Here is a 288,358-nt window from a genome sequence, read left to right on the forward strand (position 1 = left end):
TATCTGCTTCTATCAAGTGTCATGAAAACTGGTGACTAAATAAATAATTATAAACACAATTTACAGATATTTAAATACTTAATCAAATAAAAGAGCAGTCATAGTATCCTCACTCCTGGATGGACAAATGTCCTAGACATCTGTGGTTCTAAGAAGTTTCAGAAAAAAGCAGGAAATTATGGGCATTCACAAGCTCTGGCTTATCATCCTGGGATCTTTCTTCCAAGATGATGTATTGCAGACCAATATGTCGCAAACCAACTTTCTATTCAGCTTCAATTTATCTCCATGGTTACTTTTCCTCCAGGAGAATAATAGGTTGTTCCAAAAGCTAGAATGGGATATCCAGATTTTGAGGCAAAGGTTACTGCTTTGGCAATTCAGCAGAAATTGAAGGTCTCTTCCTATTTCACATATGAATTTACATCACATTTTTATATCACAAATACAGCCACATAACCATGTTTTCTTTGTTGTTTGCAAGGAAGCTTGGCATTGAAAAGAACTGTGAAAGTGTATTTTACCAAGGTTGTATTGCCAGAAAGATTCTCTCCAAGTCCTTTAGCAGCTACTTTGAATGCAGTCAATGGTCAACATTTGAAAGATTTTGTACAAAAATCAGTGTGTTGGTGTAATATCTTTCCTATTATTGTTCAGGGGAGCCAACGGTCTCCCTCCCTGGGTGCCTGGGCAAGATGGTGGGGGTGAAAAGGGCAGAGTCCTGAAGGGGCAGAATCCCAGGCGAATGGGGCGGGGCCAGGGGAGACAGCCTGGAGTGCGTTGTGCCCTGCCCCCACCAGATCTTAGAGCTGCAGGGATTATGCTGCGATTTAAAAAGCCTTCCAGCGGCGATTTAAAAGGCCCATAGCTCCAGCTGCTGCTGCTGCCTTAGTAAAGACGGCAGTGATCGGAAGCTCCAGGTTCCTTTGAATCACCAGGCCCTGGGGCAATTGCCCTCTTTGCCTCCCCCTGTCGGCAGGCCTGTTACAGTTAGGTACAACAAGATGGTTGCTGCTGTGCACCCTTCCAGAGGTGGCTGTTTTTCAGTGGTCTCCACTGTTTATGTAATTTGTGACACACTTTACCATGAAAGGCACAATTCATAAAACATATTGCATTTGCCCTTCTATATTTAAACTATATTAAAACTTAGTGCAATGCAGTGCTTTCTGCCAGGCATTGTTCTGAGTGTTGTAATTGCCTATCTGATACAGATCTGACACAGAACTTCTATCCCAATTTTCATGGTCTCTGAATATACAGTTCCACCTTAATTTTCTGGAGCTCAGTTATACAAAGTTTCCTATTATACAAAAGAGGGTCACTAGTCCAAATGTCTATTTTAGTACATTGAAAATTCCGCTGATCATCTAAAATGCGAACTATCTAAACTTATTCAATGTGCTCTCCTCTCCTCCCCGGAATTCAAATAATTGAGGCTCATTTTTATTGAGCAAGCCTAAAAATAAAGTGGACTCAATATTTACAACATTGGAATGATGGCTTGAACATACAGTACTTGGGAAATTATATGTTAGTCAAGTATAAAGTAAATGAAGTTGTACTTTAGAAAAAGCATTGATTTTTGACTGTTTCATTGTGTTAGGCAGCATGAAGGGAAACGTTATAAAAACTGGAGCATTGGAAGATCAGTGCAATTCCACTGATGCAGTTCCAAGGAAATGGGATGAAAATCGTCATCCGAACCTCACAAAATGTATTACTTATACAAGGCATGTCACATCTCGTATCTAGATCCTCCATTCTGTGGGGAGGGAAACAACAAAGCTGAAACAGTGGAGAAACTACAAAAATGGAAAATGAAAGCAACATAAATATTGTAGACACAAGAAGTACAAAGCATCAGTCATTGCTTTGTCAAGATAGCCCCAAGCAAGAGAAGACATATCAGCAATACGATAGATGATAAATGCTGTTTGTAATATCTCATGAACCTCAGGGTTAATACCTTAGTAGAACATCAATACAACATTATTACCTCTAAGACATGTCAAATTACACAGAATCTCTTATGGATTAAGCATCTCAAAAGTAATCCAGTGACAAAAAGTCACTGTCAGAGACCGCAGTCAGTTGTGCCACATAAAAATAACACAAAATATATCATGCGTAAAGGATAGCTTAGTGTCTGCAACTAGTCTGGAGCCGAACTGTTGCACCCATCTGAAGCTTTGTAACCATAGCTGGTGCAAACTTTTCCCCCTTTGATTTGTCTTCATGGTCTGTGAGCAGAGGGCTTGGCATGTCACAAACACTGAATAAGGAAAAAGTCTATTCCCAGAGAATCTTATGATAATCTACTTAAGGCACAGACAATGTAAACAATCAGAAATCAGCTATAAGGATCAGAGCAGACAGAGCTAGGTTTGATAGGAATGGAAGGCTTGGGGAGGGATGGGAGCTGCATTTTTGTCATGGCTCCTTCCCCACTCTGGCATGATAAATGCAGAAGTGGGGGCCAGCAAGTGTACCCCAAAGCCTTATCTACCAGGCTTTGGTATAAAACTTCCCCCAAGATCTTAAAAACCCTAGATCTTGGGAATAAAACTTCCGCTGCCACCACCCAAATGTTGCTAAAGAAACCAGGGGAAAGATCATTTGGGAAATCTTCCCCCAAAAACAAAAATCAGGGCACACCCTTAACCATTGCCAGGTTAATAAAAGAAAAGAAAGAACTTTTATTATTACAACAATATTCTGGTTGCAAGTATAATGACTAGAGAGGAAGGTAACAAAATATACTCATGGAGAAACTCCATGGGCCTAGAACTTAGTTACAAAGAAAAGCCAAAACATCTTTTAGGCAGTGCCAGATCTCAGATCCCATACCCAATCCATAACACAATAAAACCTAACGAAACTACCTAAACTTTACCCTACTTACAGAAAATGAAGAATGGTGTCTTGGAGAGAGAGAGACATGCTTGTCCCTCTCTGTAGCTGCAGAGAACTCTCAGAGAGACAAAAGGGAGAAAAGAAAAAAACCCAAATTCCTCTGTCCCAGTTTGAAAAGTCCCACCTACATTCCTATTGGTCACTCCACCTGGCTAGGTGTAGTTAACCCCTTAATCCCCAGGCTGCTGGCTAACCCTCATAATCATGACAGCCTCTGGCCACACTGACTGTGATTTCTTCCTGTAGGTCTAAGATAAAACATAGTAAATACATTATGCACACTTGACTAAACACTTGAAGACATAAAAAGTAAGCAAAGGCTTCCATATCCATGGAGTACCATTACGCTATACAGAGAATATTAAGTAGTTGGGTCCAGAAATGCCTCATTAACCAATCAAGCTCTCAGTCTCAAAATCAAATTTAGAATAGCGTGGGGTCTTGATCTAAAGTTCAATTGACCAGGTTCTGTGCCTCTTGCAAAATACACCACTATCATACACCAGGCCAGGTCTTGGCACCACTGAGAGTGTCAGCTCAGGGCGAATTACTTAAAACCAGGGCTATTTACCGCCCTCAACTGGGGTCCTTTCCCAGGCACCCCTCAAATTACACCGAGCACTTCAGCTGCCTTCCTGGTCAGCCGGAAGCCTCACCAGCAAAACCCCTTAGACACTTCAGCTTCCCGGTGCCATCACCAGACTTAGGCCTCCACACACAGGTGAGAGGTTACCAAAACCCACTCACCAACTCCAAACAGATCCTCCTGGTCCAAAGGACTCAGCCACAGTACCAAGCCAATTTTCACTTTAGATTTTACCCACAAGATCACGCTGGGCCAATCCTTTAGAATCTAAACTCTAAAGATACATTACTGAAAGGAAGAAAATGTCGAGAGTAAGATTGTTAATGAGAACCTTCATATATAAACATCACACCTGTACACATGTCTCATACATAGAATCAACAGTGAACAAGCTTTCATTAGACACCTTACATGGGTCCCTTTGCACAAAATGTTGCCGTGCCTCAGTTTCCCTTCCCATACAGCATATCGATTTTGGAATGTCCCTTCTCAGGTGAGAAGCTTCAACACTAATTACAAGTATTAACAGTGAAATACCAGGGTCCCAAAGCTTTTGAACATCCAGTGTGTCCTTGGGTACATCTTGTAACAGTTTCCAGGGTTTTGGTACAAAATCATGCATAGTGGACATAGTTACCATTCTTAGTAACAGCAGTACAGTGGTTATGCAAGTTAACATAAGCAGTAGGAACAAATCCACCCCAAGTGTACATTGACAATTCTGGTTTTTTACATTTAAAAAGTTGCAACCTTCTTGGGCAAACACAAGTCTTGCCCCTGCCCCATGCCCTATGGGGTTACGTTCAAAACTCCCTCTTCCAAAGACATAGGCCTGGCTGGGTGTGGCTCCCCTGTTCACAATGGCTATGGAATTCCTTTGCTCCTCACAGGATCTTTCTATCCCCAAGTCACTTTTACCCCCCTCAGGCACAGCAACCTGCTGGCCAGCCTCACCATAAGGATCCTTTTCCTTATGACTTTCTGCAAGCAAAAGCTCATCTTCCCCTGGCTCTACAATAGCATCACCCTGCTGAGCCACCACCAACTCCTCCTGTGATCCCTCTATCCCCTGAACAGGCAGGTTTTCACACAACCCCCCCTCAGGAAAACACACAGACTCCTCTGGGGGGAGATCAGAGACCTCTCCCTCCCCCTTCTGGGCTTCAGCTGTTCCCAGACCTAAATCTGGGCCCACAGCACTCTCCTCAGCCAATCCAGGCCGACAGGCACCTCCTGTAGACAAGGAACTGGGAATAAACCCTTCCCCCGCATGCATACCTCCCTCCTCAGCAGCCAAACTGCCAGGCTCCACACACAGAGGTTGCTCATACTGAACACCCTCCAGAATTTGATCTTTTCCCCCAACTAAACTTTCACTCTGGCCAGCCACCCCAGACTGCACCAGAGAGACACTTTCCTGAAATAGGGCAGGGAGAGCCCAAAAATCTGCCCAAAAATCTGACTCCAGCCTCTCCTCTGAGGCTCCAGGCAGACGTGTAGAGGCCTCACTCACAGACACACAACTATCTCCCTCAGGCAAACACTCAGAGAAACTTTTACCTTGCTCCCAGGACAGACTAGTCACAGACAACTTCCCAGATTCACACTCACCCCCTTCCCAACTCTCATGCATGTTCTGGGGCTGGGTTAAGGTATCTGCCTGATTATACTTACTATTCATGCCATAATCACACCCCATCCCCACATGGTTCTCCACTGAACCCCCATGTTCTTCCACTCCCTGGAGTTTCCTGGGATATTGAACAGGGTCTGGAACATTCATGGGAGCAAGATGGTCAGTTGATGGGGCCTTCGCTTTAGCAATCCTCTCCTGTGTTTTCACTTCTATTCGCCTGGTCTCAGTCTTTGTTTCCGTTAGTCTCGCCTGTGCTGCTGCTAGCCTTGCCTGTGCTGCTGCTAGCCCCGCCTGTGCTGCTGCTAGCCTCGCCTGGTATTCTCGTTCGTTGCGCTCCTCCTCGGCCTCACGCTGTGCACGCTTTGCCTTTGTTTCTGCTTTTATTGCTGCTAGCCTCTCCAGATGTTCTTGCTGGGCACGCTTCTCCTCGGCCTCTCGTGCACGCCTGTTTTTGGCCTCTCGTGCACGCCTGTCCTCCAGCTGTAGGAAAAACTCCATCTCCTTGTCAGTTAGAGGCCTGCCGATCTTACAGGCAACTTCCCATGTAGAAGGCATTGGTGAGGGGGGAGAAGCGCTGCTATACATTGCTCCTGCTCTCTCCTTGGGGAATGAATCTGTCCTGGAGTTGGACATCCTGTCTTAACTAGCCTAGCTATCCAGTTGTCCCGAAAGCTAGAAAAAAACAAACTGTTTGGGTAGGTCTGTGTCTGGCTTAAGGTCTGCCCCTCCCTGAGGCAGCCCAAAACAAAAGAAAAACAAAAGGAAAACTGCAAAACTTGCAACTCAAAATAAAACTTGTGCCCTTTTAAAAATCCTGGGTTCTCAAAATAATCCCACCGCTATGCCACCATGTCATGGATCCTTCCCCACTCTGGCATGATAAATGCAGAAGTGGGGGCCAGCAAGTGTACCCCAAAGCCTTATCTACCAGGCTTTGGTATAAAACTTCCCCCAAGATCTTAAAAACCCTAGATCTTGGGAATAAAACTTCCGCTGCCACCACCCAAATGTTGCTAAAGAAACCAGGGGAAAGATCATTTGGGAAATCTTCCCCCTAAAACAAAAATCAGGGCACACCCTTAACCACTGCCAGGTTAATAAAAGAAAAGAAAGAACTTTTATTATTACAACAATATTCTGGTTGCAAGTATAATGACTAGAGAGGAAGGTAACAAAATATACTCATGGAGAAACTCCATGGGCCTAGAACTTAGTTACAAAGAAAAGCCAAAACATCTTTTAGGCAGTGCCAGATCTCAGATCCCATACCCAATCCATAACACAATAAAACCTAACGAAACTACCTAAACTTTACCCTACTTACAGAAAATGAAGAATGGTGTCTTGGAGAGAGAGAGACATGCTTGTCCCTCTCTGTAGCTGCAGAGAACTCTCAGAGAGACAAAAGGGAGAAAAGAAAAAAACCCAAATTCCTCTGTCCCAGTTTGAAAAGTCCCACCTACATTCCTATTGGTCACTCCACCTGGCTAGGTGTAGTTAACCCCTTAATCCCCAGGCTGCTGGCTAACCCTCATAATCATGACACACCCATCTGAAGCTTTGTAACCATAGCTGGTGCAAAGTTTTCCCCCTTTGATTTGTCTTCATGGTCTGTGAGCAGAGGGCTTGGCATGTCACAAACACTGAATAAGGAAAAAGTCTATTCCCAGAGAATCTTATGATAATCTACTTAAGGCACAGACAATGTAAACAATCAGAAATCAGCTATAATGATCAGAGCAGACAGAGCTAGGTTTGATAGGAATGGAAGGCTTGGGGAGGGATGGGAGCTGCATTTTAAGGGAAAAGCTTGAGGGAGGCCTTGAACAGAACGCTAAAGGCAGAGAGGTAATCCAAAAATCAGTGGCATGGGAAGGATGACATTCATATAAACAAAGACAATCATACACATAAATAGGAAACAATGAAATAATGCAAGATACAAACACAAAACAACCAGAAACCTCACAACCAAACAAAAACAAACAAGCCCATCTCCTGACTTGTGTTTGCATAGGATGAACCCCGTCTTGAGACACTTAACATCCTTACAGTAAATGACTGACTCCAATAGCAGCCGAGACCCGGTATCTCCCGGGAAAAGCTCTTCACAGGCGTGAGCCCATTTTATGTTTTTTTCAAATGACTAAGGCTTGCTCGGAATGCAAATATTCTCATGCTAATTCCTTTATTTGTGTTTTAAATGATTGTTTCCTCAGTTTCATGTTATTGCATTGTAACAGCTCAAATCTGTCTTCATCTCTAATGAGCATAGTGTAACATTTATCTAACTGCTGGGCAAGTATTACAAGAAGATGTCCAAAAAGGCAGGCAAATTCCCCAGCCTACTCTTGGTTTAATTGTGGTGTTACCTATTATTAGCATGTGATAGGATTTGCTTCTGCTCTAATTCTTTGGGGAGTGTTAGGCAAAGAGACAGGTCTTATCTGGGACCCAAAGATGATGAAAATAGGACTTTTCTGTTTTCTGTTGGTAGAGTGTATCATAGTTTTCAGCCTGCAGCAGAGAAGGTTTTGCCTTCTTCCCAGCTGAGTCCATATTTAGGCTGTGCTGGGTGGAGTGGGGCACATACCATTGAGAACCAGAACTGGTGGCTGTAAACAAACTTTATGGGACTGCAGGAAACTTGGCTACATCTATGATAAATGGACATTTGGCTAATTAAATTATTCTGTACTACAGATGTTGCCAGATCAGAGAGAGTGCTGGACTAGAGAGGTTCAATCTATAATAGTTGTAGACACAGTTTGCTGGCTCCAGCATAACCACTTCTGCAGCAATGCATGTTCAGCAATGCATGTTTCAGACAGTGATTCTGTGGAAAGGGGTCCCTGTGACTATATGTATCTAAGGGATCTGGGTACCAGTTCAGTAAAGTGAATGCTTAATATAAGCCCAGTCCTCTACAGCAAAACACCTAAACAAATATGTATATCCCATTGAAGTCAGGCACTGTAGGTGAACCCATACTAGAATGTGAGGACATTTTCAGACAGTTATTCTGATGCTGAAAGGGCTTTGGGGGTCATTCTAGACTCTACTGTTCACAACCATGATCGATCAGGCAGATCCCAAAAGTGACTTCTTTCATCTCCGGCTAACAGAGGCCAAACTCACTGTTAGTGCAGGGAGGCTGGAGAAGACTGAAGCTGCTTATAGGAAAGGAAGCTACATAACAAGCAACGTTAAGACCTGGGGGCTTTCTACAGTTTGAATCTTTCTAGTCCGGCACTCTCGGGACCTGACCAGTGCCAAACCAGAGAATTTGTCAAACCACGGGAAGTCAATTCTATTGCTTACCTAGTGATAGAAATGTAGCCGTGTTAGTCTGGGGTAGTTGAAGCAAAATGCAGGACAATGTAGCACTTTAAAGACTAACAAGATGGTTTATTAGATGATGAGCTTTCGTGGGCCAGACCCACTTCCTCAGATCAAATAGTGGAAGAAAGTAGTCACAACCATATATACCAAAGGATACAATTTAAAAAAATGAACAAATATGAAAAGGACAAATCACATTGCAGAACAGAAGGGGGATGCGGGGGGGTGGGAAGGGGGAGGAAGGAAGGTAAGTGTCTGTGAATTGCTGATATTAAAGGTAGGGAGAGTGGGATGTTTGTGAGTTAATGGTATTACAGGTGATAATTGGGGATTTTCACCTGGCTCTTAGATGGATGCTTACCTGGCTCTTAGAAGTCATTTGGGGATAAATTAGATCTAATTAAGAGCACATACCATTGAGAACCAGGACCAGTGGCTATAAACAAACGTTATGGGATTGCAGGAACCTTGGCTACATCTATGATAAGTAGACATCTAGCTAACTAAAATTATGCTGCACTACAGATGTTGCCAGACCAGAGAGAGTGCTGGACTAGAGAGGTTCAATCTATAATAGTTTTAGACACAGTTTGCTGGCTTCAGCATAACCAATTCTGCAGCAATGCATGTTCCACAACACAAGATTATGATGCTAGAACAGCTCTTAACAAAACATATTTCTCTTTTGCCCATCAATCAATGTATTTTTAATGGGAATGGTACCCAGGGGCTTAGCAAAACTGAAGGTGAGGAAGGGAGATGAAGACTGATTGAAATGTCTTCTATACTTCTTTCATTATGAAGATCAAGCAAACGAGGTAAAGGACATTGGAAGCTGATCTCAGAATGGGTTGGGCTACATATTATAGGATAGAAACTCAAGAGTTAATGCAGGGAACAGAAGCATCTATACATAGAAAAAAGAAAGAAACCAAATTTTAAGGCCCGATTATTGCAAACACTTATATATGTGCTTATCTTAAAGTGCCTGTTGAAGTTTAATAGGAGTATTTACTCATACACATGGGCTACGTCTACACTGGCAGCTTGTTGCGCAATAACTCTTTTGTGGAAGAGTTCTTGTGCAAAAACTCTTCCACAAGAGAGCGTCTACACTGCCATGTGCTTTAGCGCAAGAGATGTGCTTTTGCGCAAGAGCATCCTTGCCAGTGTAGACTCTCTCTTGCGCAAGAAAGCTCTGATGGCCATTTTAACCATAGGGCTTTCTTGCACAAGAAATTCATGTTGCCTGTCTACACTGGCCTCTTGTGCAAGAACAGTTGCGCAAAAGGGCTTATTCCTGAGCAGGAGCGTCAGAGTTCTTGCACAAGAAGCCCTGATTTCATACATTAGAATGTCAGTGTACTTGTGCAAGAATTCGCAGCCAGTGTAGACAGGCAGCAAGTTTTTGCATAAGAGCGGCCACTTTTGCGCAAGATCATGCCAATGTAGATGTAGCCTTAAAGTTAAGCACATGCACAGTGTTTGGAAGACTGCCATCTGAATACGGAACAGATCTCCACAAATCTGTAATAAAGGAATTTGATGGTAGTTCTTCATTAGAGTTTTGTCACAAACCTTTCCAATTTGTCACCAGCATTTGGTTTCCGTTTCTGAGCTTGAGCTAATGAAAAATGGCCAGACTACATCAAAATGAAACATGAGATTTCCCCACCCTCCCTCGCATCCCTCCCCGCTTAATACATTATACATCTTGGAATGGAATAATACAGCAACATCAAGTTGAAGGCTGGAGAAATCTTATTTCAATGAGATTAATCTCCTGTGATGAGCCTGGGTTACTTTGCCTAGGGTCAGGTAATACTTGAGCTCAATGACCTCAGAAATAGCTACTCTTTTTTCTTTCAGACTTTGTTTATTATTCTTCCTTGTCCCAGGGTTATTGAATAAAATGATTAAGGTGCAACATTTCCTGGGAATAAAAACATTTGACTCACCACCTAATAGGAATAATGATAGATTTATTTAAGAAAAGAGTCAAATATTAAATTCAAAATAGCTCTGAGTAGTGTCTACTTGGTAATATGCAACTGTTTAATTTTCTGTTCTGACACTTCTCCAGTTATAACATCCAGTTACAACTTTCACATATATTTTCCAAAGACTAATTTTCTGCCCATGAGAGTATCACCCTTCATCAAAACACCACCAAAAGATGCCAAGGTGATTGGAGACTGTGCAGGAGCCTATGTAGCTTCGCTACAGAAAATCTATGAACTTTCCACAGAGGAGTTTTTCTAAACAAAAGAATATTCTCATTGGGAACTAAATACAGCTTCTAGAAATTTTGCTTGTGTTTCTAATGTAGTTTCTCCATAAGAATCTAAATTGTCTTTCAAAGCCAAAGTAGCCTTAAGTGTAGGTCAAAATGGTCAAAAATAGCTCTGAATTCAGAAGACCAGGTTGAGACTCTTAGGCCTGATTTTTAAGCACCTTATAAGAAGTGCTTATAGTTTCTGTTGACTTTAACTGCAACTGAGGGTGCACAACACTACTGAGAAGCTGGCCACTGCAGTCTCAAATTGAGTATCCCAAGCCAGTAATTACAAGCAGATTTCCTGAGGGAAACAGCAAATATATATATGTGAGGGTTTAGCTGGCCTAACAAAACTGGTGTCAGGACTAGAGATGCTGCAGAAATGAAAGCCAGGTTTGGAAGCCCTTATGATACTAGTTACTAGTTACAAGCATAGTTACAGGCTGGAGACCAACCAGTTAAGTAGTAGTTCTGCAGAAAAGGACCTGGGGGTTACAGTGGATGAGAAGCTAGATATGAGTCAACAGTGTGCCCTTGTAGCCAAGAAGGCTAATGGCATATTAGGATGCATTAAGAGGAGCATTGCCAGCAGATCCAGAGATGTCATTATTCCCCTTTATTCGGCTTTGGTGAGGCCACATCTGGAGTACTGTGTCCAGTTCTGGGCCCCCCACTACAAAAAGGATGCGGATGCATTGGAGAGGGTCCAGCGGAGGGCAACCAAAATGATTAGGGGTCTGGAGCATATGACCTACGAGGAGAGGCTGAGGGACTTGGGTCTGTTTAGTCTGCAGAAGCGAAGAGTAAGGGGGGACTTGATAGCAGCCTTCAACTTCCTGAAGGGAGGTTCCAAAGAGGATGGAGAGAGGCTGTTCTCAGTAGTGACAGATGGCAGAACAAGGAGCAATGGTCTCAAGTTGTGGTGGGAGAGGTCCAGATTGGATATTAGGAAAAACTATTTTACTAGGAGGGTAGTGAAGCATTGGAATGGGTTACCTAGGGAAGTAGTGGAGTCTCCATCCCTAGAGGTGTTTAAGTCTCAGCTTGACAAAACCCTGGCCGGGTTGATTTAGATGGGATTGGTCCTGCCTAGAGCGGAGGGCTGGACTTGACGACCTTCTGAGGTCTCTTCCAGTTCTATGATTCTATGATAAGGGGATGGTTGGATGAAATAACATGATCTTGGTAACTAATTGACCATTCATTATAGGGAACTTTCTGGGTGTCTGGCTGGTGAGTCTTACCCACATGCTCAGGGTTTAGCTGATCGCCATATTTGGGGTCAGGAAGGAATTTTCCTCCAGGGTAGATTGGCAGAGGCCCTGGAGGTTTTTCGCCTTCCTCTGTAGCATTGGGCACAGATCACAGCTGAAGGACTCTCTGCATGTTGGGGCCTTCAAAGTATTTGAAGGCTTCAATATCTGAGACATAGGTGAGAGGATTATTCTAAGAGGGGTGGGTGAGATTCTGTGGCCTGCACTGTGCAGGGGGTCAGACTTGATGATCATAATGGTCCCTTCTGACCTTAAAGTCTATGAGTCTATGAGTCTAGTTGTAACAGAGATGTTATGGCTTTATATTTGGGTCTGATGAGAATCCCAAGTCAATTCTGACAATGCCCCATGTCTCACGGCAGTTCAGGCCCTGATCCTGCTCTCACTAGCCTTAGTGAAAACAGGATTGAGCCTTACATTACGGATAGAGAATGCCTAGGCAGCATCTCACCTGCTATCTTTTCTCTTTGGCTAAAGGTAAGAAGCATCGCTAGTAAGGGAGTTAGAGAAATGGAGTAAATGGATTTCTGGGAATAAAAGGAATTGGGCCAGCTTCTGTTCTTAATAATATTGATGCAAAATCAGAGTAACATCATGGAGTTACACTCGATTTGCACTGGGATAAATGAGAAGAGAAAATGGCCCTCTAGCACTTGCTTGATCCCTATCTACAACCCTCCTTCCTTTGTTGTGGAAAAAAAAACAGTCATGTGTAACAAACAAACTGCTATGCCATATGGGACTCTGGTGGGTTAGAGATTTTTCTGAACCTTTGACAAACAACATTTTGCCTACCTAGGGTACTTCAAAGGCAGTGCCTTTCAAAATAATGGAACAGCCATGGCTTTAACACAGCATTTTCCATCTGTTATGGTGTGTATTTATAAAACAGCTACACGAAACTGTTGAGAAGATCAGAGGTTTAATGACTGATAGTTAGAGCTTTTTTGAGATTCTAAACATTTTAAATGGGGGAACTGCATTGGAAGGCCCTATATATTTCAGATAAGCAGTAGCTTGACTTTTTATCTGTTAGTTTTAGTACTGAGAGATGAAGGGCAAGTTTTCTAAAAATGATTGGGCTTTTTTTTTTTCAAAGAACAAATTTTCATATATATACGAAACACGCAATTTTATGGGTGACGGAGCATAAAGGCATATATGAAAAAATGTAGATTGTTATTTGTACCACACTGATTATTGCATCTAAGTCACTATTAGATGTATTCAGAACTGCACTGGTGTATGTATAGTATTTGTTACTGCATCATAGTATCAAGCCAAATAGTTCAAGACTATGGCACTTTTCATATACTACTGTTAGTTTGTTGGCTAGATTCCACTGGAATGCTCTGGATCAACCTATTTTAGGTGGCTGTCAGTAGGAAAACCCTCTCCTGCAAACCTGTAGGTGCAACACAGCCTTCTCTAGATGCACTTCATACAAGATTAACAAAAAGCCTTATGTAAAATGTTTCTGTGCATTTGGCATATGCTATTTTCAAATGGCCATAATTCTGTCAGAACAAGTCCAACTTTCATTCAAACATACAAAATCACTTTTTCTTCAAATAAGGACAGTTCTATGAGAAATTTCAACTTTCCACCATCACCCTTGCTGGATATAGAGTTGCCCAAAAATAGAAAGGCAAGAGTTTTTTTAATGTTTGTACATAATGAGAAAGTATCCCCTCTCCCTACTTCTCAACAATTGAGTGTCATTGAAAAAAAAAAAAGAGCATTTACTCAGTCAAAAGACTGGCAACCCATTTTACAAAATGTTATTTATTCATTTGTGGCGTGCACTGTAATACGGTTAACTTTAAAAAAAAAAACTCCTAGATTTCAAAGATTTACATTGTCCAGGACAATGCTGTCTTATGCTCACTTGTTTTCCAGAATGCCTGTCCTCTGCCTTTTAACTCACAGTCAGTATGACCTTTATTAAATATTTCCAAGCCAAGTGTCACCATTTCTGCACAAACTCTAACAAACCTACTTTTCAGATGGCAGGAGGGAATTGGATCACAGATGCTGCCATGCAAGAGCTGAGTCCAGCAAATTTCAGTGTGAAATTGTATTCTTGAAGAATTTCACCCTACTGCCCCAGTTCAGCAGCACATTTGAGCACCTGCTGAAATGCTTTGCTAAATAAAGATGGAGTGTTGAAACAGGGCCCAATGTCTATCTGAAGAGCATTTCCATTTCATTTACTCATGAGCTGCTTGCAAAAGTAAAAGGAAACACTGTATTCTTTTCAAAGAATAAATGAGATATACATTTCCCCCCAATATAAAGGGGACCTGAACGAAGAAGATGAATTAAGATGTTTCCTTCCTGAGGCTCTGCTTGTGAAGTATGATTTAGAAACTTTCTATTTTACAATGGATGCAGAAGTGCAGTGTAATGAGTGAAAAGGCTAATTTAATCACTACATCTAAAAATTACAAAGAGTAAATCACAGCAGATTGTTTTTCTTGAATTATATAAGAACTGGTCCCTTTGAAGTGCTGTGATCTAAGGAATAAACCTTTGTGGAGCTCCAGACACTTTCAAGATCTACTACCCCTTCTCTAAAGAGGTTTCAATGCTGTGGAAATTAGGAGCCAGATCCACAGCTGCTGTAACTTGGCACAATGAACTCCACTGAAGTTAGAGAAAGCTATCCCAGTTTATACCAATTGAGGATCTGGCATTTAAGTTTTATCAAATACAGTTAGAAATGTTTGCTTTGATGGAGTTGAACTTTAAACAAAATCTTGTAGCTCTCACTATGATTTTTAATTGCATGTGTTATGCCACATCACATATGGTTAATTATGAAATTGCTTGAATTAAGGGAACCATCTTAGCTTCACAGGGGATTCTGAAACATAATTATCAGACAACCACCACACAACTTGGAAATCAGACAGCACACTGTATGCTCCCACTGGTTATTTTAAGTATCATATCTGAGCACCTCTTCAGTGATCTGGGTACTCAGCCTCAGACCTTCTGTTTCAATATTCTTCTAAGAAGCAAATGATTTAAGAATGAAGAAGCCCTTGATGAATGCTAAATATGAACCCTCTGCTTTTTGCCAGTCTCCAGGAAAATGAATTGCCCCATGTTTACAGATAATTCCAGCTACTTTTACTAAATGGAGCCAAGTTTATTATTGTCATTAGAGAAGGTTTTGGAACAAACCGATAAACTAAACAGTAAGATGTCACCAGAACAAGATGGTATTCACCCAAGAGTTCTGAAAGAACTCACATGTGAAATTGACGAATTACTAACTGTGGTTTGTAACTTATACTTTAAATTAGGTTCCGTAGTGACTGGAGCAGGGGTCTGCAACCTATGGCTCTCGAGCCAAATATGGCTCAATGTGGAACCAAATATTGCTCTTTTGTCATTCCCAAAATACATGCAACTTTTTAAATTAAAATGAAAAATCTAAAATTTCAAAAACTCATGTTGCTTGAATGTGTGCATGAACCTGAATTTGACCAGTTATGATGTAAACTTCAAAGAAATGTGTGAAAAGATGCAGCAGCAGAAGTTGCATTAGGTAAAGTCTGTGAGTACAATGTTTTATTTATGCTATTATTAATCATCATGTCAATTATCAATAATATTAAGTTGTATATTTTCATTCATGCAAATGGGCATTCTTATACGGCTCTTTGTTGACCCCTTGTTCTGAATTTTGATGTAGTTTGGCTCTTTGTTTTGAAAAGGTTGCTGACCTCAGGACTGGAGGATATCTAATGTGATGCCAATTTTTTTAAAAGGGCTCTAGAAGTTATCCTAGCAATTACAGGCCAGTAAGCCCAACTTCAATACCAGGCAAACTGGTTGAAACTACAGTTAAGAACAGAATTGTCAGACACATAGATTAACGTAATTTGTTGAGGAAAAGTCAACAAGGTTTTTGTAAAGGGAAATCATGCCTCAGCAAGCTACTAGTATTTTATGAGGGAGATCAACAAACTTGTGGACAGTGCACAATGCACAGTCAACCTGTGGAATTCCTTGGCAGAGGATGTTGTGAAGTCCGAAACTATATCAGGGTTCAAAAAAGAACAAGATAAATTCATGGAGGTTAGGTCCATCAATATCTATTAGCCAGCATGGGTAGAATGGGGTCCCTAGCCTCTGTCAGAAGCTGGGAATGGGCAACAGGGGGTGGATCACATGATGATTACCTATTCTGTTCATTCCCTCTGGTGCACCTGGAGACAGAATACTGGGCTTAGATATACCTCTGCTCAGACCCAATATAGCTATTGTAAAGTGCTAAAACCTCAAGCCTTGCAAGGTGCCTTTCCAAGAGATTAAACATTTGGGATTGGCTATTGCCCTAGCTCTTCAGAAGCACTTTTGTTAAGACAGTACTGTAAGCAGGATGGTCTTTGGCATATCTGATACTAGCCTTTTGCTGTGAATATAAACAACAGGCAAATAAAGCAACTGAGAAGTGATTTAAAACTAGGCAGAAAATCTAAGATTTGTCATAAACAGTCCATACATTTCTACAATTCCAAAGTCAAACAATTTACAAAATATATGAAGCCTTGCTTTCAAACAATTCCTTGGACGTGCAGTTTGTAGCACTGAACATCATGGGAAAACATTGCCTCAGGGCAAAAGCAAATGTATGCAGAGGTTGAACTTCTCTAGTCCAGCACCCTTGGGACCTGAGCAATGCTGAACCAGAGAATTTGTCGAACCACAGGGGATTAATATAGTCTAGCAGCATTATCAACACTTCCACTGCTGACTGGGCTCTTAGAAGTCATTTAGGGATAATAAATTAGAGCTAAATAACAGCACAGAACACTAAGAGCCAGGACTGGTGGCTGTAAACAAACTTTATGGGACTGCAGGAAACTTGGCCACATCCATGATAAGTGGGCATCTGTCTAATGAAAATCATGCTGGATCATGGATGTTGCTGGACCAGAGGGTGTGCCATACTAGACAGGTTCAACCTGTTTAATTGTTATGCCATGAAGAGAGTCATATAAAGTATACTGGAAACATGCAGGTGTAATGCCAGAACCTTTGGCTTTGATCCCATAACTCTGGTCCTGGTACCTTGACAGAACTAAGCATTTACCAGGAGGAGTTCAACACCTCCCATGATCAAACCCTGTGTTTGTGGCAAGGGAAGAACACGGGAATAATCTGGTTTCCTCACAGAGCACATGATAATCATACTGATTTCCAATCACGTTATACTTTCTATGAATGTCTAATAGCTCTTACAATGTCTTTAGCTTTGAGAAACAATGCCCCACTTCCACAAAACTATGAGACAGCCAGAGGCAGTTAAACACTTGCTTCTTTCCTACCACAGAGCAATATCAGGGCCTTCCAAGATAGCCACATACAAGGACCATTAAAGATCGTTCACAAACTTAGTCCTTCAGAATTTTTAGATCTACAGTAGAGTCCCAATTATCCAACCTAAACAGGACCGAGAGATGGTCAGATTAACGAAAATGTCAGATAATACAGAGTACAGAATTACTGTACCTGTAGTTGATTCAGGTGGCCTGGCCCCTTCCCTCCCTGCAGCCCCTGGGCGCGGGCTGAGAGAATGGCCCTGCTCGCTGCACCGTCGCTCTGGGCGCTGCTGCTGCTGCTCCTGCCGACGCCGCTCGGTCCCCATTCCTGCCTGGCCTCTTCCCTCCCTGCAGCACCCTGAGCGATGTGGCAGCGAGCGGGGCCATTCTCCTGGCCCACCCCCGGGGGCTACAGGGAGGGAAGGGGCCAGGCAGGAATGGGGACCGAGCGGCGAGGGAGGTCAGCAGCTGGGGAAGGAGAAACGGGCCAGGTCACATGGCAGGCAGCCAGGGGCAGCGCGGGGTTTTAGTTTTGCTTTCAGGGGCTGCTGCTGAAGCCTCTGCAGCCGGGGAGGCTGCATGCAGCATAGCACCCCAGGGTTTATCCGGCTATGTCAGATAAAGTGGAATGTCGGATTAGCGAAGGTCGGATAATCAGGACTCTACTGTACACATTTTTAGGATGAGTTTGCAATGTGGAATCTAGTTTTCAAATCAATGTTGCCTTCAAAAAATGTGCATTGGGAACTCATTCATAGTGCTAGCTCCACAGAGTGGCTATTGTTGTTGGGTAAGGTGGCTTCAGAAATCAAAGTCACCCATTGGACTGGAATTGTCTGTGACCACTCAGCTGAACAGAAAGCTTCAGGCAGCAACTAACAGCAAGCTCAGGTTCTTCAGTGTCAGGATGTATATAAAATAAAATAAAATACAATAATTTAATTCTTTTCACTTTAGTGGGATCAACATATTCATGACCTGGCAGTAATTAAGTTTTTGGAATCTGCACACAACATCTTTCTGAGAATATTCAAGATACAGACCAAAGTGATTCTATTTCTTATATAATGGAGTCTTTGATGACAGTGGGGTTTTTTATGTTCTGTTAGAATGCCAGCTTATTTCCAGTTGAGCGTGAAGACCTTTCAAATTCCTGATTATCAGCACCCATAAATTATTAAAAGTACACGCTCTAGCTGTCCTTAGATTAATTTATGAAATAAACATAAATTGGCAAATATTCTGACAGCCAAGAATGTTTTCTTGTCACTACCATAAATGTATAAATCTAGATTGTACAATACCTATCTTTACAGAAATACCTTATTCATCTGTCTTTGGTCTGGACAATGCACATATGAAAATCACAACTGCAGCTACTCTAAGTCAGCTGGCCAAATGTCAAGAGTTTGGTGCAGGTGGTGAGTGAAGCACCATCTATCCACCATGCCATCTGGCAGAAGGCCTGCTGAAAGGTCATGAAGGGCTTTCTTGATCTAAATTGCAGAGTGAAAACAATCATTGCAAAAAAGCCATGTGAATGCTTGAATTGACTTGTGGCTATGACTGCAAGGATATACAGAAGGATAGAGGAAGAAAGGCAACAAAAAACACAACTGCTTCTCATTCTTTCCAGGGGAAAGGGAGGAAGCATGGTCATGTTATTAAGGCATTGGACTGAGACTCAAAATACACGATCTTCTTTTGTCTACATTCCTCAGCTGTAAACTGGGTATAAGAGTATTTTCCTACCTCCCATGGCACAGTGAGGATAAATTCATAATGCTTGTGATGTTGCTCAGCTAGTATGGTTGATGGTGCAGATAGGAGAGCAGCATAAAAATGTTTGCCATCTGTCTGATTGAGATCTAGGGGTGGGCTTAAATAACCAGGGCAGGTATAGTCAAAATCAGGGAAACTGGCTAGTACGAATGTGATATTAAAAGAACAAGTACTTTCTTCCATTCCAACACCCAGGGCCAGCCCACAACATTTTGGCACCTGAGGTGGGGTACTCAAATGACGCCCTCATGCCACCTTTTCTCCTGCCTGCCTGTTATGTCTTTTGTGCCTTCCTTCCTCCAGTACAGCACTCCATCATCTCTGTGCATCTAGAGCAGAAAGAATACATATGCAACAGCAGCAGAGACAATTTTCTATACTCTGGGTCTCCCAACAGTCTGGCACCTGAGGTGGCCACCTCAGTTAGCCTCATGGTAAGGCCAGCCCTGCCCACACCCAGCAAGGGATTTCAGTATTACCCCTGAAGCCACTCTGTCTTCCTCCACTTCTCTGTAAAGTTCCTACTTGGAACCTTGCCCAGATTCCTTCCCTGCCCGGCTTTTTGTTAGAGACACTGGTGCTCAGGAATACGCTGTCAAACTGAGCAAAAAATGTTGCCCACATCAGCAGCCACCTTTGAAGAATACACCTGTGTGATGGATGTCCTTTTCTGGGCATCCCAGCATTCAAGCTATGTCTACACAGCAGCATTATTTCAGAATAAGTTTCCGAAATAAGAAAGAGTATGTCTACACAGCAAGCCATTATTTTGAAATAATGGTGAGCTGGAGGACTTCTTACTCTGACTCCCATAACTCTCATTTCACAATGAGTAAGGGAAGTTGAAGGAAGAGCATTTTTTCCTTTCACTTCCTGCTGTGTAGACAGCGCCAAAAGCCAAATTAAGCTATTGCGACTTTGGTCACGCAGTTGACGTAACTGAAGTTGTGTAGCTTAATTTGATTTTTGCCCTGCTGTGTAGACGTGCCCTCAGCTAAACCCAGGTAGCTAGAAAGTGTTGGCAGGCAGCCAGGAGATCCAAATGGAAGAAATTACTGAGATTTGTATTTGAGGGGCACCTTCCTGCTGTTTTTCTTTGTGTTAATTTAAACCAGGAGCTGGGGGTGGGGGAAAGATGAATTGATCAAGGCAGAAATACCATGCCTAAAAAAGAAACACCCGGGCATAGAAATGGACTGGACCTTGAAGTACGGATATGTGAGTAAATAGGAAACGTTTATTTAGATATGATCAGGTTATTTTCTCTGTATTCTTGTTTGATTAAACTCCTCTGTGCCAAGTCCATGTTCCTTCCCCAAACACTGTTACTTTAAAGCTGAATCCCAGGGATACAATTCTCTGTGCTTTAATCTGTTCTTTTCTCTGTTGTTTTATAACACCTAGGAACCTATTATACTATACCAAGTATATCTTTTTGTTTTGTTAATAAAAATAATCTTTTTAAGGCTGTGATCTGATTCTTGTATCCTGGAAGGTAATAGGAGGCCTATGTATACATGCCTAGACTAAGATGTCAGCTATCAGAAATTACAGTTTGTTTCCTATTTTTTTTCAAGCTCTCTTGTGGTAAAAGAACTTGGGTCCCCCCCCCCCCCCCCCCCCCCCCCCCCCCGGAAGTAGTTCTCTAGTGCTTTCTTCCTGGGTTCAAAAAGAAAGGGTTTTTTTACGTAGGTGGTGGCAGCCTAATCTCCCAAAGTTCGGGAATCTGTGACCTTGGAGAATTTTAAAAACAGAAGGCTCTAGAGGCAAGGTATTTTTATCTTGCAGGTTCCCACCTTCTGCACTTGGAGTGCCAGAATGGGGAGCAGCCTTGACAGCCTGAGTTTCAGAAATATGTGTGTGAGAAAAATAAAATGAATTGAGAAGAGCAGCAGAGACCTGCCTGCTTAGGTTGTAAGGAAGAAGGGAGGCAGAACATTACAGATACTCCTGGTTCAGGTAGAATTCTTGGCTTAAGGGAACTAAATCTTGTCCTGGCATGGGAAAGAACTTTGCCATCTAAGTCATGGTCTACACTAGTGAGTTTTTTTGAAATAACCTCCCTTATTTCGAAATAAAAAGTAGAGCATCTACACCACCAAGCCCATTATTTCAAAATAACGGGCTAGCTATTTAGAAATCTGTTCTCCTGCTTTCCTCAGGAAATAAGCTTATTTTGAAATAGTTATTTCAGGAGTTATTTTTTTTCCAAATTTAGTTATTTCAGAATCATTTCCTAGTGTAGACATGGCCTAAATGATCTTTTCCATCTCTACGTAGTATGGTCCTAGTGCTTAGAGAATAGCATCCTCTGTCCTCTGAACAAACTGAAAAAAAAAGTGCAGTCTTTGTTGCCACATGGAGACATGCCAGGCACTATGATCATGTGCAGGAGGGTTAGAGTTCTCTGTTCACAATGCAGCAAAGAACTATTGTTCCAATGTGGAAGTTTGCCTGAGTAAGGAGGGAGATTTGAGCCAGTTTTACCACAAAGAAATCCTGTCCCACAGTTGTCATTAGGTATTTTGCCATTCACTGGAAAGGGAACAAGACTGAGATCCAAATACCGCAAATGGATAAAATAACAATTTTAACTCTCTTTTAAAAATTAACACAGAAAAATGCTTGCTTTTGGCAGGAGTGCCAGTAATGGTAATGAACAAATCATTGACTAACTGTCTGAAAGCTATCAATGCCCTGCACTCTAATGACTCTGGGAATTCAATTAATGATCTACTATGACAAGCCCCCTGAATGCAACAGATTATTCTTAAGCATCACATATGGCACTTGTAAACTTTCAGTGTACTGGCTACAGATTACTTTGCCTGCATCCATGGAGCAATTACCAACTGTATTCCTTTTGTTTGCATTATGCCCCAATCACCATTTTTAATCTGCATACAAAGCAACTTTCATGTTAATGTGTTTCATCTGGAAAACCGGACATCAGCCCGCTCTCCCTTTACATTTATTTAGTGACTAGGAAGAACAAGTATTTCTTTACAAAGAAATAGGAAAAGCAGGTCAGGAAGCCAAATCTCACTGATATTCCACAGATACATATTTAGTCAACAGTGTAGTAGTTCATATTAAATTAAGCTTTCTGATCATACCTTTTACATATTCAGCCATTTGCAAGTCCAGCCAGAAAATTCAAAAAATTGGATTTACCCTAAAAAGGAGAGACATGAGTCAGGAAGAATTAATATAGAAGACATATTTGTGTTAGCATAAATTCACTATTGGTGCATCATGCAGCACAAGCAGTTAACAGAGGCAGTAAACAAAATGTTTTTATGTATTCTTCTCAGAATAAGCTGCCTTAGGCAACTAATTGTTAGAATACATGGAATCATGACTTCTACTTTTGGTTCAGCTACTGATCAAGGTGATTTTTGGCAGGTCATTTAGGGCTTTGGCCCCATGAGGGTGCTCTGGCAGGATCAAAACTTTAACCTTCCTGAGTGTGTTTCCACATCTACAAAAAGACAACAGAGGCATTTAACCTACCTCACTAGATGTGGTTTTGGACTTAATGTTGGAATGCTTTCAGTGGCACACAAACATTTTTAAGAGTAGAGATGCTGATATTCCCCCAGCTCCTGTTCTGCTCTCCTGCTGAGGCCAGGAGAAAAGCCCTAGTATGTGGGGTAAGAGCTGGGACTCAGGGCTGGCATGAAAGACCTGAGCAACTGGAGCCAAAGCAGAGACTCCAGGCCTGGAGTTGGCAGCAGAGCTTGGGGTGGTAGCCGGGACCCTGGGTGCTAGGCTGGAAGTCTGGGAGTGCTGCAGCCCCTCCCCCACTCCTAGTTCCCGTGCTTATGTATGCATTGAGACCTTTGAATAAAAGCTACTATAGGAAACCAAACTATGTGGTGGCCAATGGTTTTTGGATCACACCCTATCATATATTACACTCACTTAAAAAACAACGAATAGTCTAGCAGCACCTTAAAGATTAACAAAACATGTAGATAGTATCATGAGCTTTCATGGGCACAACCCATTTCCTCAGATGACTGGAGCATTAAAAGTAAGAGAAGGAGGAAAAGGGGAAAGGAAGAGAGGGGAAAAAAGTGAATTAGAGTGTTCAAGTTACAAGAAGCAGCTGATAAGAACAATTTGCACCTTCTCTAAGTACCCATTGTTTAGTTGGTTAAGTCATTAGGATGTGGAAAGTAGTGTGCTAGTTAGCCAATGTCTTTATTCATACCTCTATGATGGGAATCAGACTTGTAAATGAAGTTAAGTTCCAACCCTTCCCTGTGTACTTGCCTTGTGGAATTGGCCTGAAACAACACGGTAACTTTAAGATCCATTAATGAGTGCCCCGGCCGGTTAAAGTGTTCTTCAACAGGTTTGTGTGTGTTGCATTTTTGGATATCTGATTTATGCCCATTAATTTTTTCCCATGGAGACTGTCCAGTCTGGCCAATATACATGACAGAGGGGCATTGCTGGCATAGAGGAACACTGCTGGCATTTGATGGCATAGATAAAATAAGATGCACATGTTCATAGCCCCCTTCGTCTCAAAGAAGCCCAAAGCACTTTACAAACTATGCATGTAAAGCACCACTGAAATGTACCTACATGCAGGAGATGGACAGCTACCAGGCCAATACCTAATGCAGCACACAATGAAATAATTTGGGAAGTCAAAAGAAAAGTGTCACAAGAGCTTAACATCCATACAGATGGAATCTCTGACTCCAAAGATTTCCAGACTAGAGCCTCAGGCTCACTAACAATCTCTTTTAAAGCATTTGGAATAGTTCTTTTACACCAGAAAGTGGGGAGAGGGGATGTGTCTCAAAATTAACTAATCAGTAATGAGAAGTAGACATAAAAATACCATGTTGCATGTGGTAGAGGCAAGAGAAACTTGGAATAAAACTATCTATTTATGGCAGTGTTCTATGAATGAGATAACACTCTTACTTTAAGTGCTATCTTTTATAGTGAAGGAATACTGAAGCTGCCATATTGGAAGTAGGCACTGGTCCATATAGTATATTGGCTTGTTATATTTATAATGATTTTACTTATGTCCAGTCCCTGATACTTCAAATGGAGGGGGAGGAGGGAAGAACCATCATGCACCTAGTTAATTGTATGGTAATTTATTACAAATAGTTTCAAAACATTTTCATACAGCCTATGAGCAGAGCCCTACCAAATTCACATCTATTTTCATCAATTTCATGGCTGGCTGGTTTTAAAATTAGTCATTTGCACCTTTTCAGATGTTTACATCTGAAATTTCACATCGGAACTGTTGGGTTCCAACCCAAAAGGTACCCCAAAGTGGGTCTGATCTCCTTCCCTGTCGCAGAGCTGGGGAGGCTGTGACCACCTGCTTCCCACCCTCCCTGTGCTTGGGGGCCTACCCTCCCAGTTCCCCAGGGACTGGGGAGGATCATGCAGGAGGCTAGAGGCCTGCCCCTGCAGTGGCAGGGGGCTTGCATGTGAGGGGAGGAGGAACTAGAGGCATATGTGGCAGGAGGCTTAGCTTGCATGGAAGGCAGGGCCCTTGGTGGAAGAGGCAGGGCTGGGGGCTTGCCTCCCCAGTCCTAGGTTCACCACCACTGTGTATAGAGACAGGTGTGTAGGGGATCATGGAGTTAAGGTGCATCTTTTCTTTTAGCTAACAGAGCCATATTTCCACTGCCCCCCCAAAAGAGAAAGAGCAGCACTGTTTGCCATTGTGAGCAAAGGTGTGTTGGGGCGTGAAGGAAAAGCGGATGTGTGTGTGTATGAGAGAGAGCAGAATACGATCTGAGGCTTTGGAGATTTCTTTTTGGATGGAGATCAGAAACTGCCAGCAATGATAGTTGCCTTGGAGAGGAGCAAAACCTATACTGTACATGTGGCTGCTGGAGTTCTCTTTTCTTTTGTAACTTGTCCAACAGAAGGCTATTAGCTGGAGTTTGAAAGTTGCTGATGCCAACAGGAAAATAAAGCTCACTCTTCTCAGATCAGCCTATCTTTAAAAAGGTCTGCCAGTGACAGGCAGACTAGACTCCTTGCCTAAAAGGCAATGTCCCACTAAAAACAGCCTGCTCTTTACAACAGCCTTTGCGAGGGAGGGTGGGAGAAATCCAATCCAGGATTATAAGGTAACTAATCTTATGCTGTAGCCAGAAACAAAAAGTTATAACATGAGAACCAGGAGACAGTGTGTAAATAGACCGACTCTCTTGTTTTTGTCTCTACTGCTGGGTTTCTGGAGCAAAGCCTGCAATCCTTACAGATTAATAAATAATTATAAAAAAAACCCAGTCTTGGTGGTTGTTGACAAAACGTGCTTTGTGTACTTTAAAAAGTTATTTAAAAACAACCAGCCTACCCTTTATTCATATGTAGTGTGACAGACCAGGCTTTATGCATAACTCGAAGGTGCTTTGGACAAAATACCGCATGTAATCTATCGATTTTAATGTCACAATCTGCTGGATCTCTATATCTTATTCTGCTGTATGTATCACTGTTGTATGTAAGGTCAGAGATATAGGTAGGGAAGGACTTATGGTTTCAAATGTGCAAATGAAAGCCATCAAGGATGTTTCCAATGCTCAGACACCTCAATGTCTAGGTGATCACCTGAAACAACCTCCATTGTCCTTTAAGTCTAAGCAGTGGTTGGTCCTATTGGGGTCCCGGAGGTGGGCAGGCACTAGCCCACCCACAGCTAACAGACCCTCCCCCAGCCCACAGGGAGGATCCAAAGAGCCCTGAACACCAAGTGGTTCCGAGGAGCAAAGAAAAAGAAAACAGGGATGGGTGTGAGGGTCAAAGGGCTAAAATGAGAGAATCTGATGGGGACACCAAGCAGAGAACTCTGGACAGCACCTACTGCCCCTCAAAAGTCTCAGGAGAGCCAGCGGATGCCACCCAGTGGCACTCTGCCTGGATGTCTGAACAGATACTGTGGGGCCTATTTCTGCTCCAGCAGCAGGCCTTTCCCTCAGCCAGCCCCTGCTCCATGGTTCTATAAGAGGAGGAGGTTGACAAGGAGGTCCCAGCACTTTGTGGGGCCATGGATGGGGTGTGCTTAAATTCAGAGCCAGACTCAAGCATGGGCGAGCCGGGCATCTGCCCGGGGCGCCAACTGATTGGGGGCACCTGATGGCAGCTGTAAAGGGCGTGCAGCATTCCTTACAGTTGCCACCATGCGCCTGGCTTTCACAGCACCGGCCCCACAGAGCAGGCCAGCAGCACCCTTCCCCCCACAGCCGCGGGGCCCTGCATGAGCAGCGCTGGCCGGGCCGGGCTGAGCAGCTGTGCGCCGGGGGGCAGCACCACACGCCAATGCCCAGAGCGCCAAAAGGGTTCGGGCCGGCCCTGTGTAAATTAAGAGGTGAGGGGAGAAGTGCAGCCAGCACCTCAACAAGAGGTTCTGGAAGAGCTCAAAGAGGGGCTGAAACCTGGCGCACTCAAGGTTAACGTGTGCCAGGGTCTCCCTCTTGCTGCAGAAGGGGCAAGTGTCAGGGACAGGCATGAACCGTGACAAATACATGCCAGTACTCACAGCACCGTGGAGGATTCTCCAGCTGATGTTCCCGGCCGGCCATGGAACCAAGGTGGAATAAGGACTCCCCACCCTCTATTGATGGTAGGAGGTCCTGCCACTTGATATCTGAGTGGGATACGAGGGAGTGGAAGTGGAGCGTGTGAAGCATGAGCATGTACAGATGACTTTTTGGCATGGTTCGAAGAAGTGATCTCAGCTCTGTGCCTTGGCCAGAGGAAACCAAGAGATCTGGCCCAGCAGGACAGCGTGGTGAGAAGCCCCAGAGAGCAAGGAGGGAAGAGTCAGTAGCTTTGTCAGCACACCAGGAAGCAGCCCCAAGGGATCTTCTGTGACTAGACCCAGTCACACTTGGGCCTAGCCCCTGCTACATATTCTGAAACATAGCTGAATGGAAGCGTTTGTGTGAGGGGAAGGATGATGAATAACAGCTTATCAATTTCTTTCTATACTGGTGGTTGAAACCTATGCCTCTTAGTGCTTAGCAGTTCTTAGTGATTAATAGAATTGTTTACTAGTTTCCCTTTGGTCTGAAGGATCCTGAGTGGGTTTTCTGCCAGCACATATGAAGGGTTTGGCATCGTCCCAAGCCAAAAAGCTCTGCAACCCAAGCTTTATTTACACCACTGTAACCCTTGGGCATTTTTGGATTTTAATAACTTCCAAACAGATACATTTCTGTTAGTGGAAAACAGAACCGAGAAGCTGCACCTGGGTTTATTAAAACCTCTACCCTGTGTACTGACCTTATTAAAAAAAACAAACCACTTTTCAAAAGAGAAATATTGTTTCCGTCCATCAGGTTCCTGTTTATACAGTTGTACTTGCTGAGTGATGTAAAAATATGCACAACTAATCTTGCAGTATTAATAACCCAGTTACTGCTAGATGAGAAACATTAAAGGGAACAAACTGGAAAGGGTAATAAATCTATATGCAGCAAGTTACAACACACTGTTTACCCGTTGATATGATAGAGGAAATAGCATAGGAATGCACATTAATAATCGTGCCCACAAACATAGGTAACATTCTCATTACTGGACAAGGCTCATAGTGTTTAACTTAATTGCAAACCTTGGCTGCTACAGGAAAGGAAACTTGCTGGCAATTTTACTGTACTATCATGTGCAGCTGTGACCTCGTCCCTAGCATGACATAAGGCAAATGTTAAAAAAATGGTTCCGTTCTTTTAACCCCGTGTCTTTCAGCTCAAAATGTGTTGTTTTGGACACTTGACAATGCCTATAACCTCTGAGGAATTGTTTTACCTCTTCATAATACTCATAGAAACAAGAAATTTATATCACATTGAAATCTTCCAGGCAAAAATGTATTATAAGCAAATAATCACAGTCAGCAATAGGAACTGGGTTAAATATAAGAACATATATATGCAGAACTGGTAGGCTGGGTAGTACAGAACCGGGTGTAGAGAACACACTAGGGCTGAATTAATACCTAATATAAACAAGCATTTCCCACTGATTTCAATGGTGGGTGAGGAGGAACTGGGAGCCAAGGGCTGGCCCTCCCGGATTTTCAGGGAGGCAGGCAAGAGGAGTAGCTGAGATGCTCCGAAAAGTGTGAATGTGAATATAACTGTGCAGGAGCAGAATTGAGTGGCTTGAGGGTCAGGAGTGATTTATTCAGAAGGATGGAATGGATTATTGACTGTGCATAATTTATTTGTGGGGAGGCAGTGCTAGAAATGTCAGGAAGGAGGCAAGATCTACTTGGGTTCTTAAACTGAGTCCCTCACTGTGCCTTCCAATGCATTAATCTACACAGCTAATGTAACATTCTCAGAATGCCCAGGACTGTGCGTCACCTTGTTATCCTTACCTCCAGTGAGAAAGAGAAACTTGCTGGTGCTTAACTGTGCATTAACTCCAGGACCCCTGCTGTCTTTTAGCCACCCATACAATCTCTTTTGGGCAACGCCAGCCCTCACTTTACTTAGCAGCTTAATAGTAAGTGCACCTCGGTCCTGGAGATCCTTTGCAAGCATCTCTCTGATTTCCAGCCCATCACTGGCTAGGCACAGAAATATCAGGTCTGCTTTTCGCAAGAGGAATGTGTAAACCTGCCTGTTTGAGCGGAGGCTAAGCTCCTATATAACACTGAAGCACCAAGATATTTAAAGCAAAAGCAGTCATAAGTTTATCATCAAAGGTTAAGATGTAAGAGCTAGTAAGGATAATGGAAATAGAAAAGTGTTATATAAAACAAAATCCATACACACTTTCTAGAGATTAAACTTGGCCTTTAGTTTAGAGGCTGTCTAAAAGCAGTCTTGGCTCACCTCACCATCCCTTACAGCCTTCTCAACCAAGGAAGACTGGGATTTTTTTCGTGAATGTAATTGGATCGTCCAATTACTTCCACAGGTACAGGACAGAGGAGTGCCCCTTTGCTTTTTTCTTGTAACCCCATAAAACCATGGTTGCCCCCCCATGTTAGGATGGGACCCTCAACTTTATTCAGTGGGTTGATAACCAGTGTTCCCTCTAAGGCAGCACAACTTCACAGGTGATTAATCAGCCCCACCCAGGAAGAGGCTCAGGGATCCTTGTAGGGAGCTGACTAGGTGGGGCTGATCAATCACCTGTGCTGCAGTGCAGTTTAGAGGGAACAGGGCTGATGACCTCACATCCTCTCACATGGACTTCAATGCTTAATTTACACATTTGCTTAAGCAGACAGGTGAAGATGAAGAGAGAGATAGCCTTGTGGTAGAAGCCTGTTTGTCCACCATGCCTGGATTCAGACTTCTGAAGGAACATCTTTTCAATATATATCAACACGCATACCACTTCTTGCAATGTATATACATTTCACAATTATATTAATGTCCACTGTGATTCTAGCTTTATAGAATACCTCACGACATTCTTTATAGATTAATACCATGAAAGTAGTGTGCTAGGTGCATTGAGCTTGTCACATGAATAAGGAGTTACTATCTCAAACTATTAGCTTTTGCTAATTGGCAATGAGAATTTCTTAGGGTCACAACTAGTATCTATCACATCCAATTACTTCTCTAATCCAGTCCCTAAGGTGAAAGTGTATGTGCAGGATGTAGCATTCGTTTCTTTTGGTGATGGAGCAGGGCAAAATTGCAATGCGCACTTCATATGAAAAGTGATTACAATTGTTATATTCCTTAGAGGAGATGGAGAGGGTCAAGTGAAGATGCACTAAAAGAAAATTATGTGGCTAAGGGTGCTGTGGGGTTTGAGACATAATTATGTCACTCAAACTGAAGTTCTCATGCATGTAGGAATATGTCTGTCTGTCCAAACCCTACTTCCCACTCTTCCTTAATATCTTTAAGCAAGCAGAAAATAATCTATGCTCCCACCTCCAGAGGTAGGTCTACCAGATTTAAAGGCACTTTTGGAACTATCATGGCTCATTGCTACTTTAGTTATCACTGTAGCTTACAATTTTTTTGCAAGCATACATTGTCGTAAAAAAACCCCATACAAATGTGATGGTTCTATTACCTGTTCATGAAGACAGAAAATAAAGTCCAATTAGAACCATTCAGTATAAAGATTTAGGGTTTTCTTTAAATGCCTATCCCAACCATCAGAATTTGTTAGTCTACTTCTGAAGTTAGGATTGTATGCTTCACTATGTATATTCTTGCGCATAAGATGCATTACTGCCTTTCTGGAACAAGGGTACCTTTTTAATTTTAGAAAAAGGAAAGTGTCAGACTTCTTGGAGCAGTTCACATATCTAAGCATTTTCTCCCTAATACGCTGGAAGCTTTCAGTATGTAAGGTCAGCACTAGCAGCTGTCCCATATACTTTTCCTTTAAGAAACCAGATTGAGCTCTAGCCTGTAGTTTACCTATACACAACACCAGTTTGATAGATAGGTGGCACTTATAAAACACCTTACCTGATTTACAAAAATATTTATCCTATCAAATGGAGCCATTTATCTACCACCAAATGTAAGCTAGTTCTGGTGAGACACAGGCATGCTATGCTGGTCCCAGGAGATTGGGGAGACACAGTGGGTGAGGAAATATCTTACACCAACTTCTGTTGGTCAAACCTTTCCTGTCAAGTTGAAGAGCTCTAAGTTTGAAAGCCTCTCTCTTGCATCAACCAAAGTTGGTTCAATAAGACATTAACTCACCTACCTTGTCTGTCACATTATTGGGGAGGGGGAAGAGAAAACAGGACTGCTACTCAACAACAGTAAGGGAAAAGTAACTCAAATATGTAATTCAATATTATCTGCATCCACAGAACTAGGCAACCCTGATTAATTTGGGATAGTTTTATACAACTATCAGTAAACAGTTATAAAATTGCAAGACATATTACCCCAAATGTAATTATTCCTTTATGGATAAATCTGTCTCAGCTTCAGTACCTAACTGGTGTTAGGGGAAAATTTATTTCTTATTGACAAATCTTGTCCTCAGTCTGACAATTATTTCATAGATAGGACTACTGCCTCCACTATATACCTCCTCAGGCACGCAAGGCAGCTTGCTTCCAAACATTACAGTGAACAGAATCCCCAGCCCCCATAGGAAGCAACAATAGAAACTAAAGTACCTGTGCATGTTTTAAAAAAGTAGTCTGCATAATTAAAGCAGTTTATCACAGTAGAATTTAGCCAAAATAAAAGGATTAGACACACTGCTCGAGCAACAGTGGTATATAGTGTTTGAAGCTTGCACAGTGTTACAGGAACTACTACAAGAGAGATATTAAAAAAAGAGAGATATATATTAAAAAAAAGGACACATGCCTTTGAAAGATGGAGGACTAACTACACCAGAGTTTCTCCCCACAATAGGAATAATGCTTCCAGTCTTCATGCCCCCTCACTCTACATGAAGCAACTGGTTTTCATGGCTAGTTGATTCCTGCTCAATGAGACTTACCCCCCCAAGACACCTGTTGCCATGGTTGTTTGATAGAGGCACCAGCTGCCATGTACAACTGGCTGGAATAAACTTGTGAGTTGTCTTTAGTGAAGATATTGTCTATCCTCCACAAACAAGTTGGGAGGCTTTCAATTCTCACTGGCTCTAGTAAGATTCAGGGTAATATTTGATTCTTGTTGCAAATATAAGTGTAGCCACTTGAGTTTAAGCCATTATTTTGTATCATTTATGAAAGCAGCATTTTGTGTCTACAATATTGGACACTGCCATAAACCAAATTGTCAAGAGTATTCCCTGATATTTATATTGCATAGTAATTAACTCGTCGCCCCGTCCTCGACACTCATCCCTCCTTTGTAAGGAAGCTCATCATCCTTGTTTGCTGACTTAGCAACCTTACTGCAGGTCTTCTCTCGACCAGTTACATTCTTTATGGTCATGCAAAAGTGATACATATCTGGTTGAGCAGACCAAAAAGGCTAACAACTCAGGACAGATGACATTCTCTCATTGTTTCCTTATACTCCCTCATCTACCACTAGCCATCTGTTGCTTGTTTTATGCTTTACTTTGGGGCAGGAATTGTACAGCACCTAGAACAGTGGGTTCCCAGTCTGACTGGAGCTCCCGTGCACTACCATAATATGAATAACGATCTCAAAGACAACCTAAATTCAAAAAGTTAAAAATATAAATTTTTATTGTCATGACAAATGTTTCCTTGCACAGGAATCAGTTTCAAGAACAATGCCTGTAAGTAATTGTTATCTTGAAGCTGGAAAGGCAAGCCAGAGAACAGGTCAGGCAGAGAGGATTAACATCTATACATCAGTGCAGCGAGATCCAACAATACAGTGACACCACAGTTGAAGGCATGAACGTTAAAAGGCAGTACAAGTGCAAAGCAAGTCAGTTTACACTAGTCCTGCTTTAGTAAGCTAAAGGCTCAATTGCTGAGAGGTGTGGCAGCTTCTAAATCTTAGAAGAGTGCAGTTTTGTAATCCACCTAAGCCTGTTACATTGTGTACCTAAAATGCAACTTGATTGAGAACACATTTTCCCTTCCTCTACCCATACTCGTGGTAAGTGTCAAATTGTACCACAAGTGACTCATACATGTTGATTTCTCTCAACTACTTGCAAGACAAGAGAATGATTGCGAGGAGCTAAGCCATTTGGCTCCTGCCTGCCAAGGCTATTTCTCTCTCTTCTGTTGAAGATCACCAAGTGCCAGCAACCAAGACACACAGTGGACCTTTTAGCTTTTGCTTAGTAACTGTTCTCTGGGCACATGCTAAGAAGCATGGCAGGGAAAAGAAGACTAGATGATTAGGCAAGCCTTTACCTCCTGATCTCCCATATTGCATAGTGGCTCTGAAAGAAGTGGAGTTACAGTGGCCATCACTATTTCAGTGGGGGAGGGGTGGAAGGGGGGGAGGGAGAAGTGACCACTGAGCAGCAATATAAAGCATAAGTTTGAGCACTTAGCTAAACTTTAGCTATTTGGATAATTAAGAGGGTAGGATCAAGAAAGGGAGAAATTGCCTGAACCAGAGGGCCACTTCAGTGGGGCTTCAGTCCTCCATACCACCAAAAGAAAAGCTTACAAAATTAACATGCCAGAAGAGAGATCTTCTAGCCTTTGGAAAGGAGCCAACAAGAGTACCAACAAAAGTGTTTCTTGGTTCTACTTGGAGAAAGGCGCATGACTAAATCCTATTATGCAGTTGTTTTCTACCCAGCAAAAGAAGGGAATCCTGACAGACATTCCTATTTCATTTTCAAAACAGAGTATGAGGTAGGCAAGTGTTTTCTAAGACAATGATTTAGCATTTCTACTTCAGCAATTTAAATCCACTGTCATGACCCAAATTGCATTGTTTCCCCAAGTTTTAACAACAGCAAATATTCAAACTCAAATGACTAGATGAAACAGAAGTCAGTTAAGTTGCCCCTAAATACATCAAAATTTTAAGAGGGCATGTTGCTGAAACTGCACTGCAATTTGGCATAGTCCTCAGAATGAGTGAATTAGGTTTACTACATAACCCTTAAGAAAATATTTGCTTTTGCACCAGGTTTATCAGTCTGGTACCTTTTAAAAGGTAAGATTTATTTCTTGAGTTGGGTAGAGGAGTTTGACAGCCACAGTTTAATTAGCTCAACATGATTTAATAAGAACTCCATAGTTTTTGGTGAAAAATATTCATAACTATAACCCTATACTGATATAAATAATTCTATGGCATAAGAGCTTTATATTTAAAAAGTTTCAGTAATAATTACCTGGTTGACTGCAAGACAGGTCAGTCAGATGCTAGCTATAAGTTTTAAGTAACAAAAAAATTAGCTTTCCTTCCCTCTTGTTTCAGCCTTTTCTTCAGACCCAGAAATAAACAGGCAATAAACTGCACTGGGAAGATCTTATGCCAGCCTGAAGGTTTATACACTGAATTGTTGGCATAGCATAAACAGAACACACTGGTTTCTGTGCATGGACTCAAAGTGTAGATACCTCTTAAAAATTCAGGTTATCAAACTCCACTTGTGAATTTTAGTTCGTGGCCTCAGGTGCAGTTTTAAATGTGCAACAAGATTTCTAGCATTCTTCAATAACTGTCCCAATCAATGAGTACAGTTTTTTCTTAATAAGCCTAAACCCAGGACTTAGAATCAGAGTACGTTTGCTGCCAGCTGCAAAACAAGCTTGGGTAAAGAAAAAGTCCCTGAAACTGGGCCACGAGCAACAGTCCTGCTTGAACACAAGTGTCAGTTCAAAAGTAGGAACAACACTGGGGTCATAGATAATTTTATCCAGCTTTTTACATACATTTCCAATTTGTAAATTGATATGGATAACACAGCCCCTCAAACCACAGGGCTCAGTTGAAGAAAGCCACAATACATCGTGAGCTATTCTCTTGGTTAGCTTTTCTGGTATCAGAACCTTTGAGCAGTGAAGTTTGGTCTGCTTTGATTTGGACAGGCAGTTCTCCAACATTTTAACTAAACTCTGACAGGTTCTCTCCTCAAACACCACCTCTGTAAAGTTGGGTTCAGGTACAATGTAATCCCAGTAGTCAAAGTCTGCAGGAGAAGACATGAGGAAGAAAACAGAGTAACATACCAGTAATTGGCATAAGACAGACAAACATACCTGTGAATTTTCTTGAAGTATTAAATAGTGATAGTAAGCAAGCCAGCATATTACAGTTTCAACATAGTGTTTCTTACATGAATGAGAATTAAAACTATGCATATTTTATTTTTTTCCACCAACAGCACTCTGCAGTCACTTGAAGTTCAGCAAAGTTAATCAGTGTAATTCACAAATGGGTATTGGTGGAGAATGTTTTCCTTACTTTGTTTCACACTAAGGAGAGGATTTCACAGCGACTACTAATGCTTGTTACTTCAGGAGGATACAAAAGTTAAATCCCCATGCCCACCAAAAAAAAGCCAACCCCAAACTCATGAAGCTAGTTTGCATAACTTTACTCTTGGTCATCTGCTTTCTAATGTGATCAGTCTGTAGTGTAGTAGGCTCCCAAGTGAGGTGATTGTTTTAGTAGGTACATGGAAGAAAGTAGCTTACTTATCCTAGTAAGCTACTGAAAGCCACAAAGTATACTGCAAGTGCATTAACAATATAAGACCGTTAATAAATTTGTTTAAAGCCACATGAGTGAATCAGGAAAATCCACAGCAATTCTCACCAAATAGTAATTACAAAAATCTGATCTTCCACTCATTCTGAAAAGTTTAATAGAATCATCTTTGCTGCTTCTCTAGCTAGCCATGAGGATCATTATAGAACCCTAAATATTAGAGGTTGCTCTATGACATTCTGTATCTGTTCTCCTCCCCCCCTCCATCAGAAATCATATAATTCATGAGCACTACCTTCGCTCAGCTGCTCAGCCCTTCACTAGCACAGAATGATAGTCTAGAACACCACTTGGGGATGGACCCCTCTCCCACCTTATTTTTTTTAAAAAGGTAAAAACAGGGAGGTTGAGAAGGTCAAAGATACTCACCAGTTACATTTGCAAGGTGAAAGCCTTGGTGTATCAGTTCTGAAATGCATGCGGTGCTTTTACTGCTTAGACTGCTAGTGGCAACCATTTTAAAGTATACTGTAACCTCCAAGAGGTCTCTACACCCTTCTGGTTTACTGAAAGAGAAGCACAGGTTGCATGCTTACAAACAAAACAAGTTATTAAGAGACACTACAGCAGCTTCAACTCATAGCAACTCTGGAGAGAGAACGTTCGTCTGCCAAGACATGAAAGGGGGGGGGGAGGTGTCTTGGAGTTTAATTACACAAGCCAAAACATTAAAATTCACCCCCTCCAATAGTTTTTCTAGTGTCCAATCAAAGCCTTTCTTTCCTTCCTCCTGAAAGGAGGCTCAGCTTGAAAGCAGACTGAGAGCAAAGTTAATTCACTTGTCAGTGGAACCAGCCCACCTGATTTCGCCTTACCTACTAAAACTTCACAGAAGTACAATCACAGTGTGTCTATTTACAAGAGCTGCTTCCAGCTGCAGTGAAAACAAGCCCTTCGAAATAGGCAATGCAACACTCCTGAACACCTATCAACCCAGCCTTAATGTCTACAGCTGCCCTTCACCGTCTCGCTCCCATGGATCAACCGGTGGCAGAGGTAGGGCAGTAGCAATTTATATGCACGGCTCCCTCTCTCATTCCCCCGCCACCTGTCCCTGCTTCGCCCGCTCCCCACCCCATTCACATGCTCAAGGCAGCGGTCTAGTCTGCCAGCGCTTTCCCCTCTCATTGGCCGTCCCCCGCCGGTCTGTGGGGAGGGGGGCGGAGATGGACCCCCTCTCGTCCCTCCTGGGAAAGAGGAGAGGCTTGAGGAGGGAGGGGGAAGGAGAGGATGAGCGCTCGCTAATGATTGGTCAGCGCCAGTGTGAAAAAAGACCTAAAGGCTGGAATGCTGAGCATCTGATCCGTATCGCTCAGCTGAGCTCACAGATGTCCTGCTGCAAACAGAGACACTAGCAGCTCCCAACACCCGCGCCTCCCCCACCCCAATACTCTGTTCTGCAGCCAAGGGCTCGGGGGCTTTAAAATAGATTTTTTTTTTTACAAAATTTCAGTTGGGTCCCAACATGCTTTGCACACACGTGTATACATTTAAATTACAGTTTTACGCACTCCCATGAATTTTCGGAGTGCCTGCATATCCATTTCATTTCCTCTCCTATTGATCGCAGTGTTTTCTCCCTTTATGAAGTGGGGACTCATGAAGGGTGTTTCTCCTGCAATGCAGAGAAGTGTTCAAGCTGCAGTTTACGGGGATAATATTGTATTATTAACGCAGCATGTTTTATTAATGCAGCAGCTGTGTATGGTGGCTGCCATATTACAGATGTACAATAATACACAAAAGATAAATAGATCTTTTTTCCTCCCCCCTCTTCTTTTTCTGTTATATATTGTAAAGTTCCCCCTTTTTTCTCTGCTCATCTGAGGAAGTGAATTTTGCCCATGAAACTATCTATATCTATAATTATCTATCTAATCTATCTATCTTTATATCTATAAAGTCTCTACACTGCTATGGGACTACTCATTTTTTTTAAAGTTACTAACACAGCTACTACCCCTCTGAGACTTTTCTATATCCTGATGTTGATCTCTCACTGGAATAAAACCAGCATACCTTCATGAGATTACTCCTAATTTACACCACTGTGAGATCAGGCTCAGCCCCATATTATTACAGTTAATAATAATATGCACTTCTATAGTGCTTTCAAAGGGAGGATTTCAAAGTTTACAGTCATGAATGAAGGTGTCCTCAAAGTCCAACAAGCTTCACCTGCCTGTTAGTTATTACCAGAGCTAAAACTGTCTATGTAGGGATACTTGTTGTACTGACTGATAAAAATATGTACACTAACATCTGTACAGAAAAATTTCATCTGTGTGTGAAGGGATGGGGTGACTCGAGTTCATTTCTTTTGGAAGAGCTGTGTTTACTACAGAGCTGTAAATAGCTCTTGGTTCTTGGTAAGGCACTTAACATTACTCAATGTGCTCTCAAACAAAAGGCAGCAAAGTAGAAGCTGAGGTAGAGGCAGTTTGGTTGGCTGGAAGTTGGGGGTGGTGCTGCTGTTCTATATAAACTGGTCACTTTTAGTGTTTATAATAAACCTCAAGAGCATTATGACTATATTGCCTCAACTAACAGCTCCAAAATAGAGAGGGAAGAGTTTTAAGGTGGATGAAGGGGACAGTTACTTCTGAAGCTTTCCCTTATTCTCTCCCTACCACAGGGGTCTCAAACTCCTGGCCCAGGCCAGTCCTGGCAGGAGGAATTGTGTAGTTCAGCCCAGGACTCCTGGTAGGCTGAGTGTGTGTGTGAGACTGTCTGTTACTGGCCCCAAGTGCTGCTCCTTTGCAGCATCACTCTTACCTCTCAGCGCATGGCACCCATTTGCTAAACATGCCACCTTGGGGACCACTGGGGTGCGTGGTGCTGCATGATGGTAGTGCCCCTTCCCCCTCCTGAGGCAGTAGGTGCCTCAGGGAAAGCGGAGTGAGTGCATCTGCCCAACGCACTCCACAGGTGGGAGTTTGAGAATGAAAACAATAAGGCTGTGTCTAGACTGGCCAGTTTTGTCAGAAAATCAACCGCTTTTCCGGAAAAGCTTGCCGCCTGAATTTCCACAAAAGCACTGACTTCCTACTGTAAGAAATACAAATTTTTGTGGAAATACTATGCTGCTCCCATTCGGGCAAAAGTCCCTTTTGTGCAAAACTTTTGCACAAAAGGGCCAGTGTAGACAGCTGAGATTTGTTTTCCGCAAAAAAGCCCTGATGGCAAACATGGCAATCAGGGCTTTTTTGCGCAAAAGTGCGTCTACATTGGCCATGGACACTTTTCCGCAAAAAGTGCTTTTGCGGAAAAGCATCCATGCCAATCTAGACGCTCTGTTCCGAAAATGCTTTTAACGGAAAACTTTTCCGTTAAAAGCATTTCTGGAAAATCATGCCAGTCTAGACGTAGCCTAACAGTTCTATATGCCAGCAGGGCAGATTCCTCCATGAGAGTTTACCAGGAACAACAAAAACACCATCGGGCAGGGGTCTCCAACCTTTTCAAAAACAAGATCACTTTTTGAATTGAAGTACAATGCAAGATATACCTCAAACCCAAATATCCTTGCCCTGCATCTTTCTGAGGCCCCGCCTCAGCTCACTCCCTCCTCCCAACTCACTCACTTTCACCAGGCTGGGGCAGAGGGCTGGGGTGCAGTTTTTAGTCTTGGGTTAAGGGATTTAGCGTGTGAGGGGCTCTGAGCTGAGCTTGGGGCAGGCAGTTGTGTTGCAGGGCGGAGGGGGGGGGGTTGTAGGTGCATGCTCTGGGAGGGTGTTGGATGCACGGGGGTTCAGGGCTAGGGCAGAGGCTTGAGGTATAGGAGGGGGTTCATGACTTGGGTAGGGTTTTGGGATGTAGGCTCCAGCTGGACACTGCTACCTCAGTAGGCTCCTAGGTGGTGGTGCAGTGGGGCTAAGGCAGGCTCACTCCTGCCCTAGCCCTGCACCACTCCCAAAAGCAGTCAGAAAACTTGCTCTATCCCTAGTCCTGTTGTGCCCCTTCTCTGCTCTGTAGAGATGGGATACAGGGTGGAAGAAGGAGGGCACCTTGATATCAGCGTCCTTCTCTCCTTCCCTGCACAGCAAGCAGGAGGCTCTTGGGTTAACAGCTCCAAGGCAAAGGGCCAGAGATGCACAGCAGTGGGACACGGAGCAGCTGAAGTGCTGGCACTTGATCAGGGGCAGATGACCGTTTGCGGGGCCCCGGGCAGCATAATTCAGCAGGGCCCCTCTTTGCCACAGTGCATGCGCAGCGATGCCACGGTGCATGCACGGGGCTTTCTGACACGCAGGGCCTGGGGCGGCTGCCCCGTTCGCCCTGCCGTATATCCTCCCCTGCACTTGATAACCACAGGGCCAAACCAGTCAGGATCACCTGTCAGATGCACCAAGATCTATTGGTTGGTGACCACTGCCATAGAGGATTTTAGAGCACCTTATTCAGGTGCGTTGATGAATATGTACTGGAACTAGGGAAGGATTAAAATACAGGTTGCTCACAAGTCTGATACAGTGTTCTATGTCCCATCCTACTTTAAAAATGTTTAGTTTGCTTGTTAGGCTGGTGATTCATTAATTAAAACTTCTCATTAATCAAGAGTCATTTGAGTCAACTGCTGACAGGAATAGCTCCAAAAGATTGAAAATTATTAGTTTGTGGCTCATTAACCTGATGGATTAGTGTTAATCTGGCAGCCACCTATGCACAGGAAAGAGTCTATTCTCCTTTCATTAGGGAAAATATACCCCTCATTCTCAGCCCTAAAAAAAAAAAAAAAAAGAAAATGTGTGTCAGAATAACTGCAGCCACTGAACAGTAAACTTATTTCTAATAGAACTCAGTTGTCTTTAGGGATTCCTGACTGTATTACAAAGAAATGGATTAAACAAAAATACTAAACTGACACAGATTTTCTTAGTTTAAGTATTTGATCTGTCACCTTCATGAGTGGAAAGGAAACACACTGGCAAATAGTCCTATTGCTATTTACATAAACACCTCAGAATATTTGCTCCACTTCTGCTGTAGCTGAAAGTTGAAAAGGCTTTAGTTTAAAGATAGAAAAATATGCAAGGAAGAGAACTCCAGAACTTGTATGGAGAAAATGACTGATGTGCCTTTGAATAGACTCAGACCACAGAGAAAGTCACAAAGGCAATTATCATATTATGGGTTCAGAAATGGAGCCCTGCATTAGGGATACACATGGGCTGTGTCTAGACTGGCAAGTTTTTCCGCAAAAGCAGCTGCTTTTGCGGAAAAACTTGCCAGCTATCTACACTGGCCGCTTGAATTTCTGCAAAAACACTGACGATCTCATGTAAGAAATCAGTGCTTCTTGCAGAAATACTATGCTGCTCCCGTTCGGGCAAAAGACAGCTCAGATTTGTTTTGTGCAAAAAAGCCCCGATGGCGAAAATGGCGATTGGGGCTTTTTTGCACAAAAGCACATCTAGATTGGCATGGACGCTTTTCCGCAAAAAGTGCTTTTGCGGAAAAGCATCCGTGCCAATCTAGACGCTCTTTTCTGCAAATGCTTTTAATGGAAAACTTTTCCATTAAAAGCATTTGCGGAAAATCATGCCAGTCTAGACGTAGCCATGGGGAAACACCCATTCATGCTAAGTGGAGTATCTATTCATGCAACCACAAGCCTAATTTTGCTCTCACTGATGTCCATGAGAATTTTGCCACAGAATTCAAAGGCAGTAAGATCAGGGTCATTTTGAGTAAGGCATATTTTTAGCTATCCAATAATTTAAAAGCTAAACTCTGTTTTTTTAACTCCATTTGTAAATCTCAATATATCCCAACTGCCTGAACTAGTTTCCATGCAGGAGCCTAACTTTTGAATATGATTTTTTTGAGGAATTCAACTGATGGGTACTGATGCCCAAGACAGAAGAGGAGAGCAAGATTTTTCATGAATCTGTTCTACCTCAGTTGAAATAAAATCTCCATTACTGTCCATGAGAATAGGTGTTAACAATAAGGCATTGATTATTAGTTAAATAGTGACAGATGATAGCTCTTTACTACTTAAGTGCCGTTTCCGGAATCCATATGTACTATGTAAGGTAAGTGGATTTTTAAAATTAATGTAATTTAAATGACCACTGCCAAACACTGCATGGCAAATTAATTGCTGATGTAAGTAAATGCTGCTTTATTGGCTTCACTGGAATTACACCTGTGTAAAGTGGTGAATTTGGATCTCTTTGTATACAATACCGTTTTCAGCCAGTTGAGTTAAAATCATAATTGTTTGTAGGCCTTATTTCTCTTACTGTTTTCCTTTCATAATAGGAAAAGGACATTCCAGGCAGTTTTTTGGAGATTATGGAACTTCTTGGGTGGCTGAAGTTAATGGTCGTCATTTCTGACAATATGTTCAAGATGTGCAATAATCCTTCCTGAATATACTGTCTCAGGGTATTTTATCACTTAATTACTGTCAGGCCCTTCTGGCCAATGGCATGTGGTTTATGCCTGCATCCTAAAATGAGTTACAATACAAAACCAGTCTTGCTAGAAAACATACATTTTTTTATAGTGATCACAACTGCTTTATGATTCTGACCTCAAAAGTGGTTACCATAGTGATTCCATAATAGTTTTTGTCAAACAGCGCAAAACACCATGCAATATCTGTCTTCACAGAAAATAATGTAGGGCATGTGAATTTTTTTGATGTAAAACCTACGTAGAAAAAGCTTATATGTCAAATATACACATTTGACTACTACACCTTTTTTTTTTTTTTAAAGAAGAGCATGCTTTGCTTTCTCCTGATAGACATTTTTCCTCATCTTGATTTTGCTGCACACTTAAAAGACATTTGGTTACCTCATAAGTATCTGAAAGTACCCCGTGTCAGAAGTATAGAGATGAAAGATTATGGAGATATTTTAAGTAATGATGTTCACTAGTGTGGACTACTTGTCCAATTCTGTGTTAAATTTCTCTAATGATTCACCACCCCTCAGAAGATGTAGTGAAAGTGTTCCAACAGACTATACCAACAGACTGTGCGCAGTTAAAGAAAAAATTGGGAGGCAATGGGTGTGTACACCGGTCTGCAATGAAGTTGTGGGAGTTTTTCCCTCATCTTCTCTGAGGCTAGGATTTTATTCAGTGATTTTAAAATACTTAATTACCCTTAATTTTAAAAAACTGAATTTGTTAGCTATGTTTCAGAATTGATCACAAAACAAAAGCACAATCCCAGAGAAGGGCTGCCATGTTACTGCCCCCACCTTCCCAGGTGGCCAGGGCTGCCATACTGTGACTCCAGCCTGCCCCTGCCACCAGGGAGCCATGGCCCCAGCCTTCCCAGGTGGCCAGGGCCTGTAGGCAATTTTATAAAGGCTGTGCCTACCTTGCCTACATTACTGGCCGCCCGTGGATGCAAAACTATAGGACTGGGTCTTTTGGTTCTATGGTCATCCTCCAGGAGCATCTTGGTTCTATGACCTGGCTCCCCTCCTCATGTCTAGACCATCTGGCCGGCGGACAAGCATGAACAACCAAGTATGGCAATCCTATCCCATCTCTAGAACTGTGTGTATGAGTGTATGTATCTGTGGTGGACAATTTTAGTAGGTAGAGACAGTAAATGAATTCTGCATTCACAATAAATGTGGCATATCGCTTTGTCCCCTGACTAAGTTTCTGAGTGTTTTAGTTCTCTAAATGCAAGAACACTAGGTTAAGCACAACTACACATGCAAAACTGTTGGTAACGTTGGAATAGCTGCCTGGGATCTCCTGTTTTTTCTACTGACATGTGGATAAGTCTTATATTTCAGATAATAATTAAGCCTCTTATTAATGGTTGGATAGTCTGCAGAAATTGTTGAGCATTAAGCATAAAAATTCAAACCTTGAAAGGTGCTGGCATAAGAATTCATATGTCAGCAAATAATACTTCACTTTCCTTTAATCTCAGAAGCACAAATATAAAGCACCAAGTTGGATCAAGGAGAGGGAGAGACACAGACATACACCTTACAATGATTACTTCTGCTTAAACATGATTGGATGACCCTCTTCTATCACTTAATGTATTTATCTTTACACAGACTAAAAAGTATGGGATTTTCTTGTGTCTTGGTCTCTGCTGCTGATTTTAGGAAAGCTATGTTTTAATTCTTTACTCAGACTTTCCATGGGAAATGTTAACCAAAATGGCTGATTTAGAGAGATTAAATAATTAATCTCTTCAATCTAGTGAAGTGAAATAATTTGCTTACACATATTATTAGTTATTTAAAATGATCCTTTTGCAATCAAAGTAGTACAGGCAGCAGAAGTTAGAATTAGAAATTGAACAAAACATATGAGTATTTCTGTCTTTTTCTTAGCATTTTTGCAATGAGGCTGACGCCATGTGAGGAGGGGTAGATTAATATTATAAAATAATTCCAGTGTTTGAATGGTGGGAATAACAACATAGATGAAGTGGCATAATGATGTAGCTGCATAGTTCAGTCATCCAGGCAAGATATGATATTTGGTGAGACATGAAGGAGAAGGTGATATAATTTATACTGCAATGCATGAAAAGCACAACACACCTGCTTCTGTTTCCTACTGAAGTCAATGACAACACTCCCACAGATTTCAGTTGGTGTGCCCGTACTGCAGAAAGCGCCTGTGCTGTAAGTTTCCAAGTTTGAGTCTACAGTGGGGGGGAATCTTTTTTGGGTCTGGCGCCACCAAACCAAAACAACCCCCCCAAAACAAACAAAAACAAACCCCCTAACTGACATGCTGCCCAACTGACGGGAAATACACTCCACACATTCCCCTCACACACTAGAGCCTAGGAGGGCGCAGGCTAGTAGATTTTGTGTGCTCCAGCCCTGTGGTAGGGCAGGGGGGCTTGTGCACCAGTCTGGGCTCCCCAGTGCTAGGATGCGGGGCAGGTAGAGGGAAGAAAGGTGAGTTTTGAGGGCCGGTTCCAGGAGAAAAATTAAATGTGACATTCCTTTTTTTTATAATGTAAAAAGAGAGACTGTAAAAGGTCTTTTCCTTTCCTATTTTACTTGATTGAATGATTAACATTTTGAATAAAAATAGCCATTGCTGAAATTAGCATCCATAACTCTTTAATTAAAATGCTAACATATTGCACTTCCTTGAGATCTCCCAGCGATCCCCCAGAAATGACAAGGAAGGTCAGTCTTGAGGAACTTGAAATTTCTACATTAAAAACAAGCCTAAAACATAACACAAGTTTTCAGGATATCATACCACAGCAACAAAAGACAAATCCAGTTTTTGAAAGTTCCTGTGCAGTTATCTTTAATCTACTGACATCTGGATTAGTAAACAGAAGTTTTTGTGCTGCGTGTGAAAACAAAATTGCCCAGGGAAAATAAAACCCCGACTGTTCAAAGGAAATATTCAATGGTTCATCTAAGTTATTGAACCCTGTGGTCCATACATTTTCCCTCCGTGACTCATCTTAATGAAGGGACCCTTGCGTGTGACCTGATTAAAAAACATGCTGAAGTCATTGGAAAGACTCCTATAGTGATTTCACTAGCCTTTAGATCAGTCCATATATGCTCTTTAAATTAGGGATGTAAAATTTTGATTATTTGGCTAATTGTATAGTCAATGAAATTTGCATCGACTATTTGATTCTTCGATAAGGGCCCTGGTGCTGTTGCTACACTTCAAAGGCGAAAGTGCTGCGGGGCTCACAGTGCCAGTGTGGCAGTCCCCTGCTGACCCTGTGCTCCCCGTGGCATTGCCTGGGGTGAGCGGGGGACTTTAAGTCCCCCACTGACTCTGGGCTCCACACAGCACTGATGCTTTGAAACACCACTTGCAGCCTGGGTCAGCTGGGAACTCCCAGTTGGTTCTGGGTTGCAGACGGCATTTCAAAGTGACAGCGCCACGTGGAGCCCGCAGTCTGGCCCCAGGCTCTACATGGTGCTACCTCTTTGAAGCATCCCCTCTTGCCCTCCCCCACCTTGCTTCTTCTTTCTGATAGAGGCAGAAGGATGGTGGGGGGTGGGCAAGCCTGTTGACTATCCAATAAGCATTTGCTTATTATTGGATAGTCGACTAGTCGTTCACATCCCGACTTTAAATGTGAAAACATAGCTAATGAATAGGTCCAAGGGTCAAAATGGAGAATTTAGGGCTTAGTGCTAAATGGCCACAGACACCAAAAATAATAAAATATTCTGTTTCTTCCAGTATCAAAAGTCCAGTCACTTACCTCACCCACATCATCTGGTACCCTAGATCTTACATCAGTAATAAATCCTGAAATAATCCTGAAATAAAAGATAACATCAGTAATAAATCCTGAAATAAGCTATCTAAAGTCTTATGAAAAGAAATGAGAGTTATTTACAGGTTATAGCAAGCAACCACTTATACACAAATGAGTTACTGTCTATGGTTCCTAAAGATAAGAGATGTAGTAACCTGTCTGTTCCAATGTGCTTCATGGTAGACCTAGCTTGACCCTGGGGATCTCTGATTTTGCATAGTGTTTTTGCCCCTATGACAGTTCAAACATTAGATGAAAAATCCCCACTACCCAATTTTTTCTACATATTTAAAAATATTTTTCCTACATGACCACAGTGTGACATCATGCATCACGCTGAATCCTGCATACCCACCCTCCACCTTAAGCCACATGGCCTCTCCTCTCGCTGTGTTCTGCAGAAGCCATGAGCCATGTGGTTTCCCCTGTGCTAGGGGTGAGGGTGAGAGCTACCAGCTCTGAGTTTGTCATTCCTTAGATAGCACTTACAGCTCTGACACTTGGTTTACCAGTATCACAATATCTAAGTTTATTTTGAAGCCTTCTTTAGATTTTTAATTAATTTAAATGTTTCAGTTACAGTAAATTAGAAGGGAGACGATTATTTAATACAGGCAGTCCCCGGGTTACATGGATCTGACTTACTTCAGATCCCTACTTACAAATGGGGTGAGGCAACCCGGCACTAGCTGCGCCCCCCCCCCCCCAGCAGACCGCCATGACGCACCGCGGTCCCGCTGCCCGCGTCCTCCGTGGCGAGAAAAGCTGCTCCACGTCTCCCTGGTCTGCTGGGCCCCCCCCAGTAGACTAGGGAGACGCGGAGCGGCTTTTCTCGCCGTGGAGGACGCAGGCGGCGGGTCCGCCGTGGCGCGTCTCGGCGGTCCCGCCGCCCGCATCCTCCACGGCGAGTCCCAAGCAGCTTGTCAGGTGAACTGCTTAAAGGTTCGGGGGCAGCCCATCATGCAGAATGTCCCAGAGGCATGGTTCAATGCTTTTTATGGAGAGTTTTGAAATTGTGGAGTTTAGTTCTGAATAGGAACAAAATGTTTGAGAGCCCCTGTTGTTTAACCTTACTAAATAAATAAATACAATTAAAATCAAATAATCAAAAGGTTGGCTAGCAAATCTGAAACCTCCTCCAGTAAAATTGCTTTTTAGCAGAAAGCTGGTTCATCCACTTTTTCAAGTAATTCCTGTACGAGAGAGCACATACTTAGAAAAAATATAAATGAATAAAATAACCGCGTTTTCCTTGTGCTTTTACCTCAGTACCTAATATGCTGTCAAAATCACAGAATCCATCCATAAGTATCTCTGTATGAAAACACACAAGAGAAATGGGCTTTCATTTTTGCATTAAAGTCATGTACATAGTTAATATGATCCTATATACATTACTTTGCGTCATCTCTTGATATTTGATGGATCCTTTAAAAAAAACAGGAAAGAAAGGAAAAAGAAAACTACTGGCAATTTGACACCTCTTTATACTTGGAGTTTGAAGGTGCCAGTGGGGGAGGCACCCCACACTAGCTGCTTCCCCCCCCAGCAGACCAGGGAGACGCGAAGCTAGTGCCCCCCCCCCTCGAGCAGACTAGGGAGAATAAAGGACTGAGGGAAGTGAGGTGTGGGAGAATAAAACTGAGCTCCGGAGAAATGTTTGGCTAGAGTTTCCCCTACAATATGTACCAGTTCCGACTTACATACAAATTCAACTTAAGAACAAACCTACAGTCCCTATCTTGTACGTAACCCGGGTACTGCCTGTAATAGTAGATGATTAATTCCAATAAGTAAAGCATTATAAATCATGGAAACATTGTGAAAATCACATCAAAATACATAGAGTAGTTCTCTTTCACATCAACAAACCATACTTGTTTGTTTATTCATTTGCTAGTCCATTTGTAATTAGTTTAATTCAGAAATTTAAAGCACTAGATTTTTGACCGTAATAAGTTCCACATCTGCATTTTTCTTAATTCGCCTATGTGTAAATTTTGATTATTGTGAATGAAATTATTTTGCTTGTTTGCATACCTATGGTGAAATTATTGTTTACTGATATTGGCTGATACTAGTCTCATCCTTCCACACCAATTTATATGCATACCGATTACTATGCTAACCTGACTGCTTAGCTTTATACAAAGAGGATATGTTGCTGCAAACTGTGAAATAAATACAACTTTTTCCAGGAAGTGCATTTCTTGAATAATTGCTAGAATGCGATATGCAGATAAGAATATAGTATATTATACTATGGAATCATTTTAAAATAAATAGAAATAGGACAGCGGGCCTCTGCAATTTTTGAAGACTGATCTTTATAGTGAGATGAAAGTTTCAACCAGTAGAGAAAACATCACTAGCCCTATTTCCCCAGATTAGAATCTACCCTGGAAAAGTCTGAATCAAGGGAAGAACCAATGGGCTAAGAGATTAATTAAAAACTCTTCCAGGCTTTCATGCTATGGAAACTTAGGCAAGGCTGCATCATTCTGGCAAATTAGTTTTTCATATCTTAACTGGCTTCCACAAAGTGGAACCAAATTAGGCTTTAAGCTGAGTAGAGACATTTTTATGACTATGTCTTTATTTTTTTACAAAGAAAAATTAAGGGGTTTTGAATCAGGCAATTAGAAAATGGTGAAGCCTATAATTTGTGTTTTTGAATGATTGCAGATTTAGTACACTGGCAGCAAGTTGCTCATTTAATGAAGTGATTCCAACTCAGTGTCACAGATCCATTAGACTGTTATTTAATACAGGCAGTCCCCGACTTACGTGGATCCGACTTACGTCGGATCCCTAGATACGAACGGGGTGAGGCAACTCCCGCACATGCCATTCCCGGGGCTCGCTCACCTGGGTCCTAGGATCCTCCTTCTCCTCGGGCCGGCTCCGATTGGGGTCCCGCAGAGCTGCCGGGCAGAGGAAAAGTGCCTCCCCACGCCCGCTGCCCCCCCCCCCCCCCAGCCCCCTGCCAGCAACAGGCTGCCCCCTCCCCTGAGCAACAGGCGGCTGAACAGACAAAAGCAGCCTCTCTGCCCCTCCTCCCCTCTATACATGCCGGGCTCCCGGAGCGCAGCAGCGTCCCCGGGGCTCGCTCACTTGGGTCCTAGAATCCACCTCCTCCTCCTCTTCGGCCGGCTCCAACTGGCCTCTGCCTGCAGCAGCTGGCCACAGGGACAGGGATCCCGCAGAGCTGCCAGGCAGAGGAAAAGTGCCTCCCCACGCCCGCTGCCGCCCCTCCCCCCCGCGGCCTCGCATCCTGCACGCCTCCCTCCTCCCCCCCTGCCAGCAACAGGCTGCCCTCTCCCCTGAGCAACAGGCTGCCGAACAGCAGACAAAAGCAGCCTCTCCGCCCCTCCTCCCCCTATACATGCTGGGCTCCCTGGGCAAACAAAGACTCCACCAAAACAAACAAAGTGCTGGCCTCATTGTGTTAGCAAAAAAAGGACCCTCCTCCTAGAACCCTGGGTGGTGTGTGGAAATAAAGCTATTAGCTCAAAGCATGGTGCAGAGCTGTTTGGTATTTGATGAGTTACTCCTTTAGTCCTGAGTTTGTCACAGGGACAGAAATAGATGTGAAATCTTCTGAACAGGGGAACAGACAGCAAAACAAACATTAGAGGGGAGTTAACCTTTCCCTATGCTATCCAAAACTAAAAAAAATGTTTGGCTAGAGTTTCCCCTACAATATGTACCAGTTCCGACTTACATACAAATTCAACTTAAGAACAAACCTACAGTCCCTATCTTGTACGTAACCCGGGGACTGCCTGTAGTCATAAGATCAACGCTAAATTGCTGAGTGTTTTTTTTTTCAGGCCTGACTCAATATTGTGATTTATGAACAGTGGTGGGGTTTTTTAAGTACTTTCCCTCCTGAAGTTGGACAAAATCTTTTTATTGCCATTACTACTCCAGTAGTATTTTCTCTTTAATATATAGTTTGGGTGAACTGCAAGCCTTTTATTTGAGGAATTCATCATTTTTTAAAAAAGATTAGGATTAGATTGGGTTATGTGTAATGGAACAATATGCAATCAAAGTACTGAAATGTGGTTTGTATTCACTTTTTGTCATGTCTAATATTTTTACATGTATTCTGCTTTTCATATTAGAGACCTATTCATTTACTAAGTTGATGGATACCAGACTTATTCCTTTTAATAAGGGCATGACTCAGGGCTAGTCTACACTAGGGCTATGTCTACACTGGCCCCTTTTCCGGAAGGGGCATGTAAATTTCACCAGTCGTCGTAGGGAAATCCGTGGGGGATTTAAATATCCCCCGCGGCATTTAAATAAAAATGTCCGCCGCTTTTTTCCGGCTTTTAAAAAAGCCGGAAAAGAGCGTCTACACTGGCCCCGATCCTCCGGAAAAAGCGCCCTTTTCCGGAGGGTCTTATTCCTGCTTTGAAGTAGGAATAAGACCCTCCGGAAAAGGGCACTTTTTCCGGAGGATCGGGGCCAGTGTAGACGCTCTTTTCCGGCTTTTTTAAAAGCCGGAAAAAAGCGGCGGACATTTTTATTTAAATGCCGCGGGGGATATTTAAATTCCCCGCGGATTTCCCTACGACGACTGGTGAAATTTACATGCCCCTTCCGGAAAAGGGGCCAGTGTAGACATAGCCCCCAAGTATTACATCGGCACCACTGCACCTATGCAGGTGCACCACTGTGGCGCAGTTGATGAAAATGCTCCCTGCTGTTGGGAGAGAGCTCTTCCATCAGAATACTAAAACCATCTTTCCAAGAGGCTGTAACTGACATAGTGCTGTCCACTATGCTGCTTAATTTGGTGCAACTTATGTTGCTCAGGACACGTCTTCACTTGCTGCGTGGAGATCAATGTTCTGGTGTTCAAGTTAGTGGGTCTAGGATAGACCTGTAAATCGAACACTAAAGGCAGCTTCAGCTGGTGCCTGTACTCCTCACAGTTGCAAGGAGTAAGGGAAGCTGATGGGAGCATTTGCTTCTGTCAGCCTCCTGCTTGTGGATGCTGCCACGCTTGGCTTAAGGCAAGATGACTCTAGCTACATATTCTATGTAGCTGGAGTTGCGTACCATATGCTGACCTTCCAGTCAAGTGTAAACTGGGCCTCTGGGGGTGTATGTGGTTTAGTCATAATCTGTAGTGTAGACAAACCTTCAGTCTAAATAATTAAACATTGCAATCTAGGATTAAAATAAACCTCCCCACCAAAAAAATAGATGAGAGAGGTAGTTATGGTTTTAATTTTCAATTTATAGTAGAGATTTGAAATGGTAGATTTCCATAAATAGTATGTAACAAAAATGGTTTGCTAGCTACTGACATTAGCATTACAGTGCTGTGTGGGAAAAAAAACCCTATCTAGTGAATCTGCAACCACCAGCAATCATGTTGTTCTTTAATTTCAATATCAGGGGGAGTATTTTTCTTCCATCAACTTAAATGGTAGCATGATTAGGAAAGGTAGATGAGTTTGTTAACCTGTAACATTGAGAAGAATCAGAGCTGAATGAAATGTATCTGATGGAACTTTTTGATAGTGTTCAAAGTTTTGGTGAAAACTAGGACAGCAAGCATGGTGGCCAGCCATCCATGCTCCCAATCTATCTAGTTTCCTGGCTCTCTGACACTATCATAGGTTAAAACTATAAACTACCTGGCCTTCATTAGGACTGTACCTCATTTAGTTACCGTATATTATCTAATATAGAGGCAAAAACATACTTTGTTTTCCTACTGAAGAAGAGACCTACGACAATAGAGAACCTTTGGCATAATTTAGAGCTACTTTAAGGCAGCTCCAAATCATGTCACAGCCTGGGCTGTCAGACAGCTTCTGGATACACCCCTCTCTCCTGTACAAAATAAAGCTCAGTGTAGGAGATAATCAAGGCCTTAATATTTAACATAAATATAAATAAGATCATGTTAAGCCCCAAAAGAGAAAATATAAAGATTCAATAGCAGACTCATAGCAGACAGGATTATGCTCCCATGGGGCAGGGGAATTATGCCATAGTAAAAGATGATTTTTTATGGTCTCCATCCTTAAAGGACTCTCAAGATTTCCAGTCTCAAATCAATATTAATGTAATAACTAAAATCACTGGTTTGCTAACAGCTACAAGTACAATCCCTAGCTCTAGATGGTTTTAAATACTTTTCGGTGAAACTAGTTTTTTTGACACAGCAAAAAGACAAGTCCCCTGACATTTTCTACAACTATTAACATACTAGCCAATTAGCCCATCATAAGACGGGATTTTCAGGTCTCTCCTCCACGTCGGTCTTCTCTCCTGAGCCACTGGTCTCTCGCTCCATCTCTCTCTCCTCCTCCTACTGTCTCCCCCCCTCTCTCAGCTCTCCTCTGCCTCCTGCCTCCTGCCTCTGTCTCTCTCTTTCTCTTCTCCTCCCCCTCCTGCCTCTCACTTGGGGGACTGCGGAACCCAAACAGCCATTTGGGCTCCTTACTCCCCATGCTGCATGGGGAGCATGAAGCCCAAACAGTCACTTGAGCCACTTGCTCCCACGCGGCGGCCTGGCTGAGCGGTGCAGAAGTCAGCCAAGCACCATGGCGGGAGGCGAAGGGGGTCGGGGAGGTGACGTTCATGGCCACGGGGCAGGGCCTGGAGCCTGTCACGCTGCACCTTCACCTCCTGCTGTGGTGCTTTGCTGACTTCTGCACCATTCAGCCTGGCCGCCATGGGGGAGCAAGTGGTCGTTTGGGCTCCCCCACGGTGGCCCAGCTGAGCGGCACAGAAGTCAGCTGAGCACCACGGCGGGAGGTGAAGGGGGATGGGGCGGTGACATACTTGGCCAGGCCCCACCCCCTGGCCGTGTACGTCACTGGCCTGCTCCCCTTCCCCTCTTGCCGTGGCGCTTGGCTGACTTCTGTGCCGCTCAGCTGGGCCACCGCAGGGGAGCAAGTGGCGCAAGAGGCCGTTTGGGCCCCGCAGTCTTCATGCAGCATGGGCCGCCCAGAAAGAACAGCCAGCATTTCAGCAACAGCGCCGCCCAGAGGGAACAGCCAGCATTTCAGCATTACAGACTCTCAGACACAGGGCTACTATATATATGATACATTAACTAGTTAAATCTGCAAATGTTCTTCCAGAATCTGATGTCACACACACGAAACATTGTAAGGATGCAAGAGCAGTCATTTGGCATTAGACAGAAATCTCAGGATTGCCTATGATACAATTATTCCATAGCCTACTGTTTGTCAGGAAATTCCTGCTTTGCAGCAAACATACCCATAAATGTTATTAGACTCTTGAAATTATTTTCTATGCTATAATAATTATTTTTTCTACAATATCTGCTTCAAATTACCTCATGCTAAAGATTCTGATGATCTTTGAGAAAACACTCCCAATATTAATTCTGTATGCTCTGTTGTTTACATAGGGACTAAATAAATGTTATTCCATCCTTCATGTTCCAACAGTTGTGTACTAATGAATACTTAATATATATACCCATTTATAAGCCAAATTTTTCACTCCAGAAAGCTGGGGGAGGGTGGGCTTAAAAACAAATGGGCTAATGAACAGGTATATATAGGTATATGTATTTTATAATGTTGCATTAAACAGATTTATTTAAACGAGTATTAATTGGTACACATTTAAATAGAGAAGAGGAATCATACTTTGAGTTTTAAACAAATCAGTTATTGTATATATATAAAAATATGCATACCACATAGCATATACAACTTTATTAACTAAAATTAGCTCACTATTGTAGAAATACTGAACAAAGCTCAATGAATAATTTGCAATTATTAGTCTTATGAATTTCCCTTTTCTAAATTGTCCACAGGTTATGAAAATCTTTTATTTATTATAAAAATATTCATGGAATATTTTTAGTGAATTAATGACACAATTTATGAAAGGGCTTATGTTAAATTCATGACCAATTACATAAATCTCATTTTGAAGTTCTGAATTGCACATTTGACTAATATTTGCAGGCTGCACTATGTTTTTTAGGGAACGCTACCTGCATAGCATGAATTGGGAAAATATCTTTTTCAATTTCCATCTGTCAGCTCAACAGTGATGATGGGGCCAAACTAAGTCTGGCTGTCAAATATAGAACTCAGACTTTAAATTGGGCACAATTTGAGCTAAAGATTAACTTGAGCACTTTAATGTTTATGTAAAGTAGGAGCTCGGAGAGGTATGCTCCTCAAGAGACTAGGTTCACCCAGGCCATATAGTAGGAACAGGAACCTGTTTGTTTCAAGCTGAAAAGGTCACTGGGGATCAACAGTGTTTGCTGCTGCAGAGAAAACTGACTTTGTTCTGGATCCAGCTTAAGGTCAAGGTGTGATGTTGCACCCCATATTCTTTATAAACATATGCCTATGAATATAAATATGTCAAATTTGAATGTACTTCATGCAAAATATTGCATGTTACCTATCATTCAAAAGCTTGTAATCCCCTTAATGTGTTCATTCTATTTGTGTGCATGTATCAGTACTGTATTTGAGATTAGAAATCTAAAGCATACATCTGTTTAATGATCTAGATATACTAAGTGAGGGCTGTTAGTGGTACTTAAGAAACTTAATATCCCAGTATTTGGGACAATTATCTTGAATAGCCTTGCTTTTCCTGAAGGCCTGGACAACAGTTGGTCCTACAAGGACATGTGACCATGTCACCAGGAGCTGGAATCCATCTTGAGTTTTGTATTTTTTCATTGGGTGTGGGGAATTGAACAAAGACTTCCCATACTAGGGAAATTCTATATAAGGAAAGGGAAGCAAAGAATGAGTGTCTTCAGCTGACTTTTCAGACTGCCACTCCATCCCGAGAGGATATATGAAAACATGTAGAAACAAAAGAATTTTAATGACAGGGGTGGAGAAGAATTGCTGCACCCAGGTCAGAATGGACATCTCTGGCCTGAGAAGGACTGTACCTGAAATAAGAACTAGGGTGAAAAATTATGAGTTGTAACACTTCTCTTAGGGCATGTCTACACAGCAGGGCGAAAGCTGAAATAAGCTATGCAACTTCAGCTATGTCAATTGTGTCGCTTAAGTGGAAATAACTTATTTTGGCTTATAGTACTGTCTATGCAGCAGGAAGTCTGAGGAAGAGCGTTCTTCCTTCGACTTTCCTTACTCCTCATAAAATGAGAATTGCAGGAGTTGAAGTAGGAAGTCCTCCAGCTCAACAGTATTTTGACATTATCTCAAAATAACTGCTTGGACTGTAGACGTGGACTATGTTATTTCAGAATAACGTCAGTTAATCTAAAATAACACTGCTGAGTAGGTGCATCTGATGAAGTGGGTGTTTGCCCATGAAAGCTTATGCTCCAATAAATCTGTTAGTCTATAAGGTGCCACAGGATTCCTTGTCGCTTTTGCAGATTCAGACTAATACGGTTACCCCTCTGATACTTGACTGCTGTGTAGATGTATTCTCTGGCTGCATCTAGACTGGCAAGTTTTTCCGCAAAAGCAAGACTGGCCGCTTGATTTTACGCAAAAGCACTGACGTTCTACTGTCCGAAATCAGTGCTTCTTGCGCAACTGCTTTGATGTTCCTGTTCAGGCAAAAGCCCTTTTCCAGAAATGTTTTTGCGCAAGAGGGCCAGTGTAAACAGCTAAAAACTGTTTTGCGCAAAAAAGCCCCCATGGCAAAAATGGCGATCGGGGCTTTCTTGCACAAAACCGCATCTAGATTGGCATGGACGCTTTTCTGCAAAAAGTGCTTTTGCGGAAAAGCGTCCGTGCCAATCTAGATGCTCTTTTCCACAAATGTTTTTAATGGAAAAACTTTTCCGTTAAAAGCATTTGGGGAAAATCATGCCAGTCTAGACGTAGCCTCTGTGTATTAGGCTTAGCTGGTGTGTTTTGTTTTATTTTGCTTAGTAACTTACTTTGATCTGTCTGTTATCATTCCAACAATTTAAATCCTACTTTTTATACTTAATAAAAATCTTATTTATTGGTAAACCCAGAGTGAATAATTGTTACCTGGGTGGGGGAGAGGAGGGGACAATATCTGTGCATCTCTCTCATTGATAAAGTGGGTGAACAATTTATGAGTTCACTTTGTCTAAACTTTTTGCACAGTGAGATGAATTTATCTGGGGCTTTGGTCCCATTGGGGCTGTGCATCTAGGTGGGTGCAGGCAAGTTGCCTTGGGCCCTGCGCATTCAGGGCCCTGTGCTGCCCAGCTTCCGCCACCACCCACCTGGCTGCTCACTGGGTGCCCTGACTGGGGGCTGTGCAGCTCAGCCATGCTGCTTTGGGCCCTGCTAACTCTTTGGCCGGGCCTGCCTGGGTGCTATGTCAGTTCCCTGAGTCTTCCCAGAGCTGAGCTGTTCTCAGTATCTGTGTTTTCTGCTATAGACTTTGACTCAAACTCTGTGACATCATTGGGGAAGACCAGTGGTTCTGGTTCAACAAGGCAGATTTTTGGGGTACCCCATAGGGCAAATAAGCAGGCTCAACGGTATTTTCAGCACATCAGGTGAACATCTCAAGGGAATCTCTGTGACAGAAACCATCACACAAGCATGAAATTAAGTCCAACGTTGAGGCACAAAAATGAGAGAAGGCAATACTACTTCTGAAAATATATCAAATGGGCAGTGAGGTCGACATACTGGCTAACACTGAGAATAGTACTGTTGGGAAAAGATACAGTGCCATTGAGCGAAAGATGGAGTGTCTGGAGATGACAGTTCAGCCTGCTGAAGGGAAAATCCCTAGCCAGAACTGAGCAGAAAAGGCCATCAGAAAGGAAATGAGGAAATACAAGGGGAGGGGCAGCACCGTGCTTCTCTAGCTGATAATATTATACAAAGTCATTTTGTGTGCAAGAAGATCAGAAATGGGCTCTCACTAAAGATTGCATGAAAAAAGATGCAGGCAGTTGCAATTAAAGACACTACCAAGGAGCAAGTCTGGATGAAAGATGCCCTTAACTCTGAACGGTGTGTGAGGGAGTGTATCCTGGGAGACTTCTCTTAAAGACATCATGAATAGCTTTATGCTAGCTAACCAATCGTAAAAGACAAGTGCCATTGACTACATTTAACATGGCCGGAGGGCTTGACTTACACGGGGTACAAGATTTTGAGGGGCACAACTCTTGCTCTCTTCTTGCTTTAAATTACAAAAATAAAAATATGCCCAAATATCATATATATTTCCTTGAGCAAGTATGGCAGGAAGTACCTTTTGGGCTACAGAACATGACCATGAGTTAGCCTTTGCTGAGCCTACCTTGGGGTACAGATCAGCTCTGGGGAGAGAAGGAACACCAAAGGGCCTAGTTCCTAAGTGGGTCAGGCACTCAGCATACCTGGACGGCTCCCCTGAGAAGACTGAATCAACCAAGATCCACTCGTGGATAGTTAATAGCCTATGTAGCGGTGTGATAGTTAATTCAGTAAAAAGCACCTGGGCCTTATAAAAGGGTTATGAAGGAAGGTTCAGATAGGTGGCAGAGGAGAAGGAGAGAGAGGGAAAGCTTCTGAGAAAGGGGTTTCTTATGAGCCTGGATGAGCGAACTCCCCAGAAAAAAAAAAACTTCTAGAAAGCTGAGGAGCAGCCTTATTAGTGTAGCACACTCTGCCTTTGGCTTAAATGAACCAGTCTCTTGAAGGGGCACAAGTTCAATATGTCTGAGCCTCATTCAAGTGATTGAAAGTATGCTGACGGAAACTGATGCACAGATGAAACTGCAGTTCCACACCAGACTGCTGAGAGACGCGCCAGAATGAGTGCCCGTCCTTACACAGGGTTAATGTTCATACATGATTGTACAGTTGGCTCCTCACTCCAGTCTCTGAGCATCTTCCAGTACTACACTAGCCAATGAGACTAACACTTGAAAACAACCTAACATGGGTCTTTGTTACTTCTAGTGACTGCTCCAACTAAGAGGATATGAAACTACTATGATCATTACCATCTAGAGAAGACATAGGGTATGTCTACAATACAAAGTTAATTCGAACTAACAGCCTTTAGTTCGATTTAACTTTAATAGCGGCTATACATGCAAACCGCTATTTCGAATTTAATTCGAAATAGCGGAGCACTTAATTCGAACTAGGTAAACCTCATTCTACGAGGAGTAATGCCTAGTTCGAATTAATGGCTGTGAATAGCTGGAGGCTAGCCCTTCCCAGGTCAACATGGTTTCTGTAAAGGGAAATCCTGTCTTACTAATCTATTAGAGTTCTTTGAAGGGGTTAACAAACATGCAGACAAGGGGGATCCAGTAGATATAGTATACTTGGATTTTCAGAAAGCCTTTGACAAGGTCCCTCACCAAAGGCTCTTGTGTAAATTACATGGCCATGGGATAAGAGGGAAGGTCCTTTCTTGCACTGAGAACTGGTTAAAAGACAGGAAACAAAGGGTAGGAATAAATGGTAAATTTTCAGATTGGAGAGGGGTAACTAGTGGTGTCCCCCAAGAGTCAGTCCTGGGACCAATCCTTTTCAACTTATTCATAAATGATCTGGAGACAGGGGAAAGCAGTGAGGTAGTAAAGTTTGCAGATGATACCAAACTGTTTAGGATAGTCAAGACAGAAGCAGACTGTGAGGGACTCCAAGAAGATCTCACCAAACTGAGTGATTGGGCAACAAAATGGCAAATGAAATTTAAGTGTAAAGTAATGCACATCGGGAAAAATAACCCCAACTATACGTACAGTAAGATGGGGGCTATTTTGGCTATGACAAATCGGGAAAGAGATCTTGGAGTTATCGTGGCCAGTTCTCTGAAAACTTCCACGCAGTGTGCAGCGGCGGTCAAAAAGGCAAATAGGTTGCTAGGAATTATTAGGAAAGGGATAGAATATAAGACCCAGAATATCTTACTGCCCCTGTATAAAACTATGGTACGCCCACATCTTGAATACTGTGTACAGATGTGGTCTCCTCACCTCAAAAAGATATTTTGGCCTTGGAAAGGGTTCAGAAAAGGGCAACAAAAATGATTAGGGGTTTGAAACGGGTCCCATATGAGGAGAGGTTAAAGCGACTGGGACTTTTCACTTTAGAAAAGAGGAGACCGAGTGGGGATATGATAGAGGTATATAAAATCATGAGTGGTGTGGAGAGGGCCGATAAAGAAAAGTTATTTATTAGTTCCCTAAATAGAAGAACTAGAGGATACCAAATGAAATTAATGGGTAGCAGGTTTAAAACTAATAAAAGAAAGTTCTTCTTCACACCGTGTGCAGTCAACCTGTGGAACTCCTTGCCAGAGGAGGCTGTGAAGGCTAGGACTATAATAGAGTTTAAAGAGAAGCTAGATAATTTCATGGAGGTTAGGTCCATAAAAGGCTATTAGCCATGGGATAAAATGGTGTCCTTGGCCTCTGTTTGTCAGAGGCTGGAGAGAGATGGCAGGAGACAAATCGCTTGATCATTGTCTTCGGTCCATCCTCTCTGGGGCACCTGGTGCTGGCCACTGTCGGCAGACAGGATACTGGGCTAGATGGACCTTTGGTCTTACCCAGTACGGCCGTTCTTATGTTCTTATGTTCAGGTTGCGCTGGTGGCCACTCTGGGCCAAACCAGGAAAACTCTTCTGCCCCCCTTCCAGCCCTGGAGCCCTTAAAGGGGCACTGTCTGCCCACAGTGCTTGTGCCAGTTGCAAGCCTGCCAGCATCCAGCCAGCAAATCCTGCACCTGGCACAAGATGAGCCAGCCACCCACTGCCACCCAGCCCTCCACCTCTTCCCAGTTCCAGGCCAGTGGTTCCCAGGAGTCTGCCTGGGGCCGTAAGAAGCAGGCGCCCGCCTGGTCTAGTGCCAAGATCGTGGACCTCATCGAGGTTTGGGGGGAGGCCTCCAATGCCCATGATCTCTGCACTAGGCACAGGAACATGGCTGTCTACAGCTGCATGGCTGCCAGCCTGGCCACCAGAGGCCACATGCACAGCCAGGAGCACCTGTGGCTACTGGAGCAGCAGCTCCACACCCAGCAGCACTGGGTCCACGAGGACCTGCAGCTCCGGCAGCGGAGCTTGCAGGTGCTGGAGGATCAGGGCTGTGCCCTCCGAGGTCACCTCCAGACTCTGGGTGGAGAGGTTCCTGCCTCCTCCTGCTCCAGCCTCTGCGGCCACCCCAGCTCTCTCTCCTCCTTCCACCGCTGCTCCCCCTCCCACTTCCTCTGCACCCCCCGTCCCTCCTGCCTCACCCTCCACACCCACTCCCCTCTGATGCCCCCGCACCCGCAGTGCCGTGAGATGGGAGAGCCAGCAGGACCCCAAACCCTGAGCACTCCCTTCCCTTCCTCCCCTTCCTCCCCCTTCCAGCTCCCTCCTCCCAGGTTTCCCCCTCCCCTCTCCCGCCTCCTTTCCCCCGTCTCCTCAGAGTTTCATTCCCCCTCCTCAATTGTGTTAAATAAAGAGAGTTGTTATTTTTGAAAATATGTGTCTTTTATTTGACATCAGGAAGGGGGGGCTAGGGAAGGGTAAGTGGAAGGACGAGAGAGAGGAATGGGGCACAAGCCCCCAGTGGAGCAGACCGGGAAGACTGTTAGTTCTCCTCAGGGTGGAAGCTCTCCCGCAGGGCCCCCTGGATGCTGACATCCCCTCGATGGTCCTCCCAGATGGCAGCCAGGCTGCCAGCAATGTGTCCATGAGACGCAGCAGAGTCCCCAGGAGCAGGTCTGGTTCCATGTTGCAGGGTGCTGTGGTGCCCCGAGTGAGGGCAAGCAGAGCACTCTGAGACACAAATGATTTGCTGTCCCTCAGTGAGGTAGACCAGCAAGCAGAGAACCCTGAGAACTGTCTGTCTGAGATGGGGGGTGGGGTCCCTTTAAGCACAGCCCTCAGCTAGCCTGAGGCAGCAGCCCCACACACTAAGTTCAACCCTGATGCCCTGCCGGCACTGGTTCTGGCCAGCCTTACCTTTGATTCAGGGTCCACTCAATGTGGACGTGCTATTTCAAATTAGCAAAACGCTAATTCGAATTAGTTTTTAGGTCTAGCTTATTTCAAATTAACTAATTCAAATTAAGTTAGTTCGAATTAGCGCTGTAGTGTAGACATACCCATATTCCTTTAAGCTCAGGTCACAAACACTGAAAATCATTTTAGTGCTGAAAGTCTCCGATCCTAACTCCCCACAAGGGATGTTATACATTCAGAGGAGAAGTACTACTTTTATTTGAAGGTTGACCACTCATGTGAACAAGATCACCAGGATCAAGCATTTAATTTAAATGGGAAACTGTTTTAAAAGATACAGGCTGTGTCTAAACTGGCCAGTTTTTCCAGAAAATCAGCCGCTTTTTCGGAAAAACTTGCCAGCTGTCTACACTGGCCACTTGAATTTCCGCAAAATCACTGACTTCCTACTGTAAGAAATCAGTGCTTCTTGCGGAAATACTATGCTGCTCCCGTTCGGGCAAAAGTCCTTTTGCGCAAAACTTTTGTGCAAAAGGCCAGTGTAGACAGCTTGGATTTGTTTTCCGCAAAAAAGACCCAATCGCGAAAATGGCCATCGGGGCTCTTTTACGGAAAAGCGCGTCTAGATTGGCACGGATGCTTTTCCGCAAAAAGTGCTTTTGCGGAAAAACGTCTGTGCCAATCTAGACGCTCTTTTCTGAAAATGCTTTTAACGGAAAACTTTTCCGTTAAAAGCATTTCCAGAAAAACATGCCAGTCTAGACATAGCCACAATGTTATAGCAATTTAGAACTGAAAATGGCATTCACTTTAGTTCAGATTTCAAGAGGGACAGGTTTTAAATACATTTTCTTGTCTTCTGCTATGGCTAATGATTGAGTCCATTTCTTTGATAACATAATTACAGTGCATGCAATTCTCCCAGTATGTATCATATAAGATATATAAGGCTTCAACACAGTTCTGCACAATGTAAGATGAAATCACATAAATGAAGTAGTTGGCATCCTAAAATATTACTAATTTAAAAGATTACAATTAATTTCACAGAAAGAAAATTAAATCCCAACAAAAAAGATTTCCTGTTTCCATTTTACATAAAATTACCATTTAATTTAGCAAATCCCAAGGAAATATTTTTATGGAGACATTTTATTTCCACTGGGTGGTATTTTCCTGTGTGTCCTGACTAACAGACTGAAGCATAGAAAAAGATGTACCTAAGAAGAAAAAAACATGAAGTTTTTAGATGGTCTCTCACAGCACATCAAAGGGACTACAATCTACAAAGTAAATTCTTTTCCTATTAATGTTAAACAGCAAATATACCCAAAGGAACAATAGTTTACAATAAATTAGTAGTTTAGCTTTTTATAGAAGGGTTTATATTTTTTGCCAGAATTTGGCTTGTGATGTGCCATCTGCCTTTATTTTTAGACAGTTCCCCCTCCCTTCAAACACATTGCCTTAGCTACTGTGATGTTTATCACATTCATAATACATATCTGAGTTCTCAGCAAGGCTTGCCACATTTCAAATTGAGCCGTGGGCTTCCCTTCTCTTCCAAGGTGGCAGGAAACAGGGTACATAACATCCAGTTTGCCTGGGGCAGATTATCTGTTATCCATGTGCTAGAGTACTAGGGCAGAAGGATGCTGCTGAAAGTCTCTCTCCATCTATGATACACACAGGCTAGGGACAATTCAAGTCCAAGATGCAAATTACCCCAAAGGGGATGGGCTAGGGCTAGTGCTCCCTCTACTTTTTTATATCCATGTGCGGAAGGAGTTTTGTTATATGCACTCATATGGAAATGATGTGTGATATATCACCTCCGTATTGGTTCACATAAAATTCATTCTGCACATGGACAATCGGTGAGGCAAAAGGATTTAGAGTATGGGAGGATGCTCTGGCTGGGGGTGGGGGCTCTGAGTTTGGCATAAGGGAGCTCAGGGCTGAGGCAGAGGGGTATGGGTACGGGGGTGAAGGATATGGCTTCTGTAAAGTTACTGTTGATTTACAGTAATGTGAATTAGAACAGAAATATGGACTCATTCTGCAACATCCATCTGAGGGACAGACTCACTCAGCAAAAGGCAGGATCTTCAATTCGTATGCCTTAAGAAGATGAAGGGCTGTGGTAACTCCAGCAGGAGTTGACTTTATGGTGAATCACACATGGATAGGAGGGCTCAAAAAACTCGAAAGAGTGATTCACTTCCAAGTAAAAAGTTTAATCTGAACTATTTAGACCACTGCACTGGGAATGTAACCACCATTTTCCTTGCAGCAATGTAGTTATAGTAATAAAAGAAAGGCCCATTGTATTTTTTTTATGACGCTCAGATACCTGAGTAGGTGAATAAGTGGGACTGAAAGCATGTCTGTTTATTGGCAGCATAGAGAGAGAGAAAGATCACAAGGAAACAGCAAAAGATGTATTTTAGAAGGTGCTCCTTCTTTTAGACCAGCAATCCATACTAGAAAGTCAATAGTGGCAAAGATTAAATTTTAATAAATTCTGTATCTTTTCTTATTTTTCTTGAGGAATTCAGGATCTGCTGCTCTCGCTGTATTGTTATTACCATTTGGGGTTTTCACATTCACTCCAGTATTGAAATCCTGGTGGTGGGCTTTATTATTATTATTTTACTTGGATGTATTTCTGTACTTCTCAGTAATATTCTGAACCAATTCAGATGCATTACAGAGATCTCTCTGTAGATGCTTTGGCTTTATTTCAGTCTGGTATATAGCACCTGCAAACTGCTACAGATACCAAATTTACAAGCCCTTAGGGTATGTCTACACTACAGCACTAATTCGAACTAACTTAATTCCAATTAGTTAATTCAAAATAAGCTCATTCGAATTAGTGCATCTAGACCTAAAAACTAATTCGAATTAGCATTTTGCTAATTCGAAATAGCATGCCCACATTGAGTGGACCCTGAACCGAAGTTAAGGATGGCCGGAAGCAGTGCCGGCAGGGCACCAGGTTAGGACTTAGAGTGTCGGGGTGCTGCCTCAGGCTAGCCGAGGGCTGTTCTTAAAGGGACCCGACCCCTACCCCGGACATACAGTTCTCAGGGTTCCCCTCTTGCTTGTCTAACTTGATGAGGGACAGCAAAGCAGCCCTGTCTTGGAGTGCACTGAGTGCCCGCACCTGGGACACCACAGCACTCGGCCATCAGCCCGGCTGCACTTGCTGCAGGCTGCCATCTGGGGGATCAATCGGGGGGCTGTCAGGATCCAGGAAGCCCTGCAGGAGAGCTTCCACCCCGAGGAGCCCGCAGAGCCACCCCAGTCCTCCCCATCAGGGGCTCATGCCCCATTCCTCCCTCACCTCCTTCCACTTACCCCCTTCCTAGCCCCCCTTCCTGATGTAAAAAAATAAAGGACACGTGTGTTCAAAAATAGAAACTCTCTTTATTTAACAAAACTGGGGAGGGGGGGAATTAACCTCTGGGGAGACTGGGAAAAGGAGGTGGGAGAGGGGAAGAGAGAGGATGGAAGAGAGGAGATAGAAACCTGGGAGGAGAGAGCTGGAAGAGGGAAGCCGGGGGAAGAAGGAGGAGGGGAAGTATAAAACTATGGTACGCTATATCTTCAGTACCGGGTACAGATGTGGTCTCCTCACCTCAAAAAAGATATTTTGGCCTTGGAAAGGGTTAAGAAAAGGGCAATTAAAATGATTAGGGGTTTGGAACAAGTCCCATATGAAGAGAGGCTAAAGAGACTGGGACTTTTCAGCTTAGAAAAGAGGAGACTGAGGGGGGATATGATAGAGGTATATAAAATCATGAGTGGTGTAAAGAAGGTGAATAAAGAAAAGTTCTTCATTAGTTCCCATAATAGAAGTACTAGAGGACATCAAATGAAATTAATGGGTAGCAGGCTTAAAACTTCTTCTTCACACAGCGCATTGTCAACCTGTGGAACTCCTTGACACGGGAGGCTGTGAAGGCTAGAACTATAACAGAGTTTAAAGAGAAATTAGATAAATTCATGGAGGTTGGGTCCATGGAGTGCTATTAGCCAGGGGGTAGGAATGGTGTCCCTGGCCTCTGTTTGTGGAAGGCTGGAGATGGACAGCACGAGACAAATCACTTGGTTATTGTCTTCGGTCCATCTCCTCCAGGGCACCTGGTGTTGGCCGCTGTTGGCAGACAGGCTACTGGGCTAGATGGACCTTTGGTCTGACCCAGTACAGCCATTCTTATGTTCTTATGTTCTAAGCTCAGGGTCGGGGTTTCACCAGACCAACTTGATTTTCATGCAAACCTGCTCCTGGGTTCGCATGTGGCCTTTGGTGGCCAGGCTGGCAGCTATCCTTCCCTAGACAGCCACTTTCCTGTGCCTAGTGTGGAAAATGTGGACGTTGGAGGCCTCCCCCCAAACCTCGATGAGGTCCACGATCTCCGCACTAGACCAGGTGGGCGCCCGCCTCTTGCAGCCCTGGGCAGGTTCCTGTGAGCCGCAAGCTGGTCCTGGGAAGAGGCGGAGGGGTGGCTGGCTCATGCTGTGCCTGGTGCAGGGACTGCTGGCTGGGTGCTGGCAGGCTTGCAACTGGCACAAGCACTGTAGCCAGACCGTGCCCCTTTAAGGGCTCCGGGGCCGGAAGGGGGGCAGAAAAGTTTCCCCGGTTTGGCCCAGAGTGGCCACCAGGGACAGCTGGGAAGGGCTAGCTTCCAACTAGTTAAAATTAAGTGGTTACACAGCCCTTAATTCGAACTACTTAATTCGAACTAGATGTTACTTCTCGTAGAATGAGGTTTACCTAGTTCGAATTAAGCGTTCCATTAGTTCAATTTAAATTCGAACTAGCGGTTTGTATGTGTAGCCCCTATTAAAGTTAATTTGAACTAACAGCTATTAGTTCAAATTAAGTTTGTAGTGTAGACATACCCTTAGCTATTAGTGGTAAGTCGCTTTCAAGAAGTGCATGCTACAATTTTCTTTACTTCCACAGCCCCACTACAAACTTTAGCACAACAGAAAGTCAGAATCTGACAGTGGTAATGAAAGGGAAGCACCTTAAAACTTGCTGTTCGTTGGTGAGGAGGGAGGGTAAGGAAAGAAATGTCTCCCATCCTTAGGCAGTGGCAGAGATGAGAGGCATGTGGGGACTATGTATGTGGGCCAAAGCCTGAATTTCTTACATTGCTCTTTCAATGACACTGATGGAAATTTAGCCAGAATTAAAATTTAGCAGTGACTTTAAGATTAGGTACAGTGTCATTAGATCCCCTGCTTAAAAGTCGGTTCCCCCAGCACCATCTCTATGGGGGTAGGTGAGACAAAGGGGTAGTGGGGACTGGGTATGAGCTCGGAATCAGTTGATTCTCAGCTTGAGCTGGGACCCTGCCTCTGTGCACCAGCCTTTTAAATGTATTAAGAGATCTTAATACATGTAAAAGGCAGAGTTGCAGTGGGGTTAGCTCCCGGGGCCGGGAGCTAATCTGCTACAGCTCCCCTGCTTATTGACTAATCGACTAGTCAATGGAAATTCCATCAACTAGTTGATTAAACTTAATTTAACCTTCCTAGTATAAAAGGATCCCTGAAGCCAGCCTGTCTGGGTGACCAGCCGCCAGTACCACCTTGATGGCTGAATAACAATGTGAGTGAGCCCTGCAAAAGAACCCACCAAGAAAGAGAGAGACAAAAGTCTCAGCAAGAAAAGAAGATCATAAATCATAGATTCGTAGGTCTGGAAGAGATCTAAGGAAGTCATCAAGTCCATCTCCCACCCCAAAGCAAGACCAACCCAAAGTAAATCATTCCAGCTAGGACTTTGTCAAGCCAGGGCTGGAGATTACACCACCTCCTTTGATAACCCATTCCAGTGCTTCATTACCCTCCTAGTGAAATAGTTTTTACTAATATCCAACCTAGACATCCCACACTGTAACTTGAGACCATTGCTCTTTGTTCTGCCATCCATCACTAATAAGAACAGCCTCTCTCCATCCTCTTTGGAACCTCCCTTCAGGCAGCAAAAAGCTACTATCAAATCCCCCCTCATACTTCTCTTCTGCAGACTAAATACAGGCAGTCCCCGGGTTACGTACAAGATAGGGACTGTAGGTTTGTTCTTAAGTTGAATCTGTATGTAAGTCGGAACTGGCGTCCAGATTCAGACACTGCTGAAACTGACCGCCAGTTCTGACTTACATACAGAATCAACTTAAGAACCCCAGGCGTCCCCAAGTCAGCTGCTGCTGAAACTGATCAGCAGCTGATTCCAGGAAGCCCGGGGCAGAGCAACTCTGCCTGGGGCTTCCTGTAGTCAGCGCTGGTCAGTTTCAGCAGAAGCTGACTTGGGGATGCCTGGGGCAGAGCAGCTGGGGTGCTGCTGGGTTGCTCCAGTAGCGCCGCTCCTGGGTGCTACTGGACCAACCTAGCAGCACCCCATCTGCTCTGCCCCAGGCGTCCTGATTCAGCCGCTGCTGAAACTGACCAGCAGCGGCTGAATCAGGACCTGGGGCAGAGCAGCTGGGGTGCTGCCGGGTTGGTCCAGTAGTGCCCAGAGCGGCGCTGCAGGACCAATCGGCAGCGCCCCAGCTGCTCTGCCCCAGAGTCCAAAACAAAAGCCTGGTCTGCTGGGGGGGGAGGGGAGCACACTAGCTGCGCCCCTCCCCTCCCCAGCAGACCAGGGACACGGGGAGCAGAGCCTCTGAGGCTTTGCTCTGGCAAAGCCTCAGAGGGAGGGACCCCGCCGCGGCTGCGGCTTCAGTCCGGGAGCCTGTGGTCTGCTGGGGACGGTCCCCAGCAGACCACAGGCACCCAGATTGAAGCGGCAGCAGCGGCGGTTCCCCGCGCCTCTGAGGCTTTGCTCTGGCAAAGCCTCAGAAGCACGGGAACCCGCCAGGTGCCCCTGGTCTGCTGGAGACGGTCTCCAGCAGACCAGGGGCACCGGAGCAGCTTACCAACGGGGCTTTCTCGCCCCGACTTCCGGGGCGAGAAAGCCCCGTTCGTAAGTGCGGATCCGACGTAAGTCGGATCCGCGTAAGTCGGGGACTGCCTGTAAGCCCAAATCCCTTAGCCTCTCCTTGTAAGTCATGTGCTCCAGTCCTCTAATAATTTTTGTTGCCCTCCACTGGACTTTCCCCAATGAGTACACATTCTTTCTGTAGTGGGGGGCCCAGAATTGGACGCAATACTCCAGATATGGCCTCACCAGAGCCAAATAAAGGGGAATAATCAGTTCTCTAGATCTGCTGGCAATGCTCCTCCTAATGTACCCTATTATGCCATTATCCTTCTTGGCTACAAGGTCACATTGTTGACTCATATCCAGCTTCTCATTCACTGTTATTCAGGTCCTTTATTCAAACCGCTGCTTAGCCAGTCAGTCCCCAGCCTGTAACATTCTTTCGTCCCAAGTGCAGGACTCAGTTGGAGTAGTGTGTCCGTTCTGGGCACCGCATTTCAAGAAAGATGTGGAGAAATTGGAGAGGGTCCAGAAAAGAGCAACAAGAATGATTAAAGGTCTAAAGAACATGACCTATGAAGGAAGGCTGAAAAATTGGGTTTGTTTATTTTAGAAAAGAGAAGACTGAGGGGGGACATGAGAGCAGTTTTCAGGTATCTAAAAGGGTGTCATAAGGAGGAGGGAGAAAACGTGTTCATCTTGGCCTCTGAGGATAGAACAAGAAGCAATGAGCTTAAACTGCAGCAAGGGATGTTTAGGTCAGACATTAGGAAAAAGTTCCTAACTGTCAGGGTAGTCAAACACTGGAATAAATTGCCCAGGGAGGTTGTGGAATCTCCATCTCTGGAGATATTTAAGAGTAGGTTAGATAAATGTCTTTCAGAGATGGTCTAGACAGTATTTGGTCCTGCCATGAGGGCAGGGGACTGGACTCGATGATCTCTCGAGGGCCCTTCCAGTCCTAGTATTCTATCAAGTCCAGTCCCCTGCCCTCATGGAAGGACCAAATACTGTCTAGACCATCCCTGATTGACATTTATCTAACCTCATGTCCCTCCTCAATCTTCTCTTTTCTAAACTAAACAAACCCAATTCTTTCAGCCTTCCTTCATAGGTCATGTTCTTTAGACCTTTAATCATTCTTGTTGCTCTTCTCTGGACCCTCTCCAATTTCTCCACATCTTTCTTGAAATGCAGTGCCCAAAACTGGACACAATACTCCAACTGAGGCCTAACTAGTGCAGAGTAGAGCGGAAGAATGACTTCTCGTGTCTTGCTCACAACACACCTGTTACTGCATCCCAGAATCATGTTTGCTTTTTTTGCAACAGCATTATACTGCTGACTCATATTCAGCTTGTGGTCCACTATAACCCCTAGATCCCTTTCTGCCATATTCCTTCCTAGACAGTCACTTCCCATTCTGTATGTGTGAAACTGATTGTTCCTTCCTAAGTGTCTTTATCAAACCTCATCCTGTTTACCCCAGACCATTTCTCCAATTTGTCCAGATCATTTTGAATTATGACCCTATCCTCCAGAGCAGTCGCAATCCCTCCTAGCTTGGATCATCTGCAAACTTAATAAGCATACTTTCTATGTCAATATCTAAATTGTTGATGAAGATGTTGAACAAAGCCGGCCCCAAAACAGACCCCTGCGGAACCCCACTTGTTGTACCATTCCAGCAGGATTGTGAACCATTAATAACTACTCTCTGAGTACAGTTATCCAGCCAGTTATGCACCCACCTTATAGTAGCCCCATCTGAGTTGCATTTGCCTAGTTTATTGATAAGAATATCATGCAAGACTGTATCAAACGCCTTACTAAAGTCTAGGTAAACCACATCCACCACTTCTCACTTATCCATAGACTCGTTATCCTATCAAAGAAAGCTATCAGATTGGTTTGACATGATTTGTTCTTTACAAATCCATGCTGGCTGTTTCCTATCCCCTTGCCACCTTCAAAGTGTTTGCAGATGATTTCCTTAATTACTTGCTCCATTATCTTCCCTGGCATAGAAGTTAAACTAACCAGTCTGTAGTTTCCTGGGTTGTTCTTATTACCCTTTTTATAAATGGGCACTATACTTGCCCTTTTCCAGTTCTACAAGTGTAACACACTAACACCTGTTGCAATGGACTCAGCTCAGTGAACAGCTGGACTTTCTATTCCCCCCTCAAATGGAAAAAGACACGCCCACTTTGGACCCTCTTTCACACACTGATATAAACAAGTTATGCATTGCCCTCTGACATGGTTAATTCCCCTCCACTCCCATTTTGGATATGTTGGTTTGATCAAAATGCCTGTATCCAGCATACTGTCATCCTGACCGTATCTCAAGGAGGGTCAATGTGTCCTAGATTATCTTTGAGAAATGTGCTTGTATCATCCTACCTATCGAGGCATTCTGGAATTTGTTTACATGAATACTTAGTGCCTAGGAGTTCCTGTGGTTTTGCCACCATAGCCCTGTTTTTGCCAAGTTCAAATATTGGCCAGTGAACCTGCAAGCAGACATCTGCTTTGCAACAGGGCAGAGCCTGATTTCAGTTTGGGCCTTAGGCCCTAGCCCGGGCCCTTATACTAATCCTCCATGTCTCAGGCTCTCTCTTTCTACCATGCCATAAGACCATGGTCCATCTCCAGCTTCAGAGAGTTTGCTTTAACCAGTTGGTCTTAAAAAGCTGGTCCCAAAACGCTCCTAATCCAAACTCTTTAAAGGAAAAAAATAGATTTTTTTTCTTGACAAGTAAAAGATATAAAATAGAAGCTTTTTCTTTTTTAAGAAAAGGTGGAGCCATACTTTTGTTGTTGAAAATGTGAGTCAGAATGAACTTGTTGCCAGGGAAACCTTGCATTGCAAGCAAAGGCATGCCTCTGAGTTAAGAGGGTGGTGGGGGAGCAAGGGAGCTGATAGTGAGCCTATTTACTTTATGTTCTTCATGTTCCCTGTGGAAGTAATTAATTTGGTAGAGTTCTGAACTGTGGTCTCAAAACACAAGGATGCAAATCATGTCTGCATAAAACATTAACAAGGAAAAGCATGGGCTTACGGGGAATGGGAGGGAGTGGTTAAAGTTCTAGACTCGAAAGGGGAAAAAATCAAAACTCAAGGAAACGTGTCAAAATGGTTTCTAGCATGATGGCTGCTGCTTGTGCATTTCAACAAGCCACGTCTGAGACAGAGCTTGGGACACTTGCTTCTTTCGGTGTGGCAGAGCTTGGGGGTGTGTGTGTGGGGGGAGAAGGGGACTTCTATTTCTCAGTCCTTGAAGGAATCATGCAAATGTGCTGTTCTAATCATGCCTGGACTTTCTGTTCCTCAAGGTTGTTGTAGTAAAGTGTGATGCTGGTGGACATGTGTTAATTCTACTGGAGTTATTGCAGGTTTACTCTGCTGTAATAGAACAGAATTGGGCTCCTTTTCAATCGTATTGCCAGAATTAACAAATAAAAGGTTAACCATGCTAAGGGCAATAGTCATTAAAGGCTATCCTTAGACTAAAGGACTTCCTGCAGATAAAGTTATCATTGCCCAACCTTAGAAGACATTTAGATATTTGCACAATATTTTACATCTATTTCTTTTGAGCTTCATCTATAGTTATATGACAGCACAATACATTGTCCAGCTTATGGTTTCTTTTCAAACACATTTGATTGTAGGATTATGCAGTGTCAATGTCCTTTATGCATCTGAAAAAAATTGATGAGTGGCAACTTATTTTTAAGACATAACTGTACAATAGCACATACTAGGGATGAGTTTGACTCAATGGTAAGTAGACTGCAGTCACTGCACCAAGGATAAATTTACAGTTCTGACATATACATTTTCCCTGCACATTCATACTGAGAATGAAACTAACACCATTTACTACACTCGTGAGGGATGCCTTGAAACTGTATCACTTGGGTGACCTAGCACTTGCATAAAAAGGAAGGAGATAACCGTATTGATTTCATTTCCAACCTCACAACACATGCTCAGAACTGCATGCCTTGAACTTATCAGGTTTATAGGAAAGCCTGCTGTTGCAACATGGTAAATATGATCTGCTACGGTTGCATCAGGTGGTTCTCCTTATTTACTCTGTTCTCCTGTAATATAATCCCTATGCATATTTGGGTTATACTCACTTATACAGAGTTTGAGCCCTTTAATCTTTTGGTACTGGCTCCAGCCCTCTCTGTTCCTGGAAGGTGGTAAGCAGCCTGCACTTCCATTGAAGTCAGTGGGATTATATCCACAAGCAGCCTTCAGTTAATTTCATTTCAATACACTGAGGGGTTATGCTGGGCTTAAGAGACACGAATCTGTATGACATCACTGAACTGGCAAGTTTTCTTGGATTTTTGTATGTTTGTATTTGTTTGAAAAATGCGTATTAAATTATAATAATTAAATTTAGTATTGTAAAACTATATTCATACTTTGTATTATTGTAACTAAACACTCTTATCCTTCATAGGCTTGTGACAGAACCAGCCCTGTAAGTAGCGGTGCACACAGACAGATTAGTTCCGGTAACCATGCCAATGACAGAAACCCTACCACAGCTAGCATCTGGTGCATTCACCCAGGAATGAGACTGATGGGGGACCCAAAACAAATGGGAGCCCTTGCATCTAAGTGTAGTGGGGATCGACCCAGGTGAGTTCTATATACAGGCAGTCCCTGAGTTACGTGGATCCGACTTATGTCGGATCCGCACTTACGAACGGGGCTTTCTCGCCCCAGAGCTCGCAGGCAGCGGGACCGCCCAGAGCGCAGCGGTCCTGCCACCTCCACCTCTGGGGTGAGAAAAGCTGCTCCAGGTGCCCCTGGTCTGCTGGGGACCGTCTCCAGCAGACCAGGGACACCTGGAGCAAAGCGGCAGCGGCGGTGAGGCGCGGGACTCCGCTGCCGCTGCCGCTTTGCTCCCGGTGCCTCTGGTCTGCTGGGGACCGTCTCCAGCAGACCAGGGACACCCGGAGCAAAGCCGGGGAGGCAGAGGGGTCCCACGCCTCTGAGGCTTTGCTGTGGCAAAGCTGGGGAGGCGCGGGACTCCGCCGCCGCTGCCGCTTTGCTCCCGGTGCCTCTGGTCGGCTGGGGACCGTCTCCAGCAGACCAGGGACACCTGGAGCAAAGCCGGGGAGGCGGAGGGGTTCCGCGCCTCTGAGGCTTTGCCAGAGCAAAGCCTCAGAGGTGCGGCACCCCGCCGCCGCTGCGGCTTTGCTCCCCGTGTCCCTGGTCTGCTGGGGGGGGGGGGGGGCGCAGCTAGTGGCTGAATCAGGACACCTGGGGCAGAGCAGCTGGGGTGCTGCTGGGTTGGTCCAGTAGCGCCGAGGAGCGGCAGTGCTACTGGACCAACCCAGCAGCACCCCAGCTGCTCTGCCCCAGGCGTCCCCAAGTCAGCCGCTGCTGAAACTGACCAGTGGCTGACTACAGGAAGCCCCTGCCCCGGGCTTCCTGGAATCAGCCGCTGATCAGTTTCAGCAGCAGCTGACTTGGGGATGCCTGGGGTTCTTAAGTTGAATCTGTATGTAAGTCGGAACTGGCGTCCAGATTCAGCCGCTGCTGAAACTGATCAGTTTCAGCAGCGGCTGAATATGGACGCCAGTTCCGACTTACATACAGATTCAACTTAAGAACAAACCTACAGTCCCTATCTTGTACGTAACCTGGGGACTGCCTGTAGTTACAAAAGAATTAAACAGGACTAGCAGACTCAGTACTAGAGGACTGTAAAGAGAGTGCCCAACCATGTAAGCTGTACTCATTTGGCCCTGATCATATGTAAGGCTTATATACACTTCATAAACTATTCAATTTCAACTCTTGTTCTTATCAATTCAATGGAGCTACTCCTGTTTGGAAATAAGCACGTGCTTCAGTCTTTGCAGGAATAGGGCCTTGAGCTGTAGTGAATCTGGGCTTGTCTCCACAGTTTTTATAGCCACTGTCATGATTATGAGGGTTAGCCAGCAGCCTGGAGATTAAGGGGTTAACTACACCTAGCCAGGTAGCGTGACCAATAGGAATGTAGGTGGGACTTTTCAAACTGGGACAAAGGAATTTGGGTTTTTTTCCTTTCTTCCCTTTTGTCTCTGGGGGAGAGTTCTCTGCAGCTACAGAGAGTGACAAGCATGTCTCTCTCTCTCTCCAAGACACCATTCTTCATTTTCTGTAAGTAGGGTAAAGTTTAGGTAGTTTCGTTAGGTTTTATTGTTTTAAGGATTGGGTATGGGATCTGAGATCTGGCACTGCTTAAAGATGTTTTGGCTTTTCTTTAAGTTCTAGGCCCATGGAGTTTCTCCTTGAGTATATTTTGTTACCCTCATATCTAGTCATTATGTTTGCAACAGGAATGTTGTTGTAATAATAAAAGTTCTTTCTTTTCTTTTTATTAACTTGGCAGTGGTTAATGGTGTGCCCTGATTTTTGTTCTAGGGGTAAGATTTCCCAAATGATCTTTCCCCTGATTTCTTTATCAACATTTGGGTGGTGGCAGCGGAAGTTTTATTCCCAAGATCTAGGGTTTTAAGATCTTGGGGGGAAGTTTTATACCAAAGCCTGGTAGATAAGGTTTTGGGGTACACTTGCTGGCCCCCACTTCTGCATTTATCATGCCAGAGTGGGGAAGGAGCCATGACAGCCACTTAACTATATTGGTTTAGGAACTGATAGGGTTCGAGAAGTAGAACATGCTGGTGAACCTGTTGAAGACTACTGCCCCCCCCCCAAAAAAAAAATCAGTGAGGGTGGGGAATATCCAATATCCTGGGAGAAGAACAGATTGTTTTGTGGGGCAAGTAGTAGTAGAGGAGAGGTTATGCCAATATTTCTCAACCTTTTTTTATAAAACAAAAGACAGGACTACGCAGCACTTTAAAGACTAACAAGATGGTTTATTAAACCATCTTGTTAGTCTTTAAAGTGCTGCATAATCCTGTCTTTTGTTTCAGCTACACCAGACTAACACGGCTGCATCTCTATCACTTTTTTTTTATAAAGTCCTATTTTAGAAAAAAATTTAAGTACCCCCAAAGCCAGGTACCCCCAGCACTCCTTCTATGCTCTAACTCAATGCACCCACTCCTCCCTCAGAGCCAGGCACCCCCAGTCCTCCCGCTCTAACTCTATGCCTTTCCCCTCCCCCAGAGCCAGGTGCCCCAGTCCCCCTACTCTAACCCAATGCATCCACCATTCCCCCAGAGCCAGGCACCCCAGATCCCCTGCTCTAACCCAGTGTCCCTCCCCTCCCCCAGAGCCAGGCACCAGACCTATGGTAACTCTACCTTTTAAGTGCCTGCTCCTGCCACTTGGCCCTGCCTCAGCAGCTTGTCTCCCACCCCAGCCTTACACCCTCCTATCGTGGCACCTGGGGGCAACTGCCCCCTTGTCTCCCCTCACTATGCCACTGATGCGGCGGGGGGGGGGTCCTTTGGAGCAAAGCTTATTTTGCCACTTCACTGCCTTTTAGCTCCTCTCTGCAGTGCCACAGGGAAGGGGTGATGGGGATGCATTGTACTGAGCTGCTGGTGGGGGTGGGGATAATGAGCATCTCCAGGTTCAGCCGCCTTCCCCGCTGGAGCACCCTGGGGGGGCTGTGGGAGAGGAAATGAACTAGGAGAGGCGGCCAGGGAAGAGATTTTTTTTTCTCCCTACCCAGACCCGCCTCCCCCCCCCCCACCCCCCCTGCAACTTGGAACTGCCCTGGGTCTCATCGGAGCCTCTGCCACAGCCACATGCTTTTCCCACCAGTGCTGGGGCGTGTGCGCAGAGCAGCTGTTAACGTCCAGGCGCACGGCTCCAAATGTTCAATTTGACAGGCATGTGCCACTGCCCCCTCCCTGAGTCCCTTTGCAGGGCAAAATTCCAGACTTTTTTTCCAAATTTCACTTGTGTTGAGATACCCCCCAGACTTCTCTCGCATACCCCTAAGGGTACGCGTACCACTGGTTAAGAAACACTGGGCTATGCCACTAAGGGTATGTCTAGACTACATTCCTTTTTCAGAAAAGGGATGTAAATTAGACGTGTTGAAACTGCTAATGAAGCGGGGATTTAAATATCCCATGGTTCATTAGCATAAAAATGGCCACCGCTTTTTTTCGGCACAGAGCTTTGTCAGAGAAAAGACGCAGTCTAGAGGGTGATCTTTCGAAAAATAAAGGCTTTTTTTAAACATCCTGTAAACCTCATTTCATGAGGGATAAAGGATCTTTCGAAAAAGGCTTTATTTTTCCAAAGATCAGTCTCTAGACTGCCGCTTTTTTCCGACAAAGCTCCATGCCGAAAAAAAGCAGCGGCCATTTTTATGCTAATGAAGCGTAGGATATTTAAATCCCCGCTTCATTAGCAATTTTGATGTGTCTAATCTGCGTCTCTCTGTCAGCAGATAGATGCAGTCTAGACACACCCTAAGAGAAGAAACAAAATATAGGACTATGTAGCACTTTAAAGACTAACAAGATGGTTTATTAGATGATGAGCTTTCGTGGGCCAGACCCACTTCCTCAGATCAAATAGTGGAAGAAAATAGTTACAGCCATATATATATTGAATTGAATTGAAGTATCAAGACCCTTGATTCTGCCCAGCACTGTGCACAAAGGGAGAGCCCGTGGTACTAAAATTAGCCAGAGCCCCTCAAGCAAGGAGTCCCTCCCCTTGCTGTTTTATAGAACATGGCAGTTACATAACAGGTTACATAACACAAACTTCTAAACCAATCAGATTCAACCTTTCCATCTATGGCTTTGTTTGTCACATGCTTGTACTTCTCCACTCCACATGTTGAGTCCATCCCCCTCCCCTTGGCCTTTTCTAGACTGTTTCTAGGGTGGTGAGCCACAGCATGTGTAAGCGGGGGAATGATCCCGCTCTTGTGGGGAACTTTCCTGGCTTCTATACACCCCGGTGAAATGAACCAGCGAAAGGATCTGAGTCCCCACTCCCACTTCCTTTACCCCACAGCTCCCTGATCCTGAGGGCTCCCCCTCCACTCTTCTGAGTAGCAGAGCCCTTGAAACCCCAACAAGGCTGGGCCCAGGTTTCCTGGGGCTTAATCTCTGACCTTGTAGTCACTAGGAGCAGGAGTTAGGGTGTCCCCACTCCGAGGTGCTCTCTTCACACTGCAGGCCTTCTTGGCCCAGTGATCACTTCATAAGGTTCAAAGCAAATACAATTTATTAAACAACAACTGATTAAAGAGAAAAGAATAAGACAAAATGAGAATGGTTAAATGAGAACACACAGCCCTGCTCTGTAGCACAGGGACATCAAAACAGCAGCCTGCAGAGTGTAAGGACAGTCCACAGTCTCTTCCTTAGAGGCCCCTTAGAGTCCTTGGATGTGCTGCAGGGGGCTGCAGGCTGGACACACTTGCTCTGGCAGTGACCACACAGCCTCAAGCTCTAAGTGGCCAGACCCCTCTCCCAGTCCAGAGCCTCTCCCCACACTTTGCAGTTCCCAGATGCTCACCACATCCAGCTGCAGGCTGTGCTGTGTGGCCAGTCCCTAGCTTCTTGCGTTGCTTCTCTGTTCCTTTTGGCACTCTGAGCACTGCCAGTCTGCTGCTCAACACAGGGTCTGCGCTCTTGAGCTGTGTGTGTCAGGCTCAGCTGCTGCAAAAACTGCCCCTCAGCACACAGCTTGCTTTGCTAGGGCAGTCTATCAGCTCCCTGTTTTTGCAGGACTTCTTCACACAGCTTGTACTCCTATTTCAGCTCTCTGTCTTTGCAGGACCACTTCTGCACACAGCTTGTTTGTTCAGAGACAGAGCCAGAACAATCCCAGCTCACAGGGAGGACGGGGCCTGGCCCCCCACTGGCCTGTCCAACCTGTCAATCAGGCTGAGCTGGAGTGTTGGCTGCTTTCCATTGTCTCTGGGGTCAGTCAGTCTCATGAACTCTTCCCCTTCAGATACTGTGAGCTGGCAAACCAAAAACTCCCAGTTTTAGTAAGGGGTAACAGTCCCCTTACACATGCTACTTTATGCATATCTAGTTTCCAAACCACAATTTGTTTAAAATGAACACATGCATACCCTTCAGCACTATGCCTCTCCCGGAGGTGGAATAATTAAGTTGACATTACCAATAAGTTAGGTAAGTGGAAGGGACCTGGTAGAGCAGATTTATACACAATTAGGTTGAATTAAGGCGGCTTCCCTCAACCTAAGTCTGTAGTATAGATTAGGCCTGAGATGCATCTTGAAGAATTTTGAAAAGGGAACATAGGAAAACGTTTTCTTCTTGAGAAATCCAATAAAAGGAAGAAAATGTTTCCCTATGTTCTCTTTTCAAAATTCTTCAAAGAGGCTTTGTTCAAGTGTAAATTTTCCTGCAGTGGTTAATTTTGCCATTCACAATAAAGTCACGACCACCTCTCAGAAATAATTTCTGTTTACACTGTGCTGAAATTTAGGGATCTCTAAATGATTCACAAGCTTAAACTGAGATGCAAATTATTTATAGAGTTTCATTTCATCCACCTGTGAAATGTGGCAGCTGTTTAGCAACACACAGGAACACCACATAGTAGTCCTCGCTTCCTGACTAGAAATGTTATAGCCAATTGAAACTGCAATGGGAATTTTTAAAATAGGCGGAATGTATTCAGTAAAGTTGTAATTTGACCAAAATACTAGGATTAACACTTCTGTTCTTGTAGGTGGTCAGCATGATTTCTAACAAAATATTGCCAGTAGGTTCATTTTAGGCTCTAGTTCTATATAGGATCAAATGGGACACTGTCACCCAATGAACCAGCAATAGCGTATTCTGCAGGACTTTGATGTACTCTGGCATACTACTCTATCCAAATATTGACTTGAACTTGCTTAACTGGCAAGCACTGAAAGGATCACAGAGAAGAAGGCTATTGGTAAATTGAAGATGGTTCAGAGTAGAGCCACAAGAATAATTCAAGGATTAGAAAACCTTCCTTAGAGTGACAGGAGCTCAATCTCTTAAGTTTTGGAAAGGGAAGGCTAAGAGTGACTTGATAACACTCTGTAAGGATCCACATGGGGACCTAATACTTTTCAATCTAACAGGGAAAGGTATTCCACAATCTAATGGCTAGAAGTTGTAGCTAGACAATTTCAGATTGGAAATACAATGTAAAAAGTTCCGTAAGTAATCAATCAGAACAATTTACAAAGGGTTGTGATGGATTCCCCATCACTTACCCTTTTTAAAACCAAGATAGGAAGTTTCTAAGGGTACGTCTACGCTACAGCGCTAATTCGAACTTAGCTAATTCGAACTAACGCATCTAGAACTGAAAACTAGTTCGAATTAGCGTTTTGCTAATTCGAACTAGCGCGTCCACACTGATTGGACGCAGGGGCGCATTTAAGGGCGGCTGAAACTGGTTCTGGCAGGGCATCAGGTCAGTAGTTGCTTGTGTGGCTGCTGTCTGAGGCTCGTGCTTAAAGGGACCCCCCTGGACAGCCGGTTCTCAGCTTTTCCTGTTTGCTTGCCAACCTCGCTGAGGGACAGCAAAGCGTTGGTCTCTGTGCCCGTCTGTGTCGGTGCTTCCCTTCGGGGGGGGGGGCCGCCGCAGGTGGCAACATGGAGCCAGAGCTCGCCCTGCACCTTCTGGTGCACTTTCTGGACATGCTGCTGCAAGCCTGCCAGCAATGGCTGGAGGCTGCCTGGCACCACCTGGTGCATGTCAGCCCCCTGTCTCTCCACCTGGCCGCCCTGGGGGCCGTGGAGGAGCTGCAGTGGCACCCCGGCACTGGCGTTCCCCGCCGCATCTGGAGTCTGGACACCAGCAGCGACTGGTGGGACCGCATCGTCCTGGAGTGCTGGGAGGACCGACAGTGGACCCAGAACTTCAGGATGAGGAGGGACACCTTCCTGGAGCTCTGCGAGTGGCTCGCCCCTGCCCTGCGCAGAAGGGACACTCGCATGAAACCCACCATCCCCCTCCAGAAGCGGGTGGCCATCGCCCTCTGGAAGCTCTCCATGCCGGACAGCTACTGATCCGTCGGGGACCAGTTCGGCGTGGGGAGATCCACTGTCGGAGCGGTGCTCATGCAGGTATGGCACTTGTTGGCCACTGCACCGGGGGAGGAAGGGGGGCTGCAAGGAGGGGATGGGCCACCCCAGGGACAAAGGGGGCGGGAGGAGGCGAAAGTGCCCAGCACCGGAGGGGTCGGTTTGTCCCGGCCATACTACATGCCGCCAGGGGGGTTGCTTCCAGGAGTGAGGCGCAGGGCACTGCCAGGGTACGAATGTTCCCAGCCATCTGGGAGCCCCACTGATTGGTGCTTTGCTGTGTCTCTCTCCGCAAGTGGTCAAGGCCATCAACCGGGTGCTGCTCCGCAGGGTGGTATGCCTCGCCGACCCGGACGCTGACATCCGGGGATTCGGTGCCCTTGGCTTCCCCAACTGCGGTGGGGCCATCGACGGGACGCACATCCCCATCCGTGCCCCGGAACACCAGGCGTCCCGTTATGTGAACCGCAAGGGGTACTTCTCCATCCTCCTGCAGGCCGTGTGTGACCACCGGGGACAGTTCATGGACATTAATGTGGTCTGGTCCGGCAAAGCACATGACGCCCGGGTGTACCGCAACTTCTCCGTGTGCCAGCGGCTGCAGGATGGAACCTTCTTCCCCAACCGCCACATCAGGGTCGGGGACGTGGACATGCCCGTGTGCCTGGTGGGGGATGCCGCCTACCCATTGCAGCCGTGGCTGATGAAGCCCTACACGGGGCACCTCAATCCCTCCTGCCAGGCCTTCAATGCCAGGCTGACCAGGGCCCGCATCGTGGTGGAGGGGGCCTTCAGGCGACTGAAAGCCCGCTTTCGATGCCTCCTCACCCGTCTGGACCTGGTCGAGCACAACATCCCTCCCTCGGTGGCAGCATGTTGTGTGCTCCACAATTTGTGTGAGCGAAAGGGGAAGGCTTTCCTGCCAGCCTGGATGGCTGAGGCTGACCGCATGGCTGGCCACTACGGTCAGCCCCGCACCGCTGCCGTCCAGGAAGCCCACCGGGGGGCCGTCCAGATCTAGGAAGCACTGCGGGAGAGCTTCCTGGTGGAGAAGGAGGACTGACCTCTCCCTGCATGCCCCACTGGGGCCTTCTTCCACCCTACTCCCTTCCCCTTTCCCCTCCCTACCTACTGTCAAATAAAGAAACCTGTTTTTCAAACAAAAACGTCTTTTTATTTTACATAACTGGGGTGGGGGGAGGGAGGAAGGAGCGTGGGAGAGGGGAGGGGGAAACCTGGGACGAGGGAGCTGGAAGGGGAGGGAAGGGAGGACGGGAAAGGAAAGCTCAGGGGTGGGGGTCTGGCTGCCTCTCCTGTCTCGCAATACTGCGGGTCCGGGGGCGTTGGTGGGGAATGGTTGTGGAGGGTGGGGCAGGAGGGACGGGGGGGTGTGGAGGAAGCAGGAGCGGGAGCAGGAGAGGGAGCAGAGGGAGCAGGGGGAGGAGGGGAAGCAGGAGGAATTGGGAAGCGGACGAGCAGGCTCTGGAGGTGGCCTCGCAAGGCACGGCCCTGCTCCTCCAGTGCCTCCAAGCTCCTCCGGCACAGCCTCAGGTCCTCCTGGACCCAGTGGTCCTGGAGACGGAGCTGTTGCTCCAGGAACCGGAGGTGCCGCCTCTGGTACTCCTCCTGGTTCCTGGCTCTCCTGCTTGCCCGGGCGCAGGCGGCTGCTGCAGGCGGGGTGGTGCGCCCTACAGTCCCAGGTGCTGCGGCTGTGGTGAAACAAGACCAGCGGTCAATTACCCCAGGGGCCCAGGTGTGTGAAACCCAGCTCCCCTCTGCAAGGCCAGGGCCCCTGTAGGATCCCCAGCTGCTGCTCCTTGGTGGGCAAGGCCCAGGCGCACGGTCCCAGGGCTCCCTCTTGCCCTAGCCCCCCGTACACATAAGGGGAGCATGATGGTGCTCACAGGTGGATGCCTCCCCGGCCTTGGCCGACACAGGCGAGCAGCTCTGTGGGGTGCCTCGGGGGTCCCGGGTCCTGGGCAGGATCCCGGCAGGCTCCTGGCTCTCGGAGCCATCCTCCTCCTCCGTCTCTTGGAGCGGTCCCTCTGCCCCGGGGTCTATCACGTCCCGGGGGCAGGAACGGCATGAGCCCTCAGGAGACGGTCCAGAGCCTGGAAGTGGGGGCAGGCCTCCGGGTTGGCCCCTGGCAGGCAAGCCCAGGAGTAGGACTGCCGCAGGTCCTTGATTTTCCAGCGCACCTGCTCCACGTCTCCCTGGTCTGCTGGGGGGGGCGGCCACTAGCTGCGCTCCCCCCCCCAGCAGACCAGGGACACGGGGAGCAAAGCGGCAGTGGCGGCGGACTCCCATGCCTCTGAGGATTTGCCAGAGCAAAGCCTCAGAGGTGCGGGACCCCTCCGCCTCCCTGGCTTTGCTCCAGGTGTCCCTGGTCTGCTGGAGACAGTCCCCAGCAGACCAGAGGCACCGGGAGCAAAGCGGCAGCGGAGTGCCGTGCCTCCCCGGCTTTGCTGTGGCAATGCCTCAGAAGCGCGGGACTCCGCCGCCGCTGCCACTTTGCTCCCGGTGCCTCTGGTCTGCTGGGGACCATCTCCAGCAGACCAGGGACACCGGGAGCAAAGCCGCAGCGGCGGCAGAGTCCCGTGCCTCTGAGGTTTTGCCAGAGCAAAGCCTGAGGCGCGGCACCCCGCCGCCGCTGCCGCTTTGCTCCAGGTGTCCCTGGTCTGCTGGAGACAGTCCCCAGGAGACCAGGGGCACCTGGAGCAGCTTTTCTCGCCCCGGAGGTCGAGGTGGCGGGACCGCTGCGCTCTGGGCGGTCCCGCTGCCTGCGAGCTCTGGAGCGAGAAAGCCCCGTTCATAAGTGTGGATCCGACATAAGTCGGATCCGCGTAACTTGGGGACTGCCTGTATATAAATCTATGTAAATACATTTCTATCTATTTCAGATGTTTTGTTTTCAGAAAACCTAAGGGTAAAGGAGGAGATTTGGAAACCAAAAGTACGGAAGTGGATTGTAGATTTGTGATATAAAGGTGAGCCAAGTAATATGTAAGTTTTTAATATGAATTAAATACAACATTCCCCAGAAGTCACTCAGCACCTAATATAATAAATTAAAGATGTAAATATTATGAATCAAAGGAAGCATTGCACAGATTGTCAGAACCTGAAACATCTCTTAACGGCTACAACCCTCATCCAAAACATCATATGTTGGTCCTCTTGTCTAAACTTAGCTTCATTGTGACCTAGTGGCCTGGAACTTGAAAGGGCAAACCTTATGGGTCATTCTCAGGGCTGGATTACCCTATAGGCAGACTAAGCACGTGCTTAGGGCACCAGCAAAGCAGGGGCACAAAAAAAAAAAAAAAAAAAAAAAAAGATTTTTACGGTCTAGTATTGTTTTTATTTTGAATTACATATGGGGGGGCACCATAATCTTTTCAGTGCTTAGGGCCTCTAAAGGTCTTAATCCGGCCTTGGTCATTCTGCAAGGAGAACTATTTAGATAAGGGGAATAACCCTCTTGAACCTGCCACTGCATTGAAGCCCTCTCATTCTGTAAAATTCAAGGGCCAAAAGATCAAGTGCAAGGTCCTCACTAGCTAATGATCTGCTTGCAGTGACACGGATGTCAACAAATTCTGACCCAAGCATCTCAGTCAAAAGTAAGTCACTCTGTTTGAAGGATCTCCTTTATGTTCCCAGTACTCCAGCTATGCAAGGAATCCGACCCCCGCTAGCCTCCGGCAGGCTATTTCAGGTATCAGAAGACAACGAAGCTGATCGCTCAGAACTTTTGATGGCCAAAACTATTTTCCTCTGTCCAGTTTTACATTGCTTCCTGCAAGTCTGGCAGTTACACGAAGACTCCTTATGCCAGACCTTCAGTCTGCCTGGTCCCACTTCTAACTCCATCTCAACCTTGGGCTTTTATAGTGATTGCCTCACAGACTACCCTGTCTTAGAGCTGCACAGGTCATCATTGACCTCCTAATGAAAATGGAGCACTTCCTGCTTTGCTAGAAGACCCCCAGTGCAGAAGAAACAACTCGCTTATTTTTTTTGAATACTATATCTTCAAGCTCCATGGGTTACCAACTGACATTACACCTGATTATGGACCACAATTTAATAGCCACTTTTGGAGAGAATCATTCAAACTCCTGAAGTCATCTGCTTGTTTCCTCTGCCTACCATCCCCAAATGAACAAACAGAACACATAAGCCTAATTTTCAAACTGTCTCGGCTGCTTCACCCATCACCAATAACTGGGATCTTGCCTTTTGCTAAGTTTGCTTAAAATATCTCTTATCACAAAGCAACTCACCAAAGTCCCTTCTGTGCCAGTTAGAGGGTCTACCCGTGGTTTCTGCCATCTGTACCAGCCTCCTGTGTTCCTGCAGCCACAGATTTGGCTCAATATCTCCACTGCATTCAAGAACAATAAAATCATATTAAACTCAGCCAAACAGGACTACAAACAATATATGCTGAACTTTATTGAGAGGGTCATCCTCCCATGCTGGTTGAAGACAGGGTATAGCTTTCAACTAAGAACTTGAACATCTCCCGAAACTCAGAGAAAGTAGACCACAGTTACTTTAGCCTATGACAGATCATTCAACAGATTGACCCTTTAACATACAGCTACTCCATACCATGAAGATGCTCCAGTATATCACCTTTCTGTGTTAAAACATGGATAACTCCTGTTCTGGATATACACAAATACCTAGATCCAATGTCTTGGTTCAGAGGAAGGAAGAATATGTGACAAGACAGCTCTTCTGAGAATGACTGATGTTCCTTGTGGACTAGACAAGGTATGGCACAGCTGAACGCTCATGGGAACCAGTTGGTAACATACATGCACCCAAATTTCTTTGTGAATTCCATCACCCACACCCCAACAAGCAGGGCCCGAAGACATTGGAGAAGTGCCCTTGGAAAGTGCTGAGAAGGTAAGATATGCTGGGCTCCAGCCAATCCACAAGCCAGGGGCAGCAGCTTAGTCTGTTCCATGACACTCCAGGGCTTGGAACTCTCTCCTGTCCAACAGTGGCAACAAGCTCCCTGAGCCTTAGCCTGGTTCTAGCCTTACTCTCACTTCAGCCTCTCTCCAGTCTCAGCATGGACTCTTAATTCTGGCTGTACCCCTCCCCTCTGGCTCCCACCACTAGGCCTGACCAGGGATGTTAAAGAAGCAAGTAATCAGCTAATCATGTAGTCGATAGAAATTCTATTGACTACATGATTAGTTGATAGGGTTGGAAACCTCCAGGAGTTACCCCCTACTGCGGCTCTGTAGTTTAAATGTAGTAAGAGATGGGCATGTAGGTAGCCAGCCCGGCTCCTTCTACATTTAAACTGCAGAGCCGCAGTAAGTGTAGCTCCTGGACCTGGCTCAAGCTTGCATCAGGTCCAGCAGCCCCTATTCGCAGCCAGCCCCAAGGCCAGCAAAACATGCTGGGCAAGCCCAGCAAGGGGCAGCCCATGGATGAATTTGATCTGGAACACGGGTTCCCAGTGCATCTCATTTAATTGCCCCCGCTCCTCGGCTTTCCTGTCCAGGCCCTGGCAGCTGGGGGGAACCTTGGCAAACATCTGTCCGCTGCACGCATCCTGGAGCCGAAGGGCTGAGGCAACTCTGAGCGGATGGGCTGGACTGTAGGAAGGCAGCACTGGGTTGGCAGAGGGACATTTGACCTGCCTATTCAGATCTCCAGCCTCATGGGGGCAAAGCCAAAGTCATTTTGGGGCAAGGGCCCCCCGCAGGCGGGGGCTGCATACTGACTACCCAACACGCCGGGGAGCTGCACCCAGGCACCAAGTGGGCCAGGCAGGAGACAGGCAGTGCCCAGCCAGGAATAGCAGGGCCAGGGTGGGCTGCAACCTAACTTGTGCTCACACCATGTGAGCTCTGCTCGGCTGTTGGCTGCTGATCTTGCTCTGCACCTTTGGGTTGTGGTGCACCTGGGCCGAGCCACATAGCGCCCATCCAGGACAAAGCCTCAGCGATGGGCAAGCTCCAGTCCCTGCCTGTGAGCCTAGTGGGCTGCTGCTGCTGCTGGTGTGCAGAGCTCAACGCGCTCCAGCTGAGCGGTAAGCTCAGCCACACCGGCTTGGCTGCCAGAATCTCCTCCCAGGTGCCCACAGGGCATGGCTGGGCTCCCCGAGCATTTTGCCCAGCCAGAGGTCCTGCCCCCACTGAGTCCACATAGAGCCCCAAGCACCATCCGCCCAGCCCAGGGCTCCACACAGTGCTACCAGCGAGATTGGCCCAGCTTGCCAAGGGAGACTAACCTGCAGAGCACCCCCAGCTCAGCCAGTCTGCATCTCCCCAAGCCAAGCCTGGGAGTGCTAAGTTCACCTGGCTGCTGTGCTCTGCTCAACTGGGCACTGGTCCTTGGCTCTTGGACCAGTGCTGGGCAGCCCTGGCCACTTCTCCACCTGCTGTGTGTGAGCAGGGCTCCCCAGAGAGCAGTGCTAGCCTGGTGCATGGGACACGCAGAGAGTGGAGCTACGGCTAAGCCACCCTCAGTATAGCTGGTTTGTCCTGGGTCCTTGCCAGTCCCGGACTCTCCCCTTCTATACTGCACTGAGTGTGGGAAGCAGTGGAGGAATTCAAGTAGAGTAGTCGAGTACTCAACTCCTCACTTACATTCCTAGGCCTGATCATCCCCATCATGGTTTCTGACATCCGGCCAGTATGTGTTCATATAGACATGACCTTAAATATTCTTATGTTGGCTTTAATCTTTCATATCATCCATTATTGTCTAAATCCACACAGGTCAGACACAAAGCCCCAGAATACAGAACCTAGCAAATTCTAAATGTAGGGTATACTTACTGGGTGCCTTCATTTTTCCTAGAATGAGGTGAACCTGTTTTGGGGCCTAGTTTCCTGATCTCATTTACTTTGCTTGATCTAAAAAGAAGTTTGCATTTCAGTGCAGATGATGGCGAAATGTACTGGGAGGATTGTACTGTATGCTTCCTGATGCAATGTAGAGATCGTCTTACAGTATTCAGTGCCACCAGCCTTGACTCCTCTTGCAGCATTTATCAAGTCATTCAGTATCTCTTTCTGCCTACAATAATTGTAAGTTGCTCTTATTTAAGGATTTTCATCTTTAGATTTCAAAGTGCTTTACAAAAAGAGATCAGTATCAGAACTGAGAAGCAAGGCCAAAGAGTTTAATGCCTGTTTTGCTTCAGTCTTTACTACAGAGACTAATTGGGACTACAGCAAGGAGGCCGGTGGCACTTTAATGACTAAGGGTATGTCTACACTACAGCATTATTTTGAAATATCTAATTTCAAAATAGTTCATTCGAAATAGCGCCTATGCAGAAAATGCATTTCGAAATAGCGTTTTTCTATGTTGAAATAGCACATCCACACTGAGTGGACTGGTTGGAACCAGTTCTGGCAGGGCATCAGGTCAGAAGTTGCCTTGTGGACAGGGTGGCCAGCAGGGCACCCTGGGAAGGACTGGAGGTCCCCTATTTTGAAATAAGTGTCTACACAGCGCTTATTTCAAAATAGCAGTTTTGAAATTGGCACTATTCCTCATGGAATGAGGTTCACCAATTTCAAAATAAGCCCTCTGCTATTTCGAAATAACGGAATGGCTGTGTAGACGCTAGGATAGTTATTTCAGAATAACGGCTGTTATTTCAAAATAACTTTGCTGTGTAGACATACCCTAATAAATCTGTTAGGGTATCAGAGCATAAGCTTTTGTGAACCACAACTCACTTCCTCAGATGCTGAAGAGGAAAAGAAAGAAACAAAGAAAGTGGGGGAAAGACACAGAGATAGGAGAGTGACAACTGTGCTAATTACATCAGAATGGATGTGGCTAATCTCCAACAGTGGTGATAAGGGGAGAATACCTGAATGAGAAATTGCCTATTGTAATGCAAGAACCAATCCTTGTGTTTGTTTAGACTTTGGTTCAGGGTGTTGAATTTGCACATGAATTCTAACCCAGCAGTTTCTCTCTTCAGTCTGTTTTTGAAGTTGACCAATGGTATCTAATGGTGACTAGATACTCAACACAATACATATTTATAAGGAAGAAGGAACATAAGCCATAATAGGGAAACAACAGGTTAAAGAACTTTTAGAGTTATTCAAGTAATCAAAGGCTGATGAAATTCATTCTCAGGTACTTAAAGTAGCTGAAGTAATCTCTGAACTGTTAGCAATTGTCTTTGAGAATCCAGGGAAGACAGTGAAGTCTCAGAGGGCTGGCAAAAGGCAAACTTAGGCCGTTTTCACTAGATGGAAGATCAATGCTACTGTGATAGATCTTCCAGAGTTTGATTTAGTGAGTCTAGTTAAGACTGCAGCTATGTAATTAACGTAGCTGGAATTGCATATCTTGATTCGACTTTCCCTATACCTGGCCTTAGTGTCTTTCTTTAAAAGAGGCAACACAGAGGACCTAGGGAATTATAGGCCTCTCTACTTAACCTTGATACCTGAAAAGACACTGAAATAATTATTGAACTGTCATTAACATCTAGAGAATAGGATTATTAAGAATAGTCAGTATGGATTTGTCAAGAAAAAAATCATGCAAAATCAACTTGATATTCTTCTTTGACAGTTTTACTGTCCTAGTGGATAGAGAGGAGGCAGTAGACTTCATATATTGTGATTTTAATAAGGAATTTGGTGACCCCACATTATATTCTCAGAAGCAAAGTAGGGAAATGCAATCTAAATGAAAATACTATAATGTGGGTACATTACTTGTTGCAAAAATATGCTCAAAAGTAGTTCTTAATTGTTTGCTGTCAAAGTGGCATGGCTCATCTAACAGTGTCTTATGGCGGGTCAGTTTTGTGGCTGGTGCTGGTCAATATTTCCATTAATGACTTAAATAATGGAGTGGAAAGTATGCTTATAAAATTTGGGGATGATGCCAACCTGGGACAAGTTGCAAGCATTTTGGAGAACAAGATTAGAATTCAAAACAGCCTAGACAAATTGGAAAATTGGTCTGAAATCAAGAACATGAAATTGAATAAAGACAAGCAGAAAGAACTTGACTTTGAAAAGGAAAAAAAAAATCAAACACACAAATACAGACTATGGAATATCTGGCTAAGGTAGCTGTACTGCTGAACAAGACCTGGGGTGGGGGTTGTAGATGACAAATTGAATATGAATCAACAATGTGATGAAACAGAAAAAGGCTAATATAGTTCTGGGTATATTAACAAGAATAATGCAAACACCCTTTGCTTATGTTAAATAGAAATTGTTTTGGTTTAAAGATATAAAGGGTATGAGAAAATGAGCTTGTTAGCCTGAACAAAAGGGATAAATTGGAGTCAATAAGGCAGGAAAATAGATGTTAACAAGGACATGACCCAGAGTTATGTTTATGCTATATTTTGGTTTTACATTAATTTCAAAAAAAGGCTTTATTGAGTCTTAGGATATGTCTACACTACAAAATTAATTCAAAATAACAGCCGTTATTTTGAAGTAACTTCAATAGGGTCTACACATGCATACCGCTATTTCGAATTTAATTCGAAATAGCGGAGTGCTTCTTTCAAATTTACGAGGAGTAAAGCCGAATTTGAAATAGCTAATTCGAATTAAGTGCTGTGTGGACACTTAATTCGAAATAGGGGGTCTCCAGCCATTCCCAGTTTCCCCTGGTGGCCACTCTGGGCCAAACCAGGAAAACTGCTCTCCTCTCCCCAGCCTGGGGGGCCCTTAAAGAGGTAGAGTCTGGCCACTGGGCACATGCAAGAGCCAGGCCTGCCAGCAGCCACAGCCCCTTTCCCAGCAGCCGCACAATGGCAGCCAGTGGCAGCCAGCCATCCCCCGCCCAATCCCCCAGCACCCAAGGGCCAGCCAGGGGCCGTAGACAGTGCGCGCCCCCTTGGGCAGGTGGCTCCAGCTGCGTGCCATACAGGGGCCATGGCCCGAAAGCCACACGTGTGTAAAGAGACCTGACATGCTCCCAATCTCGGGGCGGGACACATCAGGATGCCCTCCCTTCACATGCCCCCTTTACACAGGGGCAGGGGACATCTCCCTCCGCCCCGGCCCCATTATACACAGCACAGGGGCATGGGTGCAGTCTCAGGGCAGCTCCCACTCCCGGGCAGAGCCGGACATGACGACCCTGGCCTCTGTGCAAGCACATCAGCTCTGACGGTGCAGGGCACAGTCGCCCTCACCTTGCAGAGGGTGCTGGGCATCATCCACTGTGTCCCCAGAGATAACTGACTACCTCTCTTCTTTCTTTACAGCCACACCAGCTGCTCGTGAAGGGCGCACCACCCAGCCCGAGACATGATCCCACACCTGCGGCCTCAGCAGGACCACCACCACGTGGCAGGGGTTCAGAAAGCAGCACCTGCAGGCCCTGCGAGCCCTGAGCCGGATCATGGAGCAGGACGATTGGGAGTTCCAGCAGGAGCTGCTTGCCCAGAGTCGTGCCATCTGTCACCATCTGCAGGCCCTGGTGCAGAGCATGCTGCCCCATGCCAGTCCTGAGCCTGCTGCCCCCCCCCCCCCAGCTACTGTTCCTCCTCCCACTCCTGCCTCCCTCCCGCCTCTTCCTCCACACCCCCCCACCTCAACCTCCACACCCTCCTCCCTATCCCCCTGGGGATGCCGAGGCCCCCTCCCCTGCCGTGCTGGGAGGCAGTTGGCCCGGCAAGACCCCCACCTCTGAGTGCTGAGTTTCCCCTCCTCCTTCTTCCACTTGCTTCCCCCTTCCAGCTCCATCCTCCAAGTTTTCCCCCTCCCCTCTCCCAACCTCTCTCCTCCCCTCTCCCGCTGCCCTTCCCAATCTCCCCAGAGTTTCATCCCCCCCAGTTTTGTTAAATAAACGGAGTTTCTATTTTTGAGACAAAAGTGCATTTTATTTGACATCAGGAAGGGGGGGGGGCTAGGGAAGGGTAAGTGGAAGGACAAGAGGGAGGAATGGGGCACGAGCCCCCAGTGAGGCAGACCGGGGAGACTGTTAGTTCTCCTCAGGGTGGAAGCTCTTCCACAGGGTCCCCTGGATCCGGGCAGCCCCTCGATGGTGCTCCCAGATGGCAGCCTGCAGACAGCGCAGTCAGGCTGCTGGCAACTGTCCATGAGACACAGCAGAGTCCCTGGGGGCAGGTCTGGTTCCATGTTGTAGAGAGCCGTGGTGTCCCAAGTGAGGGCAAGCAGAGCACCTTGGGTACGTCTACACTACAGCGCTAATTCGAACTAACTTAGTTCGAATTAGTTAATTCGAACTAAGCTAATTTGAACTAACGCATCCAGACTAAAAAACTAGTTCAAATTAGCGTTTTGCTAATTCGAACTAGCATGTCCACATTGAGTGGACCCTGAACAGGGCTTAAGGATGGCCGGAAGCAGTGCCGGCAGGGCATCAGAGGAGGACTTAGAGCATGGAGCTGCTGCCTCAGGCTAGCCGAGGGCTGCACTTAAAGGGACCTGACCCCCACCCCGGACAGACAGTTCTCAGGGGTGCCCCGCTTGCAAAGCATTCCTGTCTTGGAGTTCCCGGAGGGTATGTCTACACTACAGAGTTAGTTCGAACTAACTTAGTTCGAATTAGTGAATTCGAACTAACACGTCTAGAACTAAAAACTAGTTCGAATTAGCATTTTGCTAATTCGAATTAGCATGTCCACATTGAGTGGACCCTGAACAGGGCTTAAGGATGGCCGGAAGCAGTGCCGGCAGGGCATCAGAGGAGGACTTAGAGCATGGAGCTGCTGCCTCAGGCTAGCCGAGGGCTGCACTTAAAGGGACCTGACCCCCACCCCGGACAGACAGTTCTCAGGGGTGCCCCGCTTGCAAAGCATTCCTGTCTTGGAGTTCCCGGAGGGTATGTCTACACTACAGAGTTAGTTCGAACTAACTTAGTTCGAATTAGTGAATTCGAACTAACACGTCTAGAACTAAAAACTAGTTCGAATTAGCATTTTGCTAATTCGAATTAGCATGTCCACATTGAGTGGACCCTGAACAGGGCTTAAGGATGGCCGGAAGCAGTGCCGGCAGGGCATCAGAGGAGGACTTAGAGCGTGGAGATGCTGCCTCAGGATAGTCGAGGGCTGCACTTAAAGGGACCTGACCCCCACCCCGGACAGACAGTTCTCAGGGGTGCCCCACTTGAAAACCAGTCCTGGCTTGGAGTGCCCGGAATGCCCACACTGGGCACATCACAGCACTCGGCCATCAGACCGGCTGCACTTGCCACAGGCTGCCATCTGGGGAGAGGGGGCAATTGGGGGGCTGCAGGAGAGCTTCCACCCCCAGAAGCCCGCAGAGCCAGCCCAGTCCTCCCCATCGGGGGCTCGTGCCCCATTCCTCCCTCACCTCCTTCCACTTACCCTTCCCTAGCCCCCCTTCCTGATGTACAAAATAAAGAAAACATGGTCAAAAATAGAATCTCTCTTTATTGAACAAAACTTGGGGAGACTGGGAAAAGGAGGTGGGAGAGGGGAAGAGAGGCTGGGAGAGGGGAGGGCAACTAAAATGATCAAAGGTTTGGAACAGGTCCCATATAAAGAGAGGCTAAAGAGACTGGGACTTTTCAGTTTAGAAAAAAGGAGACTGAGGGGGGATAGGATAGAGGTCTATAAAAGCATGAGTGGGGTGGAGAGGGTGCATAAAGAAAAATTCTTCATTAGTTCCCATAATAGAAGGACTAGAGGACACCAAAGGAAAGGAATGAGTAGCAGGCTTCAAACTAGTAACAGAAAGTTGTTCTTCACAAAGCAAAGAGTCAACCTGTGGAACTCCTTGCTGCAGGAGGCTGTGAAGGCTAGAACTAGAACAGAGTTTAAAGAGAAGTGAGATAAAGTGATGGAGGTTGGGTCCATGGAGTGGTATCAGCCAGGGGGTAGGAGTGGTGTCCCTGCCCAAAGTTTGTGGAAGGCTGGAGAGGGATGGCACGAGACAAATGGCTTGGTCACTGTCTTCGGTCCATCCCCTCCAGGGTCCCTAGCGTTGGCCGCTGTCGGCAGACAGGCTACTGGGCTAGATGGACCTTTGGTCTGACCCAGTACGGTCATTGTAAGCTCAGGGCTGAGGGTAGGGGATCTTAGTGGACCCCCTTGATTTTCATGCAAACCTGCTCCTGGGTGGCCAGGCTGGCAGCTCTCCGGCCCTAGACGGCCACTTTGCTGTACCTAGTGAGGAGATCGTGGACGAGGTCCATGATATCTGCACTAGACCAGGCGGGTGCCCGCCTCTTGCGGTCCCAGACAAGCTCCCGGGAGCCGCCAGCCTGGTCCCGGGAAGAGGGGGAGGGCTGGGGGGGCATCAGGTGGCTGGCTCGAGTCGTGCCAGGTGCAGGGTCTGCTGGCTGGGTGCTGGCAGGCTTGCACCTGGCATGGGCACCGTAGCCAGCCCATGCCCCTTTAAGGGCTCCGGGGCCGGAGGGGGGCAGAAGCGTTTCCCTGGTGTTGGCCAGAGTGGCCACCAGGGAAAGCTGGGGAGGGCTAGCCTCCCACTAGTTCGAATTAAGGGGCTACACACCCCTTAAATCAAACTAGTAAGTTCGAACTAGGCTTAGTCCTCGTACGATGAGGTTTACCTAGTTCGAACTAAGCGCTCCGCTAGTTCGAATTAAGTGCTACCTACTGTAGCACCTATCAAAGTTAATTCGAACTAACGTCCGTTAGTTCGAATTAACTTTGTAGTGTAGACATACCCCTTGAGACACAAATGCTTTGCTGTCCCTCAGCGAGGTAGACCAGCAAGCAGAGAAACCTGAGAACTGTCTGTCCGGAATGGGGGATAGGGTCCCTTTAAGCACAGACCTTGGATAGCCTGAGGCAGCAGCCCCACACACTAAGTCGGACCCTGATGCCGTGCTGGCACTGGTTCTGGCCAGGCTTACCTTCAATTCAGGATCCACTCAATGTGGACGCGCTATTTCTAATTAGAAAAACACTATTTTGAATTAGTTTTTGTATATAGCTGCGTTAATTCAAAATAAGCTAATTCGAAGTAACTAATTCAAAAGAAGTTAATTCAAAATAGTGCTGTATTGTGGACATACCATTTTAATAACATATTCAGTTATCTAAGGGTATCTGTATTGATAGTATAAGGAGGAGATTGGAGCACATCTTAAACATGTAGGCTGTGTCTACATTGGCAAGATTTGGCGCAAAAGCGAACACTTTTGTGCAAAAACTTGCTGCCTGTCTACACTGGCGGGGAGTTCTTGCGCAAGAACACTGACGTCCTAATGTATGAAATCAGGGCTTCTTGCACAAGAACTATGATGCACCTGCTCAGGAATAAGCCCTCTTGCGCAACTGTTCTTTTTAATGTAAAAAAAGAACTGTTAGGTTCCAGGATTATTAGGGTGCACTTTAGACTGCCATGGACTCATTATATATTCACCCATTATATATTTTTATGACAGAGTATAATGGTACTATTGTGTAAGTGGTAATTACATGGCTTTATCATAGAACACTAGAACTGGAAAGGACATTGAGAGATCGAGTCCAGTCCCCTGCCCTCATGGCAGGACTATCGCTGATATATGTCTACCTAACCTGTTCTTAAATATCTCCAGAGATGGAGATTCTACAACCTCTCTAGGTAATTTATTCCAGTGTTTAATCACCCTGGGTATGTCTACACTACCACCCTAGTTCGAACTAGGGTGGTTAATGTAGGCAACCGGAGTTGCAAATGAAGCCCGGGATTTGAATTTCCCGGGCTTCGTTTTCATGTTGCCGGGTGCCGCCATTTTTAAATGTCCGCTAGTTCGGACTCCGTGACCATGGCTACATGTGGCACAAACTAGGTAGTTTGGATTAGGCTTCCTATTCTGAACTACCTGTACACCTCGTTCCACAAATTCAAATCCCAGGCTTCATTTGCAACTCCAGTTGCCTATTAACCACCCTAGTTTGAACTAGGTGGTAGTGTAGACATACCCCCTGACAATTAGGAACTTTTTCCTAATGTCCAGCCTAAACCTCCCGTACTGCAGTTTAAGCCCATTGCTTCTTGTCCTATCCTCTGAAGCCAAGGAGAACAATTTTTCTCCCTTCTTCTCCCTTTTAGATACCTGAAAACTGCTATCATCTCCCCTCTCAAACTAAACCCCAATTCTTTCAGTCTTCCTTCATAGATCATGTTCTCTAGATCTTTAATCATTCTTGTTGCTCTTCTCTGGATCTTCTCCAATTTCTCCACATCTTTCTTGAAGGGTGGTGCCCAGAGCCAGACATAATACTTCTACTGAGGCCTGATCAGTGCAGAGTAGAGCGGGGGGGCTGTGTCTACACTGGCATGAATTCCGGAATAAGGACTTATGCCTGAGCGGGAGCAGCATAGCTTTTCCGGAATAGCGGCCGATTTTGTACAGTAGAGCGTTGTTGCTTTTCCAGAAATTCAAGGGCCAGTGTAGACAGCTCGCAGTTTATTCTGGAAAAGCAGCTGATTTTCCGGAATAAGTGGCCCAGTGTAGACACTCCCCGGAAGAATGATTTCTCGTGTTTTGCTCACAACACTCCTGTTAATGCATCCCAGAATTATGTTTGCTTTCTTTGCAACATCATCACACTGTTGACTCATATTTAACTTGTGGTCCACTATGACCCCTAGATTTATTTCTAAAGTACTCCTTCCTAGACAGTAGCTTCCCATTCTGTATGTGTGAAATAGATTGTTCTTTCCTAAGTGGAGTACTTTGCATTTGGTCTTATTAAACTTCATCCTATTTACCTCAGACCATTTCTCCAGTTTGTCTAGATCATTTTGAATTATGACCCTCCCAGCTTAGTATCATCTACAAACTTAATAAGCTCTCTATGCCAGTATCTAAATCATTGATGAAGATATTGAACAGAACAAGTCCCAAAACAGCCTTCTGCGGAACCCCACTTGTTATGCCCTTCCCACAGGATTGTGAACCATTAATAACTACTCTGAAAACAGTTATCCAGCCAGTTATGCACTTACCTTATAGTAGCTCCATCTAAGTTGTATTTGCCTAGTTTATTGATAAGAAGATCATGCAAGACCGTATCAAATACCTTACTAAAGTCTAGGTATACCACATCCACAGCTTCTACCTTATCCACAAGACTCATTATCCTATCAAAGAAAGCTATCAGTTTTCTTTGATATGATTTGTTCTTTACAAATCCATGCTGGCTGTTCCCTATTACCCTATTATCTTCCAGGTGTTTGCAGATGAATTCCTTAATTACTTGCTCCATATCTTCCCTGGCACAGAAGTTATGACTGGTCTGTAGTTTCCTGAGTTGTTGTTATTTCCCTTTTTATAGATGAGCAATATATTTGCCCTTTTCCAGTTGTCTGGAATTTCTCCCATCTTCCATGATTTTTCAAAGATGATAGCTAAAGGCTCAGATACCTCCTCTATCAGCTCCTTGAGTATTCTGGGATGCATTTCATCAGGCCCTGGTGACTTGTGCACATCTAACTTTTGAGTTATTTTTAAGTAGTTCTTTTGTTATTTTATCTTTTAAACCTATCCCATTCCCACTAGTATTCATTATGTTAGGCATTCCTTCATCAAATTTCTTGGTGAAAACCAAAACAAAGAAGTCATTAAACACCTCTGCCCTTTCCAAGTTTCCTGTTGTTTCTCCCTCCTCACTGAGCAATGGGCCTACCCTGTCCTTGGCCGCCTTCTTGCTTCTAATATGTTTAGAAAGGGAAAGTCTTCTTGTTATCCTTTATGTTTGTAGCTAGTTTGAGCTCATTTTGTGCCTTTGCCTTTCTAATCTTGCTCCTGCATACCTGTATTGTTTGCTTATATTCATCCTTTGTAATTTGTCCTAGTTTCCACTTTTTATTACTTCTTTTTTATTTGTATATCATGCAAGATCTCCTGGTTAAGCCAAAGTGGTCTTTTGCCATACTTTCTATCTTTCCTACGCAGTGGAATAGCTTGCTTTTGGGCCCTGTGAGAGGGTTCACTCACCACCGTAGCGGGGGTCTGCCGTCTGCCTCCAGAATCAGCTCCTTCTGCTGGCAGAGTACCTTCCCTCTGGTGGGGTTTCCCCTCTCTCCTCCAGGCTGCGTCGTCCTCTTCACCACACTGCCCTCCGGCAGTGCCCAAGTCAGTCTCTGAGCCCCCCCTTCCGGGGGTAGTTGTTTCTCCATCAGGCCGTTATACAAGCCCTGCAGTCTGGGGATCTGTTTGGCTAGCGCTCCCCTAGCCCTGCCGTGCCTCCCCAGCCCTGCTCTAGCTCCAGGGAGCCTCCTGCTTCCCCAGCAGCCAGGCCCTCACTGACCTTCCTCCTGGGAGCCGCCGCCCAGGTTCTTATATAGCCCCCAGCTGGGCCCTCATCCCCTAATACAGCCCCAGCTGGGGCTAAACTCCCCAGCCCTGCTTCAGGCTGGGGTTTGCCCTTAAAGGGCCAGTGCCGGGTGAACCCCCTGTCACACACCCTCCCCCTTAAGTATCTCTCACGGGGGGGGGGGGGCGCCTTTAGACACCGGTTGCAACTGCACTGTCAGTCTTTATAGGGGTTCTCCGAGGTGGAGGGGGACCTGGGACCTCCCACTCTCCAGGTCCCAGCCCAGGACCCTAAGGGTAGGCGTCCTAGATGCGCTGCCCGACCGGGGGGGCCACGGCCACAACTCGCCGGTCCCCGGGTCTCCCTGACCCTGTCCTGGGCTGCTTCCTTCGTCTTGGTTAGTCTTTGTCCATCTTCCCCTGGGGCGGGGAAGGGAGAAGGGGGAGCTCACCTCTCCTAGCTGGGCTGCTCCACTCCTCTGTCAGTGCCTCCGCTGCTCCGTCCGTCCTGGTCCCGGTCTTGGCCGTCTCTGGCCGCGTTCAGTCCTCCGCACCCCCACCTCCAGCGGGGGCCCTTTTTTAAAGCTGGTGCCCCTTCCTGGGGACGCCGGCGCCTGCCCGCTGGGTCGTCGGCTCCCCCTCCTGAGGACGCCGGTGCCTGCGTGCTGAGCCGTCAGCTCCCCCACCTCCGGGCAGCTTGCTCAGGGGCCAACTGCGCCTGCGCCGGCAGCCGCTGCTGAACAGGCGTGGCAGCGCCGCTCAGTCTCTCCGGTGGCTGCGCCGCCTGGCAGGTCTGTTCGGGGCACGGGGTTAGCGTCGGCAGCCCTGGCTGCCCCGTCACACCCCTCCCCCTTAGGTTTCTTGCCTTTTTCCCTTCTGTGATGCTTTCTGGCTTGTCCGTTCTTGAAAAAAGTCCACGTTGTTGTGTCTCCGTCCGGGGCGGTGCGTCACCTCAAACCTGTAGGGTTGTAAGGCCAGATACCATCTTGTTATTCGGGGGTTTGTCTCTTTCATCGACTGCAGCCATTTTAGTGGGGTATGGTCCGTTATTAGCTTGAAAGGGTTTCCTAGTAAGTAATATCGAAGGGCCTCAATCGCCCATTTCACCGCCAGTGCCTCTTTTTCTATCGTGGCGTATGCCTTTTCCCTGGGGAACAGTTTCCGACTCATGTATAAGATTGGGTGTTCTATCTCCTGAGCTAAGACGGCCCCTAATCCTACCGCCGAGGCATCTGTCTGCACTATAAATTCCCTTGAGAAGTCCGGTTGCCTTAACACCGGGGCTCGCATCAATGCCGTCTTTAACTCGTTAAAGGCCCGTTTTGGCCTCCCCCGAGGGTGTCACCCTTTTTGGTTGTTCTGCTTTCGTCAGATCCGTGAGGGGGGCTGCTATCGTTGCAAATTGCAGGATAAATCTTCTGTAATACCCCGCCAGGCCCAAGAATTGCTGCACCTGCTACTTGGTCGTTGGAAACCTATACTCGGCTAGGGCTTTCACTTTGTCCATTAGCAGTCGCAGTCTCCCCCTCCCTACGGTGTATCCTAGATAGGTTACCTCCCGTTGGCCTCTATGGCATTTGGTGGGGTTGGCCGTGAGACCAGCATCCCTTAACGTCCTCAACACTGCTCGCAGGTGTCACGTATGGTCCTGCCAGTTTTGGCTATAGATGACTATGTCATCACTATAGGCTGCTGCGTAGTCCCGGTGGTCCTGCAAGACTCGGTCCATCAGCCTTTGGAATGTCGCGGCACCCCATGTAGGCCGAACGGCATTGTTTTGAACTGAAATAACCCGAACGGGGTTGAAAAGGCTGTTTTTTCTCTCGAGGCTGGGGTAAGCGGGATCTGCCAGTACCCTTTCATCAAGTCTAGGGTTGATATGTACCTGGCCTGCCCTAGTCTATCTAATACCTGCCCACGCGGGGCATGGGGTAAGCGTCGAATCGGGATATCGCATTCACCTTCCGGAAATCCACGCAGAATCGGAGCGTCCCGTCTGGCTTCGGTACGAGTACGATGGCACTCCTCCAGCCGCTCCGGGACTCTTCGATCACTACTAGCTTTAGCATCTCCTGGACCTCTTTCTGTACAGGGTCCCACATTTTCCGGGGTAGGGGCCTTATTGCGTCACATACCCTTTTCCCCGGGGTCGTCGAGATGTGGTGGTAAATCGCTGATGTTCTCCCGGGGGTTTTCGTGAGCGTGGTGGCGTGCTCCTATGCGATGGTTTCCACCTCTTGGTGTTGGGCTGTCGTGAGGTCCTCTCCCATAGCTGGGGCTGCATTGTCTGTCATCTTGCCCATCCAGGGGCCCACTTTCGGCTCCTCTAGCTCCACTGTGATCAGTAGCGTTTTGCGGGGTTTCCACTTCTTCAAAAGGTTGACATGATATATCTGTGATTTCGCCCGCTTCTCATCTAGCCATACTTCGTAATCCACCGGCCCGACTCTCCGTATCACCTCAAAGGGGCCCTGCCACCGGGCTAACAGTTTCGATTCTTTTATCGGCAACAGGAGGAGGACTCGATCTCCGGCCTTGAACTCCCTCATTTTAGTGCCCTGGTTGTACGCTAGCTCCTGGCGGTCTTGAGCCTGCCGCAAATTTCTTTCCGTGAACTTGCCGAGCCACTTCAGCCTCTCTCTTAACTTTAGGACATAGTTTACAGTCCCCTGGACTCTGGACTCCTGCTCTTCCCAGGTTTCCTTGACCAGGTCTAAGATGTCTCGTGGCTGTCATCCGTACAGCAGTTCGAACGGCAAAAACCCGGTCGAAGCGTGCAGCACCTCTCTGATGGTGAATAACAGGGCCTGCAGGGCTTTATCCCAGTCGCGGGGTTCCTCATCTAGAAATCATCTTAGCATTTCTTTCAGGATCCGGTTAAATCTCTCTACCACCCCATCCATCTGGGGGTGGTAGACCGAAGTCCGCAACGTTTTTATTCATAGTAACCTGCACAACTCTTGGATCAAGCAGGATGTCACATTAGTCCCTTGATCTGTTAGGATCTCTTTGGGAATTCCCACCCGGGCGAATATTTTGATTAGTTCCCCTGCTATCGTGGCTGCGGTGGTGTTCCTCAGTGGCACGGCCTCTGGGTAACGGGTTGCATAGTCCACCAGGACCATGATATATTGGAAGCCGGTCGAGGATTTTTCCACTGGTTCTACCAGGTCCAGGCCCACCCTATCGAAGGGGATGCCTACTACTGGGAGGGGCACCAGCGGGACCTTGGGGCATAGCTGTAGGCGTGTGTGCTGGCAGGCGGGGCACGAATCACAGAAGTCCCGAACGGCTCTGTATATCCCCGGCCAGAAAAACCGTTGCATGATCCGCTGTAGAGTCTTTTCCCGGCCGAGATGCCCAGACCAGGGGTTCGCATGGGCCAGCTCCAGTACCTTATTCTGGTAGCGGCGTGGTACTAACAACTGCCAGACCACCCCCAACCCCTCGGTTTCTCAGGCTACGCAATACAGGCGATCCCCCCGTACCTTAAACTATGTCTCTTGTTGATTCGGCACACCGCCTTCCTCCCCTCCTCGGGCTTGCTCCCAGGCTCGTACCAGTGTGGGGTCATTTCTTTGTTCGTCGAGGAAGTCGTGCTCGGTGACCCAGTCGGGCTCGGTTTCTGTTGCCTCCAGCCCCTCTCTCTGCGGGTCCGGGTCTGGTTGGTTCCATGCCTGTAAAACCCGGCGGAAGCCCATCCAATCCCGACCCAGGACCACTGGGTAGGTGAGCTGGGGAGCCAGCGCTACCTGGCAGATGCCTTCTTCTCCCTCACACTGAAGCCGTACCCAAGCCGTGGTGTAGGGCCGTACATCCCCATGGATACACCTCACCCACACTGTGGTCCCAGCGGGCTCGGGGTTCGGGACCAAGTCCTCACGGACCATTGTCTGCCCACAACCCGAGTCCACCAACGCCTGAACCAGGACCCCCTCCACCAGTACTTGGGTGGTTACTGTAGCTCCTCGAGTGGGGTGAGGGAACACCCCCAAGGGTACCCCTTGCCCAAAGGAGCAGTCTATAAAGGGGCACTCCCGCTTAAAGTGCCCCTCCTGTCCACACTCGTAGCAGCGGTTATGGGTGGACCTCCCTTCGGCCACTCCCTCTCCGACTGTCTCCTCCCGGGTCCCTCTTATTCCGGGGTCCCTGGGAAGGCCTTCCTTTTCGGCCTCTGGCGGCCTCCTCGTCCATCCTCGCCCCAGGCCCCCGCAGGCCTCGATTCCTTTGCCTCCCCTTTCTGGCTTCCCTCTGCCCATTAAGGGTTGCTCCCCTTGGGCCTCTCTGTCACCTCTCATCGGTCCTCCCGGGAGCTCGGCTGCCATATAATTTTCCATTACGGTGACCGCATCGGCCAGCGTTTGGGGGCAATGTTGGCGTACCCATTGCTGGGCCCCTGGGGGGAGGATTTGCAGGAACTGTTCCAGGACCACAACATCCGCTATCTGGGGGCTATCCCGTTTGTCTGGTTCCAGCCATTGCCAGGCCAGTTCCCTTAGTTTCTGGGCCACGGCTCTCAGTTGCGCCCCGGGAGAATATCGTTCACTCCGGAACCTCTGCCGATAGGTTTCTGGAGTCACTCCTATCTCATAGACTTTAAGGTTAGAAGGGACCATTATGATCATCTAGTCCGACCCCCTGCACAGTGGAGGCCACAAAATCTCACCCACCACTCCTAGAATAATCCTCTCACCTATATCTCAGATTTTGAAGTCTTCAAATACTTTGAAGACCCCAATATGCAGAGAATCCTCCAGCTGTGATCTGTACCCCATGCTACGGAGGAAGGCGAAAAACCTCCAGGGCCTCTGCCAATCTACTCTGGAGGAAAATTCTTTCCCGACCCCAAATATGGCGATCAGCTAAACCCTAAGCATGTGGGCAAGACTCGTCAGTCAGACACCCAGAAAGTTCTCTATAGTAACTCCTATCATCCCTCCATTGACCTATTTCCCACTGATAATGAATGGTCAATTAGTTACCAAGATCATGATGTCTCATCAAACCATCCCCTTCATAAACCCATCTAGTTTAATCTTAAAACCAGATAGATCTTTTGCCCCCACTACTTCCCTTGGAAGGCCGTTCCAGAACTTCACTCCTCTAATGGTTAGATACCTTTGTCTAATCTCAAGTCTAAACTTCCTACTAGCCAGCTTATATCCATTTGTTCTTGTGTCCACATTGGTATTAAACTTAAATAATTCCTCTTCCTCCCTGGTATTTATCCCGCTAATATATTTAAAGAGTGCAATCATGTCTCCCCTCAGCCTTCTTTTGGTTAAAGTAAACAAGCCAAGCTCCTTGAGTCTCCTTTCATAAGACAGGTTTTCCATTCCTTGGATCATCCTAGTGGCCCTTCTTTGTACCTGTTCCAGTTTGAATTCATCCTTCTTAAACACGGGAGACTAGAACTGCACACAGTATTCCAAATGGGGTCTCACCAATGCCTTGTATAATGGGATTAACACCTCCTTATCCCTACTGGAAATACCTCGCCTAATACATCCCAAGATCGTATTAGCCTTTTTCACGGCCATGTCACAATGGCGGCTCATAGTCATTCTATAATCAACCAGGACTCCGAGGTCCTTCTCCTCCTCCATTACTTCCAACTGATGTGTCCCCAGCTTATAACTAAAATTCTTGTTATTAATCCCTAAATGCATAACCTTACACTTCTCACTATTAAATTTCATCCTATTGCTATCACTCCAATTTACAAGATCATCCAGATCTTCCTGTATGATATCCCGATCCTTTTCTGAATTGGCAATAGCTCCCAACTTTGTGTCATCCGCAAATTTTATTCGGACACTTCCACTTTTGGTGCCAAGATCAGCAATAAAAAGATTAAATAAAATTGGCCCCAAAACTGATCCCTGAGGAACTCTGCTATTAACCTTCCTCCAACCTGACAGTTCACCTTTCAGTATGACCCGCTGTAGTCTCCCCTTTAACCAGTTGCTTATCCACATCTCAACTTTCATATTAATCCCTATCTTTTCCAATTTAACCAATAATTCCCCATGTGGTACTGTATCAAATGCCTTACTAAAGTCGAGGTAGATTAGATCCACTGCATTTCCTTTATCTAAAAAATCTGTTACTTTCTCAAAAAAGGAGATCAGGTTGGTTTGGAACGATCTACCTTTTGTAAAACCATGTTGTAATTTGTCCCAATTGCCATTAGCCTCAATGTCTCTAACTACTTTCTCCTTCAAAATTTTTTCCAGGATCTTACATACTACAGATGTCAAACTAACAGGCCTATAGTTACCCGGGTCGCTTTTTTTCCCCTTTCTTAAAAATCGGAACTATATTAGCAATTCTCCAGTCAAATGGTACAACCCCTGAGTTTAGAGATTTATTAAAAAATTTTGCTAATGGACTTAAATTCCTTTAATATTCTTGGATGAAGATTATCTGGGCTCCCCTATTTACTCCCATTAAGCTGTTCAAGTTTGGCTTTCACCTCGGATATGGTAATATCTACCTCCTTATCCTCAGTCCCATTTGTTAACTTACCATTATCCCTAAGCTCTTCATTAGCCTCATTAAAGACTGAAGCAAAGTATTTGTTTAAATATTGGGCCATTCCTAGATTATCCTTAACCTCCACTCCATCCTTAGTAATTAGCGGTCCTACTTCTTTTTTTGTTTTTTTTTCCTATTTATATGGCTATAAAACCTTTTACTATTGGTTTTAATTCCCTTTGCAATGTCCAACTCTACCTGACTTTTAGCCTCTCACTTTATCCCTACATGCTCTAACCTCAATAAGGTAGCTTTCTTTACTGATCCCTCCCATTTTCTACTCCTTATATGCTTTCTGCTTTTTCTTAATCACCTCTCTGAGATGCTTGCTCATCCAGCTTGGTCTAACACACCTGCCTATAAATTTTTTCCCTTTTCTACGGATACAGGCTTCTGACAGCTTCTGCAACTTTAACTTAAAATAATTCCAGGCCTCCTCCACTTTAAGATCCATAATTTCTTTAGTCCAATCAACTTCCCTAACGAATTTCCTTAATTTACTAAAATTAGCCCTTTTGAAATCAAAAACCCTAGTCTCAGATTTATTTTTGTTTATCCTTCCATTTAATTTAAACTGAATTAGCTCATGATCACTCGAGCCAAGGTTGTCTCCTACAACCATTTCATCTATGAGGTCCTCGCTACTCACCAAAACCAAATCTAAAATAGCATCCCCCCTTGTTGGTTCAGCAACTACTTGATGCAGGAATTCATCAGCTATCACATCTAGAAAAATCTGAGCCCTATTATTACTACTAGCACTTGTTCTCCAGTCTATATCTGGAAAGTTGAAATCTCCCATGATTACACTGTTTCCATGAGTATTTATTTCATTAAAAACATTAAAGAGGTCTCTATCCATATCCAAATTGGATCCTGGTGGTCTATAACACACCCCAAGCACTATCCCAGGGGAGGATCTGATAGTTTTCTTCCCCAATGTGATTTTTGCCCAAACGGACTCTGTCTTCTCCATTCCATCACTTTTTATTTCTTTACAATCTACCTCATCTTTGATATACAATGTGACTCCACCACCTTTACCCTTATTTCTGTCTTTCCTAAACAGCACATACCCTTCAATACCTGTACTTCAGTCATGCCTAGTATTCCACCATGTTTCTGTTATTCCTATCTGGTCTAGTATCGCTTCTTTGACTTTATAATATTTTAGGGCATCCTGGGCTGCCAAGCTCCTATACGCGAGCTGCGCAGGCCCTGTAAGATAAGGCACCAAGAAGGTGGCCCAATATTCCTCTGGCCAGCGTGTAGCTTGCGCTACCCTATCGAAAGTGACCAGGTACGCTTCTGGGTCATCCAGGGGCCCCATCTTTGTTAGCTAAATAGGTAACTGGGGGGGGGGGGTGGCCCGACCGGTCCCTCGCTTCCCTCCCCCAGCAGTCCAACACTTGTCCCTCGCCCTATCCCGTGCTGCACCTATCTTTCTTGCTGCTGGGTTATCTCCCTAACCAGCTGTCTTTGCTGTACCTGGCCTTGCGTGGCCAGCTGCTGCAACAACTGAACTTGGTGTTGTTGCTGCTGTTTTTGTTGCTCCGTGAGACAGTCAAATATCTGGGCGGGGTCCATGGTCCTGGCTCTCCTCCCCTTCACACCAGGGAGGCGCCCTCCGCCCCTCTTGTGGTTTACCGCCATTTTGTGCAGATTTTTTTTTGCACACCCCCCTTTTTGTCTAGGGGTTCAGGGTTCTACCCACATTCTCCACCATCTGTGAGAGGGTTCACTCACCACCGTAGCGGGGGTCTGCTGTCTGCCTCCGGACTCAGCTCCTTCTGCTGGCAGAGTACCTTCCCTCTGGTGGGGTTTCCCCTCTCTCCTCCAGGCCGCGTCATCCTCTTTACCACACTGCCCTCCGGCAGTGCCCAAATCAATCTCTGAGCCCCCCTTCCGGGGGTAGTTGTTTCTCCATACAGGCCCTGCAGTCTGGGGATCTGTTTGGCTAGTGCTCCCCTAGCCCTGCCATGCCATGCCTCTCCAGCCCTGCTCTAGCTCCAGGGAGCCTCCTGCTTCCCCAGCAGCCAGGCCCTCACTGACCTTCCTCCTGGGAGCCGCCGCCCAGGTTCTTATATAGCCCTCAGCTGGGCCCTCATCCCCTAATACAGCCCCAGCTGGGGCTAAACTCCCCAGCCCTGCTTCAGGCTGGGGTTTGCCCTTAAAGGGCCAGTGCAGGGTGAACACCCTGTCACAGGCCCTTAATAATGTCTCTTTGAAAAACTGCCAACTCTCTTCAGCTGTTTTTCTCCTTAGTCCTTCTTCCCATGGGACCTTACCTACCAGCTCTCTGAGCTTACCAGAATCTGCCTTCCTGAAATCCATTGTCTCTATTTTGCTGTTCTCTTTTAAACCACTTAACAAACAGTGAGGGTAAATTAAATACTTACGAACTCAGCAACAACACCACCACAAAGATATACAAGGAATCGGCTCATGCTCGAGATTCGTACACCCCTTTTTAGATTTGGTGGGTGGGAGGTGGCCTTTGGGTGATCAGTCCTAAGCCAGACTCAGATTCTGTCTTCCAGTATTCGGGAGTCCTCTCCGAGCTTAGGGCTCAGGGGTTTTCATGTTATTGCCTATTACCATATTTGCTATTGTTTGTGCTCTGGGAGTGGCATGGGTGTGTTCAGGGTGCGGTGTGATGCCCATATATGGTGTTGAGTGCTGGACTCTGACAAGCTCCATTTTATTGGCAGATAAGCCTTGTTGCTATCCATGTGATGTGGTGAGGTTGCTGAGGTAGATTTCGGCTATGCGCGCAAGGCCTGGCCAAGAGAACCCATACTTAACACCTCCCAATTCTGCCTTGTCCCTTCTTTTTCTCTGCTATTATAGCCTACGGTCCTGCCCATTTCCAACCGATCTCCCAGGTCTCTGTGTTCTTCACTTACCTCATTCAAAGTATTGCAAGGTGGTCCTCTACACAATATGGTTTCAGTAATGGACCTATAAGCTTGAACCTGAAATCTCAGTTGGGTTTTAAAAACTGCACCCTCCTTTTTAACAGATTAATATTAATTGGGAACATTTCCCCACCAATGTTACAAAGGGAGGTAATTTGCCCACTCTGTTCATCACTGGTGAGCCCTCAGCTTCAGTATAGTTTCCAGCCCTGCACGTTACACTTTAGGAAAGATGTGGACAAACAGGAGAGAGTGTACATAGGAAAGCAAGAAAAGTGATCAAAGGCGTAGGAAATGCTACCTCTGGGGTAAAGGTAAAAAACAGGCATGTTTAATCATGAGAAAAGACAATGATGGGGACCTGGTAGTTTTGAAATATTGGAAGGGCTATTTTAAAGAGTGTGGTGATCAATTTCTCTCCATGTCTACTGATGGTAGGACAAGTAGTAATGGGCTTGGTCTGCAGCAAAGAGACTTGGGTAAGATATTAGCTATCCTTAGGTTACAAAATTAATTCTAGAGTAGGCTTTCAAGGTGTCGAAGCAAAAACACGCTCCTCTGTGTTTAGGCAGCTAACAAATAGCTTTATTAATTAATAAAGCACAGCATGAGCCAAACGTGGTCACAGCAGAGCCGGGCCCAGTAAGGCTGCTAATACAATCAATCCTAGTATCTTTATACCCTTAGCCAAACAGTCTGACGTCAGGGCATCCAATTACAGAAATCCTCAATTAAATTTGGAAAAACAAAGCCTTATCAACAAAATGGTGGACAGGTACGAGGGAGTACATCTCCTGTCCCAACCAGCCCAATTAACACATACCAATAGCCCATCCTGTAGGCCTCTTTTCACAGGGTGACAGAAAGTTCACTCTGGTCTATGTGCTTGAGAGAAAAGCTGAAATGGTTTCTGATATATAAGATGACTTCTAGCTAAACGTAAAATAGCTTCTACAACTCCCCCCTTTTAGCCTTTTAAAGGCTAACCTTGAAACCATTTTATACCTCCATTTTCCATTAAAGTATTTATGTACATTTCTTGTTCCTTTCTCTGCTCATCCTATTTTAACATCATGAGTTCCACATTCCCTTTGGTAAGGGTCTGTCTTGTGTTTTCCAGAATACAAGAAATAAAGCAATTGATTAACAAGAAACAGCAATAAGCACAAAAGAATATAGCCAATACTAAAACTATTCTTTGCAAAATCCAAGTTCCCACATGTCCAAACCAGCCTCCCAACCAATCCCAGAGAGTCCAGTCTTCCCTTTGCCTTAGGCGTTCCACAGTTCTTTCAATCTCTGAGGCATCTTCCTCTACTTCTTTGCTGGTGTCAGAAATATACCCACAGCATTCTCTTCTTACTAAGGCACAAACCCCGCCCTTACTAGCTAGGACATAGTCTAGGGCCATCGGTTTGGGCTTTTTTCTCACCCTGGCTCCTGAACCATTACATGTCCAGCAGTACTTTCCAATTGGGGTCAAGGCTAGGCGGATATACCCTGGGTTAGTAAACCCTTTATCCTGCCAAGTATCATTTGGCTTAGTTCACTAAACAGTGTGCCATTCATTTGAGTGTTGTTTAGTGGGATTGGAATCATTGGGATGCCTCCTTCTGAATGTACCGGACTGTGAGCACATATCTAGCAACTTGTGGAATTAAATTCTTGGGAAACTTGGTTCATTAAAAGCATAAACACATTTGAACCATATAGGTTATAACTGCTAGTTTTAAAAACAAGATTAAGCATATACTCAACATGAATTGTTTGTCCAGCCTCATGCTGGCTGTTCTTCAGGACTTCGTAGTTTGCTTCACCTATCGCTGGCAGGTTCTTCTGGGCCGCAGCTGGTACCTTAGTCTTGGTCTCTCAGGCTCGTCTGCTTCTGGGCCTGGATTGCCGGTACCAAGCCTGCGCTGATCCTCGTCTACTTCTGGACCTGGGTTTCTGGTACCAGGTCTGTGGTGATTCCCATCTGCTTCTGGACCTGGGTCTCTGGTACCAGGTCTGCTGTGCTCCTTGTTGGGGCCAACCTCTGTAGGGGCTGGAACGGGTTTGCAGTGGGATGCGTGAATCCAGGTGGGCAATCCTTCACACTTTACAGCCGTATGGGTGGTCAGAAGGACTTGGTAGGGACCCTTTCACCTGGGTTCCAGGGCAGTCTTCCGCTGGTGAACTTTCACGCAAACCCAGTCTCCTGGTTGTAGTTTAAGGCACGGCTCAGTCGGGACCTCCTGGAAGGCGTCCTTAACCTGTGAATGATAAGACTGTACACACCTCATAAGTTCCTGGCAATACTTGACTATGCTTCCTTTAACAAGTGTGGCATCAGCCAGGTTAATTTCTGGGCTGCTTTACAGTCTCATAGGTTGGCCACATGCAATTTCATGTGGACTGAGTCCAGTTTTCTGATTAGGAGTGGCTCTCATGCTCATTAGGGCAATCGGGAGTGCTACTATCTATGTTAAGCCAGAGTTCTCACATATTTTAGCAAGTTTGTTCTTTAAAATCCTGTTTCATCTTTCTACTGCTTCTGCGCTTTCCAGGTGTCGTGCACAGTGCAGTGCTTGTCTGGTAGAGTAGTACTTTTCCAGGTTTTTTTTTTGAACAATTTGCCCAGTAAAGTGGGTACCTTTATCACTGGAGATCACAAGGTGTATTCCCCATGATGGGATGTAATGATTTAGAAGTTTCTTAGCTACTGTGATGTCATCATGTTTCCTGCAGGGATAAGCTTCTACCCATCCCAAAAACAAGCAAACAATAACCAGCACATTATTCAAAAGATTGACATTTAAGCAATTGAATAAAGTCCATTTGTAAATTCAGAAATGGTCCCAAAGGCGGAGGTCTGGTTGCCAGAACTGTCTTTACAGGTTTACCCACGTTGTGGGCTTGGCAGACAGGGCAAGCCAGACAGTAATCTTTGGCTGCTTGGGAGAATTTGGGAGCAAACCAATGTGGAATCCCCATCAATGGAGGTTTTTTTAGACCAGGTTAGACAAATAACAGTCTGGGGTTGGTTTATTGGTCCTGCCGTGGCACAGAGGGCTGGACTTCAGGGCAACTTGCAGTCCCACATTTCTATGATTCCCATTTTACAGATAGGGAAAGAGAGGTACAGGAAGGCAAAGTGATATGCCCAATGTTACCCAGTAGCAGAGCCAGGAATTGAATCTAGATCACCTTCCTGATCTAGGAAGTGGCAGGAGTATTTTGAATCTTAACACTTATGCTCTATTTTTGAGCTGAAATCTGCTTGGCTATACCTGTGAATGTGGCGACCCTCTATAAATGCAAAGGCATAGGTCTGCATGCCTCAAAAGGAAATGAAAAGAAATGCTGCTCTCTAATGTCAGAAGGCTCAATTTCTTCACCAGTGCAAAAAAAAAAACAAAAAACCAAAAAACAAAAAACAAATACACTTCCCTCCCATATCAATCTGAGGACCAGAATCCACAGCAACAGTTTCTACCCAACAACCAATCAAAGCTTCTAGTTTTTGCCTTGGAAACATCTCAACTTATGATTTTACTTAAAAAAATCTGCGGCCCAATGAAAGTTTGAGGGCAATGTGAAGTAATGGAATTTAATTTCACTTTGATTTCATTATACTTATTTCACTTCACCAACTTTTAATCCATAGCCTGCTTCATAACATAGGCCCATGTGACAGCCACAAGCCATTTGTTCCAAAGCCTCTTTAAACACTTTTGTCAGCAATATGTTTTGCCGTTAGTCTGTGCCAGTATGTAACTGGAAGAAGGAAAGAGAAGAAGAGTGAAGAGATGGTAAGAATTCAATACACCCCCTCCAAAAAATTTTTACCATCAAAGATGTTACCTCCAGTCTACTTGCTAGAATGTGCTTTGGAGGTTTGGCACCATTTTTTCATTAATATATAAAAGCACCACAGATGAGACCCTGTCAAACAAAGTGCCTTTCTCAGCACTGAAAGTGGAGCATAATTACTGTACAGAGTGTGTGAGGGGGCTGAAACTCTCATCTGGAAAGACTTCAAAGGATATCTTGAGGCAGTCAGGTTAGAGGCAGAGTAAATGCTGCAGTGTTCACATTCCCATTCACTGCCAATTGATCATTGGAGTTTGAAACAAACTCCACAAACCTAAGAGAAAAATAATAATTTATAACATTTTAAAATCTTTAGCCAATTATGGCACCTCGCACCTTTCTCTATTTCTGTGTCCATTACATGGGTTTAAAATGGTTTAAAGTAAGTTTAATATTTGTTAAACAAGGTACCAAAGAGTCAGCTTGGGGACAGAGGTCCAGATCCTAGAGCCCAAGGTATTTACGTACCTAAATACCACCAAAGATCTTGATCAGAATCCCCCTCGAGCCCCCCTGTTGTTACAATACATGCAGCAGTACTACCTTCCACACAGCACCTAGCCAGTGGGCCTGATCCTGCAATAGAGAAGCAATTGACTTAGGTCATTGCAGCATCAAGGCCAACATACCACGATCATTCGGGGGGAATTTCCATCACGTCTAGTTCATACTCTCCATGCCTGTATAACATTTGCTCTTCATTTGGAGAGGTCAATAGATATTCCCCCCCCCCCAAAATTGCTGTGTTCCTTCCATGTAAACTTAGTTTACAGGAGTTTGATGATGGAGCTTTTAAGGTTAGTACTGTAGAATCCCATGGAAAACTTTTAATGAAGATGGATTCAGAACTAGGGATGAATGGAAAAATGTCTCCAGAACTAGCCCCTCTCTCTCTCTCTTAAGCTACTCGGTTCAGTAAGCCACTCTTTTTATCACTTTATAGATAGGATCTCAGCCTGCGGCTGCTCTTGTCTAAGGCTTCCAGTAGAAGGGCTCCAGCAATACTATGCATTTGCAGTACTCACAGACAGCGAAGCAGTCAAGTTTGGCACCAGAAGGCCCAACAATGCTGACTGGGGTCCAGGAAGAGATTCAAAACCTCCTGCTAAAAGTTTCCTCTTTTATGGAGAAAAAGGGGGATACCTGGCCTCCCTTTATAGCACTTGCAGCCATGGCAGAAGGTACCTCACAAGGAGAGGCTTCAAGAGTTTAACTCATCTTGAGTTGGTTGTCTGAACCACACTTCTGGTATTTAGGAGATTTGCTTGCCAATACTGTAACCTACTGCCCTTTAAGGTGTAACCCTTCTGCTGGGTAGGCCTGGCAGTAACCAGGGCTGGGTTCAATATCTTGGGGTCCATCTCACACAGAACCGGCTCGAGCCCCCACCTTGTAATCTGGGAAATTCATACACCCCTGGGTGCCTCTGAGAGGCAATGCTTCCCCTTTGCAAGCACTGAATCTGAGTGTAGGAAAGAAACATTTAATGAAACAGAGAGAGAAGTCATACAGCATTACCTTGGGGAAAACAGCACAAACAAAGTTCATAACCCAAACATGAGCTAAGCCCCACCCTGCCAGCCAAGAATCCCCTGAAGTTCAAAGAGTCCAACACCCCAAAAGTCTCTGTCCCTGGTCCGTGCCACCCAAAGTTCACCTGCAGGGTTTCACCTCCCAATCAGGGAAGAAATGGGGGTGAGGGGATAGATAAGGGGCACCTTACAACACTCCGCCACGCTCCACCAGCTGTCTCGTCCCATGCCACCGGACGCTCCGTTGGCTGCCTGCCGCCACTCCACGCCAAAGTCCGGCCCGCGGGCCAATTGCGGCCCGTGTTCCGGTTTAATACGGCCCCACAGGTAATTTGGCAATATCTATCTTTTAAGGCCCCCAACAAATCCACATGTATTGAGATGAATACATTGTAAAATCTCAGTTAATGTCAGTTGGTCTAAATCAGTTATAAATATATTTGGACACAACGTGTATACTTGGTGTTATGTTCCTGTTCATATTTTTTGAACTTAAAAGTTGACAGACAACCTTTATTACCAATAATATGTAATGTACTTTACAATGTTCCTGACATATATTTCAGCTTCCTGGATTTTTTTTTCATCTGGCCTTCAGATATGAAAGGCAGAGTGATTTAACACCTGTTTAGATTTGTCATCCATGTGACGAAATGAAAAGTATGCCGTTTGCAATAAACTTTGCATAAAATAGTTAATTTGCATTTAATTTTAATGGTTCAAAGAATGTCAGGCAAAATGGTCGGCCCTCACGCATGTTCACTTCATCAAATCTGGCCCTCTTTGAAAAAAGTTTGGACTCCCCTGCCATAAGGGGACATAGCAGAGGTCCAGCTCTCTACTCAGGCCAAGGCTGGTTTCTCTATTCAAACTCCGCACATGCTGGAGCGTCTCAAATAACTGAACAACAAGGCTTTGTCTAGACTGGCATGATTTTGCGGAAATACTTTTAACGGAAAAGTTTTTCTGTTAAAAGTATTTCCGCAAAAGAGCGTCTAGATTGGCAAGGTGCTTTAGCGCAAAAGCATCCGTGCCAATCTAGATGCGCTTTTGCACAAGAAAGCTCCGATGGCCATTTTAGCCATCGGGCTTTCTTGTGCAAAAAATTAAGGTGCTTGTCTACACTGGCCCTCTTGCACAAGTATTCTTGCACAAGAGGGCTTTTTCCTGAGCGGGAGCATGAAAGTATTTGCGCAAGAAGCACTGATTTTGTACATTACAAAGTCAGTGTTCTTGCGCAAATTCAAGCGGCCAGTGTAGACATCTGGACACACCCCCAACTGTTTCATGAGGCCCCAAAAGCAAGTTTGTCTCCCATCTGAGGTCTTTTAGGACCCTGTAGCCCTTTTTGCAAGAGTTTGCCATAGTCTACTAGGCTGAAATGTTAGTTGCCCTTTTTGCTATTGTATGCTGTTCTTCTGAGGTAGCTGCAATTCAGAGGACAAATACATAGTACTTGGAGATCCTTCACAATTCAGACACCCTTCCTCTGTTAACCTGTCCTCTTCTTGCAGGCCCCCATTCACTCTTATGGCTCAAGGATCACTGGATCCCTATCTGGGGCTGGGTTAATGCCAGATTAGATTCACACAGTCACAGTCCTTAATTACAAAGTGATCTAATCAATCCTCAATGAATTCCCACCAGAAAGCCCTGACTCATAGTTTCATATTTCATATTTAACTCCATGTCTTCTCCACTACTCAGGCAGGGCTCTTCCTCTGTCAGTCAGCTGCCAGTCCCCAGACCTTCTGGCAGGAGCTCAGCCCTCTGACTCAGATTTCTTTTCTCCTTCAGTATCTCCCTTTTCTAGAGACAGAAGGCAACCGATGACAGACTATTCCCTCAACTGGCTGGAAGAAAGGGGAGCCCGGTTTCCATCAAGGCTTTTCCTCTGCTCACCCAACTCCTAATTCCACCTGTCTGCTGTGGCTTTTTGACTTTTAAGCCTTTCGTTCCATTTTAAAATTAAAAGCACAAAACATATTGGTTCAAGCACAATGCAGATTTGGGACCTCCAGCACCCTATATCTAGGTATATTTACAGATATCCAGAGGGTTTCTGGATGGAAGACCCCCAGCATTCTCTTTCCCTGACCTCTTCATAGGGTTAAGAAAGAAGGGTACAGACAACTTAATGAAAGGAGATGTGCAACTAAGTCCCTTTGTGATCCTGGTAGATATCCAGGAGAGGCTTGGGATCAAGGGAGTGGAAATTAAAACCAGGGGGACTTATCAAGAGAAAATCCAATTCTATATAAAGGCAGGGACATTTCTAATAAGCTATCTGCTTTTATCTAAAGAGAGCCTGCTTGTGTTGTGTTGCTGGGTGGTAGCAGATATCTAGAATTTGGTGTACCATCTTCCTTTTAGAGAGAAAAATCAGCAAGGCAGAGTCTGGGTATATTTGAAATGGAATTAGGTTTATGGGCCATATACACCAGTTCTGGAACAGACATGATCACAAACAACATTTTGGCGATCCCTTCATTTAGGGAGCAACTCTGTCTCAAACATTGACTCCATTTGGAGACCAAGGCAGAAAGCAAACACCCCTACTGCTTATGTGGCTCCTTCAACACACAAACTGGCAAAACAAATGTAACATGACTATATCTGAAAACGTGTTTGACATACAAAAAAAACATGGAAGAATGTGTGTTGCAGGTGGTGCTGTTACAACACATCACAAAGCTGGAGCATTGAATTTCTGTGCATTGTAAATGAGTACTGCAGAGCCTCAAGATCATTTTTCAAAATATCTAACTGTGTTTTCATAAAACAAGCTACCTAACATGCCAAAATCTCTAGTCTTCATTGAAAATTAAGTTCATGGCAACTCTGAAATTTAAAAAGTTACACTTTGAATTTACATTGTGAGTACTACATTGTAAAGCATATTACATTTTTCAAGAATGAAGAAATCAATGAAAACATAGTACAAGTGATGACCTGGCACCATGCTATCAGTTTGGTAGGACTAAGAATGAGTCAGTCCATAGGTTGCAGCTTTCCCATATAACAAAGAGTGTTGGGGATTTGAACCCAGACGGCTCGGTTCGTTGTCTGACCGCAAAGAGACAGGTAACACCAGCAAGGTCCAATCACAAGCTCTTTATTGAAGTGTGCACACAGCAATAGAAAGCGGCCCGTCTCCAAAGAGAACCAGCCACGATTTCAGTAACAAGTAGGTTTATATAGACAGTTCCATCACGTCATAGAATATTCACCCAAGCAACCCACTCCCCTTTTTCAGTTAAACCTCCCATATCAATGTGACCTTAAGCAATTCATAACGCATTAGCAACTTTCTTACCAGCACAGAAGACAAGTACCAGGCAACAAGGAGACATGGAGTTAGGAACAAACAGAGGGCAGGAACAGGGAGTTAAGATCAGAGAGGGTACGTCTACACTACAGCACTAGTTCGAACTAACTTAGTTCGAATTAGTTAATTCGAACTAAGCTAGTTCGAACTAGCGCATCTAGAACTAAAAACTAGTTCGAACTAGCGTTTTGCTAGTTCGAACTAGCGCGTCCACACTGATTGGACGCAGGGGGGCATTTAAGGGCAGCTGAAACCGGTTCTGGCAGGGCATCAGGTCAGCAGTTGCTTTGTGTGGCTGCTGTCTGAGGCTATCTGAGGCTCGAGCTTAAAGGGACCCCCCCGGACAGCCGGTTCTCAGCTTTTCCTGCTTGCTTGCCAACCTCGCCGAGGGACAGCAAAGCGTCGGTCTCTGTGCCCGTCTGTGTCGGTGCTTCCCTTCGGGGGGGACCGCCGCAGGTGGCAACATGGAGCCACGGCTCGCCCTGCACCTTCTGGTGCACGTTCTGGACTTGCTGCTGCAAGCCTGCCACCAATGGCTCGAGGCTGCCTGGCACCACCTGGGGAACGTCAGCCCCCTGCCTCTCCGCCTGGCCGCCCTGGGGGCCGTGGAGGAGCCGCGGCGGCGCCCCGGCACCGGCGTGCCCCGCCGCATCTGGCGTCTGGACACCAGCAGCGACTGGTGGGACCGCATCGTCCTGGAGCGCTGGGACGACCGACAGTGGACCCAGAACTTTAGGATGAGGAGGGACACCTTCCTGGAGCTCTGCGAGTGGCTCGCCCCTGCCCTGCAAAGAAGGGACACTCGCATGAGGCCCGCCATCCCCCTCCAGAAGCGGGTGGCCATCGCCCTCTGGAAGCTCTCCACGCCGGACAGCTACCGATCCGTCGGGAACCAGTTCGGCGTGGGGAGATCCACTGTCGGAGCAGTGCTCATGCAGGTACGGCACTCGTCGGCCACCGAGCCGGGGGGGAGGGGGACTGCGAGGAGGGGATGGGCCGCCCCAGGGACAAAGGGGGGGGCGGGAGGAGGCGAAAGCGCCCCGCACCGGAGGGGTCGGGCTGTCCCGGCCGTACTACACGCCGCCAGGGGGGTTGCTTCCGGGAGTGGGGCGCGGGGCACTGCCAGGACACGCACGCTCCCAGCCACCCGGGCGCCCCACTGATTGACGCTTTGCTGTGTCTCTCTCCGCAGGTGGTCAAGGCCATCAACCGGGTGCTGCTCCGCAGGGTGGTCCGCCTCGCCGACCCGGACGCCGTCATCCGGGGATTCGGCGCCCTCGGCTTCCCCAACTGCGGGGGGGCCATCGACGGGACGCACATCCCCATCCGTGCCCCGGAACACCAGGCGTCCCGTTACGTGAACCGCAAGGGGTACTTCTCCGTCATCCTGCAGGCCGTGTGTGACCACCGGGGACAGTTCACGGACATAAATGTGGGCTGGTCCGGCAAAGCACACGACGCCCGGGTGTACCGGAACTCCTCCGTGTGCCAGCGGCTGCAGGACGGGACCTTCTTCCCCGACCGCCACATCAGGGTCAGGGACGTGGACATGCCCATCTGCCTGGTGGGGGATGCCGCCTACCCACTGCAGCCGTGGCTCATGAAGCCCTACACGGGGCACCTCAATCCCTCCCGCCAGGCCTTCAATAACAGGCTGAGCAGGGCCCGCATCGTGGTGGAGGGGGCCTTCGGGCGACTGAAAGCCCGCTTTCGATGCCTCCTCACCCGTCTGGACCTGGCCGAGCACAACATCCCTCCCGTGGTGGCGGCATGTTGTGTGCTCCACAATTTGTGTGAGCGGAAGGGGGAGGCTTTCTTGCCAGCCTGGATGGCTGAGGCTGACCGCATGGCTGGACACTACGGTCAGCCCCGCACCGCCGCCGTCCGGGAAGCCCAGCGGGGGGCCATCCGGATCCGGGAAGCCCTGCGGGAGAGCTTCCATGTGGAGGAGGAGGAGGACTGACCTCTCCCTGCATGCCCCACCGGGGCCTTCTTCCACCCTACCCCCCCCTTCCCCTTTCCCCTCCCTATCTACTGTACAATAAAGACACCTGTTTTTCAAACAAAAACGTCTGTTTATTTCAGAGAACTGGGGTGGGGGAGGGAGGAATGAAGGTGGGAGAAGGGAGGGGGAAACCTGGGACGAGGGAGCTGGAAGGGGAGGGGAGGGAAGGGAGGAAGGGAAAGGAAAGCTCAGGGGTGGGAGTCCGGCTGCCTCTCCCGTCTCGCCACACTGCGGGTCCGGGGGCGTCGGTGGGGAATGGTTGTGGAGGGGGGGGCAGAGAGGACAGGGGGTGTGGAGGAAGCAGGAGCGGAAGCAGGAGCGGAAGCAGGAGGAGCAGGGGGAGCAAGAGGGGGAGAAAGAGGAGGAGCAGAGGGAGCAAGAGGGGGAGCAGGGGGAGGAGGAAATGGAAAGCGGTCCAGCAGGCTCTGGAGGTGGCCTCGCAGGGCACGGCCCTGCTCCTCCAGGGCCTCCAGACTCCTCTGGCGCAGCCTGAGGTCCTCCTGGACCCAGTGGTCCTGGAGACGGAGCTGTCGGTCCAGGAACCGGAGATGCCGCCTCTGGTAGTCCTCCTGGTTCCTGGCTGTCCTGCTTTCCCGGGCGCGGGCGGCTGCTGCAGGCGGGGTGGTGCGCCCTGCAGGCCCCGGTGCTGCAGCTGTGGTGCAAGAAGACCAGCGGTCAATGACCCCAGGGGCCCAGGTGTGTGAAACCCAGCTCCCCTCTGCAAGGCCAGGGCCCCTGCAGGATCCCCAGCTGCTGCTCCGTGGTGGGCAAGGCCCAGGCGCACGGTCCCGGGGCTCCCTCTCGCCCCAGCCCCCCGTACACATAAGGGGAACACGAGGGTACTCACAGGTGGACGCCTCCCCGGCCTCTGATGATGCAGGCGAGCGGCTCTGTGGGGTGCCTCGGGGGTCCCGGGTCCTGGGAAGGCTGGCGGCAGGCTCCTGGCTCTCAGAGCCCTCCTCCTCCTCCTCCGTCTCCAGGAGCGGTCCCTCTGCCCCGGGGTCAATCACGTCCCGGGGGGCAGGGATGGCATGAGGCCCCAGGATGCGGTCCAGGGCATGGAAGTGGGGGCAGGCCTCCGGGTCAGCCCCTGGCAGGCAGGCCCGGGAGTAGGACTGCCGCAAGTCCTTAATTTTGCAGCGCACCTGCTCCCGGCTGCGCTGGTGGCCCCTGGCGGCCAGACTGGCAGCCATGCGTCCGTAGACGGCCGCGTTCCGGTGGCTAGTGCGGAGATCGTGGACATTGGAGGCCTCCCCCCAAACCTCGATGAGGTCCACGATCTCCGCACTTGACCAGGCGGGCGCCCGCCTTTTGCGCCCCCGGGCAGGCTCCCGGGAGCCGCCAGGCTGGTCGTGGGGAGCAGTGGAGGGCTGGGAGCCCTCGGATGGCTGGCTCATGTTGTGGCAGGTGCAGGCTGTGCAGGCACGGGTGCTTGCAGCCTTGCAACTGGCACAAAGTGAGTAGCCAGCCCGTGGCCCTTTAAGGGCTCCGGGGCCGGGAGGGGGGCAATAGAGTTTCCCTGGTGTTGGCCAGAGTGGCCACCAGGGAAACCTGGGAAGCCTTAGCCTCCCACTAGTTCGAACTAAAGGGCTACACAGCCCTTAGTTCGAACTAGCTAGTTCGAACTAGGCGTTAGTCCTCGTAAAATGAGGTTTACCTAGTTCGAACTAAGCGCTCCGTTAGTTCGAATTAAGTTCGAACTAACGGAGCGCTAGTGTAGCGCCTAGGAAAGTTAGTTCGAACTAACGTCCGTTAGTTCGAACTAACTTTCTAGTGTAGACATACCCAGAGAGATGAGAAACAGGGAGTTTTTTTTATCAGTTCTCAAAACAAGCTGTTCCACATCACAGCAGGTACAAGAATGCAATTTTTCACTTATCGTACTTTTGCAACTTAAGCAAGTATGTAGGGTACACCCTTGCTTGAACCGTGTCTCTAGTTCTGCTCAGGGACTACCCAGAAACCTTTGTTAGCCTCCTTTTTTATCTGTCTTAGCATAACTGCTTAGCATAACTGCACTAGGCCCAATTCTCTAGGGCCTAACAAGAGCATGCAGCAAAGGAGACAAAATTATTCAGTTGGTGGGTCTAAAGCCAATGTTTGTCTCTTAATGTAGGTGCTTCCCAAAGAAGCAGATAATTCGAAGTTCTGTGGCATGGGGACTCACAAGGTCTTATTAGATCTAGTTAAATTATATTTTGTGGATAATTAGTTAATTGCAAGTTTAGTATTTGTTACCTTAGAATCATTCATGTATCTATCCTGATTTCCTTAGTGTATTGTGGTTCATAAATATTCCCCAAATAGTTCATGGGAACAAGGTTGATTGTGGATTACTTATTGACTACTCAGGGTGTATGCTTTATCACTTAACTATTTCAGCTAGATGTGACTTATTTGTCTGAAAAAAACCCCTACTGTATATTTTAAATTATTGTTCAGAATTCCTGGATTCTGGAATGAGCCTTATTTTTTGAGGCTCTCAGAAATCAAATCAAAATTGTGAAGCATTTGAGATTCACAAGTGCTCTCGTGAATTCTAGGAAGACAGCTAACACCTGTCTTAATGTACAAAATAAATATTTGTCACAGAGGTCACAGTCTAGGACTGTGACAAGAGACAACAGGTGGATCTAACACCAACATGATCTCACACCATTTTTCATTTGTGTTCATTGTTTTCACCGAAGATAATATCTACACCAATGTAACTCAGGATAGAGTAAAGCCCTTCTGATTTTCCTTGGTATCTATTGTGAACCTGTTTGGTTTGCTGTTATTGAACCTTTTGATAAGGAGCAACAACTGATAAGATGTATTATCGTATTATATAGGGCTGGTCCTTATAGTAGATGAAGTTTCAGATAGGCATCTGAGTAGGAGTTATTTCTTGCCATCCCTTCCTATCTTAGCACTAAATAGGCACTTGAAAAAAGATGCAATGACCCCTCAGTCGTGTTTGAGAGCTCTCATTCCACATCTGTAATTAACCACACCGTCCTGCACTACTCCGCCATGATTGCAAGCTTGTTACAAACTCTTTTTGCTACCAATATAACTTGCCCTTTTAAAAATCAGAAATATAAGACAATGTTTATGAAATAAAGTCCTGATTGATTGCCCACTTCCATTTACTTTGGCCTTTCCATCCACTTTAGCGGGCTTTCCTTGGATCAGGCTCTAAATGTCCAGGTAGCACATGAACAAAGAAAGGAGCAAATGTTAGACTACACTGTTTACTGTTACTCTGGTAAAAAATGTTGGCTTGTAATACAAGTTAGATTTCTAGTGAAAATTAACTATCCTCTCCCCTTAACCCTGTAGAGAATAAATGGCCACATGATATTCCTCTGAACATGGAACCAAAATGATGCATCTTGTAAGTCACACTTGAGTCTGTTATAGGAGATTCCTTCTCAGCTGTTCTCTGCAACATGCCTCAAATAGCTATTATTGGGCCAGGGCATAAACACCCAATTTTGTGTGTGCACGCACGTGCACCAAGATAGCTAAAAACAGCTCCTATCTGTTGAGGCACTCTACTGTAGCTAGTTGTGACAGGTTCAGTCACAGAGATCCCTGGAGACTGTCCCATTCCACTGAGTCCACCTACCTACGCTCTGGGACACTCCACCACCCTGTCCTGCTAAGCCAGAACCTCTGGTCACTCCCAGCAAAGGTACACATTGAACCTCCCTAGTCCTGCACCCTGGGGACCTGACCGGTGCCAAACCAGAGAATTTGCTGAACTATGAGAGGTCAATATTGCTTAGCAGCATTACCAACACTTCCACTGCTTGCTGGGCTCTTAGAAGACATTTAGTGGTAAATTAGAGCTAAATAACAGCACAAAACACTGAGAGTCAACACCGGTGGCTTTAAAAAAACTGTATGGGACCATGGGCAAATTGACCACACCCATGATAAGTGGACACCTGCCTAACTAAAATCATGCCGGACCACAGATGTTGCCAGACCAGAGAGAGTGCTGGACTAAAAAGCTTCAACCTGTACAGATGTGTGTGTGTCACATCTCTCAGCAGAACAACACAGATATCTAGGTTATAGCTACTTATTGCAGAGAGGATAAAGGTGGACGTGACCACAAACTGAAAGGTAATTACTATAGACCTTTCATGGCTAATGTACAATGTGGTGAGTATGTTTTAATAGATTCCAATTTACACTAGCCTCAGAATGCATCTGCTGCTATGCTTGTGTCATTGCAGTCTGAGCACCAAGCCTCCCAGATCATGTTTGTGGTGGAAGTGGGAGTGGGAGTGGGAGTGGGTTCTTTCCTGATGTTTGGAGTCTTTGTTTATATCCTGTCCACATTTTGAGGTTTCCCAGATTACTTTTGCTAGAGCACATAGGTATTACAGTGTATGCAATCTCTGCTGCATGTGTCAGACCTCATGGAAATTACATCTTAAGCCTCAAGGAAATCAGGATGCCTGCATCATGTGCAGTGAATGAAATATCCTTTCCATATGGAAGGAAGACTTTGCATCTCTTTTGCCCAAGTTTCGGACTTCAGGCACCAGAATTCATGGAGATTAAAAATGCCTACACACTGTACTTTATTCTAGTGGAGCTGGCCTATTCTCTAAAGGCACATAGACATATGCATGAGACCTCAGCACCACCTGGGATTCCAAAAGAAAAAAAAAAAGCCCAACTGAGCAATTGGGGAGGGTTTTTTTTAAATAATGAGTCCTCACTGAAGACAAGAGAATCAATCACATTTGGAATTTCCAGTAAGAGCCATTTCTGAAAGGAGACTGAAACAATAAAAGACTGAACAGTTTTCAGAGAGTGCTTCTTTTAGTGCCATACAAAAGTCTTGTCTGATTCTACAGGAATCCTCCCAACAGGTTACATTCTGGCACATGAGAAATTTCACAGACCCCCTTCCACGTTCAGAATATGCAAAGCAACTCTGAACCCAAGCTTTCCTACAATACCTCACTTTCAGTCCTCTCTATTTAACAACAATCAAACTGCACACAAACCCTGGCCTTGCCTGATACCAGTAAGGAAGAGAGAGAGCAAGAGACTCGCATTGTTCTGACTCTTGAAGAATCACTCACACTATGGAAATCTTTGCAACTGCAATCACCTACACAGTTCAGTACTTCTTTTGGCAAAATGAGTGTAGAAAGTCAAAAACAGAAAACTGGTCACAACCACCCCTCCATTATGCACCATGGGAACAATTGTACCATACCCCCAGTGCATTTAGAACACAGGCTTCCTGAGCAAGGACCAATTTTCTTTTAGAGCACAAAGCAGGTGGTAGGTGCTGAATGAATGAACAAGAAGAAAGTGATGGCACTTGGTGAGATGTAGCCTCAGGTGCAGAACATTTCTCAATTTCAATTATGCCTATGGATATATCGAGCCTGTGTGGAGTACCAAAATGGAAGACTGGATTTCTATTTACCAAGTTCTTGGCATGCAATTATGCATCAGGTTTTCTTACTCTGCAGTGCCAGGTACTAAGATTCTCAGCACCAAAGTAGTCAAGTAATGGTTACATAATTCTGCGGCAATGAAGGGTGTGCAAACAGAATCTTGCGGCACTGGATTTCCATCCATATTTGCACAATTTAATTGGCTTCATTTTACATAATTTAACTGACAGAAAAACAAACCTGGTGCATAATGAAGCTCTGAAAGCAGGTGCTGGCTGTCATGGCTCCTTCCCCACTCTGGCATGATAAATGCAGAAGTGGGGGCCAGCAAGTGTACCCCAAAGCCTTATCTACCAGGCTTTGGTATAAAACTTCCCCCAAGATCTTAAAAACCCTAGATCTTGGGAATAAAACTTCCGCTGCCACCACCCAAATGTTGCTAAAGAAACCAGGGGAAAGATCATTTGGGAAATCTTCCCCCTAAAACAAAAATCAGGGCACACCATTAACCACTGCCAGGTTAATAAAAGAAAAGAAAGAACTTTTATTATTACAACAATATTCTGGTTGCAAGTATAATGACTAGAGAGGAAGGTAACAAAATATACTCATGGAGAAACTCCATGGGCCTAGAACTTAGTTACAAAGAAAAGCCAAAACATCTTTTAGGCAGTGCCAGATCTCAGATCCCATACCCAATCCATAACACAATAGAACCTAACGAAACTACCTAAACTTTACCCTACTTACAGAAAATGAAGAATGGTGTCTTGGAGAGAGAGAGAGACATGCTTGTCCCTCTCTGTAGCTGCAGAGAACTCTCCGAGAGACAAAAGGAGAGAAGGAAAAAAAAACCCAAATTCCTTTGTCCCAGTTTGAAAAGTCCCACCTACATTCTTATTGGTCTCTCCACCTGGCTAGGTGTAGTTAACCCCTTAATCCCCAGGCTGCTGGCTAACCCTCATAATCATGACATGCCCACCAAATCACAGACGGTGCTGGACAGCCTCTGGCCACACTGGCTGTGATTTCTTCCTGTAGGTCTAAGATAAAACATAGTAAATACATTATGCACACTTGACTAAACGCTTGAAGACATAAAAAGTAAGCAAAGGCTTCCATATCCATAGAGTACCATCACAGCTATACAGAGAATATTAAGTAGTTGAGTCCAGAAATGCCTCATTAACCAATCAAACTCTCAGTCTCAAAATCAAATTTAGAATAGCGTGGGGTCTTGATCTAAAGTTCAATTGACCAGGTTCTGTGCCTCTTGCGAAATACACCACTACCATACACCAGGCCAGGTCTTGGCACCACTGAGAGTGTCAGCTCAGGGCGAATTGCTTAAAACCAGGGCTATTTACCGCCCTCAACTGGGGTCCTTTCCCAGGCACCCCTCAAATTACACCGAGCACAAAACCAGGGCTATTTACCGCCCTCAACTGGAGTCCTTTCCCAGGCACCCCTCAAATTACACCGAGCACTTCAGCTGCCTCCCCGGTCAGCCGGAAGCCTCACCAGCAAAACCCCTTAGGCACCCCTCAAATTACACCGAGCACAAAACCAGGGCTATTTACCGCCCTCAACTGGAGTCCTTTCCCAGGCACCCCTCAAATTACACCGAGCACTTCAGCTGCCTCCCCGGTCAGCCGGAAGCCTCACCAGCAAAACCCCTTAGACACTTCAGCTTCCCGGTGCCATCACCAGACTTAGGCCTCCACACACAGGTGAGAGGTTACCAAAACCCACTCACCAACTCCAAACAGATCCTCCTGGTCCAAAGGACTCAGCCACAGTACCAAGCCAATTTTCACTTTAGATTTTACCCACAAGATCACGCTGGGCCAATCCTTTAGAATCTAAACTCTAAAGATACATTACTGAAAGGAAGAAAATGTCGAGAGTAAGATTGTTAATGAGAACATTCATATATAAACATCACACCTGTACACATGTCTCATACATAGAATCAACAGTGAACAAGCTTTCATTAGACACCTTACATGGGTCCCTTTGCACAAAATGTTGCCGTGCCTCAGTTTCCCTTCCCATACAGCATATCAATTTTGGAATGTCCCTTCTCAGGTGAGAAGCTTCAACACTAATTACAAGTATTAACAGTGAAATACCAGGGTCCCAAAGCTTTTGAACATCCAGTGTGTCCTTGGGTACATCTTGTAACAGTTTCCAGGGTTTTGGTACAAAATCATGCATAGTGGACATAGTTACCATTCTTAGTAACAGCAGTACAGTGGTTATGCAAGTTAACATAAGCAGTAGGAACAAATCCACCCCAAGTGTACATTGACAATTCTGGTTTTTTACATTTAAAAAGTTGCAACCTTCCTGGGCAAACACAATTCTTTTCCCTCCCCCATGTCCTGTGGGTTTAGGCTGTGAACTCCCTCCCACACAGACATAGGCCTGGCTGGGTGTGGCTCCCCTGCTCACAATGGCTATGGAATTCCTTTGCTCCTCACAGGATCTTTCTATCCCCAAGTCACTTTTACCCCCCTCAGGCACAGCAACCTGCTGGCCAGCCTCACCATAAGGATCCTCTTCCTTATGGCTTTCTGCAAGCAAAAGCTCATCTTCCCCTGGCTCTACAGCAGCATCACCCTGCTGAACCACCACCAACTCCTCCTGTGATCCCTCTATCCCCTGAACAGGCAGGTCTTCACACAACCCCCCTTCAGGAAAACACACAGACTCCTCTGGGGAAAGATCAGAGACCTCCCCCTCTCCTTTCTGGGCTTCAGCTGCCCCCAGAGCTAAATCTGGGCCCACAGCACTCTCCTCAGCCAATCCAGGCTGACAGGCACCTCCTGTAGACAAAGAACTGGGAAGAAACCCTTCCCCCACATGCATACCCCCCTCCTCAGCAACCAAACTGCCAGGCTCCACACACAGAGGTTGCTCACACTGAACACCCTCCAGAATTTGATCTTTTTCCCCAACTAAGCTTCCACTCTGGCCAGCCACTCCAGACTGCACCAGAGGGACCCTTTCCCGAAACAGGGCAGGGAGAGCCCAAAAATCTGACCAAAAATCTGACTCCAGCCTCTTCTCTGAGACTCCAGGCAGATATGCAGAAACCTCACTCACAGACACACAGCTCTCTCCCTCAGGCAAACATTGAGGAAAACTTTTACCTGGCTCCCCATAGGACTGACCAGCCACAGACAACTTCCCAGATTCACACTCATCCCCTTCACAAACCTCATACATGTCCTGAGGCTGGATTAAGGTATCAGCCTGATTACACCTATTAGCTATCACTGCAGGATTCGGGGTGTCTGGGTGTACAGCCTGCATAGCCTCGCTACGTGTGAGCACTCCCACCCTCTTAGCTTGTTTCACATGCTTGGCCAAATCCTCCCCGACCAGCATAGGAATGGGGTAGTCATCATAGACTGCGAAAGTCCAAGTTCCAGACCAGCCCTTGTACTGAACTGGTAGCTTGGCCGTAGGCAGGTCGAAGGGGTCAGCCTTGAAGGGTTGAATGGTAACTAGAGTCTCTGGGTCAATGGCCTTGGGGTCCACCAGAGCGTGGTGAATCACTGACACCTGTGCCCCGGTGTCTCTCCATGCGATAACCTCCCGTCCCCCCACTCTCACAGTCTCCCTCCGCTCTAGGGGGATCAGTGAGGCATCTGGACCCGAGGCTCCTTGTGGCAACCCCGGAGTGATGAGTTGTAGCCGGTTGGTGCTCTGGGGACAGTCGGCCTTTACATGCCCCAGTCCATTACATTTAAAGCATCGCCTCACAGCGGTATCATTGGAACGGGAGGGGCTCCCAGCAGATGGTATGGAGGAACGGGGAGAGATCTGGGGTCTTCCTGGGTGTATGTAGGGCCCGTCTCTGCGAGATGGGGATCGGGGGGATCCCCAGGTGTTGATGGGCCCCCTCAGACTGCTTTCCAGGCTGCTGTGGCCCCTCAGTTCCATCCATCTGGCCCCAAGCACTGCTGCCTCTCTGAGGTTTTTTGGTTTTCCGTCCAGGATGTACCCTCTAATCTCTCCTGGCACACCCTCGAGGAACTGTTCCATCTGCATCAGGAGAGAGATTTCTTCCCGAGTGTGGGCCTGCTCTCCAGAGAGCCACGTTTCCCAGTTTTTGAGGACACGACTGGCATGTTCAGGGAACGGTGTATTTGGGGTCCACTTGGAGGCCCTGAAGCGACACCGGGCCTGTTCAGGGGTGAGGCCCATCCTGAGTCTGGCCTCCTGCTTAAACAGTTCATAGTCATTTGCCATGTCACCTGGCAGGTCCGCAGCTACCCCCAGTAAGGGACCAGCGATTTGGGATCTTAACTCTCTCATGTACTGATCAGGAGGAATGTTGTACCCCTGGCAGGCCCTCTCAAAGTTGAGGAAAAAGTCCTCAACATTATCCCCTACTTGGTACATGGGGAGCTTTCTGGGGGGTTCAATGATGATGGAGGTGGGAGTGTTGGGAGGGGTACCTGAGGTGTCCGGCTGCCTGGCTTTCTCCAGCGCAACTTGGGCCTCTAGTTCTGCTCGCCTCGTCCCTGCTGCGATCTCTGCCAGTTTCACCTCCTGTTGTATACGCTCGGCCTCTAGTTGTGCACGCCTGTCCTCGGCCTCTCGGGCACGCCTGTCCTCGGCCTCTCGTTGTGCACGCCTGTCCTCGGCCTCTCGTTGTGCACGCCTGTCCTCGGCCTCTCGTTGTGCACGCCTGTCCTCGGCCTCTCGTTGTGCACGCCTGTCCTCCAGCTGTAGGAAAAACTCCATCTCCTTGTCAGTTAGAGGCCTGCCGGTCCTTATGGCATAATCGCACACAGAAGGCACAGGTGGGGGGGAGGGAGAGCAGCAGCTGGCTGCTTCTGCCTCTTCAAGATCCCTTCCCCCAGGGCTCACAGAGGTAAACTCTTGTTTCCCCTCTCTGGGTGTGGAATCTTTCCGGGTACTTAACATCATGCCTGGCTCTGAGGCTGTTTCTGCCTCCGGGTGTTGCTTAGGAAGGGTTGGGTTCTCTAAGGTTACCTTGCCTGATCGCAAGAGCATGTACTGGGTTCCTTCCCTGCCCTAGTCTAGCCTAGCTATCCAGTTGTCCCGAAAGCTAACAAAAAAACAAACTGTTTGGGTAGGTCTGTGTCTGGCTTAAGGTCTGCTCCTCCCTGAGGCAGCCCAGCAACAAAAGAAAAAACAAAAGGAAAACTGCAAAGCTTGCAACTCAAAAGAAACTTGTGCCCTTTTAAAAATCCTGGGTTCTCCAAATAATCCCACCGCTGTGCCACCATGTCATGGCTCCTTCCCCACTCTGGCATGATAAATGCAGAAGTGGGGGCCAGCAAGTGTACCCCAAAGCCTTATCTACCAGGCTTTGGTATAAAACTTCCCCCAAGATCTTAAAAACCCTAGATCTTGGGAATAAAACTTCCGCTGCCACCACCCAAATGTTGCTAAAGAAACCAGGGGAAAGATCATTTGGGAAATCTTCCCCCTAAAACAAAAATCAGGGCACACCATTAACCACTGCCAGGTTAATAAAAGAAAAGAAAGAACTTTTATTATTACAACAATATTCTGGTTGCAAGTATAATGACTAGAGAGGAAGGTAACAAAATATACTCATGGAGAAACTCCATGGGCCTAGAACTTAGTTACAAAGAAAAGCCAAAACATCTTTTAGGCAGTGCCAGATCTCAGATCCCATACCCAATCCATAACACAATAGAACCTAACGAAACTACCTAAACTTTACCCTACTTACAGAAAATGAAGAATGGTGTCTTGGAGAGAGAGAGAGACATGCTTGTCCCTCTCTGTAGCTGCAGAGAACTCTCCGAGAGACAAAAGGAGAGAAGGAAAAAAAAACCCAAATTCCTTTGTCCCAGTTTGAAAAGTCCCACCTACATTCTTATTGGTCTCTCCACCTGGCTAGGTGTAGTTAACCCCTTAATCCCCAGGCTGCTGGCTAACCCTCATAATCATGACACTGGCTATTCAGAGACATTGGATTTATCAAAATTAAGAGGGTACTCTGCATCTATTCATGAAAACCAGGGCTGGAGGTATGTGGCAGCTAAAACAGGGGAACTGATTCTGATCCAGTTCTGCTGTTTTAAATCAGGGAGTCTAAAGTGGAGCTGCAACAATATCAAGCCGAAGTCAGTCATTGGCATCAAGCTTGTCAAACCCTACTTATTCCCTGATTGACTTGACCTTACTGTGTTCTTCCTCCTGGATGTTGTTCTCCTTGGTCAGTGACTTGTATCTCTGATGTTCTGTGCAGTGTTCCAAGCCAAGTAACTTTATTAACAGCTGCAGCCTAGCTTCTGATTCTATTAGTGTCAATGACAAGACCCCATTGGCTTCAATTGGGCGGAGATTTGACTTTGTTGCTGCATTACATAAACTAAGATGCAAGCATCCATTTTCCTTATAGTTGGGAAAGGGCATGAAAAAGTATCTGTAAAAATAGCTGCAGCATTTAGCAACAGTAAGACTATCAGAGGGTATGTCTACACTACAGTGTTATTTCAAAATATCTTATTTCGAAATAATGCGTCTACACACAAAATGCATTTTGAAATAGCATTTTGCTATTTCGAAACAGTGCGTCCACACTGAGTGGACTGTGAATCGCATTTAAGGCTGGCCGGAACCAGTTCCGGCAGGGCACCAGATCAGGACTTACCGTGTTGGGCTGCTGCCTGAGGCTATCTGATATCTGTGCTTAAAGGGACTCCCCCCCCCCAGACAGCAAGTTCTCAGGTTTCCCTGCTTGCTTAGCTACCTTGATGAGGGACAGCAAAGCATTTTGTCTCTGCGTGCTCTGGTTGTCCTCACTTGGGACACCACAGCACTCTGCAACATGGAGCCAGAGCTGCCCCATGGCACTCTGGTGCTCCTCTTGGATGCGTTGCTGTGAGCCTGGTTGCACTTTCTGCAGGCTGCCATCTGTGAGGTCCATTGGGGGGGGGGGGCTGTCAGTATCCAGGAAGCCCTGCGGGAAAGCTTCCCCCCTAGGAGCACTAAGAGCCTCCCTGGTCTGCCCCACTGGGGGCTTGTGCCTTATTCCTCTCTCACATCCTTCCACTTACCCCTCCCAGCCCCCCTTCCTGATGTCAAATAAAATACATGTATTTTCATGATCACAAACTCTCTTTAGTTAACAAAACTGGGGTGGGGGGGAAGGAATGAAACTCTGGTGAGACTGGGGAAAGAAGGTGGGAGAGGGGAGGGGGAAACGTGGGAGAAGGGAGCTGGAAGGGGAAGCAAGGGGAAGAACGGGGAGGGGAAGCTCAGAGCTCAGGATTGAGGGTCTTGTCGGACCAACTTGATTTTCATGCGAACCTGCTCCTGGGTTTGTGCGTGTCGCCTTTGGTGGCCAGGCTGGCAGCTATCCTGCCATAGAAGGCCGGGTTCCTCCATCTCCTGTGAAGATCACGTATGTTGGGGGCATCCCCCCCAAACCTGAATAAGGTTCATGATCTCCACCCTGGACCAGGAAGGCGCCCGCTCCTGGGAACTGGCAGACTGCTCCTGGGGAGCGGTGGAGGGCTGGCTGCCTGTGGCTTGCTGGCTCATGTTTTGGGGCCACTGGGTTAGGAGCAGTTGCTGGCTCTGGGCTGGCAGGCTTGGAGCTGGCACAGGCACTGTGGCCAGAGTCTACCCCTTTAAGGGCTCTGGGAAGCAGGGAGGGAGAGGAGTGTTCTTGGTTGAGGCTGGAGTGGCCACCAGGGTACCCTGGGAAGGCTGGAGGCCCCGTATTTTGAAATAAGTGACTACACAGCACTTATTTCGAAATAACTATTTTGAATTTGGCATTATTCCTCATAGAATGAGGTTTACCAAATTCGAAATAAGCGCTCCGCTTATTTATTTTGAAATAGCAGTTTGGCTGTGTAGACACGGAAAGTTATTTCGAAATAAGGGCTGTTATTTTGAAATAGCTTTGCTATGTAAACATACCCAGAGAGACACCAAGTTGCTAGATGCTCTTTAGATCCCTTCTTTCTCTGCCCCTTTGGCAGCCTTTGAAGCAGATCCCAAGAGGGGGTGGGAAACAATCCATCCTAGCAAAATAGTTGCTTAAAGAGAAACAAAATCATTGCTTTGTATTTTAAAGACATCAGCACCTGTGACAGGGTGGAGCAACCCCGTCACTCGCCGACGCCGCAGGATGTGGCCGGTGAAGGGGGAGCTGACAACACGAGCTGAGCGGCCCCGGGAATGCCCAGCGACGAGGAGAGGGCGTGTCATCACCAAGCGCCCGGGCGCACTGATGATGTCACGGGCGCGACGCTGGGCGTCGGGGCAGGAACCCAGAAGTGTGGGGGTGAGGAGAACCACCGCAGCGGAGGCGGTATAAAGGGCACGGGGGCACCAAGGGAAGGGGGGTGGAATGTGGAGGAGGGAAGGCGGTGCGAACCCAGAGGGAGCCGCGAGGAAAGTGAGTGGAGGGGGAGCACAGAGGGCGAAGGGACGGCAGAAGCGGAGGGTAATTACGTCGGGCGGTAGCCGGCGGCGGAGTGGACCAGACCCAGACTAGAATGAGGGTAGTAAATGGGATGAATCTTTTTAAAAGTGTGACTAATACCCGCACAACTCCCAGTGATTTCAGTTATAGTTTCAGGTGCACAAGTCTCCTAAAAAACACCAATGGGCATTTAAGCATATCAAAGAGTGCAAGGTCATTGATCACATTGTTAGGTACAATAGGGAGGCAATTAGGTCTATGTGGATAAGACACAAGATTGTAAGGAGATTTCGGGCTTGTCTATGTAAAATGCTACAGCAGCACTACTGTGTTGCTATAATGCTTCTGTAAAGACACTCCCCACACTGATGGAAGGGTTTCTCCTACCAGCCTCGATAGTCCACCTCCCTGAAAAGCAGTAGCTTGGTTGACAGTAAAGTTCTCCTGTTGCCCTGGCGTTCTGTATACCAGGGTTAGGTCTGTTTAACTGTGTCACTCTGGGTATGGATTTTTCATAGTCCTGAGCAATGTAGTTATACTGACCTAATTTCCTAGTGTAGATCCGGCCCTGGATTCTATATTGCACTCTGTCCCTGATTGTGATTGATACACAATATATCAGTAATAACCAGACAGAGTGGAAATAAAACCTTAGGCTGTGGGAAGGGGGAAGGGAATGGAGTCACTGCACTTCTGAGTTTCAGTTCCTCCCCCATCAGAAAAATGGGGTTAATGGTACTTTCTCTTCTTTAGAAAGCACTTTGATTTCTATGGATAGAATTATTGAAATGCTAAATGTTATTCTCCATTTGAGATGGATCCCTGAGTGCGGGGAAATTCTTTTATCTACAATAATTCAGCAACATGCTGGTAAGACAGCAGATTTAACATATCAGACCAGTCTATGCAAAGAAGGAACATATTTGCATAATAGCTTCTACTCAGTTAAACTTAAACTTTATACTTTGTGTAACAACATCAGTTTAATTATCATGGCGCTGAAATTGTTGTAGTAAGCTGGCTCAGTCAGGAGTCCTAGTGAAACATAATGTAGAGGGCCTGAACATTATTAATGAAAAGTTTCAGGGTATGTCTACACTACAAAGTTAGTTCAAACTAACGGACGTTAGTTCTAACTAACTTTCATAGGCGCTACACTAACGCTCCGTTAGTTCGAACTTAATTTGAACTAATGGAGCGCTTAGTTCGATCTAGGTAAACCTCATTTTACGAGGATTAAGCCTAGTTCGAACTAGATAGTTCGAATTAAGGGCTGTGTAGACCCTTAATTCGAACTAGTGGGAGGCTAGCCCTTCCCAGCTTGCCCTGGTGGCCACTCTGGCCAACACCAGGCAAACTCTATTGCCCCCCTCCCGGCCCCGGAGCCCTTAAAGGGCCACGGGCTGGTTACACAGTTTGTGCCAGTTGCAAGGCTGCCAGCACCCAGCCAGCAGACCCTGCACCTGCCACAACATGAGCCAGCCACCCGAGGACACCCAGCCCTCCACTGCTCCCCAGGACCAGCCTGGCGGCTCCCAGGAGCCTGCCCGGGGACGCAAGAGGCAGGCACCCACTTGGTCAAGTGCAGAGATCGTGGACCTCATCGAGGTTTGGGGGGAAGCCTCCAATGTCCACGATCTCCGCACTAGCCACAGGAACACGGCAGTCTACGGCTGCATGGCTGCCAGCCTGGCCGCCAGGGGCCACCAGTGCAGCCAGGAGCAGGTGCACTGCAAGATCAAAGACCTGCGGCAGTCCTACTCCCGGGCCTGCCTGCCAGGGGCCGACCCGGAGGCCTGCCCCCACTTCCACGCCCTGGACCGCCTCCTGGGGGCTCATGCCGTCCCTGCCCCCGGGACGTGATAGACCCCGGGGCAGAGGGACTGCGCCAGGAGACGGAGGAGAAGGAGGAGGGCTCTGAGAGCCAGGAGCCTGCTGGCAGCCTGCCCAGGACCTGGGACCCTCGAGGCACCCCACAGAGCCGCTCGCCTGTGTAGTCCGAGGCCGGGGAGGCGTCCACCTGTGAGTACCATCGTGCTCCCCTTATGTGTACGGGGGGCTGGGGCGAGAGGGAGCCCCGGGACCATGTGCCTGGGCTTGCCCACCAAGGAGCAGCAGCTGGGGATCCTGCAGGGGCCCTGGCCTTGCAGAGGGGAGCTGGGTTTCACACACCTGGGCCTCTAGGGTAATTGACCGCTGGTCTTGTTGCACCACAGCCGCAGCACCTGGGCCTGCAGGGCGCACCACCCCGCCTGCAGCAGCTGCCCGTGCCCGGGCAAGCAGGAGAGCCAGGAACCAGGAGGACTACCAGAGGCGGCACCTCCAGTTCCTGGAGCAACAGATCCGTCTCCAGGACCACTGGGTCCAGGAGGACCTGAGGCTGTGCCGGAGGAGTTTGGAGGCCCTGGAGGAGCAGGGCCATGCCCTGCGAGGCCACCTCCAGAGCCTGCTCGACTGCTTCCCAATTCCTCCTGCTCCTGCTCCTGCTCCTGCTCTCCCTGCTCCCCCTGCTGCTCCCTCTGCTGGTCCCCCTGCTGCTCCCCCAGCTCCCCCTCCTGCTCCCGCTTCTGCTTCCTCCACACCCCCCGTCCCTCCTGCCCCACCCTCCACAACCATTCCCCACCAACGCCCCCGGACCCGCAGTGTGGCGAGATGGGAGAGGCAGACGGACTCCCACCCCTGAGCTTTCCTTTCCCTTCCTCCCTTCCCTCCCCTTCCAGCTCCCTCGTCCCAGGTTTCCCCCTCCCCTCTCCCACCCTCATTCCTCCCTCCCCCCACCCCAGTTATGTGAAATAAACAGACGTTTTTGGTTGAAAAACGGGTGTCTTTATTTTACAGTAGGTAGGGAGGGGAAAGGGGAAGGGGGGAAGGGTGGAAGAAGGCCCCAGTGGGGCATGCAAGGGAGAGGTCAGTCCTCCTCCTCCACCAGGAAGCTCTCCCGCAGGGCTTCCCGGATCTGGATGGCCCCCCGCTGGGCTTCCCGGACGGCGGCAGTGCGGGGCTGACCGTAGTGTCCAGCCATGTGGTCAGCCTCAGCCATCCAGGCTGGTAGGAAAGCCTCCCGCTTTCGCTCACACAAATTGTGGAGCACACAACATGCTGCCACCATGGGAGGGATGTTGTGCTCAGCCAGGTACAGACGAGTAAGGAGGCATCGAAAGCGGGCTTTCAGTCGCCCGAAGGCCCCCTCCACCACGATGCGGGCCCTGGTCAGCCTGGCATTGAAGGCCTGGCGGGAGGGATTGAGGTGCCCCGTGTACGGCTTCATCAGCCACGGCTGCAGTGGGTAGGCGGCATCCCCCACCAGGCACACGGGCATGTCCACGTCCCCGACCCTGATGTGGCGGTCGGGGAAGAAGGTCCCATCCTGCAGCCGCTGGCACACAGAGGAGTTGCGGTACACCCGGGCGTCGTGTGCTTTGCCGGACCAGCCCACATTAATGTCCGTGAACTGTCCCCGGTGGTCACGCACGGCCTGCAGGTTCACGGAGAAGTACCCCTTGTGGTTCACGTAACAGGACGCCTGATGTTCCGGGGCACGGATGGGGATGAGCATCCCGTTGATGGCCCCCCCGCAGTTGGGGAAGCCGAGGGCGCCGTATCCCCGGATGATGGCGTCCGGGTCGGACCACCCTGCGGAGCAGCACCCGGTTGATGGCCTTGACCACCTGCGGAGAGAGATACAGCAAAGTGCCAATCAGTGGGGCGCCCAGGTGGCTGGGAGCGTTCGTGCCCTGGCAGTGCCCTGCGCCCCACTCCCGGAAGCAACCCCCCTGGCGGTGTGTAGTACGGCCGGGACAGACCGACCCCTCCGGTGCGGGGCGCGTTCGCCTCCTCCCGCCCCCGTTTGTCCCTGGGGCAGCCCATCCCCTCCTCGCAGCCCCCTTTCCCCCGGCTCGGTGGCCGAAGAGTGCCATACCTGCATGAGCACCGCTCCGACGGTGGATCTCCCCACGCCGAACTGGTTCCCGACGGATTGGTAGCTGTCCGGCATGGAGAGCTTTCAGAGGGCGATGGCCACCCGCTTCTGGAGGGGGATGGCGAGCCTCATGCGAGTGTCCTTTCTGCGCAGGGCAGGGGCGAGCCACTCGCAGAGCTCCAGGACGGTGACCCTCCTCATCCTGAAGTTCTGGGTCCACTGTCGTTCTTCCCAGCGCTCCAGGACGATGTGGTCCCACTAGTCGCTGCTGGTGTCCAGACACCAGACGCGGCGGGGCACGCCTGTGCCGGGGCTCCGCCGCGGCTCCTCCACGGCCCCCAGGGTGGCCAGGTGGAGAGGCAGGGGGCTGATATGCACTAGGAGGTGCCAGGCAGCCTCGAGCCATTGGTGGCAGGCTTGCAGCAGCAAGTCCAGAAAATGCACCAGAAGGTGCAGGGCGAGCTCTGGCTCCATGTTGCCACCTGCGGCGGTCCCCCCCGAAGGGAAGCACCGACACAGACGGGCACAGAGACCGACGCTTTGCTGTCCCTCGGCAAGGTTGGCAAGCAAGCAAGAAAAGCTGAGAACCGGCTGTCCAGGGGGGTCCCTTTAAGCTTGAGCCTCAGATAGCCTCAGACAGCAGCCACACAAAGCAACTACTGACCTGATGCCCTGCCAGAACCGGTTTCAGCTGCCTTTAAATGCACCCCTGCGTCCAATCAGTGTGGACACGCTAGTTCGAATTAGCAAAACGCTAATTCGAACTAGTTTTTAGTTCTAGACGCGTTAGTTCGAATTAGCTTAGTTCGAATTAGCTTAGTTCGAATTAACTAATTCGAACTAAGTTAGTTCGAATTAGCACTGTAGTGTAGACGTACCCTCAGAGAGGTAGCCATGTTAGTCAGTTTCTGCAAAAACAATGTTGAAATAACATTATTTTGAAATAACATGGCCATTCTGTAATTTTGAAATAATTTTGAAATAACGGATGGCTTATTCCAAAATCTGTAAACCTCATTCTGAGGAATAATGCCTATTATGAAATAGATATTTCAAAATAAAGCATGCGCAGATGCTCCACTGCTGCTATTTTGAAATAGCCCCTCACCAGGGCCATTCTAAGAGTACGTCTAGACTACATGCCTCTGTCGCCAGAGGCATGTAGATTAGGCTACCAGACATAGTAAAATGAAGTGGTGATTTAAATAATCGCCGCTTCATTTAAATTTACATGGCTGCCGTGCTGAGCCAACAAACAGCTGTTCAGCGATAGTGTGGTCATGCAGGTGTCGACATCAAAGGTATTTGTCGACCACCCAGGTATACCTCATCCCAGGAGGCATACCTGGGTGGTCGACAAATACCTTTGATGTCGACACCCGTGCGTCCAGACTATCGCGCTGAGCTGACAAACAGCTGATCAGCTGTTTGTTGGCTCAGCGCGGCAGCCATGTAAATTTAAATGAAGTGGCGATTATTTAAATCGCCGCTTCATTTTCCTATGTCTGGTAGCCTAATCTATATGCCTCTGACGACAGAGGCATGTAGTCTAGATGTACCCTAAATTATTCCTCCTTAGTGCCTCCTTGGGCTCTAAATCAAATTAGCATGTCTACATTAGGAAAGCCTGCCTCAGACTAATTTTGAGGCTTCTCTGCTGTGTAGACGTGCTATTTCAAAATAAGCTATTTCAGAATAACTATTCTAGAATATCTTATTTTGAAATAAGCATGCAGTGTAGATGTAGCTTTACAGGCCTGTCTGTTCTCTCCCTCTCTCTCTTTTTTGCTTAAAAAAAAAAAGGTCTACTCTCCCTCCCTTAGCATGGAAACTTATGTCCTGTTTTATCCTGTCTTCCATCCAGCAAATTAGTGCATACTGGTGCCTTTTGGGTAGAGCTTTAAATGTGCTTAGTTTTGCAATTGTGGAAAAGGGCTTATTGTAAATCCTCCTTTGAATGAGCTCATCTTCTACATTCTTTCCCTTCTCCCTGTGCCAACTTGACATTTAATACTTGGTGAGGTCTGAATGTTGCCAGTATTTACAACTTGAAAGGTACAGTCAGTGCTGATCCTAGAAAGCATCTCAAATTTTTAATACCCCCAAATAGAGTAGTAATAGTACTCCTTCGGTGTAGGAAAGGGCAATAAGACAATTGTGGGTTGCTGCTGTATTTATCTGCACCTCTGCAGGTATGGGCACTTGCAGCTCCCATTGGCCATGGATTGCTGGGAATGGTGATCCGCCACCAACAGGAACTACAAGTGTCTGTACCTGTGGAGATGCAGGTAAATATATCAACAGTGGCCCACCAAGGGCTATTCCTGGTGAACTGGGTCTGGCCCACAGGCTGGTATTTGCCCACCGCTGCCTTAATATGAGAACATAGTTACTGCCACCAAACTGCTCTAGCTAATCTGACATTTGGTCTCTGACAGGGGCCTCCACCAGTCCCTTTGAAGGCTTTCTTGAGCTGAGAGGCAATGCCCAAAAAGAGAACAGATTCTAAGGATCTCAGCAACTAAAGTCACATAATCATAGGTGATTAGAATTCTCATGGCAGCTGTGTACTAGTGCTATATTACTTTGCTACTCTGGGAGCAGCATGGCAGGAGCAATATAAATTGTAAAACATTCATCTATTTTATGAAAAAAGCTTATGGGCCAAATTCCTAGGGTTACACTTAGGTCTTAGATCTAAGGGGCGGACTTCTAGGCCATTTTCATCACTGCTATAACTCCATTGTTTGGAAAGTAAATATAAACAGGCAAAACACCTTTCTCCTCCAGCCCATTGGAACATGTGTCAATAAAGGCAAGTAAATCGAATAGTTGAGATCAACACTAATATTCCAACAGAAATCTATCTATCTATATATTTTTAGAGTGTGTCTATCTGTTCAAGAACTCCTCCTAAATGGTAAGAGCCACCAAATTTGGTGTCTTTGAAAACAAGACCCTATATGTTTGTGTAGAGAGGGAGACAAACCAAGGCAGGAAAGGATGGCTTATACTTTTGAAAGCAACTGAACGAGAGAGTAACTTAACATTTTCAGCCAAAAGAAGCTTGGCTGAGATCTTCCACATATCAATTTGAATCCTGTTCTATTGAAACCAGTGATAGTTTTGCCATTAACTTTGAAGAGAGAATGATCAGGCTAATTAATTTAAGCACAACTTTACCTATAAATATACTAACATCCTTGACTACCTCAGAACAGGTGACTATGATGAAACAGCAACAAAACGACAATTAAAATGAACAATTAAAAAAAATAAAATTGAACTATTGCTCATATACACTGTCAAAGATATAGAGACTATTTTATTTGATATTTCAGCATCATACATAAAGTATATGTACACTTTATATTGCAAATGGCTCTCCTGATAAAAGCCTGTTTATATTTTATAACATACCCTCAGGAAACACAGATTAGATTGAGTTTTCAATTTTAATTTTACATTGCTTGACATCTGAGTGCTTCATTTTTCAGTTTGAATGTTGCCCGAAAGCTTTTTTTTTTGCATACTTAGAATTCAATATGACCTAAATGAGTGTTTTAAACTACAGAAAGTTCTATCTATTATCTTTCCAAAATCAGGGAAGTAACAGAATTTATTAAGACATACCCTTTAGGTGAGTATTATAAGCTAAGTCTATACTAGGTAATTCATAAAATATTTGCTTATCACCTCATCATTACAATTCCCTTTGAAGAGAGACACAGGGCCTTTCTAAGAAAAAAAATGCTTATGAATAAATGCATCCTTTGCATTTCTGATAAATAAATGCCAACACCACAAAGACATCACAGGTCAGTTGTACTCAAAGAAGGCTGGATTGACCATGAACTGCATTTTCTGTTAAGTTTTTTATTCATTTTGCAGTACCAAAATAAGAAAACAACAAACTAGGTGCACACAGTTAAAGCAGAAACAAACCGTGGATCCTTAGAAATCAATCACAAGGAAGGCACTAGGCAAAGCAAATCTTCATTAAGTTTGCAACAGATGATACTGTGATTGCAGCAACATTAACTCTATGAAATGGATCTTCACAAGGGTATATGGCAGATACCTGGTCAAAACTTGCCCTAAGATAACTCATATAGTAGATGGGCAATAGTCTTGGGAGAATTATTTCCATAACTGTTCTAATAATTACAGGAGCTGAAACAGCTGAACTAAAATACAACTCTTGATAAAATGAGATTGATTCAGTGGACTTCATTGCTAGGGGAGACATTTCTGGATATTTTCTTCCAGCTTGTATTTGGAGCAGTTTGAACTTGCTACTAATATTGGAATAGTTCAATAAATTAGGACTATGGACACAGTTGAAATGTTCTGACAATAGGGATTGTAACTGAGCATGACTCATTGCCCCAGCCATCTCCTGCTGGTCACTTGGGAATTAGCTCATTCAACCCTAGAGCCAGTATCTCACCCATAGTTACCTATTTTTTCCCTCCACCTCTGGGTACTGCCTTACCAGAGTGTCCCACCCTCTAGGATCCTCCCACTTTGGGAACTAAGGTTGCCAGGTGTCTGGTTTTGAACCAGACAGTCCAGTATTTGAGCTTTCTGTTCGGGAAACAAACTGAGAAAATATAAATGTCCAGTATTTTCTAAGTAAGATGTAATGTAGATTGTGATGTAATGTCAAGTGTGTCCTGTATTTTTGTTGAAACCATCTGGCAACCCTTCTGGGAACCCCCAACCCATATGCCCACTTTGGCTCAGTGACCCACTGCCAGTCTTCATCTAGCCCCTTACCTCAGGGACAAACTGCAGTCTGAAAAGGTCACTCATCATTGGCAACATGATGTGGACCTGCTCCCTTTGCATCTCTACAGCCCTAGTAGACTCAGGCCTTGCTTCCGGCCCTCAGCCTGGGAGCTTGCCTGGCCAGAGCTTCCCCAGTTCTCTGTCTGTCTTTCCCAGCGCTGCTCTAAGTCAGGAATTCTCTAGCTTCCTTGGCAGCTAGGTCCTGCCTGCTTCCCAACCAAGCAAGAGTGAGCTTCCGGGGGTAGCCGAGTTAGTCTGTTACAGAAAAAAACCACAAACGGTCTGGTAGCACTATATAGACTAACAAAACAGCTACGTCTACACTGGCATGAATTTCCGGAAATGCTTAAAACGGAATACTATTCTGTTCTCAGCTTTTCCGGAAAAGGAGCGTCTACATTGGCCGCGGAGTTTCCGTGATAACGATGCGGTTTTCCGGAAAAGCGCGTCTACACTGGCCCTTTTCCAGAAAAGCTTTTCCGGAAAAAGGACTTATGCCCGAGTGGGAGTAGCGTACGGTTTCCGGAATAGCGGCTGATTTTGTACAGTACAGCGTCGATGCTTTTCCGGAAATTCAAGCGGCCAGTGTAGACAGCTCGCGGCTTATTCCGGAAAAGCGGCTGCTTTTCCGGAATAAGTGGCCCAGTGTAGACACACCCTAAGAGAAAGATGAATTGTGCTGTAATAATTGAATAAGTTGAAGGAATTCTGTTTGTCTTTTAAGAGGAAGAAGAAAAGTATGTTAATGTTGATTGTAGGTATGCAGATCAAGGTGCTAGCCAGATGGGCCTGAGTTTAACAGGAAAAGGAACATTAGGTGTTAGGCAGAAAGCAATTTCAGATAATCAGGGAGATATGGACAGGAGATTGCTGTGTGCTTGATATTGAAATGAAGATACTTAACCACACTGATAATGTGAAGTTTTGCCCCTCTTTTGAGCCTGTTAACTTGGCCTTTTGACTGTATAAATCAAGGGGTTTGAACCTTGCATGGTGCTCACATTTTTCTGGATGCATTTTAGCAGAGCTTTGCTGAAATAAACAGAGCGGTCTGACAAATCTGTGGGTGTGTCTAAACTACATGCCTCCGTTGACGGAGGCATGTAGATTAGCCAGATCGGCAGAGGGAAATGAAGCCGCGATTAAAATAATCGTGGCTTCATTTAAATTTAAATGGCTGCTCCGCTCTGCCGATCAGCTGTTTGTCGGCAGATCGGGGCAGTCTGGACGCGACGCGCCGACAAAGAAGCCTTTCTTGATCGGCACAGGTATGCCTCGTGAAACCAGGTTTACCTGTGCCGATCAAGAAAGGCTTCTTTGTCGGCGCGTCGCATCCAGACTGCCCCGATCTGCCGACAAACAGCTGATCGGCAGAGCGGGGCAGCCATTTAAATTTAAATGAAGCCGCAATTATTTTAATCGCGGCTTCATTTCCCTCTGCCGATCTGGCTAATCTACATGCCTCCGTCGACGGAGGCATGTAGTTTAGACGTACCCTGTGAGTCCTGTCTGACTTTGAAATGGCCAACATAGATTGTTTGAAGCATCAGATTTAAAACAATAAATCAAGCTTATTTGTACTTATTTCTTATGTTTGCTTACTTTTTTCACTGCACTCAGTTCACTTTCTTGTGTTCATTCACAATGCTGCTGATCTGAGCTTACAAAATGACTGGGGAGTATTTGAAAAATCTTCTATTTGAAAAGTTTAAAAATCATAACTATTTCTATTCCTATTCAGTTTTGAAAAACACTTTAAAAGAATGAGGTTTATCCTCAACTTCATCACACTGCTTTTATACTGATGGAAAACAGGGATAAAGAGAGTGGAGAATCAGACCCCCGAATCTAAATTTCTCTCTATTTGGCTGCATCACTTCCACAGAACATTTGTAATCATTATGCATAACTGTGCACTTTACAGTTGTAAAAGATGAAGCAGTGTGTGGGGCTATTTCACAGCTTATGTGAGGAAGGAATGTGTCATATGTTAAAGAAAGTTATAGCAGAGGCTAGAAACAGCAATACCCTTCTCAGACAGATACTGAGTTACCATTTCTACACTCCGGTCAACTGACGAATGGGTTGTACCCATGAAAGCTCATGATACCATCTACATGTTAGTCTATAGGGTGCCACAGGACTCCTCGCCGCTTTTGCAGATTCAGACTAACATGGCTACCCCTCTGATACTCTACAGGTTTTGTTAGTCTTTAAGGTGCTACTAGACTATTTGTTGTTTTTTAAGTTTTTCCTGTTACAGGCTAACTTGGCTACCCCTCTGAAGCATTATTACATGATGAGGTGCAAAAAAGCTTTAAATTGCAGCCATCTAGTGGTCAACAAGAAATGATGCATGAGATCTATTAGTATGAACCGGCTTCTCAGATGAATACGGTGCAGTTAGACTGTTGATCATCAGATATACACATGAACTGAAAGACATGACATCAGTGTTCTCAAATGAATACAGAATGTCTGGTACAAGCACGAGTTCCACAAATTTAAGCCAAGTGGAGAAAAACAACAACCAGAAAAACACGCTTAAGGCTATTACAGACTGCTTTGCCTGACAATAACTCAGTGGATATGGCAAACTACTAATTCATGCATTATTGAAATTGCAAATAGGCTTTTTTACATTGGAAGTGGAATGTATGAGGAAGGTATATTAGGTGGGTCTATGGTTCTTCAAAGGTTTACATTGGGAACATGGTGAACTAGATGTAGGAAATAACAAAGGGAACAGAGGCGGCAATAAATATACTGTAAATTCCATTTTATTTTTGCATCAAGGCTGCAAGGATATTATTGTAATATCAGAGAAAGTAAGACCCTGTAGCTGTACCACGAAGAACAGTTTCACAGAAAGCAATGCATCTTTTCATAACACTACTGCAGTGCTTTCAAAATACCGCTCTATCACTCTTATTTGTTGCATGATACTATTTACCATGCAGATTCAATGTAGCCATGAAATATTATTCATTTTGGGACATGATATGCTGAAATGTGATGTAAATATAATGTAAAGTATGTTTGAATAAGCAAAGAACTTGGCATTTTCTAAAAACAAGTGCTTTGACATGGATTTTAGCTATCATTTTCCCCATATCCCAATCAAATAATGTGCAGTATGTATTTGCAGGGATTGCTGAGTGTCTTGCCCAGGAGAAGACTGAGAATCTGAATGAAAGAAAGAAGAAAGCAAATATTAGGCGCATAGTTCTGATTTCCCATCAGGGCAAGCCAGGAATAGTGTCTATTTCACATCTTTGTATATTACACATACTACTGCAAGGATGAAACTAATCTCTGCAGGAGACAGAGTATTCTTGGGGGCTGGTCTAGACTCCTGCAGGAAGTAGGAAGTGGCCCAAAACTGGTTCCCTGCCAGACCAGTGCACAATGCAATTCTTCAACCACATCTTCATATATAAGAGCACTTAGCACCAGGGGGGAAAACCTCAAAAACAAACCGAAGGGGAATAATAAAATCACAGAACCCACCCACAATTTTCCACTCGGGAAGCAGAATGAACCACATAGGACTGATGCTAGTCACTTTACTTAATGTATTGTCCAGAAGGCGTGCAGTAACCATGGCGATGGGAGCAGTGTCAGAACCCGAGTAGATGAGAAAAGGGATAATGGAAGTCGTTTTCTATAACCCCAAATTCCCTCTCTCATAGCTTCTTTGGACTAAGTACTATGCTTTATCCACTCACCAAACAGGATATTGCTAGAGATAGGTTAGTTAAAACTCAGGATAGTTTTACAAAGCTAAAATTAAGGGGGTTCACATTTAGGTCCCCTTTTATATGAAATGTCCAATGGGCCTAATTCAGTAGTGGCTCAGTTATGCAGTAAGATGAAGTCACTGCTTTCTGCATTCACTATAGAAATCCAGATAAAGCTCTCTCTGTTATGTATGCCACAATGCAGACCAGGATGAGGTCTGTTGCTGGTGGCCATCTTCGCTTGCTCATGATCCAGCAGCAGTCTGTTGCCAGGCAGCCAGTCTCCAATTGCAGCTCGCTAAAACATTCCCATGGAGTCTTGTCCATTAAGTCTGAAATGGACATACTGAATTTAGAATGCACAGAACAAATTTTTCAGAAACTAAGTAGTTAATGAATTTTGTTATTACTTGGTCTGGCTGATTTTCTTCTTTGAGATAGGCTCTTATACTGGGCTTGTTTTCATTGAGATAATCCATTAAATACAAGGCTTGACATGAGGAATCCTTCCAAATTTTGGATTCTTGGCAGTATAGTGTTTCTACTGAAAAACAAAATTAGATGAAGCCCAAGTACTAAGTCTTTGGAAAGATAAAGCCATAGGGATTACACTAATGTGTTCACAGTGTCCCTTTCCTTTAAGTAACATTTAAAAGAAGATCATTGGAAAATATGACCAAGGCTGATGAGGATGATCAAAATCCAGCAAGATCAACTCCAACAGTGCATTGAGAGGTGCTCTTAGAGGCAGCTGGTGTCACTGCTTCTAACTGTGTCACCTAGCCTCAAGGGATAGGGTAATATTCTATTTTGCTTTCCAGAAGTAGGTCTGAGGCTGCAGATTTCAGAGCCTGACAAACTTCCCTAAGGTCCCCAGCCCTAACATTCACAGTTTTAATTTTAACAGCTAAATTCAAGGTCTCCACCTCTTGCCCAAGAGCCTGCAAGAGATAGCTCAGAAGCAGAGGAACTGGAAAAGGCCTTAACTGTAAAGTTTACAGACAAAGCCCTGCGCGGATACAAAATTTGTAACTACTTCCACAAAAATGAGCTGAGGATATCTGCATCCTCATCCACGGATGCAGATACCTGTAGATTTAAAGCAAATATCCACAGATTTGTAGGGCTCTACTTATGCAACCCCTGAAGAGCAGCAGCCAGTATGCATCAACATGCGGTAGGTTAGAACCAAGTTAGTTTTAATTTCTTAATTCTATTGCAATGTGCTTTGAAGCTGCTTTTGAATACTATACAGCTAGATCTTACCCTGTATGCAAAATGGCTTTAATTATTACTTTTCTATAAAAACAAAGCAGAAAAAAAAAATCACAGATTTGCATGCATCAGGAAGCTGAAAGTTAGTCATTGATCCATATGTAGTCAGTCCACGTTATGCTCTGATCAGTTGGCTTGTTGCTACTTTATGCTCTTCCTTTTGTGGTATATTATAATGTCATTGTATTTCAGTTGTGTGTTTAGCTCACCAAGAACTTCAAGGAGGGGTGGTGAAGCTGGCTAAGTAATAAAAGTAAGTAGGGAGGGAGGACAAACGATAAAATCAGTTAAATCAGTTAAAGAACACAGTATTGAACAGAAAAATGTCCCACTGATCTAATAAGAGAGCTACAATATATTAATAACAGCAGCAATACTATTAGCATAGTTATCCCCTTATTAAATAGAGCCACAGCTGGAAAAAAATTGAAAGAATAATTGAAATTAGGGATGAAAAAATTATCTAGATCTGTTGTCTGCTACCACAGAACTGTTTTTATAGTAACTTTATTTTTTTTTCTTTTTAGAAGAACTTGGGAGTCAGATTCTCTGCTGTAACCAAAACTTTAAGTTCTGCTTTTCCCCCCTGACTGCTGCTCTAACTTGTACCAGTTTCATATGCCCTCAAGGACTCATAATAGTGTCTTGGATCTTTGCTGGACAGACCTGCACCAACCCCAGCTCATTGTACTAACCTGGCCACCGTAGCTCTATGTCATTTGAGAAATCCCTCCTCTCATGGGTGGGAGACTATATAAACTTTGCAGTGGCAGACAGGCAATAACACAGCCTGAAGTCTGGCTGTCTATGTTTATGAACAAAAGGCTGTTGTAAAGATGACCATTTCCAGCACAGATATGATGATATATCACACATTAAAACTCTTGATTTGTTTTCTTTCCATAACAAGATCATGAATGAGGAAGAAAATTTCTGATAGGGAGAGATGCTACAAGTAGTAGGCATAAAAAGAAGAGGATAGGATTAAGGGAAACGAGAAGGGTATGCTGATGTAAAGACGGGGCATTACATAGAGGTGTGATCTCTGCTCACATATGGGCTGAATGAAATGGGACATTTCAAGACACATTTGAATCCTGGCATTAATGTGCAAGTGGGGAGAGAGTGTACAAGGAACCGTCCCCATGCAGGGATTGAACACAATCCCAGTTTGGCATTCAGGGCATACAGACTAACACCATAAGGGGCAAAGGAAGGACGGAGAGATGGCGAGATTATTGCTCATCTTGAATGGAGATTTTCTCCATGCATGCATTTTAGCATAGGGCCAGAACCTCAAAATCTTTAGGGGCCTAACTACAGTTGATTTCAATGCAAGTTAGTTACATAAGAACATAGGATCAGACCAAAGGTCCATATAGCCCAGTATCCTGTCTGATGACAGTGGCCAGTGCCAGGTGCCCCAGAGGGGGTGGACCAAAGACAATGATCAAGCAAATTGTCTCCAGCCATCCTTCTCCAGGCTTTGACAAACAGAAGCCAGGGGCACCATTCCTTAGCCCCTGGCTAATAGCCTTTTATGGACCTAACCTCCATGAATTTATCTAGCTCTTTAAAAACTGTGTTATAGTCCTAGCCTTCATAGCGTCCTCTGGCAAGGAGTTCCACAGGTTGACTGTGCTCTATGTGAAGAAGCACTTTCTTTTATTTGTTTTAAACCTGCTACCCATTAATGTAACCCATTAGTTACTAAATATCTTTGAAAATCTGGGCTCCATTGTCTGCCAAAGCTCCTGCAGCAGCTGTGCATTTCTGCCCCATCTCCAATTCAGGGCATTAGACAAACCCTGCTTAGCAGGGCATATGACAAAACTGATTAGCACCACGAAGTTACAGCCCATCCTTCCAGCAAGCTGTCACTAAATCAACATTCTAAAGCAGGATCTATTCAAATGTATTAACCACAGTTTCTAAAAATGAGCATAAACACTAATAGGCAGACTTAGTCAGAACTTCCATGTCAATATTAGAAGTAATACTTCTTATAAGGCTGCCAAATGTTCTGTTAGTCTGGGCATGAAGAAACCCTATGAAATGCAGACACCATGCTGACCACTGCTCTTTACTACCCCACACGGATAAGCACTTGGACCCGATCTGAATGCTGTCTAACACAAACACTGGGCATTCTTTGCTTCTGAACTCCCCAATGCTTTACTAATCATGACTCAAGACCCAATACAACTTTGAAGTAGCTGTTCATAAATTGTTTGTCAGCCAAAAACATCTTTTATTCTTGGATTACAACCATGCACATTCATAACCTTCTGATTGCGTTAAGACTGTTGAAATCTTTGAATGTTGTTCATATTGCAACACAAAACAAAGGCAAGTTTTGTGCCTTTGTTCCAGCTCTTGGTTGCACAGAAGGACAGACTACATGATCTAACGGTCCCTTCTGGCCTGTGAACATTTCTTTTCTTCACTTCCGCTTCAGCCATGTTTTACTGACAGGGAGCAAACTGTATCCACTGAAACATGTCTCATGGGGCTTGATTTTGCATCTCACCTAGAAATCCCATGAGTGTTTTGTGTGCTCAGCTTTCTGTTAAGCTAAAGATATAGTTTCTCTTGCTGATGGGTAGTTTGTTCACCAGCTAGCCTATTACATTTCACCCTTTTGGGGTAGCAGAGTCTCAAGCCTTCTTCTAATCTTTTCCCTGGGTCACAGCTCTTCCTCAAGCATCTGTCAATCTTCTCCATTGTACAACTGAAGTCTCCCTTACTGGTTATTCAGTGAGAAAAGGAAGCTCCTCTTCCACAGGCCTTGGCCCCTCAAGCATGAAGTAGGGCAGGTCTGACCAGTAGCTTGTCCCACTGAAAATATTTCCTTTGTTCTGCTATAGACACTCACTTCTTGGGGTTATTTAGCCTATGAAATTAACCTGATTGTCTTCTAAAGCCTTTTCCCAGGCCCTTTGACAGGAGACACACAGAGCACCACCTTCTTTCCTAGTTTCTCTCTTGCTCCTTCAGCAAGTCTGGCTCCCTCTCCTATCACTCCTACACTAAGGAAGAGAACTCTTTATATCCCCCGACTCTTCCCCAATATGCTTTGCTGCACGGCCTAAAACTCACTGGTGTCCCTTGGAGCCACAGTGCCAAGAATGCCTTATTGGAGAAATAGTGTAACTTTTGTTCCTGAGGCCTGCACCATGCAGTGTGCAACAGGAACACAGGATCAGGTCCAATATCTGTATTTGGTGTGGATTATATATTGTGAATTTGCAGAGAGAAGAGAGGCTCTTAATAGAGATATAAACTTTTATTATAAGATTAGCATTATCTTGACAAATCATGACAGTTTCTGCACAAATCTTGCATAATCGCTGATATTAATCTCCCACACTCACATTACACAGATCTTTCAAGCTGCTCTGTAAAGAAAGTGTTACAAAACATCTACTTTACATATACATGAAAACTTGGGCATAGATTCTTTTTTTCCATTTGGACTTCTCAGCAGCCTGGAAGCTGAACTGGGTATAATGTTTGATATAAACGCTTAACCTTCACATTTTAGATGGCCTCGCCTTTTGAAAGAATAGACATTGTGATACTTCTGCTCAACCACACTCCCCGGAGTCACTCAGATGATCCAGCACAAAGACTGATTAAGCCGGGATTTAAAAATGGTGGCGCCCGGCTTATGCAAATGAAGCCCGGGAAATTCAAATCCCGGGCTTCATTTGCAAGTGCGGTATGCCTACATTACCCTCCTAGTTCGAACTAGGAGGGTAGTGTAGACATACCCTTTGATATTATCTTCAAGTGCCTCATCCAGCATATATTTACTACCAGGTGAAGTACTTAGTATGCGAATAAACCCAAAGAAGTCAATGGACACACTTGTGGTAATTATAGTTTTGCATACTAGTATTTGAAAGATCAAGCCCCAAGTTTGCAATCTACTGCTTAGGATACAAGACAATTTACAGTATTAACACATTCCTTCCAACATGGGAAGAAAACATTTCTATATACAAGAAAGACATAATTAGTCACACACCTCCTGATTTTTACAATTCCTTATTCATTCTTGAAAGTTTCCCTGCTTTAACATATGTAGAAATAATAAATACTTATGTAGACATCAAGAAAACCCAAGGCATTTAACATATAGAAATTATGAGCTAATCTGAGAACAATTAACACAAGTGCCCTGGATGTCTGTAGGAAGCAACAGCTGATCCATATATCTGCTGTAGAACTGCAACTTCAGAGGACAGATCCCTTATACTGTGCTGCTTCACATCTGAAATGATAATAAAAATCTCAAGATGATCATCCCTATTAAGATTAGTCAACATCGACCATTAGCATACAAACAAAGTTGTTGTTATGGTGCCAAAATCAAAACCATTGAAATTACAGCTGGAATGTTTATTCTCAATTGCTTACTTTTGTAGGGACTGACAGTATTTGTTCTCCAAGAGCAATATTTGATCAAAGGCCTCACCTGAGAATAAGGACTTGCTTCCTATTATAAAATATTAATTGACTAGAAGAGTTATCCAGCGTTGCTCAAGTCTTTAACTCAAATACATTTTGTTTTTCTTCATTCAAATGATTGTTCAATAGTGGGGATGGGTTTGAGGAGTTCAGTATGCAGGCTGCCCTGGGGAGAGAGGACAACCCTAAACTTCTCTGGCCACAGTGGATTGGGGCCAGGTGAGAGTTGCCTGTCCATGGCCACTGCAGCTGCAGTGGGAACAGCCAAGGGTGCATTTTCCCCCAGCTGGGGGACATTCAGACACAAAGACAGATAAACTCTCTGAAATATATGGTAGATAGCTGTCTCTTTCTCCATCCCTCCCTCCTGCTGCATCAATGGAGTTATAGCTGTCCCAGTTCCCATCTCTGGTCCTTTGCTGCCCCTCAGCATAATTCTATAGCATATTCTATAGCATAATTCCCTCTTATCAGACCCCTCCCTTTCTATTGTATAATAAACATTTGAATTCCATGCACGTCTCATTGTTCTGGCACAACCAAAACCTTGCTTTATGTTAGGATAAGAGGAAGCTGCATACCAAGTTTGGTGGTCCTAGCTTTTACCCGTTAGGAGTTCTTGAACAAACCGACTCACAGAAGGACAGACAGACAGAGAGGCTCACATTTCTAAAATATACAGTAACATTTCAACTGTGTGATAATTTCTTTCACAAATTTGCATATTTGACGACAAGACAGATTTGGGGTAAAAAATTTGCTCCTTTACCTCATTTGCCTATATCAGGAGCACACTGGTGAAATCAAGCTGAGTACCATGCTGAGCCCCAGCCTCCAAGAGCACAGTGTTCAAATTTTCCATTATGCCCATACAAATAACCGATTCTATGAATTGTTGAGGATCTGCTTCTGCTACCCTAATGGAAGGCAATGTGAGTTTTGCTACTTCAGTGCAAACAGGATAGACCATTCTGTATATTTCTCATTTGTTGTTTCTTTCCCTTAACTCACTCTGGGCCTGAGATGTTCTGAGCACCAACTCCCACTGGCTTCAAGAGGAGGAGAGAACTCTTCTTCCTCTCAAGATGAACTTTGCAGGACTACGGTTTCTTCCCCAGAAATGGTCCCACATTAATATATTGTTCACCTGTTGGTACTGTAATTAATATATTGTTCACCTGTTGGTACTGTCGGCTTTCTTTTTGCCGACTAGAAATAGAAACCGCTTCTTATGTGTGAAAGGTTTATGCATTTTGAGCTATGTACTAAATGTATTTAGTATTTCCAATTCTGCTTAAAGTTTCATTTTGTCTCCTTCTGTCTGCTTGCTGTCCATATCTTCCTGGAAGCTTTGGTGCCTTTTTTGGGTACTTATTGCCTGGTAGTCTATGTATCTTATATTCTCCAGAATTGTATATTGACCTGTTAGGAAGTATATTTTTAAATTTTGTTTGAGGTTAGCTATCTGTACCAATGCTGCTAATTCCCAGCTATCCTAATATTGTACATCATTGATTGGCTGCTAGCCTAGCTCCCCAGAAATGGCTGCATTTCAGTGCTCCGGATTGTTTGAGTCCTATTCCTGCAATCAGATTCATGCAGTTAGACCTCTGCACACATTCAGAGCACCAGTGAGTCACACACGTGGATCTGACTATAGGATCATGGTGGTTCTTATAAAGATCTGTATAGTGAAAAGGACTGTATGAATCTATAACATGCTTGCATTATACACATGAATTATAGAATGAAAATCTAACTTTATGTGGTAAGACTGTACAAGCCCTATGTACACTACAAAAGCCACATATATGCCTGTAAAAATATTAATTTTACTTAGCACCTTCATTAAGTAACTGTAGTTCATTACTGCTTCCTGTGGAAGCTGCTGTAACTTTGATAAGACAGGAGAGCCTTAAATGACATGACATATTTATTGAACTGTTCCTCCCACCCCCCGCAAACTCCTAGTGTTTTTTCCCTGAACAACCAATAGCTGTTTATTTGCACATCTTTGCTATTTTCCCCCACCTCTTGAATGCTTAATGCTTACAGCCCATAAGTAAATGGAAATAGCTTTGCATATTCAGGTCCTTATATCTTCCCCATACCGATTCAAAAGTCTGCATTCGGGAGAGAAGTATGCAGAGGTATTAGAAACCAACAGCAAAACAATGAGTTGTCCTCTGGCACCTTAGAGCCACAGCAGGGAACTTTTCTGGGTCGGGGGCCGCTGACCTACAGAAAAATCAATCAGGGGCCACACACAAGTGAAAAGCAAAGAAAGAAGCCCCTGAATGAGAAGGAAAAAAGGAACTCCTCACATTCCCCTCACACACCAGAGCCTGGGGTGGGGACCAGATTTTGTACGCTCCAGCTCTGTGGGTGGCTGGCAGAGGGCTGGAGCACCAGCACAAGTTCCCAATGTGGGGGGCTCTCTGAGTCTCAGAGGCCAGATCCAGGCAAGTGTGGGGCCACGTCCAGCCCCCAGGCTTGAGGTTCCGCACCCCTTCCTTAGAGACTAACAAAAATATATATAGTATCATGAGCTTTTGTGGGTAACACCCACTTCATCAGATGAGCTGGAGTGGAAATGACAGAAACCAAATTATGCCTGACAGAGGGAAAAATACTTGTCCATTGTAGGACCATTATAAAGCCAGTTTCCACTGCCTCTAAGAACTGCATTTTTACATCAAAGGTTAAGAGTGGGACACTTCCAGCCCACTTAATTAGCCTCATTAGCACCAGTCCTATAATTGATAGGTACAGGTTGAAACTCTGTAATCTGGAGTTCCCTGGCCTGGCATCGTTGGGTGACCCCGTGAGAGCACTCATGGGGATAAGCCCTTGGGCTGGGGAGAGGAGCATTGCCGAACTAGAAGGCCAAGATGGAGCCCCAGGAGCAGCAGAGTGCCAGGAGGAATGTAGAGCCCCCAGTCCCTGGGGGGTGGGGTGGAACAAAGCTTCCTGTCATGGTGGAGGGCAGCAGCAAAGCCGCATGGGGGGGAAGTGCGGAGCCGCGGGGCAGTAACTGATCCCCTAGGTGGCGGCAGAGCCACTGGGGACCAAGAGGCGGCCCCGGTCACCAGCGGGAGCACAGAGCCCCAGGTGGCAGCGAAGCCACTGAAGAGAGTGGAGCTCTGGTTGTCAGTGGAGTCTCCAGCCGCTGTGGGGAGAGCAGAGTCCTGGCAGGGAAATGGAGCCCTGAGTGGCTGCTAAGCCATGGGGAGGGGGGAAGTAGAGCTCCCTTTCCCAGTGCTGTGAGGAAAGCAGTGTCCTGGGTGGCAGTGTAGCTTCCAAGGGAAAAGATGAACCCTGGGGTGGGAGGTCCAGGGAAAGTGGCTGCTCCCGCACCACAGCAATGACCTCCCCTAGTCCGACAAAGTCACTGGTTCGGGATCAGTTAGGTCCCGAAGGTGCCAGACCAGTGAGATACAACTGGTATTTTCCCCCTCTGTTATAAATAACTTGGTTTCTGTTATTTCCTCTCCAGCTCACCAGATAACGTGGATTTTACCCACAAAACCCCATGATCCTATATATTTTGTGAGTCTTTAAGGTGCCACAGGACTACTTGTTGTTTTTAAAAATAAAGACTGACATGGCTACCCCCCTGAGACTTGTCAACAACAGAACAGCTCATTAAAACTGTGCTGTTGTGGAAGGGGGTGGTGCCATTTGGGCAAGTTTGGACAAACAAAAAGAAAAGTGTGACAGCAGCCATTTTGGGGGAGGCGCCACAAAGAAGGATTTAAGACAAGATCTAGATGTCTCGCAAGGTAAGAAATTCTCCAGTCCAAGATTTGTCTGTCCCAAAACAAAGGAATGGCCACAAAGGAGTGTAACTCCCGCTCCAGTAAACAAACTATGGAGGTGGTTGGAGAACCACCATTCACTAAGGCTGATCTGAAGGTCCTACTGCAAGAAATCAAAAAGATGAACTAAGGAAATGAGAGAAGAGTTCCATGCTTATTTAAAAAAATGAAATTATAATAGCAGGCATGTATAATTTTAATTAAGGGCTCCTTCAAAATAAACTCCCAATCAATGGCAAGCTTCTTTTTATTTTTAATTTTTAAGGGACTTCAGAAGGTTTAAGGAAGGGGATATTATTCTAGGGGATTTTAACAAAGTGCTTAATTCTACTTTAGATCAATCATATGTACAAAGAGGCATTTGCGAATAGCAAGTGCAAATTTGTTCAAATAATGAGAAAATGAGGACCTGGGTAGATGTCTAATGGTAAAAGGAAACCTGGGTCTTATTTCAGAATTTATACAATTTTTGTTTCCTGAAACATGGCTAATTTGGTCAAAAATCCTAAACGAGGAATTATGACTTGGTCTGATCCTGTCCTTTGCATATGTTAATGTAAAAGATTAGTACTCAGTGGAAAAACAAAAGGCCTAATAGTACAACAGAGCATTGTTAAGATCAGTAAGTGTTTTAGGGATATTGGAAAGGCAGTAATGTGAGGGTATAGCATCAAACTCTAAAAGATGAGAACTCTTGAAGATAGGAGTTTGGTTAAAGAACTTTCTGTTTGGAAAAGTAAACATAATTCTACAGGATCTAAAAAAAAAACATATAAGAAAATACATGAGAAAAGAGTGACGATTAATCTGTTAGAAAGAGGAAAAGCTGAGCAGACACATATTAAACAACAATAATATGAAAAGGGCACTAAAGCTGATAGGGTTTAGCCAGAAATTTAACAAAGTAACAGGATAAATCAGCTGTCCCTCTGATAAAAAGGGAGATTAGTTACTGGCATCAAAGATCTCGGAAACATCTGCTAACTTTTTTCATACTTGGTTCACTTCAGAACATCTAAATCCTGAACTTATAAGTAGATAGCTGAGACGTATGACAATGTCTCAGAGGACAATGGGGCAGTTCTTGATAGGCAAATTTCTGCAGAGGAAGTTGAAGTTGCAATTAAGAATTTAAAATCCAATAAAGCTGCAGGTCCCAATGGGTTTTCTGGGGAGTATTAAGGAGTTCTAAAGTAATTGTTGGTCCTTATTTTAACTAAACTGTTTAATAGTTTAATAAATATCGCAGGGAATGACATTCCAGATTCATGGAAAGAGGCATAACTGAAGAAGAAAGACATCTTACCAAGTTTGCATCATACAGACCTGTTTTTTTAAACTAATGTGGATGTTAAAACATATGCCCAGGTGATAGCAAATAGATTGAGTGGCATCTTGTACAAATATGTGCATCGTGACCAATTAGGTTTGTTGTTGACACGCATCTGTCGGATAATAGCAGAAGAACTCTGAATTGTCTCTACAATATTTAGCCTAGCCATTCTTCCTCTACACTGCTTTCTTTGGACTCAGAGAACCTTTGACTGGCTGGAGTGGGAGTATCTCTGGATAGATGTTTTTTAAGTTTCCTTTTGGAAATCAGTTTTATATGGGCATATTGCTCCTATATACTCATCCTCCCAAATCAGCTTTGATTAATGGCCATCAATCCCCACCTTTTAATTTTAGAACTACAAAACAGGGTTGCCTGTTACCTCCCATGTTGTTTGCTTTGGCAACAGAGCCATTTGCAATAAATGTTTAGAAACAGCCCCTTGGTGAATGATTTAGATGATGGCATAGAGAGTATGCTTATAAAGTTTGCAGATGATATCAAGATGGGAGGAGTATCAAGAAAGCAGCATAGAGGAAGAATGGCTAGGCTGAATATTGTCCAAATGCTTTGGATGATTGGGTTATAATTCAAAATGATCTGGACAAACAGGAGAAATGGTCTGAGGTAAATAAAGCATTTTTCCCTGCTACTCTATGCTGATTAGGTCCCATCTGGAGTATTGTGTACAGTTCTGGGCACCACAAATTAGAGAAGGTCCAGAGAAGAACAACAAAATGATTAAACATCTAGAAAAAATCACCTAAGAAGGAAAATTGAAAGAATTGTGTTTGTTTAGTTTGGAAAAGAGAAGATTGAGAGGGGACAGGATAACAGCTTTCAAGTACCTAAAAGGCTGTTAACAAGGACAAGGGAGAAAAATTATTCTCCTTAAACTCTCATGATAGGACAAGAAGCAATGGGCTTAAATTGCAGCAAGGGAGGTTTAGGTTGGACATTAGGAAAAACTTCCTAATAATCATTTATTCCTAAACACTGGAATAAATTAGCTAGGGAGGCTGTGAAATCTCCATTATTGGAAATATTTAAGAGCAGGCTAGACAGACATCTGTAAGGGATGATCTAGACAATGTTTGGTCCTGCCATGGTAGTCTCTCAGGCTTCGTCTACATTACATGTTTTGTCAGAAGAGGCAATGCAAAATGAAGTGCTGATTAACATTTTGTCACACTTCATTTGCATAATCTATTCCGATCCATTTTTGTGCAAGAGGATTTTGTGCAAAAACATGCAGTGTGGGCATGTCCGTTTTGCACAAAAAACCTTTTTGTTCAAGATCCTTATACTTCTTCTGGAGAGGTTTTTGCACAAAATGGACATGTTCACACTGCATGTTTTTGCGCAAAACTCTCTTGTGCAAAACCGGATTGGACTAGATTATGCAAATGAAGCACAACAAAATGCTAATCAGCGCTTCATTTGCGTTGCCTCTTCCGACAAAATACGTGGTGCAGACATAGCCTCAAGGTCTCTTCCAGTTCTAGTGTTCTATAAATCTATGAAAAGTATCAAAATACTTTCTGGCATTAATCAAGGGTGGACTAGTGGGGCGGGAGAAAGCTTGGGGAAAGAGGCAAGGTGGCTGCAGAGCAGCTGTGGGCCAGGAGCACAGCCCTGAAGGAGTACACAGAGCTCCACAGCCACTGGACTGCACTTCCGACCTCCACTGCTGGCTGTGAGAATCTGCAGCCACTCTACTTCATCCCCAAGTCCCCCCTCCCTAGTCTTCATTGGGTCAGGCCCCTTTCCTGCCAGTAGCTGTGGGGCTACGCTCCTGGTGGGCTCCACTATCACTCTGCTTCTTCCCCCAAGTGTCCCTCCTGTTCCCACTACTCCCCTGCCCTCCCTGAACTTGAGCCCCACAAATGAGTTATTTGCAGGGCTCCAGAAGCTGTTACAGGGTGGGGGAGGAGTTGCTGAGTGCAGGTCCTGTTTTTTTCCTGTGAGTGCTTCAGCTTGGGAGCGCCCACCAGGATGCTGGACCACAGATGCTGCTGAATAATGGAAGTCCAGACTATAGAAGTCCAACCTGTAGTAGCCGGTAGAATTATTTCAGCACAATGCAGGGTTGTCTCTTATTTTACTAGAAACTTACCACGTGGCAACAGTCGCAGTCCATAGAGAAATCTGGACTTTTGGGGTACATGAGCAGCAAAATAGCAGGCCAGAGCAATGGAGTAAAATTCTAATCTTGCTTTTACCATGTGGAAAAAAAATCAACTCATTTGTGATTCTAGTTCATGAAAGTTAAAGCAAAATGGCTTTAAGGTTCTTACTGACAAGTCATTAGTTTTTTCTGCTTATGGTTCTTTGCTTTTTGTTTTAGCTGAATTGAGCGATGCTAATGATAACTGATATTAATGAAAGTTTCAGAAAACAGAATGAAAGAGTAAACATACATGTTTATTGCCCAGATGCGAAGATTCGTCATGTTGGTGAGTTCTATACTTTCCCTCAGAGGAGTGCTCACCTAACAAAGAGAAGGTACATTTTGATCAATTAGGCCTAGAAACATAATTAGAGACAAGTGCAGCAAGAATACATCAGTCTGCTTTGCTGAGCTACCCTGGTTTCTTTGTCAGAACTATATTACATGCAACATTCTCCATTCCATTCCATACTGTGGATCTCCACTTGGATAGTCTGTCTTCTCTGTAGCTTCACTTCAGAAAAACTGAAATTGTGGCCTAAGTGCTCATAAGTTCCATAAAGGTCTGTTTTTCCAGTATATCCTATTTCTCTATGCTATTTCCATTAATGTCAATGGGAGTTCTATGCATGCAGGTGGAACAGATTATTGGGGTCAAGGTCTGAGTGGGGCTAAAAGGGAACTAAACTTTTAAATATGGTGAGCTCCATGTAAGCAAAAACTGGTGTTATGAAACACAAATATTAACTGAGTGCCTTTCTGTCCACTTCTCAAAGAGAATTTCTTACCAATACAAGAGTCAATTAAGAGACACATGAAGTTAAAATACAATGAAGTTTGAAACATTTCAGTAAAAATGTACATTTATCATGGTTACATATGGTATAAACATGTCAGACAATAAAAACCAGAGGAGCAATGAATCCACTACATTCTATTTAACTGAAAACTAAATTGTGGCTAATTTTAAATGAATAACTGATGTTCTCAAATGACCTTAAATGAGCAGCAATATATACCCTACAATAGAGTGCATCTCCAGAGCTCAGTGGAAAAAGACCTTGGCATCTGCTGGAATTCTGTTAGAACTGGTTGAAAAATCCAAAAGTATTTTTTAATTAAATTTATTTTCCTTTCAAATTGTTTCAAATTGAAACTTTTTTTGATTTGGACTTTTTTTTTAAAGTCCAAAATGTCTATCAAAAACAATACAAATGTAACAAAATGGTTATCAGCAAATGTTCGTTTAATCCTCCCTCCCAGCTGTAGTTAAAAAAAAAACCCCACAGCCCCAAAAAACAATACCGGGAACCATTTCAATAGCTTTTTACTGTACAGATTTCAGGGGTAAGGGGCAAGGGAAGGAGAAAAGGGAAATATTATAAGGGAAAAAAGGTCCAGTGTCTTTTTTGTAAAAAAAAAAAAAAAAAAAAAAAAGAGTACTTCAACTCTATCAAAAATGTTTGTGGCAATTTTTATGTTTAGAAAAATGCCAAAAATATCAACCGACACTAGATGCAGTACAGTTTTGTCCCAACCAACTCTACTGATTTTCGAGGACCGTGGCTTGTGTCTTTATTGTTCATAATAGTCTCTGCCCCCACTCCATCTTTTCTTTTCGGCCTGCATCTTTTAACTTTGCTCCACTTTTGGTCATCCATACAACAATGAAGAAATAGGATTGGGAGAAAATAGGGGTGAGGGGTGTTTGGTGCGGGGGGATGCAGAGAGAGGATCATAAAAAATATAACTGGCCGAAAAACATGGGAAAAGGGAGGAATTCCACAAAAGATTCTGCTCAAGAGGTGGTTTTTTTGTTTTTTGTTTTGGTAGAATTTCAAATTTGTCAAGATTTTCTGATCAGCTCTTCTGCCAAAGGTATTCTCCCTATAGCCGCCACCCACTAAACTAGGAAGATTTTATAAAAGAATCATAATGCCTCCACTAAAACATGACAGTTCTAATGCCCTGATCCAAAGCTGTTCATGTCAGTGGAAAAGCTTTCCTTGATGTGAATAATCTTTGGATCAGGCCCTAAAATGATGTGTTGTTTCTTAGCGCTACCAATGACAGCTTCAGAAATCTGAGTGTCCAGACTCACCCTGGCCAAGAACAAGGGAGTAGTGAATTTGTTTTCTTTCAGGTCCTGACTACACTGGACTGCATTAGTCTCTCCCAAGAGGGTAGAGACATTTACACCAGGAACCTTACTGATATATAATCTATCTAGAGAGTCCAGCGTGATGGGCTGATCCACTCAGAAATGACTATGTATCCATGTCCTCTTTGCAAGATCAACAAGCAGCCACTAAGAATTTGATCTGACAATGCAATGATGCCTATGCTTTTTTTAATGGGTTGCCTGTGTTAACATATCACCTGACAGGGAGTTTCATGGGCAGAGTATACTATAACAATGCCTGCTCCATCTTTGCTCACCTATTCGCATTACGTATCCTTCATAAACACAGTATTAGAGTCTATATCTATTGCTCCAAACCAACAATTTAGTAAGGAAGCTGGAATGCAATAGAACTTCAGAATAGAAAAGGGAACACAGGAAATCTTTGCACAAAAGAAACTAAGGCAAATAATGGAGTGTTTCAGAAATAAGATTGGATTATGCCAAAGCTGGGGAACCTTTTTGGGGTTGGGGGCCGCTGACCCACAGAAAAATCAGTTGGGGCTGCACAAAAGTGAGAAGCAAAAGAAAAATCTCACCTCACTGACATGACCCCCAACTGAGAAGCAGAAAGACACTCCTCAACTTCCCCTTGCACACCAGAACCTAGGGTGGCCTGGGCTAGTAGAGTTTGTAGGCTCCCCCTAAGTTCTGCTGTGGGGCCCAAAACGAGGGGTTCATTGTGTGGGCAGAGGCTGCTGGGAAGAGGACTTGGCGTGTGTGGTCTGGGAAGGAAGAAGGCTGCAGGAGTGGGCTGGAGGTTGTTGGGTCTCATGAGTGGTAGGATGCAAGGGGGCTGAATTGGAGGTAGGCTGCAGATGCAGGCTGGGGGTGAGGGATCTGGCAGAGTGCCCCAGGGATGAATATGGTTCCGTGTCCTCCTCTGCTCCCAGGCACTACCCCCTCCTGTACCTTTTGGCCATGATTACAGCCACTCAATCAGAGTGGTGGGGGAAAAGCCTGCAGGCAGTGCTTTGTTCCATTGTCGTTTCCCCAGCCAGGGGAGAGGATGTGGTACTGTGCTGAGTCGCATCCTAGGCAGAGCCCATGGGTTAGGTGCAGCCCCGGGCTTGCCTGACTCCAGCCTGCAAGGCTTGGGGCTCCCCAATGAAAGGAGAAGGGGAGCCCTGAGCCTTAGGGGCAGATCCATGGATTATGCCTTGAAGAAGCTGTAGAGAATTTTAGCATATACATGGAGTGCCTAGACAAGCCTATACATGGGATAATAGCAAACAGGAAAAAGGGCAGTATTACAATCAATTGTTGGATCCAAGATGTTTGCTCTGCTGAATATCTTGAGACACCAGAAAAAGCAGATGAAACCATTTGAATGTTCAGATTTAAGTGTGAAGAATTTAATCTTTTTATTAATCTAAAAGAAGTCTAAACTGAAAGATACTGTTTCTAAAACTATAGAAAAACGAAGTCTTGACCTTGGTATTTGATTTTATAGCAAGTCTAAAGATTTGGCTTCCATGTGCATGTTTAATCTTTTGTTAGAACTGCTGAGATTTCAATTTACATGCAGAATTATTTAGTATTAAACTGCACAGCATGTTACTAAGTGTGGCGTATGGGGGAAAGTTGTCTCGGCAAAAACTTTTGGATATTGTGAATCATTTTGAAAGTACTAGCAATGCAAAAATATCGATGCTCCTAAGCAGTCTAGATAGACTAAAGGACTATTGTTCAGTGAAAAGACACTAGACACAAATCACATCAAAATAGCAAGCCTTCAAAATTTTAGACTGAACAGACTAGCACCATTAACTCATTTTGCGACTGTAAGTATAGGTGTAGCATGCTTGTGATAAGATTTAATTATAACTATTATTTTAATGAGAACTTTATAGTATTTATTGATCATTTTAAAAATCCAACTTAAATAAAAATGTGATTTAAATTAAAAAAACTTTTTAATTTTTTTTAAAATATTGATTTTTATCCACCCTGATTGTCAGAGGGTTGTGAGAAGCCAACTGCACCTAAGTCATGCAGTGCTACAATAGCTGAAAGAAATGATACACAGATTAAGAAAGATGTCTTAGATACCAGGGTAGGATAATGGAATTACACAGATACAAGTACAAATATTTTATTTGACAGCTAACCATAAACCCTTACTTAAAATCTTAAGATCCTATTTTGTTGCATCCTCCCTCTCTTGTATTAGTTGTTACACTCATTTGTTGAGTTTTGTCTTCAAATGGATTATAAACTTCTCAGAGCAAGGATCCTATTATAAGTAGAGGGCCTATCATAATGGACCCCTGGCCTTGGTTTGTGCTTCTAAGCTTTGCTATAATACAAAAGAAAAAACACTAATATAAAAACTAGGAAAGCTTCACCAGCAGCTACTGTAATTCAGCACTGTTTTTTTATATGGTCAGCATCTTATTATGGCACTTATTTAAAATGGCTTTTGCAGTTTAGCAATTCAGATAATCTATCAAAGTCATCAAGGGAAATTCAGGCACCAGGCTATAATCTGAAATGCAGCTTCCTTCCTTTTGCATCAAATTGTCATCTTTAATCAGAATGGAGATAGAGGAGATAAAGAGCAGAACTTGGTTATCATGTGAAGGTAAATACAATTATTCATTCAGTATTTGCTAATTGCCAAAACGATTCCGCAATCTAAAGTGATAGTGTCAAGTTGGGAAGTCTTTTTTCAGTAATAGCACAGATGAAAACTTAATTGTTGATATTGAATAAAATCATTAAGCTGCAACAAGCCAAGAGTCTACATCTATTACACTGGCTGTACTAGGAAGTGCACAGTACTCAATAAATTGGTGGCATGAAGGGAAAATATTTTATATGGTGAAGAAGCTTTGTTTAATGGAACTTTCACTTGACTTGGGGAATGTATGGCCTATGTAACCCCGCAAACATGTTAGTTAGTTCTTATAAGTTGTTGTCATACATGGAGCATCCTGACATCAAGAGAACCGATCAGTTCAGGAGTATTAACTCTGACACTGTTAGGTTTCTGTCTCAGTAGGGTTAAGGTCAGGATCATGTGTCATTGGTTGAGCGCATTATCTCTCTTTGCGTTTTGAATTAGACATTTCGCTGTTCTATATTTATTCACATATTTGATCTTCATAATGGAGTTGTTAGGGTTCTAATTTGATTCAATATGCTAATGCCCCTGTGACCGATAAAATAATATCCTGGACAAAAAATATGGAATTAAGTTAAACCTTATAGAACTAAGTATTTTGGGAGTCCATTGTATTAAAAAGGCAAGCATGCATGTACTATTGTGGTATTATTGTACAGAATTTCTTCAGGAAGAAGACAGGATTAATGCAGTCTCTGGGAAGGATTAGGGACTTCAAACACATTTTTGGGACACTCATGTGATGTGGATTATCTAGGAAACATCCAGTAAATGCAAATGACCCACCTAGGTTTCCATTCTTTTGAAGCTTTGCCTTAAGCAGAAAGTCATTGTCACATTAATCATGCTTTTGCAAAGGCCCCAAGCTGGCTGCATGAGTGACTCTCAGACGCTTGTTCTGAGCAAAGGATGTATGAACTTGCTCACCTGCTAGAGCCCACATTGGTGTTGGGGTGACGTTTGGTAAGTTTATTAGCCTAGGTGTCATGGGACTCAATGGACCCACAAAATTGGGGAGTAGCTGTGCATTCTGGGTTTGTGATTGGCACAAGTGTTATACTGTGCTAATGTGAACACATTGGACACAGAGAAGCCCCTTTCCTTCAACCTAGTTACTGCATAGGAATCATGGAACACCTACCAGGACGGAGAAATAAGAACCAGCGGCGAGAAATCACAGATAACCATTCTGCCTCATTTCCCTCTGGTTGCATTCATCCCCTTGGGGAAAAGTACAGCAGGCACAAGAGGAAGGGGGGGAGGGAGAGAAATGGTAGCTTAAATACCACAGAAGGGCAAGTGTAGGGGAGCCATATCAACTACTCATATGTTTGCCTTATTTTGCTGGTTTTGTTAACTACAAACTCTTACAATTTCTATTTCTGTCACAGGAAGTGTTTGACATTTCCCATGCAGATATTACCATGGCCCATTCTGGACTCTGCAGGCCACTCAGCATTTTAAAATTGCAAGCTAATATCTCATCCTCATCAGTTCTGGCACACTTTATTTACTTCCAGCAAATTAACTGCAGGACTAATTACTCTCTTTACCTTTCCCATAACCAAAGTCCTATCAGTCATACTTCCTACACTCTACCTTCTTGAAGCACCTGGGGTTATTTTGGAAGGCATGACACCTCATGTATCACATTATATTCAAGTGTCTGGATTTCTCTAGGCAACTTTGCTATAACTTCTACATTACCACATTCTCTGGAGACTTTCTATTACATATTATGCTGCTGTGATAACAATATCAAAGACCATTGCTAAAGTCAGATAGCTCCTAATGCAGCTACTCCAATCTTGGTTCCAAAGTGATGATTTATGATCCATTACATCTATATATCAATGTAGTGCTACCATGTGCAAATAATCTTTTATGGGACACCCATCACTCCAAATACTTTTTAAATATCTGTGATTCATTTCTTTCAGTTGCCTTTTAGGGAGGTGCATAAGAACTTATTATGAAAGGAGGTAGGTAGATTGTCATGTTGGGGTTTTTAAGATGCTAGACAACTATATCTAGGAGATATTGTACTTGCCTCTCAGTTGTTATAGAAAATGCTTCATTCTTACACATTCGCTGGAAACATTACACATGCCTAATGCTAAAGTGTCATACCTGGAAGTTCGTGGTGAATGCTCAGTCCTAGAACAGGAAAATTCAAGGTATGCTAATATAGCCACTCATTTTCCTGGCTAACTGTTCTGATGTGCTCTACAGCATGTGATGATTTCTTCTTACTAGCAAGCAGAGCCCTTGACATGCTACATAGTTAATTAGGAGTGACAAAGTGATATCTCTGGATGCTCCAGGGAGAGCTTTCCAAATTATACACAGTATCCAGAGTTCTTGTCCAAGTCACATTTTCATTACAGACTGCACAGATGCTTTCTCTCACTTCTCAGTTACTCTAATGTATTATTAAACTCTCTCACAAAATCCAAACCTTATAGACTGGTTATGAATTCAAACCCATGTAGAAAGGCATTAGAGACATAGGCCCTATATCCTTCAGCATGCACATTTTTCTTATTAGTTTCTAAAACGAGAACATTAAACTTAATTTTACCTGGTTTTCATAGTATGATAAGGTCCATTTAGCAGAACAAATGTGTTTGGACCAGTTCCTTGATTGGAAGACATTTTCTGCAATTGTTCAACTTTATCTGTAAATATCCCTCTGAATGTTCTAAAATGCTTTGTTACTTATTTGAAATACCATTTAAATGCACTGCTGAAATAAGCCAGTCTCCTTTCTTTGCTACCACCAGCGTCTGAGTGCAAAATTCTGCTTTGATAACATTCAGTGCAACCTCATCGAAACCAGTGAGTTTCCAGGGTTGCTAGTCAGGGGAGAATGTTTCCTTCTAATCTCATTTGCTTTTCTAAAAAGCCATTATCCTTTCTTCTCATCAGATTGCTGTATGAATCCAATAATACTGCCTGTGATTATTGACAAAGTGTACTTCAAATACAAGATCAAGATAAGTTATTCATCTAAACTTCACAAAGTACTCCACCTCCATCGTACCCAATCTGTGAAACAACAGAAGCACTACTATTGGTTGAATATACACTTTATGGGCAAAATACATCTGAAACCACTGAATGTTGATTAAGACCCTGATCTTGGAAAGCATTTAAACATGTGTTTAACTAGCAAACTGAAAAGCTCCATTGACTTTGATAGAACTACTTATGTGTACAATCTTAGTTGTTTTCCTGGATTAAGACCCTTGGATATGTGCAGATTTCATATTATTAATTATTATTAATACAATACTACTACTACCACCACCACCCATTACGTCAAAGCTGTTTGTGAAAATGAAGGTTCTTATACTATAATTTCCTTTTTAATTGAATTGTTTCCCCTGAATCTAGTTTTTTACAAAAGGAATGCATATAAAAGTTTATATGATAGATATGGCCATTTTCAGCAATATCTTTGGGAAATCTTTTTGAATTAAGCTTACATAGCTTTGGAGTCCATTGTATTATAAATACAAAGTTGCTGTGTTATGATAAGATTTGTAAATAACTCCTCGGGGTCGGGGGACAACAACGATGATGTGGCCAAGGCAAACCCTGGGAAGGATTGTGAGCTCCAAAGGACTATTTGAAACAAAGTGACAGACCAGAATGAATTTTTGGGACGAAATAAAGTGCGTTTCAGGAAATCTCTAGTGTGTGCAAAGGTATCACCTTTGAACATACAAAACCTCAGGTTTTTGAAACTACACCCTAAGCATCCTTGTCTGCTGATTATCTGTTACTGGAATCTAAAGATCAAAGGCCAGAATGATATCTACAAAGGAGTCAATCTCAGATTCAAGCAGGTGATTGTTCTGAGCCAGCAGCTGTTATGAACTTTTAAGCACAGGAAAACCGCTTGGTGGAATTCAAAAGATGGATCACTTGCCTGAGTTCTTGTTGGAGTTGAGGGGTGAACTCTGATAAACCTATTAGCTTGTGTATAGGTACTTTTAGGGGGTTTTAATACATTTTTTTCTGTAATTCTCTCACAAATGCACATGCTTAGAAAGAACTGTATAGTAACCTATAATTGTGGACAATTACTCTGTTTATAGCCTTTGAGGAGAAAGCAAAGTGCAGACGTAGGGCAGTTATGCAGCCTGGTAAAACACTTCATCACCAGGGAGAAAGATATAGGTCTCTTCTCAAAAGAGGTGATGTCTGAGGAGCTGGGAGCATACTTGTGATACACTGCAACTATTAAAATTGCTCCAGGGCATTGTTTTTAGTGTTCTTAATGGTCACTAAATTAGTCTGACACTCTAAGGGCCTACGCGTTTATGCTATTATGAAATGACTGTCTTTGGGCCCAAGTCTCCAAACTAGATTCAAGTGAGTAAATTTTACTTACAGGAATAGATACCTGGAGGTGACTAGGACTTGTGTGAGTAAGAAGTATTTCCATAAGGTTTGTAATATGAATGAGCCCTTAGCAATTATTAAAAAAATAATAATTTAATTTAATCAGTTTAGAAACTTGGAAGAAAAATGGCCTATACCTGTGGCTATGTGTTTAATTTCAGTATTTATTAAAATGTAGACTTTCATCAGCAAAAGAGTTAGGTATATTAAATATGAATAGCATTAACCAGGGGGAAAATTCATGTTTCCAAAGTGGTTATGACTCATGTCTTCCAAATGTAGCAAACATGCAGCACACCTCAGTAAAAGAGAATATTAAACATTCTCTCCAAACAAGAAGCTCAGATCGCCAATCTAGAAGCTGATTAAAAAGACCTCAGGCCCTCTTGTGCAACACAAGAGCATCTGATTCTCTTCTCATTTACACTGATTCAAAACTGGAGTAACCCACTGAAATCAATGGAGTTACTCCAGTGTTAAATTCTGTGAGAGTAAAGAATCAGGTCCTGTAGGTGTCCTAGAAATCTAGTATCTACTGGAAGCTTTAAAGAAATACTGCATTTTTATACCCCCCCCCCCCCCCCCACTCCTGCCATTTAAAACACATCTATGATCTCAGTTTCCAAATAACACATTAAAAAAACCCACTGGAATTCAATTCCTCGTCTTTTAACACCTGGATTCCATTTGTCTTGCAACAGCCGTCCAGGAAGTGTGAAGGACTGTGGCTTTGCATCCTACCTAGGATAAATAGCTTCTGCTCCAGCCAGGCAAAGCATTTGGAGCCTGACCTCTTTGACTGAAACAGCCTCCATGTCAGGCTAATGGAAGTGGTGGGATTTGTAGCGCAGCCAATAGACCGCAGACTGTATCATTCCTTCCTGCCATATATTGGAGGTGGTTTGGATCAGCTAACATGCCCAGGCTTGAAGATGGGGAAGGGTAAGAGAGGAGGTAGGGGGCAACTGCACAGTGGCCCGGTGATTTAAAAGGGCCCAGAGCTCTCTGATCACTGCAGGGGTAGCCCAGCAGGACTAAGGCAAAGCTTCCTGCCCATCCTCACTCCGCACTGCTCCCCGAAGTGGCCAGCACTGGTGCCTCTGCTGCCCTGGGAGAGGAGGGAAAGGGAATCTCCGCATGCTGGGAACTGTGGCTGTGGGGGTGGTGCCTGCAGGCAGCAGCTAGTGGAGACCTCCCATTCCTCCCCCTGCAGCTAGGAGTCACTGCCAGAAGGGTTTTTTGGTCACTTTTGGGAGTCGCCTGAGGTAAGTGCCAATCTCCTGCCCCCTGCCCGCCAATCCCAACCTCCTGCACCAGCCCAGACCCAGGACTCAAACTTCCTCTCACAGCTGGCACCATGCACCTTCTCTAACATCCAAACTCCCTCCCACAGCCCAGCTCCACCCCTCCTGCCCTCTGTTCCAGCCTGGTGAACATCAGTGAGCGGGGTGAGAAGCCACGGAGGGAGGGGGGATGGAATGAGCAAGGGGTCGGGCCTCTGAGAAAGGGCAGGACAGAGACATGGCCTCAGGAAAGGGTAGCGCAAGAGTCTTTGGATATGCACAATTAGACAGTTGGCAACACTACTACGGGGTGTTTGAAAGCCCTGAACATGCAGCAGCTCCCTGGGCACCAGCTAGTGCAGGTGCATCTGCCCAACTGTCTGGTCGAGCGCCTCAACATTGGCACGGCTTGGCACAACTGACTGTTCGGCCCTGGGGCCTGTAATTGCTCTCAGCAGACCTGTCCATGCCCCAGGCGATCAGATACGATTTGGAGGGGGGAGAGTGTAGCAGCTAAACAGCAGTCCCATGAAACTGCCGTGTGTATGTGTGTGAGGAGAGGTAAGGGGAAGCAGCCAGACAGGACCCATTAAAGACTCCATGAAGAGGTAGAAGTGTGAAGACTTGAGGGACCTTTTCCCTACAGTTGGGGTGGTAAGAGTTATGTAGGTCAGAAAGGATCTTGTATTGGGATGGGAAGGCAGTGAAATCTGAAATCTCATGAGGACAGTTCTCATGAACGGTTTAGCTTTTTTCCCTCTGCAGTGACTGGGATTCAGATTAGTTCAGTCTGAGACTTGATCTAAACAACACTATCTCAGTTCTTCAGCGTTTCACAGCATTTTCTTGAAACTCCTATTTCAACCTCCAGTCTTGTAGGGGCATTATTTTGTTATGCTTAAAATGATGAGGGCTTAATGCCTTTCACAAACATTATATATATCCTCTGTTTTCTCCGGCAGATTTTATTATGTAAATAATTTACAATAAACAACATTAAGTAAGTGCAGGACAGAGTATATTGTAATATAGATCTGTAATGAGGGCTGTATTTTGTAAGAAAATAAACTGTTGAGTCATAGAAGCAGAGCTGGGTGAATACTGCAAAAAGTAATTGCAAACATTAATTCAAACCAAAAGCAGGATTTTTGGAGACTAAACAACTCCTTCTGTTTGCATTCTGCAAATACTCATAAACAGCCAAGCTTTTTTTCATAAAAATATCTACATAATGGGTCACACATCATTACACTCCTTGAAATTTTTCCTGGGTCATCTTAAATACTCCTTGTGGGGATTGAAGTCACGTAGAAGGAACAGAAACATAGCTGACTACGCATAACTTCAACTGCAGATTATAAACAGCAAATACTAGCAGTACATTAGCAAGTAGCTTTCAAGTAACTGCTTGCTGAGGATTTCTGAATAATGAACATGTTTGTAAACAAGGAACAAAGTGTGTTCAGGCAATTTGCCAACAGAAAAAGGGGTTCATTTGTCAAATGTGTTTTTAATAGTTCACCCTTCTTTACGTGAGAAAGCAAGTGTCCTAAATCAATACATCAATAAATATAAAATGAAGATATGTTCTCATGAAGAATCAATTACCCAGACTTATTATGTTTCTTTGATTGGCCTCTTCTTAATGAATAGTGTTTAAAGGGGCAGCATGGTTCATAAATTGAATTTGGACAAATTTTGAAAAAAAATTATTTACACGATACTGTTTGGGTCTGTTCCAAAGCTCATTGAAGAGTCTCCCATTGACTTCAATGGTCTTTAGAGCAGATCTTTTACATCCATTTGGCATCTCTCTCAGCTGCGACAGTGAGTGTTAGTGAAGCCAGCTTCTCAATGCTGGGGGCAGCTGTTCTGCAACCATTGTCCTTGAGCACTTGCATTTTGCATCCTTAGTCCATATGAGGCATCCTGACAGTGGGAAAGGACCTTCTGTTCACACTATTGAGCCAGTCAGAATTCTAGACAGGGAAAATGGCTGTTTTGGGGGAATATTGAACTTGTTACTAGCCTGGAACAAATTCACAATGCTAATTCTCATTATGATTATTTTTAGGTTTGGGCTATAAACATAGCTTTAATCTCCTCAGACAAGAATAATTATTCTTCCCAGCTGTCACTAAAAACAGTTTACTTTGACTTGAAATCACTGTTGGCTGCTTCTAAGGCATCATTTTGTCATGGGAGAAGGTGGTGGAGAACTGTAAAAAAAAAATCAGTCACCATCCAACTGCCAGAGAAGAGCACACACTTACCAGTCTCAGGAGAAGTTGTCTTTACAGAAAGAAGCTTGACACCCTCTTTATCTGTGGGGGCTCTGTTTTAATCAGAAGACATTTGACCAAACAGTTAGCATCAGAATTGCATATTTCTCAGTGAAGAAAGTATTAGCAGCATGTCTGTGCTCTAGGGGTACGTCTACACAGCATTATTCCGAAATAGCAATGTGAGTGTCTACACAGCAATTCCGTTAAATCAAAATAAATTCAAAATAATGGATGGCTTATTCTGACTTCTGTAAACCTCATTTCATGAGGAATAAAGTCTGTTCCAAAATAGCTATTTTGGAATAGTAGCCATGTGGACACTTCACTGCTGCTATTTCGAAATAGCTCCCTCCAGCGCCATTCAGAATAATTATTCTCCAGTGCCTCCTGGGGCTCTAAATCTAGGTAGCACGTCCACATTAGGGAAGTCTCAGGAGGCTTCCCTGTAATGTAGATGTGCTATTTTGAAGTAAGCTATTTTGGAGTATTTCTTCTGGAATAGCTTATTTCAAAATAAATACAGTGTAGATGTACCCTAGTGGATTATGTTGTGTTGGGAATCCTTACTGACTTCAGTGGGGCTTTACATGGATGCAAAAGTCTTCTTGTGTCACTCTGATTGCAGGCCCTACACCAACATTTCCCAAAGTGGGTGTGCAGAGGAAAGGGCTAATGGGAGAAGCTGCAGTGGGGCCAGAATGGCAAGTTTCCTTCTCTGCTTCTACAGTGTCTTTAATACACTGTCATGGCCACAGAAGCCACTCAGGCTATGGGTTGAAGAAGCAACTCGCTGGCCAAAACTTCATGGATACATGTCTCAGCCCCATTGACACAACAGTGAATCCTCCAGCCATCCCCCGTAGCATGTCACCTTCTGATGGATCTGTCTCAGTTTTACTCTTTGGCAATGCTTGGACAGTTCATCATGCCCATACAGACTCACTGGCTTGAAGTGAATTAGTGCGTTAGGAAATGCAGAGCAGAGCAACAGGAAGAAAAGAAATTTTAAAAAAATAAAAAGAAAGAAGATAAGAAAAGAAGAAAGATGGGAAAGAGAAGGACGAAGTGTACAGGAAAAAGGAAAGAGGCACACCTGTGTCCTGAAACAAGGCAATTGGGGTAAGGGACACCCAACCACTCATCTATAGCAAAGGGAAAGCCTACATGTTCAGAGCAATATAGGCGCATAGTGAGTCCTAGCTCCCATATTCTTCAATGGTGTTTCCCCCTTTTGGGTATTTTAATGGGTGTTAACAGCTTATTATATTTCAGTGGAGAAAGTTAAAGAGAAGAACCTGCAGAAATTGGTGCCTTCATAAGAGCCACATGACTAGGCTTAAAGGAATGCAAGAGCACAGTTTAACTTACCGTTCAGTTCCATTCTCTTGTCTCTCTGGAAGAAGAAACACATTTATGTTATTCTGATTGCCTAGATGTGAGCTAAATAACAGATTAAAACACAAACACGATTAGCATAAACTCATTATGAGATTTGTGTAGCCCTGCATCAAATATTAATAACACAATAAATAAATAGGAATGTTAATTTACACTTATGCATGGTCAACATGATTTAGAAAGGTGGGCAAGTGTAATTGTTATCCTTTTTTACAGAAACTCAGGAACAAGGATTAAATGACTCACAAAAGGTCACACGAAAAATCCTTGCTCCAAGACTATGAAGCTAAAGGGAACTGCTATCTGGTTTTTCCTGAACAGATTGCTCAGGCTACCCTCCATTCTATCACTGTCTAGGATAGAATAATCCCAGTTTTCATGAGGTTGTTCCAGCTTTTGCAAGCTTCATTTCGCAGTCATGTCATGTTTTGAGCTCACTTTTACTCCAGCTCCCACAGACAGAAAGAGGCCTGCATTTTTTGTTTGTGGCTTTTCATACACCAGTGTTTTCATATTGATCTTAATATCTTTGCATTGGCTGAATAAACAACATCAGAGTACAATCTGATGCAATGGTGTCATTTGAGACACAAAAGATTTCCCCTCCTTTACATATCTGTAACACTCCAAAGTTCCCACGTTGAGTCTCTAGACTTCTAGACCAGAAAAAAGGGCATACCCATATAATGAATGATATATGCCATGTATGCCACATTCTTTATTCTTGTCCTGTGGGTAGGGGATTAAATTAGACATATTTCTACAGCACTAGTTTGAAGAGTGTGGATGTTTAGGTAGAGAGCAAGAGCTAGGCAAATATTTCAAAAGAGATCCACAGATATTCATTACAATTTTAAAATGAATTTGCTTTTATTGAATGTGTAGGGGGGGAAGCCAGAGAAATATTCTTCACTTAAAATCTTCACTCCTTAGCAATGAAGATTCAGTAATTTTTCAGGCAAGAAATCATTTCCTCTCTAAGATTTTTTTGTTTGCATTGTCATTTGCAAAATTTATTACAACATGCAATTTACCTTGGCCTGTAGCATCAAGGTTTTGTTATGACTTCAAATTTCCAGCCCTCAGGAATTCCACAGAGCTCCCAGCTCATAGCAGAGAGACTCACATTATGGATTCACATTTGTGTCCCCTACTTAGTTCTGCATTTGCCTCCAGCCCACTAAGCTCATTCCCCAATGCACTTGGCAAAATTAATGAGCCTCAGTATTTTATGGGCAGTACTGGAATAGGTGGCACTGTTCTGTCCAAAACACTGCTTATTGATGAACATACTGTTTTCCCAGGGATTTTATGTAGACAAGAAAAAATATAAACATGAGGTCACTCCAAAAAAGAGGAAGAATTGATTTTTTTCCTTGTGTTTTGAATTGTGCTAAAATCAACACAGCTGAGTTTAACAACAAATCCCACCTATTTTGCACCTTGCTTTTCCAAGCAATTTTTCTGTGCAGACTAGAGTCATTGACAGTGTCAACACAGCTGTTTAAGTAACTGTTACAGAAGGGGGAGCATTAAATGGATCTGTATGTTCTACAACAGATGTTGTTTCCTCCCCTACTTATAACCCACATTGATCTAAATAAAGAAGTGTTAATTCTTTTTTTGACTAAATATTTTAAAATCAGCAGTGGTTACTTGTCTGAATACAACAACATTTGTAGGTAGGTTAAGTTTCATTATAAACACAAGCCATGTGCCTTTAATAATTAATATTATATTGAAGACTTCCTGGCTGCAGAAAAATGTTGAATAAATACCTGGGGCTCTCCTCTTGCACATCTTGTACAAGGCCACCAGAACGAATACAGAAAGGGTTATTACTATCAAGGCAATCACAACTGGTAAAATAATACCTGTAAAAGGTGGAGAATAATTATTTTATCAACCACATTCACATACATAATTTTAAACATATATAAATATCAAACTAATAAATCTCTTAAGCCCCTCCTCCGTCAGTACAGTTGATGCTATTAATTTTTCTTGTAACATGTTACATTTGTTACTCCGCATGCACTCACTAGGTGTCAGGCTTGCAGCCTTTTTGAAAACCAGGCTCTTAGGCAACAAAGGAAGGATTAGTGGCTTTCTCATTCATCCTTCATCATTCTGAAGTCTTACATATCAGACTCCTAACCATGCAAAGTGCATTTGCACGGTTGTGTCTTTAGACCACTAAGGTTCTAATTTCTCCCCACATGGAAATTCTCTAATAACAATAAAAATACAAAATATTCACCAGCCCCAAAATAAATGTTCATCACTCATGTTTCAGGATCATTTTTTTAAACATATATTGCAAAACAAGGGAGATTTGAAATTCACTGACTAAAGTGATTATTTCTCTTTGAATATGGTAATCACAGAAAGGTGTGTAGGAGGTCCACAATTTAGTACCATTTCCACAATACCTCTGATGACCAGAAATACAAAAAGAAAGATTTATTTTAAAACTTAGGCAGTTTGTCTCCTTTTATTATTTCCCACCATCTGTTGTTTCCTGACAGGTGTTTCCCCACCAAACAGTAAGAATTTGTAAAATGAAATATTTATGTAAGAGGCACATTTTCTGGAAAATGTACATCAGGCCCAGTTTCTCTCTGTTTATAATTTTTCATGGCGCTATCCTGGCAGGTTTAAGTTTAACAAGCTAGCTTGGCGGCCTAAAGAAGGGTTCTCTGCCCTGCAATGTGGTAAATTCACTCATTAGCACTCCCTAAGATGACAGAGCACCGCATCAATTCAACAGCAACCTTCTCTCACTGATTCAATAGTATTATTGCCTAGATTCTAGAAGACCTGGTTCCCAGACCACCCGCCAGCTCTCTTAGGCTACATCTACACTGCACAGTTATTTTGGAATAAGCTATCTGTAATAGTTATTCTGATATAACTTATTTCGAAATAGCCCATCTACACTGCAAGGAAGACTCAAAATTAATCTGAGGCAGGCTTCCCTAATGTAGATGTGCTATCTCGAATTATAGGCCCAGAAGGAACAACTTACAATGGCCCAGGTGAGGGGCTATTTCGAAACAGCAGAAGTGGAGCATCTACACAGCCTTATTCCGAAATAACTATTTCAGAATAGGTGTTACTCTTCATAGAATGAGGTTTACAGAAGTTGGAATGAGCTGCCCATTATTTCGCATTTATTTTGAAATAACGGAATTGCTATGTAGATGCTCACAATGTTATTTTGGAATAATAGCTATTATTCCAAAATAACTTTGCTATGTAGACACACCCTTAGAGGATTGCTGAGGAAACAACAGGTTCAGACTCTGGGGAAGAGCACTGGGGGAATACTTTGCATTATTAGTAGCACACTTTCTATCAGGCAGTATACACTTGCAGGGATACTACCTGGATCCAAAGGGAAGGCTGATTTAGATTAAAAAAAAGTTGGCCAGTTTAAAGGGCCTTCATGGTAGGGGGAAAAATGGGGGAGTAACATCTTCATGGCTCCACCCAGGATGAAGTTGATCCTTTTCAAAAAGTTTCTTGAGCGGAATTAAAATACCTGTACTGGATCTAAGTTGATGTATTAGAGAAAACTGAATTTTTATATAGCTGAAATAATATTAGAAAGGGCATTAGAAAGCAGGATGGCAGTAATACTGCCTCACAGAGATGTACGTGTGTTTCATCATATACAAGAAAAGGAGCAGCACCCTCATACCAACTGCTTGAAGACATTTGGAGAATACAACCAAGGACTGCACATGTTTACCCTGTGCCTTAACTGGCTCTTTCGGCATCTAATTAAAGAATTGTGAGAGGTGAGCAATTAAGTCATGCATTTCCTCATGTCTTCATTCAATGGAGCAACTGAGTTGAGGTTTTTCACTCATGTCATGCTGCCCTCGATCCCTGGGAATAATTGCATGACTCTGAGGTGAGAATCATGTTAGATCAGTGCTCATTGAGTCCTGCTGTTCTTTGAGTGAAGTCATACAACAGAGACAGTTCAATTGGTTTTATAATGGGGCCTGTGAACCAGGAAGGACTGGGATAAAGCTGTTAGTTTCATTTCTGATCACTCACCTAAAAGCAAAACCGTTTCTATCAGCAAATTCTAAAGATGGAGAGTGAAGAAACATATATACGCACCAGAATAATCCTCTTTTGTGATACTTCTACCAGTACTGCCAGCATCTATTAGAAAAGAAACTAATTATCACGCGGGTTAATTCATACTTTGTTTTGTAATAAGCACTCCCTACTTCCTTTCATACAGCCAGTTCTGAAATAGGAACATGGCTATCCCTCCCCACCACTGACACACATGTTCTACAGAACAGAGAAGGTATCTCAAACTTTTTGGGCTCCGGAGCCCTTTACATGCATAAAAATTTATAAGGAGCCCCAGCGATCCACTGATTGTATGTGTTGTACCTAACGATGTTTCCAGTTTGTCAACCTTGCGGAGTCCCTGGAGATGTCTTATGGAGCCCTGGGGCTCCACGGAGCACAGTTTGAGAAACGCTGAACTGACAAATTGCTTTGGTAACCTGGGCTCTGTGGTAGGGTGCATTCTACTTGAGGGGAATCTGCGGTGGATTAGAAGATACTCATCAAGTAGAAGGCTTTGCACTCTGTCTTGTGGGTGTTGCCTAGCATACAGCCCTGGGATCATCTATGTCACTCACCTAAAAGCAAAACCGTTTCTATCAGCAAATTCTAAAGACGGAGAGTGAAGAAACATATATACGCACCAGAATAATCCTCTTTTGTGAAATTTCCACCAGTACTGCCAGCATCTATTAGAAAAGAAACTAATTATCACGTGGGTTAATTCATACTTTGTTTTGTAATAAGCACTCCCTACTTCCTTTTATACAGCCAGTTCTGGAATAGGAACATGGCTATCCCTCCCCACCACTGACACATGTTTTAAAAAACAGAGAAAGTATCATTTTGGGCTGACAAATTGCTTTGGTAACCTGGGCTCTGTGGTGGGGAAATTCTACTTGAGAGGAATCTGTGGTGGATTAGGAGAAGATACTCATCAAGAATGAGGGATGTGCACTCTGTCTTGTGGGTGTTGCCTAGCATACAGCCCTGGGATCATCTATGTTCTCACTGACACACAGTGTGTCCTGTATACATTTTCAGTGTTCATAAGTTGCAGTACTGTTCAGTGTTACAGTACAGATCTTTCCTGCCATGCAATAAAAAAAATATGGGTGAAGATTAAACATGCATCCAAAAGAACAATCTGACTAAAAGTATCCACAGGCAGATGCCAATAATAAAGCAACAGGATGAAACTTCAGTACTTACTACTTTAGCCACTTTCTTGAGAAAGCAGAAGATGAATGCTTACCCTACTTTGTTTAGAGACAGAAATGGCTGGTTAATTTAATCAGCACTTGGAGTTCTGTAGGGATTTTCCAGGGACTGTCTTCTACCTTTGGGCACTAATCTGAGTCAGGTATCAATTACCCAGCTAGTTTATTACTTCACTGCAGAAAGGTTAAAGAAAAACAAAATCACTGCACTTAAAAGAAAAAGCAACTGCCTGTGCTTCCCTACTTACATTTCACAGCACACATGACTATGTTTTTTTCAGCAAGGAGGTTTGAGACCTGTGAATAACAAGACCTGCTACTGTGCAGCTAAAACTGTATGTGCAATTACTATAACTAAGCATACAAACTGGGCACATGGGCTGTGTAAGCAAAGTGTTAGATGCCTATTAATAATAAACTAATAGAAAGGCTTAGCATTTACATACTGATAGGCTGTGTCTACACTGGCATGAATTTCCGGAAATGATGAAAACGGAATACTATTCCATTTTTCAGTTTTTCCGGAAAAGGAGCATCTACATTGGCAGGCTGCTTTTCCAGAAAAGCCCTTTTTCCGGAAAAGCGTCTGTGGCCAATGTAGATGCGCTTTTCCAGAAAAGAGCCCCGATCGCCATTTTCGCGATCGGGGCTTTTTTCTGGAAAAGACTACTGGGCTGTCTACACTGGCCCTTTTCTGGAACAGTGTTCCGGAATAAGGACTTATGCCCGAGCGGGAGCAGAATAGTTTTTCCGGAATAGCGGCTGATTTTGTACTATAGAGTGTCGTTGCTTTTCCGGAAATTCAAGGGCCAATGTAGACAGCTCGCAGCTTATTCTGGAAAAGCGGCTGATTTTCCGGAATAAGTGGCCCAGTGTAGACACAGCCATACAGTATAAGAAAGCTCTCATACAATATAGGGAAAAAAAAAGATGTATTCAACAGAGCTAATAGCACACAGAGTCATAGAGCTGAAAGCCAGATTCATCTAACTGCTTGTATATCATAGGCCACAAATCCTACCCTCAGACTAAACTGAAATCCAAAAGTATATCAAAGAATTACACAGCTTATAGGAGACTAGCCTATTATGTGAAACAGAGTATACAGTAGTGGTATGTATAATACCTGCGATAGTTATTACTTATGTTATGGTAGCCTCCTAAAGGGCCCATTCAAGATGGAGTCCCAATGTACTACATACTATGCACAAACATATACACACATAATAATAGATTAGAGTCCCATTGTACTGTGCCCTTGCGCGCACGCATGCACACACACACATACACACACACACACACAGAGTAACAGATAATCCTTATCCAAAAGTGCTTATAATCAAAATAGAGTGAGAAAAAGGAAGTACTCTTAGCTCCATTTTACAGACAGAAATTGAGGCACATATAGAGATTAAGTCACATTCCCAAAGTCAGAGGAAATCTGTGGCAGAGCCAGAAACTGAACTTACAGCTCCTGAGGCCCAGTCCAGTGCTTTAAAAGCCTAGACTAGCATTTCTTTATATTAGTCTATAACTGTGTAGGGAAAGCATGGAATTGTAGTGACAAATTGAGTGTCCATCCCTTGTAAGCCTCAGAGTGGAATCTGTCTCCTGCTGCATAAATTTCAAACTCAAGATTTGTCCTGAGAGAAGCTTCAGTTTTTAATCTACTCTTCTTAAACTGCCCATAGCACTGTGTTTATAACACACCAATCTGATCAACTACAAGATAGTATCTTGCCTACACTTGAGGAAGAAAAGAAATCCCACCCCTTCCCCAACAGGCTTGCTGGATATTACAGGCTTGTTGCATTTTCCATACAACTAGAAACAAGAGGTATTCCTGGGAATGTTTAACATGCAACATGTTTGGTTGGTAGCAGCTGGACTGGGAATCATGAGATGGATTCTCTTCCCTGCTCTGTTACTAACTGGTTGTGAAATCTTGGGAAAGTCACTTGATCTTGTTTTGTTCCCTTCGCACCTTATTTTTGTCTTTTCTAGGATCTTTGTGGCAGGGATAAATGTTTAGTATGTATTTGTACAGTGCCTAGCACAATGGGGCCCTGATCTTGGTTGGCACTTTTAAGTGCTATAATACAATATAATCATTGTCCAAGGCCCAGAGCCATTATCTTTTCTCAGGACAAGTTACCTCTTCCAAGATGACTGCTGGGAGATGAAGATGCAAGAATGGAGTTCACAAGCCATCCTAAAGAGCCTGAGATCATTTTAATCATTTTCATAATTCAGTGCTGTCTCTTGATTTTTCCAGAGGAATATTATCAAAATCATTTATTATCTTACCCATACTCACTATAGCAAGAAGTAGGCAAGCAAACAAAGCACAAATTCAACTAATCACTGTTTAAATCCAGTAACAGAAACAAATTAAACAGAAAGGCTACGTCTAGACTGGCACCTAATTCCGGAAAAGTCATGCAAAGCAGGTAAGTCAGAATAGGGAAATCCACAGGGGATTTAAATATCCCCGCGGGATTTAAATAAACATGTCCGCCGCTTTTTTTCCTACTTTTCCCCAAGCCGGAAAAAAGCGTCTAGACTGGCACGATCCTCCGGAATAAAGCCCTTTTCCGGAGGATCTCTTATTCCTACTTTCAAGTAGGAATAAGAGATCCTCCGGAAAAGGGCTTTATTCCGGAGGATCGCGCCAGTCTAGATGCTTTTTTCCAACTTTTCCCCAAGCCGGAAAAAAAGCGGCCGACATGTTTATTTAAATCCCACGGGGGATATTTAAATCCCCCGCGGATTTCCCTATTCTGACTTACCTGCTTTGCATGACTCAGCATGTGTGTTCTCAGGTTAGAAGCTAAGGATTTAAATTCATTCTTGCATTCTTTTTCTAGCTCACTTCATTAAATAATCCACAGAAACACCTACTTATGTGATTTGACTGGCTGGAGACTAAACCATTTACACAAACCAGGAGGTTAATTAAAATGGCATTTTACATCTATGAGATGCTCAATGAAAGCTGTAACAGTTAAAAGAAATCTCTATTCAGATGATAAAGTGGGTAAAGGAATACAAACTTGTACTCAATTATCAGTTTCATTAGTTGAAATTCTTCCCCACACCAGGCCTATTCACCTATACACTCTGTCCTGAATGTGAATTTGGAACATGTTTAACAAATAGAATATGATCTGTGCAAGTGTTGGAATAGGACGACAGGGATAGTCCTGGCTGCAGGAGGAGAAGTAGAGGAGTTGTTTTTTAAGAAAACACAGTTCTAATTCCTTAATCTAAGAGCAAGAGTAGTAAGAGTTTAATCATTACATTCTGTGATTTAGGAACTCCTATCCACCTTTGACTATCTCATCTGACCCTATTGCTCTAAACCTTGTTCTTCCTTGCCGCATCCCCTCCATAACTACCAACTGTCTCCTAGCTGGTGTGACAATAACAGGTCTACTCTTATGGGGCTGGAGAGGATGGGGTGGAAGTGACCTTGAACAGCACCAGCAGGAACAGAGACGTGTAAAGCCATTTGTGCTTTATGCCATTGGGTTGTAGCCAAGGCCCCATTTGCTGCAACTAATATATAGTATTCCTAAAAAGTTCTCTGTCTCAAACTTGAATAAGTGCCTTTCAGTAGATAGCTGACATTTAACAGGCAAGCATCTTAAGTGTCTTACTAAAACAAAGTGAAGTACTTCACTGCGATAGGTAAAGACTTACTCCAAATCCTCAAATTCCACAAATCCTTTTAAAAATTAATATTCATGAATTATCTTAGTGATTTTGGCTAGTAGTCTGCAGAGCAGCAGGAGTAATGTGCATCGTTAATGAAGAAGTGGACTTTATAATGCATCATGCATAATGCTTGCTAGCCCATTACTGTCAGATGCCACATTTGCTTCCATAATGGTCTGTGCAATACAGTAATTCCTGTTCTTGTTATGCGGATGCTGTGCCATGTCTAGACAACAGCAAAGTCAGAAATTAAGAAGGCTAATGCACAGTTCAGAGCTGGAGTCCCGGATTGCCATCTCACCCCATGGTGTTCCTATATTGAAACAATATTAAACTCTCTTGCATGAACATCGTGCAAGTCGATGGGAGTTGGGTATCAAATTACTCTTTGAAATTCTCCCTTTTTCTATACTGGCCGTGGAGTGGTGACCCTTTGGTGTGACCCCAGCTACCCAACCCAGAGGATAGCTGATTGCGACTGTTTCTATCTGTAGTGCCCCTCATTGCCATCAGCCTTGTTTTGGTGGTCTCCAAATTGGCTTACCGAAAGGGGGCTACCTTTGAAGAAAGAAACAGCTGGGGCAGGCAATGAGGCTTGATATATTAGTGATATGAGAAAGAGCTAGCAGCTGTTCTCCAAAACTATTAGAAGCTTCCAGTTTGTACAGGTGTGCAATTCAAGATATTAATTTTGATCTATGTTGGGCCTGGCTCCCTTAGAATCTGTCTCTTTCTTCATGTACTACCCTAGCAGCTGAGAGGATGTTTTGCTAACAACCAATAAGTAGAATGGTGTGGGATTTGAAGGGAAGGCTCTGGGGAGCTCTCAGCTCTGGAATTCTCTTCCTCCAGTTGTCTCAGAGAACCACCACCAGCCAAGAATGCATTTAGTGAAAGGTTCACCTATTTTCTTAGGACTCTTTCCTTGCAGGGCAGCAGAGGGGATTATAAGGGTATGTCTAGACTATGTTTTTTTCCCAAAAGGAGAATTGCAAATTTGGCACAAATTTGCATATCTTCTTCTGATCGCTTTTTCAAAAGCAGGTTTTTTGAAAGTGAAAGTAGTCTGGACACCATTTTTTTGCAAAAAAACCCCTTTTTCGAAAAATTGCTCTTCCTAAAAAATGAGGTTTATACTGTTTTCGAATAAGGTTTTTTTCCCGAAAAAATCCATGTCCAGACTACTTTCACTTTAGAAAAACCCGCTTTTGAAAAAGCAATCGGAAGAAGATATGCAAATTTGTGCTGAATATCTCTTATTTTATTGTGGGAGAATCTGTAAGGAGAGGTAGACTTTAACTCTGCAAGACATGTGCTCTGTACTCCAGTTCCTTTGAATGGTGAAGCAGCCCACATACAGTTGAGTGACAGCTGCTTAATTCAGAGCAACCCTACATGGTACCAAGTGATAGATCAGCCTCTATAGCAGACCAGAATCCGGGAGTTGTGTAAAATCATTTTTGCCCAGTACTGTGCTTTCAGGTGTGCCCGATGCAGGCCTCTGCATAATGACAAATTACACCAAGGCTACGTCTACACTGGCCCCTTCTTCGGAAGGGGCATGCTAATTTTGAAAGTGGGAATAGGGAAATCCGCGGGGATTTAAATATCCCCCGCGGGATTTAAATAAACATGGCCACTGCTTTTTTTCCGGCTTTGGGAAAAGCCGGAAAAAAGCGTCTAGACTGGCCTGATCCTCTGGAATAAAGCCCTATTCCAGAGGATCTCTTATTCCCCCGCGGATTTCCCTATTCCCACTTTCAAAATTAGCATGCCCCTTCCGAAGAAGGGGCCAGTGTAGACGTAGCCCAAGTGTAATCTTGAACACTTCACTCATCTTCTGGTATGTTACACTGCCTCTCCATTAATGAAACAATGGGAGATTTATTTATTTGTGAAACATTACACAAGTGCTATTGGTTGTAAACATTATTACTACTAGCCAGAATAGTCTCCCTAAAATGTAGAATGACTGCTGTTGTGTCTCTACACCACAATTGGGATTCAAGTAAACATACCGATCTCTCTACATATTACCCCTCCCCAAAACCATATTTTAAAAGAACATTACTAAAGTTGCAAAGTCAAGCACACAGGGGTCAGGAAATGGAACCTTAATTTGTCCTCTTTGCATCTATGCAGGTTTTGGGGTGTATAATGTTCTAGGTTTTTTTAAAATGAGAAACCTCATCATGTGGTCTCCTATGGATACCCACAAGTTTCAGCAGAAGAATTGGAACCTTCCAATCCATCACAAAGACCTCAGTTGCATTCTGTCTGGGCACCAGGCTCTATTTATCTTCACAGAGAAAGGGCTAGATGACTTCCTGAGGTGTCTTCCAACCCTAATCTTCTACGAGTCTATGGTTAAGGGGTTACTTGATTACAGTCTATAAGGATATACATAGGGCACAAATATTTAACAATAGACTTTCAGTCTATCAGAGACAGGTATCACATAATCCAATGGCTGTAAGTTGAAGCTAGACAAATTCAGACTGGAAATAAGATGTATTTTTTAAACAGTTTATTAACCACTGGGACAACTTAACAAGGGTGGGTGTGGATTCTCCTTCATGATCAATTTTTAAATTGAGATCAGATTTTTTTCCCTAAAAGATACATCATGGGACAGTGTTTCTTAAACTTTTTAAGACTGAGGAATGCCAAACAATAATTTTTTTTAATGAGGAACACCGAGGATTTTTTGTTGAGCCTTTAAGGGCGGCCATTTTGAACTCTATTATTCTCTGCAGCACACCTCTGACTGCCCTGTGCCACAGAACACAGTTTAAGAAACACTGTTCTAGGAATTATGGGGGAGGGAGCTCTATGGTCTAGGCCATTTGGGAGGTCAGTGGTATCGATGAATAACGCACACTGTTATTCTGACAGATCTCTGGTCAGTTTGGACACAGAATCAAGGCCATTAGAGGACTCTCAAATTATTTAATGGGATACTATCCATGTTAGCAGCCCACCTTATCCAGAGATTACAAAAATCACCTAACCCGTGACCATTATTAAAGCTGCAACACATGAAGTATCTTTTCCAGATGTAATCTGCACTCTGCCAAAGTTAAAAAAAAAAAAAAGGATAGAGAACAGTGAAGAGGGGAAAAAAGGACTGGGTTACCCTCTGTCTTTCCTTCCATCTCAAATATGCAGTCAAATACCAGCCCTTTGGCTCAGCGGTGGTATATAAACACAAGTGTTCAGACAGATAACATCATAGATATTTTCAATATTTGTCGTCTCAAAAAAGATATACAGCCCCAAGTTATGAACGCATCGACTTACAACCATTTGTATTTACTACCAACCTCCTATACAGCTGGTCCCCGAGTTACAAACGAAATCCGCACTTATGAACAACGCGGCCATACATAAGTGAATGTAATCTGACTTATGAACAGATCGAGTTACAACCTAGTGTTTGGTACATAACTCATTCATAAGTCGGGGACTGGCTGTACTGGCATTAGAAAAGGTTCAGAGAAGGGCAACAAAAATGATTAGGAGTTTGGAACGGGTCCCATATGAGGAGAGATTAAAGAGACAAGGACTTTTCAGCTTGGAAAAGAGGAGACTAAGGGGGGGGGGGCGGAAATATAATAGAGGTATATAAAATCATGGGTGGTGTGGAGAAAGTGAATAAGGAAAAGTTATTTACTTGTTCCCATAATATAAGAACTAGGGGCCACCAAATGAAATTAATGGGCAGCAGGTTTAAAACAAATAAAAGGAAGTTCTTCTTCACACACTGCATAGACGATCTGTGGAACTCCTTGCCTGAGGAGGTTGTGAAGGTTAGGACTATAACAGGTTTTAAAAGAGAACTAGATAAATTCATGGAGGTAAATCTATTAATGGCTATTAGCCAGGATGGGTAAGGAATGGTGTCCCTAGCCTCTGTTTGTCAGAGGGCGGAGATGGATGGCAGGAGAGAGATCACTTGATCATTACCTGTTTGGTTCACTCCCTCTGGGGCATCTGGAATTGGCCACTGTCAGCAGACAGGATACTGGGCTAGATGGACCTTTGGTCTGACCCAGTATGGCCATTCTTATGTTCTTATGTAAATATCCAACCAGCAGACAGGTGTTTGGGGGCAGAGTCATGCACAGCTGTTCCACAGAAAGAGACAGAGTAACAGATACTGTCATTGTTCTGTCTGTTCCTAGTCAACCTCTTTTGGGGCTGTAAGTTAGAGGGGCAGATGCTCTGTATAAATAATCTGGGAAGACTTCCAGATTTGTCATTGAAAAGTGAAGTATGCAACACTGACTGTGCTAAATCCTTGTTGGGTGGTGAGCAAAACAATTCTTTGGCACAGCTGACTGCACTTTGGTTTGAAAATATCTGACTCCATCAATGCAGAGACGGTTAGAAGATTGACGGATGGTGAAAGAGACCAATAACGAACCTTCATCCTTTGTATTCTCAAAAGGTCCACTGCCTAAATAGCCTCAATACCCTGTAATTTTACTTCTTCAATTTTTAGAGGACAGTCACATGAAACTGATATACAAGCAAAACAAATGCTTAAAATACAATCCCGGCAGAGTTCTCAGAGGGGATTATTGCAGTATAAATCAGAGTAATACTGACCATACTTTTCTGTGTAGCTCCAGTAATTATGTAAACCAAAACTGCCATATTGGATATGTCCCAATCTTCTCAGTTGTCATATGCATTTTGTTGCTCAAAAGCTGCAGCCAACACAGTAACTTTAAGATAAAGACTCTGGCCAAGAGTTCATATATAGTTGTTTGCTTGTATATCAAGATGATCAAACCTTTATGGCCTCATTCATATGAGGTGTCTTGTTGGTTTTAGGGAGATTACTCTTGTGATTTAAATGAGCGGGATTTGGCTCTGACCTGTACAATGAAGATGTCCGTGGCTGTAGTAGGGGGTCAGTTCATTTGACTATAGCCTAAATCAGAATACTCCTATCACCCTATTTGGTGGACCTACCTTCATATTGCCTTAACATACCAAGTCCATGATTCCTTCATGAACCATTTCATGCATCGTTTGTTGATAAAAATTAAAAAAAAAAAGTCACACTATCTGCTATTACTTGTATTCAACTGGATTCTAATCTACTCCCCTTAAATATCCCGTGTTTGCTTAAGACATAGCAGAATAGCATTACATGCTCATTTGCCCAGCTGGAGGCATCTCAGAATGAGCCATTTGTCCAGTAGTATGTATATTATGAGGTACAGGTTAAAGTAAGATGAGTCTGGGTGACTAGGGGCAAGATTGCAGCTTGCTTTCAATGGCTATAAATTCCCTTTATTGGCTTGAGTAAGCAGAACTATCACAGAGCTCCCCCTCCCTCGCTGGCAGCTGTTTGTCGACTTTCACCACTGCATTACAGTAGTATCGGTCTCTGAAATTCCCTGAAGTTCTTTGGTAGGCTCCCCCACTCATTTCAGGTGCTTTCCTGCTCTCTTAGATGCTCCTCCCTCTCTCTAAGCTTTCTGATAGAGTTAGCTGGGAATTATGAAGAAAAAGTCATTTTTGTAAAAACAGTTTCAATGGGAAATTTTCAAGTTTGCAGAAGTTTGTTCCATTTCCTGTTTGGAAAAATCAAAACAAAAAATATTTTGTTTTCAAGTTGCATAAAGCTAAATCAAACTACTTTGGTTGGTCGGACCAAATCTTAATCTTTCATTTTTGGATCAATTTAATATTATCTTTTGTTCACTTGAGCTGCATTATTCTCCTGGGCTGGACTACTTCCCCACAATGCACTGTTACCTCCCATTCACTTGAACTGTGACAGCACATTATGGAAGATGTAGTCCAACCAAAGAGTCGGGGCCTTAATGGAGAATGAAGGCCTGAAGGAGAGACACAGCTTCTCAATGAAATACACAGTATTTCTATTAACACTAGATGGGCCCAAGCTAATGAACTGTAAATTCACAAGACTGTTAAAGCTATTTAATGGTTTCTGTGATACCCTCAATCTCTGAACAATTGGATTCATGGTAACTTTACAGAGGAGAGAGACAAAAAAACCCAGTACCAACCACATTTCTAAAAAACTCAAAAGCATATACAGAGTATGTGATGACGTGGGGTTGGAGAAAGATTTTACTGGCATTTGTTTGGGATAGCCTCTGTAACTTATTGTTGGCTCTGTCCCTCATAAATATGTGGCTATAGTAGGCTTATTGGCTCTTAAAGACTAAAGTCCCCAAAACCAATAAATCAAATACCCATTGCATTATATCACAGCTGAAGATTACATATGGGACATGACATATTTGCCAAAGACTACCAAGCAGACCAGTATATCAAAAAAATTTCCAACCATGATATGTGCAATGTGCTCTCTGACCACAAATCCACTGAAGTCAGTGAAGAATCCTAGAGATTTCAATGGACTTTAGATAGGGGGTCTTTAAAAATGAGCAAAAACATTCTCGCTAGAAGGTTGATGATTATGCATTTTATTTAGAGCCCAAGTAAATATTTCATCATAGAGAATCACTGGACATGATGAAGTACTGTGTGTTTACTCCAGTTTTATACCCATGTAACTTTACTGACAATAGTTGAGTCACACTAGAATAAGACAGGAATAATGCAGTGGTGAATGAAGTTCATCCTATTTAATCTAGTACATCAAAGAGCTACCATGGGCCCATAACTTTGTTCTATGATCAGGCAATGCATCTCTCTCAAAAGTGACACTTTATAGGGCTCCAGAAAATGATTGCTGAGATCTGAAACATATGCATCCATGTTAAGCCGGAGTTCACAACAGCTGTTATGTTTCTAGTAGCCAGTGGAGCCTGGGGTTCATTCTTAGACTAGATTCTCCAAGAATAGTGTGAGTTAGAGTCGTTTTCTGCTGGAAGTGTATAAGGCTAGGTAATAGTGTCTACTCATCTCAAAGAGAAATGATTTTTAACTGTGCTGACAGCTGCTACAGACAGCAGTCTGGATTGATCATAGACTGCTGTATGATTTTTTTCCTCATGATTCCCTGCGGTTTTAAAGTTTCAGGGCCAAATTTTCCTCTTAATTTCCGTGCAAGCAAAACTATCATCATAGGTGGATTTGGCCAGGGTGTAAATGATAGAAAAATTTAGACCAGTTGGCATTAAAAGAAAGTCAAATAGGCATCTTGAGGTTATTCAGCAGACAGCAGAGGTAAACTAGACAGCCACATTGGTCTCATTGGACCATAAGAAACCACTGTCCATCTAATCTGTCATCTACCTTCAGCCTTGTTCAATACCTTATGATTCAAAGTAAGGTGAAACCTCCACACCAGACAGTTGTGGGTTATAGAAGATTAGTGCCATCATGACCTCAGAAATGTTCATTTTATTCCCTGAACAACATCATTTGGTTACCCTTATAGCATTATGTTTGTTTCACAAAATCATAGAATTGTGGGACTGGAAGAAACTTCAAGAGATCATCTAATTCAATCTCCTGCACTCACAGCAGGACTAAGTATCTAGATCATCCTTGATCTTCTTAATGTCCAACCTAACCTTCTTTGCTATAATTTAAGCTTATTGCTTCTTGTCTTAACCTCAGAAGTTAGAAAAGAATTTTTCTTCCTTTTCCTTGTAACATTTTATGTACTTGAAAACCTGTTATGTCCCTTCTCAGTTTTCTCTTCTGCAGACTAAACAAACCCATTTCTTTAAATTCTCTCTCATAGGTCATGTTTTTTAGACCTTTAACCATTGTTGTTGCTCTTATCTGGACTTTCTCCAGTTTTTTCTCGACCTTCCTGAAGTGCAGTGTCCAGAACTGGACACAATAGTCTAGTTGAGGCCTAATCAGCATAGAGTAGAGCAAATGAATTACTTTTCATGTCTTGCTTACAATTCTCCTACTAAAATATGCATAATGATGTTTGCCTTTTTCCCCCTGGCATCGATGTTACACTGTTGACTCATAGTTAGGTTGTGATCTATTCTGACCTTCAGGTCCCTTTCCACAATACTCCATCCTAGGCAGCCACTTCTCATTTTGTATGTATGCAACTAATTGTTCCGTCTTAGTGGAGTAGTTTGTATTTGTCCATATTGAATTTCATCCTATTTTCTTCAGACCATTTCTCCAGTTTGTCCAGATCATTTTGAATTGTAATCCTATTCTCCAAAGAACTGGCAACTCCTCCCAGTTCAGTATCACCAGCAAACTTAAGTGTACTCCCTTTGCCATTCTCTAAATATTAATGAAGTTATTGAACAGAACCAGACCCATAACTGATCCCTGTGGGGCCTAACTTGATACGCCCTTTTAGCTTTACTGTGAACCACAGTTTGTAGAATTGTTAGTGATAGTAAAAATTATAATTGGTTTCCACTTTTAAATTCCATCCACAGTATTTGCCTCAGCGACCTCCTGCAGCAGTGAATGCCAGTGCATGACTTTATGGGGCTGAAGTATGTCTTACCATTTTATTGCATAATTTATAAGGCTTTAATTTCATTGAGTGGCCCCAACTCTGAATCTTTTGAAGTTCACACATCGCTAATTGTTCTGCAAATGGTAACTGGCATATCACAGTGAGCAGGGCTGTTTCAGAGAAATGGTTCTGTTCCAGACCACTGTATGGTGCAGGGACTCATCACTTACTTGTAGTGTTAGCACTGCTGCCTGTTGGACTGGTTCTTGTTCCCGGAATTTGAGATGGCCTATCAACATTAGAAATGGATTCTTGAACCGACTTCTTGGATTCTGAAGTTGTTGTACTGTTACTCAGACCTGAAAAGAAGGCAGTCAAATGAGATACCATGCTTAATCCTCGCAACCCACCCTTTCTTTCCCTCTCAACCTTCCTCCCTCTCTCTAGCGCTACTCCTTAATTGCTCCCAGCCCCACTGTTAGAAGGTGTGGATGGGGTACCTCACCCTCTGGCAATTCTTTGTCAGATAAATAGACCCCAAGGGGTGATTAGTGCTAGCACAACTTGCAACAATCTTGAGGCTTCACTAAGCCATACCAGAGGCCAAAAGAGCCACAGGCCCTTTTTCCAGGATTAAGGGAATGGAAAAGTAGCTTATAGCCACTTTCCTCTTACCCCACTCCTGTGATAAGTAAAACCTGGTAAGAACAGAAGTGGATTCCTGAAAAAGTCTGTTTCAACTATACAGCTAATCATCTGACAGTCACATGGTTTGATATTATACAGGTTTTACTGATAGAAATTAACAATTGGGTCAATTGTTTCATTCTCTGTCATTGGGCGGATTTATCCTGCTGCTTAGAAAGTACAATATCCAGAGATCATGAAATGTACATGTAAATGTCTGTTCTTGCCATTATTGCAGCTCTCGGATGCTTGATAAAGAGTCAGGGCTATTTGTGGAAGAATGAGATTTGCACTCGAGGTGAGTCTAAATTGATCACGTGATGCACCACGCAAAGCAGCAGAGCTGAAGGTCATTGAATAACAATGACACAGAATTTAAGATGTCATGATTGAGTGGATAATTTATATTTTGTGCCTGTCTTTACCTAACAAAAGGCAAGATGCTACCTTTTGGATAAAAACAGCAGGTACTAAATGACAACACAATATTCTGTCTCTGACTTAGGCAAAGTCTATAAGAGCCAGCTATAAACCAATGGAAGACTGTCCACACAAGGGGTTTAACAAATAAAACAAATTATATATTTAAATTGGTGCATATTTTTTACGTAGATTGCAGCAGCCTCAGGGAGGATATGCTTCAGATATGTACAGTGTCTCTGAATTCCTCCTAGTCTTCCCAGAGAGCCCCCCTTCTCCAGAATCTCCATGCAGACCCTTGCAGGGTATGTGTACACTACAATAAATTACCAGGGGCTGAACCGTGTCAGCTGACTCAGGCTGGCAGAGCTATAAAATTGGAGTGTAGATGTTTGGGCTCAGACTCCAGCCCAACCCCCTTGACCCCATAAGCGGTGGGGGTCTCCGAGCAGAGACATCTACACTGCAATTTTAGAGCCCCACAAGCTCAAGGCAGCTGACACGGGTGTTTGATTACAGTGTACACATATCCCTGAGTCCTGATTTTCAGTGATGCTGTACACCAGGCTGAACCAGTGTCTCCAGAGAGAGCAGCAGATGCTCAGCACCTCTGAAAAACAGCTCACTTCAGGCCTTCAAAACTCAAGGGCTTTGGCACCTTATCCCACTATCAAGCTACAATCAGAGCTCAGGGACATCATTGGCCCTGGAGCCATCCTTGGCAAAATGGGCAAAGAGACTGCACGTAGCTGTAGCTGCAACAGCATGTTAGCTGCATGCTGCCATCCCTACTTCCTTGGCAGGGGTAGGTTTAAGACTCATTCAGAACCTGTTCTGTAAAATGAAAATGGATAACAAAAAGTACATTTGTACCACATTACAGAATTAAACTATGCTGGGTCTGGTAGAGGCCTTTCTTCTCCCAGAACCTGGGGGAGCGACAATCTGGCTCGGGGAACTAACAAGCATAAGGGAAGGCAGCATAAGTGGGGGATTTCAGGTTGGGGCCTTTGCCTCTTTCCTGCATCATGTATATAGATCATCCAAATAGCAGTGCTGCAGGGAGCACTCACAGCTGTTGAGCAGGCATATAGCAAGTAGTGTTCTTTACACTGCTCCAAAGGCATCATGACTGTTTCCCCAGACTTCACCATCAAGTTGGTAAGAGCCATAATTGCTCCCTTAAGGTTCAGGCTATATTCTGGAAAGTCTAGAAATTTACAAGTAAGGCTGTGCTGCCTGCACCTAGCCCACTCTGCACATAGTATCACATATTGTAAAATTAAATATGCTAGTCTAGTCTATATTAGAAATCAGTGATTTGCAGACTTTTATTTAAATACTTTTTAAAAGCTGTTTTAAAGGCCCATTTCTGAATTCCCATAGCTTACACAGCAAAGGGATTTTTAAAAACAAACTTATTATACTGAATTTTGACCCAAGGCTTACAAACAAAACAAAACAAAACAAAACACAAAACAAAACAAAACAAACCCTGTTATCATGTAGAGGTTTATTAGGGGAGATAATGATAGTAGCAGCAGGTCCAACCAACAAATGGTTCTGTTATTGTAGCAGCAATAATATAACGTCATGACAATCATGTTAGTAAAAGCCTCTGGTCAGAGGATGAAAGGAAAGCCAGCCTTGCAGGAACCCTTCCTGCAAAGAGGCATTCCACCATAAATACACACAGTGAGCTGTGCAAAACAATCAGGTGAATGAGTGAAATGAGGAAAGAGGCATCTAGGCATCTTGCTCTGACATCAATCACCAGTCCTGCATGCAGCTGTAATCCCACAGGGATCACATGTTCCATGAGTCGCCTCACAACTGGCAGCAACCCAGGTCTACGTATTCTCCTTGTACTTAGTTGCTGTGAGAACATATTGTTCTGGGGAACATGGGCTGCATGCTGTATATTCCGCAATGTAGGGTAAGTGGGAGAAAATAAACTTCATTTACCTTTCTGGATTCAATTTATTCAGCCAGGGTGAAATTCACCCTTGTATAGAGGTATGGCCTCTCAGACTTGGAATCTCAAGAGGCGTGCTGCTTTCCGGGAGCTCGAATGCAGGATGTTACTGAGAGGCTTACAAAACTGATGAAACCTTCAGATCGCTATCCCTTCCTTCTTCTCCATGTGGGAACTAACAATACGGCCAAGAATGACCTTGAGTGAGTTACTGCAGATTACGTAGAGTTGGGAAGAAAGATCAAAGAATTCGGAGTGCAAGTGGTGTTCTCATCCATCCTCCTCTGGACTGGCTAGGGATCGTTGAATTGAGGGAGTAAATGCGTGGTTGCGCAGGTGGTGTCGCAGAGAGGGCTTTGGTTTCTTCGACCATGGGACTCTGTTCCGGGCACAAGGATTGTTAGGAAGAGATGGGATCCACCTAACAAAGAGAGGAGGGAGCATCTTTGCGGGTTGGCTTGCAAACCTTGTGAGAAGGACTTTAAACTACGTTCGTTGGGGGGACGGTAACCAAAACCCTGAGGGGAGTGGGAAAGTCGGATACTGGAAAGAAATGCAAAGGGGAACTATCAACAAAGGTGGACTCCTGATTCAAATGCAGAGGATAGGGCGATCAACAGGCTATCTAAAGTGTTTGTATACCAATGTGAGAAGCCTGGGTAAAAAAGAGTTGGAGGCCCTGGCCCAGTCCAAGAAGTACAATTTGATTGGGATACCAGAGACTTGGTGGGATGACTCGCATGACTGGGGTGCTGTCAAGGAAGGGTATAAACTGTTCAGGAAGAACAAGCAGGGGAGAAAAGGAGGAGGAGTTGCACTGTATGTAAAAGAGCACTATGATTGCTCAGAACTCCAGTATATAGAGGGAGAAAAGCCTGTTGAGAGTCTATGGGTCAAGTTTAGAGGTGTAAGCAACAGCAGTGATGTTGTGGTTGGTGTCTGCTACAGGCCGCCGAATCAGGTGTATGAGGTAGATGAGGCATTCTTTGGACAACTGAGAGAAGTTTCCAGATTGCAGGCCCTGGTTCTCATGGGGGACTTTAATCACCCTGACATCTGTTGGGAGACCAATACGGCAGTACACAGACAATCCAGGAAGTTTCTGGAGAATGTTAGAGATAACTTCTTGGTACAAGTGCTGCAGGATCCGACCAGAGGCTGTGCTCAGCTTGACCTGCTGCTCGCAAACAGGAAGGAGCAAATAGGGGAAGTAGAGGTGGGTGACAACCTGGGAAGCAGTGATCACAAAATGGTACATTTAAGGATCCTGACCAAAGGAAGAATAGAGAGTAGTAAAATACACACCTTGAACTTCAGAAAAGCAGACTTCGACTCCCTCAGACACCTGATGAGTAGAATCCCCTGGGATGCTATCATGAAGGGGAAAGGAGCCCAGGAGAGCTGGCAGTATTTTAAAGAATCCTTACTGAAGGCTCAGAAAGAAACCATTCCAATGTGTAGCAAGAGAAGCAAATATGGTAGGAGACCAGATTGGCTTACAGGGGAAATCCTTGGTGAACTGAAGCACAAAAAGGGAGCTTACAAAAAGTGGAAACTTGGACAGATGACTAGGGAGGGGTATAAATGTATAGCTCGAGAATGCAGGGGAGTTATCAGGAAGGTGAAAGTGCAACTGGAATTGCAACTCACAAGGGATGTGAAGGATAACAAGAACAGTTTCTACAGGCATTTAGCAAGAAGGTGGTGATCAGAGAGGGTGTGGGGCCCCTACTGGATGAGGGCGGTAACCTAGTGACAGAGGATGTAGGGAAAGCCAAAGTACTTAATGCTTTATTTGCCTCTGTCTTCATGGACAAGGTCAGCTCCCAGACTAATGCGCTAAAGTGATGCAATATGGGACGAAGGTGGACAGCACTTGGTGGGGAAAGAACAGGTCAGGAACTATTTAGAAAAGTTAAACATACATAAATCCATGGGTCCAGACTTAAAACATCCCAAGGTACTGAGGGAGTTGGCAAATGTCATGGAGGAGCCTTTGGTTATTATCTTTGAAAAGTCATGGAGATCAGGAGAAATCCCGGATGATTGGAAAAAGGCAAATGTAGTGCCCATCTTTAAGAAAGGGGAAGAAGGGCAATCCAGGGAACTATAGGCTGGTCAGTCTTACCTTAGTCTCTAGAAAAATCATGGAGGGGATTCTCAAGGAATCCATTTTGAAGCACTTGGAAGAGGGGAAGGTGATCCAGAATAGTCGGCATGGATTCATGAAGGGCAAGTCATGCCTGATCAATCTGATTAGCTTCTATGATGAGGTAACTGATTCTGTGGATGTGGGGAAGTCAGTGGATGTGATATACCTTGACTTTTGCAAAGCTTTTGATACGGTCTCCCACAATATTCTGGCCAGCAAGTTAAAGGGAATAAAGTGGATTGGATAAATGGATGGTAAGGTGGATAGAAAGCTGGCTGGAAGGTTGGGCCCAGCGGGTACTGATCAATGGCTCGATGTCAGGATGGCGGTTGGTTTCTAGTGGAGTGCCCCAAGGTTCGGTTTTGGGACTGGTTTTGTTCAACATCTTTATTAATGACCTGCATGCGGGGACGGATTGCACCCTCAGCAAGTTTGCGGATGACACTAAGCTAGGGGGAGAGGTAGATACACTGAAGGGCAGGGATACAGTCCAGAGTGACTTAAACAAATTGGAGGATTGGGCCACAAGAAATCTGATGAGGACAAGTGTAGAGTCCTGCACTTGGGACGGAAGAATCCCAAGCATTGTCATAGGCTGGGGACCAACTGGCTAAGTAGCAGTTCTGTAGAAAAGGACCTGGGGATTAGAGTGGATGAGAAGCTGGATATGAGTCAACAGTGTGCCCTTGTAGCCAAGAAGGCTAATGGCATATTAGGTTGCAAAAAGAGAAGCATTGCCAGTTGATCCAGAGATGTGATTATTCCTCTTTACTTGACTCTGATAAGGCCACATCTAGAGTATTGTGTCCAGTTCTGGGCCCCCAATTACACGAAGGATGTGGATGCATTGGAGAGGATCCAGTGGAGGGCAACCAAAATAATTAGGGGGCTGGAGCACAGGACCTATGAGGAGAGGATGAGGGAAGTGGATCTATTTAATCTGCAGAAGAGAAGAGTGAGGGGGGATTTGATATCAGCCTTCAACTTCCTGAAGGGAAGTTCCAAAGAGGCTGGAGAAAGGCTTTTCACAGTAGTGATGGATGGCAGAACAAGGAACAATGTTTATTAGGAAATGGTTGGATATTAGGAAAAACTATTTCACTAGGAGGGTGGTGAAGCACTGGACCGGGTTACCTAGTAGTGGAGTCTCCATTACTAGAGGTGTTTAAGTCTCGGCTTGACAAAGCTCTGGCTGTGTTGATATAATTGGGATTGGTCCTGCCTTGGGCAAGGGCCTGGACTTGATGGCCTTCTCAGGTGTCTTCTAGCTCTATGGTTATATGATTCTATGATTCCAGTGTTATGAGCTGGGTGAAGAAGAGTTAAAATCTCATTGAAAATGGGTGGAAACACACCCAGCAATTATCATTACTGTCAGGACAAGTTAATCACAAGCTCTCCACCAGAGACAAAAGTGGTTTGCATCCTGCCCTGGAATTTAGGGATGAATGGGCAGAGGTGTTTTGCAGAGAACTGTCAGGGGAAGTGCATGAGTTGGGTCAAGGGGAAAGTTGGAACGCAGAGAGAGAGGCAGACAGACAGACATTCAGGGGCAGAAAGTGAAAGTCACTGTAGGTGCAGCTGAAAGCATGGAATCGAGCCTTGTAAGCAATTCAGGGAGAGGTTATTTGGGTCAGGGGTGCTCGCTGAACAGAAGTTTGGGCCAGTGAGCAATAGAAATTATTTCTTGTTACTTTGATTCCTACTGCATTCAGAGAGACAGGCCTTTGTATATTCTTTGTAAATGAAACTGCAACAAGGAAATGCCTGAGGGTATGTCTACATTTAAAATTCTGCAGCTGCACTACTGTAGCACTTGAGTGTATAGTACCTATGCCAACAGGAGGGGTGAGTGGTAGTAGCTTTCCCAAGTGGTAGTAGCTTAGACAACAGAAGAATTCTTATGTCAACCTAGCACTGTCTGCACTAGAGGTGAGATTGGTATAGATGTGTCTTTCGGTGGCATAGATTTTTCACACCTTGGAGAGAGGTAGCTATGCCAATGTAAGTTTCTAATGTAGGCCTCAGTGTCATCAATTTTTCCTCTGAATTAGAATGATGTATTGGACCCTACATTTTTGACTAGTGGCTCAGGTCAGACAGTACTTTTGTCTCATGTAAAACTTGACAGTGCTTGAGAAAGAATCCCATTAACTTCAATCAGCTTTGAATCATGCCCTTATGCCTTAAAAGGCTGAAGTTATGCACAAACCTTCTACACTGGATGTAAAGTGAGCCTAAGAAGACAACCTAATGAACTGATTTCTCTATTTGTAATTTTCTTTATAGTTAAATCTCAGCAACTGATTTGGGGCCCTCAGTGGTATCTAAGACTTGTGTGCAATACACAGTATTGGGAGCTCCTAAGTTGATGGAGTAGTGCTAGTGCCAATCTCCGAAAGAGGTGGACTCAGTCAAACACCGCCAGTGCTTATAAGCGGAAGAGCTGCACGCAGCGCAGCATGGCTGCTAGAGATTTGGGTTTTGATAAAATCCTCATAACTCAGTTCTACGAGAGGCTTAATTTGATGTAGGAAGTAAAAGGAGACAGTATAACTCCGAGTTCCCCGCTTATTACAATGCTCGTGTTCTGTAATAGAATCCCCTGCTGTTTCCTCTTGGGCACGCAGTGATCCAGATCTGCCCTTCCCACTGACACATCACTGCAGTAATTCATCATGTTGCTATTCCACCAGCTGCAGAAAAGATTTCTGTATGCTTAACAGGAGGAGGCTGAATTCACAGCAAAGCAGCACAGCAGAGAAAGCAGGCTGCTGTTGTAAACCAGTCACATCGTCGTGTAATGGGTCTGTTGTCAATGGCTGATTATAAATAAGATTTTAAAGGGATGCCTTACCAGTCATCGTCCAAGTGCTGTTGAAGGCTGTCACAGTACTCCCTGGAAGTGATTCAGTTTTCTCTGCTGGTATTTGGTAAGATAAATGACAGTGTGTTAATCACTGTTCTCAACACAAATTTGTCAAAGGAATAATCAGCAGTAAAGCAAAGGGGAACACGAGCTTTTCTGTAAAGCTGCTGTCTGAGCATCAGATTTTGCCTACTAGTTGCCCTTAATTTTCTTCTAATGAACTAAAATTTAACATACATCCTCTCTTGATCTCAGGTTGAATTGCCACTTACCTTATATACACTCTACATACATTTCACTTTTTCCATATACTGTTCTTAATGTCCCTCCCAGCAGGCTGCTAGCTAACTAGTTTTAATATTAGAACCACATCAAATAAGCCAAAAAATGATTGTGAATGTCAAAACCAAAATTACTTGAGTGTAATATATATATATATATATGTAGTCAATCAGCTCAGTATATCACAGATATGCTTTAAAAATTGAAGCTACTTTGGTTAAGCATCTTTTATGCCAAACAGTGTTTCCAGTCAAAAGTTATTTCCAGTCAGAGATTTTTAAGTGGAAAAAGAAGTCATTTCTGTGAAGCTTACACTGTACACACACAGATGCACAAGACCAAATTTTAAAAGAGAATTCACTCAGGCCTCTTAATTTTGCACCTATAGTCAATAGCACATGGCAGCTGATTGTAGATGTGACTAAAACACAGCCTTTATTAGCAGCTTTACAAAGGAAGTCTGCATCATTATCCCCATTTTACAGATGGGGAGTCTGAGGCACACAGCAGTGAAGTGACTTGACAGAGGCAGCGGGAAAGAATGCCCGTGGAGGGGAAGAAATATAAGAGACAGAGAAAAGAGGTTATCACATTCTTTCATAAAGTGCACAGATTTTGTGAGGTCTTTTCCCAAATCTTTAACATAAGGTGACAGCAGCAACAGAAATAGTAGCAGAGATTGAAAGAGCTGTCAAATCTCTGCTGTGTGGATGGGATTATCTTCTGAAGCTTTCACTAGGGGCTGGGGCGTGGAATATAATTTCCCCAGTTAAAAGGCCTTCTTTTGCAGAATGTTTTGTTTTTGTTAGCGAGCCCACATGGTGGTTTTAAGGTGAAATTTAAAATATCATAAAGGCATCTTAATTATTGTCGCTTGTCCTCTGTGACAGGTGTGTGTGGAACAGGAGGAGAGGGAAGGAATGAAGAAAGGTAAAAAAATAAAGGTAGTGGCCAATATACCAATAGACTATTCTGCATTATAAGGGCAGAATTCTGGTCTGTCTGGTGTGCTTGTCACAGAGGGAAACAAGGGTGCAGGAAGCTTCCCCCCACAGATCCCTCTAGTGTGCCAATGGAATGTAGGTGGAATGAAGGTGGAATGTAGATGTATTGGATCAGGCAATGGAGCCAACAGTGCTTCATGGGCCCAAGAGATGCTACAAACTAGCTTGGGAGCATGGCCAGCTGCCTGTCTGTATAAAGGATCAAGGAGCCTGTCCAGGCTCCCAGGCTAGCTGACCATACCCCCACAAGGCCATGGGGCACTGCTGCATTTTCTCTCTTGTCTAGAGCTGGCCATAAAACAACAATCCCCTTTCATGAAAAATTCTAAGATTTCAAAATTGGTTTTCATTCTGCATTAAAGCCAGAACAACTGTTCATGGAAGAACCAACTGAACACATGGGATGCAGGAAACCTACTTTCAGATTCTTGTTCTGAATCAGGCAGAATAGGGACTTTCAACTGTATCTCCCCCATCCCAGGTAAATGACCAACCAGCCTTGCTATTGTGCAGGATCACACTCATCAGAAATCCCATCCTGGATTAGAGAAACTGTCCCAACAATATTTTTTGTCAAAACTGTTACCTTTCCACAAAACATTCTGGCTTTGATGAAATGGTATTTTGGGATAGAAAAAAAGATTGTTGGTTGTTTATTAAATCCAGCATTAGCTTTGCCTCCCAGAGACAGCTATATATGGTCTTATTAATTTGCATATGCAGTGAAGGGAAGGGGAAAGGATGGAAAAAAGCTTGCTAGAGTGGGCATGCAAGAAAGGCCACCCTTCATGCAGTTTCAAATCAAAACCATATTAGTAAATGAACATTGAAATGACCCTACTTTGATGTATGGGGCTAAATCCCAGAGTCCTTAATCAAAGCTCCCATTGATTTGAAGCACAAAGGTTGGGTAAGGACCGCAGATGTGACCAGGAAACATTTGCTTCTTTGGAAGTAGTTTATAAATGGGAATCAATTGGTCAAACTGAATGTTTGCATTTCTTGCTCCAAGTGACAGGGCTTTAATAAGTAAGGTGATTCTATATAGTAAGGACTATCCATTAAGCTGGATACAGACTGAGGGTGTTTTGGGTGTTCCTGAATTGAAATAGTCCTGAATTAAAATTTCAGCACCCATTTCAATTCAAATACCCACATATTTTGGGGCCCTGTATCTTGGAGCCTTTTCTTGTTGAGACACATCATTATATTTAGATGTCTGTTTTGCTTGTGGAATACACCACGTACCAGACTTCCCCGCCTTTATTCTGCCTCCACTGCTTCAAAATATTGAAGAGATTCCCAAGCCTGGCCTCCTCCTGGATATCAGTCCTGACCACCACCTGGAACTAAGCTGCACAGACAAGCATGCCCTACCTCATCAGCATTTCCTCACAGGCCAGTGGCCTACCTATCAGTATGGTTTAGTTCCAGCTGGCCATGCTGCATTGATACCCTTGAGTCAGGGACCTCTATCAAACAGAAAGGACCAGGGGCCATACTAGTGATTTTTGCTTAGGCTTCTGACACTGCCTCACACGCTTCAGTAGTTTTTGCATTGGGGGTATTTTCTAGCCTGATGTTCACCCATGCTTTCTGCAATAGCAGCACTTCTAGGACTGGTCAAAATACAGGCGAGCCAAACACATTAGGCTATTTAATACAAAGGAAAAGCCTGGATTCTGATCTGTATAGAATTTGAAGATGTAACTGACAAGGAGAGGACTAATTTTCAGACCCAAAAGTGTGGAAGTAATAGTTTGGAAACGTTTACTTTTCCCTAGCATAAATGATCCTGTACTCACATTGAAGCAGTTAAAGACAATAGAACAGAGACTCACAGAAAGAAAGAAAAAAAGCCCCTTTGACTTGTGCCATTTTAAAACTATAGTGGGTGACATTTTGGAGAATATGTTGGGAAGACATTGGCTACGTCTAGACTGGCATGATTTTCCGCAATGCTTTTAATGGAAAAGTTTTGGGTTAAAAGTATTTGTGGAAAAGAGCGTCTAGATTGGCATGGACGCTTTTCCGCAAAAACGCTTTTTGCGGAAAAGCATCCGTGGCCAATCTAGACGCGCTTTTGCGCAAAAAAGCCCCGATCGCCATTTTCACGATCGGGGTTTTTTTGTGCAAAACAAATCTGAGCTGTCTACACTGGCCCTTTTGCGCAAAAGCTTTGTGCAAAGGGACTTTTGCCCGAATGGGAGCAGCATGGTATTCCCGCAAGAAGCACTGATTTCAGACAGTAGGAAGTCAGTGTTCTTGAGGAAATTCAAGCAGCCAGTGTAGACAGTTGGCAAGTTTTTCCACAAAAGCAAGTGCTTTTGCAAAAAACTTGCCAGTCTAGACACAGCCATTATGAATTATAGGGTACTGGGATACAAGACCAAATAAATATTTCTATCTTTAAGGTCTGTAATGCTATAGTGACTTTTAAAATAGTATTTTAAAAGGTCCCAATTCAACAAGGCACTTAAGCAAGTGTTCAATTTAAGATAAGTGATAAAGCCCTTTCTTATTTGGTAAGGCACCTAACCATATATAAAAAAGTGCATTCTTGAGGGTTTTGCTAAAATGTGGCCACAGTGTGAAAATGACACCTTATTGTTCAATAGATCTGCTCAGAGTGACATCTATTTACCTTAGGAACAAAAGTTTGTACTGAATTAACTACTTTTTCATGGTCAACCCTGTGGTGGGAGAGGGAACTGTATTCTAGTCCCACTTTTGTAACAGGATCAGCAGCCTACTCAGCTCCCACTCATGGCCAGAAGTGGCTTTGCAGAACCCTGCCTCCATTTTCGTCTCACAACTCCTTAATAAATGCCAGACACATCTGTTTTGAGCCAGTACTATCACTTGGGTTTTATCATTTATGTATGGGAATGCTATTCTGGACCTTAAATAGTCATGTTTTGCCTATCCATTTTGTTTCAGAAAACAAACCAAATACTTTACCATCCCACATCTCAAATTATAATGTTCTAATCCAGTGCATTGGTTCAAAGTCACCTCTCTAATACAAATGAAATATTTTAGTGTCTGAGCCACTGGCATAAGACTTCATTATGGAGAGGTTTATTGTATTTTGCTGAGGAATGACATATCTGAGATGTACACATAGTAGCTATGAGCAGGGGCAGATGACTGTTTTGCGGGGCCCCGGGCAGCATAATTCCCCGGGGCCCCCCCTTTGCCACTGCGCATGCACAGTGACGCCATGCGCATGCGCGGCGGTGCCACGGCGCATGCACGGGGCTTTCTGAAGCACGGGGCCCGGGGCAGCCACCCCGTTCGCCCTGCCCTGTATCCGCCCCTGGCTATGAGAACAATGGCTCTCAGACCCCTAATTCTGCCACCAGACCTGCGTTGTTTGTGCTGTCAATACTGTTCCACATTATTTTTCAGAAATGCAGGCCCCAGTGGGTTCACCAGTTGGTCAGCAAATGTTTTCACTTACTGTTACTAATTTTGTCACTTGCTTCTGTTATTGATGGTGATGATGCAGTGACCATTTCTGATGGTTGTAAATATTTGATCTGGGAACTTGATTCCAAGGGTGCAGTTGAAGCAGCTGAAAGAAAGAACATTCAAATGCTTTAATTTTATTTTTTTCTTCTGCACTCTATGAAGCATAGCCCATCCTCTCATAGATTCTAGTAATGATGGAATTTGTATTTTAATTTTGCTTTAAAAAACCCCAAGCCCTAGGAAATTGCAATAGAAAAACCATCCATTAAAAGAACATTGTTGGGATTGCAAAACAAAACCTTCAAAAGCTAGGAAATGCCAAAATTAAGCTTGACGATGCAAACTTAATTCAGCCCTCCCCCCTCATGCATGTGCATTATCACAGTCCTTAATTGCATGGTCACATAGTATTTTTTTCACACAGCTCCTGCACCATTCAGTGCATATGCTGTATTTGTGCTAAGGCCAAATCAGCGTTGTGTAGTGGAGGAAATTGTTCACAGGACCCCTGCTTCATTTGTGGCAGAAGTTGGAAGTTGAGTAGTTAATAAGGCAAGCGTTTGCAGGAAGAGAAAGAATGTTGTCATGCTTAAGACAGCTGAATGTTGCTCTGGAAACTGGATTCTATCCTTGCCTCTGCCACAGAGTTCCTGTGGAATGGCAGGTAAGTCAATTAAACCAAACTTTTTACAGGTGGTCACTAATTGTGTGTTATTCATGTATTGCCTGTTCAACTTCTGATTTGCAGAAGTGTTGAATGCTCACAGCTGCAACTGAACTCTATGGGAGCTGAGCTGAGAACATCTGAAGTACTACACAAATGTTAAGTACTCTGAAAAATCATATCCCAGACAGCTCAACAAATTGGGTACCAAAATTAGTGGATATGTTTAATTAATCTTTTCTGTGCCTCAATTCCTTTTCTGTATAATCAGAATAATAATGCCCCTTTATCTCCCAGAACAGTTGTAAAGAAACGAATAATTTTTTGTGAAGGCCTTAGTTACTATAATAATTGCCAGAGAAAAGCTCATGAGAAAATTAATAATTCTGTCTGCTGAGCATGGTTTCAATAATGTACAGTAAATATGGTATGGGGCCATACATTGATCAAGAAAGATAAAAGAAAATACTGAAAAACTTGTTCATCAATTGAGCAATATCCATCCTGTGCCACCAATGAGGCAGAGATCAGTGAGGAAAAATAGTGTGCAAGCATGAAAAACTTAAAAAACAACAAATAGTCTGGTAGCACTTTAAAGACTAACAAAACATATAGATGGTATCATGAGCTTTCGTGGGCAGAATCTACTTCTTCAGATGACTGGAGTGTTGGAGATCCAGAACCATGAATAAATAAGGAAGGAAAAAAATTGGGGGAAGGAAGCAAGAGGACATTAGGTAAATAAGTTTCAAAGGGTTAGCTCAGTCAGTCTGTAACAGGAAAAACTTAAAAAACAACAAATGGTCTATTAGCATCTTAGGCTACATCTACACTATAAGGTTTCTGGTTTTGCGCAAAAACCAGAAGAGCATCCAAACCTCAAGCACGCTTTTGCTCAAGTAAATTGGCAGAAGAGAGGGCTTTTGCCAGTACAGTTATCCCTCTCCCCACGAGGAATAACTCCTTTTTGTACAAGAATTCTTGAGCAAAAAGGCAAGTGTGGACACAAGAAAACCCTATTGGCCAAAGCACAGGTGCTCTGATTGCCATTTGCAGAATGGCAAGCAGAGCTTTCTTGCGCAAGAGTGTCCATGCAATGTGGATGATCTGTTGTGCAAAAGCACATTGCTTTTGTGATGCACTTTGAAGTCTGGACACGCTTTTGCACAAGAAGTTATTGTGCAAAAACTTTTGCACAAAAAGGCTTCTTCTGCAAAAACCCTGCAGTGTAGACAAAGCCTTAAAGACTAATTAGCTAAAAGAGGCTGATAAGAACCATTAGTTTGAACTAGGAAAAGAAGAGCACTAACATCAGATTCTACACAGACATCAAGAACTATTGGCACCTTCATTGTTTGGTTGGTTGATAATCTGCAAGCCAACCGATACCACGATTTAAATCATGAGCATGAGAGTTAAACTTGAGAATGAAGTGGAACATGTAGTTAAGGACTATATCATAACATATAAGCACAATGGGAATGAATTAAGTTTGTGCAAACAGCTTGAAGGAGTTCAGCACAATTTTCTACCTACCTACATATTCCCAAAACAGCAATAAAAAAAATCTTCTTTAAACATATGTTCAGGTTTGCGTTGTAGAGAATCTCTCTCCTTATTTTACATAGTAATAGAAATGTAGCCGTGTTAGTCTGGTGTAGCTGAAGCAAAATGCAGGACTATATAGCACTTTAAAGACTAACAAGATGGTTTATTAGATGATGAGCTTTCGTGGGCCAGACCCACTTCCTCATTTTATTTATTCCTCACTTCCACTATTTGATCTGAGGAAGTGGGTCTGGCCCACGAAAGCTCATCATCTAATAAACCATCTTGTTAGTCTTTACAGTGCTACATAGTCATTATTTTACATGAACAGCAAGTTTCAGAGACCTTTGAATCCCAGGCAAAGTGAAAACCTTGTGAATCATAGAATCATAGAACACTAGAACTAAAAGAGACCTCGAGAGGTCATCGAGTCCAGTCCCCTGCCCTCATGGCAGAACCAAGCACAGTCTAGACCTTCCCTGATAGATGTCAACCTAAACTTCTCTTAAATATCTCCACAGATAGAGATTCCATAAACTCCCCCCTGGCAATTTATTTCAGTGTTTAAACACCTTGACAGTTAAGAAGTCTTTCCTAATGTCCAACCTAAACCTCTCTTGCTGCAATTGAAGCCCATTGCTTCTCGTCCTATCCTCAGATGCGAAGGAGAACAATTTTTCTCCTTCCTTGTAACGATCTTTTAGGTACTTGAAAACCGCTATCATGTCCTCTGCCAATCTTCTCTTTGATAAACTAAACAAGCCCAGTTCTTTCAGTCTTCCTTCATATTTAATCATTCTTGTTGCTCTTCTCTGGACCTTCTCCAATTTCTCCACATCTCTATTGAAATGTGGTGTACAGAACTGGACACAATATTCCAATTGAAGCCTAATCAGGGCAGAGTAAAGCAGAAGAATAACTTCTGATGTCTTGCTCAGAACACTCCTATTAATGCAGCCTAAAATCATATTGGCTTTTTTTGCAAAAGCATTACACTATTAACTCATATTTAGCTTGTGGTCCACTATGAGCCCTAGATCACTTTCTGCAGTACTCCTTTCTAGACAGTCAGTTTCCATTCTGTATGTGTGAAACTGATTGTCCTTTCCTAAGTGGAGTACTTTGCATTTGTCCTCTTTAAACTTCATTCCGCATATCTGACTTGTGTCCGTTAATCCTTTGTCATAGAAACGGTCTAGTATGGCCATTATACATGGCAGAGGAGCATTGCTGGCACTTCATGTCATATATCACTCTTGTTACTGGATGTCAGAATTATGTCTGCTATTTGTCCTGATCATTTTGAAATTTGATCCTATCCTTCAAAGCACTTGCAACCCCACATAACTTGGTATCATCTGCAAACTTAATAGTGAAACTTCCTATGCCAAATCTAAATCGTTGATGAAGATATTGAACTGGACCAGTCCCAGCATGAGCCACATTGTAGCCAGTTACTCCTCCACATGCAGTGTAGGGCGCATGTCAGGGTGAGAGCAGAAGGGTTAGAGTGCCCTTGATTAGAAAAGCAATCAGTAGCAGCATTTAAGCCTCAAGTGTGACAAGAATTAGGGAACACAGGCAGTGTAGGTTACTTACCTGAGACAAGTGGGGTACTGCTTGTAGTACTGTTTGAATCAGTGAAAACTGAAAAGTAATAAAAGGATTGTGTTAGTGCAGCCTTCTTCCAGCTCTGTTTGGTGCTGAAGTATTAAAGTTAATACAGGCAGCTCCCGGGTTACGTACAAGATAGGGACCGTAGGTTTGTTCTTAAGTTGAATTTGTATGTAAGTCGGAACTGGTACATATTGTAGGGGAAACTCTAACCAAACATTTCTCCAGAGCTCAGTTTTATTCTCCCACACCTCACTTCCCTCAGTCCTTTATTCTCAAGCTGAGGTGTCTGCTGAGAAAAGCCGCTCCGCATCTCCCTGGTCTGCTGGGGGGAAGCAGCTAGTGCGGGGTTGCCTCACCCCGTTTGTAAGTAGGGATCCCATGTAAGTCGGACTCATGTAACCCGGGGACTGCCTGTAATGTGTGCATAAAAAAGCATTTGTAATATTTAGGATCAGAGTGCTTTCCCTTATGTTTCCAGAGATGTGCAGGATTTAGCTATACCACTTATATTCACATCTAATGGAAATCAGTGGGAGCTGCATAGCTAAAGCACATGGAAATCTTAGGGGTTTCTGTTGTAATACTTGGTAGCATAGAGGAATTTAACTGCTGGACTACTGATTTGCTAATTTCTCCTGAAAATGTATAAAAAAGATTAATATAAACTGGATGGATGAGAATAGAAGTACACCCATTTTTCAAGTTACTGAAATTTTATCTAATTACAGCCCTCCACTTCCTGTTCAATTGGTGATGCTTCAACTCACAGTGGAGTCTTAGTGACAACAAACTGTAGTCTTCAGCTACGTTTGAAAGAGCTAGCAGAGACAACAGGTAGTCCTGTAGTACTTTTGTGGGCAAAACCCACTTCTTCAGATGAGCTTGAGTGGAGAAAAAAGGGAAGACCCTCAGACTATATAACAGAAAAAGAAGGGAGAGGGGAAAAGAATCTGTCAGTTGTAGTGTCAGTGCTAAGAGGCTAATTGAGTGGGATGGAAGTGTTATGTCAATGGGGGGTTGAATGTAAAGAACGCTGGTTTTATAATGGCCCATCCAGTTCAAGTCATTGTTCAGGCCAAGGGAAACAGGACGATCCATATGAAGGTCAATTCCACTCGCTCACTCTCTGAAGTTGACTTTTGAAATTCCTTTGTAGAAGAATGGCTACTTTAAAGTCCACTAGTAAATGCCCAGGCAGGTTAAAATGTTCCCCTATAGGTTTCTGTGTGTTACCATTCCAGATATCTGACTTGTGTCCATTAATCCTTTATCATAGAAATGGTCTAGTATGGCCATTATACATGGCAGAGGAGCATTGCTGGCACTTCATGTCTTATATCACTCCTGTTACTGGACTCTAGAATCATGTTTGCTTTTTTTTACAAGAGCGTCACACTGTTGACTCATCTTTAGCTTGTGTTCCGCTATGAGCCCTAGATCTCTTGCTGCCGTACTTCTTCCTAGACAGTCAGTTCCCATTCTGTATGTGTGAAACTGGTTGTTCCTTCATAAGTGGAGTACTTTGCATTTGTCTTCATTAAATTTCATCCTATTTAGCTCAGACCATTTCTCCAGTTTGTCCAGATCATTTTGAATTATGGCCCTATCCTCCAAAGCACTTGCAACCCCACACAACTCGGTATCATCTGCAAACTTAATAGTGATACTTTTTATCCCAATATCTAAATCATTGATGAAGATATTGAACTGAACCAGTCCCAGGATGAGACACATTGTAGCCAGTTACTCTCCTCATGCAGTGTAGGGCGCATGTCAGGGTGGGAGCAGAAGGGTTGGAATGCACTTGATTAGAAAAGCAATCAGTAGCAGCATTTAAGCCTCAAGCGTGACAAGAATTAGGGGACACAGGCAGTGTAGAGTGCTTACCTGAGACAATTGGGGTAGTGCTTGAATCAGTGGGAACTGAAAAGTAATAAAAGGATTGTGTTAGTGCAGCCTTCTTCCAGCTCTGTTTGGTGCTAAAGTATTAAAGTTCATAATGTGTGCATACAAAAGCATTTCTAATATTTAGGATCATAGTGCTTTCCCTTACGTTTCCAGAGATGTGCAGGATTTAGCTATACCATGTACATTCACATCTAATGGAAATCAGTGGGTGCTGCATGGCTAAAGCACATGGAAATCTTAGGGGTTTCTGTTGTAATACTTAGTGGTATAGAGAGAATTTAACTGCTGGACTACTGATTTGCTAATTTCCCCTGAAAATGTATAAAAGAGATTAATATAAACTGGATGGATGAGAACAGAAGTACCCACATTTTTCAGGTTACTGAAATTTTATCGAAGTACAGCCCACCACTTCCTGTTCAATTGTTGATGCTCTAACTCACAGTGGAGTGTTAGTGACAATAAACTGTAGACTTCAGCTATGTTTGAAAGAGCTAGCGAAGACAACAAGTAGTCCTGTAGCACTTCTGTGGGTAAAAACCACGTCTTCAGATGAACTTGAGTGGAGAAAAAAGGGGACACCCTCAGAATATATAAGAGAAAAAGAAGGGAGAGGGGAAAAGTACCTGTCAGTTGTAGTGTCAGTGCTAATGAGTCTAATTGAGTGGGCTGGAAGTGTTATGTGAATGTGGAGGTTGAATGTTAAGAACGCTGGTTTTATAATGGGACATACAGTTCAAGTCTTTATTCGGGTGACGGGAAACAGGTCAATGCATATCAACAGGGCTCTACAAATTATGGAAAACCCTACTCGCTAGACAAAAAAGGGACTCGCCCCCCAAAAAAGTGTTTTTTAATGGGATAACTTCCTAATAAGAATAAAAACAGTAATTACTAATAAGTTATTAATAAATATCACCCAAGTTATTCATAGATATCTTATAAACCTCTACCTTTTCCCTCTGCTGCCATGTTTCCTCCCCTTGCTCCATCATCTCCCCTGGTGCCTGCTGCCCCCCTACTCCTCACCCTCCTCTGCTGTCCTGACTCCTGCCCTTCTCACTGCCCTCAGCCTTCCGGAGACCTGCCCCCCTCCATCAGCATTTCTCTTCTCCCTGTGCCCACTCCTCCAGTAGCCCCACTCTGCACATGTGAACTACCCCTCCTCATCCCCTCTCCTAACACCTCCCTCTACACACCTTCCCTGCCCTTCTCCTCTGGTGCTGGTCCCTCCCCTGCAAGTGTCTGCCCTTCTGCTTCAGCTCCAGAATCCCCTGGCGCCTGAACTCTCCTGGCACCTCACCCTTCCCTCACTGTCCTTGCCCCCTTTGCCTTCTTTTCCCTCATACCCACCCCCTCACCACCCTATGGAAGAGCACCCCTCACTCCCAACCCAAGGGGATGCAGGGACAGCACAGAGCCAGAGGGGTGCAGGGAACAGTGGAGGTGTACAGGGTGGCACAGGGAATGGGAGGCACAGAGGGACACAGGGATCAGGGAGAGAAGGGTGCGGGGCTCGGTGGAGGCACGGGGACTGGGACACAGGGAATGGGAGGGGCAGAGGGATCGGGGTCTAGGAGCAGTGCAGAGAATGGGCAGCACAGAGCTGGGGGGCAGGCATTGTGGGGAGCAGGGTGTGGGGTGTAAGGGTGGTGCAGAGCCAGAGAGTCACAGGTAAGAGGGAGAGCAAGGGGTTTGAGGTGCAGGGGAGCAGGGGCGGCGTGGAGAATGGGCAGCGCGGAGATAAAGGGGCGCGGGGCAGGCGCAGTGAGCTGGGCGGCTGGAAGAGAGCGGTCTCTCACCAGTGAGAGGGCTCGGGCTGTGGCAGGACTGGAGCCGGTGGGGCAGGGCAGAGCGGGGCCTGGCTGCACTGCAGCCAACTCCTGGGGACATGTGGCCAGAGCCGAGCTGCTGCGGCCCTTTAAAATTAGTGGGGCCACGTCCTGCTGGTGTCCTGGCATCCCACCCTGCCTCCTCACGCCGGAGCGAACGCAAGCACCCCGGTGGCAAGAATCGCCGCACTTCCCCCTTCCCAGCAGCGCTCTGCTCCTCCACCGGCTGGCGGATCGGATGGGGCCACGCCGCCAATTGTGCGGGCTTCAGCCAGCCCGTCATAATGGCCCACAGGACTAGTCTGCCCCTACACTCGCCAGCTGCTAAAAATCTACTCCCCACAGGCGAGTGTATTTGTCGAGCCCTACATATAAAGGTCAATTCCACTCGCTCACTCTCTGTAGTGAGTCCTAGATCCCTTGCTGCAGTACTTCTTCCTAGACAGTCAGTTCCCATTCTGTATGTGTGTTCCTTCCTAAGTGGAGTAATTTGCATTTGTCCTCATTAAACTTCATCCTATTTAGCTCAGACCATTTCTCCAGTTTGTCCAGATCATTTTGAATTATGACTCTATCCTCCAAAGCACTTGCAACCCCACACAACTCGGTATCATCTGCAAACTTATTATTGATACTTTCTATTCCAATATCTAAATCATTGATGAAGATATTGAACTGAACCGGTCTCAGGATGAGCCACATTGTAGCCAGTTACTCCTCCACATGCAATGTAGGGTTTATGTCAGGGTGGGAGCAGAAGGGTTGCAGTGCCCTTGATTAGAAAAGCAATCAGTAGCAGTATTTAAGCCTCAAGAGTGACAAGAATTAGGGGACACAGGCAGTGTAGAGTGCTTACCTGAGACAATTGGGGTGTTGTTTTTTTCACTGTTTGAATCAGCGGGAACTGAAAAGTAATAAAAGGATTGTGTTAGTGCAGCCTTCTTCCAGTTCTGTTTGGTGTTAAAGTATTAAAGTTAATAATGTGTGCATACAAAAGCATTTGTAACATTTAGGATCATAGTGCTTTCCCTTACGTTTCCAGAGATGTGCAGGATTTAGCTATACCACGTACATTCACATCTAATGGAAATCAGTGGGAGCTGCATGGCCAAAGCACATGGAAATCTTAGGGGTTTCTGTTGTAATAATTGGTTGCATAGAGGAATTTAACTGCTGGACTACTGATTTGCTAATTTCTCCTGAAAATGTATAAAAAAGATTAATATAAACTGGATGGATGAGAATAGAAGTACACCCATTTTTCAGGTTACTGAAATTTTATCGAAGTACAGCCCACCACTTCCTGTTCAATTGTTGATGCTCTAACTCACAGTGGAGTGTTAGCGACAACAAACTGTAGGCTTCAGCTATTTTTGAAAGAGCTAGCGAAGAAAACAAGTAGTCCTGTAGTACTTCTGTGGGCAAAACCCACTTCTTCAGATGAGCTTGAGTGGTGAAAAAAGGGGTGACCCTCAGACTATATAACAGAAAAAGAAGGGAGAGGGGAAAAGAATCTGTCAGTTGTAGTGTCAGTGCTAATGAGGCTAATTTAGTGGGATGGAAGTGTTATGTCAATGGGGAGTTGAATGTAAAGAACACTGGTTTTATAATGGGCCATCCAGTTCAAGTCTTTGTTCCAGCCAAGGGACACGGGTCAATGCATATCAAGGTCAATTCCACTTGCTCACTCTCTGTAGTTGACTTTTGAAATTCCTTTGTAGAAGAATTGCTACTTTAATGTCCATTAGTAAATGCCCAAGCAGGTTAAAATGTTCCCCTATAGGTTTCTGTTTGTTACCACTCCTGATATCTGTCTTTTGTCTATTAATCCCTTGTTATAGAGATGGTGTAGTATGGCCACTATACATGGTAGAGGAGCATGTCATATCACTTGATGTCATATATCACATTAGATTAATGGAATTGCAGTTGCATAAGCCTCTGATGTTGTGGTTTATATGGGTAGGTCCTGTGATAGTGTCTCTTGTATGTGTGGGAAACGTTGGTTTATTGCAAGGGTTCGTTCCTGAGTGAATGTGTCTGAGGTGTGATAGCAAAAGTATTCTCTTGCTGGTATGGCTTATGCCATTTCCCTCTACCAAAATAATACATCATAGCAAATATAACTGTTTATACACCAGTCAAACTCCTAACCACTATAACTACACTAGCAGGAATTTTAGGTATCAAAAAAGTCTAAAAAACAGTCCATGATTTATTGTTTAGAATGCGAGTAAAGATGCTTCCTCATCTGCTCCCTGATATTAGTGATATGTAGGCAATATATTAATCGGGGCGCTAGCCGTAAAAGGCTCTGCATTCTACAAACAACCCTTGAGCCTCATAGTCCTCTCCTACAGCCCATGTGCTTGTTAGTTTGTGACTAAGTTTAAGCTGCACCATCCAGGTTGTGTTAGCTCATTGGATTACCTTGCAAATTGTTCAATCTGAGCCACAAAGCAATAAGTAAAGTCTAACCACTCAACATGCAACATGGTACACAGGTTTTGTAGCTTAGCAACTGTTTTTGATATTAACAGGATCAAATGGCATAACATCTGTACATCTCTTTGAAAGAGCAGGATAATGCACTATGCTAGGTGGAGTCATTGTGTCAAAATTTTCTGATGTCCCCTGACATTTTCCTCTTGGTCACTTAGTGATATAATTCTGCCCTTCCCGCTGATACTTGCTGCACTAATTCATCACGTATCTACTCAGAGAGTTGACTTTGGGGTTCCTCTGCGGAAAAGATTTTTCTCTGCTCGGTAACAGCAGAACTGATTTCACAGCAAAGCATCACAAAACAGAGAAAGAGGCTGCAGTACAGAACAAAGTCACAGCTGCTTTCATTCGCCGCTGAAACTACAAGTTTGGTTAATGTAGAAAAAGCTATTCCTGATCACCTCTATATGTGGGTGCTTTTAATTTCAGAATACACGGGTTAAACTAAATTGAAATAAGGTATTCTTATTCCAGTATAAAAGCATCCAGCACTTAAAATAGTCAGGTATAGTTAATTGATTTAAATACACACCTTACCTTCTTCCAGTGTTAACTGTCATGTATAGATAAGCCCCTAGACTGCTATAAGGCATTTGACTTAGTAATACGCAACATTTTGATTAAAAATTAGCACTTCAGAATATCGATAAAGCATGTGTTAAGTAGTTGAATGACTGAACTAAAACATTAGTTGTCAATGGGGCATCATTATCAAATAGTGTGTGTATCACAGGGTTGCACATGGATCAATATGAGGACTGAGACTATTCAACATTTTCATGAATGATCTGAAAGTAAATATATTATCACAGCTAATACAATTTGTGGATAACACACAGATTTACATAATTAAGGGTGAGCCCTGAGTGCATACAAAATGGCTGTGTCTACACTGGCATGAATTTCCGGAAATGCTTAAAACAGAATACTATTCTGTTTTCAGTTTTTCTGGAAAAGGAGCGTCTACATTGGCAGGCTGCTTTTCCGGAAAAGCCCCTTTTCTGGAAAAGCGTCTGTGGCCAATGTAGATGCACTTTTCCGGAAAAGAGCCCCGATTGCCATTTTTGCCATCTGGGCTTTTTTCCGGAAAAGACTACTGGGCTGTCTACACTGGCCCTTTTCCGGAACAGTGTTCCGGAATAAGGACTTATGCCCGAGCGGGAGCAGAATAGTTTTTCCGGAATAGCGGCTGATTTTGTACAGTAGAGCATCATTGCTTTTCCGGAAATTCAAGGGCCAGTGTAGACAGCTCGCAGCTTATTCCGGAAAAGCGGCTGATTTTCTGGAATAAGTGGCCCAGTGTAGACACAGCCACATCTGTAGCTGCAAAAATGAGCTGTGGCTATTTGTATTCACACTTGTAGATGCGGATATAAAGAAGATAGCCACACATTTGCAGGGTTCTAGATATAAAATTTGTAACTGCTTCCACATCTGTATCTGCAAAAATGAGCTGCAGGTATCCACCAACTGGGGTCACAGCATTCATAGTAAGCTACTTGGATCACATGATAAACTGGGTCCATGCAGATAAAATGCATTTGTATATAAACAAATGAAAAAAAGTTACACATCTGCAGGCTACGTCTACACTACAAAAGTGTGTTCCAGCCTACAAAATCTTGTGTCTTAATGAAGTTGGTAGTCTTTAAGGTGCCACAGGACTCCTCATTGCTTTTGCTGAAACAAACTAACATGGCTACGCCTCTGTAAAAGGATTTATAGGTAATAGTGGTCAAGCATTTCTGCATGATCTCCGAGTACAATGTCATACTATAAAGGGCTAATGTGACTCTTGGATGTATAAACAGGGGAGTAGTAACTAGGGAAGTGATTTTACTTCTTCATACAGCTTTGGTGAGGCCAATACTGGAATGGCATATAGTTCTGGTGCCCTTATTGTGAAAAGGATATTGAGAAAAATATGCATTACGAAGCCACAGAAATGGTCCAAGGATTGGAGAAAATGCTTAAACTAAGAGACTTAAAGATTCTATTGAAAAGAAGGCTGTGTGGTGACTTGATTATAGCATATAAAAACCTTCACAGGAATCAAATGCTAGGTATAAGAGGGTTCTTTAATCTAGCAGGGAAAAGAATAAGGAGAACCAAAGTCTGGAAACTTAAGCTAGACAAAATTCAAATGAGAAATAAGGCACACATTTTAAAACAGGTTGATTAATCATTGGAACAAACTACCAAGGGAACCATCTATTGATGTCTTCACCGCAAAACTCGATGTTTTTCTGGATAATAAGGTTTAACCGAACACAAGTTATTGGAGTCAATAAAGGAATAACAGAAAGAAATGTAATGGCTTGTACTATATACTAGATTCAATTAAAAGATTTAATGGTACTGTGTTCTTGGCTTTAAATGCCAAGAATGCATGAAGCATCATTGATTAAATATGTCTGTTCTAAACCTATGAGATTATAAAAGGATGTAGTCTTATCTGAAGTCAATTCAATTGTGTTAGATGTTGGAATCGTAGGTAAATTTTCTTGTGCTGATATTTTGATAAAATAAACATTATTAGTTAACCATTGTTCTGAACAGATGTGTATCAAAGGAAAAATCAGTAATCAAAAAAGGCAGGAAAAATGGAATCATTCTGCAGAGAAGCTCTCTGAGCACTGGCAATACTTTACTTTGATGGCTTATGGATTAACCTTATCGTTAAAAAACTGCCAATTATTTTGTGCTTTTTATGATTCCAGGAACTAGTTTAATTTATTTCGGAGCATGTTTTCTAGTGGTCTCCTTAAATCCCCTCTGCAAATTTTGCAAGTGCATCTGTTTTGTGCATTCAATGGCTTATAAAGAGATACCACTGAGAATTTTGCTTGCATAATTAAGAAGCTTGTTTTAAACTTTGACCTATCTTTTATATAATGATTACAATATTTCTTTTAGGGGTGCCCGCATGAGTGCGCACACACACTCTCACGTCTCATTGATATTTTGATAGTTGTCTGTATTCTGGTTGCTTTTTCTTTAACAACTACTGAATTAAAATTGTAGCAACAGCGTGCTGAGACCTAGGCATATCCTGATCTGCCCCATGTGGGCTGTATTCCTGATTCCATTTTGGGCAAAAAAGATTGGTTTTTGTATTATGGCCAGATAAATGTTTGAGAGGCCCTGTGAAAAGCCAGGAAGGAAGTGTTGAAAAGGAAACTCTTGAAACATGAAGTAGTGAAAAATATCACAACACTCCTGAGGAGGGCAAATATATTAATTTAACTTCAACAACCTGGCCAAATGCCAATGGGGGTATAATCTGCATACCTGAAATTCCCTGCTTCATTCTAGATCACAGTTTTCTTTTCTAGTCCTAAAACTAAGATGTTGTGTGGTTTTTACAATATGCATGCCATGTTTCATCAAAAATTGACTGCATTTCAATGACAGTACATAAGGCCAAAGTCTGCCCTTAGATATACACGCTTAGGGTACATCTAGACTACAAACCTCTTTTGAAAGAGCCTTTTTTGAAAGAGAGAATCTAGACTGCAACCTCTTCTTTTGAAAAAGTGAGCCACTTTTTCGAAAGAGAGCACCCAGGTAGTCTGGATGCTCTGTTTCAAAAAAGCCCTCTTTGCATTCAAGAACTCCTTTTTTTGAAAGAACACTTTTGAAAAAAGGCGTTCTTCCTCGTGAAATGAGGAGTACCGTCATCGAAAGGAAAGTTGTGTTCTTTCGATTTAATTTCGAAAGAAAGCGGCTGTAGTCTAGACACAGGTGAAGTTTTTTTGAAAAAAGGCTACTTTTTTCAAAAAAAACCCCCTGCAGTCTAGACACAGCCTTATACTCATCTTTCTTAATAGGAGCATGACGGGGCAGACTCACCCCACTGGGGCAAAATGGACTCTCCCCGCACTCAGCATACCCCAATTCCCATGCTTATGGGGAACGCGGCATGCAGCCCACCGCCTGTGCTGCATGTTCCCTGAGCGATGCTGCAGCCAGGAGACACATGCCTGGGCCGTACCAAGGGCGCACTGAGAGTGATGTAGGGAGACGGGGTCCGGGGGACCTGCAGGGCGTGTGTGGCAGGGAGGGGCTGGTGCTGAAGGTCCGACGGGAAATACAAAAGGGGACAGCAAGACGGAGAAAGGGGGTGGAGGGAGCACGAGGAAGGAGTGCTTGGAGCAAGGGAGGAGGAGCAAGCGAGAGAGAGAGGGAAAAGAGGGAGTGGGATAACGGGAGGGAGGAAGACAGGCACAGGCAGCATGTTGACTGCCGGGTCGAACACAGCAACTGAGAGGGGATAATGAACCCCTCCCTTTTCAGCTACACTGGGGTAGGAAGTAGCCCAGGGTGGGGCTTCCTTTCTATTAGCCCGTGGGCTGGTATGTTACGCCAGGAGGCCCCACCAGCCGGACAGGACCTTAACTGAGTCTGTCCTTAGGACCCTGGGCTGGGACCTGTGAGAGAGGGCGGGTCCAGGTCCCTGTACCCCGTCTGCCATAAGCAGGTGCAACGCCCGCGGCACTGCTATTAATTGTGTTTTTGATAGGCTACTGGCCAGGCCAGAGAACCTTAAAACAAACAAAAAAAAGCTATAAGAGGATGGCTGGGAGGCCGTGAGGCCAAGTGTGGCCACGAGAGACGAAGGAGCAGGACCCCGCTCCTTCACGGAGTGCATGCATGTGTCTGTCATTCTGTATCTATGGGCAGAAGTAGTCCAATAGTTAATATAGAACTATAATTTGTAAAAAGCCCTGAACTCCTTCTCCTGGAAAAGTTCAATACATATACAAGATAACCACCATTTTTTAAAAAAGTATTTTACAATAAGAAACTATCCAAGGACGGAACAGAATCTTAAAATACACCCACTATAAAACCTAAACGAAAATGATAAACTTGATCCCCTTTTCTAAGTCAAAATTTAGCATAGTCACTACCCTTAAATTACCACAGTGCCCTTGGGATATGCCAGTCAGGGGAAGGCCACACCAAAAAAGTCTCCACATCAGTATATGGCTTAAACAACACGCCTGCGCAGATCAATACTAAATATTAAAAGGGCCCCACCACTTTAAGCACTACCATAAATGTAATCCTAGTTTTCTTCAGTTAAAATAACATTTAAGTGGTTGCTTGCTTCAACCAGCTCCCAAATGTACAGAGCAGCTTATCCTGCCCACATTCCTCTCCACCCCACCTTCTCTCTGATTAAATATAGTTAGTCAGTACCCAGCCCCTGACTTCCCATGGCACATCCCTTTTCTAGGGTGACTCATTGCTTGCAGAGTTGGCTCTTTACAGGATCCTCATACTAAAGGCAGATAGCTCTAGTTGCTTGTTTATTTAGAACGACAGGTTAACTCCTTCCCTCCTGAACTTCTGGGTGAGGTCAAAACAGTCCATCACATACAGTAAAAAAATTTTAAAATACTGAATAACTCACAACAGTGAATCAAAACTCTTTCTTTAGTTGCTTGCGGTGGTGAGTTCTCATGAGGGAATAAAAGAGTCATTTCTGAAGCAAGCAGTGCAATTGTGGCAAAATATATTTATTTAACTTTGCTCCACTATCATTGTTAAAATAATGCAGTAGGAGGACAAATGAATACAACTATACAAGAGTCCAAAAAGGTTTAAGAATATATAAAATAAAGAAATAGGTAGCTAGTTATACCAATACTGTTTTCCAGATTTATGCCCGAGTGAAGCATGAGTGAGAAATATGATGACCATTTTGGTGTTCACAAGTAACACCTCAGTGAAGTGAGTTGCCTTCTAAACCAGTGATTTGGCCTTGCTCATATTGTCCTCTTTGAAAGCAAAAGAAGAATTAGGTTATTAGAACTAGTCTTGACAGAGGAACTAGGAAGCTTGATTTTATATGTGAGATAAAAAAAATAGATGTACACACATTTCTGAACCCCTGGATTTTGAGTGCTAGAATCCTAATGTGTTGATAGTGTCAGTGGTAATAAGCAGATTTAAGAAAATAATTTAAATTATTGCCATACTGTGAATGGGGCATACAAACTCCACACTAGAAAGGAAGGTATTAAAAAGCTGCTCTGGCCCCAGGTGGCCTCACCACACCAGCAAAATATGCACAGGCTGGAGAAGAGACTTAACAGAGGTGCGGAGCAGCTCAGGAGGTGACAAACAGTGGAGGTAAAGATATTTCTATTTGGAGCTCCTGCAAAGAAGCACTGCATGAGTTGCTGAGGTCTGGCCACAGGGATGTGGCCCAGTCAGTGAAAGAGGAAGTCATACCTCTCCAAAGGCCTTTATCTTTTGAGTTCAGCTAATAAAAGACTTTATCCAATGGGAAGAGACAGGTTGGTAGGAAGTGAACCAGAGAAGCAGAAGTAAAGCATTTCAGGGTGCAGGACTTAGCTATTTAACACTGGGCCCTGGAATGGAAGCTGGTGGAGAGGCAAGGCCTGGGTTCTCATACCACTGCCTGGGGAATGCCAAAGATAGAATTCTACCCTTGGTGTGGGGAAATATAGTTGAAGGAAGGCCCTGCAAACAGAAGAGTCTGGATCACAGGAAGCTCATCCAAGGGGAAGCAGGGATCCCCTTGCCTCAGAAGAATACTCTACTGCTGCACTTTTTATATAACCATGAGAGGCAGATGCAAATGAATGGCCTGAGGGACAAGTTCATGCTTAATTTCAGAATCACTATAGTCCCAAGCATGCAAGCTCCTACCACTATAGATAAAGCACCTGTCAGATCTTTGTAAAGCTTACCTGTCCTCCCTGTGTCAGCAGTATCCCTCATGTAGCCAGTGGTGGGATCATCCCATACTTGCGGGGCATCAGCTTCCTCACCCAAGCTCCTCTCGTTTGTGTTCCCCTGATACTAAATACACCGATGTGATACACAACTATGAGATTCTCAGATCTGGGCAGCATGTTCATAGCATGGTCCCTGAGCAGCTTGTACCTTCTATCAAGTAAAGGATGGCGAAGATGGAGCTGCTAGGATGGGGAGCCAAAAGTAAGGAAAGAGCCAAAAGGACTAAAAATAGACCATAAAGAGGGGGAAATGAGGGGGAAAATAACAGGATGGAAAGAAGAGGACAGAGGAAGGACAGGAGAGGTAAAGAACAGAGGAAATGAGATGTAATGGAACTGTGTTGGGTCAGGACACAAAGGAATGTGAAGGGAATGGGAACACCCATCTGCCAAGACAAGCCAAAGGGAGCTCCACAGCAAAAAAGAGCGAGGAACCATTGTATACAGTGGTGGAATAACTGGGCAGAAATACATAGTTGGGTATATCAACAAGGTTTCTTCCTCATATGTTTATTATAAAATAAACTAAAATATTAAAAAATAAAAAGCAGGCAATTGCACAGGGGCCCAATGATTCAAAGGGGCCCTAGGCACCAAGCCCTTTAAACCACTGTGGCACTACAGGAAGCTCTTAAGGCTGCCTAGACTGGTGGGGTGCCATGGGGCACACTCCCGGCAGTGTGGGGCACACTCTCAGCAGTGCTATAGGGGTGCCATAGTCCAGGTGATGTTGAGGGCCAGCTGCCCCTGAGCCTTGTCCCTTCTGCGTGAAGCCCTGCCCCACCTCACCCAAGGGCCCAGCATGGCTGTCGGCTCCTCTAGATTCAACCTACCATGACTGGGGGTCCTATTATCTTAACAATATTCTCTCCATTTTGCTTCCACTTTCACTAAAAAAATTAATTGTGAAAAGATACTTAACATAATTAATATTAACAAAAAGGGGGAGGAAAACAAACCATAATAGGGTAAAAACAAGTGAAAGAATATTTAGAGAACATGCATTCAAATTGGTAGAGCCTGATGAAATTCACCGTATAATACATAAAGAAATAGCTGCAATCATTCCAGAACTATTAACAACTCCTGGAGGTCCGGGGAAGGGCAAATGTAGGGCTTATCTTTAAAAAGGGGAAAGAAAGAGTTCCTGAGGAATTATAGGCCAGTCAGGCTAACTTTGATACATGGAAAGAAACTTGAGCAAATTATTAAATGATCCATTTGCAAGCACAGAGTATAACCACTAACATGGATACATCATGCTAAACCAAACTACTTTCTTCAGTGTATAGTGACTGTGGGGAATCAGTAAACATGACATATCTTGATTGTAGTAATGGTTTTGGCAGAGTCTAGTTTGCACACTCATAAGCAAACCGTAAGGATATGTGGACTAGATGAAATCACTGAAAAGTGAGTGCTCAACTGATTGCAAGACTACTCTCAAAGAGCAGGTATTAGTGGTTCACTGTCACCTTGGGAGGATGTAACTAGTGAAGTCTCACAGGGATTTGTTCTGGCTTCAATATTATTCAACTTATTATTCAAAATTCATGCTTATAAAATTTTCAGATGAAACCAAGTTGAGAGGTATTGCAAGCACTTTGAAGAAGAGGATTAGAATTCAATATAGCCTTGAGAAATTAAGAATTGATCTGAAATACACAAGATGAAATTCAGCAAAGACAAGTGCAAGATACTTTCCTTGGGAAGGGAAAAAAAATCAAATGAACAACTACAAATAGGGAATATTTGGTGAGGTGTCAGTACTGCCGAAAAGGAGCTGGGGTTTGCAGTGGATCACAAATTGAATACGAGACAACAGAATGATTCATTTGTGAAAAAGGCAAATATCCTGGTGTGGTGTTAACAAAAGGATTGTATGTAAAACACAGGAGGTAATTGTCCTGCCAGCACAGGTGAGCTCAGCTGGAGTATTGTGTCCATTTTTGGGTTCCACAATAGACAAATTGCACAGACCAGACAAAAGCAACAAAAGATAAAAGATAAAAGATAAAAGACAAAAGATAAAAGTTCTAGAAAACCTAATCTATAAAGATAGGTAAAAAAATCTAGGTATGTTTACTCTTGAAAAAAGACAACCTAGGAGGAGGGAATCCTGAAATGTCTTCAGGTATGTTAAGCATTGTTATAAAACAGTACTGTAATCAATTGCTCTTCATGTCCATAACTTACTCTAAATTCACTAATCAATATGGGCTTATCTAGACTATGCGGAAGATTCGAAAGAGGATATGGGAATTTGCATATCTTCTTCCGATCTCGCCTTCGAAAGTGAAAGTAATCAAGATGCATTTTTTCGGCAACCTCCCCTTTTTTCGAAAAACCACCTAAACCTCATTTCGAAAGTGAGATCAGAAGAAGATATGCAAATTTGAGGAATTTGCATGTCCTCTTTCGAATCTTCCTATATGAGATTCCCATATGAATCTCATATAGATGAGCCCTATATGTCTACACACCAGCTAGGAGCACGCCTCCCAGCCCAGGTAGACAGACTCATGCAATCTTGGCTCAAACGAATATGCTAAAAATGGCTGTGTGGAGGTTGTGGCATTAACAGAGGTTCAGGCACCACCCAAGCTCAGATGCATGTTACTCTGAGTCATCAGCATTCAAGGGCTGCTTTCAGTTTTCCCCAAAGGCTGGAGTTGTTTGGAGGCATGTTTTTGGTGCAGAGCCTCTCTAAAGATATTACCTAAAGGTATTCAGTTGGTTGCTAGAGATCAGAGAATCTTTACAGCATAATTTCTTCTCAATACACCTTATGGTCAATTGAATAAATGAAAATAAAAATTGTGGGCACTTCATTGTTGGAAAGAACACATGTGTATAAGGAGTGATTCAGATGATCACAGAATCATAGAACACTAGAACTGGAAGGGATCTCGAGAGATCATCAAGTTCAGTCCCCTGCCCTCATGGCAGGACCCAGTACTGTCTAGACCATCCCTGATAGATATCTATCTTAAATATCTCCAGAGATGGAGATTCTACAACCTCCCTAGGCAACTTATTCCAGTGTTTAACCACCCTGACAGTTAGGAAGTTTTTCTTAATGTCCAACCTAAACCTCTCTTGCTGAAGTTTAAGTCATTGCTTCTTGTCCTAACATCAGAGGCCAAAGAGAACTATTTTTGTCCCTCCTCTTTGTGACACCCATTTAGATACCTGAAAATGACTATCCCCTCTCAGTCTTCTCCTTTCCAAACTAAACAAGCCCAATTCTTTCAGTCTTCTCTCATAGCTCATGTTCTCTAGACCTTTAATCATTCCTGTTGCTCTTCTCTGGACCTCCTCTAATTTCTCCATATCTTTCTTGAAATGTGGTGTCCAGAACCAGACACTATATTCGAATTGAAGCCTAACCAGTGCAGAGTAGAGCGGAAGAATGACTTCTCGTGTCTGCTCTCAACACTCATGTAATTGCATCCCAGAATCATGTTAGCTTTTTTGCAACACCGTATCACTGTTGACTCATATTTAGTTTGTGTTCCACTATGAGCCCTAGATTCCTTGCTGCAGTACTCCTTCCTAGACACTCACTTCCCATTTTGTATGTGTGACATGGATTGTTCCTTCCTAAGTGGAATACTTTGCATTTTTCCTTATCCTTCATCCTATTTAGCTCAGACCATTTCTCCAGTTTGTCCAGGTCATTTTGAATTATGACCCTATCCTCCAAAGCACTTGCAACCCCGCCCAGGTGGTATCATCTTCAAACTTAATAAGTGTACTCTCTATGCCAATATCTAAATCGTTGATGAAGATATTGAACTGAACCGGTCCCAGGGGGTATGACTACACTACCCTCCTAGTTCGAACTAGGAGGGTAATGTAGGCATACCGCACTTGCAAATGAAGCCCGGGAATTGAATTTCCCGGCCTTCATTTGCATAAGCCAGGCGCCGCCATTTTTAAATCCCGGCTCGTTCGAACCCCGTGCCGCGCGGCTACACGCGGCATGGACTAGGTAGTTCGGACTAAGCTTCCTAGTCCGAACTACTGTTACTCCTCATTCCACAAGGAGTAATGGTAGTACGGACTAAGAATCCTAGTCCGAACTACCTAGTCAATGCCGCGTGTAGCCACGCGGCACGGGGTTCGAACGAGCCGGGATTTAAAAATGGTGGCGCCCGGCTTATGCAAATGAAGCCCGGGAAATTCAAATCTCGGGCTTCATTTGCAAGTGCGGTATGCCTACATTACCCTCCTAGTTCGAACTAGGAGGGTAGTATAGACATACCCAGGGTGAGCCACATTGTAGCCAGTTACTCCTCCACGTGCAGTGCAGGGCGCATGTCAGGGTGGGAGCAGAAGGGCTGGAGTGCCCTTGATTAGAAAAGCAATCAGTAGCAGCCTTTAAGCCTCAAGTGTGACATGAATTAGGGGACACAGGCAGTGTAGAGTGCTTACCTGAGACAACTGGGGTACTGCTTGTTGTACTGTTTGAATCAGCGGAAACTGAAAAGTAATAAAAGGATTGTGTTAGTGCAGCCTTCTTCCAGCTCTGTTTGGTGCTAAAGTATTAAAGTTAATAATGTGTGCATACAAAAGCATTTGTAACATTTAGGATCATAGTGCTTTCCCTTACGTTTCCAGAGATGTGCAGGATTTAGCTATCCCACTTACATTCATAGAATCATAGAATACTAGGACTGGAAGGGACCTCGAGAGGTCGAATCCAGTCCCCTGCCCTCATGGCAGGACCAAATACTTTCTAGACCATCCCTGATAGACATTTATCTAACCTACTCTTAAATATCTCCAGAGATGGGGATTCCACAACCTCTCTGGGCAATTTATTCCAGTGTTTGAGCACCCTGACAGGAACTTTTTCCTAATGTCCAACCTAAACCTCCCTTGCTGAAGTTTAAGCCCATTGCTTCTTGTTCTATCCTCAGAGGTCAAGATGAACAAGTTTTCTCCCTCCTCTTTATGACACTCTTTTAGATATCTGAAAACAGCTATCATGTCCCCCCTCAGTCTTCTCTTTTCTAAACTAAACAAACCCAATTCCTTCAGCCTTCCCTCATATGTCATGTTCTCTAGACCTTTAATCATTCTCGTTGCTCTTCTCTGGACCCTTTCCAATTTTTCCACATCTTTCTTGAAATGCGGTGCCCAGAACTGGACACAATACTCCAGTTGAGGCCTAACCAGCGCAGAGTAGAGTGGAAGAATCACTTCTCATGTCTTGCTCACAACACACCTGTTAATACATCCCAGAATCATGTTTGCTTTCTTTGCAACAGCATGACACTGCTGACTCATATTTAACTTGTGGTCCACTATAACCCCTAGATCCATTTCTGCTGTACTCCTTCCCAGACCATCGCTTCCCATTCTGTATGTGTGAAACTGATTGTTCCTTTCTAAGTGGAGCACTTTGTATTAGTCTTTATTAAACTTCATCCTATTTATCTCAGACCATTTCTCCAATTTGTTCAGGTCATTTTGAATTATGACCTTATCCTCCAGATTAGTCGCGATCCCTCCCAGCCTGGTATCATCTGCAAACTTAATAAGCATACTTTCTATACCAATATCTAAATCGTTGATGAAGATATTGAACAGAGCCGGTCCCAAAACAGACCCCTGCGGAACCCCACCTGTTATGCCTTTCCATCAGGATTGTGAACCATGAATAACTACTCTCTGAGTACGGTTATCCAGCCAGTTATGCACCCACCTTATAGTAGCCCCATCTAAGTTGTATTTACCTAGTTTATTGATAAGAATATCATGCGAGACCGTATCAAATGCCTTACTAAAGTCTAGGTATACTACATCCACCGCTTCTCCCTTATCCATAAGACTCGTTATCCTATTAAAGAAAGTTATCAGATTGGTTTGACATGATTTGTTCTTTACAAATCCATGCTGGCTGTTCCCTATCACCTTGCCACTTTCCAAGTGTTTACAGATGATTTCCTTAATTACTTGCTCCATTATCTTCCCTAGCACAGAAGTTAAACTAACTGGTCTGTAGTTTCCTGGGTTGTTCTTACTTCCCTTTTTATAGATGGGCACTATATTTGCCATTTTCCAGTCCTCTGGAATCTTTCCTGTCTCCCATGATTTTCCAAAGATGATAGCTAGAGGCTCAGATACCTCTTCTATCAGCCCCTTGAGTATTCTAGGATGCATTTCATCAGGCCCTGATGACTTGCAGGCATCTAACTTGTCTAGGTGATTTTTAACTTGTTCTTTTTTGCAACCCCACCCACTTGGTATCATCTGCAAACTTAATAGTGAGACTCTCTATGCCAATATCTAAATAGTTGATGAAGATATTGAACTGAACCAGTCCCAGGATGAGCCACATTGTAGCCAGTTACTCCTCACATGCAGTGTAGGGAGCAAGTCAGGGTAGGAGCAGAAGGGTTGGCGTGCCCTTGACTAGAAAAGCATGGACAGAAAGTGCTGGCCGTGCAGGGGTACCACTGCAAGTCATCTTCCCAGCACAGTTCCTAATGCTACTGCAACCCTTTCTGTGACTACTCAGTGCAGTCTCTCTCATATTCCTGTTTGTCTCATGGTTTGAACTACTGCAGTTTCTGTGATTTTATTTATGGAATTTTTCTGTTCTGTAAGTTGCAGAGTAATGCTGGGAGAGAGTGGTTCTATGGGCAGGCTGAAAAGAGCCAAGATGGCCAGGTTTAACTGCCCCACTGCAAGTTGTAAAGGGGCAGTTTCTAGTACAGACTAAGCTAAAGTGTAAGCCAGAGATGTGCCTGTCTCTTTAGGGGTAGGTGCAGAACAGCCAATGGCCTACCCTCATTTCAAGTTTCCAAACAGCCACCCTCCCTTCACACACTGTCCCCCTAATTGGCAAAGTAACCAGGGGCAGACCGTGAGCATAGGCCGACTCGGCAGTCGCCTAGGGCGCTGTCTTCAATGGGGCACCCAATGATGACATCACGTCCATTGATGGCCAGGCAGGTGGGGGCGTCAATCGCGTATTCCACCTGGGGCGCCAGCTGCCACAGCCCACCTCGGGCTGCCACTGAAAGTAACACATCCACACACTGTCCCACTAAGGACAAATTAACATGGATGGGGGCCTGGAGGGTAGCTTGGAAGGGGAGGGCAGGGTTGTGGGGTCAAGCCCTGCCCACCCCAGGAGAGGTCAGTCAGCCACCACCAGTTGCCCCTGGGATAGAGGTGGCTTATGCATTAGGAAGGCAGGATAAGGGACACCCTGAAGGCCAGCATCTCAGAACGGCAGTCTTATTATGACCTGCTTGGGAGTCGTGCACCTCCTTGCTTTGATGTGGGAGGTGAAGGGACTAGAAGCAGCTGGCAGCAGGAGGAGGGAAGGGCAGTGAGGAGGAGGGAACTACAACCCAAGCTGCTGCAGCGTGAAAGGAGAAGAGGGTAAAGGTGCTGCTGGGAGGGAATCTAAGCAACACAGAACAGGAGGCCTCTTACCAAGACAGCAGGCAGTGACCAAAGGAAGGAAGGGGAGGAAGCAGCGGAAAACTGATGCAATTTCTCTACAGGGGAACAAAGAGGAGTAGGAAGTAAAACTTCTCCAGCTCTTTCTTCCCTTTCCCAGAACACATGGGTAGCACTCCCTTTGCTCCAGACAAACAGTCCATAAAAGTTATTTATATACAAAGTGCACAGCAAACTTTTCCTACCAAAATACTACAGAATAGCACCAACAGAGTAACAGTGAATAATCACTGGCACAGTGTCTTAAAATAGTGAAAGGCATATTGGCAACTTACAAATCAAACTTCTGCCTAAACACTTGTACCTATTATTGTCACAAATAGTACTGAAAATATTTAATGGACTTAAAAAAAAAAAAAGCATTTTCGGCACTAGCTGCAGAGTTTGCAAACTTTGTGTACTCATAAATTATTGCCAGTTTCACTGTCCCTGCCCTATTGTATCCCTACTACAGTACCCGCATCTCTTCATTTCCCCGTGAACTCTGGGTGTCTATGGAAAACTCTACACTATAAAGTTCTGCTAGAATAGCTAGGTTGGTCAGGCAAGCGATGAGGTACAATCTGTGGCCAGCATAGCCATGTTACAAAAGCCCAATATAGAGGAGCTTTTGCTGGTTATTTCATTCAGGGGCTGGAGCTGGGATAAGCTGTGTTGGCAAAAGCACATTTTTACTGGTATAAACTGCACCTGCACTAGGAACACTTTGCTGCAGCTGTATAGGCAAAGCACTCCCTGAATAAAGCTGGCCTCTTATAACTACGCTGAGTGGTGCAGGGCTCCATGGTTGCATATTACAGTGCCTTACCTGTGCTATATAACACTACAATGGGATGCTGTACTGGGCTCCCAGCTCTAAAGTGACCTGGAAGTATTTAAACCACCTGACCATCTCCTTCTGGAGAGAGAGCATGAGAGGGAAAGTGAGAAGGATGAGAATGCAGGAATCTCCAAAAGATGATCAGCCCCAACTACAACCTCTCCCCCAAAAAACCGATCTCACAGGCCTTGGGGGACAGGCCAGTCCTCACCTATAGACCACCCCCTAATCTGAAGCAAATTCTTTCGAGCAGTCACACATCACACCTCAAACATACTTAGCCAGAAATCTACCCCTGCAATAAACTCGGGTGACAACTCTGTCCAGACATCTATACAAGTGACACCATCACCTCAGTGCAGGACCTGACCAGATAAACCACCACATCAGAGGCTCATACAACTGCACATCACCTAATCTAATGTGATATATGATATCAGGTGCCAGCCCCTCTGCCATGAATAATGGCCAAACTAGACAGTTTCTACAATGAAGGATAAATGGACACAAGTCAGAGAAACCTATAGGAGAACATTTTAACCTATCTAGGCACTCATTAATGGATTTAAAAGTAGCCATTCTTCTACACAGGAATTTCAAAAGCCAACTACAGAGAGAGTGCAGAATTGGCCATCAGATACACATTTGACACTCTCTTTCATGGCCTGAACAAAGACCTGAACTGCATGGGCCATTATAAAACCTGCTTTCCTTACATTCAACAATCAATTGACATCAGAAGGTAGGCATGGGACACTTCTAGCCCACTCAATTAGCCTCATTAGCACTGGCACTACAACTGACTGGTACTTTTTTCTTTCCTCTCCCTTCTTTTTCTATTATAAATTGTGAGGCTCCCACTATTCTCTCCACTCTGTTCATATGAGGAAGTGGGTTTTACCCACAAAAGCTCATGATACTATCTATATATGTTTGTTGGTCTCTAAGGTGCTACAGGACTACTCTTTGTTTTTCAAGTTACAGACTAACATGGCTACCCCTCTGAGACTTATTTTATTATAGTTTGTTTGTTTTAGCATCATGCACTCAGCCCTGCACATTTTCACAAAAAGAAGACTGTACTTAACAGAGTCTGCTTTTTTGGGTAATATTCAGGGTTGACCACATGGAATAGGACTTTTATACCACTGCACTTACCTTGATCTATTAAAAGGTTTGCCAAATATACATAAAAGCATAAAGCTGCCTTTGTGTCACATGTTCAACACTGACTAAATGGGATCTCTCACTCAACTCTTGATAGCTAAGGTAAGATTTTCAGAAGCCGCCAAGTGACTTAGTGAAAGTCAATGGGTCTTGGGCCCGTAAGTCACTTGAGTGGTTTTCAAAGCTTTTACTCTAAAACATTTTAAGAATGTGAAGGGGAAGGACTTAATGATTACTGTGAACTGGCTAATATCTCTGCCCAATATTAAGAGAATCAGAACCACTTAGCTGTTTCCCCTGTGCTCTACACTGCTAACAACTTATGGAAATTCTCCATTATAGGGGATGGCCTGTTCTGTTGGAGCACAAAGACCTTCTTTACTTTCTATTGCTTTGGAATCCCTCATGATCAAGATGCACAGAAGAAAGACAACTACAAAGCCAACTAGCTGGTTATAGATTTATGACAATACTTCTTTTGTTTTCCCCAAATCAGTACATTTTGTGTTTGAAAATAAAAGGACAAAGGAGAATCTGAGTATGAGTCAGCTGGTAATCATCTTCTATCATGCACGGTTGCTGTAGCATGCAGTAAAATCATGGGTTTGTGACTAGCTCTAATAGACTAAGATTCAACCTGGCCTAACTGTATAATGCAGGAAGGGGTCACTGCAGCTGCTTCTAGTTTAGAGTGTATTTTTAGCGTATCCTGTACCTGAAATACACTCACTCCGGCCACACCAACACTTGCCATTCTGCTGCTGACATTTCTCCAGAAGTGTTTGTGTTTGGAGCCTCAGATATAGCCCGATTCCCACATGAACTTCAGTGGGAATGCCAGAAACTGCTTTCATAATAAATTTAATTGCTTAGTGAACTAAATCCCTGTTCATCTTTCCCCACAATGCTTAGAATAAAGCTACAAGGACCACAAGGTACAGAACATCCCAATTTCAGAGAATGCAAAAATGAGGTATTATTTATCACTTTAGCTACTGTGTGTGAAGAGGATAAAATATCTGGTATCGGTAACTGGGGGAATTAACTGATCATGGATTTTGACTACCAATATCCAACTGGGTCCACTAATCAGTCATTATTACTCTGAATCTGCACCAGCCAGAGAGTATAGTCGGGTTCAGATTCTAAATCTGTATCTTTCTTGAATGCTTTGATGTTGTGGAGGTGGGGTGCGAGGTCTGGTTGTCTGCATATATTTTAATACCAATCTTCCTCTTAATGTTCATTGGAACTTCCTTCAAACAACAGCTTCAGATGGAATCTAGTAATGCAGCAAAAATATTTTCTGCCGTCAATACCATCTACAACAACAGAGTATAGTAATGTAACATAGCAGCCTGCTGGTAAAAGAACACCACTCTCAAAAAGACACTCTGCAGTTGCGTTAATAGAATAGGTAGCCATCCTGTCAATACTAAAGTGATACATTTCCAAGGCTCACATGCAAACTGGAACTTTATTCTCCAGAGAGCCATGGATTCTGCAGGACTCTGAATTCAAGCCAAATTTAAGATTGGAACTTTTATTGAATTCCCCTATGAAAATAAATAACTACAGTCATGAAAGTATCACCTGTGTCATTTACTTTGATGGTCAACTCAATTGTATGAACGGTCAGTTTTCATTGTGCTGCAGTATTTTGTATCAGCAATATATCTGTATTGTGAAGTTGTGAGGGATATGTGGAGCTCTATGGCATCTGGGAAAGAAATTGGACCAGGGGGCACCTGAATCTACAGGCCTGATGGGATAAATCTCCCTTCCCTTCTTCTCTTGAAGGGCTTGATGTGATTATTTTTGGGGTGTGATGGGAAAGGAGGTTGACTTTCTAGTTCTTTGTTAGCAATCAGCTTTCCCACTGCTTCTAGTAACTTTTTGCTTAAATGGCCAGCTGAAAAACTATTAGCAATGTTGACGTTATTAGACATCTGAGTTCTATCACACTGCCCTTAGCTTGAAATCATCTCACTGAGCTATCTACAGCCGTCAACATCTATCACTGCATTTGTTTACATGGCAAAGGTTATCATTGCAGCCTTAAATACTAACATTTATTTATTTAAAATAAAAACCTACATTTTGTGTTGGAGGTGGGGGGTGTAGCCTGGAAGTCCTGGGAGTTACCATACTGAAGATTTCTAGTCATTATGAAGCAAAATACTCACATCTCAGGACAGGAGGATAATTACATTATACAATTTTTACATCAATTATTATATACAAAATAAATAGATTCTTTGGCCAGGAAGGCAGCAAATGCTACCCTTACTGCCACTGTTTTCCCCCAAACAAACTAAAGATCAAGGATTTTGCCATGTTAGTTATTGTTGGCTCACTAGCCATACATGTCAGGACCAAATATGAATCCTTTTAGCATATTAGCTCTTCTGCTAAAAATGATAAGAAGAAAGACCATAGGAAGCATTAACAACTCAGTAAGACAACCAATGATTCAATTAACTTAACTCTAATGATTTAATTGCACCAGTGTTCTTCAAACAAGCTTCAATCTGTGCACTTGAGATGTTAATGCAAACTGAATGTGCTCTTTAAAAGGATTAAGTATCTTGTAGGAGTCTTCAGATAGCAATGCTGGAGTATATCTCCCATGCTGGCAAGATGCACAATTTCAATTACAGCGATAAGACAAGGCAGAAAGGCTACAATCCATGTATATGATGAGAAAATACCACTCTGGTACTTGCTCCTTGCTCTCAGCCACCTGCCGTGTGCTGCTATCTACAACCTACAGCATCTTCATGTCAGTGAAAAATGAGATTATATATTGTTTTGAAAATACTTTTATCAACACATAGGGTGGAGTTTGCAACAAGCAATGTGAATTAGGTGCCTGATCCCCCTCCCCTTTCCCCACCATGACACTTCATTGAAAATTTCACCCATATTCACTAGCTCAAAATGTAACCCTTATAGTACACGAGTATTTTTCTAGCCTGGCAGCTCATGGCTGCTGAAGAGCACATACCATCAGGTGGTTGAATCCTCAGGTATGTAAGATCAGCATTTGGTGTATGTCAGGGTAGAAGTGATGCCTTTGCTCTCCTCTCAAATTTGTGACTAGACACTGGCTGATTCATGCCTGATACGTTGTGGATGAAGCCCCATAAGGGCCATTTTTCCAGGCAGGAATCACAGTGTTCCCAGCCATGCCCACTTCTTTTCCAGACATACTCGGAAAGAAATCACAAGTGGGCAATGCGGCGGATGGTGTCATATTTATCATGCCCTGCATGTTCTATTTGTGCTTCTGGGCATGCCCACTCTTTGCTATAGCTCTGGCTGCACCCACTCAAGTATTCTCTTAGACAAGGTGAATCGCTAGGTAACTGTTTAAGCTACCATATGAGAGAGCTACTTCTGCCTGATTGCCCTCTTGTAGCTCACTGCTGTGAAACAGGTGAGTTCTATCTATTTTCTCCTATAGTACAGGAGCTGACCAAGTTGCCCATCTTCTTCACCACAGATCACATCCCCTTCCTGGGTTCCTCTCAGAGTCCAATTCAAGGCCTGACCCTAGGAAAAGATACTACAATTCCACCTGCATTCCACCTTCAGCAAATTCCTAAGGGGCAAATATGATAGAGGTCTATAAAATCATGACTGACGTGGAAAAAGTGAATAAGAAAAATGTATTTACTTATTCCCACAATATAAGAACTAGGGATCACCAAATGACATTAATAAGCAGCAGGTTTAAAACAAACATAAGGAAGTTTTTCTTCACTCAGTACACAGTCAACCTCTGGAACTCCTTGCTAGAGGATGTGGTGAAGACTAGGTTTTAACAGGTTTAAAAAAAGAGATAGATAGATTCATGGAGGTTAGGTCCATCAATGGCTATTAGCCAGATTGGGTAGGAATGGTGTGCCTAGCCTCTGTTTGTCTGGAAATGGGTGACAGGAGAGGGATCACGTGAGGATTACCTGTTTTGTTCCCTCCCTCTGGGGCATCTGGTATAGGCCACTATCAGCAGACAGGATACTGGGCTAGATGGACCTTTGGTCTGACCGGCTACGTCTAGACTGGCATGATTTTCCGCAAATGCTTTTAGTGGAAAAGTTTTTCCGTTAAAAGCATTTGTGTAAAAGAGCATCTAGATTGGCAAAATCTAGACGTGGTTTTGCGCAAGAAAGCCCCGATCACCATTTTCGCCATCGGGGCTTTTTTGCGCAAAACAGTTTTTAGCTGTCTACACTGGCCCTCTTGCACGAAAACATTTCTGGAAAAGGGCTTTTGCCTGAACGGGAATGTCAAAGCATTTGTGCAAGAAGCACTGATTTCAGACAGTAGAATGTCAGTGCTTTTGCGCAAAATCAAGCAGCCAGTGTAGACAGCTGGCAAGTTTTTGCACAAAAGCGGCCACTTTTGCGGAAAAACTTGCCCGTCTAGACGCAGTCACCCAGTATGGCCATTCTTATGTTCCTCCAAGTCAGAATTATCCCCCCTGCACCTCAACCTTAAGGTAAAACAGGTTGAAGTGCAGCAGTCCTACATAAGAACGGCCGTATTGGGTCAGACCAAAGGTCCATCTAGCCCAGTATCCTGTCTGCCGACAGTGGCCAGCACCAGGTGCCCCAGAGAGGGTGGACCGAAGACAACGATGAAGCGATTTGTCTCCTGTCCTCCAGCCTTGCACTCAGGGGGCCCACCTCCAAACCACACATCCATGAGTCAACAGTTCCTCCAATTACTATGCCCTGATTCCAGGACCTCCACATCTCTGGCAATTCTCCATACCTGGGCTCAGCCTGCGCTGACTGAGCTAGTTCTCCTTTCTCTAGGATTTTCTGCACTAGTCTTCTGTGCAGCAGGGTTCCCTCATTCTGGCCAATTCTCTCCAGCAACTCTTGTCCATAGCACTTTTCAAGAGTTCTCTCTGTATTAGGTCTCTTCACCAGCATCTCTTGACTATGGCTCTCTTGAGTGTCATACAGCTCTTCACACGATGGTCACCAGCTACTTACTGCTCCTTTCACAACTCCTACCTGAATCTTCATAGATGCTAGGGTCTCTCACTCAGACCTAGTTGGGAAGGAACTAACCAATCCTAGGAGAACTGGACCCATTTCCTTTCCAAGGGACCTTATGCACCACGTCAGAATAGGCAGCAGGTTTAAAACAAACAAAAGGAAGTTTTTCTATACACAGTGCACAGTCAACCTGTGGAACTCCTTGCCAGAGGATGTGGTGAAAGCTAGGACTTTAACAGGGTTCAAAAAAGTGCTAGATAGATTCATGGAGGTTAGGTCCATTAATAGCTATTGGCCAGGATGGGTAGGAATGGTGTCCTTAGCCTCTGTTTCTCTGCAAGTGGGAGACAGGAGAGCAATCATGTGAGGATTACCTGTTGTGATCCCTCCCTCTGGGGCATCTGGTATTGGCCACTGTCAGCAGACAGGATACTGGGCTAGATGGACCTTTGGTCTGACCCAGTATGGCCGTTCTGATGGAAGCAATTCTAATGGCTTCTCTCAGGCCAGGATATGGCCCAGGGATTCCAATACCCCAGCTTTAAAATGGGATATTTCTTTGTATTCTGATCTAGTTGTAGGCTTGCCAAGATCAACTTGTAGGATTTGATTAGAGCCTGGCCTACATTCATGACCTGCTGTATGGAAGCAAGAGCTTCTGCATATCCACTGGGCCAAGTTTTGCATCAAGTTACACCCCTTTCAATCCCATTAAATGTTGACAGGTTTGCCAAGTATTTGAGTCAGGGCAGAATTTCTCCAGTAAGGGCCATAGTTTTATCTCAAGCATCCCATCCCTGACAAACCTTTTTTTGCTAACCAGTGACAATGTGCGTTTTAAAACATGGCATTTATAAAAAGTAGAGGAGCTGTCCTAAATTTGCTTCAGCATACAATGAGAAGTTCTCTGCTGTACAAAATCAAGACCATTTTTTGTGTGGGTTGGTGCTATGTGTGCTGAGCATTCTTTAAACTCTCATGTTAGTTGCACTACAGAATGCCACCAGTTAGAACCTTAATTAGCCTAACAGGAGACAGTATTTCTCAAGAGTTTTGTCATTTACGTGTCTATGGATTTTTGCAGAGGTTGGAGATAAGCAGGTAGGTAAACAGAAGGTCAAATACTGAGCATCTCACTCATTCTTCAATTAGGAAAAGCTCATTGACTTAAGTGGATATTTTGTCAGGACAAAAAACTCTGGCTTTAGTCCAGATATAGGAGACAGAAAAGCACAGAAGAAAATACACCAACATCATTTCAAGTGAGAAAAGGTATGAAAGCAAGACAGCCTTCAGTTTGGCAGTGTTCATATTATATGGCAGCGATAGGCTAGTGAGTGAGCCACAAGAGTGGGCCTCCATCACAGTGCGCTTCAAGATAGTCGTAACCAAGACCGTCTCTTGTGATAGGGCTGTTTTGCTAAATGCACTTGTGTATCTAGAATTTGTGGGGTGTGCCAATTGAGTCATAGCAGCACTTTGGCTGGATGCAGGGGGAACACACAGCTCTCACAGTCAACGTTGTATGCACACACCTCACGTCACATGCCCTTTCTTTACATGCATGTCACATTAGTAAAAGGGGTAGGAAAAAAACGACATGTACAGAAACCAGCAGAATCTGGAAACCCTGTGCATGGGCAACAGTACACAAAACACTTCATGGGCCACACAAAGCCACAATGGGCCATATGCGGCCCACAGGCTGAGGGTTGCCACCACTGTTATATAATGTCATGTTTGCACTTAGGGGTAGCTGAATTCAATATGACTTAAGAATCCAGCTTCCATTTGTTCTGCCTGCACCTTGTGCCCTGCTTGCCAGCCAAATGAGCCTTTCCTACTCTCAGTTTGTGTTTCCTTATCACATCTACCTGTGTTGAACCTGACTGTGTTTGGGGGCAAAACAGACTATGGAACAGAACAAAATTCATAAGTTTACCTTGGAAATTACAAGCCATTATTGGCCCAATATGAGACCTCAGTAAAGACTCAAAGGAATATATCAGGGGGAGAAAACCACCTCTAGAGGAACTAAAGTTCGATTAAAAGCCAGAGTAAATTCCATTACAGCAAATTGATTTCAGATGTTCCCACCTGCTAACAGGCAAATCCCCCAAATGTTTAGAATGCAAGCTAAGGTTCAGTTCAGATAAACAGGGCTCAACAAATCAGTGCATCTACTCGCCCGTGGTGAGTTGATTTCAGCCCGTCGCCCCATTCACTGGCGGTGCACGCATGTGCAGTGCCGGGCTGGCAAGTAGATTTCATTGCGGTTTGTCAAGCCCTGCAGATAAGCATTCAGCATTCAGTTAATTATTCAAAGCCTATTCAATTCCTTGAGTCTGCAAAACTGAGCTGATGAGCTATTACAACGTTTGAAGTCTCAACCAAAACAGGAGGGGAACAACATCAGAAAAGGGACACAAAATGGGAGAAAATATATTCATATTTGCATCTAGTTTTTAAAACAGAGGAAGATTTGTGTGTACGGGGACATGGACAAGGGCACGAGAACAGTTTGTTCCCAGAAGAGATGGACAATTAACAAACTTAAACATACTTTCAGACTTAAAGCACATCTAAATAGAAATTCAAACAATCCTCACTTGAGAGTGCTCCTGCTAATTAGTATAGTTTATCTCAAGCTGCAATCTGGTGGTTTGGTTTTTCTGGTTACAGGGATGGAGTGACCCACAAAGCTCAGTCGTGTTCAGATCTGGAGGATTTAGGACCATCTTATTTAGGGTTTGACACAAAGTCTAATGAAATCAGTGGAAATACCTCAATTAAGGTCAGAGCCCTTTGGCTCAGGTCCTTTGTGCCAAATTCTGCTCCTGCCTCCGTCCCACACACCTGCCCACCTACGCAAATGTAATAGCACCGTTCTCTGCCAGCACTCCTGTTTGTTTCAAATGCCTGATTTTGACAGGAGAGCTTAGAGGGCAAAGTCACTATCAGGGAAAGTCACAGAAGAAGGTGCTTAGTGAATATACGTACTGTGCTTTGAAGAAGAGATGCACTGTAGAAGTGTTAGTATTATTCTATAAGCACATGCTAACGCCTACACACTCCTGAAATATATTACAGAACAAGCTTCACTTTAGTCATGCTTCATTTCTTCAGGAAAATAAACCTTGGTGCTGACTCAGAAGAAGTGTCTGCATTTGATCATCACTATTCCATAGTTCACAGGCTCTCTGGCTCCATTTCTCTCCCTGCTGCCCCTACAGAGTGTTGGAATCACGATGAATCAACACAGGAAGCATTTCTATGATGAGGTACATAAATATTTTGCTGCAGACTGGGATAGCAGGAAATGTGGTTGAGGCCAGAGCACTTCAATTCCACAGCTAAGGAATTCCCAAGTCCACTGTGGCGTTTGGGATCTCTAGGGAAGAGGAGAAGCCTTTACACTGGAATTGAGTTGTCAGGAAGGTTCTGGAGCTTTTATTTTTTTCATTCAGCCTCCAGTAATATGCTGGTGAAGGGTAAATGCCTGTCGAAATGCATAAGAGTCCAAAGAATCCCATAGCCAAAATTTTACTGGGAAAATATTGGGAAATCATTGCTAGCTCAGACTGAATATAGATCCTAAAATTCTCCAGTCCTGCCCATGCCTCTCTCTGTCTTTGTATTTGCTGCTTGTAGAAAGCTGAGTCCAATAGGTATCAAGCTGCAGTTAACCCGGCATGCCCTTTGGGAAAGAACATTCCAGAACACTGCAAATCACAAAAGGTAGAGGTGTGTGGGAGGTGTGTGGTATGCAGACATTCCAGCAAATCCACAAATGTCAATGAGAATTGGGCCCAAGATGCAATTTGGATGCTGGTCCAAACTTCTCCATGGTTTTAGGATGGTGTCACACAGCAGACTCACCACCACAGTGCCTCCAGCTGGTTGCTCTGGGAATTAGCTTGTTGACTCGCTGGATGCCTCCATCTAGCTGGTGTCTCCCCATGTTCCTCTATGACCATGGTGTCCTCTTCAGGACACTGCCCTCCGGCAGTGCCCACTCCATTCGCTCTGCGCCCCCTTCCGGGGGGTGTTGTTTATCCAACCACACACTCCAGGGTCCTCCCCTCCCACAGGGCACCCAGTTCTTCTCCCAGGGAACACCCAGGTCCCCTGTGCCCACTTTGCCTCAGTGACCCACTGCCTGTCTTCATCTAGCCCCTGCCTGAGGGGCAAACTGCAGTTTGTAATATCCACTCATCACTGGCACAGGGGTGTGGACCTGCTTCCCCTGCCTACCATGGCTGCCTCTCTCTAGCCCCAGTAGTTTCAGGCCTTGCTTCAGGCACTGCAGCCTGGGGGCTTGCTTGGCCAGAGCTTCCCCAGCCCTGTCTTCCTTCCTTCCTTCCTTCCCCAGCGCTGCTCTACCTCCAGGAAGCCTCTTGCTTCCCTAGCAACCAAGTCCCTCCTGCTCTCTAGCCAGAGCAAAAGTAAGCTTCCCTCTTCTCCCTCAAGGAGCCCTTCTTTATATAGCCCCCAGCTGGGCCTTAATTAGCCAGAACTGCCTCAACAGGCTCACTCAGCCCTCACGCAGGGTGGGGTTTTTGCCCTGAAAGGGTCAGTGCAGGGCAAATGTCCTGTCACAGATGGAAATGTTCACAGGTTAGGTTATGATTTGTCTAAATTTGTTTCTTAAACTACGTATAATCCGGAAATACAACCATGCCTCCTAATGGGGGAAGGGATCCTTTGCCTTGATGCAATGGAGGTATTTATACTCCATTGCACAAAAGGGGATGCACAGGACTGTACAGTTTTGAGATGCATTTGAGTGGCACTCAACATATCAGGAAGTGGACAGAATCTGGCCCACTGTTTTTTAAACGTGGCATTGATGAAAAAGATCTGAATATGATAAACAACTGAACACAAGGGTCCACCTGTATTCTCTAACTACATTACTCACATATTGTTTATATGTATTATCTTCCAAGAGACCTTCTACAGTGATCTGCCTAACAACTTAAAATGCTGATGTGGCAACACAAAGGGGGGGGGGGGGGAACAGTATTCTGTGACTAAAGTATAAGTGCAATTCAGACAGATAAGGAAGGCACCTAGGAGTTGTCGCATTCGATCAGCTACTCTGGCATTCTGCCTCCATTAGTAGTCAATATCTGATGCTTCAGAGGATGATGAATGCCCTCCCCACACACTCTATAAAGCTCCACACCATTGTAAAAGGCAATACAGTATATGAAGCTACAAGAAGGGGAGACCATTGAGAATCTTCAGGGTATGTCTAAAGTGCAGCTGAATGCAACACCCCTACCCTTGGCTGTCAGACACTTGAGTTAGCAGAGCTACAAACAGCAGTGCAGGGGGTTACATCTTCGGGTCTCAAATCCTCTTGAGCCGAGCTTGAGTAGCAAGTCTGAATTTCTGCCAGAGTTGCAACTTCACACTCTAGCACAATCCCCACCTGAACCTTTTCACTTCGGTGACTGCTAGCTGCAGTGAATGCATCCTGTCAGAGACTAGGGGAGCAGCCAGCTAGCTCTCAGGGGGGCCAGTTACAAGACCCCCTCAGCTGGGAAAGTAATGAACATGTCACCTGACTTTAAAAAAAAGGCATTTTATTTAAAGAGACACTGTCAACATAAATCACAGTTGCTGACACTTTTTATAAGGAACACCTAAGATTACTGTAATCAAATGAAATTGAAGGAAAAATAACACTCAGTTTTCTCAGTTTGTTCACTTGGAGCATTTGACAGAACTTTGTGTGTACAACAGTTTCACTCTCCCCATATAGACAATTTTCTCTGGGCGGGTCTTTCACAAGGCAACAGGAGAGAAAAATATTTTTAAAAAAACAGGAAACCTGGGATTAAAAAACAAGAAACTAGCAGGGGAATTCAATAGCAAGTGTAGTACCTGAATTTACTCATCTTGTTTTTGTTTTTTTTAAACTGTCCAGATTTCAAGTTGACAGTGTCCCTTTAAATAAGATTGTGTCAAACATAAGATGCATGAGTGGATTCTTTTCTGTCTTCCACAGATTATCAATTTACAAAGTTTTCCAGCTCCACTCATTTGTATGGTAGAAATGGAGACATACTACTTGTATTTTTCCACCCATAATCTTCATTTTTTTCTTATTATTTTACCAGTGGAATTTCAGCATAATGTCTGCCTTGAGTTTTAAGGTTATTTTAAACAGAATAAAATAATTAAAAGCAAATGTCCATTATTTGATGATATTTGCTAATTGAGCATGATGAGCTCTGCCTTGCTACTACAATACCCAATCATTCCTATTCAGCAGCAGGAGAGGCGTTAGGAAAAGCACTCTGCAGAAATGGTAGCTCTCCTGTGCACCCCCTTTAACCTGAGCATGTTGCTGTCTAATAAGTTTTTACAGACGGCTCTGTTGAGCCATCTCCTACTGATCTTATTCCACCTTGCTTTTCAAAAGTAACATAATGAATTCAAGATTTAACAATGGCAGGAAGGCTGCTCATTCTAACCCTAGCAGACAGAACATAAAATAGCAGCCCAAACATGTATTTTCAGAGTTCATACTGACCTGGTATGGTTTGAAAAGCAAATTTTCCTGTAATAACAACATTGCTTGTCAATCTCCATCAGGTGCACAGGTTACCATACACATGACACACTTGTTTATTTGGGCTTCTGTTTCTAACACGTAACCCAAGTAAAAGTTTGACGGGTCAATGCCTGCAATTACTTAATCCTTTAATAACAGATTTTCTGTTCATTGGTTAGTAGCCAGCCACTGAAAGCTCGATCCTCTAATGACTTCTGTAAAAGCTAGGACTACAGATCTACATAATGGACCAACAGACAGAGAAAATCAGCTTTCATTTCAAATTAATCCTTGACAAAGATGAGATAGTCATTTTAGTTATAGTTGCTTTCCTCCTCTCAGTAAAGATTTTTTTCTGCTTTGCATGTACACAAACTTTTAATCAGAAATACATTGGAAACAACAGGTTAATGGTCATCATGTCACATAGGGTATGTCCGACAGAGGCATGTAAAATAGACTACCCGACATAGTCAGTGAAGCGGGGATTTAAATAAACCCCACTTCATTAAAATAAAAATGGCTGCCGCGCTGTGCCGGCTCAGCTAATTGTCGGCACAGCGCGGCAGTCAAGACGCGGATCAGTCGACAGGGAAAGCCTTTGCCGACCGCTCCCTTATGCCTCGTGAAACGAGGTTTGCAGGATCGGTCGGCAAAGGCGTTCCCAGCCGACCGATTCACATCTTGACTGCCACGCTGTGCTGACAATCAGCTGAGCCGGCACAGCACGGCGGCCATTTTTATTTTAATGAAGCGAGGTTTATTTAAATCCCGCATCATTGACTATGTTGGGTAGCCTATTTTACATGCCTCTGTTGGCAGAGTCATGTAGTCTAGACATACCCATTCTGGTTGGAGCTCCCTGGTCCAGTGTCCTCAGGATCTGAGCAGTCCTAAACTAGGGAGTTTGCTGGACCAGAAAAGGTTAGCGGCCTCCTGCTGGCTGCCCCGCTCCTGGGCTCTCCTTCCTGGGGCTCCCTACTTGCCAGACCCACTGTTGCTGAGGGTTCCTCTGCCCAAGGCTCTCCGGCCACCACCTGGATTCTCTGAAGCCCAGGGTTCTCTGGCAAGGACGGGTATTCCCCGCCACTTTTTGGCCCAGTTGACATGGGAGGGGTTTCCCCACTGACATGGGGGTTCCCCAGCTGGGGACGAGGCTCTCCAGCTGCTGCCTGGCCCAGTCCAGGCTCCCCAGCCCCCACATTCTCCCAGCTGGCTCCCTCTCCCACCTCTGGGGCTCTTTGGTCCAGCAAGTTTCCGGACCATAGATGTTGGACCAGAGTGTCCCAGATTTGGGAGGTTCAACCTGTAGTAACACCATCCAATATTTGAAGACGAGAGTCACTTTTTCACATTGCAGAACTCAGACACTCCTGCCCTGTGCATTGTGGAGCATTGCTACAAGCCTACATGTATTTGTGGTCAACATAAAGTGGCTTCTGATAAGCAGACTTCACCAAATTCATCATTGGTGTAATTCCAATAAGGATACACTGAGTCTACTATAAGTTTCCCAGTGTATTAAATGGTATTTTCAAATCTAGTGACAAACATTTCAATGCCTTCAATGCCAAGCAAAGCTCCCCAAAATATATTTTTCAAAGGAGAAGAGAAAAAAAAATCTTTTCCCTCCAGCTGGAGGCTTTTTAAAGCCTCAGCTTTGGGTGGCTCATGACAGCTGGATAGAAATATGCCACAGAAACCGACTGGTCAGTCTCCTATTTTCACTACAGATATTTCATCCGATTAAAAGCCAACAGCCTCCTTGCAGTGCCTCTTTCTCCAAATGCAGAGTACTCAGCTTGTACATGTGGGAACGAACCACTGGGTTGCTATCGGACAGCAACATGAAGCCTTCACTAGCTGCAAACTACAAGGAGAGAACTGTGCCCAAACACACTTAACTGCTTACCAAGAAATTCAAAGGAGTGACAGACAAGCAGTTCAATCTTACCATTTGTAGCGCAGATTCTGAACACAGCTAGAGAGAAGAGAGCAGCCCCAAACAGCTTCATGCTTGTAAGTCTGTCGCATTGGCATTCCCTTGCAGAGCCAGGCAGGGTGTGTTCTCTCTCTGTGAGGCAGGCCCTAATTAGTAAGTGGAAAAGGTGTACAGTGAGTGTGCAAAGTCACTGCCCATTCCTGCTTATTTTGGGGACTTTGATAAAGACCAGGAGGAAACAGAGCCTATTCCCTCTGGGAGTTTGGTACAGAGGAGACTTATTGTTTAAATCCTTACAGGAACTCCTTTCCTTTGGCAGTCAACTGTGTTTTTGTTAATACTTTATTTTGTTCTTCTTCAGCCCAGAGGTCAGGAAAGGTTCTAAAGAGAGGCAGATCTTACTTTAGACTATGGTATACATCAGACCTGGGTTTTTTTGTAACTGTTTTGGGATATTTTTTAATGAGATATTTATTAATAGTGACAGTCCAAACAGAGGACATTTTATAGCAAGGAATAAAAATACAGAGCAAACTGTGATTTGATAGAGACAGCAACCCAATAAATGGTAATATATTAAGACAGGAAACCCCTAGAATCCCATCCCCAGGGTCAGAGATGACTCAGAATCAACAGTGAGCACCAGGTGGCCTGGCATACAGGTAATTGCTGCTGGTCTTTTGCAATCTCCTAAGAGAAGGGAATGCATTCTGCACCTAGAATACCCCTTCCTTACCCCAAGGTTATGTCCCAGCATGAGAACATCTAATTAAGAAATGTGGTCTGAGCAAATCATACTCTGCATTTGATATGAAATGGCAGGTCACTTAACAGCCACATTCCATACCCAGGAGGGGCCTGTGAGAATCTTAAATTGACTAACTCCCATTCTGTTCTCAGTGCAGCACTACTCAGATGATTCTTAGCCAATCACTACTGAAAGGGCTGGTCACAGATGGACTCAAAAGAGAGACTTCTGGTTTTCTCTAAACGTTTTTGAAGATTTCAAAACCAGCTCTAAGCATTGTATCCAGAGTCTGACTCATAGTACCAAGAGGTACAGTCTTGTTCTACTGTGTAGTGATTTCTAATAGAAATTCACTGCACCTTGTGAGGAGAATATATCCTTAGAAATGCAATGTTCTAACAGGCTTTCTAATGAGCAAGAGTCAAAGACACCCCCATCTACTTTGCAGAGATTTATTTGGGAAACAGTATGTTCTCCTTTCCCACCATACTTTTAAAGAGAGACCCTAGTGGAGCTCTGTGATACTCATCGGTGAAAACTGGTAAAGGGTTCACAGCACCATGCCAGCAACTCCTAAAAGGCCTGACAAACTCACTATATCTAGCACTGTAAACATTTATCCTGCAAGTGTCTCACAAGGTATGTGATATACATGAAAGCTGGTGACATGCACTGGTCATTAATATCATAGTGAAACGCATACATTAACACTACATGAGGAATTACGTATTTTCTATTGAGACAGAGCTTTCAAATCCGTGTCCAAAGGGGAGACATATTTCGTCCAGACTAGAGTAAAAGCAGTTATCACTTTGCAATATTTAAATTAAGCACTAACATGCTGGGAGCTACATTTATAGCTGAAGTAACAAGAAAAACAAGTTAACATGGTAATGAGAGGGCGACGTGATGCCAGCACTCTGGAAAACAATGAACTGGAACACATTACAAAGGTTTACTGAACTATAATAGAAGATGCAAGGACAACATCCTGTTATTTAATCCACTGAAGAACACTCTTGGAGGAGGAGGTTTTCATCATTTCAATGTTGGTTTGCCTGAAAACCAGCGATTTCTGCAGAAAGGCAGCAGGTGAGAAAAGAACTTTGTAGTCTGTTAAGATTTAACATGAGAGGAAGAGGGTCTCTCTCCACTGCGCACCTGCTTGGTCACCTGCCCTGGGCTCCACTCTGGCTTTTCCTGTGGGGAGGGGAGGAGCAGCTCACGTGCACTTCTCCAGAAGTCAGATGTGGTGCAGAGCCTCAGAGCTTCCCTCCCACCCACAGGAAGCTGGCACTGGCTCCAATCTTGCAGGGGGCGTGATACTGGATTGCCAACATGGGCTGGGGTCAGGGTGGCTTGTGGAGGTTCAGGGAAATGAGCGAGACGGGGGCAGGGGGATGTCCAGCCCTGCTAGGGGCAGGGTCACAGTCCACGGTGCTCTTGCCTTCTTGCCAGGGACCAGGAATTCTGGGTCTGATGTGGCTTTGGGACAAGGAGATCCCCCAAATGTTTTCCTCTCCCCATGTCCCCTCAGCTGCCCCCACCACTGACCGGCCCTGAAGCTGCAGCCCGGGCAGCACTCACTGACTAGCACTGTGGTTCTCAGACTTTTTGGTGCTTGGACCACCTGGCTCAATGCAAACCTTTCCACGCACCAATTGCTAATGGAAACTCACTGTTAATGACATAATTATGCCTGAAATTATGAAACAGATTAAGTGTTTCAAATTTCTTATGTTAGTTCATCAAATTTCATTTCAAATAAAGTAAAATATTCATTTACATCCAACACACAAGGTTTCAATATTTTATTTGTTTATGGAAGGGGTGGGAACTATCAGTTGTGGACTATGCAAGTGAGAAGCAAAAAAACTACTTCAAAATCCCTCAACCCTTTGAGTCTGACTCAATCATACCCCAGTCCCCAATTCTCCCATTACTTCCTCATCCTGGCTCCCACTCCCCCCACCCCTCCCAAGCTCTGTGTGGTGTCCCTGTGCTGACCAATGGAAGTGGGCGGAGAGCTGGGGTGGCTCTCGGGGGCACCAGAGTCAGACTTCCCCACCCCATTGCTGCCTTTTCGCCCAGCCCCCCCCCCATTGCCTCATCACTTCCCCAGCTCGTGATGCCCCAAATCCCCCCTGCCCATCTTGTGCAGTGGAAGCTGCTTGGATGGTCCTGGCCACACCCCGGGGGCAGGGCAGCCTGTTCCACACCCCCACCTGCAGGTCCCTGCATGCCGGTGGGGCTGGGGCAGGCAGCTCAGCAGTGGCGCACGTGCAAAGGCGGGCCCTCAATCCCACGGCTCTGCACAGGGTTCCTGTGCTACCCAGTGGAAGCAGAGGGGGAGCCAGGGTGGCTCTCAGGGGCACCAGTGGTGGACTTCCCCCACCCCATTGCTTCTCCCCTAGCTCCCTAGCATGCAGGTGAGGCCGGGACAGATGGAGCTGCAGCAGGGTACATATAGGGGTGGGGCCTCAATCCCACTTCAGGGGGGAGGGGCTGTCCTGGGTCAGAGCAGGGTCTCTGTGCTGGGCGGAGGAGGGAGATGGGGAACACTTGGGGACACTGGGGGGGATGTGAGTCAGGGCTTTCTTCACCCCCACCCCCATGTGACCAGAAGCCGGAGCTAGTGCTTCAAGCCTGGAGCTCTGGTGGAGGGGCTTAGTTCCCACTGTGGACTCTGAGTACCACTGAAAATCGGTTTGCATGCCACTTATAGCACACGTGCCATAGGTTGCCAACCCCGGTACTAGACTTTAATGCTCTGTCCACTTTGCACTTTCACTGGTAAAACTTTTGTTGCTCAAGGATGTGAGAAAACCCACATTTCTGACCGGCAAAAGCTTTACCAATGAATAGTGCTGGTGTAGACAGCGCTTGATTGGTAGGAGATGCTCTCCTACTGACAAACCTACCACCCCTCATTATTGGTGGTTTTATCTGGTCTGCAGGGGAGCCCTTTCCTGCCGACAAAGAGGCACTACACTGCGTTCCTTACAGCGGCACTGCTGTGGCACATAAGACATAGCTTTAATACCAGGGACTTAACGGAACACTGGATTCATGGTTTATTACAACATCTGTAGCCCACTAATCCCCTCTTTTTGTCTGATGACTACAGAGGTGTTAATAGCCCACTCTGCTTTGAATGGTCCCTTACAATATGTGCTAAATATTTATGTTAAACAGTCCTTTCTACCTTGCATGTTGCTGCAACTCTGGGAGTTCCTTTCCCAGACCTGAAGGATAGCTCTGTGGCTAGAAACCTTGTCTCTCTCACCAACAGAAGTCGGCCCAATGAAAAACATTACCTCACCCAGCTTACATCCTAGACAGTTGTAAAATACTAGCCCTATCACATATAATTTGATTAAACTTCTGAGGTAGCCATTAGCCTTACAGCAGATATCGAATTGCATATATACACCTTTATTTGTGACAAAATAGGATCGAAGTTTCCTCAAAGCTAAATGGGTGTAAACGTAGTTTATCTCCCCTGTGCCAAAGCCTCAGCTGGAGTAAATCACTGTAGCTCCATTAAAATAATAGCACTATGCCAACTGAGGATCTGGTTCATTAGCTTTTGTAGCTGCTCCAGAATTATATGGTGTAATTGAGAGCAGAACTTGGCTCTTTTTGTTGTTACTTAGCAACTAAACCATCCACCGCTTGGCTGATTCTTGCCTTTATGATCAGAAGTCATATTCCTGACAGAGAAGAGGCAGTGTGTTGGTTGACAATAGACATCCCTCTCAACCCCCCAAGAACAGGAGGAGGATATGCTTTTGAGTAACACAAGAAGCTGTATTCTCAAGGAACTATTACACCAATCTGCTAATATTGCCACATCCCTGATCAGATGCAGACCCAGTTATGCTTGCAGAGGCAGGGGAGGGAGGCTGATGGAGAGAATGTAGCTGGCTGCATCAAGTCAAATTTCATGATAATGGGTGGGGAGTTTAGATATTATAAACAACAATTCAGGGGGAAATTAAATATGAAAGCTTACAGACTTGTGTAAGTAATTGTATGGCACATAAAGACTCCCAAAACATGTTAATGAGCTTCGCATCCTGTCCTGAGCTAATGAAATGGGAAACAATGAATCAGTCTCAGATTCTCTTGTTATTTGAAACTCCTGGAAAGATCATACTCTTGGCGGTCTCTGAGGAAACAAAACAGAAGTATATGTTCAGGCCAGGACTTAATTTTCCAAAAAGACTTGAATAAACCCAACTGCTATGGGTATGTCTACACTACCCCGCTAGTTCGAACTAGTGGGGTAATGTAGGCATACCGCACTTGCAAATGAAGCCCGGGATTTGAATTTCCCGGGCTTCATTTGCATAAGCCGGGCGCCGCCATTTTTAAATCCCGGCTAGTTCGAACCCCGTGCCGCGCAGCTACACGGCACGAAGTAGCTAGTTTGGATTAGGCTTCCTAATCTGAACTAGCTGTACTCCGCATTCCACGAGGAGTACAGCTAGTTCGGATTAGAAGCCTAATCTGAACTAGCTACTCCATGCCGCGTGTAGCCGCGCGGCACGGGGTTCGAACTAGCCGGGATTTAAAAATGGCGGCGCCCGGCTTATGCAAATGAAGCCTGGGAAATTCAAATCCCGGGCTTCATTTGCAAGTGCGGTATGCCTACATTACCCTCCTAGTTCGAATTAGGAGGGTACTGTAGACATACCCTATCTTTCCAGACACAAATCTCGTCTTCATTGTGTTCACTTGCAATGAGCCAATTCTCTTTGACATGGCTTAAAATAAACCACAATGTGGGAAGACTGGTACCTAAAACAAATCTCAGTACTGTGCCTCCATAGTTACTCCCTTTTCCCCTGAGAAAAATATATCAACATTCTTATCCCAAGAGGGCATAGAACAGTGTTTCCCAAACTATGGGCGTGGCTCGGTAAAAAATACAGGGCCTCAGCGTGGCTGCCGGGAGGGGAGCAGAGTGGGCTGGGCTGGAAGGAGGGGTGTGGGAGGGGGGGAAACCGGCCGCTGGGAAGCAAGGTTGGGGGTAGCGGGGCTGACCGGCGAAGATCGGGGGAGGAAGGGGGATGGAAGCAGGGCTGGCCGGGGGCCAGGGGGGGGACTGGCCAGGGGAGATTGGAAGGAGGAGGACGGGAGAACCAGCCGCCAGAAGCAGGGCTGGACAGGGGCAGCAGGGCTGGTCAAGGGAGATCAGGAGGAGAAGCTGCGGGGGGAGGGAGTGAATCGGCTGGCAGGAAGTGGGACTGACCCAGGCACATGCAGACCCGGGCACACAAGTAAGTCCAGCCCCGGGGATTCCATTTCCCACCGCCCCTGTGGTCATTCTGCAGCATAACCATCGCATTCCAGGCACATTCCATTGTCTTGGCACAACCCAACCCTGACCTTGCTTTAAGTTGTGATAAGAGGCAGCTGCGTCCCAAATTTGGTGGTTCTAGTCTTACCGTTTAGGAGGAGTTCTTGAACAAATGGACTCATAGACAGACAGGCAGACAGATGCACATTTCTGAAGTATATAGATAGGCATGAGCTTTTTGTTAAAACCTTTAGTGCCCAACACCAGTGTTTTATCTTAGTCATAGAACATTTGATTATGAAGAGTCCATAATATGTAAATATAATACAGTATTATAGCTTTCTCAGAAACAAAAACTATGGTTAAGTCTGCAACCCAGCTTCTTTTATAAAACTTGTTTTCATTCACTCATGATAGAAATTACTGGAAAAGAATTTCTCCAACTTCCATGAATGTAAGATTTGTCAGGGTCTTTCTGTCTCTTGACATTTGTGCTTTTTACAGGAGTGCATGGGAGATTCAGAGGGTGGAATATGGGGCTGCATCAAGAAGCTTGCAGGTGGTTTGACAGCTCGAAGGAGCTAGATCTATGATAAAGATAACGATATATAAAGGTAATAATGGATTGGATGGAACAAGATGTTATCTTCAATGTTCTCCTTTGTCGCTGCTCTATCATGGGGTTAGGCAGGATTCATAATTTGTGGCAGTTTCTGAAGCTAATAAGGTCTTCAGAAGCTTCAGGGGGTAGCCGAGTTAGTCTGTACAGAAAAAAACAACAAATGGTCTGGTAGTTTATAAAGTGCTACCAGACCATTTTAAGGTCTTCAGAGTTAACCATTTATGACTCTTAATCCACTTTCCACCTCACATAGTTTATTGGGAGGTATTTTGTTGTGGAAGGCCATTCATGCACTTTGACACTTCCTAGTATTTTATCTATGTCCTCCAGCTCTCTGTCCATTACTCCAATCCAGCTTTCAGCATTGACAGGCTTGCACTATTGGCAGCTTGAACTGCTTAGATAGAGCAACTCCTCAGTGTCTGACTTCCCATTCTTTCATTCTTTTGGTGTTTTTCAGACTTCCTCTTGCTGGTATCACACAGAGCCCTGCCAAACAGGCATTTCTTAAGACACAGCAAACAACAATACACATCCGATTTAAAATCTTGTCTGATAACGAGGAGACAGAGTATCCAAGACAAGAGGGTAAAGTCTTTGAGAGGTGCCAAAACATACTCCAAATAATTCAGCTGCTCAGTGAACTGCATATCTGCTCCTTTACAAATATTTTCCAGTTCTGTTTCCACTTTCCAATTTATATCAGATATAAAGGGAATGAAATATTTTCCTTCGGATATATTGCTATCAATTTAGCCAGTAAGTGTCCAATAGAAAATAAAAGTATCTATTTTGCTAAAACCAGGTATTTCAGATTATCCACAAATAGTTGGAAAGTGTACAGATTTTTCACACACACATTTCCAGTGATTTGTTAAATCTCTGGACAGTTAGTTCCTCATTAGGAATGCTCCTGTATACATCTGTCTCTACTTATAGCTATTCCAAATTCTAAGTCCAGACAACTTGGATATGCCTGCAACTTCTTTTTCTTTTTTAAAGCCTGGCCACGGTGTAAAAACAGCATAAAAAGACTATACCTGCATTTCAGGAATATTGCATTCAAGACTGTTCCATAATAACGGGGATTGATTATATTAACATAGGGCTGATTCAGTATCTTAACTTGTTAAAACTTGTTTAAATCTTTTTTTTTTTTAAATCAAAGCACTGCACTCTCTTCAGTTTGGAATATATTTAGATTTGTAAATCTATGAACAGTGACTGAGTACTCCTCACACATGTCTCTATTTGTATTTTAATTTGGGTTTAGATATTTGGATAACAATCCATATTCTAAATCAACTCCTATTGAAATACATTCTTGAACCAGATTCAAGGACAGTGAAGCAAAGAATTACACTGAGGGCTACTCCCTTCCTATGTTTCCCATGTGGAACAAAAATGTTTAACCTAACAATATATTTATAAATAGCATTCTTTTGCATATTAGACTTATGAAGTCATATATCACATCACATACTAATCCTTTACATGAATTAATTTGAAAGTGACCACTTTTACAGATTACAATTTGCACACATCACATATATCAAAGAGCTATATGGCATATTAACCCTACATATATAAACACACATATCCTAGCCATAAGTCAGCTCATCCCATTATTTACAGGCACATTAAAGGCTTAATAAACTAACTTTCTCTAAAATTTCAAGGCAGTCAAGTAAATTACTCAGAGTGGTTTGCTATACATCAGCTCCTTTTCACTCTCTTGGTTTTTTATACAAGAAGCCACTCTGAAGCAAAGGTGCAAGCTGAAAAGTGGTTAAATGCGTACATCTGCAACACTATTTCCGAAATAACTAGTGCTATTCTGAAATAGCTTAGTCCCCATCTACACAGCCGGCAGTTATTTTGGAATAGTGTCAAAATACTGTCAAGCTGGAGGACTGCTTACTCTGATGCCTGTAGCATTCATTGTACGAGGAGTAAGGGAAGTTGGAGGAAGAGAGCTCTATTTAGACACAACTGCTCTGTAAATGTTCTCTATTTTGAAATAAGCTCTTTTGAAATAAGGTACACAATTGACATAGCTCAATTTGCATAGCTTATTTCAAGTTAAGTTCTGCTGTGTAGAAGCACCCAATGAGAGCAGTGATAGAGGTTCCCAAGTTACATTCATCACACCGTCCAAACCCAGCATGATCTGCTGATGAATCCTCCCTTCCCCCTAATAATATCTCTCTGAGCTATCCTAGCCTAACAGCTAAAGGAGATGGTTGTGACTATAGGTTATCTTAATAGCATCCTGCAAAGGCTACTACTGCAGTTGCTGTTGTCCAGGGTCTTTTCCAACCTGAACTAACTTGTCTCTACATGGACACTTCTACTTCTGCTCTACAGACCTCTAGAAAGGATTAAATGGCAAGAAAATACAGTTCTCCTATTGAACTATATACATGATGCTCTGGGGAAAATTCAGGTGTGGAGTCCTCCAAAGCATGACAGTGTCTTGGAGGTGTAATTACATCACCAGTGACTGATGTAATTTATGTGTATTAAGCTGGAAATGCCACAGAAAGCAGCACTTCATCCAGACACACAGCAGCAGTGTTGTGGCCTCTTGTTTTCCCTCTTTGGCACATGAACCAGATCATTTGACTTCTGTTTCTACAACATTGTCACCAGGTTTATTCTCTTCGTTATGCCTAAAGAACAAGAGAAGGGCAAGAATATAGTGACAGTCAAAAATGGCAACCATCTTACCTGCTTTGCCTGGAATACAAAGAGTTGTGTTAAGTTCCTATTAAAAACAACTCAAAGTATGTGTGCAGAACAGAGCAACGCAAGTAACTTAGCAAAAAGGCTGAGTCAAACAAGCAGAACTTGCATAATTCTGAGTATACAACCCGAGAAAGTACTTGAGCTACACTAAAAGCAAAAAGATAGAACACATGAGATGATACCTCTAAATGAGGTGGACTAGCCCCGAAGTTCTGAAATTTCTTCTTCTCCTCCCTTTGTTGTTGTTAAGGCACAGAACTATTCCAGTTTGAAAAAGTGGTTATGCTAAACAGCTGTAGTCTCTGAAATTTTTAAATAGCTAATGCAACAGAAACTGATTACAAATGAACTCACTCAAATTTCTCTATACTGAGGTTTGTTTTCCAAGAGATTATTTTTGGTTTCTAGCAAGGTATTGTTTTTTCTTAGTTGCTCTCACAGCATACCAGTCTGCTGCTCTAATTACACTGCTGCCTGCCACATTGTACCCCAAGTTCTCATCTATTGCTGATTTTGAGAGTTCATCTTATTTAATACAAAAATCCTGAGAAAAAGCATGGCCCCCTAGCCTACTTCTCTTTTTTTTCCCTAAACAAAGCTCCAAAATACATTTATGGCACTGAAAAAGTTAAGCTCATGTGCGCTGTAAGACTGTTGGTTTGCTTTAATTTCTGCTAGTGATATAAGTAGCTGGTTGACAGCCATTGTTTCTAGGTTATTATTTTTGGAGAGGACACTACAATACACAACATCTCCTTATTTCAGGTGTTATTTCCATAATCTTGAATAGATGGAATCATCATTACTCAATTCAATTTTTCTATATGTTGCCATATGAATTAAATTTTCTCACGATGAGCCTGGAGTTATTCTTCTTGCTGTGGTTTTAGGAATGAGACAGTCTTGTGGTCTGGAAGGTTTATTATTTAATCCATTCAAGTAACTGTGATTAGAGTGCATTGCAGACTCAAGTTCATCAAGTATTATTACAAGACCTGTGGGAGCTCCCTTAAAAGCCTCATAGCTAGTGTGTGTCAAACCCATGAGTTAACAAAGGATGGATGTTTAAGATGATGGAATACATGTTACTGAAGCAGAAAGGAAAGCCAAGGAATAAGTGATTTAGTCATTAGTCATTTACAACATTTTCTAATATGCTCATTTCATAATGGTGATATCAATGTCACCATTACAGCATGTGACTGAAATCAGTCAATGTAAACCTAATGAACTGGTCAAGTTTGGACCTGATTCTTTGCTCAAGTGGAAAACCAGGTGAGGAAAAAAAATAGGTGCTACAGGAGGAAATATTAATGTATTAGTGTTAAATGTTATTTGGAAGTGTTGTCAGTCAGAGGAAATAGATCCAAACATTCACGTTAGAGTGGCCATTCACGTTAGAGTACCCACATCTTAAATACCACATGCAGATCTGCTTGCCTCTTCTCAAAAAAGACATATTGGAATCATAAAAGGTTCAGAGAAGGGGTAACAAAAATAATTACAGAGATGAGACAGCTTCCATATGAGGAGAGATCAGCAGGCTGGGACTTTTCAATTTGAAAAAGAGAAGACTAAGGAACAGCAATGAAAAATGTGCCGCTCCTCAGCACCACACGCACACAGAAACAAAAAAACTAGCAGAGAACCTCAAAACCAGGTAAAATAAAAACCATAAATGCAAATGACCAAAGCTCAGTCTCATTCCATGCCCCCTATGCTGCTCCATAAGTGCAAAGGGGTTTAGAAAGCTGGTTTAAACAGCCTGCTGGGAAATTCCCAATTTTAGGACTGAAGTCTTCTTTGGATTGGGTGGTTCATCCAGCCATTATATTAATTCCCACTGTCAGTGTTCAGTAGGCAAACACACTTACTTGGAATAGGGCCGGCTTTAGGAAGTGCGGGGCCCAATTCGAACCGTTTTGGCAGGGCCCCCTGTGACGTAGTGGGGGAGTAACTTGCTAACTCACTGGCTGCTGTCTGTAGCACCACCGAGCAAGACAAGTGATGAGTCACTATGCAAAGAGGGTCTCAACCTGTCTGACCAGCCACCCCCCATGGAGAGGAACAAAGGGAGGTAGATGCTGCCCCTGTCTGGGGGGCAGGGCTGGAGGGGAGTTAGTTAGTTGCTGTCTGGGAGCATGGAGGAAGCAGCCTCAGCCACAGGCTTAGGGGTTTAGAAGCCGAGTCTCCCTCCCCCATATCAAGGGGGGCTGAGGCATCCTAGGCCTGCCCTGTAACCTGATGACATCTGTGCTGTGCTGTATGCTGGAGAAGCAATAAACCACCTGTAGTCTACTGGCTGGTGGAGTCTGTTCGTGCCATTTTGGGGTGCAGGAGACGGGGGACCCCAACGCGCCGTCACACTGGTGTCAGAAGTGGGATGCACTGCACCCCGTGGATGGAGCTTCCAGCGGCGAGCGACAAGGAGCAGTGGAAGCAAGAACCCTGGAGCAGGCATTCAGGAGACAGAGCGAAGCGGTTCCTGGGAATCGTGGGGCGCTGCAGCACTACACTGGTGAGTCTGCACCGAGGGGACCAGCGGACAGATGGCCTACACCCGACTCTTGAAGGCAGAGCTGGTGAAACTGTGCAGAGAGAGGGGCTTGCCTGTGCGGAACGCAACCAAGGCCCAGCTGATTGCCCGGCTGGAAGAGAATGACCAGCCACAGGGCCAGGATCTTGTCCCCAGGGGGAGCAGCCAGACCCCTCCTGAGAGTGTGTCAGGCTCAGAGAGGGGGAGGAGTTCTGGAACCCAGCGGAGAGATGAGACAGCTTCCCCCAGGAGGCCTGCAAGCTGTAGCCCATCTAGGGCAGGGGCCAGCCCAGCAGAGCTGCGGCGGCTGGAGATCCAGCTGCGGATCAAGGAATTGGAAGTAGAGGACCGAGAGAGGGACCGCCAGGACCAAGAGAAGGAACACCAAGATCGAGAGAGGGACCGCCAGGATCGAGAGAGGCAGCGACAGCATGAGCTGGCCATGGCAGAGCGGAGAACCGGCGGGGCACCGGCTGCGCCAAGTGCGGATGGGCCCCAGGGTCCCGGGGCTGCCAGGCGCTTGGAGAGGCTCGTGGTGGCCCAGTTGAAGGACATGGGCGACATAGATGGGTTCCTCAGCTCCTTTGAGAGGGCCTGTGGACTGCAACGGGTCCCCCCAGCTGACTGGCTGCAGGAGCTCATCCCTGCACTGAACCAGGAGGCGGCCGGAGTGCTCAGTCAGCTGGAGAACCTACAGCCAGGGGATTACAACCGAGTCAAGGAGGCCCTGCTGCACAAGTTCGGGCTGACCCCCGAGATGTACAGGAAGAAGCTGACCCTGAAGGGCATAGACGGGTCCCCGTTTAAGGTGCCTGTAGCCAGGGTGCATCTGAAATGGGGGGCCAAGAAAGGTCTCAAGGAAGTGGGGGTCCACCCGCACTTGCCCACCGAGGTGCTGATGGGGAATGACCTAGAGGAGTGGCCCCATGAATCCCAGCGGGCTCTAGTTACCACCCAGAGCCAGAGCCAGTGAGGGGCTGGCAACCTGGATCCAAGGAAGGACTCCCGGCAGAGTCCTCAGGGTCCCATCCCAGTGGACCCAGGGTCCAGCCAAGCGGGGACTCCGGACCTAGGCAAAGGTGGGGGACAGGTCCTGATCCCTGCCTCAGCAACTGAATTCCAGGCTGAGGTGCAGGCAGACCCCTCCTTGCAGAAGCTGAGGGACCAGGCCGGCTTCCGTGCAGCTCAGCCCCGGAGGCAAGGTGGTCAGGAGAGATTCCTGTGGGAGCAGGGATTCCTGTTCCGGGAATGGCTTCCCCCCAGGAAGGTGAGGGCGGGGGTGGGGGGGGTCCAGCGGCAGTTGGTTGTCCCCTGAAAGTATCGCCTCAAGCTGCTGTATTTGGCCCACGACGTCCCCGTTGTGGGCCACCGGGGGATCCGGAGCACCCGGCTGAGGCTGCTCCAACACTTCTATTGGCCGGGAATATTTACAGCCGTGCAGTGGTACTGCCGGTCCTGTGACTCCTGCCAGAGGGGCGGGAAGGCCGAAGATAGGAGGAAAGCGGCTTGGGGGTCCCTACCCCGTATGGAGGAGCCTCTGGGCTCGCTGAGAGAGTTATGGGAGGGGAAGACCCCCCTGGATGGAGCGTCGGGGGTGGAAGCTGCCCTGGCTGTCCAGAGAAGGCTCGCTGGGCTCATGGCCCCGGCCCGAGAGACCCTGGCCAGAGATCAAGGCCAGCGGAAGGGTGGGTGTGACCCCCGAGGACAGGCCTGTGCCAGTCCCCCCGGAGCGGGGCAGTGAGTGGACAGAGGGAAGCCAATTCATGTGGGGCCTCACCGCGGCCAGCCCGAGTCAAGGGGAGCACCCATGTCCCCAGGGCAGGTTCCCACACAGAGGACCCGAACTTCCCTAGGTCACGAGCGGAGTGACCCTTCTCAGTTCGCTCTCGGAGGGAGGAGAACTGTGACGTAGTGGGGGGGGGGTAACTTGCTAACTCACTGGCTGCTGTCTGTAGCATCACCGAGCAAGACAAGTGATGAGTCACTATGCAAAGAGGGTCTCAATCTGTCTGACCAGCCACCCCCCATGGGGAGGAACAAAGGGAGGTAGATGCTGCCCCTGTCTGGGGGGCAGGGCTGGAGGGGAGTTAGTTAGTTGCTGTCTGGGAGCATGGAGGAAGCAGCCTCAGCCACAGGCTTAGGGGTTTAGAAGGCGAGACTCCCCCCCCTTTTCAAGGGGGGCTGAGGCATCCTAGGCCTGCCCTGTAACCTGATGACATCTGTGCTGTGCTGTATGCTGGAGAAGCAAGAAACTACCTCTATTCTACCAGCTGGTGGAGTCTGTTCGTGCCATTTCGGGGTGCAGGAGACGGGGGACCCCAATGCGCCGTCACACCCCCCACCCAGGATTTTTTGTTGAACAAAAAAAAAAAACCACCCACACAAACCACAACCACACATAAATATCACATCAGAAGCAGATCTGATCAAAATGTACATTTTAAAAAAATGCCATCCTTTATTATGCAAAATTTTACACAAAATTAAATCAGTTGCCTTAAGTGTAGGTCAAATATTTTCAATTGCAAACTATCCAATATTTTCAATAAAGTTTAATTTTTAAAAAGTTACCAGAGAGCATTGATTTACTTTTTAAATAGCAAAAATGGAGTCTTTCTTAAGAAAGTGTCAGTTCTATGGTCAAGTTCCAGTCCTTAGTGATTTCAGCACGAATGATTTCACTAGGTAATATGGTACCTCACCACACCACTGCCTCCTTTGCACTGCCCTTCAACACATTGCTTGCATGTTGAGTCCAAGGTCAGTCTACACAAGATTTTACCAATGATTTTTGCTCAAGCGATCACTGAGACAAGACAAGGACTCTCAATTGATTCTAGTCAGCTCTGCCTTTAAACACTGGGGCTACATCTATACCAGCCCCTTCTTCAGAAGGGGCAAGCTAATTTTGAATTTGGGAATAGGGAAATCCATGGGGGATTTAAATATCCCCCGCGGGATTTAAATAAACATGGCTGCCGCTTTTTTTCCGGATTGGGGAAAAGCCGGAAAAAAGCGTCTAGACTGGCGCGATCCTCCGGAATAAAGCCCTTTTCCGGAGGATCTCTTATTCCTACTTCAAAGTCTAGACGCTTTTTTCCGGCTTTTCCCCAAGCCGGAAAAAAAGCGGCGGACATGTTTATTTAAATCCCGCGGGGGATATTTAAATCCCCCGCGGATTTCCCTATTCCCAAATTCAAAATTAGCATGCCCCTTCCGAAGAAGGGGCCAGTGTAGACGTAGCCTGGATGTAAAGGGTCAGATATAATTGCGGATTCCCAAATAGACTCTATACGACCAGAAATAAAACCTGTTTCCATCTTCTGTGACTTTCAGTTAGATGTTACAGTTGATTAACAGATGGCAGTAGATAGCTCATTCAGACCACTGGCTGATAATAGTTAGTCACCCTGACCAGTCATTAACCAGAGTCATGGACTCACCCTACTCTCCATTGCCTCTCTGATTCTCTGATGACCTGTGACAAAAAAGGAGGGTGGAAAGGGAAACTGAAGGGAGAGACCTCTCTAAATTCACCAATGAAAGAGCAGTATTGCCAACCCAAAAATCACAAGGAACGCCTACACAAAGTTATAAGACTGGTCTACAAATCATAAGATTTTAAAAAAAATAAAACATGTTGGATTTTTATTGGCCTTTTGTTTGAGTATTTAGGGTTCATGATATAAAACTTTCCTTCTTAGCTGTAAGGCCCAGAAGTATAGAGAACTTTTTTTAAATGAAAGCTGAGATTCCTACATAATCAATTGACTCCAGGTCTTTAGAAAAACACCAAATGTTTTGAGACTCATGGTAAAACAATGGAGGAATTCTTGTGAGCCCATACTTTGCCCACAGTATAAATAAAAAATAAATAAAATAAAACATACACACACACACACACACACACACACACACAAACACACACTATCTTCTCCACTAAACATCCTAAAGAGATACTGCAAATGAGGAACTGAATTCAAATGCGGAAATGAGCTTCTGATATGAACAGGTGTCAACCTAGTTTTTCATATTTGAGATGGGTTACCAGGAATCATACATGACAATATGAAATCTTTCCACTCTCAAGTCAGCATAGTCACAAAATACCTATAATTTTGATCCATGCATTTATTGGATAGTGAAAGAGAAAGGAGGGGAATTAGTGTAGATAAATGTTCAAATTAAAAAAAAAAAAGCCCGAAGGAATTAGGACTACAGTTCACATTTAGAACTGACTAGGACATTTATGACCAGATTTTCAAAGGTGTGTAAAGATCAGATAGATATCTTTGAAGATCCGAGTTGGCAACTGTCTCTTTAGGAGCTTAATTACCTTTTCAAAATCTGAGCTTAGATTTCCAAGTCCAATTTTCAAAAATGACTTTAGTCACTCAAGAGCTTTTCAAAATTTTAACAGGGGGCCTAAAGAGACAAACATAGACAAAAGGCAGGAGATATGGTATTCCTTTTAAAAATGTGTGACATCTATTTTTAACTAAATTTTATATTATTTTTCTCCCAGGGGCAACTGACCCCTCTGGCCCCCTCACTACGCCTATGCCAACCTCCCCCCCCCACCTTCCTGCAGATCTATCATCTTATGTATGTGAGAGCCATCCCATGACTCTGCAGTTATTGTCTGCCGGCTTCTGGGTGGTGTCTCAGTGCTGCCACATTCACCTCCAAAGAGGGGGCTTCCCAAAGCAGGCCCTTGCTGCAGACCCCCAAGGCATCCACAGGTCCAGTCTCCTTTCAATAGGCCCACTTTGCAGGGCTCATTGATCTTGGATCTGGCTTCCATCCTCTCTCCAACCTTTGCAACTGCCCAGAGGTGCCCACCTTCCACCTTATCCATTCCCACCTCATTCACCCCACAGGGACAGTCTCCAACTCACTTGTCCTAGGGACTATTCTACCGAGATGCAATACAAAGTTTCTATGTAAAAGGACTCAATACAAAGCTAAAAAATTCAATGAGAGAATGATTAATACAGAGATGTGTCTACATCTGCTGCAGGGAGACACCTCTGCCTGCCTTCACTCCTGTGCCCCAGAGTCTACAGCCCCATTGCAAAGCAGGGGAACATAAGAACATAAGAACGGCTGTACTGGTTCAGACCAAAGGTCCACCTAGCTCAGTATCCTGTTTGCCAACAGTGGCCAGCACCAGAGAGGGTCGACCGAAGACAATGCTCAAGCGATTTGTCTCCTGCCATCCCTCTCTAGCCTCTGACAAACAGAGGCCAGGGACACCATTTCTATCCCCTGGCTAATAGCCTTTTATGGACCTAACCCCCAGAAAATTATCTAGCTTCTCTTTAAACTCTATTATAGTCCTAGCCTTCACAGCCTCCTCTGGCAAGGAGTTCCACAGGTTGACTACACGCTGTGTGAAGAAGAACTTTCTTTTATTAGTTTTAAACCTGCTACCCATTAATTTCATTTGGTGTTCTCTAGTTCTTATATTATGGGAACTAATAAATAACTTTTCTTTATCTGCCTCCTCCACACCACTCATGATTTTATATACCTCTACCATATCCCCCCTCAGTCTCCTCTTTTCTAAACTGAAAAGTCCCAGTCGCTTTAACCTCTCCTTATATGGGACCTGTTCCAAACCCCTAATCATTTTAGTTGCCCTTTTCTGAACCCTTTCCAAGGCCAAAATGTCTTTTTTGAGGTGAGGAGACCACATCTGTACACAGTATTCAAGATGTGGGCGTACCATAGTTTTATACATGGGAAGTAAGATATTCTGTGTCTTATTTTCTATCCCTTTCTTAATAATTCCTAGCATCCTATTTGCCTTTTTGACCGCCGCTGCACACTGTGTGGAAGTTTTCAGAGAACTGTCCACGATAACTCCAAGATCTCTTTCCTGATTTGTCATAGCCAGATTAGCCCCCATCATACTATACGTATAGTTGGGGTCATTTTTCCCGATGTGCATTACTTTACACTTATCCACATTAAATTTCATTTGCCATTTTGTTGCCCAATCACTCAGTTTGGTGAGATCTTCTTGGAGTCCCTCACAGTCTGCTTCTCTCTTGACAATCCTAAACAGTTTGGTATCATCTGCAAACTTTACCCCTTTCTCCAGATCATTTATGAATAAGTTGAAAAGGATTGGTCCCAGAACTGACCGTTGGGGGACACCACTAGTTACCCCTCTCCATTCTGAAAATTTACCATTTATTCCTACCCTTTGTTTCCTGTCTTTTAACAAGTTCTCAATCCAAGAAAGGACTTTCCCTCTTATCCCATGGCCATGTAATTTACACAAGAGCGTTTGGTGGGGACCTTGTCAAAGGCTTTCTGAAAATCTAAGTATACTATATCTACTGGATCCCCCTTGTCTGCATGTTTGTTAACCCCTTCAAAGAACTCTAAGGGTATGTCTACACTACAGCATTAATTCGAACTAACTTAGTTCGAATTAGTTAATTCGAACTAAGCTAATTCGAACTAGCGCATCTAGAACTAAAAACTAGTTCGAATTAGCGTTTTACTAATTCGAACTAGCGCGTCCACACTGATTGGACGCAGGGGGGCATTTAAGGGAAGCTGAAACAGGTTCTGGCAGGGCATCAGGTCAGTAGTTGCTTTGTGTGGCTGCTGTCTGAGGCTCGAGCTTAAAGGGACCCCCCCTGGACAGCCGGTTCTCAACTTTTCCTGCTTCCCTGCCAACCTCGCCGAGGGACAGCAAAGCGTTGGTCTCTGTGCCCGTCTGTGTCGGTGCTTCCCTTCGGGGGGGCTGCCGCAGGTGGCAACATGGAGCCACAGCTCGCCCTGCACCTTCTGGTGCACTTTCTGGACTTGCTGCTGCAAGCCTGCCACCAATGGCTCGAGGCTGCCTGGCACCTCCTGGTGCACGTCAGCCCCCTGCCTCTCCGCCTGGCCGCCCTGGGGGCCGTGGAGGAGCCGCGGTGGTGCCCCGGCACCAGCATGCCCCGCCGTGTCTGGCGTCTGGACACCAGCACCGACTGGTGGGACCGCATCATCCTGGAGCACTGGGAGGACCGACAGTGGACCCAGAACTTCAGGATGAGGAGCGACACCTTCCTGGAGCTCTGCGAGTGGCTCGCCCCTGCCCTGCGCAGAAGGGACACTTGCATGAGGCCCACCATCCCCCTCCAGAAGCGTGTGGCCATCTTCCTATGGAAGCTCTCCACGCCGGACAGCTACCAATCCGTCGGGAACCAGTTCGGCGTGGGGAGATCCACCGTCGGAGCGGTGCTCATGCAGGTATGGCACTCGTCGGCCACCGAGCCGGGGGGGAGGGGGCTGCGAGGAGGGGATGGGCCGCCCCAGGGACAAAGGGGGGGGGCAGGAGGAGGCGAAAGTGCTCCGCACCGGAGGGGTCAGTCTGTCCCGGCCGTACTACACACCGCCAGGGGGGTTGCTACCGGGAGTGGGGCGCGGGGCACTGCCAGGGCACGAACGCTCCCAGCCACCCGGGCGCCCCACTGATTGGCGCTTTGCTGTGTCTCTCTCCGCAGGTGGTCAAGGCCATCAACCGGGTGCTGCTCCGCAGGGTGGTCCGCCTCGCCGACCCGGACACCGTCATCCAGGGCTTCGGCGCCCTTGGCTTCCCCAACTGCGGGGGGGGGGGGGCCATCGACGGGACGCACATCCCCATCCATGCCCCGGAACACCAGGCGTCCCGTTACGTGAACCGCAAGGGGTACTTCTCCGTGATCCTGCAGGCCGTGTGTGACCACCGGGGCCAGTTCCCGGACATTAATGTGGGCTGGTCCGACAAAGCACACGACGCCCGGGTGTACCGCAACTCCTCCATGTTCAGCGGCTGCAGGCCGGGACCTTCTTCCCCGACCGCCACATCAGGGTCGGGGACGTGGACATGCCCGTGTGCCTGGTGGGGGATGCCGCCTACCCACTGCAGCCCTGGCTCATGAAGCCCTACACGGGGCACCTCAATCCCTCCTGCCAGGCCTTCAATGCCAGGCTGACCAGGGCCTGCATCGTGGTGGAGGGGGCCTTCGGGCGACTGAAAGCCCGCTTTCGATGCCTCCTCACCCGTCTAGACCTGGCCGAGCACAACATCCCTCCCGTGGTGGCAGCATGTTGTGTGCTCCACAATTTGTGTGAGCGAAAGGGGGAGGCTTTCCTGCCAGCCTGGATGGCTGAGGCTGACTGCATGGCTGGACACTACGGTCAGGCCCGCACCACCGCCATCTGGGAAGCCCAGCAGGGGGCCGTCCGGATCTGGGAAGCCCTGCGGGAGAGCTTCCTGGTGGAGGAGGAGGACTGACCTCTCCCTTGCATGCCCCACTGGGGCCTTCTTCCACCCTACCCCCCTTCACCTTTCCCCTCCCTACCTACTGTAAAATAAAGACACCTGTTTTTCAACCAAAAACGTCTGTTTATTTCACATAACTGGGGTGGGGGGGAGGGAGGAATGAAGGTGGGAGAGGGGAGGGGGAAACCTGGGACGAGGGAGCTGGAAGGGGAGGGAAGGGAGGAAGGGAAAGGAAAGCTTAGGGGTGGGAGTCCGGCTGCCTCTCCCGTCTCGCCACACTGCGGGTCCGGGGGCATCGGTGGGAAATGGTTGTGGAGGGGGGGGACAGGAGGGACAGGGGGTGTGGAGGAAGCAGGAGCTGGAGCAGGAGGGGGAGCAGGGGGAGCAGGAGGAGCAGGGAGAACAGGGGGAGCAGCAGGAGGAGGAAATGGGAAGCGGTCGAGCAGGCTCTGGAGGTGGCCTCGCAGGGCATGGTCCTGCTCCTCCAGGACCTCCAGACTCCTCCGGCGCAGCCTCAGGTCCTCCTGGACCCAGTGGTCCTGGGTGCGGAGCTGGTGATCCATGAACCGGAGGTGCCACCTTTGGTACTCCTCCTCATTCCTGGCTCTCCTGCTTGCCCAGGTACGGGCAGCTGCTGCAGGCGGGGTGGTGCGCCCTGCAGGCCCAGGTTCTGCAGCTGTGGTGCAACAAGACCAGTGGTCAATTACCCCAGGGTCTCAGGTGTGTGAAACCCAGCTCCCCTCTGCAAGGCCAGGGCCCCTGCAGGATCCCCAGCTGCTGCTCCTTGGTGGGCAAGGCCCAGGCGCACGGTCCCGGGGCTCCCTCTCACCCCAGCCCCCCGTACACATAAGGGGAATACGATGGTACTCACATGTGGACGCCTCCCCGGCCTCGGACGACACAAGCGAGCGGCTCTGTGGGGTGCCTCGGGGGTCCCGAGTCCCGGGCAGGCTGGCGGCAGGCTCCTGGCTCTCAGAGCCCTCCTCCTCCTCCTCCGTCTCCTGGAGCGGGCCCTTTGCCCCGGGGTCTATCACGTTCCGGGGGGCAGGGACGGCATGAGCCCCCAGGAGGCGGTCCAGGGCGTGGAAGTGGGGGCAGGCCTCCGGGTCGGCCCCTGGCTGGCAAGCCCGGGAGTAGGACTGCCGCAGGTCTTTGACCTTGCAGCGCACCTGCTCCCGGCTGCGCTGGTGGCCCCTGGCGGCCAGGCTGGCAGCCATGCGGCAGTAGACGGCCGCGTTCCTGTGGCTAGTGCGGAGATCGTGGACATTGGAGGCTTCCCCCCAATACTTGATGAGGTCCACGATCTCTGCACTTGACCAAGCGGGCACCCGCCTTTTGCGCCCCCGGGCAGGCTCCTGGGAGCCGCCAGGCTGGTCCTGGGGAGCAGTGGAGGGCTGGGTGTCCTCGGGTGGCTGACTCATGGTGTGGCAGGTGCAGGGTCTGCTGGCACAGGTGCTGGCAGCCTTGCAACTGGCATAAACTGTGTAGCCAGCCCGTGGCCCTTTAAGGGCTCCGGGGCCGGGAGGGGGGCAATAGAGTTTCCCTGGTGTTGGCCAGAGTGGCCACCAGGGAAACCTGGGAAGCATTAGCCTCCCACTAGTTCGAATTAAGGGTCTACACAGCCCTTAATTCGAACTAGCTAGTTCAAACTAGGCTTAATCCTCGTAAAATGAGGTTTACCTAGTTCGAACTAAGCGCTCTGTTAGTTCGAATTAAGTTCGAACTAATGGAGCGCTAGTGTAGCGCCTATCAAAGTTCGTTTGAACTAACGTCCGTTAGTTCGAACTAACTTTGTAGTGTAGACATACCCTAATAGATTAGTAAGACATGATTTCCCTTTACAGAAACCATGTTGACTTTTATCCAACAAATTATGTTCTTCTACATGCCTCACAATTTTATTCTTTACTATTGTTTCGACTAATTTGCCCGGTACTGAAGTTATATTTACCGGTCTGTAATTGCCAGGATCGCCTCTAGAGCCCTTTTAAAATATTGGTGTCACATTGGCTACCTTCCAGTCATTAGGTATGGAAGCCAATTTAAAGGACAGGTTACAAACCACAGATAATAGTTCAGCAATTTCCCATTTGAGTTCTTTTAGAACTCTTGGATGAATGCCATCCGGTCCCGGAGATTTGTTAACATTAAGTTTTTCTATTTGTTCCAAAACCTCCTATAATGACAGTTCCTCAGATTCATCGCCCACAAGGACGGAGCAGATTTGGGAATCTCCCTAACGTCCTCAGCCATGAAGGCTGAAGCAAAGAAATCATTTAGTTTATCCAAAATGGCTTTATCATCTTTGATTGCTCCTTTTATATCTCAATCATCTAGGGGATCCACAGGTTTCTTAGCAGGCTTCCTGCTTCTAATGTACTTAAAAAACGTTTTGTTATTTCTTTTTGAGTTTTTGGCTAGCTGTTCCTCAAAATCTTGTTTTGCTTTTCTTATTACATTTTTACACTTGATTTGATAGTGTTTATGTTCCTTTCTATTTATTTCACTAGGATTCGACTTCCACTTCTTAAAAGATACCTTTTTGTCCCTCACTGCTTCTTTTACATGGTGATTAAGCCACGGTGACTCTTTTTTAGTTCTCTTGCTATGTTTTTTAATTTGGGGTATACATTTAAGTTGGGCTTCTGTTATGGTGTCTTTAAAAAGTTTCCATGCAGCTTGCAGGGATTTGGCTCTAGTCATTGTGCCTTTTAATTTCTGTTTCACTAACCTCCTCATTTTTGTGTAGTTCCCCTTTTTGAAATTAAATGCCAGGGTGCTGGACTGCTGAGGTGTTCTTCCCACCACAGGAATGTTAAATGTTATTATATTATGGTCACTATTCCCAAGCGGTCCTGTAACGGTTATCTCCTGGACCTGATCCTGTGCTCCCCTCAGGACTAAATCGAGAATTGCCTCTTCCCCTGTGGGTTCCTGCACCAGCTGTTCCAAGAAGCAGTCATTTAAGCCATTGAGAAATTTTCTCTCTGCTTCTCTCCCTGAGGTGACGTGTATCCAGTCAATATGGGGATAATTAAAATCCCCCATTATTATAGAGTTCTTTATTTTGGTAGCCTCTCTAATCTCCCTCAGGGAGTGGAAGGAAAGAGGCTGAGGCCCATCAATGGGACTGAAGCAGTCATAAGCAAGCCATGCCTGGAAGCCATTTTCCTGTCCATTGCTGGTGCAGTGTTGCTTCAGGCACACTGAAATGCAGTCACCTCTAGGGTGGGCTGGACAGCTGTTTAACATCTGCACAAGGTTTCAGGAACGGGGTAGTGCAGGCTGCCTTCCTGCAGAGCCCCATCAGAACTACCATGCCCTCCTGGATTAGGAAAAGAATAAACAGGAGGACTGGAAATTAACCCGCCCAGTCTCATGTCCCTTAGGTAGGGAATGAGCCCAGCTGGAGTATCATGTCCAGTTCTGGGTGCCACATTTCAGGAAAAGTGAAGAAACTGGAGAAAGTCAAGAGAAGATCAACACAAATGGCGAAAGGTCTAGAGAACATGAGATATGAGGCAAGTCTGAAGAAATTGGCCTTGTTTACCTTGGAAAAGAGTAGACCGAAAAGGGAAATGAGAGCAGCTTTCAAGTATCTAAAAGAGTATCATAAGGAGGAGGAAGAAAATTGTTCTGCTTGACCTCTGAGGTTAGGATGAGAAGCAATGGGCTTAAATTGTAGCAAGGGAGGTTTAGGTTGGACATTAAGAAAAACTTCCTGCCTGTCAGGGTGGTTAAGCACTGGAATAAATTGCCTAGTGAGATTGCGGAATCTCCATCACTGGAGATATTTCAGACCAGGTTAGACAGACACCTGTTAAGGATGAGCTAGGCTAACTCAACTTTGGAAGCCCCAGGGGCCATACTGATACTTACAGAACATGCTGAGGGCCTCAACTTAAGTGTGGTTGCACATGCAAGCAAATATATACAAATAGCTTCTCTCACACTCACAGGCATGAATACAAAGATTAAGGCAAGACTACACAACACACAGGCCACATTTAAATCAGTTCTGCTGATATTGATAAAATGCAATATTTACTCGATTTCTACCCAGGTGACAGCACTTTTCATGAGCAATGACAGTCCAAGAATTTAACTACTGAAACACATATCAACAGAAGATCATTATAATGACTACTTTTTTGTTTCGGCTCCCACTCGCCGGCCACGTGTTGATCCCCACATAAACCCAAACTGCACAGCAGATCGCAAACAAACTGGCCGTGGGCAGCATTCCAAGTTATTAATAAATATTTTATAAACCTTGACCTTTTCTCTCTGCTGCCATGTCTCCTCTCCTTGCGTCATCATCTCCCCTGGTGCCTGCTGCCCCTCAACTCCTCACCCTCCTCTGCTGTCCTAACTCCTGCCCTTCTCACTGCCCTCAGCCCTCCTGCAACCTGCCCCCCTCCACCAGCCCTTCTCTCCCCCCTGTGCCCACTTCTCCAGTAGCCCCACTCTGATCATGTGAGTTACCCCTCCTTGTCCTAACACCTCCCTCTACACACCTGCCCTGCCTCTCTCCTCTGATGCTGGTCCCTCCCCTGCAAGTGTCTGCCCTTCTGCTTCACCTCAGAATCCCCTGGCCCCTTCACCTTCCCTTAGCCCTGCACTCTCCTGGTGCCTCCCCCGTCCCTTTCTGCCCTGCCCCCTTTTTCCCTGATACCAACCCCCTCACCGCTCTCTGCCACATTCCCCTCCTGCCCCTCTGGGCCCTCACATGCCTTGCTCCATCCCCACCTTTCTTATGTCCACCCCTTCTTTCAAGCCTTCGCCCAGCACCTCCTCCTCTAGCCCTCAATGCCCTTCCCCCCCCAGCATCACCCTGTCCCCCCTCCCACTGACACCTCCCCTCCTGCCCTTTCCCTCATTGTCTGAACTTGGCCCCCTGGCATTTGTCTCTCCTGCACCCCTGTCTCTTGGTGCCTTCTCCTCCCCCTGCCCAAGCTCCTTCTCTTTCCACCCCTCCCCCTCTGCCTCCTCTCTTCTGCCCAAGCCCCTTCCCTTCCCCCGCCACCGCCTCCTCTCTCTCTCCCCCCGCCACCGCCGCATGAGCGATCCCTACCTTCTGCCTTCCCCGTTGTTGGGCCGGAGTCCGTGCTCAGGCCCCAGAGGCTGAACCCGGGGCCAGCGAGGCCCTGCAATGTGCTTCCCAGGAGTTTAAAAAACCTGGGCCGTGACATGACGTCATGGCTCGGGCGTCCTCCCCGCCCACGTGCAGCACCACGCATGGACAGCAGCAGGCGGCGAGGAGGAGCCGCGCGCAGCAGGGAAATTTCGGGGTCTAGGGGGATGCCCTGGGAGTGGGGTAGGAGGACACGCAGGGGAGCCAGCGAGGGGGGAGGGGCCAGGGCCCGCTCCAGGCAGAGCCAGGGGAGAGACACAGCTCTGCATAGTGGTGGAGCAGGGACCCGGCTCTGTCACTTGCCGGCACATCCAGGTGCAGGGGCACGGGGCCTTCATAAGCACAGGGCCCAATTGGACCGAATCGGCTTAAGGCCGGCCCTGACTTGGAATACTTGGAGGATCCATGATTTCATCCATGTGAATAGTCTCGCCACAGAGGAGACCGCAACTTTTCCATGCCATTCTGTTTTGTGCAGTTCTTGTCAATGTCCTTCCATGAATCTTCCATAAAGGATCCACCCAACATGCTGGAGGTCTTCCTCTTGTTCTCTTTACATCTCGTGGATACCAGTGAAGTATACGTACTGTCCATCTGTTGTCTCCCAGTCTTGCTGCATGGCCAGCCCATCTCCTTTTCTGATTGTACATTACTTCGTTGATATCATTGACACCACTTCTTGCAGCAGACCATCGATAGTAACATGCTGTAGCCTATGTACACCCACCATGCGTCTTTCCATTGTTCCATGGGTGATTTAGATCTTTAATTCTTCTGTAAGCATCGCGTTCCAGGTTTCTCAGCCATACAGTATTACTGGAAGGATACTGGTGTTAAAGAGATGGGCTTTCACAGTGGTGGAAAGTTTGGGATCGACAAAAACACTACACAGATTCCCAAATGCCATCAAGACCGACCTCCTCCTCCTGCTCAACTCCTGGCCCAACTCACTGTCCATCTTCAATGCTTGTCCAAGATATACCTATTGATCCACCAGCTCAACAGTGTGTCCATCCAATTGCATGACGTAGGGCAAATGCACACATTATTAAAAAGTAACTAATCTGACACTATTGATAACTGGGAAAGACTTTTACACCATGAGGAAGTTAGAGCTGTGAAGAGGTGCCATGGGATTCCTGTTCAAAGGGTTCTTTCCACATCTGACTTCTCAATGTATTTTAACATGACCGTCTAAAAATCTGCTTAAAATCCTGGTCTTCTCCCCAAAACATCTTAACATCAGAGCAGATATAACACAGACAGCCACAGAACATACCAAGCTTTCCTGCTACCCTGTCGGAAAGTATCATCTCCATGGATCACCTGGAAGGACAAATTAGTACATACGTGCTCGGCCTCTCTACATACAAATTCCAACCCTAAGCTATTTGAACTGTTAAACTAGAGTCAAGAAGGCTGTGTGTGTCACTACTGACCCACAGGCAAACCACTCCTTAGTTAACTTTCCACTTTGGACTGACAGTACCCGCTGCTCCTCAATGTTTGTGAGGAGCTGCTGTACATCAGTACAGTCATAGCAACTTGTAGTTAGAAAGTCTTCCATTTTCCTGAGATTATGTAGTTTGGATGGGAAGCACTCTTGTGACTCGCCTAGTCCACCCTCCTATCACCATAGGAAAAGTAACACTGCCCTGCTTAAAGGAATGTGTGACATGGCTGCTGTATCCAGACTTGATTGCTGGCTACTGATGTTTATGACTGCCCTGGAAAAGTGCTCAGTTAATTCAAACTATGTTTTTTATTTCACTTTGTACCCTCTTAAAAAACAATTTATCTCCAAATTCTCTCAAATGATACACAGTAGAACTGGTTGAATACTTCATCAAGTACACTGTTTGGTGAATTTTACTGCTTTTTTGTTGAATGATTTAGTCAATGAGAATAGTGATAGAAATGTAGCCGTGTTAGTCTGGTGTAGCTGAAACAAAATACAGGACAATGTAGCACTTTAAAGACTAACAAGATGGTTTATTAGATGATGAGATTTCGTGGGCCAGACCCACTTCCTCAGATCAAATAGTGGAAGAAAATAACCATATATACCAAAGGATACAATTAAAAAAAAAAGGGAACACATATGAAAAGGACAAATCAAATTTCAGAACAGAAGGGGGATGCGGGGGGGGGGGGGGGGGAGGTAAATGTCTGTGAGTTAATGGTATTAGAGGTGGTAATTGGGGAAGTTATCTTTGTAATGGGTAAGATAACTCTCAGACATTTACCTTTCCCCCCCACATCCTCCTTCTGTTCTGAAATGTGATTTGTCCTTTTCATATGTGTTCCCTTTTTTTTAAATTGTATCCTTTGGTATATATGGTTATTTTCTTCCACTATTTGATCTGAGGAAGTGGGTCTGGCCCACGAAATCTCATCATCTAATAAATCATCTTGTTAGTCTTTAAAGTGCTACATAGTCCTGTATTTTGTTTTAGTCAATGAGGATTTTGTTTTTCAACATTTAGCCACTTTTATGGCTGGCTGAATTTTATTCAAGTGTTTCCTTTGGAGAACAATAGCAATGTTTATCTTTTGTTGCAGTATCAAACCACATGCACAGAATAAGATTTTCAAAAACCTCATCGCTAGCCTAACTCTGTTCCCATTGAAGTCAATATTAAAGTGCTCACTGACTTCAATGGGCACAGAGTTAGATCAATGCTGAGCACTTTTGAACATCACATCGCTAATGCCTAATTGAATCACAGATTAATGGCTCAGATCTGTAAACACACAGACCCACCTTTCCACAAGAGCTTATTCCCATTAAATTTTATTGGGCCAATTAATGTATATAAAGTCACATATGCAAGTGTTCACAGAACAGGCCATAAGGGTACACAAGGGTATTCCAGGCGTACATCAACTCATCTAGAAATGTGCCTAGTTTTTACAACAGCCTACATAAAAAGCACCAGTAAAGTCAGTACAAATTAAAATTCCATACAATGACTTTACACTGCTATATGTATGATACACTGAAATGTAAAGACAATATTTATATACCAATTGATTTATAATTATGTGGTAAAAATGAGAGAGTGAGCAATTTTTCAGTACTAGTGTGCTGGGGCACTTTTGTATTTGGATGTCTGATTTTGTAAGCAAGTAGTTTTAAAGTAAGGTGAAACTTGGGGATACGCAAGATCTATCAATCTCCTGAAATGGGTAAAGTAGTCAAGAGAGGTTGAGCGCCACTGCTATATCTAAACCAGACTGTTAGCATCTCAGAGCAGGGATCCTCTTGAATCTCTCTGAGAAGCGGTCCACCCATGTATGAGCCTGTATGCAGATGCTCAAATAATAACAACAACAAATTTTCCAGCATATCATTGACTGAGTTAGGAGTGGCCCACCTGTCCTAGGTTCTTATGGCAACCATTTTGTGAGAGTGTAGCTGTAGGCAGCACTACATAAAGCAGGCGACATGTTGTCTACTATTTATTGCAAAATAGAGATCTACCACTAGAGCTGCCAATTTTGGTGGACGCATTCCTGGACATGTAAAAGTTGCAGAAATTTAACTAAGCTTCTTTAGAAACTGATTTAGTGTAATCAGTGCGGTCCCCTTTCACAGACATGTCAGTTGTTAAAAGACGCCAACATAAGTTTTTCTTGCAAGTCAATTCCTTCCTGCACCAATTGTTGTATATAGAGCAGTGCTCAGTGCAAGATGAACCTGTATGTGCACAGCTGTCAGAATTTCTGCTGTTACCCTAGAAAAGGGGGCTATATTATAGTTTGGTTCAGTGGGTTCCATTTTGAAAGAGACAGTTCCTTTTCTCTACATGATGGAGGTTTTCCCGCTCAAACTGTTAATTTGCACACGGTACTACCTTGTGCACCCCTCTCAAACAGGCTGTGCACCCGTTACTATCTGGTGCACTCAGCACCAAAACCGCTGCACACAGCCCCTAGGAAGCTGCACTCAACACCTACGTTCATTAGCATACTTTTCCCGCCTCTGGGCCAATAAAAGCTCTGAGGTATCAAGGGCTCGGGTCCTTGGATATTCCCCAGCCTTGGATCTACTCATTTGTTGCTCCTCTGTATTGTTTGCCTGAAGCTTGGATACCATCTATGTAATCAGAGGCCTGGACTTTTGAAATGTGCTACCCTTGTGTGGTAAATACCCACAAGGTTTTCCTGTTTGCATTGGTCACTGGAACTGGGATTCTCTTTTCCTATCATCTTCATTGGATTACCCGCCTACTGGATCAGACGGTGTTGTCAAAGGACGGATCAGACTGTGTCCAGGGGGGATTCCTTTCCAGATCGAGGATCCATATTGGGGTCGTCTCTTCACAGAGGACTCACTACCGTGGGATCTCCCTGCTTGTCCTCCCCAGAGGCTTACAAATAGCCCAAGGGTTGAAGGTCGCAGGCATCGATCGCCTCAGGCTTTGTATATACCTTATGTATCTAGGGAACTGTTCTATCTCCTTTCTTCGGGTTAGGGAGGGTTGGTTTATTGAAACTTGCTGTTAACTGTATATCTGTTCCACTATTCTACTCAAATACATGGTTTGGCCCTAAATTGTGTATGCCTGATTTGTGGCTAGAGATCCACCGATGATTAGATACGGCTCTCAGGTCGGATCTTTCTTCTGTGTAGGGACTCCTTCTCCCCGTTTTATATCCACACCACTGGCCACTTTTATTCTAAATTGCTTGTCCACGTCCCTAGGGCAACACTGCAATACTGTAAGTATCTTTACAAATGCAAGTAGTCTCTTCCTTTGACTTCAATGGCAATGCTGACATGCATAAAGGTACTCATTTGCTTATATGTCTGCAGGTTCGATCGAAAACTGAACAGTGAAATCTATAGTCGATAAAATGGAATTTACCAGATGCAAACACTTTACTCAATAAATTGCTGTTGTTGGCAGTTTACTGAATGAATTGTTGATGATCTGTGAAGAACATGGGAGATATCTGTATTTTTTAAATGAATCTGTGGTTAAATAGGGTTAATTCCAGCTGGAGCTCTCCAGTTTTACCAGGAACCATTCAATGAATAATCAAATAAATTGCACTCAGATGGACTATTCAGTGAATCCATCACTGAAAGTCTGCCTCCAACCCAACTGCAAAGGTTCATAAACAAAACTGATTGGGTTCCAGGGTTCTGGGACAAGCAAAGAGCTTTTGAAATGAATAAAACACTGCCTGAGAACTCAGGAAAGAGACACTGATTAGGGAATCGAGGCAAAAGCTGGATTGAGGGGTATAGTCTGTCTCACGGAGCTTACGGGGAATACCTGAGACAAAAGGGCTTACTTCATCATGCAAGGAAAGGCTAAGGGTTAGATAAGCTAGTGGTCATATAGGCCTTTCATTATTTTAACTTTTCTTTCTTCTCTGTGTGCTCTTTTCCTATGGATAAATAATCCTTTGTTTTGAACAAGCTAGGCAATTTGTCCCAGTGCTTATTAACCTCTCTGACAGTTGGGACATTTTTTCCCTCACATCCAACCCAAACCTCCCTTGCTTCAATTTAAGCCTTTTGCTTCTTGTCCTATCCTCAGATGTTAAGGAGAATATTTTTTCTCCTTCCTCTTTTTTATAACACCCTTTTAGGCACTTGAAAAGCTGCTATCATACTCCTCTGAGTCTTCTCTTTTCCATGCTAAACAAACCCGATTCTTTCAGTCTTCCCTCATTGGCTGTGTTTTCTAGACCTTTAATCATTTTTGTCACTCGTATCTGGATCTTATCCAATTTCTCCACATTTCTCCTGAAATGTGGTGCCCAGAACTGGACACAACTGAGGCCTAATCAGCACAGAGTAGAGTGGAAAAATTACTCCTTGTGTCTTGCTCACAATACTAATGCTAATACATCCCTGAATTATGTTTGCTTTTTTGCAACAGTGTCACATTGTTGACTCATATTAGCTTGTGGTCCACTATGACCCCTAAATCTCTTTCTGCACATATACATTCACTAGCTTGTCCATGAGGCTGTTGGAAAGACAATGCACAAACTCCTAGTCCCACCTCAGTGTAACAGACTGCTCAAAGTTTAGATCCAAAATGCTCCTAAGTTCTGGGCTGGTGATATAGGAGGTTTGGATCATGCTTGTTTATCTCTAAAAAGTAACTACCATCAAGTGCCCATCCATCAGTCATTGACAAAAGACAAATCAAGTGGCAGGGCTGGACAAACATGTGGTAAGTGAAATATGCTGCAATGAAAGATTTGTGTGTGTCGAAGAGTTAACAGTTGTGACAAACTGGTTTCCTACGTTCATCACTACTACAACACTATGATAATTTTTGTCAAAATATGCCTTTGAGTTATCATTTGAAAACTCAATCTCTGAAATTTGTCTGGTAAAATGTGTGTAGCAACAATGCATGTAAAGTTAAGATTTCACAGTAAGACATGGTTGAGACATGCTTCAGGTTTAGAAAAGCAGCCTAAATCAGTTCCTCAAAAGACAAAAAGCAAATGGACACAACAGCCAGGCATCTTTGGCTGGAAGACTGGTTAGAGTGAGATACTTACATTTTGACAAACAGATGTACGGTTCCCTGAACTCTAGCTGGAGATAATTTTCAAAGGGAAAAGAAAATGATAAGAAATGAGAAGAAAGCCCCCAAAACACTTCTCTCTTTCTCCCTGCTCATGTAACTGATCCCTGAAGGAACACTGAACCAGGGGAGGGATCCTGACTGAAAGAGTTTAGCCAGTGAAAGCAGGTGGTGAGAAAAAAACTTTGTTTTAAATTAATTTAGCTCGGTAAGTTAGGAATTAGTCTGCATTTTACCTTTTTATTTTTGTAACCAATTCTGATTTTTATGTCTCTCTACTTGTAATCACTTAAAATCCATGTTTCTGAAGTTAATACACTTGTTTTATTGTTTTATCTAAACAAGTGTGTTGAAGTGTGTGGCACCTCCATTTGAGATAACAGGGTTTGTGCATATCATTTACTATTAATGAAATGACAAACTTTCTATGTCAGGGTTTATACTGCAAAGAAGGAAAGAGCTGAGCAGTACAAGACACAGTTCTGGGAAGAAGTCTGAGACTGGCATTTTTCTGGTATCACTCTACAATGTAATTTTAAAAATGGCTGGTTAGAAGCACTCATATTTATTTGGGTATGATTTTAAATGTTGATGGCTGCATGTGAACAGGCCACTGTTGCTTTGTTCTCACAGCAAAGAAGTATGAAAGGCACCTCAGGTTTGAGGTTGAGAAGACACAGCTGTTCAGCTTATACCCAGGGGAATATCACAACAGCATAGGGATGTATCGCTTTGAAACAGATCATCTTAAAGAGCAGTTCAGTATTGCATCAAGGAAAACTTGAAGAGGTTTGAATGTGAAGACATTATAAAACAGTGAAGCCACTGTCTGTAAGACCTTATAAATGGAGCTTTTGCTTCTGTAATTATAGCTGGCAGCTTTTTCTGAGCTGCTAGAACTGCATATCACTTAATAGGCAGAGTGGTCAGTGAAACCTCTATGAAGACAAAGCTGTGGGCAGTAAAACTTGAGTGAATCACTGATTTCTTTCCTTTCATCCTGCCAAACACTGGTTAAAATATTGTTTGGTGGATTATAGTTCAGGTCGTACCCTGAGCAAAGTACTCTTAAAACCTGAATATAGGACAAAACCTCTAGTCAAATTCCCTTTGCTTGGCAAGTAAGCAAATAAATGCACAGAGCTAGAAAAAAAATCAATGCAGGCAACCTATTTTGAAATGGATAATTATTATTTATTATTTCTATAAGATACTATTGTGTTAGGGGCTGGACAAACATGTGGTAAGAGATAGTTCCCACCCAAAGAGTCTACACTCTAGTAGACAAGATAAACAAAAGATGCGATAAAGAAAAGATTCCACCCATTTTATAGATTTGGAACAGACACATGAAAGATTTAGGCCCTGATCCTGCAAGTTACAACATATGAACAGACCTTGTCATTGGAGCTCTGCACAAACACAGGGGTCACGTCAAACTCTGTAATTTGCAAAATTAGGGCCTAAACGATTTCCCCATAGTTATGCAGGGAGCCTGCAGTAATTCACTGAACTCCCCTCTCCTGTGGACCAGTCTTATTACAAGACCAACTTGCACAGACAACATATATGAAGTCCATATATACAAAACAGTTTAAGGAATCCATAGAATAGGAGATGGGTGAACATCTCTTATCTTCTTGTGTTTTAACATGGTGAGGAAGGCACAAAAAATCATTTTATTAGATCACCATAGGACAGTGAAAAGTGCCACTTCTGTTGCATGTAGAAAATTATAAAAATAGGGGCCATCAAGCCATCTGAAATCAATGGGTCTGATTTTAGTGAGCAATGGATTAGCTCTTAATATTTGTTGACATCACTATCCTGACTGCTTTATTCACATTTACTTCAGCGAGAGCAGTGTTAGGTCGATGCTGCTCGCGGCTGAAAATTCTACTCTTTAGGTTTTTTACCTTGAAACAATCTGTTGCTAAGCTACACTATTTCAAAATAGTTTTTTTAAACATTCAGAAGAGGCTGCACAGCCTCACTGAACTGCTTTTTCAACTCACTCTTCTATTTGCTCGCTGTTTTAAAAAGCAGCTTTTATTTGAAACAAGATTTAATATGTATGTATTACAAGAGATAGCTCTGATTTCTCCTCCCTGCCTTAAGTCAATGGGAGTTTTGCCTTTTATCTGCAATGGGAATATGATCTAGACTTAAATGAGGTAAAATCGAGGCACTCATTAAAATAAATGTCAAATTCATACTAATTTCTGTGGCACCAGCATTTCACACTAAATTTTTTGTAATTTGCTCCTGAAATTTAGAAATGATGTGAATCCCACTGTGATAATACCCTAGACATTTCTCACATTTTTTTAGCCATAAATTTGTGCCCATATTTCCTGTCAATTGATTATAAGGTAAGAGAAACCAAAATCCCACATCAGGAATTGAGTATATTTAACCATTCAGTTTAGGTGCTCCGTCTTGTTATTTCCAATGGCACATTATTACTTCATACTGGGGACAGTTGTAAGGCTCAATATTCATTAAAATCTCACTGAGATAATGTAATGTAATGTATCCAGAACAGCTACTTTTGAACTCATCTCCTCTAACTTCTTTTCCATTCATTGGTTTGTACCCCCAATTCTTCTGTACTGGCACCAGGAGCTCAATCAACTTGTTTTTCCAAAGCTTTGAAAACAAAACTGACCTAATTATTTGGCTTTGCTGCAGCCCTTCAAGGTTCTTTGATTCTAGTAATAAAACAATGAGTGAGAAGTGGAGCTTGTTTTGTATTCCTAGTTCCCATTAAATATTAGTGATAGTGTGGACAGCAAAGAACTTCAGCAGATAAGATAGCTCAGTGATACATCAAGTCCTTTATAATTGGAGGTGCCATGTTGTGGATTACATCTAACTTTCATAGACCAATTCCAAACATCTATGCATATTATACCAGACTATTCTGCAAAGTCTTATGAATTTGCTTATATTTAAGCATGTGTTTGGGCCCGTTGACTTCAATGGACCTACTCACAAAGTTAAATATGTAATTAAGGTTTTGTAAAATCTGGCTTTAAGAAATACTTTTAAAGTCTGAATACTCAACATCTCTCTCTCTCTAAATACAGGGAGTCCCCATCTTCAAACTTCATTTGTAAGTCGATTGTTTGGAACTCCAAAAGCATTTTCCAGTAGAAACAGTGTTGATAAATGCAAAGTAATGCACAATTATACATATAAAATAATGGCGTCTAAATTAGCTGTTACACTCAAGAAATATCTTGGAGTCATTATGGATAGTTCTTTGAAAACATCCACTCAATATGCAGCAGCACTCAAAGAAAACAGAATGCTGGGAATCATTAAGAATGGGACAGAGAATAAGACAGAAAATATATTGCCTGTATATAAATTCATGGTACTCCTGCATATTGAATACATGATCATCTCATCTCAAGAAAGGTATATGGGAATTGGAAAAGGGCTACAAAAGTGATTAGGGGTATGGAATGGCTTCTGTATGAGGAAAGATTAATAAGACTGGGACTTTTCAGCTGGAAAAGAAGACTAAGGAGTATATGATAGAAGTCTATAAAATCATGACTGGTGTGAACAAAGTAGATAAGGAAGTGCTATTTACTCTCTCATAACACAAGAACTAGGGGATCATCAAATAAAATTAGTAGGCAGCAGATATTAAACAAACAAAAGGAAGCATTTCTTCACACAACACATAGTTAACTTGCAGAACTCCTTGCCAGAGGATGTTGTGAAGGCCAAGGGTTTTTTAAAAAACATAAATAAATTAAAAGAAAATAGGTCCATCCATGATAATTAGCCTTCATGAGCAAGGATGGTGTCCCTAGCCTCTGTTTGCCAGAGGCTGGGAATGAGTGACAGGGAATGGATCACTTGATAATTAGCTGTTCCCTTCATTCCCTCCGGGGCATCTGATACTGGCCACTGTCAGAAATCAGAATACTGGGATAGCTGGACCTTTCATCTTGCCCAGTATGGTCGTTCTTATGTTCATTTAGCAATATCCCAAAATAAGATATAACAATTGTATTTAATTTGAGCTGAAATATTCAGTCCAATACAATCATATGATACTAGGGCAGAACAATGTAGCACTAAGCCAGCTCCCCAGTATCAGGGCTGGCTGGCGATGCCCCAGTTCTCAGCATAAGACAGAGAGGCCATTAGATTACTCTCTCTTATACCAGTTGCCAACAGCCTCAATAGACCATCTGAGCATCTGGGGATCAGCTGCATGCAGTAGTGTCCAAGCCACTTCCTCTTTGCCTTAGTCATGTTCCTGCTCCACTTGAGGAATCCCAGAATGGCCACAGTATTTAGATTTAGGTCTGCTTTGAATCAGTGAAGCTGCACAAATCAGTCTCAACCAAGCCAACTATCTGCTTCTGTGTACACTGTGAATGTTGCTATGTGCCAATAAAAACTTATATATATATAAGAACGAGTGCATATGAGTGCACAGCATTGAATGGCCCTGGAACTGAAGCACCACCTCTTGCATAGAAGGCTAATCTCCAGAGAAATGTTGATGCAGTTTCTGTGCTACCATTAGGCTAAATACTGATTTATTTACATAGTTTCTATTTACTCTTTCCTCAGACAAGCTTCCATTGCAAGTTTTTCCAGCGTAACAACTCAGTTAAATACTGAGTCAGCACCTCCACTTCGGCCCAGGTAGCCTTTACTTAAGCACAGACTTTTAAAATTTATGGTAAAACTTAAGAAACAACGACTAATCTAGCAGCACCTTAAAAACTAACAAAACATGTAGATGGTATCATGAGCTTTCGTGGGCACAACCCACTTCTTCAGATGACCGGAGTATTAAAAGTCCATATCCAAGAATAAATTAGGGAAGGGAGGATGGGGGCTGGGGGTAGGAAAAAAAGAAAAAAAATAGGATGTAGTGGCTGATATGGTTGGGTCCAGTGATGGAATCACTTGTGAAGATGTGTGGACAGAGTTGGCACCAGGGCTGATTGCAGGCATGGGTTCCTGGATGAGCATGATAGAAATGTGTTGTGTGGTTAATGGAAAGAGTTTGTTTGAGGTTTGGGGGGTGTCTGTAGGCCAGGATTGGACTTTCCCCCAAGGTCTGTGAAAGTGAGGGGTCATTTTCCGGGATAGGTTGTAGATTGTTGATAATGCATTGGAGGAGTTTAAGATTTTGTGTGGACTGATCCAGTCTGAGGTTATGGCTGACTTTGAACAACGTTTCATCAGCTCTCGCCTTCTAGAACCCTTACTCTATTTATGCTACATTGATGACATCTTCATTATATGGACCCACAGGAAAGAGACCCTTGAAAAATTTCACAGGGATTTCAACAACTGCCACCCCACCATCAATCTCAGACTGGATCAGTCCACACGAGAGATCTACTTCCTTGACACTACAGTACAATTACATGAAGGACACATTTCCACCACCTTATACCAGAAACCTACCGACCGCTACTCTTACCTTCATGCTTCTAGTTTCCATCCAAGACACATTTCCCAATCTACTGTTTACAGCCAAGCCTTAAAATATAACCAGATTTCCTCCAATCCTACAAAGACAAACACCTACAAGATCTATATATAGCATTCTTAAAACTGAAATACCCAGCCAGAGAAGTGAAAAAATAGACTGACAGAGGCAAAAGAGTACCCAGACATGAAGTACTTCAAGACAGGCCAAGAAGAGAAAACAACAGAATTCCACTTATCACCTCTAGCCCACAACTTCGTCACTGGACCCAACCACATCAGCCACTACATCAGGGGATCGTATAACTGCACATCCACTAATGTGATCTATGCCATCAAATGCCAGCAATGTCCCTCTGCCAGGTATATTGGCCAAACTGGACAGTCTCTACGGGAAAGAATTAATGGATACAAATCCTATATCTGAAAAGGCAACACACAGAAACCTGTTGGAGAACACTTTTATCTGCCAGGGCACTCATTAATGGGTCTCAGAGTCACCATGTTGTTTCAGGCCAATTCCACAAGCCAAATCCACAGGGAAAGGTTGGAATTTAACTTCCTTTACTAGTTGATTCCTATTAGAGAGAAATTAATAAAGACATTGGCTGGCTCACACAATACCTTCCACATCCTAATGACTTAACCAACTAAACAATGGGTACTTAAAGAGGTGCAAAATGTTCTTCTCGGCTTCTTGTAACTTGAACAATCTAATTCACTATTTTTTTCTTTTTTCTTTCCTCCCCTCCTTCCCACTCCCCTTCCCTTATTTATTCTTGGATCTGGACTTTTACTGCTCCAGTCATCTGAAGAAGTGGGTTGTGCCCACGAAAGCTCATGGTAACATCTACATGTTTTGTTAGTCTTTAAGGTGCTGCATGACTATTCATTGTTTTTTAAGTTTTCCAGTTACAGACTAACTCGGCTACCCCTTTGAAGCAAAATGAATGTGTTTAAGATAGTTTTTAAAGGATGACTAAGTAGGATAGGGGAAGGCCATACATTACCACTGTGTGGGCTATTGTTGGTCTCTTTCTTTATTCTACTGAATCCTCCAGAATCTTTCATAAGTCAAATTCACTTTAAAGGAAAAGATTAAAGTCAAATCAGTCAGAGCAGAGTTAGGCCCAGGCTAAGCACTTTTGAAAGCCCCACAGGAACAGCACGTGAACACTGCAATCAGGCACATATGGCTGACTGACTCAGACTGAGCTCTGGGACTCTTCCACCTCGCAATGTCCCAGTGCCTGTATTCCAGCCTGAGTCCTGCATTACAAGTAAGCAGCCCCACAGCCTGAGCCCTGCAAGCCTAGATTAGCTGGCATGGGCCAGCCATGAGTTTTAATTCCAGTATGGACATAATTAAATGATCCGAAGACTCTTGGGATGTGTCACTAAGCACAAATTTCACTGCAATTCGAGGCTAGAAATAAAACCTTCAGTAGTGGAACATCTACTACAGAGGAGCTGGTCCTATACTCACTGGTATCAATAAGAGCACAAGTGGTTAGTTGAGGGAGGAAGAAAGAAGTCATTTCATTTGTGCTTTCTCACTCAGAACTCCCCTATCGTTCTGGAGCTATTGGCTACGGCTCCTGTGATGGGGGAATAGCTGGACCGTAAACAATTATCTCTGCTTCCATATTTACTTAAGACTGTTATATTTGGCAACATGTTTCCAGTAGCTGAAGACTCATTTCCTGATATCAGCATGCAATCTGGCACTTAATGCAAATTCCCCAGAGAAACTCATGGCATGGTTGGAGCACAACATTATTAAAGTTCTGCAGGATTTAAATACCCTGACTAACCTGCAATGTCCATAATAAAACACACACAAATATATAATACAAAAGAATTAAGACTGACATAAAACCAAGGAAGTGGAAAGATACAGTTGCCAGAACAGCAACAGCCGCTTTAACTGCGCCACACTGGCATTGATTCTCTCCCTATGTACCATGTCCAAGTCCTTTTACCCTCGTAAGTTCTCTTTACAAGAATAAAAAACAAAACAAAGAATACAATAACTCCCACATAAAATATTTACAGCCATCTGCAGAATTAGCTACATTGTCCAGTGTAAGAAGCAAACAAGTGACAATGCTGTGGCCACCTTATCCAGATATGCAGAAACCTGATTATCTCTTGCTTATGTCATTGAACACATGTTGTTTCATTAAGAAACACCTCTGCTTTATTTTAATCTACTTACTTAATGTATATTTAAGAACAACTTCCAGTCACAAAAACATTTCACTAGGTTACACAAACAAATGTGTGCGACTTCCTTGGGAAAGCTATCATTTTAATTTGTTTTTGAAGGAAGTCATTTTTTTCATGGCAGATCAGATAAAAACAATTGCCTGTGATGATCTAATCTGAAGGTTATGTCAACCTCATATTATTAGTGTGTCTACTCAGTAGATGCAAGTTCTGCTGCCACCAGCCATCTTGATACATGCCCACAAATTAAAAGCAACACCAGTGACTCACTAGTAGGCCCCACACTGCAGCAAGTATTCTTAGAAGCACACAAAACAAAAACAAAACATGCCAGTAAATTGCAAGGAAACTCCAATGGAAATCAAGAAAGAATAAGATGCAGCAATGCCCCACCCATTGCTACCAAAAGAAAGTCGATCATGAAATGTGACCACACACTATTAAGTTCCAGAGGAATCTGGTGATTAGGGCCATATTGGAATCTAGATAGAGTATCTGAATAACATGCGGTTATGGATAAATTACTTTATCCTTCTCACAGCCCAGTGAGGAACTGAGGAATGTGCACAGAGTAAATGACTAGGCCAATGTCACACAGGGCCTCTGTGGTTGAGACAGTGATTCAACCTCTATTTGGTCATCCCCAGTCCCTATTTGGGGACACACACACACACACACACACACACACTAAAAATCTGCAATAGGGAAATATTTCTTCCCTACCACTAATTTGGTGCTAGCTGAAACATATGGGTACAAGTAAAAAGAAAAATCACACACATTAATATTGAATAGATAGGTTGGACATCTGTAATCCAAGACTTTCTAGTCTGGCAACATCCCTTGTCTGGCAGAACCACAGATGTTCCAGGACGAGAGAGTCCCGGTGGAGGGCTGGCAGCGAGGCTCCCTGCAGCTGAGCTGCCCAGTGCACCACATCTAGGCAGCCAGGCACAACCCAGTAGGCTGCCCGGTGGGGCCAGGAGCCTAGCATGCTGCAGTGGGGCTGCTCAGCAGGGCCATGAGCCCAGCGTCTACACTGTCCCTTCTTGTGCAAGAAAAACCCTCTTGCGCAATGCCGTTATACCTATTACTTTTCAGGAAGAATGGCATTGCGCAAGAGGGTTTTTCTTGCGCAAGAAGGGGCAGTGCAGACGCTCCTTCTTGCACAAGAGCCTCTTCTGAAAAAAATGGTGGCTCATTAGGTATGCAAATGAGGCTCGGCGATATTCCACGTTTAGCCTCATTTGCATATTACTCGCGCAAGAAGCCCCAAGTGTAGACATAGCTGAACAGTGCATGTACACTATAGAACAAAAAGTCCTAGTACTGCAACACATCCCCACATTGAGAAGGAAAAAATTCAATTATTACTTCGATAGCTGACTGCTCCCATTCTGCACATCCTGTAAAGGCTTTCACTTGGAATAACATTTTGAACAATTACAAATGACGTGAAAATGTATCTTCATGCTCCCAGTGCACATGGAATGTTTAAGATCCTTTGAATGTAAGGAAGTTCCTTCATTTGCTGATTACCTTCATGAGTTTCTGTGACTCAGGTTATTTTTTTTTCACATTACATCTGGATTAGGACTGAGCCATGAAAAGTTGGACTCTTCTCTAAAGTCACCCAAGTTTCAGGCTTATAAGTGGTTCTGGCTTCAGTCTTGATCTAGTATGGACCAATCTGCCCCAGTGAGCAGGAGCCAGGGCAAACACTGCCGGGGTGACCTCTGGAGAGACAGAAAGGCAACGTGAGGGATTTCCTTCTTTATCAGACAGTATTTTATAGGAATATAAGGACTACCATGTTGGGTCAGGCCAGCACATCCATCTACCCTGTTCAATACCCCCCTCCTAAATCTCTGGTACTAGTCACTGCTTTAGTCAGGGGGTATTGAACAGGGCAGATGGAGTGATCTACCCCTGCCATCCTCTCCTTGCTTCTGGCTTTCAGAAGTGTAGGATCCCAATTATTAATGGTTCCCAGTCATCCTGGAGGAATATAATCAGTGGGATTCTGCAGGGATCAGTTCCAGAACTGGTTCTGTTCAATATCTTCATCAGTGATTTAGATAATGGCACAGAGAGTACGCTTATAAATGTTTGCTTATTATACCAAGCTGGGAGGGCTTGCAAGTGCTTTAGAGGAAAGGGTCATAATTCAAAATGGTCTACATGGAGAACTGGTCTGAGGTAAATAGGATGACATTCAGTAAAGACAAATGCAAAGTACTCCACTTGAGAAGGAACAATCCATTGCTCGCATACAAAATGGGAAATGACTGGCCTGAAAGGAGTACTGCAGGAAGGGATCCAGGGGTCATAGTGGATCCCAACCTGAATATGAGTCAATGGTATAACTGTTGGAAAAAAAAATCATTGTGCATTAACAGGAGTGTTGTAAGCAAGATACAAGAAATAACTCCTCCTGTCTACTTAGGGTGACCTGACGAGGGGGGTCTGCTGATGCTTGGGGTTTAGCCCTGCGGGGGGGGGGGGGGGGGGGAAGGGGAGAATTGCCAGCACTTAGGGCATCAGCCCCTCAGCGGGGGAGGGGAGGAGCTGCCAGAGCTCGAGGCTCTAGTGGCTGAGCTCCCAGTGCCAGCGGCTCGCCCTGCTCTCTGCAGGGATGAAATTCCCACAGTTGGAGCGGAGGGGTTATGAGGCTGAAGCCCTGAGTGCCGGTGGCTCCCAACCCCCCAAGGCTGAAGTCCCAAGCATTGGTGGGTCCTTTCTCCCCCTCACCCCCCACCCCCAACCTCTGCAGGGAAAATATGGGTTAATGTGCCTGATTTTTTTTTTTTTAATTTTAAGTTGGGATGCTGGGAGGAAGACTTATATAAGGGACTGTCCTGGTAAAAATGGGACGGATGGCTACCCTATCTCTACTGTGCACTGATTAGATGTTGACTGGAGTACTGTTTCCCATTCTGGGCATCACATTTCAAGAAAAGATGTGTAGAAATTGGAGAAAGTCTAGCAGACAGCAACAAAAAATATTTAAGTTCTAGAAAATCATGACCTACGAGGGAAGTTTGAAAAAATTGGATTTATTTAGCCTGGAAAAGAGAAGGGGATACTAATTTTCAAGTATCTAAATGATTGTTGCAAGGAAGAGGGTGAAAAATTGATCTCTTTAACCTCTGATGGCAGGACAAGAAGCAACAGGTTTAAATTACAGGAAGGCTACGTCTACACTGGCCCCTTTTCCGGAAGGGGCATGTAAATTTCAGCAGTCGTCGTAGGGAAATCCGCGGGGGATTTAAATATCCCCCGCGGCATTTAAATAAAAATGTCCGCCGCTTTTTTCCGGCTTTTAAAAAAGCCGGAAAAGAGCGTCTAGACTGGCCCCGATCCTCCGGAAAAAGCGCCCTTTTCCGGAGGCTCTTATTCCTACTCTTATTCCTACTCCTATTCCTACTTTGAAGTAGGAATAAGAGCCTCCGGAAAAGGGCGCTTTTTCCGGAGGATCGGGGCCAGTCTAGACGCTCTTTTCCGGCTTTTTTAAAAGCCGGAAAAAAGCGGCGGACATTTTTATTTAAATGCCGCGGGGGATATTTAAATCCCCCGCGGATTTCCCTACGACGACTGCTGAAATTTACATGCCCCTTCCGGAAAAGGGGCCAGTGTAGACGTAGCCGAAGGGAGGTTTAGGTTGGACATTAGGAAAAACTTCCTCACAGTCAGGCTGCTTCTAGATTGGCATGATTTTCCGGAAATGCTTTTAACAGAAAAGTTTTCAGTTAAAAGCATTTTCGGAACAGAGCATCTAGATTGGCACAGAAGCTTTTCCACAAAAGCACTTTTTGCGGAAAAACGTCCGTGCCAATCTAGACACGCTTTTCCGCAAAAAAGCCCCGATCGCCATTTTCGCGATCGGGGCTTTTTTGCGCAAAACAAATCTCAGCTGTCTACCCTGTGACTTTTGCCCGAACGGGAGCAGCATAGTATTTCTGCAAGAAGCACTGATTTCTTACAGTAGGAAGTTAATGCTTTTGCCGAAATTCAAGAGGCCAGTGTAGACAGCTGGCAAGTTTTTCCAGAAAAGTGACTGATTTTCCGGAAAAACTGGCCAGTCTAGACAACCTCAGTGTAGTTAAACACTGGAATACCAGCCCCGTGGTGGGACAGTGGAGTAGCTGGAGCACCAGCGTGGGCTCCCCAATGCAGGGGAGAGGGGTCCATAGCTTCAGTGGCCAGATCCAGACAAGCCAGGGGCTGCATCCGGCTCATGGGCCTGAGGTTCCCCACCCCTGGTTTTAAATATTTGGGTTTTGGACACAGCCATAGGGACAAGATCAGGGATTCTGCACATGTACTACCCTATACGAGTAAGAATGCAGGGAGGGAATGAAAGGGGACAGAGCCAGTGTGCCACGTGACAGTTAGCTGACTGGCTTATTGGGAGAGGAGTACACTGGCTCCTGTAATGATACATTCTAACCACTAGATCAGCGGTGCGCAAAAAATAAAAATAAAAAAAAATTGCTGCCTTTTTTTTTTTCCTCAACAAAAAGTTTCCCAGCCCTGGGAGGAGGAGGGGGTGTCACTAATTTAAAAAGATTGAGCATCAACACACTAGATGATGATTCCACATGCCAGCTACCAGTTTGGAGGGGGAAGGTTATGGATTTCATTGAGGGATTCACCCACTTGCCATTCTGAATATATCATTTATAAATCCAGGTCAGCCATGACAGCACAAATGTATGTTATTTCTCTTCTCAGGTAACTAACTCCCTCAAACAGTATTTTAAAGTGGATACGGTAATGCAGTTCTGACAATGTTTCATATTTTACACAGTGTGCACTAGATGGTGCTAGTACTTAAAAGAGATGACAACAAAGTTATTCTCTACCCCCATGGTATACAGCAGTTGGGATACTCACTGGGGATTTCTGCAGAATTTAAGCTGTTATTTACAAATGGAAAGATTCACCATTACATAGTTATTTGATGCCGTGATTTCTACTTCAGTTTGTAGAGAGCCAGTAATGATAGCTGTATTGTGAATTGCCACTACAGTAGACTCTTATTTATTCAAGTGGCCAGGGGAACAAGAGAAACATTTGGATAATGAAGCATTTGGATAAACAGAAGTGTTAATTTGAGCTGCAGTTTCACCATATAGAAACTTTACTGAAGAAAAAAAAAAGGTCTCAGTAACAGCAGGTAATCATTCAGACCTACTATACAAATACAAAGCTGTTGATTAGCACTCAACAGGAACCAGAAGCTATTAGTGGATGATTAACTATGGTAGAGCTACCTGGGAGACACATAGTGGATTCACATAACTAAAATTTTAGGAAAAAAAGAGAAATAGGATGGAGTGGGGGGTTTCTATATTCATCTCAGTAGGATGTTAACTCTGAAGGTTACTGATTATAGTTTAAATTATTACAGTGTTATTGCTGATCATTTTAGCAGGACTATCTAGCTAAATTCAAATTCAGTGTGAGTGGATTTCACAGGAGATAAACATAAAAATACCCCCAAAAAACCCGTAAAAACAATGAATAGTCCAGAAGCACCTTAGAAACTAACAAAAAATGTAGATGGTACCATGAACTTTCATGGGCACAACCCACTTCTTCAGCTCTTCTTTTTTGTTAGTCTCTAAGGTGCTGCAGGACTATTTTCACTTTTTTTTTTCTTCATTTTTTTCAGTTACAGACTAACATGGCTACTCCTTGGAAACTATAAAAATACTTGTGAGGTCTGATTACCTCCTTTGGTACTCTGGCTATGCCTGGCTTTGTTGTGTCTTTGGAGAATTATGGTATCTATCAGAATAAAGTGTACAGGGTGGGGAACAGAGCGGATGAAAGAGTACAGTGCTATATGATCTGAGGAGTTCCAGGAATATCAGCAGCATCTAGCCTGAGAAACTTGTAAGAAACTCATTCAGCAGCTAATTCTGCCAGGCTCAATGAAGACTTCATTCCCTCCACAAGGTTAATTCACTCTTTGTAAATCTGAAGCTATATCTGATAGCTGAAAGTTATATTCAGGTATTTAAAATATTAAATTTGGTGAAGCTGGGGAAAGTGAGTGCCAGTGGTTGACAGATACTATGAACTAGAAGAAAAATGAGTCTTTTTCTTACAATTGCAAAGGCAATAAGAGGAGACAGTATACTGTGCTTGCAGCTGCATATTTTTCTGTGCACCAACTTTAATCAAATGGCCTTTCGCACTCTCACTTTCCAACACAAAAGTTCAATAAAAACGTGGCTAACAGAAGTCCCTATGCTAAAATGGTGAGAAGCTGGAAAGTTTGTTTGAACAGTGACACAGAAACTTCCAAAGACCAAACAAAATTATTTTACAGCTGAAACTGAGGAAGCAGAGACCAAGTTTGTCTCCATTTGAGTGATTTACAGTGCTCTAACTCAAGTTTGGTCAAGGAAATTTACTGAATGTTAATAAATGTCCAACAAGGGAGAGATATTCAGATCTACTGCTGCTGTTTGTGCAGGCCTTTTGCGCGAGGAGAACTTTTCCATTACAAATCAATACAACACAAGCTTCAGGGGGTAGCCGAGTTAGTCTGTTACAGAAAAACAACAACAAATAGTCTGGTAGCACTTTATAGACTAACAAAACATGTAGATGGTATCACGAGCTTTCATGGGCACAGCTCACTTCTTCAGATGACCGGAGTTATGAGTTTAGGATGTGTACACCCAAAATAAATAGGAAAGGGAAGGGGGAGGGAGAGGGAAAAAAAGGAAGTGGGTAGGTGACAAAGAGCATCAGTAAGTATCTGAAACAAAAAACAGGACTATGTAGCACTTTAAAGATTAACAAAATGGTTTATTAAGTGATAGTCTTTAAAGTGCTACATAGTCCTGGTTTTTGTTTCAACTAGACTAGACTAACATGGCTAAATCTCCAGTACTATTCTAAGTATCTGAAGATTGGGTAGTTAAACTGAAGCAGATATGAATCAAAGTCACTGGTTTGTCTTATCACAAACCAGTTCTACAAGCCAGATCCACAGGGAAGCATTGGAAATACAGTTAATCTGCAAATTCAATTCACATGCTAATGGACTCAATCTTGATGAAAGTTGGTTGGGACATTACCAGTTTAACAGCCATTGAAGGTGCAAACAGCTCTCTGTGTAGTATCCTTCCTGACATGGGAGTCAGTCTATTGACTTTGATTCTTATCTGCTTCGGTTTTAACCTTGAGGCTTTTTTCGGCACCTCCGCCTCCGAGAATATTTCCAAACCACCAATGAACATCAATCTGACTTACCAGATCCCCCCTATCAACACCAAAGGAAAAATAATTCTATATGGACTCCCCCTGACGGTCGGAATTACAATCTGGATTTCTATATACAAAGCTTCTGCAACAACGCACAGACTGACATTATTCGCAAATGACAACAAGCGACACACAATCTCAGCCGTGCTGAATACCATGCCATCCAGAGTCTCTAAAACAACCTGGACATTATAATCAAACCAGCTGACAAAGGGGGTGCTGTGGTCATTATGAATAAGGCCGACTATAACCAGGAGGCAACCAGACAACTCTCCAACACCACATTTTACAAACCCCTCTCCTCTGATCTCAACTCGGAATACCAAAAGAAACTACACTGTCTCCTTAAAAGCCTCCCTAGAGCTACTCGGGAAAAAATCCACACAGAAACACCTTCTGACCCCCAACCAGGATTGTTCTATCTGCTTCCCAAAATCCATAAACGTGGACACCCCGGACATCCCATCATCTCTGGTATCGGCATGCTCACTACTGGTTTATCCTGCTATGTAGACTCTCTTCTCAAACCCTACGCAACCAACACCCCCAGCTATCTCCGAGATACTACTGACTTCCTAAGGAAACTACAAAACATCGATAACCTCCCCGATAACACCATCCTTGCCACTATGGATGTAGAAGCTCTATACACCAACATCCCACATAAAGACGGATTACAAGCAATTAGAAACACTATCCCAGCAGACACCACTGCCAATCTGATAGTAGACCTATGTAACTTTGTTCTCACCCACAATTATTTCCAGTTTGAGAACAACTTATACCTCCTGATCAGTGGCACAGCCATGGGTACATGCATGGCCCCACAGTATGCTAATATCTTTATGGCTGACCTAGAACGTTTCCTCAACTCCCGTCCCCTTTTACCCCTTCTCTACTTACGCTACATCGATGACATTTTTATGATCTGGACGCATGGCCAAGAA

The 288,358-nt window shown here is 44.6% G+C and overlaps 5 protein-coding genes and 1 long non-coding RNA gene across 20 annotated transcripts; all 6 read right to left on the bottom strand.

Annotated features, from left to right (window-relative positions):
- Positions 1-2,679: 2,679 nt before the first annotated feature.
- LOC142829547 (uncharacterized) lies at positions 2,680-17,640 on the bottom strand. The gene is made up of 2 exons (XR_012904045.1): positions 8,842-17,640; positions 2,680-8,459 (listed from the first exon to the last, which is right to left on the bottom strand). It is a non-coding gene; the product is annotated as an uncharacterized LOC142829547 (long non-coding RNA).
- Positions 17,641-32,279: 14,639 nt separating this feature from the next.
- Positions 32,280-36,482, bottom strand: DDIT4L (DNA damage inducible transcript 4 like). Of its 3 annotated transcripts, none has more exons than XM_075929662.1 (3): positions 36,358-36,482; positions 35,644-35,780; positions 32,280-34,693 (listed from the first exon to the last, which is right to left on the bottom strand). In XM_075929662.1, the coding sequence occupies exons 2-3, from the start codon at positions 35,729-35,731 to the stop codon at positions 34,206-34,208; spliced, it is 576 nt and encodes a 191-aa protein (XP_075785777.1). In that variant the 5' UTR covers positions 35,732-35,780; positions 36,358-36,482; the 3' UTR covers positions 32,280-34,205. The 3 variants fall into 3 exon arrangements, with proteins under 3 accessions (XP_075785777.1, XP_025045765.2, XP_006133849.1); XM_025189980.2 differs by having other exon boundaries at positions 36,349-36,453; XM_006133787.3 differs by lacking the exon at positions 36,358-36,482 and adding an exon at positions 36,090-36,315.
- Positions 36,483-80,567: 44,085 nt separating this feature from the next.
- On the bottom strand, positions 80,568-105,469 carry LOC142829502 (uncharacterized). The gene is made up of 4 exons (XM_075929184.1): positions 104,925-105,469; positions 100,130-100,318; positions 83,681-83,781; positions 80,568-81,103 (listed from the first exon to the last, which is right to left on the bottom strand). Exons 1-4 carry the CDS (start codon positions 105,026-105,028, stop codon positions 80,568-80,570), a joined length of 930 nt encoding a protein of 309 aa, XP_075785299.1. The 5' UTR covers positions 105,029-105,469.
- Positions 105,470-107,950: 2,481 nt separating this feature from the next.
- LOC142829545 (uncharacterized) lies at positions 107,951-128,183 on the bottom strand. 4 transcript variants are annotated; one of them, XM_075929660.1, is made up of 3 exons: positions 126,903-128,183; positions 122,978-126,848; positions 107,951-108,363 (listed from the first exon to the last, which is right to left on the bottom strand). In XM_075929660.1, the coding sequence occupies exons 1-2, from the start codon at positions 127,256-127,258 to the stop codon at positions 124,169-124,171; spliced, it is 3,036 nt and encodes a 1,011-aa protein (XP_075785775.1). In that variant the 5' UTR covers positions 127,259-128,183; the 3' UTR covers positions 107,951-108,363; positions 122,978-124,168. The 4 variants fall into 4 exon arrangements, with proteins under 4 accessions (XP_075785775.1, XP_075785774.1, XP_075785773.1 ...); XM_075929659.1 differs by having other exon boundaries at positions 107,951-108,140; positions 108,242-108,363; positions 122,978-128,183; XM_075929658.1 differs by having other exon boundaries at positions 107,951-108,348; positions 122,978-128,183.
- LOC142829546 (uncharacterized) lies at positions 116,779-118,046 on the bottom strand. The gene is made up of 2 exons (XM_075929661.1): positions 117,661-118,046; positions 116,779-117,465 (listed from the first exon to the last, which is right to left on the bottom strand). The coding sequence occupies exons 1-2, from the start codon at positions 118,004-118,006 to the stop codon at positions 117,002-117,004; spliced, it is 810 nt and encodes a 269-aa protein (XP_075785776.1). The 5' UTR covers positions 118,007-118,046; the 3' UTR covers positions 116,779-117,001.
- A 19,492-nt stretch (positions 128,184-147,675) lies between the features above and the next one.
- On the bottom strand, positions 147,676-240,713 carry EMCN (endomucin). 10 transcript variants are annotated; one of them, XR_012904047.1, is made up of 16 exons: positions 240,520-240,708; positions 221,957-222,004; positions 209,098-209,145; positions 206,389-206,424; positions 204,484-204,531; positions 200,662-200,775; positions 195,901-195,966; positions 188,040-188,168; positions 175,122-175,166; positions 174,517-174,561; positions 172,161-172,256; positions 170,353-170,377; positions 168,973-169,034; positions 156,449-156,519; positions 148,885-149,043; positions 147,676-148,680 (listed from the first exon to the last, which is right to left on the bottom strand). XR_012904047.1 is itself a non-coding variant. In XM_075929663.1 (15 exons), the coding sequence occupies exons 1-15, from the start codon at positions 240,578-240,580 to the stop codon at positions 148,675-148,677; spliced, it is 900 nt and encodes a 299-aa protein (XP_075785778.1). In that variant the 5' UTR covers positions 240,581-240,704; the 3' UTR covers positions 147,676-148,674. The 10 variants fall into 10 exon arrangements, 1 of the variants encoding a protein (XP_075785778.1); XR_012904051.1 differs by lacking the exon at positions 195,901-195,966 and having other exon boundaries at positions 240,520-240,711; XR_001368133.3 differs by lacking the exon at positions 221,957-222,004 and having other exon boundaries at positions 240,520-240,710.
- Between the last annotated feature and the right edge of the window lie 47,645 nt (positions 240,714-288,358).

This window comes from Pelodiscus sinensis, chromosome 5, assembly GCF_049634645.1.
Source record: "Pelodiscus sinensis isolate JC-2024 chromosome 5, ASM4963464v1, whole genome shotgun sequence".
Lineage (NCBI taxonomy): Eukaryota > Metazoa > Chordata > Testudines > Trionychidae > Pelodiscus > Pelodiscus sinensis.

What these genes read in the sequence shown, in the direction of transcription:
- LOC142829502 (XM_075929184.1), bottom strand. Translation starts at nt 105,028, where the DNA reads ATGACGCGGCCTGGAGGAGAGAGGGGAAACCCCACCAGAGGGAAGGTA. An exon ending in AGCAGACCCCCGCTACGGTG is followed by an intron (nt 100,319 to 104,924) that starts GTGAGTGAACCC and finishes CGGGTTTTACAG; the next exon opens with GCATGGAACCAACCAGACCC. An exon ending in AACAAGAGACATAGTTTAAG is followed by an intron (nt 83,782 to 100,129) that starts GTACGGGGGGAT and finishes TCTTGAATGCAG; the next exon opens with TGGAGATATTGAGCCAAATC.
- LOC142829546 (XM_075929661.1), bottom strand. Translation starts at nt 118,006, where the DNA reads ATGGCTGCCAGTCTGGCCGCCAGGGGCCACCAGCGCAGCCGGGAGCAG. An exon ending in GGCCGGGGAGGCGTCCACCT is followed by an intron (nt 117,466 to 117,660) that starts GTGAGTACCCTC and finishes CTTGCACCACAG; the next exon opens with CTGCAGCACCGGGGCCTGCA.
- LOC142829545 (XM_075929658.1), bottom strand. Translation starts at nt 127,258, where the DNA reads ATGCTCTTGCGATCAGGCAAGGTAACCTTAGAGAACCCAACCCTTCCT.
- DDIT4L (XM_025189980.2), bottom strand. An exon ending in TCACCTTGCAAATGTAACTG is followed by an intron (nt 34,694 to 35,643) that starts GTGAGTATCTTT and finishes CTTCTCCTGCAG; the next exon opens with ACTTTGACTACTGGGATTAC.
- EMCN (XM_075929663.1), bottom strand. Translation starts at nt 240,580, where the DNA reads ATGAAGCTGTTTGGGGCTGCTCTCTTCTCTCTAGCTGTGTTCAGAATC. An exon ending in CAGTACCCCAGTTGTCTCAG is followed by an intron (nt 209,146 to 221,956) that starts GTAAGCACTCTA and finishes ATTACTTTTCAG; the next exon opens with TTCCCGCTGATTCAAACAGT. An exon ending in CAAGAGAATGGAACTGAACG is followed by an intron (nt 169,035 to 170,352) that starts GTAAGTTAAACT and finishes TGATTAAAACAG; the next exon opens with AGCCCCCACAGATAAAGAGG.